The sequence below is a fragment of the Macaca nemestrina genome, chromosome 10, assembly GCF_043159975.1.
Source record: "Macaca nemestrina isolate mMacNem1 chromosome 10, mMacNem.hap1, whole genome shotgun sequence".
NCBI lineage: Eukaryota > Metazoa > Chordata > Mammalia > Primates > Cercopithecidae > Macaca > Macaca nemestrina.
Genome location: NC_092134.1, coordinates 45810050 through 46098407, shown reverse-complemented (window position 1 = coordinate 46098407; position 288358 = coordinate 45810050). Strand labels below are relative to the sequence as shown.

The following is a 288358-nucleotide window of genomic DNA, read 5'->3' as shown; positions in this document are numbered from 1 at the left end:
AATAGTATATTTTTGTTTGCTTAGAGAAAATTGAAAAACAGTTGTGTAAAAAATGAGTTGCTTTTGCGTCTTTGTTTGTTTCCTTTTTTTTAATTCTAGTTAATCCTGAAACATGGAAGAAATATCATCTTGGTTTTTTATGTATTATGAATGTGTAGACTAATTAATGTGGGTATAAAATGTCTGAATTTTCTATGTTGACATTCAAAAATAATTGTTTTAAAACCTAGACTTCAGTAAGCAACATATGCTAATATGTCTCAGTGTTTCCTTTACCTTATGCTTTAAAAACTACATCTGTAAGAAGATAAAGATTGACTTTACCATGGGATCTCAGAAGTGAATACCTAAAAGGGGGCAGGTTGTCCTTGCCCAGGGAATTTTCTCTTTAACACTTTATCACTGAAATCTAAAGATTAGGAAAATATCTAATACCTTTGTACTATTTACTTCACTTACAAATATCATAGAGGAAGAATAAAACCTTTTTAATAAATAAAAAGCATATTCAGTCATTTCTCATCTCACACCAAATAAAGTTTATTACTCTGATTTCACACTACGGACTTACAGAATTGTATCATCTCAATGGTCTTCTTGATTGAGAATAAATGCTTCATTAAATTTAAATATAGCAAGCTAATAACAATAGTAAAACCAGAGAGAATAATGACTGATGTTAAAGGAGCACACATATCACTCTTTGGAAGACATTCAGCTTCTAGAGAAAATGCAAGTTTGATATTCACAATTATAAAATAAATACAAAAGATTATGGCATGACATGAGGATATAAATGAATCAAAATTAATTTGAGAGTATGTAAAATGAGCTTGTAGATTGTTTTTGAAATAGGTAATATAAGAAAAAAAAATGATGATCCATAGGTTAATGACTATGGCAACCAGGTGAATAGTAATAAATTTCATTGAGATGAACAATAAAGGAAGAGGAACAGGTATGTTTTTTGAGGGTGGTGCAAAGTTTGGCTTTTATACGTATGATGTCTGAGGTGCCTTGGAGGCCTACAAGTAGACATGCTGAGTAGGAAGTTGGCTGTGTGGGTCTGGAGCTCACAATAGTCAGTGCTGGAGATAACCCTCAAAACTGTTTCCCAGGCCTCAGACACAAATAGCCAATGCCTATTGGTTAACTCTTCTTTGATGTCACAAAATTATTAATAATATAATGAGTTCTGAAATATCCCCTTACCTAACTCAAAATATGCCCTTACCTAAGTCTAACTGTCATTCATTATCCCTTAGTTCATCATGAAGTAGCATTTCCAAACATCCAATTCTACAAGCCAGAAATTTAAGTAACAGTTTTCTCCAAGCCATCTCTGACATTAAGGACTTTCAAGAAACCCAAGGGCCATCCTGAAGAAGCTATCTTCCTCCTGCTGCCATAAGTGACAAAACTGTCAGTTTTGCTTCCTCAATTTTTCTAACATCCATCTGCTTTCTCTATTTCAACTTTCTCTTTTCTAGTGCAATTGCTTCCTAAATGGTCCCATATATATGCTTTCCGCTTGCATTGTATTTTCCTAACTAAATCCAGAGCTGTGTTTTAAAAATATAAATCTGATCATATAACTCCTCTCTTTGAACATTTTGTAATAATGTCTCCCCTGTGATTTTAGGATGGAGGCCTAATCCTTAAACTAAATTGAAAATTGATAGATATCTCTTTCTAGGCCCTAATTTTATCTTGTTTTATTCCTCCTTTCTTTCCTTTCTTCCATAATGACCAATTTTTCATTCAAAAACCCCATGCTAATATGCAAGATTCCTGGTCATAGGAATAAATGCAAAATTAAATTAAAACTTTTGAATGAAAAGTTGGTCAGTGGAGATGAAAGAAAAGAAGGGAGGAATAAAACAAGATTAAATTAGGTCATAGAAAGAGATATCTATCAATTTTCAATCTGGTGAGGAATTGAAACTGAATTGGGTTAACTTTAGCAGAAAGGAAAATTATAAGGAATTATATGAGAATGTCCACATAACTGACGATAAGGCTAGATAAACAGGCACAGAAAAAAAGAAAAAAAAAAAAAAAGATTTATCTGGGATCCAGAGATCAGGCTTAAACAGTTTAATATCAGTAGCCATACAGCAATGAATGAACTCCAATTTTGTTTCCAATTCTTTTATTCTGTTAAAAAATTACATTTCAGTAAGAAAATATGTGACTGACTTAATTTAGATTACATACACATTCCTTGGCAAGGGAAAAGCAGGGAATCTTGATTAACTATACACCTAACACATTCCAGTGGAGGAGAGGTTATCAGGCAAAAGTAAATTGAGGTACTAGTACAAAAGAATTTGCAATTTATGATAGTCAAATTATTGAAGTCTTATATAAGGCCTCAGAGTCTTTATTTTGCTGCTGCCACAATCTGTGGTACGTTTAACAGTTTAATAAGTTCACTGAATTTCTACTTGTATAACTTAGCTAAAATACAATGCCTTCAGGAAAACCCTTCCCATATCAGTTCCAATTTTTGTACATTCACTGAGTATAGCGTATTTTTTCCTAGATGATCATGTTCATCTCTTGTAGTTAGCAGTTTACTTGTATGATTATTTGATTAAAGGTTAAAGAGCATATCACTTTTGCTCAAATATTATCCCCAGTATTAAGCACAGTGCCACTCATAAAGTGAGTGTTCAACATGCAATGACTGAATAAATGAGTAAGCATAGGAATGCTATTTGATACGAGGATGAATGAGTTTATTAAATAACTTTAATAGAATAAGCCTAGTACAGGAACATTTCAGGGCTGAACAGGGGAACAGGAACCCAAAGGAATGCTCGGTTCAGTAGTTAAATACACACACACACACACACACACACACACACACACAGGATTTTGCAGATCACAGAAACCATGAGGAGAGTGTTTAAAGGAGGAAGTAGTCAAGTCACAGGTCTTAGTCTGTTTAGTGTTCCTATTACAGAATACCTGAGGCTGGGTAATTTATAAAGAAAAAATGTTGAGTTGGCTTACAATTGTGGTGGCTGGAAGGTTTCAGATTGGGCAGTTACATCTGGTACAGACCTCATGCTGCTTCCACTCCTGAAGGAAAGTGGAAGGAGAACTGGTGTGTGCAGGGAGATCACACTGTGAGAGGGGGGAAAAAAAACTTGCTTACCCAAACTCATCCATTTCTAACAGAGTTCACTCATTCCTGAGGGAGGGCATTAACCTATTCATGAGGGATCTGCTCCTATAACCCAAACAACTGCCACTGGGCTCTGCCTCCCAACACTGCCACACTGGAAATCAAATTTCAGCATGATCTTAGGAGTAAGTTTCAGAAGCTAAATCAAGGAGGTGAGAACTCAGAAACATAAATTGTTCATCACCTTTGAGATGCTTAGTTTGGAAATCTCCATCACAGGATGGGCAGTAGCTGGATAAGAATGGGAATTCCAAGGAACTTTTGTTTGTCTGTTGTGATTGTGTTTGGCTTCTGTAGTATTTGAGAAGAGAAAAACACAAATAAGCCAATATATTTACATTAGTAAATTAAAATTTTGAACATGTAGATGAGAAAAGAGTGAGTTGATTGAGGGAAAAAAGGAAGTTGAAAAATCCAGGTTATTACCTTTAGAAAGACAAAGAAAGGGGCTTCTCCAATTTTAAAGAAGGGGAATAGGAAATCATTTTAAGAACAAACAAGACTATAGACATAGAACTAGATATTTGAGGGAGATTTTGCCTATTTGACATAGGAAAGCAAGATCATTTCACTATCAAAGTAATACAGATGAAAAGATAAGAAACTGGAATTGTTCCACCAGCACTTGACAGAAATAAAAAGGTAGGACAAAGAATCTGAAAATTAAAATGCCAGGCAGCACTAGATATCAATCAGATTCATGGACCCTGAAGTTCAATCCTATCTCTTTTAAAGAAATGAACAGAAAATCATAAATGCAAAAATAAGCACAAAGCCTTGGGAGGGGTTTGTGCAGGTGTGGGACACATAAACATTTTTAGCTTCATGGTAAGTTTGCCTCTCACGATAATGTGCTGATGAATTTGGCATGAAGGGCAAAAAGTACTGCTCTAGCTGTGCCATAGAGAATGGATTAGAGAAGAGGCATGGAAGTCAGGAGGTAAACAAAATAAAATATAGCAATGAAGACGAGACGAAAACAGTTTAAAGACAATATCTACTTTTAATTATTATTAAGGCTTTGTTTTCTTAGAACAATATTAAGTTCACAGAAAAATTGGAGGAAGGTACAGAGATTTTCCATATCCCCTTTTCTCAAACATGCATAGCCTCCATTATTATCAGAATCCCCCTTGGTACAGTTGATGAGCCTCACTGTTGCATAATAATCACCCAAAGACTATATTTTACCTTAGGGTTTATGCCTGATGTTGTACAGACTATGGGTTTGGACAAACATACAATGACAAGTATCTGTTATTATAGTATGATGCAGAGCATTTACCACTGCCTTAAAAATCCTGTGGTCTACCTCTTCCCTTTTCATGCCTCCAAGTACACCAACCCCTGGCAAATAATGACCTTTTACTGTCTCCCTAGTTTTGCCTTTTCCAGAGTGTCATCTGGTTGGAATTATACAGTATATAATACTTTTAGATTGGCTTTTCTCACTTAGTAGTAAGCATTTAAAATTTTTCCTTATTATTTTGTAGCTTGATAGCTCTTTTTGTTGTTGCTGTTTGTTGTTTGCACTAAATCACATTCCATTGTTTGGATATACTACAGTTTATTTATTCATTTACCTACTGAAGAACATCTTGATTGTACACAGTTTTGGTCAATTTTAAGTAAAGGTTCTATAAGCATTTATGTGAAGATTTTGGTGGTCATAAGTTTTCAGCCTCTGGATGAATATCAAGGTGCTGTGATGCTGGATTATACGGTAAGAATACGTTTAGTTTTATAAGAAATAACCAAACTGTCTTCCAAAGTGGCAGTACCATTTTTGATTCCCACTATAACAGATAAGAATTCCTGTTGCTCCATGTCCTCATCAGCATTTGTCAGTGTCAGAGTTCCAAATTTTATTCATTCTAATGTGTATATAGTTCTATCTCATTTTGCTTTTTACTTCTCTAATGATATGTGCTGTGAAACATCTTTTTATATGCTTATTTGACATCTGTGTGTCTTCTTGGGCGAGGTGACTGTTAAGGTCTTTGACCCATTTTTAATCAGGTGGTTGATTTTCTTATTGTTTAGTTTTTTATTATTAAGATTTCTCCCCACAAAAAGTAGCCCAATTCGCCACATAATGAGTTCCTTACTGGTAAAGGCAAATGAACATTTTTGGTCTTTTTCAGAACGTAATAAATAACAGTCATCCTTCATTTTAAATAATCAGATATTAAATATAATTATTTTTTGATATTCATTTGCTTAGAGTCTCACCACAAACAAGTTTAACAAAATTCCTTTAGAAAAACTTCAAAATAATGCAGAATGAATATGCATGTTATATTTTTTCTTAGTTAAGAGGGATAAGATTGTTTAAAAGTTACATGAAAATTTTTCTTTCATTGAAATTTTTATTGGGATAATTATAGATTCACATACAGTTATAAGAAAAAAATATAGAAATATACCTTGCATAATTTACTATTTCCCCAAATGGTAATATTTTATAATAGTGTGGTGTAATATCTCTACCAAGATACTGACATTCATATAATATTCTTATCTCATTCAGATTTAGTCAGTTTTCAGTGTAACTTATTTGTGTGTGTATCTTTGTATGCATTTATTAGGTTCTATACAATTTTGTCACCTGTGTATTCATCATCACAGTCAAGATACTAAATAGTTTCAACACCATGTATCTGAGTATTTTCAAAGTTAAATATACAAAATATCTTATTTCTCTACCTAATAAAATAGATGGATAAAAATTGATGAATTAAAGTTTTTAGAACTCAAAAATTAAGAACAGTTGAAGAAGCATCACACCAGACACCTTCATTTTACTGGATGCGAATCCAGTATATGCATAAGTTAGTTGCATATAAATCAGAAGTGAGAAGGCCAGTTTCTGAGATATTCCAAGTCAGATATTAAAATGAGGTTAAGAGGTTGAGATGATAAGCACAATAGACATTGTACATGAACTGATTTCTGATTATGATTATTTCCTTAGTGCTCTTTCTGTGCCTTAAAAACAAACAAAACAAAAACTCAGGCATAATTTTATGTACTTCATTTAATGTAATTCATTAAATGCACAGGAAAGATATAGTTGCCAGTGGAAAACATTTATGTCAAGTACATGCTTAAAATATAGTTATTCAACTTATGTGGTGTTTAAAATATATCCTGTATAAACATGAATAGTTGCATCATGTTTAAGTAGAAAAAGATGCATTTTACTCTTGAAGAATATACTTACAAAGTATATGCTTAAAGTACAATTATTTCTGTAGCTATGTGCTGTGTAAATATGTAATTATATTTTACATGTGAATTTTTTTTATATATTTTTTTATTTTTTTATTTATTTTTTTTTTTTTTGAGACGGAGTCTCGCTCTGTCGCCCAGGCTGGAGTGCAGTGGCCGGATCTCAGCTCACTGCAAGCTCCGCCTCCCGGGTTCACGCCATTCTCCTGCCTCAGCCTCCCGAGTAGCTGGGACTACAGGCGCCCACCACCTCGCCCGGCTAGTTTTTTGTATTTTTTTAGTAGAGACGGGGTTTCACTGTGTTAGCCAGGATGGTCTCCATCTCCCGACCTCGTGATCCGCCCGTCTCGGCCTCCCAAAGTGCTGGGATTACAGGCTTGAGCCACCGCGCCCGGCCTACATGTGAATTTTTAACAAAATTTCTTTAAAAGAGAATTACAGCTTTCATTGGCAGTATTTTTTGGCTTTATTCTGACAAATTTCTGAAACAGAAAGAGCATTTACCATAGTCTCTTCCTCCAGAAACTTTTTCCCATGGTAGAACTTGGACTTGCATTGACTACATTATCTTTCTTATTTCTCTTTTCTAAACTCAATGCATAGTAGGCTTTTGCACAGTTCAACTTCATGGGCATTGCTATGGGAAGTGATTTTCTTACTGAGGCTAACTAGCTCCATGGAGACAGAAGCCTCATTTCTTGCTAGATGATGACTGGCTCCGTTTCACAATCTTGGATGGAGAACTCGAGGCCTCTGCTTGACAGGGTAGATTTTTCTGTGGAATGTATTAGGTGTGGCTATGTTTTCATTTAGAGCCAGCAATCACTAGAAATTAGCTAAAGGATTGCACATGAAAATCCAAATTTTTGAAACAGATAGATAAGTGAGTAAAACATGATGAAAAACAGAGGTTATCCTGAGTATAACAGTGGAGTGGATAAAGAGTAAATTGGGGACATTGAAACAACTCAGGGTTTTTGATAATTGTACAGTAGTTTTATAGGATAAAGTCTTAGTTTTAAGGGAATGCACACAGAAGTATTCAGGGCTAAAGGGACACCATGTCTACAACTTACTCTCAAAGAGTTTAGGAAAAAAAAAAAAAAATATATATATATATATATATATATATATATATGCACACACATATATGTGTGTGTGCATTTGTGTGTTTATGTGTGTATTCGTATGTTTGAAAAGGTTAATGCAAATGTGATAAAATAGAAGTATTTGGGAAACTTATTTCTTTGTTTTATTATTGCACTTTAATATGTCTGGAATTGTCAAAACTAAAAAATAAGAATAAAATACAAAACTAAACAGAAACTAACCAATGTATTTTTCCTTCATGTCTAGAAGTTATTGTTTGATTATATAGGGGCAGAACAAAAGGGAAGAAACAAAAACAAACAGGTTAACTGAAAACAAATGAGAGCAATTAAAATTTGTCTAAAATGAACCTTAATATAATCTTTCTTTTTCCATCACACTGCCACTACAATACTCTCAGTCCTGCTATCTTATCTGGATGGGTGCAGCAGTCTCCTAATTGGTATTCCTGCTGCCAATTTCACTGCACTCTCCATTAATTTTCCTAAGTTATTGCATTACAAGAATATTTCAATGTTTCCTATCACTTGCACAAGATTTAGGTGCCTAAAAGTTAGGAATTGAGTCTTACTAACTGCCACATGCATCAAAACTTAGGCCCTAAATGATGGGCAGTATTCAAAAGATGGTTATTTAACCAGAAGCCAAACAAAGCAAGCAATCATTACTTTATAGACATTTTATATATTTTTATTACAAATATAAGAACAAAGCAACAGAGAAACTATACGTTCATATTCAGCTAAGGTAATATAAAAATCAAAGTTAAAGAGCTTTGGAAATTAACTTCCTAGAAAAATGACATACTTTTCAGTTGATTGCTTCTTAGTGTTATTGCCAAATTCAGAATCCTGGACTGGATAAAACATCAGTGAGAGCTTATTTTAAAAACTTTATCTTTTTGTTAGAGAAACAAACTAGTAAATTTCTTATGAATTTTGTTTTGGCTGAAGTTTCAAAATAGCTGAAAAATATCAAGAAAAGTGGATAGAGCATAGAGAGTAATCACTAATGTTATATAAAAAAAGGGAGATGAGCACTTTTCTTACACTCTAAAGTATAACAATAATAACATATAACAATAGTATGACAAATCAATGCCAGCTAAGGGGACTTGCAGTACAATTCCTTAGAAGCACATCCACATTCACATACACACACACACACACACACAGACACACACGCAAACACACACACAGGCAACAATATGCAATGGAAAGTACATTACAGTGGAATTAAAACTATTTGCATTATAACTATGGCTCCGCCCCTAATTCACTGTGGTTTCTTATATGGTCATTTAGCTCCTCTGAATTTTAATTATCTTAAAAGTGAGGATAATATGTACTTATGAGAGAAATCAAATCTGTAAAATGGGACTAGCCTTTCTCAAATGAATCACATCTTGGAACAGAGATAATAATTTTCTGGAAAATGAAATAACATATAATTTTACTTAAAATCATGAATTTCTGTGTTTATGTAAACTAATTTAATTGTAAAAAGAAACACATTGATACATTTGTAAATAAAAAGTGAGATAGTTGAAGCCAATACTGTAGACTATCAGCTATTGCAAGTGAGAGAATGTTGCAATCTAGCTCCCCTGTCTTGTTTATCTTGGCACTAAATAGGGGGTTTCCGCTTCCCTAAAATACTGACAAAAGTCTTTTCACCTTTGTTTCTCTTCCATAACCTCAATGCAGAATGTCATAGGAGGAAGGAATGAGAGAGGAAAACAAAGCCATTGAAAGACTATCTGTAGACAAAGGACTGGTGCCAATGCACACGTGAGTTTCCAATTTTCTGATTTTAATAAATTTATTTCAAAGCCATAAAAATGTATTTTTGACTTATTCAATTCCATAGGCTTGGACATTGGTGGATAGCATTCAAACTATGTTTTATAGGTAGGGAGACTTATAAATCTCAGGGGTAGAAACATCTTCACATAGATGAGTGTTATGAATTAAAACACATTCTTACCATTTAAATTTTCTGTATATTGGAAATGCAGCTCAATATGTCCAATGCAACTCTACTGAAAATGCCCTATTTTTATAATACACTTGGAACAGAAAAATATGGTTACTAACCCAAATATGGTTGATGTATGTTTAATTTCTCTAATTCTTTTGAATTCATTGAACGCTATTTATAAAATTTGAAATTACATCAGTTATAGGCATAATTTTTAAAAATTCCTAGAAACATTTTCCTAATCTGTATTTAGTATTATTAATCTATATTTAGTATTATATTTACACATAATTTTATGTCTCTCAAATCCTGACAAAGGCAATGATGACAATAATGATATCTAGCATCATTTGCAAAAAATGATATCAAGCATCATTTATCATGTTCTAGGCTGTGTGCTAAATATTTAATGTGAATTCTCTCAGTTTTCACAGAAGCCCTATTAGGTACCTTGAGGAAACTCAATTTAAAGAGGGTTTAAAAACTTGCCCAATTTCAGAAGGATAATAAATGGTAGGAACACGATTTGGACAAGGGAGTTCTAATACAGGACATTTGCTTTTAACTGTTTCACTATGCTCTTGCTCCTGGACAGAAAAATAAATTTTATGGCAGACTTGAGATTATTTTATACTAACTAATTGCTGGTGGCAGGGGGAGACGTTCTGGCTGCAGTTTATTTATTTTTTTAATGGACAAAGAACTTTAATTGACATTTTTCCAAAGATGATATACCAATGGCCAATAAACACAAGAAAAGAGGCCCAACATCACCAATAATCAGGGAAATTCAAACCAAAACCACAATGAGACACTATCTCACACCCATTAGAATAGCTACTATAAAAAATCAGAAATAACGAGTGTTGACAAGGATGTGGAGAAATTAGAATGCTTGTGTACTGTTTGTGGGACTGCAAAATGATGCACCCACTATGGAACAAAGTATGCAAGTTCTTCAAAAAGTTAAAAATAGAACTACTACATGATCCAGCTATTCCACCTTTGGGTATATACCTAAAATAATTAAAATAAGAGTCTCAAAGAAATATTTGTACTCCCGTGTTCAAAGCAGCAATATTTACAATAATCAAAAGGAGGAAGCGACGCAAGTTTGCATTGATGGTTGAATGGATTAACAAAACATCGTATCTAACATGCAATGAAATACTATCCGGTCCCGAAAAGCAAGGACATTATGCCACATGCTACAACATGGATGCACTTCAGACATTATATTAGTGAAATAAGTCAGACACAAAAAGAGAAATACTGTATGTTTCCATTTTTATGAGGTACCTGGAATAGTTAAATTTACAGAGACAGGAAGTAGAATGGTGATTGCCAGGGGACAGGAGGAAAGGGGAATGGGGATTTGTTGTTTAGAGGACATAGACTTTTAGTTTTGCGAGACTGGAGGAGTTCTGGAGATTGGATGCACAACGTAAATGCACTTAACACTATTGAACTGCACACTTGAAACTGAGTAAGATGGTAAATTTTATGTTACCACAGTTAAAACAACGACAACAAAATAACTGAATGAAGAAGCAAGATTCAAAGTAGGGAATTTGAGATGAAGCCTGGATGAGATTAGTACACAAATAATACATGTTAAGCTCCTAAAAGTTTGGTTGAGATGGACTACACATCTAAATTTGCTGGTAGCTAATGGAAAGAGGGTCAAATAGCCAGTATTAAACAAGCCAGTTGCTCAATTCAAGTATTTCTTGGGCTACAATCATAAAGATCAGCTTATCCAAAGATGTCCTATAATGTAATAATCTCTTTTTTCAGTAACAGATTTACAGAAAAAATCAGCAAGGCTTCCATATTGTTGCTTCTTAGAGCTTCTTAGAGCTTCTTTCAACATGGGCAGAGTACTGAATCTCAATCTGCTAACTTAAATTCTGGGGTCGGTAAAAAATGAGAAGAGAAAGAAAACGTATGCAACAGTACTGTTGCTATACGGAGATTCAGTGAAATCTTAGTGGTTTTATCTTATTTGATCACTTGATTTGCTACAAAGGATTGATCATTAGAATTAAAAGCTAAAATAAAGTATAATAGTCCTCTGCTTATTGAAAGAATTAAAAAGTTGATGTAGTCAGTTGAAATATTTTCAATAGACAATCAAGATAGAAAAATGGAATAACCAAATTAAATTTACATTGGAGAAAAAGAACTACTTTATAAAGTATTACAGCATAAAATTAGAAATAAAGGCGTTGGTTTTTGAAATAAGAAAATCAGTAGCTTATTGTCAAAGAAAGCATATAGCTCTGCCAAAATACTAGCAAAGTTTGTTTTTACAAAAGCAAGCAAGTGAAACCTAACTTCAGGGAAATAACAACAAGAAATCATTCTCAAATATTACTTGAGATCTCAGCATGTATTTGGCACAGGAGAATAAAATGAGTTTTAGTGAAGTCAAACAGAAAACAATTCACATGTTATCTGTCATGTTTTGCCCCCCAAGTTACAATTAATTATGCAACTAATTAAATGTGAGAAATACTAAATTACAGAATTATCTCAAGTAAACAACAGACACCTATTTCTTGATATGACCAATAATTTATGAAATAATTACTTAAATAAATTTGCTATTTTTCACAACACAGAAAATCATATAGTCAGAAAGAAATGTTATACTGTCTGTCTTCTTTATAGAGCTAGTAATAAAAACACATTAAGAATGATCAGGATTTATGTTTAAGTATATTAAACTTTAGAATTTGAATATGAGATTACCTTATTTAGAAAGACAAAATTTATAATAATACATTAGGAGATTCAAAAAATACATTTAATGAATCATCCATACCAAAAAATAAGACTCTTTAGAAGGTGGTCTCCTAGGGCTTCAAGTCTTCCATGTTCTTCAACCAAATGAGTATTATCAGTTAACATGCATCAAATAACCATCAAAATTAAGTATGATTACTGTATCTACAGAAGCATGCAGTGAAATGTCTTCTTGAGTAATGGAGAACATTTTTTTTCTACATTTCTTTGACTTTTTTACTCAGTTAACTATTCTTTATCCACCACAGAATTCTCCATAATTGGAAGTAATACTCACTACTACCATTCACCTTTACATTTTTTTAAATTTTTATTTTTCTATAAGTTATTGGGGTATAGGTGGTATTTGGTTACATGAATAAGTTCCTTAGTGGTGATTTATGAGATTTTGGTGCACCCATCACCTGAGCCGTATACACTGCACCATGTTTGTAGTATTTTATCCCTTGCCCCAACAACTCTTGCCCCCAAGTCCCTAAACTCCATCATTATCATTCTTATGTCTTTGTGTCCTCATAGCTTAGCTTCCACATATCAGTGAGAACATACAATGCTTGATTTTCCATTCCTAAATTACTGCATTTAGAATAATAGTCTCCAATCTCATCCAGGTCACTGCAAATGCTGTTAATTCATTCCTTTTTATGGCTGAGCAGTATTCCATCACATATATATACACATATATATCTGTGTGTGTGTGTATGTGTGTGTGTGTGTGTATATATATATAGGGCCCCAATCCTTTCTAGTTTGTAGGGATTCTGCTTTATATATATATATAAAAGTTTCTTTATCCACTTGTTGACTGATGGGCATTTGGGTTGCTTCTGTGATTTTGCAATTGTGAGTTGTGCCGCCATAAGCATGCGTGTGCAAGTATTTTTTTCAAATAACGACTTCATTTCCTCTGGGTAGATACCCAGCAACAGGATCACTGGATGAAATGGCAGTTCTACTTTTAGTTCTCTAAGGAATCTCTACACTATTTTCCATAGCGGCTGTACCAGTCTACACTCACACCAGCAGTGTAGAAGTGTTCTCTGATCAGTGCATCCACACCAACATCTACTGTTTTTGATGTTTCGATTATGGCCATTCTTGCAGGAGTAAGGTGCTACCGCATTGTGGTTTTGATTTGCACTTCACCCACCATTAGTGATGCTGAGCCTCCTTTCATATGTTTGTTTGTCATTTTCATATCTTCTTTGGAAATTGTCCATTCATGTCCTTAGCCCACTAGGATGGGATTGTTTTTTTCTTACTGATTTGTTTGGGTTCGTTGTAGATTCTGGATATTAGTCATTTGCCCGATGTGTAGCTTGTGAAGATTTTCTCCCACTGTGTGAGTTGTCTGTGTACTCTGATGACTGTTCCTTTTGCCTTGCAGGGTTTGGGTTTGGTTTTTTCTTGTTTCTCTAGTTCCTTGAGGTGTGACCTTAGATTGCCTGTTTGTACTCTTTCAGATTTTTTGATGTACGTATTTAGGGCTATGAAATCTCCCCTTAGCATTGCCTTAGCTGTATCCCAGAGGTTTTGATAGGTTGTGTCATTATTGTCATTCAGTTTGAAGAATTTTTTAAATTTCCATTTGGATTTTGTTTTTGACCCAATACTCATTCAGGAGCAGGTTATTTAATTTCCATATATGTGAGTGGTTTTGAAGGTTCCTTTTTGAATTGATTTCCAGTTTTATTCCACTGTGGTCTGAGAGAGTGCTGGATATAACTTCAATTTTCTTAAATTAATTGAGGCTTGCTTTATGGCCTATCATATGGTCTATCTTGGAGAAAATTTCATGCACCATTGAATAGAATGTGTATTCTGCGGGTGTTGGATGAAATGTTCTGTATATATCTGTTAAGTCTATTTATTCCAAGGTATAGTTTAAATCCATTGTTTCTTTGTTGACTTTCTGCCTTGATGACCTTTCTAGTGCTGTCAATAGAGTACTGAAGTCTCCCTCTATTATTATGTTGCTGTCTGTCTCATTTCTTAGGCCTATTAATAATTGTTTTATAAATTTGGGATCTCCAATGTTAGGTGCATATTTGTTTAGGATTGTGATATTTTCCTGTTGGACAAGGCTTTTTACCATTATATAATGCCCCTCTTTGTGTCTTCTAACTGCTGTTGTTTTCAAATTTGTTTCATCTGATATAAGAATAGCTACCCCTTCTCGCTTTTGGTGTCCATTTGCATGAAATGCCTTTTTCCACCTCATTACCTTAAGTTTATATGAGTCTTTATGTGTTAGGTGAGTCTCCTGAAGGCAGCAGATAGTTGGTTGGTGAGTTCATATCCATTCTGCAGTCCTTTATCTTTTAAGTGGAGCATATAGTCCATTTACATGCAATGTTAGCACTGAAATGTGGCATACCATTGCATTCATTATGCTCTTTGTTGCCTGAGTACTTTAGTTTGTTTTCTGTTTTTGCTTTTTAACTTGTATTTTCGTTTTATGGGGCCTGTGTGATTTATGCTTTAAAGAGGTTCTGTTTTGATGTGTTTCCAGGATTTGTTTCATGATTTAGAGCTCCCTTTAACAGTTCTTATAGTGATGGCTTGGAAATGGTGAATTCTCTCAGCATTTGTTTTCTGAAAATGACTGTATCTTTCCTTCACATATGATACTTAGTTTCACTGAATACAAAATTCTTGGCTGATACTTGTTTTGTTTGAGGAGGCTCAACATAGGGCCCCAATCCTTTCTAGTTTGTAGGGATTCTGCTGAGAAATAGGTTTTCCTTTATAGGTTACCTGGTGCTTCTATCTCACAGCTCTTAAGATTCTTTTCTTTGTCTTAACTTTGGATAACCTGATGACAATGTGCCTAGGTAAAGATCTTTTTGTGATGAATTTCCCAGGTGTTCTTTGTGCTTCTTGTATTTGCATGTCTAGGTCTCTAGCAAGCCCAGGGAAATTTTCCTAGATTATTCCCCCCAATATGCTTTCCAAGCTTTTAGAATTCTCTTCTTCCACAGGAACATGGATTATGCTTAAGTTTGATCATTTAACATAATCCCAGACTTCTTAAAAGCTTTGTTCATATTTTCTTCTTTTTATTTTGTCTTTGTTGGACTGTGTTAATTCAAAGACCTTGTCTTCAAGCTGTGAATTTCATTCTTCTGCTTGTTCAAGTCTATTGCTGAAGCTTTCCAGAGCATTTCACATTTCTAAAAGTGTGTCCAAAGTTTCCTGAAATTTTTATTGTTTTTTCTTTAAACTATCTATTTCCTTGAATACTTCTCCCTTTACTTCTTATATCATTTTTTGGATTTCCTTGCATTGGGTTTTACCTTTTGCTGGTCCCTTCCTGATTAGTTTAATAACTAACCTCCTTAATTCTTTTTCAGGTAAATCAGGAATTTCCTCTTGGTTTGGATCCATTGCTGGTGAACTAGTGTGATTTTTGGCAGGTGTTGATGAGCTTTGCTTTGTCATATTACTAAGATTGTTTTTCCGGTTCCTTCTCATTTGGGTAGGCTCTGTCAGAGGGAAGGTCTAGGGCTGAAGGCTGCTGTTCAGATTTTTTTGTCCCACAGGGTGTTCCCTTGATGTAGTACTTTCCCCCTTTTCCTGTGGATGTGGCTTCCTGTGAGCCAAACTGCAGTGATTGTTGTCTCTCTTCTGGGTCTAGCCACCCAGCGAGTCTACCCAGCTCCAGGCTGGTACTGGGGGTTGTATGCACAGAGTCCTGTGATGTGAATCATCTATGGGTCTCTCAGCCATGGATACCAGTGCCTGTTCCGATGGAGGTGGTGGAGGGTGCAATGGACTCTGTGAGGGTTCTTAGCTTTGGTGGTTTAATGCTCTATTTTTTTGTTGGTTAGCCTCCTGCCAGGAGGTGGCACTTTCCAGAAAGCATCAGCTGTAGTAGTGTGGAAAGGGACTGGCGGGGTCAGCGTCCTAGAATTCCCAAGATTATATGGCCTCTGTCTTCCACTACCAGGATGGATAAGGAAGGACCATCAGGTGCGGGAGGGGCTAGGTGTGTCTGAGCTCAGACTCTCCTTGGGCAGGTTTTGCTGTGGCTACTGTAGGGGATGGGGGTGAGAGTCCCAGGTCACTGAAGTTGTGTACCCAGGAGGATTATGGTTGCCTCTGCTGAGTCATGCAAGTTGTCAGGGAAGTGGGGGAAACCAGCAGTCACCGGCCTCACCCAGTTCCCATGCAAACTGAAGGGCCAGTCTCACTCCCACTATGCCCCCCACAAGGGTCCCTAGTCTGTTTCCAGGCAGTGGGTGATACAAGCTTGAAAACTTGCCCGAGGCTTTCTGCTTCCCAGCTGTGAAAGAAGAGGGCTTGAATTCTTCCCCTGCCTGTGAAGTCTGCAAGCCAGATTTGCACCCTCCCCAGAGTTCTGGCCAGGAGGCTTCTCACCCTGTTCAGATTGTTACAAAGCTCAGCTAGAGATTTCCTTCTGCCTGTGGAGTTTTACCCCCTGCTCCCTGGCCACCCTCCTGATGGATCCCTGTGGTATCAGGCAGGAATGGGCTGCCTGGGGACCCAGTGAGCTCCCAGGGCCTTTCTGCTACTTCCTCTACCCCTTGTTTCACTCGGCTTGGCTCTCTAACTTGATTCAGCTCCACGTAAAGTCGGAAACTTCTCCTGCAAACAGACCTTCAACTTCTCCAGTGCGGTGTGCGTTCAAGAGAGGAGGCTCTCCCTTTCCCACTTCTGAGGTTGGGGCGCTCACAGAATTTGGGGTGTCTCCCGGGTCCTGAAGGGGCAGTCTGCTTCCTTCGGAGGGTCTGTTGGTCCTCTCAAGATTGCTGGTTTGTTTTTGCAGTCGATCTGGAGCTAAAATTCACAATGCAAGCCTCTGCATGTTGCTCTGTCCAGAGCTGCAATCTAGTCCTGCCTCTCGTCTGCCATGATCCCAAAATCCTCCTGCAGTTTATCTTAACACTCACAATAGAAACTGATTTGGCTGATTTTAGAAAGGAAGGTCCTTTACATTTTTACATCTTTCCGAGAGCACGGAGTACTTGACTACGCTTCCTCACCCAGCCGTGGCCTGTGAACTCTCTCTCAGAGCATAGCTGCCTTCCTCTGTTTTAACTTTGTGCCTCTCAGTTATCCATAGGGAGTCCATTTTGCTATTAGCCAGGGGCATATTTTAACAGTATCATTTCTAATTCTGGCAATAGTTTAAAAATATGTGCACTCCAGTTGGATAAAAATGTTTCTTTGTATAGAATATCACTATCTGTTCATGAATCTAAACATAGTTCTTTCCTAGCATACCTTCCAAAGATAATGTTTATTTACTTTCCTCTAATTTTCAATATTTTATTCAAGGTGATCGAGTTAGACTCAATTTTCCCATCTGTTAACTCTACCCATGGATAATTTGTTTACTTCCATAGTGTTCCCTTTGTATTACCATATTATAGTGAATTCAATGAATCACATAAAAATACTACCAGTTTTCATTTGTTGTGTGCCCACTAATTCTTGAGTTCAGTTAAAACTTGAAATTATTCTTTTAAAATGCCACAGTGCATTTAATTACTGACTTGCTGCTATACAGTTCTTTATTATACTAGAGCTAACCATAGTTTTATCGTTTATAAAAAGTTCATTACTAAAGGGTGTTTAATAGTTATCTTCTAGCATTTTAAAATGGCATAGTAGTAATCAGCCCTCAAAGGACTGTGTCTACCTAAGGTTAGCTGAAAAACACAGCAGCCTAATTAGCATCCCAAATCACCACCCTGCCATCTGTTATCTCTAGGAGAAGCGGAAGAAAATGTAAATGTCTGGGAAATAAGGGCTTTGTGTGAGAAGTCCAGATTTTTTATTTTATTATTTTTTTCTCATTTTCTCCACAGTATTTGTAGTGGTACTAACAGTGCCATAATGAAAAGACTTTTTTCTTTCCTGTTATCTTTTTATTCTTGAGAACCGTGCATAAGGAGAAGTGTTAGAGATACCAAAACCATGGAATCATAACATGCATATATCACTTCAGTCTGCTTTTGAAGACCAAAATAAAATGCAAACTAGGTGAATAAACAGAACTTCACACTCTAGAGCTACTCGCCTGACACCTTGTACTGAGATGAACTCATTACAGAAACGACACATTTTTCAAATAGGTAACATATTTTGCAGCCAAATTTGAAAACTGCACAGCTCTAATCTTACTGATAGCCACTATATTTATTTTTCACATACAATTCAGTTTCCATAAAAATAATCTATGTTATGATACAAAACAAATGAATAGTGTTGTAATGTTTTGGACTTTAAAGGAAATTAGTTTTTTTTTTTTTTTTTTTAAACCACTATATTACTCTTTGTTCTACAGGAATTCCTTTATATCAAAAAGAAAGTTAAACTTTATTACGTTTAAACTAATGAGGCAATGGGAATATAAATAAGGAAGCTGGTCAAGTACAGTGGCTCATGCCTGTAATCCCAATACTTTGGGAGGCTATGGTAGGATTATCACTTGAGGCCCAGAGTTTAAGATCAGCCTAGGGAACATAGTAAGACCCCATCTCTGCAAAAAAAATGTAAAACAGAAACAAAAACAAAACATCTCAGCTGGGTGTGATAACACACACCATAGTCCCAACTACTCAGGAGGCTGAGGAGAGAGGATTGCTTCAACCCAGGAGTTTAAGGCTACAGTAAGCCGTTATCATAGTACTGCACTCCAGCCTGGGCAACAGCATGAGACCCTCACTCAAAATTAGAAAAAAAAAAAAAAAAAGGAAAGAGATACACAAACTGGTTTGTAATGAAAAGAAGACAATAAAACTTAAACTTTTCTCATAATTTCTATTTTTTCATCCCACCGAGGCAGCTACTTTGAAGACCAAAATCATTTCTGAACTTTCTGTGATTCGTGTCAAGAAAGTACTCTGAATCCATATAAAAAGATAGTAATTTCAATTCTAACTACTTTTGGTATACTATATATACAAACTGATCAATCAGTTAATAAAGTATTTCAAGGTGATATAAAAATTATTTTGTCTAAGAAATTATAGTTGCATACCCTGGAAATCATGCAATCATGATTTTTAACTTAAAAGGGATCTTGTTTATTTTGACTGTATAAAAATAATATATAACAGATTACAATAAGATGAAAGAATAAAATCACAAAATTTTTTTTCAAATTTTAATAGTGAACCGATAAAATATTTTACATTTTATACTATTGCTTACTTTTATTTCTTTATTCCTGGATATAATTCACTACCAGAGAGAGCATAATAATAAACTTTTAAATATATATTCTTTCTGGTTTAATCACTTAAGAAAATATTATTGAATGCTACTGTATGTTAAGCAACATCTTATAGAGTGGAGTAGATTAAGAGTAAATATCTACTGTTCCATTCCCACAGAGTACTATCTACTGTGTGAAAAATATATTAATCATATAATGGCACAATGTAAGGAAAAGCATAACACACACACACAAAATCTGTGTAGACATATGATGAAATCTGACCTAGACTAGGGGGCAGGGGTTCAAATGAAAAACCTGAGGGAGCAACCCTTTACTTAAAGTCTCAAAGATGAAGAGGAGTTAACTGAGCAAAGAGGTCAGAGCTTTTAAGCCACACACAGAAATACTCTATATTATGAGGAAGTATGACATTTTTAAGAAAAAGAAGGCCACAGAAAAAAGAAGTGAGCTATAAGACAAGAAGCTGAAATGTAAGCAAAGGACAATCCATACGGGGCATTGTTCTCAGTCCTAAAATATTGGTAAACCACTAAATGGATTTATGCCACAATGTTATATAGTCATATGTGAATTTGAAAAGAGTACTGTGACTGTGAAAGAGATACTGTGTTGTTCATCTGGTTTCCAGGCTGCTGGACTACCCTATAAAGAGGTTATATTTATTTAAAGTTAAGAGCAGCAGATAATGAGCCAAGTGGATGAAGATGAGAAGTTATTTGATAGTATTTAATAAATTGTCACCTATTTTGTAACCTTTTTGATTACATAAGCTTGAATAGAATTAGTTTTTTCCATATGTAATACTATGTATATTAATCATTCATGTAACTTTGATAGATTGATTGATTGGTAAAATATGATAGATGAACATAGGAGTTTATCTCCTCTCTCTCACAAACCCATTGTGTTAGTCAGTCATACCATTTTCTAATGTTTCTACCGCTCCACTTTGCAGGCATATGGAACATATGCCCTTCCCCATCCAACTGAAATTAGGCGGCTGGGTGTGGTGGCTCATGCCTGTAATCCCAGCACTTTGGGAGGCCAAGGTGGGTGGATCACAAGGTCAGGAGATCAAGACCATCCTGGCCAACATGGCGAAACACTGTCTCTACTAAAAATACAAAAATTAGCTGGGCATGGTGGTGTGTGCCTGTAATCCCATATACTCAGGAGACTCAGGCAGGAGAATCACTTGAACCAGGGAGTCAGAGGTCACAGTGAGTCAACATTGTGCCACTGCACTCCAGCCTGATGACAAAGCAAGACTCCATCTCAAAAAAAAAAAAAAAAAAAAAAAAAAAGACAGAAAAAAAAAAGAAAAAGAAAAGAAAAGAAAAAGAAATTAGGCATGGACATGTGACTCACATGGACTACTGACAAGACTAGAGAAATGGGTCAATGAAATCTTTTTTTTTTTTTTTTTTTATTATACTTTAAGTTCTAGGGTACATGTGCATAGCGTGCAGGTTTGTTACATATGTATACTTGTGCCGTGTTGGTGTGCTGCACCCATCAACTCGTCAGCACCCATCAACTAGTCATTTACATCAGGTACAACTCCCAATGCAATCCCTCCCCCCTCCCCCTCCCCATGATAGGCCCCGGTGTGTGATGTCCCCCTTCCCGAGTCCAAGTGATCTCATTGTTCAGTTCCCACCTATGAGTGAGAACATGCGGTGTTTGGTTTTCTGTTCTTGTGATAGTTTGCTAAGAATGATGGTTTCCAGCTGCATCCAGGTCCTTACAAAGGAAATCTTTGAGTATGTGGCAACTAAGGTAGATTTTGCAACATTACCATAAACTACCTAGAGAATGTTGGAAAAAGAACCTGATAAAAACATTAAACATTTCCAAAATTATGAATAAAATCTTGCCACAGAATTTACGAATGGGTTACAAAATATATATTTAAAAAATGTGTGAGAAATAATTAAAGTTACTTTAAGCTAACAAAACTGCAACAGCATAATTATTTTGTAGCAATAAAAACAAATTATTAGAACAAATTAATATCTCAGAGACACATTGAAGGATGAAGTTTTGGATTGTTACATAACTCACTAGAACTGAATAAGGAAAAACTGAACTAAGTTAATGACATTGGGACACTTGGTTTTCCACCAGAAGTCAGGTATACTTAGATGTCCTACTTATACCATTCATATGCCATGTAATATGAAATAAAGACCTAAACTATAATAATTTTAGCTATTAAAACCAAACTATAAAAACAATAGGAAATCGTTTAACAGATTATGTTTCTGTTCTTAGACAGGCAATATCTTCTAAATAAGATTTAAAAAGCAAAAGACAAAAATAATTCATGTTAGATATTTGATAGTACAAATTATGCAGGCAGACAGACACGCACACACACAGGACAAAAATCTCCATAGAAAAGGATCAAATCAAGAGACATACTGTAGGAAAATACATATAACACAGAAGGAAAACAAAGAGTATTAGAATATTTTTTTAAATTTACGAACTAGTAATATATATAAATGATATAAACAAAATTGTTCCAAGAAATACACAAACACACACAGACACACAATCAATAGAAAATTTTAAAATGTTCAAACTTAGAATATTTAGGCAAATTTTAATGAAAACAGTGAGATTCCATTCTGTCCTCACTTCAGAAATCAAGTTTCAGAATAATTAAAAGACATAATTAAAAAATTAATTATTTTAAAATCTCTATTTTTATTACCACATACGTGTGTTTACAAACATGTAGAAAAATGTCTGGAAGGATCTACAACTAACTACTTTCTTCTGGTTTTGAAAAGAAGAAAGCTGTAATGAAGCAGTAGTCAAGTAAGATATTAACCTATTTGTAATACTCAATATATTAATAAGAAGATTGTGTTCACATATTTGTAAAAGTATACATTAATTTTAGAATTATAGAGATCTTTATGATTTAAAAGGGAAATGTTTTGTAAGTATTAAGCCACAATTTATTATTTTTTTGGACAAAATTTTTAACATTTCTGTATTTAAACATCATTTTTTATACAACAGGAAAGTAAAATGTACATTAGTTTTATTGAGTCAGACAATGGAGGTGAAGCTGTTAAGAAAAAATAAACTCCGTATGAGGTAAGTTACAATACTTCTATAAATTTGCTTGAACTTTGAGGAAAAAGTGAGACTAAATTATGTATATATTTTCTATAATTATGGTATTTAGATAAGTATAAATGTTATCAATCAATGCTTTCTCTTTAGAATGTCTATTAACAAATAAATTACTTTATTGCTTCAAATATATTTTTAATTCTTTTTTTGACTGCCATCTCATTACTATTAAATTTTAATACATGAGAACTTTGTAAAGGAGTTTGTGTCATCATTCCTTTTAGTTAGTTCTATCATTGGAAATAGATTAAATAAAATTTGTCAATTAGAAATTATGAATATCACAAAATGTAATATTTTGGGAATAACTATTAAAATTATAAAGTTCATAGGAAATGTAAAATAGGATTATATTTTTAATTCTAAAAAGGAATTAAAATATTATTTTAAAATTAATACAACTACTTATACATGTAATTAAGAAATAGTGTAGTTATATTAAAGAACCATAGTATTTCTAATATTTTGAAAGGCATAAGAGAGGTAAAGAAGAGAATTCATAGTCCTTAATAGACCTCTGAAATTCTTTTTTCATTGATTATACTGTACCACAGCTATAATTTCAACTATCTTCAAGAACAGAAAAAGTTAAGTAAAAGAGCAAAGCATGCTGATGTAAAAGCAAGTAACTCTGCAAGCATGCTGATGAACTAACTTGTAAAACTTCTCCTAATGTCAAGGAGAAAAGGGAGGAAGAGGTGATCTAAGGCTGGCGAGCTGGAGGGCTGTCTTGGGCCAGTTGGATAGAATAGGCATTAGTCAGCTCCTAGTAATTGTTTTGCAAGTATGTTGACCGTATTGCGAAACCTTCAGATAATTTACAAGAATACAGGCCATCTGGGCCGGGCTCAGCGACTCACGGCTGTAATTCCAGCACTTTGGGAGGCTGAGGCGAGCGGATCACCTGAGGTCAGGAGTTCAAGACCAGCCTGACCAACACGGAGAAACCCTATCTCTACTAAAAATACAAAATTAGCCGGGTGTGATGGTGCATGTCTGTAATCTCAGCTACTCAGGAGGCTGAGGCAGGAGAATTGGTTGAATTCAGGAGGCAGAGGTTGCGATGAGCTGAGATCGCGCCATTGCACTCCAGCTTGGGAAACAAGAGGGAAAGTCTATCTTAGAAAAAAAAAAAAAAAGGATTCCGACATCTGTTTTTGTTTTGTTTTTAATTCGGAAATTATTCTCAGTTAATGTTGTCTTGATATTTCTAATGTAATGTGGGTCAAAATAGCAACTTCTCATCCCATACATTTGACTTAAATATATGATTATGATTTTCTTTGGATCTTGTGATCTGTGGGTATGCTGATACGCCCATTGCAGAGTTAATTTGGCACTGCTGGCACATAATATATAATTTAATGCATCCATGTATTTACTTACATTTTACTTTTACCCTGGAATTACCAGCTTCCTAGTACCCAGTAAATTCTCTAACAACAGTTAAAGAATGGCTTATTTTCCAGTTTCGCAGAGAAATGTCAACTTCTCTATGTTTTTTATTATCTTATATACTAATTCTCTTCCTCTACATGTATCTAGGTTTCTATACTAAAAGCACTGAACATTCACTTTTATGTTTTTAATAATTATGTATCTGTTTTATCCACTAAATTGTGAGTTTCCTAAAAGTAGATACATAAATTGTTCATTGTTGATCTTAGCCTATGGTCTAAGGGCCTTGTATGAACAGACATTCACAACTGTTTGTTGAATTGCATTGGTTTGAATTACAATATGTATTAAAATTGATTTATTTTATATGTATGTATTTATCATATCCATAAACTTGCCGTGAACCTGTCTACATGTGAAGCCACATTCTTGGTGCAGATGATACAAAAACATAACAGGTTCTCTGACATCCAAGGAGATTAACATTTAAGGAAATTGACATTGAGAAACATCAACAATACATGTTTTTAATATACTAAAATATAGAAATTGCAATAAATTATGTGCAACTTGCTGTGGGAACATTTTAAACAAATGCTTAACATTTGTCAAGCACTATTTTGACCTATGCACTGTCCTAAATTTATATTTATGCAAATAATACTTGTAGCAACCCTATAAGGAAGATACTCTTAGGATATATTCCTGGTGAAACACTTAGGAAACTGAGTCACAGAGATGTTAAGCAATTAGCCCAAGTGTCATATAGATCTCATGTGACAAAGCCAGAGTCTACATCTTAATTACTATAAAGTTTCACTTTATTACTTGGAGATAGGGGTTAAGGATTAGGGAAGCCTCAAGAAAGATAGAAGGTGGTAGTGAGTCTTGAGTTGATTTTAGAACTATGAGATGGCACTTACATGATGAAATAAACAACACCAATGGCTCCTGGGTGAGTGTTGGGCAATTTCCAGGTGGGAGAAACTGTAAATTTAAAAATGTGTCTCCAATCTTGGGTATGAGAAGTATAAAAGTGAGAATGAGCTTGAAAATATAAAAATGATACACATCATAAGCTGAGAAATGAGGAGTCACTGAAATGCTGGATTTGGAATTAAGGCTCTCAAACTTGTTATATAAGCAAACATTTTTGGCTATAAAAGTAAAAACAACAAGCTAGAAAACTGGAAAAAATTGAATACTGAGTTAAAACAATGAAAGGAATCAAAAAGAAGGAAGAAAAACATTGACGCTTCTAGGCAACAAAGCAAACTGTAAGATTATTTTTTGCTAAAAACATCTATATTCCCAATGAAGAAAATGATTTTGCCACAAGCAAAATAAAAAGAATATGAAAGAGGGAGAAAAAAAATTGAAACCTTGAGAAAGCTATTGACACAATTTAACTTTGCTCAGGCTGATGGAGTAAGAAGAAAAGATGGAAAGCATCGTTAAGAGACCAAGAAACAGCTGTGGGAAATTACAAAGAGCTGAAAAAGCCTAGTGATTAATTTCCATCTAAAAGTCTATTTTCAAAAGACACTTCGTTTAGAAAAAGTTCTCTTTATAACCATAGTACTAAAATTTTCCATGGCCTTCACCATTCTGTGACTTAGAAAACATTTAAAATGCATTACTGGGGTCTGCTAGTGGTTTATGGGAGCCCAATAAATAATCTCCCTTTTTCTGAACCAAGTTCTGAACAAATTTAAAAATACAAGAATGAATAAAAGTAGAAGAAAGATTAAAATGTTACCAGGTTAATTTTTTTTTAAAGTTTTCACAAGTTAAAAAAATAAAAAAGAGACTGTTCTGTAGCCATGACAACAAATAGCCAAGAACAGTTTCATCAAAAGTTTTATACCATTTTGATATTTCTGTGAATAATCATGTCAACTAGGTTTTGCAACCAACCAGTCAGTATTAGACACTCCCTTCTGAAAATCCACCAGTCAGGAAAGCACCCTCTACAAACATCTGTGACTGCCAGCCTATCCACAACAGTCTCACCTGAGTAACCCCTCCAAAAAATGGCATCAAACCTATAAGCTTTTCAAAATCCACTAATCCTAGCAGATTAGTACTTCATGCCACCCCAAACACTTGTAACATCAGTACTCTGCTCTGCCTTGGAGCTGTGCCTGGCTAATATATCTTTTCCTTAGTATACCAAGCAATATATTTAAATTTTCTTTTTTTAATTTCAGATATTGAATAGCAGTTTAATCACCTGCGACGTCTTTATTATTGAAATATACTATGTTGGAGGCTCTAAGACTGTGTTAGAGTCAATGTCCTGGTAACTGAACCCTATAAACAGGCAGATATCCCAACTTGAGCATACTAGATTGGGGCAAGTCCCACCACCCTGTAGGGCACAGGAACCTGTCCAGATCTGACTGACAGCAAAGTGGAGTAGAGAGGAAGTACTCTTACAAGCAATTTGTTCCCAAAGAGAAAAAGGTAGAAGCTGAATTGAACATGCCCAGTTTATTTTTCCTAAATTTACAAGTCAGAAAAATGACTGTCCTTTGCCTGAGGCAGAATGATTAAAGAGGCAGAAAAATACCAAGAATGAGTAATGAAAGCAGCAGAAAAAACACTTAGAGGGCATAGGTAGAGCATTTGTCCTATAATAGGTTCTAGCAATTACTTATTGAATATAAAATACAAATAAAACTGCAATAAAAATATGTTAGGTTAAAGATAACTATATATTAAGTGGTATCCTAGACTATTTAGGCTGCCATAACAAAATACCATACACAGGCTAATGTTAACACTAAAAGTTTATTTTCTCACGGTTTGTGGAGGCTGGAAGTCCAAGATCAAGGTACCAGTGAGATAGGTTTCAGTCCAAGGCCTGTACTCTTGGCTTGAAGGTAGCTACTATTTCACAGTATTCTCACATAACCTTTTCTTTCTGAGACCTCTCTCTGTCTCTTTCTATCTCCCTTTTCACATGAAGTGACCAATCTTCCATGATTAGAGACCCAGCTTCATGATCTCACTTAACCTTAATTACTTCATAAGGACCCTATCTCAAATATAGTCACATTGAGGATTAAGGCTTTAATATGTGAATTTTGGAGGGACACAATTCTGTCACTGCCTCCACCAAAAAATTCGTGCTCTTTTAACATGCAAGATACATCCCAAAAGCCTCAAAAGTTTTAACTCAAACTGGCATCAACTCTAAACTCTAAAGTCCAAAGTCTTATGTAAATATTCTTTTTTTAAAAAGTTTTATTTCACTAGTTTTAGGGGTACAGGTGGTCTTTGGTTTCATGGATAAGTTCTTTAGTGGTAATTTGCAAGATTTTGGTGCACCCATCACCTGGGCAGTATACACTGTACCCAATATGTACAATATGTATGTCTTTTGTCCCTCACTCCCCTCCCAAAATTCCCCCATGTTCCTAAAGTTCATTATATCATTCTTATGTATTTGCATCCTCATAGCTTAGCTCCCAGTTATAAGTGAGAACATACAATATTTAATTTTCATTCCTGAATTACTTCACTTAGAATAATGGTCTCCAGCTCCATCCAAGTTGCTTCAAAAGACATTATTTTATTCCTTTTTACAGCAGAGTAGTTATTCCATGGTGTATATATGTCACATTTTCTTTATTCATTCATTGGTTGATGGGCACTTATATATGCCCATCATATATAATTGTAAATATATGGTTGGTTCCATATATTCGCAATTGCAAATTGTGCTGCTATAAACATGTGATGTGCCTTTTTCATATAATGACTTATTTTCCTTTGGGTAAATACTCAGTAGTGGGATTGCTGAATCCAATGAAAGATAGTTCTACTTTTAGTTCTTTAAGGAATCTCCATACATTTTCCATAGTTGTTGTGCTAGTTTACATTCCCACCAGCAGTGTAAAAGTGTTCCCTTTTCACCACATGCATTCTATCCCCTATTATTTTTTAATTTTTAATTATGGCCATTTTTATAGGGGTACAGTGATATCTAATTGTAGTTTTCATTTCCATTTCCATGATAATCAATGATGTTTAAGATTTTTTTCATATATTTGTTGGTTGGTTGTATATCTTCTTTTGTTAAAGTCTCATATAAATATTTTAATCAAATAATGGGTGAGACTCAAGGCATAATTCATCCCGTGGCAAAAATTATCCAGCTGTGAACCTGTAAAATCAGTTAAGTTTTATGCTTCAAAAATACAATAGTGAGTAGGGCATAGAATAAACATTCCCAATCCAAAAGGGAGAAATTGAGAGGAAGATAGGGGTGATAGGTCCCAAGCAAGTCCAAACCCTAGCAAGACAAATGCCATTAATCTTAAGGGAAAAGAATAAACTTCTTTGGTTTGATGATTTGCCCTTCAGCCCCATTGAGTTGGCAACATCAACCCTATAGCTCTTCAAGAAGTCCCTATCCCTTTGGCTTGGTGGGGCTACCCTTCCCCCACAGCTGTCTGCCCAGCTTTAACTGAGAGGGGGATCCCATCCTATGAAACTGGGGAGAAAGCAGCCTTGTCTTCTGAGCCTTTGATGGGAGTGGCAGCTCTGATGATCTCTGAATTGACTTGTGGGCCATTCTGTCCCTTTCTTGAAGTATCCCTCAAGCATGTTCACAGGCAAATAGCTCTATTGTCCCATTGTATGGAATCTCAGAAGTCTAACAGCCTTTATTCCACTGTGCTTTCTCTGTACTATTTAGTTCAAACTAGCAGTGTATTTGCTGGTATAATCCCTGACGTCTGCTGAGGTGACTGATCACATCTGTGAGTCATACCTATCATATTTTATCTAATGGTTGTCCAGCCACATGCTTAGTGTTCTCTTCAGAACACACTTACTCCATATTTTATAAGATGGATAGGCTGAAAATTTTCTATATGTATGAGTTCTGGTTCATTTTTGCTTAGCAATTCTTTCTATTTATTTCTCTACTCTCACATTTTGCTATAAGCTGTAAAAAGAAAGCAAGTTACTCCTTCAACACTGTGCTTAGAAATATCCTCGGTTAAATATATAATTTCATTGCTCACAAATTCTACCTTCCAAAAAACCTAGAACACAAATCAGCCTTATTTTTTTAACAGTTTATAGCAAATATATTCTTTCCTCAATTTCTCAATAATCAATTAGCCAGGCTTACTGGCATGCTCCTGTAGTCCTAGCTACCTCCTAGGAACCTGACAGGAAGGTTGCTTGAGCCCAGGAGTTGGAGGCTGCAATGAGCTAGGATCATGTCACTGCACTCCAATCTGTGTGACAGAGCAAAACCTTATCTCAAAAAAGAAAAATTTTCCAATAATCTATTCCCCATTTTCCATGTGAGATTTCACCTGAATGATTTCTGGCATTTCTATCAATATTCTGTTCATGATAATATATGTATTCTTTAAGACAATAGAAGCTTTTTCAATAGTTTTCTTCTTTTCTTCATGGGCTCTCTCCAGAACTGACTTTAACATCCATATTTCTACCAATAGTCCCTATGTGGGAAGGTAGGCTTTTTCTAGCATGCACCTGAAAACAGTTTGAGCCTCTACTCTTTACTCAGTTTAAAATCACTTCCACAATTTTAGGTAATTGTTACAGCAGCACCCCATTTTACAATACCAAAATTTATTAGTCAGCTGGTACTGCCAAAACAAAACATAGACTGAGTGGCTTAAAAAACATACATTTATTTTCTTATGATTCTGGATAAAAGAAGATTCTGGTCAGTTTTGTTTCTAGGGATAGCACTCTTCCTGGCTTGTAGACAGTTGCTTTCTTGTTATGCCCTTCCTTGGTCTCTTTTTGGAATGCATAGAGAGAGAGAAAAACAAAAACAAAAAAACAAAAAAACAAGCTCTTCTGTGTTTCTTATGAGATCAGGGTTTTACCCTTATTATTTCATTTAATTTTAATTACTCACTTAAAGATTTCATCTCTAAATACAGCCACACTGAGGATTAGGCATCCAACATATGAAATTTGAAGAGATCAAGACATTCAATCCATAATATTTGGATATCTTCTGCCTTTTGGCTGTTGTGAATACTGCTACTGTGAGCATCAGTGTACAAATACCTATCTATTTTTGTCCCTACTTTCATTTCTTTTAAATAGCCAAAAGATTGAATTGCTTCATAATATCATAGCATTTCTTCATTTTTTTCCAACAACTAACTACCTACCATGCAACAGTCATTATTCTGTGTCTTGTGAACAAGCAACAAACATGATCATGCCTTGCATTCTTTCTTTCTCACCACACTTTTCAACCTTAAATCTGTCTAACTCATCACTACTCATCTTTTCAAAATGCATCTTAAATAACTGCCTGTATTAGTTTGTTTTCATACTGCTATAAAGAACTACCTGAAACTGAGTAATTTATTTTAAAAAAAGGTTTAGTTGACTCACAGGTCAACATTGCTGAGGAGGCCTCAGGAAACTTACAATCATGGTGGAAGGTGAAGGGGTAGCAAGGTGGCAGGAAGGAGAAGTGGTGAGCAAAGGGGGAAGAGTCCTTTATAAAATCATCAGATCTGGTAAGAACTCACTTACCATCAATCACAAGAACAGCATGGGGAAACCACCCCCATAATTTAGTTGCCTCCACCTGGTCTCTCCCTTGATACATGAGAATTATGGGGATTACAGGGATTACAATTCAAGATGAGATTTGAGTGGAGACACAAAGTCTAACCATATTATTCCACCCTTGGTGCCTCCCAAATCTCATGTTCCTTTCGTATTTCAAAACCAATCATCATATCAAACCTTCCCAGCAATCCCCCAAAGACTTAATTCATTCCAGCATTAACCCAAAAGTCCAAGTCCCAACTCATCTGAGACAAGGCAAGTCCCTTCTACCTATGATCCTTTAAAATTAAAAGCAAGTTAGTTGCTTCCTAAATACAATGGGGGGAAAAGGCATTTAGTAAATACACCTATGCCAAGTGGGGGAAATTGGCCAAAACAAAGGGGCTACAGCCCCCATGCCAGTCTGAAATCCAGTAAGGCAGTCAAATCTTAAAGCTCCAAAATGATCTTCTTTGTCTCCATGTCACACATGCAGGTCACGCTGATGCCAAAGATGGTGTCCCATGGCCTTGGGCATCTCCACTCCTGTGGCTTTGCAGGGTACAGCCCACTTCTCAGCTGCTTTCATGGGCTCCCATTGCAGCTTTTCCAGGTTAACAGTGCAAGCTGTCGATGGATCTACTATTATGGGATCTGGAGGATGGTGGCCTGGCCTTCTTTCCACTGTTCCACTGGGCCATACCCCAGCTGCGACTCTGTATGGGAAATCAGATCCCACATTTCCCTTCCGCATTACCCTAGCAGAAGTCCTTCATGAGGGCTCCACTCCTGTATCAAACTTCTGCCTGGACATCTAGGCATTTCCAAACATCCTCTGAAATCCAGGTGGAGGTTGCCAAACCTCAATTCTTGACTTCTCTGCACCTGCACGTACAACACCATGTGGAAGCCACCAAGTCTTGGTGCTTGCACTCTCTGAAGCAAGGGCCTAGGCTGCACTTTGGCCCCCTTTAGCCATGACTGGGACACAGTGCAGTCCTGAGACTTCACAAAGCAGCAAGTCTCTGGGACCAGCTCATGAAACCATTTTTTCCTCCTAGGCCTCCAGCTCCATGATAGAAGGGGTTGCTGTGAAGACCTCCAACATTCCCTGGAGACACTTTCCCTATTGTCTTTGCAGTTAACATCAGGCTCATCATTGCTTATGCAAATTTCTTCAGTCAGCTTGAATTTCTCCTCAGAAAATTTCTCCTCTTTTCTATTTCTCCTCTTTTCTATTGCATAGTCAGGTTGCAAATTTTCTGAACTTTTAAGCTCTGCTTCCTTTTTAAACATAAGTTCTGATTCCAAACCATATCTTTGTGAATGCATAAAACTGAATTCTTTTAAGAGTATCCAAGTCACTTCTTGAACAGTTTGCTGCTTAGAAATTTCTTCCACCAGATACCCTAGATCACTCTCTCAACTTCAATGTTCCACAGATCTCTAGGGCAGGGGCAAAATGCTGCCTATCTCTTTGTTAAAACATAGCAAGAGTCACCTTTATTCCAGTTCCCAACAAGTTCCTCATCTTCATCTGAGACCACTTCAGCCTTGACTTTATTGTCCACATAACTATCAGCATTTTGGTCAAAGCCATTTGACAAGTCTCTAGGAAGCTCCAAACTTTCCCACAATTTCCTATCTTCTTCTAAGCCCTCCAACTCTTCCAACTTCTGCCTGTTACCCATTTCTAAAGTTGTTTCCACATTTTTGGGTATCTTTGTAGCAATTTACCATATTGGTCTGTTTTCATACTGCTATAAAGAACTGCCCAAGACTGGGTAGTTTATTTTTTTTTTAAAGTTGGGGGTTAGTTGACACAATTCATCATGGCTCAGGAGGCTTCAGGAAACTTACAAACATGGTGGAAGTCAAAAGGGAAGCAAGGTATCTTCTTCACATGGCAACAGGGAGGAGAATTGCTGAGCAAAGAGGGAAACCATCCCTATAATTCAACTACCTCCATTTTGTCTCTCCCTTGATATGTGGGAATCGTGGAGGTTATGGGGATTACAATCCAAGATGAGATTTGGGTGGAACAAAGAGCCTAAATATATCACGGCCTTTTAAATCAATCTCTGAGTCCTCTCAGCTTGCAAAGTCAAGGCCATCCCCTAAAGCAAGAGTGACCAAATATTTCCATTTCCCCAGTAGAACTACTGAGGTTTAAAATTACAAAATTTATAACATCTTTTACTCTCAAAATCATCCCTCTTTGGATGATAGATTTCACAGTCATGTTACCCACAGCCAATTCCTAAAGTGAGACCCTTAAAAAATGTAATACTGTATACTTCTACATGACTATTTTTATTTGTTTAAAAATTTCATGGAATTTTTTTCTCTTAATTAAAGGTCATTATTGCTAAAATGTAAAAAATGTAAAATATAAATAAAGAGTAAGTTAGAATCTAAAAATCTATGGAAACATTTACAGAAAGTCATATGCAAGAAAAGGAACAATAAATTTCATATGCTTAAGAAAACCAGTTATATCATTTCTCCTTATCTGTCACTTCCTCTGTCTTTTACCTTACTATGATAAGATTTAAAGAGAATGGGTCAGTAAACTGATTTTGGAAGTATCACCTCATTGTTTCATACTATCAGTTATGAAAACAAAATAAATGAGAACTTTAGTCAAGCAACAAAATAAATTTAAAAAATGGACTGAGGAATTTAAATTTTATATATATATAATTTAAATTTAATTTAAATAATATGTATTTAAATATATAAATAAAGATATATATAATTTAAATTCCTCAGTCCATTTTTTAAATTTTATATATATATATATATATATATATATATATATATATATATATATATATATAAAGGAAATATTGTTAGTGTTATATTTTTGGTGAAAAATAGCTCCGTAAACTTGGAATTAATTGAAAAAATAATACTAAAGAATCAATATATATGGTAACATAAAATTAGATAAGAAGGAACAAAGTGATGTTTATTTGTGATAACAGCAGTTATTGGAGGCTATTCTGTGCCAAGACATTTTCTCTAAGATACTAGAGAAAACAAGATACCTGGGCTCATAAATGGGTAACAGACATGGAAATAGTCATATCCTATATCATGGGATGAGAAACAAAGGGCTACATGTTAGTGTCTGTCTACATTTCAGAAATGCTTCCTAATGTTTGTAGCTGCAAAGCACTAAATTGTTAGTCATATTTAACAAGTAAATTTTATAGCTCACATTCAAACTGCTACTTTTCAAGAAGAAAGAACATTTCCAATTATTTAAAATAAATTAATTTCTCCTACCCATCATTTATAAATTAGATTCATGGTTCATATACACTCATATATCTACACATAAAGCATCAGGTTTCTACTGGTAAAGATTTCCTTATTACAAGTTTCCTCTTACTACTTCAGTAACTTAATGCAATTTTATCCTTGTTTTCACTATTCAATCTGATCTACTGTATTTAAGCCATCTTAATATTTTATTGTATTATGTGTTTTTTTAATTCTAATAAGTATTCTTAAATATTCTATGGAAGTAAGAAAGGGCTTATTCATGTAAGGTAAACCTCAGGTAAGGTACAATTTAGATTATATTTTTTACTGAAATTCTTGATTATATACAATGGACCAATAAATGGTGATTACGTGATTTTGTTATTACTAATTATCTTTTTGTTTCCATTGTGCCTTTATCATTTGCAGGCATTGGCTCTATTGTCATTGGGGGCAATATAGTTAAGAGAACTTCCTCAGTACATCAAGGTCACATTTGAGCTTTTACTTTATGACTCAGTTTCCCTACTTATCAATGATATTAATCACAATTTTATAATAAAGATAAGACAATATATATTACTATGTAGTTATATAGTCAATTCAGATGGATATGCCATATAAATTCAAATAAGTAACATTCTCATTATAACTTACATTTACTTGCTCATTTCATAAAAGTGACCCATAGCTTTGCACTCCATGATATGATTTATCTTGCTATTCTTCCAACTAATGGATGTAGTTGGTACAATATTATAATGTGTTTGTATATAAAAGATCCTATTACATATCATCCTTGAGGGAAATTTTTTGGCATTACTGTTTTCCAAACAATTCCCTCTCATGTAATCTGTTTCACATTATAATGCCCCAGACATATTAATGTGTATTTGTACAAGTTAATCTAATTTTCTTCAGTCTGTCCATATTTTTAGATTCCCATATTCCTTAGCAACAACTCTCAAATGAAATAGCATTGGCAGCATGTTTAAACGATTAATACAAAATTCCAAAAGTAAGTACCATCAAACTAAAAGAATTAACCTAGAATACTTCCAAATGTAGTACAGATACATTTGTAAATCCATTTAGCTTACTTCCTTTGATAATTATATTCCTGCATAACTTGATATATTCAAAGCAATATTGAATATTTATGAATATTAAGATATCTTAGCCTCTTTGCACTAGCAAGTGAATCTATTTTATCTTCAAACCTTCTTCATATAAAGACTTAAATAGAAATTTTATAGAAAGGTTTTCTAATTGCTTTTTGTTTTTTGTAGGACTTTCTTATTTTAAAGCAACATAAACCCACTTCAACATAACTTTCAGAAAAAAATAAATTTTATTGAAACATATTAAAGAGAGTGGGAAAAAAAATCCAAGAAAAATGAAAACAGAAAGACTTCAAAAATGAAGTAAGCCACCATTACATTAGCAATAGGGTATTGTAATCCTTAAATCTGAAGTGTCATTATTAATGTGTCTCAGGTTCTAACATCACATTTCTGTCTCACTGCAAATTCTCAAAAGAAATAAACTGTTTAGCCCAGCCTGATTACATACCTTTGTCTAATCAAGTATGACCTAGTTGAAAGTGTCATTTGAAAGACAAATATATGGCCAACAGTTTTCCTATTTATGTTTTAGTTTTCTGGTGAAAAGATACATATATATATTTAGGATTAGCCAGCTGTATTCAATACAAATGATTCCAATTGTGTTGGCAATATCCAAAGCATTGTAATCAGGAGTCAGTCAAACATATGCCTCCTTCTGTCCATCAGGCCCAAACAGGGTGTTGACCTTGGCCACATCAGTGTCATAGAACTTCTTCACAGCCTGCTTAATCTGGTACTTTTCGGACTTAAAATCCACAATGAATACAAGTGCATTATCTTTTATTTTCTTTATTGATTTTTATATTCTTTATTGATTCAGTGGTCAGTAGCAACTTGATAACGACATAGTGGTCAAGTTTCTTTCTCTTGGGGATGATGTTCCAAGGATATTTGAGCTGCCTCTGGAGCTTCAGCATCTTGGGCCACTGGAATGTGGGTGATGTACAGATCTTCTTTATTTTTGTGGCTGTGGACTCCTTTCAGCACTGCCTTCTTCAGCTTCAAAGTCTTTGCTTTCACTTTGGCTTTAGGAGGCTTCAGGAGCTTCTTTCTTCATCATCTTGTGAAAAGGCTCTATATTTTTTTGAGTAAGTGTGTGAGACTATCAGTGAAGAGACTATGGCAGCACCACACTACCAGGCACCTAAAGCTCTCTTATCCCACCCCAAATGTAAATATGGCAAGCTTGCTATCCCATCACAAACGTACATATGGTAGGCTTGAATAATATCATGTAAATATGTTTTTTCCAGCAAATATGAGTTGAACATTTTCTTTGTGCCCACAGCTGAGCAAACAGCAATTAGTAAGTGTTGATTGCCTTTAAATTCTACTGAGATTAACAGAGCATAAATGAGTTCCCTTATCATTAAACAAGAAGATTATTGATTACAAAAAGTGTTGTGAAAGATAGAGAATGGAGAGGAACCAAGATTAAGGCCTTAAATTCCCTTTAAAATTGATAAAAGAGACCTTGGAGGAATTGACCTCCATTCTGAAATGTGAATGAGGAGAAGAAACCAGTTATAGGAGGGAGGAGCCTTTAGGGAAAAGGTTGAAAGGAGAAATAATACATTGTGTTTGCACACAGAAAAGAGGCATAGCAAGAGCTAAGGACCAGCTTGCCCAACATAGTGAGATCCTGTTTCTACAAAAGAAAAAATACAAAATTAAGAATTAATTGGGTTCAGTGGCACACTGGTAGTCCCAGCTACTTGAAAGGCTGAGGCAAGAGGATTACTTGAATCCAGGAAGTTAAGGTTGCAGTGAGCCAGGATTGCACCATGGCTGCACTCAGCCTGGATGACAGGGAGCCTGTCCCAAAAAACAAGCGAAACAGTGAGAGATAAAAAAGGGAGGGAAGGGGAGGGGAAGGGAAGAAAAGGGTGCAGAGGGAAGAAGGGGAGGGAAGAAGGAAGGGAAGAAGGAAAGGAAGAAGGAAGAAGGCAGGCAGGCAGGCACTGGCTACAGCAAAATGAAGGACAAAACAGCAGTAGAGTTTGGGAAAGTGAGTAGACGAAATATGGTCTAAGACTTGTAAGCTTACTAAAAAAATAGTTGGGAATCGTTCCAAGATGGCTGAATAGGAATAGCTCCAGTCTGCAGCCCCCAGAATGATCGATGCAGAATATGGGTGATTTCTGCATTTCCAACTAAGGTACCTGGGTATTCTCACTGGGACAGATTGGACAGTGGGTGCAGACCATGGAGGGTGAGCCGAAGCAGGGCGGGGCATCACCTCACCCAGGAAGTGTAAGAGGCCAGGGGATTTCCCTTTCCTAGCCATGGGAAGCCGTGTCAGATGGTACCTGGAAAATCTGGACACTCCCACCCTAATACTGTGCTTTTCAAAAGGTCTAAGCAAACAGAACACTAGGAGATTATATCCCGCACCTTGCTCGGCAGGTCCCACATTCACGGAGCCTTTCTCACTGCTAGCGCAGCAGTGCAAGATCCAACTGTGAGGTGCCAGCCTGGCTGGGTGAGGGGCATCCGCAATTGCTGAGGCTTGAGTAGTTAAAAGGAGTGGCCGGGAAGCTCAAACTGGGTGGATCCCAATGCAGTGCAATGAGGCCTGCCTGCCTCTGTAGACCCCACCTCTGGGGGCAGGATATAGCTGAACAAAAGGCAACAGAAACTTCTGCAGACTTAAATGTCCCTGTCTGACAGCTCTGAAGAGAGCAGTGGTTCTTCCAGCATGGAGTTTGAGCTCTAAAAACAGACAGACTGCCTCCTGAAGTGGTTCCCTGACTCCTGTGTAGCCTAACTGGGAGACGCTGCCCAGTAGGGGCTGACTGACACCTCATACATCCAGGTGCCCCTGTGAGATGAAGCTTCCAGAGGAAGGATCAGGCAGCAATATTTGCTCTTCTGCAATATTTGCCATTCTGCAGCCTCTGCTGGTGATACTCAGGTAAACAGGGTCTGGAGTGGACCTCCAGCAAACTCCAACAGACCTGCAGCTGAGGGTATTGACTGTTAGAAGGAAAACTAACAAACGAAAAGAATAGCATCAACATGAACAAAAAGGACATCCACACCAAAACCCCACCTGTAGGTCACCATTATCAAAGACCAAAGGTAGATAAAACCACAAAGATGGCAAGAAACTAGAGCAGAAAAACTGAAAATTTTAAAAACCAGAGTGCCTCTTCTCCTCCAAAGGATCACAGCTCCTTGCCAGAAACAGAACAAAGCTGGATGGAGAATGAATTTGACGAGATGACAGAAGTAGGCTTCAGAAGATCAGTAATAACAAACTTCTCCAAGTTAAATGAGGATGTTTGAACCCATCACAAGGAAGTTAAAAACCTTGAAAGAAGATTAGACAAATGGCTAACTAGAATAAACAGCATAGAGAAGACCTTAAATGACCTGATGGAGCTGAAAACCATGGCACGAGAACTATGTGATGCATGCATAAGCTTCAGTAGCTGATTTGATGAAGTGGAAGAAAGGGTATCAGTTATTGAAGACCAAATGAATGAAATGAAGCGAGAAGAGAAGTTTAGAGAAAAAAGAGTAAAAAGAAATGAACAAAGCCTCCAAGAAATATAGGACTATGGGAAAAGACCAAATCTACGTTTGATTGGTGTACCTGAAAGTGACAGGGAGAATGGAACCAAGTTTGAAAACACTTTTCAGGATATTATCCAAGAGAACTTCCCCAACCTAGCAAGGCCAACATTCAAATTCAGGAAATACAGAGAACACCACAAAGATACTTCTCGAGAACAGAAACCCCAAGACACATAATTGTCAGATTCATCAAGGTTGAAATGAAGGAAAAAATGTTAAGGCAGCCAGAGAGAAAGGTCTGGCTATCCACAAAGGGAAGTCCATCAGACTAACAGCAGATCTCTTGGTAGAAACTCTACAAGCCAGAAGAGAGTGGGGGCCAATATTCAACACTCTTAAAAAAAAAAAAAAAAAAAAAAAAAAGAATTTTCAATCCAGAACTTCATATCCATCCAAACTAAGCTTCATAAGTGAAGGAGAAATAAAATCCTTTACCGACAAGCAAACGCTGAGAGATTTTGTCAACACCAGGCCTGCCTTATAAGAGCTCCTAAAGGCAGCACTAAACGTGGAAAGGAACAACTGGTACCAGCCAGTGCAAAAACATGCCAAATTGTAAAGACCATCAATGCTAGGAAGAAACTACATCAACTAATGGGCAAAATAAGCAGCTAACATCATAATGACAGGATCAAGTTCACACATAACAATATTAACCTTAAATGTACATGGGCTAAATGCCCCCAATTAAAAGACACAGACTGGTAAACTGGACAAAGCATCAAGACCCATCAGTGTGCTGTATTCAGGAGACCCATCCCACATGCAGAGACACACATAGGCTCAAAATAAAAGGATGGAGGAAGATCTACCAAGCAAATGGAAAACAAAGAAAAGCAGGGGTTGCAATCCTAGTCTCTGGAAAAAAAACAGATTTTAAACAAACAAAGATCAAAAGTGACAAAGAAGGACATTACATAATGGTAAAGGGATCAATTCAACAAGAAGAGCTAACTATCCTAAATACATGTGCATCCGATACAGGAGCACCCAGATTCATAAAGCAAGTCCTTAGCAATTTTCAAAGAAACTTAGACTCCCACACAATAATAATGGGAGACTTTAACACCCCACTGTCAATGTTAGATAGATCAACAAGACAGAAGGTTAACAAGGATATCCAGGACTTCAACTCAGCTCTGCACCAAGCAGACCTAATAGACATCTACAGAACTCTCCACCCCAAATCAACAAAATATACATTCTTCTCAGCACTACATCACACTTATTCCAAAACTGACCATATAGTTGGAAGTAAAGACTCCTCAGGAAATGTAAAAGAACAGAAATCACAAAACAACTGTCTCTCAGATCAGGAGGATCTCCACTGAGATGCACGGGACCCTGGAGGACCAGCTCAGCCACCTGCAGCAGTATGAGAAGAGCATCCTCAACTAGAAGCCAAAGATGGATCAGCTGGAGGGTGACCACCAGCTCATCCAGGAGGCACTCATCTTTGGCAACAAGCACACCAACTACACCATGGAGCACATCCATGTGTGCTGGAAGTAGCTGCTCACCACCATCGCCAGGACCATCAATGAGTTGGAGAACCAGATCTTGACCTGGGATGCCAAGGGCATCAGCCAGGAGCAGATGAATGAGTTCCAGGCCTCCTTCAACCACGTTGACTGGGATCACTCTGCACACTGGGTCCCGAGGAGCTCAAAGCCTGCCTCATGGGCTTGGGTTATGATATTGGCAATGACCCCCAGGGATAAGCAGAATTTGCCTGCATCATAAGCATTGTGGACCCCAACTGGCTGGGGGTAGTGACATTCCAGGCCTTCATCGACTTCATGTCCCGCGAGACAGCCAATACAGATACAGCAGACCAAGTCATGGCTTCCTTCAAGATCCTGGCTGGGGACAAGGACTACATTACCGTGTACGAGCTGCATCATGAGCTGCCGCCTGACCAGGCAGAGTACTGCATCGCACGGATGGCCCCCAACACTGGCCCCAATTCCATGCCAGGTGCTCTGGACTACATGTCCTTCCCCACAGCGCTGTGTGGCGAGAGTGACCTCTAATCCATCCCGCCAAGCCGCCCTCGTCCCATGCGCCATGCCCTGCCTTGCACCTCCACCATCACCCATCTCCTGCCTAGGTTTGGTGTCAGCTCCCAGCTTCCATCAGGGGAGCTGGGGCCCACGTGGTATCCAGCCTCCCTGCCTGGGAAGTGACAGTTTACAAAATTATTTTCTGCAAAAAAGAAAAAAACAGTTATGTTAAAAAACGAAAAACTATGTATTTTATTATAGAAAAAGTACTTTTTCTCCACCAAATGGAAAAAAAGAGGAAAGATTAACTATTTGCACCGAAATGTCTTGTTTTGTTGTGACATAGGAAAATAACCAAGCACAAAGTTATATTCTATCCTTTTTACTGATTTTTTTTTCTTCTATCTGTTCCATCTACTGTATTCTTTTCTCCAATCTCATGTCCACTTTGGTGTGGGAGTTGGGGTAGGGGGTACTCTTGTCAAAACACACATTGGTGCATGTGTATTTGCTAGCTCAATTGTCCATGAAAATATTTTATGATATTAAAGAAAACCTTTTGAAATGGCTGTTTTTTAAGGAAGAGAATTTATGTGGCTTCTCATTTTTAAATCCCCAGAGGTGTGACTAGTCTCTTTCTAAACATATACTTTAAAAATTTTAATATTGTCTATAAAAAATATGACAAACTTGGAGAATATGGACAACTTTGATATTGCTTGGCAAGAATGGTATTGAAACAATTACACTCCAAAAAAAAAAAAAAAAAAAAAAAAAAAACTGTCTCTCAGACCACAGTGCAATCAAATTAAACTCAGGATTAAGAAATTCACTCAAAATCACATGACTACATGGAAACTGAGCAATCTGCTCCTGAATGACTACTGGGTACATAACGAAATGAAGGCAGAAATAAAGATGTGCTTTGAAACCAATGAGAACAAAGACACAACATACCAGAATCTCTGGGACACATTTAAAGCAATTTGTAGAGGGAAATTTATAGCACTAAATGCCCACAAGAGAAAGCAGGAAAGATCTAAAATCGACACCCTAACATCACAATTAAAAGAACTAGACAAGCAAGAGCAAACAAATTCCAAAGCTAGCAGAAGGCAAAAATTAACTATGATCAGAGAGGAACTGAAGGAGATAGAGACACAAAAATCCCTTCAAAAAATCAATGAACCCAGGAGCTTGTTTTTTGAAAAGATCAACAAAATATATAGACCACTAGCAAGACTAATAAAGGAGAAAAGAGAGAAGAATTACATAGATGCAATAAAAAAATGATAAAGGGGATATCACCACTGATCCCATAGATATACAAACTACCATCAGAGAATACTATAAACAGCTCTATGCAAATAACCTAGAAAATCTAGAAGAAATGGATAAATTCCTGGACACATACATCCTCCCAAGACTAAACCAGGAAAAAGTTGAATCCCTGCAGAGACCAATAACAGGCTCTGAAATTGAGGCAATCATTAATAGCCTACCAACCAAAAAAAAGTCCATGACCAGATAGATTCACAGCCGAATTCTACCAGAGGTACAAAGAGGAGCTGGTACCATTCCTTCTGAAACTATTCAAATCAACAGAAAAAAGAGGTACTCTTCTCTAACTCGTTTTATGAGGCCAGCATCATCCTCATACCAAAGCCTGGCAGAGACACAACAAAAAAAAAAGAGAATTTTAGGCCAATATCCCTGATGAATATTGATGCAAAAATCCTGAATAAAATACTGGCAAACCGAATCCAGTAGAACATCAAAAAGCTTATCCACCACGATCAAGTCAGCTTCATCCCTGGGATGCAAGGTTGGTTTAACATATGCAAATCAATAAAGGTAATTCATCACATAAACAGAATCAAAGACAAAGACCACATGATTATCTCAATAGATGCAGAAAAGGCCTTTGACAAAATTCAACAGTCCTTCATGCTAAAAACTCTTAATAAACTAGGTATTGATGGGATGTATCTCAAAATAATAAGAGCTATTTATGACAAACCCACAGCTAATATGATACTGAGTGGGCAAAAACTGGAAGCATTCCCTTTGAAAACTAGTGCAAGACAGGGATGCCCTCTCTCACCACTCCTGTTCAATATAGTGTTGGAAATTCTGGCCAGGGCAATCAAGCAAAAGAAAGAAATAAAGGGTATTCAATTAGGAAAAGAGGAAGTCAAATTGTCCCTGTTTGCAGATGACATGACTGTATATTCAGAAAACCCCATTGCCTCAATCCCAAATCTTAAGCTGATAAGCAACTTCAACAAAGTCTTAGGATACAAAATCAATATGCAAAAATCACAAGCATTCCTATACAACCAATAAGGGACAGAGAGCCAAATCATGAGTGAACACCCATTCACAATTGCTTCAAAGAGAACAAAATACCTAGGAAGCCAACTTACAAGGGATGTAACGGACCTCTTCAAAGAGAACTACAAACTACTGCTCAACAAAATAAAAGAGGACACAAACGAATAGAAGAATATTCCATGCTCAAGGATAGGAAGAATCAATATCGTGAAAATGACCATACTGCCCAAGGTAATTTATAGATTCAGTGCCATCCCCATTAAGCTATCAATGACTTTCTTCACAGAATTGGAAAAAAAAACAAAACACTTTAAAGTTAATATGGAACCAAAAAAGATCCCACATTGCCAAGACAATCCTAAGCAAAAAGAACAAAGCTGGCGGCATCACACTACCTGACTTGAAACTATACTACAAGGCTACAGTAACCAAAACAGCACAGTATTGGTACCAAAACAGAGATATAGACCAATGGAACAGAACAGAGGCCTCAGAAATAACACCACACATCTACAACCATCTGAACTTTGACAAACCTGATAAAAACAAGAAATGGGGAAAGGATTCCCTATTTAATAAATGGTGCTGGGAAAACTGGCTAGCCATATGTAGAAAGCTGAAACTGGATCCCTTCCTTACACCTTATAAAAAAATTAATTCAAGATGGATTAAAGACGTAAATGTTAGACCTAAAACCATACAAATCCTAGAAGAAAACTGAGGCAATACCATTCAGGACATAGGCAAGGGCAAGGACGTCATGACTAAAACACCAAAAACAATGGCAACAGAAGCCAAAATAGACGAATGGGATCTAATTAAAGAGCTTCTGCACAGCAAAAGAAACTATCATCAGAGTGAACAGGCCACACACAGAATGGCAGAAAATGTTTGCAATCTACCCATCTGACTAAGGGCTAATACCCAAAATCTACAAAGAACTTAAACTAATTAACAAGAAAAATATCAAACAACCCCATCAAAAAGTGGGTGAAGGATATGAACAGACAGTTCTCAAAAGTAGACCTTTATGCAGCCAACAGACACATGAAAAAATGTTCATCATCACTGGTCATCAGAGAACTGCAAATCAAAACCACAATGAGATACCATCTCACACAAGTTAGAATGGCGATTTTTAAAATGTCAGGAAACAACAGGTGCTGGAGAGGATGTGGAGAAATAGGAACACTTTTACACTGTTGGTGGGACTGTAAACTAGTTCAACAATTGTGGAAGACAGTGTGGTGATCCCTCAAGGATCTAGAACTAGAAACACCATTTGACCCAGCCATCCCATTACTGAGTATATACCCACAGGATTATAAATCATGCTGCTCTAAAGACACATGCACACGTATGTTTATTGTGTCACTATTCACAGCAGCAAATACTTGAAACCAACCCAAATATCCATCAATGATAGATTGGATAAAGAAAATGTGGCACATATACACCATGGAATACTATGCAGCCATAAAAAAAGATGAGGTCATGTCCTTTGTAGGGATATGGATGAAGCTGGAAACTATCATTCTCAGCAAAGTATCACAAGGACAGAAAACCAAACACCACATTTTCTCACTCATAGGTGGGAAATGAACAATGAGAACCCTTGGACACAGGGTGGGGAATATCACACACTGTGGCCTGTCGTGGGGTTGGGGGAGGAGGGAGGGATAGCATTAGGATAAATATCTAATGTAAATGACGAGTTAATGGTTGCGGCACACCAACATGGCACATGTATACATACGTAACAAACCTGCATGTTGTGCACATCACATGTACCCTAGAACTTAAAGTCTAATAAATTAAAAAAAAAAAAAAGACGGCTGGGTGTGGTGGCTCACGCCTGTAATCCCAGCACTTTGGGAGGCCGAGGCGGGCAGATCACAAGGTCAGGAGATCGAGACCATCCGGGCTAACATGGTGAAACCCCGTCTCTACTAAAAATACAAAAAAATTAGCCAGGCACAGTGGCGGGTGCCTGTAGTCCCAACTACTCTGGAGGCTGAGGCAGGAGAATGGCATGAACCCAGGAGGTGGAGCTTTCAGTGAGCCGAGATCATGCCACTGCACTCCAGCCTGGGCAACAGAGCGAGACTCCATCTCAAAAAAAGAAAAAAAAAAAAAAAAATAGAGAACAGAGGACTCTCCCTGGAAAGGAAGAGAGGACTCTCATTTTTCTCAGGAAGTTCTGCAGAAATATTTACTCTTTGAATTATGTGCAATTGTAACTTCAAATAAAATAAAAACAAAAGCTTCAGTGAACATGCAAAAAAAGTCATATATTTAATGAAATAGATATCCAGGCAAGAGCTTGAAGCACGTGTGGGTGAGAATGGGAGGACAGAGTTTAACAGCACATACTTCAGTGTAGAGAATGGATTGTTGGCACAAAAGAGTTGGAATAAAGCATATGCTTCTATTGTCATTGTCCGGATGAGACATAATAATGGTTTTATCTGGGGAAGTGACCATGAAGATCAAGAAAAACAAAAAAAATGTGAAATATATTTATCTATATTGAAATCTATATTGGATTATAACTGGAAAATGGTGAAAAGAGAAAAAAATCAAATTGACCCCCAGATTTTTGGTGAATTGTACCCTTTGCTGAGATGAGGAAGATTTCCAATTCAAATGATCATCTCTAAAGGGATTATTTTTTCTTCAGAAAGGTCTCTACCCATTGTTTAAAGGAGGAGACCATTGATTTAAAGGAGAGTTCCTTGTTTTCAAGTATTGGCTCAACTTCCTCATTGTTCACTATGTTCTCAGAAAGGTTAACCCTTCTGTTCCAAAGATAAAAACTGCAGTTCATCAAAGTCACAGTTCATGAAAATGTATTGCCCTTTCAATCTGATTATGAAAAGTGACAAATGTCATTTTCCCAATAGATTATCAAAGTTCTGGAATTAAATTGTTAGTCTCTTTTTTTCTTGTTTATCAGTATTTGGGAGTGTGTTCATTTCTGACCAATTACTATAGCTAGAAAGATTATCTACCGTGAATGGCTTTAGCTTTTGTCGGGTCTAAAGCAATGAATTCAATCAGCAAATATTACCAAATGCCCACTATATGATAATAGAAATACATCAATGAGAAAACAAAACAAACAACAAAAAGGACTACATTCTAATAAATTATCTTACTGTAAAACTTTGAAATTTGGGATGCTACATAGAAAAGAGAAAAAAGAATGGATGTCACAGACATTCCACAAATGTTTTCCACACTATCTTCTAATGACTCTATATATTTTATACTGTAATAAACCATCATAAAGAAAAAAATCTACCTGTATTATCAAACACATTTTTAAAAAATTTCTCCATGAGAAGAAAAACTAGAATAAAGTCTATGTCTTTTGAGGAGGGCATTTCCCCCACAATATTATATGAATTTTTATGCTCTAATTCTATCCAAAATATTAATCAGCAGTGTTTAATTCAGCAAACTTTATATTTACATGTATACATTTTAGTGTATGGGTTTTCTGATTTATAATCATTTTTGATCATCCGTTTCTACAAATTGATTTGCATGTCTACATTTTACTCTTTTTACATCACTTAGTATTTTATTTGTTTCTCAATAATTATTTAATCCTTCTTTTGTGGTTAGTCCTTTTCTAAAAATTATTTTTCTTTTCTTAACAAGCAATTATTAAGAATACCACCAGAAGCACCCTCCAAAAAATATAAGCAAGTAAAAAGAAAATCAAGAGATTTTTTCCTTTTTCATTTAATTTGTTGTCTTTTCTACTTATCAGCATCCTTTCCCACAATAGCCAAAAAAAATTGCATGAATTTATTTTTATTTTTGTTTTTTATACTTTGTGGAATAGATCAAGTGAATTACCATTTGCCATTTTACATACTTGTCATTTTTTTGTGTTTGAGGAGAACATTTACTATCTATTGTTAAAAATCTCCAAGTCTACACAATACATTAACTGTAATTAACATGTTGAACAATATTTCTTCTGAGTTATTCTCTCTAACTGAAATAGACTTTTAAAAGAGATATGTTTTTGTGAAGTTGTGGAGCAACACCTTCATATATTTCTTGTGTGGTGATGGTGATAGTGGTGGAGTATGAATGTCTCAGTAAAATTAAAACATTTCAGACAATATTTTTGAATAAAGTTAAACATATGCATATACCATTCTACTCCTAAGAATATACTGTGGAGAAAATCTTGCACATAACATGTCTCAGATCAAAAGATGAAGAAAATAATTTTCTTAGAAATAACTCGGAATTGTAAGGAATACAGCTGTTCTTCAAGTTAAGAATGGGTAAATAAATGGTGTTATATTAATGCAGTAGAATAGTATAAAGTGAAGGACATAAATGAACTACATTTGCATGTAATGTAATTGAGCCTCAAAATATAACATTAAGGGAAAGGAGCAAACCATATAAAAATGTACACAGTATTATACCATTAAGTGGTGTTCATAGCCATGAAAAAACATTACATTTATAATATATGCATTGAAAATTAATGAAGGTGAGTTTTTTTTCTTTTATTTTTCATGAAAGGCTGCATACATCCTACTCATCTACTCTTTCCAAACTTCCTTCTATGGAGCTCCTCTTTTGCCTCCTAGTAGCGGGACTGACAGCTGCTGTAAGTAATAAATCTTTCTTTGACTATTTCAAAGGATAACCATCCTGAATTTTGACATGCAAACTTAACTTCTGAAGAAACATTTTCCACATGGTGTTTCTATAATTATACATATACATACATTTATATCCTTCTCTATGATGAAATAAGCTTCAAAATAGTTCATGGAAGAAAAATAATCAGTAAATTATTACAAAATTAGAAATGAAAGATATTATCACCATTTATTTTATTTCAAATGTGAAATGTAGCTAAAGAGTATGTAGAGGCAAAAGATAACTTTTATTAAGGTTAATTTTTAATGATATTCAGTTATAGAGCCATTATTTGCTATAATAATTTCTGTCAAAAGTTTTCTTTTAATAACTTTCTTATAAGACCAGGACCAGTTTTTGGTGCCACTAGTGATACTGTCTATACAAATTTCCCAAGTTGGGGACATTAAAATCCAAAAGTTGTGCTCTTCCTTTCCTCCTGATTAATGTCTTCTTTTCTGCCTTCACACAGTAGAATAAATGAATAGTTCATCCTTCTCCATTTAATGTGTTTAACCTTCTGTATTTTATATGGGAACAAAATATAAAGGCAAAAAGATGAAATTGTTATGATTACTAGACACTGTGTGACCTCCAGTGAATATGTAATTTGGAGTCAGTACTCCTGATGGTATTCCTGATGCAGCATCACTGTCATTTCCTGTGCTATACTTTGACTGGCATATAGTAATGCCAAGGTCATGATAGCTGTGTGGAGCAAAAGATGTTAATATTTCTTCTTTTTGCTGAATGGGTGTTTATCCCATTTTAATATGCATTTGTACATTTTCATTACCTGTGAGTAATTAAAGCTCAAAGAAATTAAACCTAAGGCTATCTAAAGCCAAGTGCTAAATCCAATATCTGGACCATAAAATCAACATGCATTTCACTGCAACATACTTACCTTCTTTATAAAACCCCACAGCAGCAATAGAAAAAAAAAAATTCTCAAAAAGGCAAAACTATTCTACCTTACTTAGGTGATTTGACTTTAATACTTTCAGTACTTTACAGAACGAATCAAATGTTGATATTAATATCTTCACATAATAATACAGAAATAAGCTTGAAAGTGCTTGTAAATAAGTTCTTCCTCTAAGAGATTTAAGAAACCTAAAAGTCGATCATTTTTAAATGTCCAACTTCTTTGAAAGATATTTAGAATACCTTAACTGTTATAAAGTTGGAAACAATTACAGTTTTATAAATAAAATCTCTCCTCATGCTTCAGTTAGTTTTAATAACTATAATTCATAATAAATGCAATACAGTGTGGTATTCTAATAATGTAGATTCATGCTCTCTTGCCTAAGAACATTAAAAGGCCATGAGGCAGTCAGAGGGGCATTTATTAAAATTGAACAGAAGATGAGAAATGTATATCTGTTCATACATATATATATATATATATATATATATACACACACACACACACACACACATTTATATGCATTACAATACTGCAGTTAGAAGATATAGCTACCCAAAATGTTTTCTCTGTAACTATGAAAGAAAAGTGTAATACAGTTGACCCTTGAACAAGTGTTTGAAATGTGGGGTCCACTTACATGTAGATTTGTTTAGTAAAAGTTACACTGAGTGTATCTGCCTCTCCTGCCTCCCCTTATGTCATCTTTACCTCTGCCACCAACGAGCAGCAAGACCAATCCCTTATTTTCCTCCTCCTCCTCAGCTTAGAAAATGTGAGCACCAGAAGGATAAAGACATTTATAATGCTCCACTTCTATTTAATTAATAGTAAATATATTTTCTCCTCTTTATCGTTTGCTTAATAACCCTTTTCTCTAGCTTACTTTATTGTAAGAATATAGTACATAATACACTGATATGGTTTGACTGTGCACCTGCCCAAATCTCAACTTGAATTGTATCTCCCAGAATTCCCTTGTGTTGTGAGAAGGATCCACTGGGAGGTAGTTGAATCATGGGGATCAGTCTTTTCCATGCTATTCTCGTGATAGTGAATAAGTCTCACAAGATCTGATGGGTTTATCAGGGGTTCTGCTTTTGCTTCCTTCTCATTCTCCCTTGCCATCACCATGTAAGAAGTGCTTTTCAACCTCTACCATGCTTGTGAGACCTTCTCTAGCCACATGGAACTATAAGTCCAATTAAACCTCTTTTGTAAATTGCCCAGTCTTGGGTATGTCTTTATCAACAACATGAAAATAGATTAATACAGTAAATTGGTACCAGTAGAGTGGGCATTGCTGAAAAGATAACTGAAAATGTGGAATTGACCTTGGAACTGGGTAACAGGCAGAGGCTGGAACAGTTTGGAGGGCTAGAAGAAGACAGGACAATGTGGAAAGTTTGGAACTTCCTAGAGACTTGTTGAATGGTTTTGCCCAAAATGCCGATAGCAATACGGACAATAAAGTCCAGTCTGAGGCAGTCTCAGATGGAAATGAGGAACTTGTTGGTAACTGGAGCAAAGGTGAATCTTGTTATGTTTTAGCAAAGAGATTGTCAGTATCTTGCCCCCCTTGAGATTTCTGGAACTTTGAATTTAAGAGAGATGATTTCAGGTATCTTGTAGAAGAAATTTCTAAGCAGCAAAGCAATCAAGAGTTGACTTGGGTGTTGTTAAAGGCATTCAATTTTATAAGGGAAGCAGAGTATAAAAGTTTGGAAAATTTGCAGCCTGACAATGCGATAGAAAAGAAAATCCCATTTTCTGAGGAGAAATTTAAGCTGGCTGCAGAAATTTGCATAAGAAAGGGGAGCTGTATGTTAATCCCCAAGACAATAGGGAAAATGTCTCCAGGGCATGTCAGAGGTCTTCAAGGCAGCCCTACTCATCACATGCCTGGAGACATAGGAGGAAAAAAAATGTTTTTGTGGTCCAGGCCCAGGGTCCTGTGCTGTGTGCAGCCTAGGGACTTGGTGGCCCAGTTGCTCTAGCCGTGACTACAAGGGGCCAAGGTACAGCTCAGGTCATGGCTTGAGAGGGTGCAAGTCCCAAGCTTTGACAGCTTACACGTGGTATTGATCATGCAGGTACAGAGAAGTCAAGAATTGAGGTTTGACAACCTCCACCTAGATTTCAGAAGATGTATGGAAACACCTGGATGACCAGGCAAAAGTTTGCTGCAGGGGCAGGGCCCTCATGGAGAACCTCTACTTGGGCAGTGTCAAAGGGAAATGTAGGCTCAGAGCCTCCACACAGAGTTCCTACTGGAGTACGGCCTAGTGGAGCTGTGAGAAGAGGGCCATCGTCCTCCAGACTCCAGAAGGGTAGATCCGCAGACAGCTTGCCCTGTGTGCCTGGAAAAGCCACAGACACTCAACACCAGCCCGGGAAAACAGCCAGGAGGGAGGTGGTACCCTAAAAAGCCATAAAAGTGGAGCTGCCCAAGTCCATGGGAACCCACCTTCTGCATCAGCGTGACCGGGATGCGAGACATGGAATCAAAGGAGATCGTTCTGGAGCTTTTAAGATTTGACTGTCCCGCTGAATTTTGGACTTGCGTGGGGCCCCAGCCCATTTGTTTTGGCTAATTTCTCCCTTTTAGAACAGCTGCATTTACCCAACGCCTGTACTCCCATTGTATCTAGGAAGTAACCACCTTGCTTTTCATTTTACAGGCTCATAGGCAGAAGGGACTTGTCCCAGATGAAACTTTGGACTATGGACTTTTGAGTGAATGCTAAAATTAGTTAAGACTTTGGATGACAGTTGGGAAGGCATGACTGGTTTTGAAATGTGAAGACATGAGATTTGGGAGGAGCTAGGGATGAAATTATATGGTTTGGTTGTGCCCCCACCCAAATCTCAAAATGAATTGTACTTCCCAAAATTCCCAATTGCTGTGGGAGGGACCCAGTGGGTTAGAATTAAATCACGGGGACTGGTCTTTCCCATGCTATTCTCTTGATAGTGAATAAGCCTCATGAGATCTGATGGGTTTATCAGGGGTTTCTGCTTTTGCTTCCGCCTCATTCTGTCTTGCCGCTGCCATGTAAGAAGCGTCTTTCGCTCTATGCTATGATTGTGAGACCTTCCCTAGCCACAAGGAACAGGAAGTCCAATTAAACCTCTTTCTTTTGTAAATTGCCCAGTCTCAGGTATGTCTTTATCAACAGTGTGAAAACGGACTAATACATGCATGCACACAACATACAAAATAATTTATTAATTGATTGTTTATGTTATCAGTAAGGTTTCCAGTCAACAGTAGGCTTTTAGTAGTTATGTTTTGGGGGACTCAAAATTATATGTAGATTTTCAACTCTTCCAGGGTTGGTTCCCCTAACTCTCTCCTTGTACAATAGTCAACTGTACTTGAGCCACGTTGTTAATACATGAAATAAAAAAAGAATGATCCAAATTAAAAGTAATAATAATAACGGAGTTCAAGTCTTATTTGACTCAGATGCATACTACTTCCCTTATCTTCCTGAATCTCAGGTTCCTTAATAATAAATTAATTTTACCTACCTTACCTATTGCATAATGCTCCAATAAAGATCAAATAGACTAAAATAATTTTACCTGCGTTACCTATTGCGTAATACTCCATTAAAGATCAAATAGACTGTATGCCCTTATGATTTGTTAGGTAAAACATATATACATAGGTTATCACTATGATCTACTGTGTTCTCTAAAATAATACCTTCGAACTTGAAATAGATGTAAAAGTGATCTATATTTGAAATCAACAAATATACACTTCAAGATAGTTCATTGAAGAAAACAAGAAATAATCAGAGAAATTATGACATGCTTTAAACTGAAAGATATGAAAGTAAATTATTTCAATCTTGTGAAATATAGCTAAGCAGTATTTAGAGGCAAATACACAGCTTGTAACAAAAAGTTTCAATACTAGAAAAACTGAAAATTACTAAGACATAATTCAAATCAACAAAATCAAAACTAAAAAATGAAATAATAAAGTAATCAAATAGTGAAATGTAAAACAAAGGAACAATCATGTAGGACAATATAGAAAACTATATTCACAGAGTAATACTTTATTACACAGACAATTATAAATTTGAGAAGGGAAGATTTCTTTTGCAAGCATAGTTTAAAGGACGTAATCATGGAAGAAACTATGATAGGCCAGAAACAAAAAGAAAGCATAATTCCTCTATTCAAATAACAAGCATTTATTGGACACCTAATATGTGTCAGGCACTTATTTAAAATAGTTTTTAAAAAGATAAACGTCTTAGAGATTTTATTCTATCAGGGAAGTTTGTGAAACAAAATTTTAAAGTAAATAAATAGTATATTAAAATGTGATGAGTGCCGGGCGCGGTGGCTCACGCCTGTAATCCCAGCACTTTGGGAGGCCGAGGCGGGCGGATCACAAGGTCGGGAGATCGAGACCACGGTGAAACCCCGTCTCTACTAAAAATACAAAAAATTAGCCGGGCGCGGTTGTGGGCGCCTGTAGTCCCAGCTACTCCGGAGGCTGAGGCAGGAGAATGGCGTGAACCCGGGAGGCGGAGCTTGCAGTGAGCCGAGATCGCGCCACTGCACTCCAGCCTGGGCGACAGAGCGAGACTCCGTCTCAAAAAAAAAAAAAAAAAAAAAAAGTGATGAGTTTAATAAAAAAAAATAGTAGTAAAGAGTGACAAAATTTGCTGGGGAACCGAGAGTGTAATTTTCAACATGACAATGAGGAAAGTCTCATTTTTCTGAGGTAAATCTTACTCTGAAAAACACAAAATCACTTATTTATCTGTCAAAATTCAGACTGACATATCTAATTGCTTATTCAACATTTCCACTTGGGATTTTAATTTACTTCCCAACTTTAAAATGTACGAATCTACTCTGAATAATGACGTCAAAACCTACACCACCTTTCTGCCAAAACTGGTTCATCTGCAGTCTTCCTCATTATTCAGGGAAATTCCTCATCATTCAGGGAAATTCCTCATCACTCATGCCAATGCAGACTTCCAGTTACTTGCAATGATAAATAATGAATAAATATATAAGTAAATAAATAAAATCCTGCAGAAATTCTTTTTTTCATCTTTTTCTTACAAAGGACATCCGATTTGTCAAAAATAATTCTGTCAGAAACAAAGTCAGAGATATCAAAACACATGTATGATTATTTAACAGATCAACAGATATATATGAGAATGTGTATATTCATAGGAACAAATATATGGAAATACACAAATATCATTATTTAATGATTTATAAGACATATATCTGTATGTATATATAATGTACATAATTATCTCTGTATACAAACACTACATATAATGCTATGTATATGTACGTATTTTTGATGTAAGTTAAAATAGAGATTTGAACACTTTAAATAAAAAGCTTTTGCAAACTTGTGTGAATAGATATCTATAGGATGCTGCAACCAGCTCTGAAAATTCACATTCTTTTTTAGGATATATACAGTGCTTATACAAATCACAATGAAGCACATCTCAATATTTTTCAAATAACAAATAAGAAAAACATAACATAAAATGACATGTATTTAAATTTTTTAACATTATTTTAAGTTCAGGGGTCCAAGTGCAGGTTTGTTAAGTAGGTAAATTTGTGTCATGGAGGTTTGCTGTACAGTTTATCAGCCAAGCATTAAGCCTACTACCTATTAGTTGTTTTTCCTGATTCTCTCACTCCTCCCATCCTCTACTCTTTGAAAGGACCCACTGTGTGCTGTTCCCCTCTGTGTGTCCATGTGTTCTCATTATTTAGCCCCCACTTATAAGTGAGAACATGTGGTGTTTTGTTTTGTGTTCCTGTGTCATTTTGCTAAGGATAATGGCCTCCAACTTCAAAAATTTAAATCAAATATTTAAACAGTGTTAAGTTGAAAAAATATGATGTTAATAGAATAGACAGCTGAATGATAGTCACTGTACAACAAGTCACTTATGCAATGCAACTGCAATACAGGAAATGTATGATTTTAAATGCTTATATTTTTAAAAAGAGACTCTAAGTCTTAAATTAGATATACCCCCAAATCTTAAGGAGTTCACAGAAAAATAGAATAAATTCACAGATAATTCAAAGAATTTAAGTAAAAAACAAAAGTTCATTAACCATAACATACACATTTAACAGAAAATAATTAAATTTGATTCTTTAAAAAATTGCTAAAAATGACAAATCTTGAATCTGACCATAATGATACTAAACAGGCAAATTTCACACTCATAAATGTAAATGTCAATATCCTAAGCAAAACACCAGCAAAATATACTCGGAAATAATTAAGTAAATAATTCCTTATTGAAATTTATTTTAGGTATGAATATTTACTTTAGGGTGAGGGATGTTTATTGTTCAAAATTAGAAAACAAATGTCGTTCAGATTACTACTAGATTAAAATACAAAATCATAGTTGTCAAACACCCTGATATGATAACATTTAAATCACTAATTATAAAAGTTTTCAACAAACTATAATAAAAGTTTCCATTCTAACTTCATAAATGGAACCTGCTATAAGTCTCCAGCAAACATTTTCCACTTCTAACATTAAACATCTTCTTTTAGGATGGAAAACTTGACAAGGGTACACCAGATAACCGATTCTATTTAAAATTAAAGTGAAGCTTCTAGCCAGCCCAAGAAAGCAAGAAGTAGAAACAGACTACTTTAAAAATTGAAATAGAACATCAACTTCAGGCCATGATAGAATAACAAAAAACGAACTTATCATTCCACTTTAGAAATGAGAAACCCGAAAAAGTATATGAAACAATGTTTTCCAAAAACTGGACAAAACAGTGTGAGATAGTGATTCTTGAGAGAAGGAAAATAAGTACAGTGAGTCCTAGGGGTGTTCTAGCTTACTGTCTGAAAAGAATTTCCAGCACCAGCACGGAGAAAGGGAATCCAAGAGAAAATTAGGCGTTTCTATAAAGACTATAGACAGGAAGATGTCCATCCCCACAACTGCTATTCTATATTTAAATATAGGCCTTAGCAGATAGAATTTATAAAAATGAAAGATTTGGAAAAAAGAAACAAAACAATAAATAATAATAATAAATTTTAAAAATATAAATTGTAATAAAATAGAGAAAAATACAACAACATTATTCCTTTAAGCTAGCTGTGACCGATTAGGAATAATGATTTTAAATCAAACTGTACCATTCATCACAAATACCTAGCAATAACTCTAAGACAATATATGCAAAGTTTTAATATAAAATTTAAACTTTATTGAAGGATATTAAAGAAAAACCCAAATAAATAAATGAAATATTAATGAATATGAAGACTCGATATTATGAGTCAATTGATTCTTAATGAATACTCAATCAGTTCCAATAAGAATATCAAGATGATACTTAGATTTAAAAGGAGGAACATTTATAAGAAGGAAAATATTCATGGAAAATAAAAATAATTTTTTAGTTAAAAAGAGGAGATACTTGAAAATAATACTTAAAATCCATAATAACTAAAGTCATATGGTATTTGCAGTAGAATTGAGAAATAAATGTAGATGGAAGGGACAATATTAGGATTTTTCAAACCAGACTTATGCACATATGGGATTTGATACATAACATAATGAGCATTTCAAATGAGAAGAATAACACATACATTATTTTATAACTATTCTTGGACAATCTAGTTGGAAAAAAATCAGAACAAAATAGATAATTCCTCCTCACTGTACACAACAGCCACACACTCTCATACCTGATATACAAATTAATATATTCAGGTTAGATTAATAATTATATGTAGAAAACAAACTGTCAAAAATTTAGAAGAAAATATTTTCACGACATTATGAGAGAAAAGTATTTTAAAATCATAGAAATTCAGAAACCTTTAAAAATGGATTGATAAGTATGACAGACATTTAAAATATCTCAACTTTGATATGGCTAAGAAAACTATAACCAAAGCGTAAAAATAGCTATTTTTATTTTATGAATGTCTATATATATGTACATATATCACAATGGATTAACATTTGAGTTGTAGCTGAAAAGGAAAAGAAAAAGTAAGTTATCCAAAACGTATGCACAGATAATTCACAGAAAAGGAAATCTGGTAACAAACATAAGAACATTTGCTCAACCACATTACCATTGAGGGAAATGCAAGTTAAAACAATGCCATTTTATTTCAAACCTATCTGACTGACATCATTAAAGGTTGAGGTGAGTATCAAAAGTACCGGCAATGCTGAATGAGCTCTAAAACTGAAACACAGTTTCACAATATCTGAAATAGTTCACGATGTGTTTCATATGATATAGCCATGCCACTTCTAAATATACATTTTAGTAAAAAAGCTTAAATATGGGCTGGGCGCTGTGGCTCATGCCTGTAATTTCAGCACTTTGGGAGGCCGAGGTGGGTGGATTAACTGAGCTCAGTAGTTCGAGACCAGCCTGGCCAACATGGGGAAACCCTGTCCCTGTTAAAAAATACAAAATTAGCTAGGCGTGGAAGTGCATGCCTGTAATCCCAGGTACTCAGGAGGCTGAGGCAGGAGAATCGCTTGAACCTGGGAGGCAGAGGTTGCAGTGAGCCGACATCGTGCCATTGCACTCCAGCCTGGGTAAAAAAGGCAAAATTCCATCTCAAAAAAAAAAAAAAAAAAAAAAAAAACTTAAATATGTGCATAATGAGACATGCAAAATGATGTTCATTTGATCATTATTTTCAGTAATGCAGATAGGGTATCTTAAGTGTTAATTATTAGACATGAAGATTAAAAAATATGGTATATATCATATTTTGATTCAGCAATTTAATGAACATAGTCTACATGTATTAACATGAATATATATATGTGTGTGTTTATATATATATATATAATGTTAAATGAAAAGCAACCTGTAGGAGACGTGAAATATGAGACCATTGATTAATATTTCAAAATATATTGTACATGTGTATACGCATATGTACACACACAGGTAAAATATTAAAATCTGTTGGGAAATATCGCCCAAAACCCTGGGAGAGTAGGTACCTGTATGGAGAAAGTCGGGTGAATATAATCAAGAAGACCACTAAGGGGGCTGAAAACTCTGTTGTTAAATAATTTTTCTTTAAAACAAAGGATTTGAGCTGGGTGTGGTGGCTCATGCCTGTAATCCCAGAACTTTGGAAAGCCAAAGTGGGCAGATCACTTGAGTTCAGGAGTTCGAGATAAGTCTAGCCAAGATTGTGAAACCCCATCTCTATTAAAAATACAAAAATTCGCTGAGCGTAGTAGCATGTGCTTGTAGTCACAGTTACTTAGCACGCTGAGGCAGAAGGAATCCCGTGAGCCCAGGAGGCAGAGGCTGTAGTGAGTAGAGAGCGTGCCACTGCACTCCAGCCTGGGAGATGGGAGAGAAACCCTGTCTCAAAATAAAGTAACATAAAATAAAAATAAAAACAAAGGATGTGAGTTAACCCTATCAAGTTTGCTAAGTCTGAATGCCTATTTCATATATTTAAAATGTGTCAAGATTTCAGAAATTAATCAGATAAATATCTGCAAAGCCTTCTCCAAAATGTGCAGGCAGTTATGCTTTAACCTCCGTAAAAACATTACACTATAATGTCCTTGTTGCTGTTATAAAAACAGGTTAAGGTCTTAGAAGACCCAGGCTAGTTCTTATTCATCTTTGTACCATATCTAACTTAATTCTGGCACTAATTTGATGGTCAATGTAATTTGGATGATTGAATGATTAAATAAACAAATTTGAATACTTTAATGTACTAATGATAAAGTATCTTCACATTCAAGTGAATTAGAATCGTGATATATTGTCAATAATGTACTATTGTCTGACATACACATGCCAAGCCCTATCTGCGTGTGTGTGGGGGCAATATATGCGTTACATATAATATATATTACAGTACATAAGTATTATATACATCGCATGTACAAATACATACACATACACACATACATGCAAGGACTTATGATTAAATGTCTAAATAATCCAAAGAAGGAAGACAATTCTTATTTCTGTTTTGGGGAACCATATTGAACAAGAAAGAACAACATTAATAAAAATAATTTTCTTATTTTCTATGTTTCGTAAGTTGAAGAAAACTATTATATGTCATTGTTCCTAGTCTTCTGATTGTTAAGGAACTAGTACAAATTTTGACTGTATCATATGCCATATGTCTATATTAATTCCATCTGGCTCAATATTGTCTTTGGCTGTGAACAAATATTGTATTTTTATGATTATTTGTCTTCGCAGAAATAAGAAAATTTTGGAAAAAAAATGACAAAGTAGTATGAAACTCAGCAATACGCATTCTTCTTTTTTTTTAAAGGGTTAAGATAACTCAATAATAATTTCTTAGCATCTCCTAAAGATTTCCAACCTTGTTAAAAAATCAATTAACAAAGTTTAATGTTAATACAAATATGCAGAGGACAAATACCACTGATGGAAACAATAATCATTTGTGTTTTAAATTCATAAGCATTTCTACTGAGAACTCTTAAACTTCATTTTTAATTGATATTATATACTGATGGATCAGTTTACTATTTAATTAATGAAATGGTGTCTTTAGATAACTTGACTATTAATTGCCCAACTTGCGTATTTTGCAATTCCTTTGTTTAGCTTTATATATTTCATGCTATATTAGTGAATCCAATTAGGCTATTAACTCCTTGAGGGCAGTATCTTACCTTTGGGAATGCCCAGCACAGTACCTGGTATGTGTGAATATTTTATAAAGTTTTGTTACATGAATGTGCCACTGTATAACAAATTGACTGTGTACCAGTGTAGTTTAACACAAACTGCTTACAAAAATTAATAGAAATCCATAATTGTTTTTCAATCTTATAAAATTTTGCTTTGCATTTAATAAGGTAAAATTAATATTGTTAAATTACTCCAAAATAAGCCTTTAATATTAATTTTGAATATAAGATTATAAATAATAAATTAAGAAATACTGTAATACATTATACAAAAATGAAAGTATTTTTATTCAATTTATTGATGTTTCTTTTATGTTTTCTTTTTTTTTTTTTTTTTTTTTTGAGACGGAGTCTGGCTCTGTCGCCCAGGCTGGAGTGCAGTGGCCGGATCTCAGCTCACTGCAAGCCCCGCCTCCCGGGTTCACGCCATTCTCCGGCCTCAGCCTCCCGAGTAGCTGGGACTACAGGCACCTGCCACCTCGCCCGGCTAGTTTTTTGTATTTCTTAATAGAGACGGGGTTTCACCGTGTTAGCCAGGATGGTCTCGATCTCCTGACCTCGTGATCCGCCTGTCTCGGCCTCCCAAAGTGCTGGGATTACAGGCTTGAGCCACCGCGCCCGGCCTCTTTTATGTTTTCTAATGAAAGTATTTTTATTCAATTTATTGATGTTTCTTTTATGTTTTCTATAATATTAAAAGGTTATATACCATAGATTCTTTTTTGTATATATTCAGACATATGCAAATGTTTTGAAGCCGTATCCCTAGACATGGGTCATTTGCTAAGTGGCTAAAAATTATTAAATTCAGTAGTTAATGGGAAATCTCTAACCCTAAGTTTTCAGTTTCTTTAGATAAAACTACCTGGATAAATTATTATTTCCTATTTACATAGCAGCACTGAATTTCAATATTGGATTATTGGTCCAATTTGGAAAATTATTTTAAATTTATATACTTTGCATTGATGGGTCTAGTTTTCATGAGGCGAACCCTCATTATATAATCATTGTTTATTGCATTTGATCATTTAAGCTTATGTTACTATGTTTCATCTTAAATTAAGTGATTCTAATGTAGTTTATCTATTTCAGAATCCCATGAATCAAAATTCTGGCTTGTTTCACATAATATAGATAAAATTTACCAAACATAATCAACTTAAAAGACAAGTCGTCTGGTGAAATAGTACATTTCCAGTTTTATTCTAGAAAATATTTGGAATTTTTATCTAAACCAATATTTATTTTAAAGAAAGAGAAAATAACATTTGTGCAAACATCATCACTGAGACATCTCCACAGATACAAAAATTGGAGTTTAATTAATAAACTTATGATAATATAAAGTAGCATATACAAATAACTCTTAACTAGCATTTTATTAATAAATCTTTCAAAGTAATTGTATTTAACTACCTAATTTAATCCTCAAAATAATGTATGGGGATAGATGAGAAGAAAATTTTTAAAAGGAAAAAGAAAAGCAAAGGTTCTGAACGGCCCTACAAGTGGCTTCTTCAGAAGTTGGAGCTAACGTTAAGTAAGGGCATTGGCAGGCTTCCGGTGTTACAAATGGCCTTCTAGAGACCATGAAGGATTTGTAATGGAGATAGCTGAAGTGTTGCTATTACTCTCCAGGATTCCATTCCTAACTGTGATGATTGTTGAATAATTTTTGCTTCTCACTGGGCCCACAGCAGTATGTGTTGGTCCACATCCAAGTCCTTAGGCTTAGGATACTAGAGAGAGGCATGAATTTATTCAAACTTGGCATTTCACCATCTGTTCTCATGCTTCTTGGCTCTGTCTGTTCATAATGACAAACTTTTCAGTAAGGAATTATAGCATTTGCCAATGATTTCCTTGGTGGGCTTCTTAATCTTGGAATAATTTATAAGGAGTAGATCCTGAACATAGTTCATGCTATTTCTACTGCAAAAGAGCATTACTGTTTTCATTTCCCCATTGCCTACAATATTCTTACTAAATATTTGTTCAATGAATTTTTTAAATAGTTGTATAAGGAACAACAGTTTTGTAGCACTCATTCTGAAGTTTACATACTGAAGAGGATCCAGATGAAACCTGAATATCAATCTGTTACCCAAATATTTTCAAAATTGTGTGGCTCTGCATCCAGAATATATAACTAAATCAAAATTTTAAACACTCATTGATTTACCCTTTTGAATGCATTTATTCATTTATTCCACAGATATATGTTGAGTATCTCTATATACTAAGCTCGCACTAGGACTAAAAAAAATTCTACATCAACATATTTCTAAATACAACTTACTATAATTGTACTATAAATATAAGCAAAACTCAGAGAGTTTGCAAAGGCTATTCAAGAATACAGTGCTTGCCACTATCATAAACTTTCTGACAGCTCCAAAATTCCTTGACATTCTTTTTTCAAATAATAGAGATTAAATGAACAGTCACTGATGCATTTTTTTAGAAGACTTTTTCCCTTTAGGTAAAACAACATCTTGTAGCTTGGCCGCAGAAATCTTTCACTGTTTGTTCATGTTAGCATGTGCAAATAAGATCTCACCTTTAATTAAAGTTGCATTGATGTGCTTTTGTTCTGAATAAATTTAATCTTAGAAGCTGCTGCTCTTTTTGTTGACATTAAGTGATAAACAAGAATGGGTTTGGAAAATATAAGGTGAAAAGATTACATAAAACTGAATCCATTTTAGATGTGGAATTTATTATTGATAGCATCTAGTTCAAACTTCCTACCTGTTCTTCTTTTCCTTCTTTTCAAATATTAGAAAACTGAGATTTAGAAAATGAAGTAATATTCCAATCAGTGGTAGAATGCAGTGTGGGACTCAAGCATCCTAAAATTAAATACAGTGTTTAATTAGACAAACTTGCCTTCTATGTCTTATATCTGTCATATTTTTGGCTGGCCAAAACCCATACCCTTCCCCCACTCCCAACTTCTCAGTTCCCAGATCTTTATTTATGGATGATTCTTCTTTGTGTGATCTTCTCAGTAGAACAATTTCAGCCACCCATTTTTCATTGCTTTCCATAATGAAAGCTTGAAAACTCAGGAGATCCTAGTGTACTTTTAATTACCCATGGATATTTTCAGAGAATAGACGTATGATCAACTTTGTAAATCATATGTCTACTACAAGTGTTTGTAGTTTGAGTTCTGACACACAAAATAGAGGCAACTGTTGGTTATCAGATAAATGCGCCAAATTAATTGAGATACTGTACAACACTAACAGTCAGCACTGAGCCAGATGGTTCCTCTGAAAGGACCCATGCATGTGAAAGATTAAAAGTATATAATTTATAATGCCGAACACTAGAACATCTCTTGGTTTCTGTTCATATTCGAAGCATAGACAACCAGCCTCTTGTAGAATCTCTACATCCTCCCCCTGATTTCCTTCTATTCCTCTTTCTCTTTGAAGTGCCTTAGTAAAAAATGTGTTTTAAAATATGTCTTTCATTAATGGTAAAATAAACACAAGCAAACAAGAAAAAAAGAGTTTGTACTTAGCCAGAATCCCCTCAGCAGGAAGTCTCTGCACATTAGAAAAACAGGAATACTATTGACTCCAAGTAATATAACTAAATCCTTGCACTGAAATAATACATTCTTATTCTGATTTTATTGAACCCAAAGCATTATAAAAATAATCAGGCATCATAAACATTATATTATAAAAAGACAACACTATTCTTTCATTATTTATGTTCAGTGTTTTTTAAATGTGTTCACAATATCATCAGTGAACATTTGCTGAGTTCTGAGTGTATGTTGACATTGTTCCAGATCTGCAGAAGTAAACTCAGAGATTTCTAATGCAATTCCAAGTTTGCTTTCTTCCAATAATAAGTGTAATAAGAAAAATGTCCTTGATGCCTAACAAGGATATTGTATAAGATCCAATGTGGCCCTTCTTAAGAAGAAAGATGTTCTTCAATGCCTAGAAACACATTAAATACAACTGAATTACTAGAATTTCAGCCTATCGTCAAACCAAAACCTAAACCAAACCAAACCAAAACAACAACAAAAAACAAATGCATGATTAAAGGTAGCTCAATTGAATTGTATGGTATACATAGTGGATAAAACTCACTCTGTGAGGCCCCTGTCAATATATACAATTTAATTTTAAAAAATATTTCAAAGTTCATGGGGCTACATGCAGTATAGTAATTTATCAATTAGGATTTAGAATGATGGGAGAATAATTAGTCAGAAAGAAATAATTGCCCTTTTGCTTTTTTGCCTTATTAGTACACATGAAGGTCCTTTATGCTGTCTGGGCCCCATCTCTTCACCTTAATACCTAGGACAACCATCTCTTTATCTCTTTACCTACTTTACTGACAAGTGCACCATTTTTGTCTAATTTCATACCTTTGTTGTAAGAAAAATGTAATAATGGTGCTAATGTCCACAATGAAATGACTCTTTGGAATCTGTTTATATTGAAATAATATACTTTCTATATATTAGTATTACCATAATATGATTTATTTAGTGTCATTTTTTATGACTGCTTCATTTATTATGCTGCCAGTAATAATGGATTTCAGTGACTCTCCAAGGTGGTAACTGTTCATTGATAGATAGCTGATGATAACCAAAAATGCAAGTCTTATCCAGATTTTGCAGAAAAAAAAAAGTAAATTATAATTCATTTTAGTATTATGTTAAATTTGTTATTGGGGATTCTGTAGTGTAAACACAGTATAACACATCCTCTAACCATATCTTATTCTCTTGAACGTTTTAGACTGCAATCACTTCACCCCTGGAACATAATCTCCAGTGGTAACTCCATCTTTTTACCACCATTAGTAGGTAGAATAAGAAAGAGGCCCAGAAGTTGAATCAAAAGAACAGCCCAATTTGCCAAAAGAATGTTTCTCACCCAGGAGAGCATGATGCTACCACATAGCAGAGAAGCAACAGATAAAATATATTGGAAGCATCCACTGGCATTGTGAAGTGAATATCTTATACACCATAGAGTCACAGCCACTCCAGAAGAGTGCCTGACACATGGTGTGGATCCTGTAAAGAAGATGGGAAGAAAACCCTGGTGTCAGTGTCTGGAGGCACACAGGTTAAAAAATTTCCACCTGTTGGTGCTATACACCTAAGGTAACTTCAGAGGCACTGCGAGGCAAAAGAACAAGTATTATTGGTTATCGGTGGCAAAATATGGAAAGTAAGATTCGTCTTTACTCATCCTGAGTCCAGGGAGAATGAGAGACCCTAAATCAAGTCATTGGCACCATTCTGAGAGTGAAAAAAAAAAAAAAAAAAAAAGGTTCCCTCTAGCAGGCATGATCCTGCTAGGCTTGCTCCTGGAAAAGGGCTCAGCCTCAGGACTTGTGACATCTTTATGGGCACTAGACCTGGATCTCCCCAGTGTATCAGGTCAACAGAAGGCATATGCAGGCTGGTTAGGAAAGAATGTAGAGAGTCACAGAGTGCCCTGAAGGGGAGAAATAGGTTCACACAGAACTCAGTGCAGTTTAAAGCATTCTATCCAGGTGTCACAGATGAACCACAGAGTTTCCAGAAGTTAGCTGGGAAGTTAAATAATTTCTCGGTTGGCATTTTCATCAACCAGTAAGAATCCAGCACCCAGTAAGAATCAGGTTTGACCTTTGGGCACTCTTTTTAAGTGGTACTTGGGATCTGGTAGCCCGGATGAAAAATTTTTAAGAAGACACTCTGAATGAGGCAGAGAGGGCACAACTTCGCCTGGGCCTAAGATTAGTGCTGCTCTGTTAAAAGTATTACAGATTTCCATTTTAGTATTTCAGAATACACATTTGCACATTTTTGTTTATTTTTTACTATACTTTTTTCTCATTTTGTTTCCCTTCCTTCCTTATTGTTTCCTTATTTTCTTATTTTTTAAAATCTAGATAGGACCTAAGATTCAACTAATCTAACTCCTATCAATATACAGATTAGGAGAATGAAAGATGGTGCCGACTTAAGCAAAACTCTATGCAAACAGTTAGCCTAAGAGTTCTGAGAAAACAGATGCTATAGAAAAACTTAAATTGCGTCTACAACGCCAAAATGAACAGGCACAGCAAAAGACCAAGAAGTACTGACCCAGACAGGATAGAAGAAGGCAGATGCTAATTCATACCTAAAATAAGTAATTTGGCTCTGTAAGGATGCAGCAAAATGAACTATTTCACAGAGTTTTCACATGAAATATGTCACAGATGATTCCATGCTTCATTTAAAATTAGCACAAAAGAAGAAGAATGAATTGACAACCCAAAGGGGAGGGAAGAGCAGAAAGACAAAATAAGGCTGCCATTCAGAAATCAAAGTTGAACTGAATTACCTACCATTTGAGATTGATTATAGGTTGCAGGTTGTTTTAAAGATTAAATGTGTTTTCTTTTTTCAGAGAAATATATGAACATGATTAGATGACAGTCGGTGACACTGTGAAACTAAAAAAGGAAGTGTTTTTCAGTGTCTATCTTCCAGGAAGAATAAATTTAAGATTACATGTATAAGGATATATATAGCTTCAAAAAAAGGTGGGAACTAATTATTTGAACATGGAAACTCTGCCCTCCAATTTCTATAAAAGGAAAATAAAACTAAATTGTATTAATGCTTTTGTCATTTCCTTATATTTGGGGAGGTTTCCACAAGTAGATAAGTGGGCTTTCAGCCAGTGTGTTCCAAGTAACTCTCAGTAATCAACACTCAGAAAGAGAACACTCACCGCTTGATGCCACTGTAAGTGGGTTTTAATCTGCAAGCATTTAACTTCATACCATCTCAAAATATTCAGGGCTGAACATAGAAATAACTATGAAAACATCAAATTCCTTAGTGTGTATATGTGTATTGGAGTATTTACTAAAGAATAAAGAAGGTCATAACTAAAATTTTCTAAAGAAAAGCAGTTTTATATCTGGGTCATTAGATATTTCAATAGAAAAGCAGGAGGGGAGTGGGGCAATACTGCTGAATAAAACAAACCAACAATTGTGCCCTTCACAGTAACACCGAATGGAGCAACTACCCATACAAAAAGTGCCTTTATAAGAAGAATAAGTCAGATGAGTGATCGCAGTGCCTAGTTTTAATATCATATTTAGAAAAGAGACACTGAAGTGGGTAGAAAAACAGTTTTGAATCACCTAAACTACCTCTCTTCCCTTCTCACCATCCCTGAGAGCAGCCCTGTGGTTTGGAGAGAGAATCTGTATGCCTGGAGGTGGGATACTACAGCGATTGTGGGAATTTGCATACAAACTCAGTGCTGTCTTGTCACAGTAGAAAGGAATGTGGTAGCAGAACTCAGTCTCTGCCCATGGAGGCTACATTTAGACCAGCCCTAGCCAGAGGCAAATTGTTTGTTCCAGGGTTCAGAACCCAAATCCCAGCAAGCTCCACCACCACAAGCTAAAGGACTCTTGGGTCCTAAGTAAACTTGAAAGGCAGGCACAGGGACTGCAATTCCTGAGCAAGTCCTCATGTTGTGCTGGACTGAAAGCCACTGGACTTAGGGTGCATTTGATCTAGTAACACACCATCCTCAGTGACCGAGGTAGTGCTTGTGTCACACCTCTTCCAACACTGGACAGCGCACCAACTTCGATACCAGCTCAGTCCCAGTAGAATAGGGCAGCAGGCACAGTTAGAGGCCCCCATTCCAGGTCCTAGCTCCCAGATGACATTTCTAGACACATCCTGGGCCAGAAGGGAACCCACTACCTTGAAGAGAAGGACCCAGTCCTGGCAGGATTTATTGCCTCCTTACTTACTAAAGAGCTCTTGAGCCCTGAATAATGAACAGTCTTAGGCAGTACTCCCTGTAGGCCTTTACTGAGACTGAGAGTCTTGCTGGCTTCTGGTGTGACCCAGCATATTCCCACCTGTGGTAGCCACAGAAAGAGACTCCTGCTTGAGGAAAGAAGAGGGAAGAAAAAAAGGGGTATTTTTCTTACAGCTTGGGTACCAGCTCTGCCACAGTGGGGTAGAGCACCAAGCAGACTCTTGGGGTCCCTGATTCCAAGCCTTAGACCCTGAGCCACAAGGAAGCCCACTGCCTTGAAGGGAGAGACCCAGGCCTGGCAGCATTCATCAAAAGCTGACTAAAGAGCCTTTGGCCCTAGCGTTAATATTGGTGGTTGCCAGGCAGTAGTTCCCATGGGCCTGGGGCAGTATTACTAGAGGGAGAGACTCCCTTGCTTCAGTAAAAGGGAGGGAAGAGTGGCAAGGACTTTTTTCTGTGGCTTGGGTACCAGCTCAGCCACAGTAGAATAGAGCACCAGGTAGATTCCTAGGGTTCTCAACTCCAGGTCCTGGCTACTGGATAGCGTCTGTAGACCAGCTGAGAGCTGGGGGCAATGTGCCGCCCTGTAGGGAAGGACATTCGCCTGGTTGGATTTACCACCTGCTAATTATAGAGTCCTTGAGCTTTGAGCGAACATAGGCAGTAGCCAGGCAGTGGTCACAATAGACCTTTGATGAGACCCAGTGCTGTGCTGGCTTTTGGTCTGACCCAGAACAGTCTCAGAGGTGATGGCCACAAAGGTGCTTATGTCAACTCTTCCTCAGTTCCATGCAGCTCAGCACAAAGGGAGAGAGTCAATTTGTTTGAGGTATAATAAGAGAAGAGAACATGAGTCTCTGCCTGGGAATCCAGGGAATTTTTCTGGATCTTATCCAAGACTATCAAGGTGGTAACTCTACAAGTCTGGAAAAGACACAGCATTAATTAATTTGGGGTTCTCCCTAATGCAGATATGGCTGCAGTGACCAACAAATTAGATCACAACACTCAAGTCCCTTTCAATACTGGAAAGCCTTCCTGAGAAGAACAGGTGCAAACAAGCCTAGACTGCAAAGATTACAATAAATACCTAACTATTCAGTTCCCAGACATCAATGAACAACAAGGAACAATACCATTTAGGAACGTGTTCTCACCAAATTATTTAGTTTGTTTTTTTAACTTATTTAAGGCACCAGTGACCAAGCCCCAAAACAACAGATGTATGTAAGCTTTCAGGGAGATAACTCACAATCGCTGTCTTGAGGAAACTCATTAAAATTCAAGATAATACAGAGTAGAAATTCAGAATTCTATCAGATAAATTTAACTAATAACTTAAAATGATTAAAAAGAATCAAACAGATATCCTGGAGCTGAAAAATGCAATTGACATACTGAAGAATTCATCAGAGATATAACAGCAGAATTGATCAAGCAGAAGAAAAAATAATGAGCTTGAAGATATTTGAAAATACACAGTCAGAGGAAACAAAAGAAAAAAAGAATGAAGAACACATACAAGATCTAGAAAGTATCCTCAAAGGGACAAATCTAAGAGTTATTGGCGTTTATTAAAGAGGAGGTAGAGAGATATTGGGGCATAAAGCTTATTCAATGGGATAATAACAGCAAACCTAGAGTAAGATATCAATATTCAAGTACAAGATTGTTCTAGAGCACCAAACAGATTTAACCCAGATATGACTACCTCAAGATGTATAATAATCAAATTCCCAACAATCAAAGATAACAAAAGGATCTTAACGTCAACAAGAGAAAAGAAACAAATAATATACAAAACAGCTCCAATGTGTCTGACAGCAGACTTCTCAGTGGAAAATTTATAGGCGAGGAGAGAATGGCATGATATATTTAAAGTACTGCAGGAAAAAATCCTTTAATCCTAGAATAGAATATCTAGCGAAAATATTCTTCAAACATGAATGAGAAATAGAGACTTTTCCATACAAACAAATGTTAAGGATTTCACCAACACCATGCTTGTCCTATGAAAAATGTTAAAGGGAGTTCTTCATTCTGAAAGAAAATGATGTTAATAGGCAATAAGAAATAATCTGAAGGTAGAAAACTCACTGGTAATAGTAAGTACACAGAAAAACACAAAATATTAAAGTGCTGTGGTTATGGTATGTAAACTACTCATCTTAAGTAGAAGGAATATATAATTAAACTATCAAAATAACAGCTATAACAACTTTTTAAGACATAGTTCAATAAAATATAAACCGAAATGACAAAAAGTTAAAAAATGGGGAGATGAAGTTAAAATGTAGAGTTTTTATTACTTTGTTGCTTCTTTGTTAGTTTGCTTATAAGTTTATGCAATCAAAGTTGTCATGTGTTTTAAGTAATGTATTACATTATTTGCAAGACCCAAGGCAACCTCAAATCAAAAAACGACAACAGATGCACGAAAAGCAAAAAGGAATAAATTAAAACATGCTACTAGAAAAGTCACTTTCACTAAAAGAGGGACAGGAAGTAAGCAAACACAGAAGAAATAACCAGAAAACAAATAACAAAATGGCAGGAGTCCTTACTTTTCAATAGTAGCATCACATGTAAACTCTCCAATCAAAAGACAGAATAGCTGAATAGAAAAGCAAATCGGATCTTTTTCCTACAAGAAACACACTTCACCTACAAAGACAAATAGATTGAAAATAAAGGGATGGAAAAAGATATGCAACACAAATATAAATAAAATAAAGAAGAGGTAGCTATACTTTTTTCAGACACTATAGATTTCATAACAAAAACTATAAAAAGAGACAAAGATGGTCATCATATAATGATAAAGGTGTCAATTTAGCAAGAAGATGTAACAATTGTAAATATATACGCACCCAAGGTTGGACCACTTAGATATATAAAGCAAATATTATTAAAGAGATATAGACAACAATACAATTGTATATCGAGACTTTGAACCTCCTACTTCCAACTCTGTGAGAAGTGACAACGTGCTAGTAGCCCTTCCTCACTCTCGGCAGCTCCTCGGCCTCCGGGTCCACTCTGGCTGTGCTTGAGGAGCCCTTCAGCCCGCTGCTGCACTGTGAGAGCTCCTCTCTGGGCTGGCAGAGGCTGGAGCCGGCTCCCTCTGCTTGCAGAGAGGTGTGGAGAGAGAAGCGCCAGCGGAACCTGGGCTGCGCATGGCGCTCCCTGGCCTAGTTGCAGGTGGGCACAGGCTTGGCCGGCCCCACACTCAGCTGCCGGCCGGTGCTGCCCGCCCGAGCTATGAGGGGTTTAGCACCTGGACTGGCAGCTGCGGAGGGTGCACTGGGTTCCCTGGCACTGCCAGCCCGCCACTGCCATGCTCAAATTCTCACCAGGCCTCAGCCGCCTCCCCGTGGGGCAGGGCCCGGGACCTGCAGCCTGCCCTACCCCCCATGGCACCCGGTCCCATCCACCACCCAAGGGTTGAGGAGTGCAGGCATGTGGCAGGCGACTGGCGGGCATCTCTGCCCACGCCCCCGGATCCACTAGGCTAAGCCAGCTGGGCTCCTGAGTGGGGTGGGGACTTGGAGAACATTTATGCCTGGCTGTAGTATTATAAATGCACCAATCAGCACTTTGTATCTAGCTAAAGGATTGTAAATGCGCCAGTCAGCACCCTGTGTCTAGCTCAATGTTTGTAAATGCACCAATCAGTGCTCTGTGGCTAGCTAACCTAGTGGGGACTTGGAGAACTTTTGTGTCTAGCTAAAGGATTGTAAATGCACCAGTCAGCACCCTGTCAAAATAGGCCTATCAGCTCTCTGTAAAATGGGCCAATCAGTTCTCTGTAAAATGGATCAATCAGCAGGATGTGGGGGGGGGGGTCAGATAAGGTAATAAAAGCAGGATGCTGAGCCAGCAGGCAGCTGCTGGGGTCTTCTTCAAGGCTGTGGAAGCTTTGTTCTTTTGCTCCTGGCAATAAATCTTGGTGCTGCTCACTTTTTGGGTCCCCGCCCGCCTTTATGAGTTGTAACACTCACTGAGAAGGTTGTCAGCTTCACTCCTGAAGCTAGCGAGATCACAAACCCACCAGAAGGAAGAAACTCTGGATACATCTGAACATCTGAAGGAACAAACTCTGGACACACCATCTTTAAGAACTGTAACACTTACCGCGAGGGTCTGTGGCTTCATTCTTGAAGTCAAGGAGACCAAGAACCCACCAATTCTGGACGCAGTTGGACAGATCATCAGACAGAAAATCAACAAGGGAACATTGGACTTAATCTGCATTATAGAACAGATGTACCTAATAGATATTTTAAAGAACATTTCATCCAATGTCTGTGGCATATGCATTCTCCTCAGCACATGGATGCTTTTCCAGGATAGACCATAGGTTAGGTCACAAAATACATCTTAAAAAATTTAAAAACCATTTAAATTATATAGAGTATTTTCTCTGACTACAATGGAATGAAACTAGAAATCAATAATGAGAGGAAATCTAAAAACTATGTAAACCCATGGAAATTAAACAATATCCTTCTGAATAACCAGTGGGTCAATGAAACATTTAAAAAGGAAATTTTGAAATTTCTTAAAACAAATAAAAGTGGAAACACAACATGCATAAACCCGTAGGATACAGCAAAAGCAATACAAAGAGGAAAGCTATACCAGTATGCACCTACGTCAAAAAATTAACAAAACTTCAAATAAACAAGCTAAAATGTGTCTTAAAAACGACAAAAGCAGGAGCAAACCAAACCCATAATTAGTATAAGAAAAGAAATAACGAAGATAGGAGAAAAAAATAAAATTGAAAAGAATACTAAAGATCAATGAAAAAAAAAGGTGGACTTTTGAAAAGATAAAATTGTCAAGTCGTTAGCCAGACTATGAGAGAGAGTAGACACAAATAAAATCAGAGATAAAAAAATTGAACATTATAACAAATATCAAATAAATGTAAAAGATTATTAGCGTCTACTATGAAGAGCTATATGCCAATATATTGGAAAATCTAGAAGAAATGTACAAATCCCTATAAACATGCAACCTACCCAGATTGAACCATGAAGAAATTCAAAACATTAACAGATCAATAACAAATAGTGAGCTTGAAGCTGTAATGAACAAAAAACCTCCCAGAAAAGTCCACGACCTACTTTTTTCACTGCTGAATTTTAGCAAATATTAAAAGAAGAACTAATAGCAACCTACTCAAACTATTCCAATAAACAGAGGATTAGGAAATACTTCTAAACTCATTCTTTGAAGTCAGTATTACCCTGATACCAAAACAATACAAAGACACATCAAAAAAGAAAAACAAACAATAAAACTGCAAGCCAATGTCCCTGGTGAACACTGATGCAAAAACCCTCACGAAAATACTAGCAAACTCAGTTCAGCAACACATTAAAAAGATTATTCATCATGACCAAGTGAGATTTATCCCAGGGATGCAAGGATAGTTTAGCATACACATATCAATCAATGTAATACATCATATCAGAATGAAAGCCAAAACCCCATGATCATTTCAGTTGATGCTGAAAAGGCAGTTGATAAAATTCATCATTTCATTATGATTAAAAATCCAGAAAAACAGGGTATAGAAGGAACATACTTCAACACAACAAAAACTATACACAACAGACTCACAGTTAATATATTAAACAGGAGAAAATAAAGGAAAGCCTTTCCTCTAACATCTGGAACAAGACAAACATCCCCACTTCCACTACTCTTATTTAACATAGTACTGGAAGTCCTAGCTAGAACAATCAGACAAGAGAATGAAATAAAGGGCATCCAAATTGGAAAGGAAAAAGTCAAATTTTCCTTGTTTGCAAATGATATGATTCTTATATTTGGAAAATCCTAAAGAGTTGACCAAAAATCTACTAGAACTGATAAACATATTCAGTAGATTTGACTGATACAAAATCAACATACAAATATTAGTAGCATTTTTGTATGCCAACAATGAACAATCTGGAAAAGAAATTAACAAAGTAATCCCAATTGCAATAGCTACAATTAAAATAAAATCCCAGAAATAAAGTTAATCAAAGAAGTGAAAGACCTTTACAATGAAAACTATAAAATGTTGATCAAATAAATTGAAGAGGACAGCAAAAAAGAAAATATATTTCATGTTCATGGATTAGAATAATCAATATTGTTCAAATGTCTATACTACCAAAAGCAATCTACAAGTTCAATGTAACCCCCATGAAAATATCAATGACGCTATTCACATAATTAGAAAAAAGAATCCTAGAATTTATAAGGAACCACAAAAGACCCAGAATGGCCATCGCCATGCTGAGCAAAAAGAACACAAATGGAGGACTCATGCTACCAGACTTCAAATTATACTATAAAGCTACAGTAATCCAAACAGCATAGTGCTTGTATAAAAATAGATATTTAGACTAATGGAATAGAATAGAGAACCCAGAAATAAATCCATATGTCTACAATGAACCCATTTTTGGCAGTGGTTCCAAGAACATACATTGAAGGAAGGACAGTCTCTTCATTAAATGGTGCTGGGAAAACTACATATCCATATTCAGAAGAATAAAACTAGATTCCTATCTCTTGTCATATACAAAAATCATACAAAAAATGAATAAAGACTTAAATCTAAGACCTTGAATTATGAAATTATTACAAGAAAATATTAAGAAAACTCTCCAGGACATTAGGCTGGGCAAAGATTTCTTGAGTAATATCCCACATGTACAGGCAACCAAAGTAAACATGGACATATCGGATCACATCAAATTGAAAACTTCTGCACAGCAAAGGAAACAATCAACAAAGAGACAACTCACCGAATGGGAGAAAATATTTGAAAACTATCCATCCAAAGGATAAATAATCGGAATACATAAAGAACTCAACAAACTCTATAGGAAAAAATAGAATAATTTGGTTGAAAAATGGACAAAACATCTGAATAGATGTTTCCTCAAAGAAGACATGGAACTCACAAAAAGTTGTATGAAAAAGTTCTCAACATCAATGACCATCAGAGAAATACAAATCAAAACTATAATGAGATATCATCTCACCCCAGTTAAAATGGCTTTTATCCAAAAGACCAGCAATAACGAATGTTGACAAGGATGTGGAGAGGAGAGAACCCTCATGCATTGTCGGTGAGAATGTGAATTAGTACAGCCACTATGGAGAACAGTTTGGAGGTTCCTAAAAAAAACTAAAAATAGAACTATTATATGATACAGCAATCCCACTGAAATCCCAATGAAAGGCAACAAGTATATCAGAGATATCTGCATTCTCATGTTTATTGCAGCACCATTCACAATAGCCAAGATTTGGAAGAAATCTACATGTCCATCAACAGAGGAACATGTAAGGAAAATGTGGTACATATACACAATGGAGTACTATTTCGCCATAAAAATAAAATCCTATCATTTGCAACAGCATGATGGAATTGGAGAACATTATGTCAAGTGAAACAAGCTAGGCAAGGAAAGACAAACTTCACATGTTCTCACTTATTTCTGGAAGCTAAAAATTCAAACAATTGAACTCATAGAGATAGAGAGTAGAATGACAGTTGTCAGAGACTGGGAAGGGTAGTGAGGATACAAAAGTGAGCGAGGGAAAGTTGGGATGGTTAATGGGTATAAAAATATAGTTAGAATGAATAAGATCTACCATTTTAAAGCACAACAAGGTGACTACAGTCAACAATAATTTAGTATATATTTTAAAATAATCAAAAGTGTCTAAGAGGATTGTTGTAACACAATGAAAGGATACATGCTTGAGGTGATGGCTACCCCATTTATCCGGATATGATTATTGTGCATTATATGACTGTATCAAAATATCTCATATACTCCATAAATATATACACATACTATGTATCCACAAAATTAAAATTAAGAAAGAAAATCACTGAAGTTAATTTAATAAAGATTTTATTTTTCTCATCCAATTGATACAAATAAATAATACTTTTCAAAGTCCAATATTTCAAAGGTAAAATTTTTGACATTAGGTCAATGTTCCAAATCCAATTGTATTGAAATAGATTTATGCATTATTAACACATATTTTGGTGGAGATTATTTTCATATAACTTTTTTTTAACTAATTTAGATGAAAGTGGTTAAGAAATGTAGTTGGAATTGCCCATGGGTTATATATAATCTATGACTGCAACAATCGAACTTGGAATAGCCTATCAATCTAAATAGAAGATAAAATTAAAAAAAAAAAAAATTTTTGTACATTTGACTTTTTTTCTTTATTTTTTTATTTCTGTAAATGTAAAGGGCACAAGGGTAGTTTTCTTACCTGGATATGTTGCATAGTCGTGAAGCCTGGATTTTTTTAAAAGTATAATTACAGAGTAATTAAACTAGAAAATTAAGTGTGAAAAACCTAACATTAAACTTTAAAAAAGAATGACATGACAAGTGCTTTCTTTATTTGCTACTTATCACTGAGAGGTTTCAGAAATGTTTCAGCCTTTGAAGAACTGCTTTGTAAATCAGCAGTTCCATAACAATGGTACTAAATATTTAAAGAGTTCACTAGGGTTGATTACATCTTATTTATAATCATTTGGAAATGCTTAATCAAAGTAATCAATGAAAAGAAGCCTCAACACTTCAGATTTTGAATCTTTTATTAAATTGTAATTATTTAAAACAAACTCTGCCAAGAAGTTACAGAAATTTATTCTTTTAAAACAAGGATGAAACTGAAAAGAATTAATAATGAGAATGTATACAATGTACATGATTTAAATTGAAAGTCTGTAATTAAGTTTTAATATTTCAACCTACAGTAAGAAGGAACTCCTGTTTTTAATTGGATAAATTTGTAACTGGAACCTGATAGAAAAAAAAACTGAAAAAAAAATCTAACTTTACAGCATCTATATATAGCATTTAAAAATCCTACTAATAGAAATAATGTAAACCATTTTATTTGCAATAGATGTTTTTTAAAACAATTGTGCTGAAATATTGATAAAATTTAGTAACACATGTATGATTAAAGTATTTTCCATTTAGCTGAATTTCTTCAGCAACGATACAGAAAATGTTATCTCAAAATATTGGTCTTTCAAGAAAGATCAGTTGAAGGTGTTAGAAATTTCAAATTTTAAATCTATTAATCATAGAATAAAATTTTGAAAAGTGTTGCAGATATTTTTACCTGAAACAAAAATAATGTGCCCATATTTAAAAAAAATATACTTTTTTCAGAAAAATACCAGTGTTGTGGTGCTAGAGACAGATGTGACTAAGAAACTTATTAAGACTTGCATATGTCCCAGGTATAATTATTCTGCCTATGTTTAGGAAAACAATATAAAAACTTATTTTTTTTTTTATTTTGCCTTAATGTATACAGATAGGGGTTATTTTTATTTCTTTAGAAATAATTTAATTTTTCAAGAAATAATTTTTCAAAAGTGTTTTGAATACTTTGAAAAGTAGTGAATACTTCACATCTATAATTAATAACACTGTACTGTACACTTAAAAACGTGTTAAGAGAGTAGATATGTTTAGCGTTCTTACTACAATTTTAAAAATCAGTATAATGAAAGCAATATGCCAGTCTCCCACTCTTTCTCTCTTATACATCTAGCATTTCAGTTTTTCTAACAAATAAATTCATATTCTAAACAAAATGCTTCACTCGAGTTAGAAATAACTTTTCAGAGACTGAATAGTTTTACTCCCAATCTTTAGTTTAAACCACTATTATAAAACAAACTGTAAGACTTTGGCCGGGCGCGGTGGCTCAAGCCTGTAATCCCAGCACTTTGGGAGGCCGAGACGGGCGGATCAGGAAGTCAGGAGATCGAGACCATCCTGGCTAACACGGTTAAACCCCGTCTCTACTAAAAAATACAAAAAACTAGCCGGGCGAGGTGGCGGGCGCCTGTAGTCCCAGCTACTAGGGAGGCTGAGGCAGGAGAATGGCGTGAACCCGGGAGGCGGAGCTTGCAGTGAGCTGAGATCCGGCCACAGCACTCCAGCCTGGGCAACAGAGCGAGACTCTGTCTCAAAAAAAAAAAAAAAAAAAAAAAAGAAGGTAAACCAAGGCAGTGAGCTTCCCTACTCCATCTGTATCCAGCTAACTACAGGATATTATCTTTCACATCAACTACAGTGTTAGAGTTCTTCTCCTAATTGTTTCATAATTACTTCAAAATTTTATCTCAATTAACTTGATTTTAAGCTTCATAAATATATAAATCAGGCTTTGCAACTTTGATCATTTTCCATTTCCCACTCATTATGCAGTACCTGGTTATGTTTGTTTCCAATTATACTCTGGCAAAGCTCAAGCAAGCAGATAGTGAATATTTGCAGAATGATTGATTGACTTTCAAAACAGAAATACAAGTAGACTCATAAAAGTTACAATAGGAAGATTTTTAGAAATTTAATTATTTTAAACTATCTTTTCTGGTCGGCGTTCAAAGATCCAGTAGGAAATGGGGAAGAAATAATTTTTAAAAAATCTTTCAGCAATTCACAATTTAATGTTTATGGTAATTATTTCAACTATCTAAGCTGTAGAAATAATCACAAATACTAACTTTAGTTGAAACATTAGAGGTCACTGATCCTAATCTCATGAATGCAAGATTACTTATAAACTGGCTTTTTTCATGTGCTTATGTATTCATGGTATAATTTTTTAATGTTTTAAATTTACAGAAGCACAAATTCTTCCTTGTTCATTAGTCTAATAACATTTCCTTTAAAAAATCTTCCGTGTCATATTGTTTTTTAAGGACTCTAAAGAAAGCTTATTATATAATTGTATTTTTTTTCTTTTTATCAGTCTTGTAGCATCAAAATTTATCCTTCTGTGTTTTCACAAAATTATTTTCCGGTTTCAGAATAGTAAGCTTAATAAAGCATTATCAAGCCTCTACTTCCTAATTTGTACACAAATTTTATTACCTTTCAATATATAAAGTGATTCTGGAATACTTCCAAGGTTGAGTGATTATATGTTAATGCAATGAAAGTTATTTGCAATATTATTTTTAAATACAGCTTTGGAACTAAGGCTGATTGTATCTGTTCTTTAAGTGCCTGAAACATCCTGTCAGTACATCTGCTTAGCTAAGTGAGTAAGGGACAGTCTCAAATGCTGTTTCTGCATTAACTGAAAACGTATTGGTCGTAAACAAGAGACATCACACAATAAGAGGCATTAGAGTGAGGTTGGTCTCTGTCCAACTTATATTTGTTTCATTTATTAGAGAAAATAACCTAGAAATATGAAATACAGGTGTTGACTCCACACTGTCATTAAAATAATTGATTAGAGGTCATTTTACTGCCATTCAGGTAGATGTTTGCTGTGAGAAATATATTCAGAGTTTGGGGATTGTAGAGCAGAAAGCTTACTCATTAAATTACTGACAACATTAATTTGGATGAGATTGGTGGCACCTTAGAGAATAGGATAAAATTTTAATAACCTGACAAGGTAAAGTGTAGGAGGATGTCAACAAGATAAGTTTTAGTATTGAGGTCAAAGGAAACAAATTTACCTTAGAGGAAAAACAAACTACCTAAATACCTGAATAAAAGATAATATTTGCAGAGATATGGCAAAAATATATATACATATACAAATAATATTATGTAATGTTAATTAAAATGTTTTTACAAGTAAATAGAAACCTTTTAATAATTATTTTAAAATCAATTATGGTTGATTTATTTCTATTTAACTTTAAGCCTAAACGGCTGAATCATCCATCCTTTTATTCATCCATTCACATTTTCATGCTTATATGCATTTATTACCCAGAAAATATTTAATGAGCCCTATTATTCTTCCTTTTGCAAGAGACCTGCAGTAAAAGAATAAGTAAACTCTAAACCATTCACTTTTCTAGCAGATATCCCATGTGACTTAGATTGTAAGAACAGATCAAACTGAAAATTCAGAATTCCTTTATTCATGTTGTGTCACTGAGTAAAACATCCCTTTGGTTATGAACTAAATGTTTCTCACAAATTCGTATATTGAAGACTTACCCCTCAATGTGATAGTATTTGGTGGTGAGCTCTTTGGGAGATCATTAGGTTTAAATGTGGTCATGAGGGTAAGGCCTCCATGATGAGATTAACAACTGTGTAAGAGAAGGAGAGACTAAAGCTGTATTTTTCTCCCCCTCCACCATGTTGAGGATATAGTGAGAAACCAGCTACCTCTGTGGTAGGAAGAAAGCCCTCCCCAGAAGTCAGATTCACAGGTGCCTTGATCTTGGATTTCCCAGCCTCCAGAACTGTAAGAAATAAATATCTATTGCTTAAGCCACCTAGTCTATGGTATTTTGTTATAGTAGCGCAAGCAAAGACATCTTCTACTAGTCTTTGTTTAAATGAATTAAACTCATCTATTATTTAGAACTCAATACCTTAACGCCTCAAAATATGCCAGGAGTTGAATTTTCTACTTAAAGAATAATGAAAGTCAGAAAGCTGACACTGAATTAAGGTAATATTATATAATAAACCATATCTTTATGATTTTACTTTCTTTTAAAGCATGGGTGAAATCTATCAGAAATATTTGTCTTTAAGAAACATAAGTGCTATTTTAGAATTTTTATATACAAATGAAATGATATTTATTGGTGATATACTAACAAAGCAAAAAGTATGTTATTTAAAATAAGATGCATGTTTTTATAATACCATACCACAATAAACAATAATTATCAGATCTTGAATTTATTAAGTGTTTTTTCCTCAATAATATGAAATTTTACATGTGAGACCTTAGCCTCATTATTAAAATAATATATGTAAATAAAATAAGAGATGGAAGAGACAGTAATAGATACGCTGGAATGGGCATATAAATTTTTGCAGTGGTTGAAAACAGCTTTTGAAAGTGTTCATAAGAGGAGTAATAGTCTACATAACAATAGGACAGTAATCAGTTAAATAAGGTCTTTCAAAATCTTCCACTTTGATTTCTTCCAGACAGTCCTAGTTCTCATCTCTAACTCCCTCCCACCCTCACTTCACTTAGTTTTGTCAGACACCAATTTTGCAACATGGAAAGAAAGTGACTAGAAACAAAGAGATGATGAAGGAAAAAAAAAAAAAAAAAAAAAAAAGCCCATCATTCCCAGCTTCTACCTAAGGCAAAAACCAAGCTGAAAGGGAGGGATTTCAAAGTGAAACCAAGACCTACCTCAAGACTACTAAGAGAACTGGATATTTAAAAGTGCCTGGAGAAATGCTACCATGAATTGACCATACAGTAATAGCATTTGCCTAGATATCAGCCAAAGTATGGTGAAGAACTAGTGTCAGAGAATAAACATCAAGGTGTAAGGGGAAAAAAATTGAAGTCTTTTTATGATTAAACAGTGCTTATTTAAGTAAGAATTAGAACTCCTTTGTATCAAGTATCACCCAAATATTTTTATATATCATTTGAACCTGTGTGTATTTACATGTTTACATCCTCATCCTCATAACTTGTGTCTCATTTGATATTGATTGCTACTTTATTATAGATAAGATAAATCAGACTTAGAGATATTATGTAACTTGCCTAGGTCCAGGATTGCCAGATTTAGCAAATAAAAATATAAGATGTCTGGCTAAATTTGACTTTCAGATATGAATTTGTGTTTGTTTGTTTGTTTGTTTGTTTGAGACGGAGTCTCACTCTGTAGCCCAGGCTGCAGTGCAGTGGCGCCATCTCTGCTCACTGCAAGCTCCACCTCCCGGTTTCACGCTGTTCTCCTGCCTCAGCCTTCGGAGTAGCTGGGACTACAGGCGCCCGCCACCACACCCGGCTAATTTTTTGTATTTTTAGTAGAGAGAGGGTTTCACCGTGTTAGTCAGGATGGTCTCAATTTACTGACCTCGTGATACGCCTGCCTTGGCCTCCCAAAATGCTGGCATTACAGGCGTCAGCCAACCGGGCGCGGCACATTTTTTTAATGTAAAAGTACTTGGGATATTCTTATATTAAATAATCTTCCATTTTTTTTACCGGAAATTCAAACTGAACTGTGTGTTCTATGTTTTACCTACCACTCCTATTTATATCACGCAGCTGCTAAATGGTTGTCGCAGAATTTGAAATCAGTTCTGCAGGATCTGTATACACTTTTGTCCCTGTAGGTCTATGGTCTCTTTCAGAGGAGAATAACTGGCAGCTTAGTTGTCTCTTCGTACTGTTGAATATCAGAATCTTCCCCTACAGCTTTTGGCCTGATTCATTTCCAGTGTCACGTGCTGAAATCCACTATCGCATCTCTCTATATGGTTCTTACTGATCCAGTGGCATAACTCATCTCAAAGATGTGAAGAACGTAGTCGTCTCAGTTTCTGTGGTTGTGTTTAGTATTTCCCTGATGTTAAGGGCCTCCAAATAATTTTGACATTTGTCCTAAATCAACACTATGCTTCCTAGTGCTTACCCAATTTGCATTTTACAAGCCTCTTAGCTTCCACTACCAATCAGATATTCTGGGCTAGTGGTTTTCCAAGCTGCTTTTGCAGACCAGAGCTTTTCTTGAAACAGAAAATATTTTATTTGTAAAAATATAAAAATCTAGTCTGGATAAAACTGCATAAAATATATTTGATGCATTCTATTTAATCATATGCTTTAGAATTAAACCAGATGTGATACACTGTTTAGTTGTTCTGTTGGTATTAATCTTGTCTTTTGTGAGGTGTTGTTTTCTTACTGTTTATTATCAAGGTAAAATACAAAATAAACAGGTATGAAAACAGAGTCAATTCAGAGTTTCAAGAAACTAAAATAAGAAAATCAGATATTTTCTTTGGAAATGTTATAATTTTCCTAGGGAACTTAAATAAATATTATAACAGAGAACAAAATAAAGTCTAATGGGCTTATGAACAGGAATTAGATTTATGAACAGCATAGGTTATTCAGCTTGATAAAGAAAACGAAAAAATATACACTTAGAGAAAGTCAGAGAATTACTTAGAATCCTCTGGTGAACACAACATTAGACTATATTTTTGGAAATGTTTTAGCTGAGAAACACTTGCCTCTAGGAGTTTTAATCAAAGGAGGAACCCAAAAGCAGATTAAAATAATACATATACAAGTATAAAGGTATAAGCATATATCATAAAAGCACGTAACATACTTTCTATACACATGTGCCCCAAACAAAATTCTATTTTTATTACATGTTAATATAACAATGTGAAAAACTTTGAAAATAAACTAGTTGCACTGAGCTTCAAAAGTGCTATGTATTTTAAAAGAATTTTTGAAAGGAGGAATGGAATTCCTGAAGTGACTTGGTAAGTACAACAAATGTAGCTATTTGGAACAATTTCAGGAAAGTAGTAAGCCTATAAATGAACTCTGAAAGTAGAGAAAGCCATGGATTAGAAAGGAATAATGGCAACTTGATATATCAGGAGAAAAAGCAAAGTGAAAATGGCACATATGTTTACTTTGACTAGTGCAAAGGTATATGAGAGACACTGTGTTATGTGAATTATGGAGGGAAACATTAGATATTTGGTAAAGAGAAAGTGCTGCAGATTACTAGAGTAGTGAGAAAAATATTCTTTTGCTCCTGAGAAATCAGTAAGGAGAATAAATTAATTTAAATGTAAACAAAAAAAATAGTTTGATTAGATAGTAGCAAACAGTGGTGTGCTGAGCTGGCTTTTCAGTACAAAAGATTTAATCATTTAAATGTCAGTATTTTTAAATTTACATGATGGAAATCAGTCAATGCTACAAGTCAAGGTTTCATTTGCTTTTGTAGGGAGTGAGTTTACCAGCATGCAATACAACTGATTGTTATAACTTGAAATCAGTTTCCAAATAACCTAATGGAAAATATGTTTGGGAATGTTTTGAGAAAAAAATGCCATCACTATCTCCTTCTTAAATTATTTCTTATATTATTTAGTAGGTCAAAAGTCAGAACATAGTTTCCTCAGTAAAAATTATACTCGTATACCTTTGCACTAATCAAAGTAAAAATTATACGTGTCCTATTTCTGGAGGAAAATTTTTCTAATTTTTCTGGATTGATTTGTGACATATTCATAATGTATCATTATTATTATGAATATATTATAATAACAATGAATATTAATATATTCATTATATTATTATGAATATATTAATCTATATAAGTCTTTTAAGATAACACTAAAAGACTTCAGTGTTTCTTAAAGAATGAGAAATAAAGCTAATTTGTATTTAATAAAGAGAAAGCATCATTAAATGAATAAAATAAAATGAATAAAATGTATAAATGAATATATGTATAAGAGTGAGATGGAACAAATCTATGTCAAAAATATATCTTCTAATTTTTAAAAAATGTATCACTTTCCTTTTGTTACATGTTTACATGTCAGTTTATGAAAAACTTAGAGGCTCAAAATTTATGTTTGTCTTGGTGCTTTAAATGTTAATTATGTAATGATGTTTTATTAGATTAGGAAGCATTGGGCCACAAATAGTGCCAGGGCTTTAAAATGTATTTGCAATTGTATCCCTCAAGGTTAGTAATAAATAAAAATATAGGGCATAAAATGGCTTGTCACAGATAAAGCATTTACACACTGCTGCTTCCTCAGGATTCACTTGCTTGAATAAATATCCCAAATGAATATACCATATAAAGCAAAATATTGCATTTGCTAAAATAAATACACATTCAAATGTGCACAGCTAAAGATGGCTACAGCTCTTAGAGAAATAAATAGGGCTCAGTCTAGAATGAATGTAAGACATTGAAAGAGGCATAAAACAGTTTTACAGAACATGATAAAATGAATACTGCACCATTTAAAACTGATTGACAGGTAATGAACTATAAAATCTATATTGAAATGAAAATGACATAGAGAAAGAATAACACATGGTCTTATTCCTACAGTCTTAGGGTTGAAAAATGGGAAATTTTCTAAACCACCAGCTCGCAGAAATTAACCAAATTAAAAACTGATGATAAATCTATGTGCTGTGATTGAATTAGCTAGTTCCTGAGAAAAAGAAGTGCAATGCAATTTATGAGGTATTAGAATTATATTCCTACTCATATCAGATTGAATTAGTAGTTGAAAATAAAATGTTTCCTGAATATACGTGTGTTTATGTACGCATCCTTATGTTTCTAAATAATTCTTCATTTACTAGAAGATTTAAACATATGTTAGAGAATTACAATTTGCATCTTAGCCTATCAGCATACCCATGCAGATCTTCTATTGCTAGTTTACAATTTGTTAGTCTAAATGTTGTATCCATAACTAGAAAACATTGAGTTTTCTTGCAAGTTTTGATATGATCATTCTACATGAAATTTTACCTGTGGTACTCACAAGAATGATGCCTTTATATCTACCTTAATGTCTTTTTTCCTTGCTTAAAGGATCTGACAGGAAAAAATTGCAGGGTTTTTATGGTTAGCAGAATGGAAGTCTGCACTAAAGTTTGCATTGAAGCCTACCATTAAAAAATGAAACTAAAACTTATTTTTATAAATGAAAAACAGTATGAAGTTACAATTATGTAAATATATTACAAGCCCATTTCAAGATACAAAAACACATGACTCAGCTATCATTTATTGATAACTTATTTGCCTGCATTATGGACTGAATATTTGTGTCACCCCCAAATTTATACGTTGAAATGCCACTTCCAGTGTGATGGTATTAGGAGGTGGTGCCTTGGGAAATTATAGATTATAAGGGTGCATCTGTCATTAATGGGATTGGTGCCCTTATAATGGACTGAAGAAGTCAGAGTTCTATCCATTATGTGAAGACACAGCTAGAAGGCACCATTTTTGAACCAAAGAGCAAACACTCATCAGGCATAAACTCTGCCTTAGTATTGGACTTTCCCCCAGGATGGTGAAAAATAAATTTCTGTTCATCATAAGTCACCCAGTTCATGATATTTTGTTACAGCAGCCAAAATGGGTTAAGATAGCCAGGTTCTACTCTAGAAACTTTATGTAAATTAAAATGATTTATTTTCATACTGGACCCCTACATAATATGCAATGCTATCATTCCTGATTTACTAATGACAACCCTAGAGGTGTTAAGCAAATTTTCTAAATTTGAACAGGTAGTAAGTGGACACAGCCAAGATTCAAACCTGGTAGCCTTACTCACAAACATGGGTTTTTGTAACCATAACACAATTAAATATTTTTTTGAACACGTATATACACTAATGGTATATCTAAATACCTTAGATGGAAGTTTGTTACTTGAGTTCTACTGAATATCAATCTTTGACCCAAGGCCTAGATCAATAGATACATAATTAACACTGGATGCTAATTCTTTAATATAAAGAAGGAATTCGTGCTAGGAACATTACTAAAGGGCATACTTCAAATAAACTTGTTGAAATAAAAGAATATAATCTATAATGATTACACAGATTGGAGAACTGTCTAATGTATCTTAATAAAGCTGAATTGATTTTTATCTTATTGCCACTTTACTTACAATAGCTCATCAATTTCTTTATTTATGTTCATTAAAGCGTAAACTTACTTCTGTTACCTACAGTCACTGAAAATGTTGAGGTCCACTTATAATGTACAGAAAAGACTCTAAAGTTTCTAAAGACTTACCTTTAAATATGTTGGTTTCAAGGGGGTCTACAAACCCTCTGAAAAATCTGCACATATATATGTGTATATGGGTTTCGTCTACAGAGAAAACCTGTGGCTTTTTTTTAGACCACTGAGCCAATTTTTTGGAGTATATAACTCAATTTTTCTTCTAAATTCTTACAATTCTATAGTTGTCAAGAAGATGACAGATAGTGGAAAAAGAGAAACAGAGAGACGTTGCCAACCAAGATTGTGTAATGGTTGAAAGAACATGTTTGAGAGAGAGGCTACAGTTTTGAATCTTGACCATGGCAACTAACTATCTGTGTGAACTTGGACAATTATGTCAATTTCTCTGTTCCCTAGGTTTGTCATCAGAGAATTGGGGAAAAATAGTAGCACATTGCAGTGCTATATGAAATTAAACAATTTTACTATACATAAATCTTATAGAGTTATAAAACCTCAGTTTGAGTCCTATGTCTTTACTTAGTTACTCTGTGACCTAGGAAAACTCAATTAATTTATGTTTGTAAAATTCAGGTCACTGGAGTTTAAATTGTTAAAATAATGACTCTTCTAAATATCTATGGCAATATAACAAACCACCTCAAGCTTAGTAGCTTGAAACAATCAATATTAATTTTGCTATTTAGGCAGGGTTCAATGGAAACAACTCTTGTCTCTTTCACAGAGCATGAACTGCTGGCTGTGACTCAATGACTTGGGCTGAAAGCATGTGAAGACTCCCTGCCTCTTGTATCTGGTAGTTGATATTGACTGTCACATGGCATCTGAATTGGACTCTCAATAGAAATATCTACATGTAGCCTCTCCATGTGACTTCTCGACTGCCTCATAGCATGGTGGTTGGGATCCAAGAATGAGAATCCAAAGAAAACTAGGGAGACACTATATTGTTTTTATGTCTAATCTCAGAAATCACATGATATCATATCTGCCATAATAATAAGCATATTCAAATTCAAGAGGAGGGAACATGGATCCCACTACATGAAAGAAATGTCAAAGTCACAGAGTAAGAAGAACATGTTGGGCGTACAATCAACCATGGCTATCTATCACACTGGACTGTTGCCAGAATAAAATAAAACAATATATCTGAAAATGTGTTATAATACTTTAATTTCAGTAATCAACTTAAGTCATAATTATATATGACTTACATTATTTTTTAACAAATATAAAGCATTATAGCTATATGTTATTATCCAGAGTAAGGACAAAAATTATTATTTCAGCAACATTGATTAGTTTGAATACTTTGCTACAACTTTGAATTTCACTATAGCTTAGATATAAAACACAGCAAAATTGTAAAAGGAGGCACAAGTGTGATGGATTTTAGAATATTAAAAACACTGCTGAGAATATGTAATTTATATATCCCCATACATATATCTGAGAATTAGGCTATTTTTAAAATTAGCTATTGTATACACTCTAGCTTTGTGCTTTTCATATTTTAAGAATCATAGAAAAGTAGCACTGATAGAAGAATTTTTAACAATTGATAGAAGCCCAGATGCAGAAGGAAAAATATTTCCTCATGCTGGGTGAAAATAACTTTATAATATATCAGCAAAATTTTCCATTAAGAATAAAGACAAAATAAAGGCTAACAAAATTTGAGTCCTATCAAAAGGAATTTTTAAATGTATTAGGTTGTGTATATTTGAGATTTACAGCATAATGTTATGGTATACATATCAATCTTTTCACAGTTACTTTTTGTGACAAAAGTAGCTAAAATTGAAAATCTACTTATCTATCAAAAATTTACAGTACAATAAAATTGCATTAACTGTAGTCTTTCTGTTGTTCATTAGATCTCTATACCCATTCATCCTACATATCAGCAAACTCTTGTAAATGAAATTCTTATATCTGCTACTTCATATCTTTAATATTTTTCTATCTATGTCTGGCTTACTTTACTTACCATAATTCCCTCCAGGCCTATCTACATTGTAGCAAATGACAAATCTCCTTTTTTAAGGTTGAATATTATTCCATTCTAAATGTATAATACATTTTCTTTATCCATTCTTTCAGCAACAGACACTTATGTTATGTCCATATCTTGGATATTATGAATAATGCTGCAATAAACATGGGAATGCAGGTATCTTTGTGAGGTGGTAGTTTTGTTTCCTTTGTGTATATACCCAGAAGAGGGATTGCTGGGTCACATGGTAGTGCTATTTTTAATTTCTTTAGGAACCTCCATACCGATTTCCATAATGACCATACCAATCTATATTTCCACCAGCAGTGTAGATAACTCATGTTCATGAACTCATGTTCATGAACCAAAATAATATTGTATTATATTATATATATTATATATAATAGCAATATATATTATATGCAATACTACCCAAAACAAAATACATATTTAATACAATCCTTATCAAAATTGCAATACTATTCATCATAGAAGTAGAAAAAACAATAATAAAATTTGCATAGAATCAAATAAAAAAAATAAAATAGGCCAGGTGGGATGGCTTGTGCCTATAATTCTGGCATTTGTGATGCTGAAACAGGAGAGTTGCTTTAGGCCAGGACTGTTAGGATGGCTATTATCAAAAAGATAATAGATTAAAAATGCTGGACAAAAAGAACTTTCTAAAAGTTATACTTCAGGTAGAATGAGAAGTATCTAGAATGGAAAGCCTGGCCTGAAGCTTTAGAAGGAATGATAGCAAAGACAATAGAAAGCATGAGGGTATGTGTACATTTTTAAAAGCATAAACCAATAATACAACTATACATATTCTGTGGGTTAAAAACAAATACAGGATTAAAATACTTGAATATAGTAATATAAAAGTGCTGAATTTGAAAAGGATAAGAAATGTTTATGTACTTTGAACAGGTATCAGCACATTTTTTCCTTAAAGGCTTTGTAGTCTAAAAGGCAAAAGAAAGTACAGGTACCTATAAAAGAAAAGAAATAATGCACTTCTGTAATTGATGTAGTTCAAAATATAATAATGATTGAAGACTTTTTCTGTGATACAGATCTAATGAGAAGAATGAACATTTGGGGACGAGGATGACAATTTAATTACAGTTCAAAGTTAGTATTCTCTGTCATCAAAATTGATTGCAAACATGCTTCTATTAATGCTGATTTATAATGAGATTTTACATATTTTATGTTTGAAAATGTTCACACAAATATGTGGTGCCAAATAATGATATCAACAAGTGAGCCACTTGGAAAGTTACTTTGGTTGCAGCCTCATTTTTTTTGTTCTGCCTTGATAAGACATTCTGTTTTAAATTTTTAGATATTTATGATTGTTGCTTTCTTGGGATTGACAATATTTTGATGGGTGCCTACTGTTATAATGTTGATGTATATTTTACTGGTTTAGCACACCTATATTGTCATTTAATAATAAATAGAATACACTGACTTCTGATATGATTAAAAAAAATTCACTCTCTACTGTGACTAAATGTTAAGACATTTGTACTTGACTTTTCCTGTTTAGACATGATGGGCATGTACTAGTATTAAAAAATAAAAGTAAAATGCCCCAGTACAGAAATACATGTAGCACTCAAAAACCTTTGGACTTATGACTTCATCAATAAAGTTTGAATTTTGTATTAGTTTCTCATGTCATGAACTTTATTTTACTTTGACTTTTTCTATTTATTTAGAAATGTAAAACTCATAAGTCTTAGGTAACAGTTTGTACATAAAAGATACGGCCAAAAAAGCAGAATAATAAAAAGCATAAAATCAGTGAGTAGAGATAAATAAAACTACCTTGATAATTAAAATTAATGAAAATCAACTAACCTCTAGTTAAAAAGCAAAGACATTTAGGTTGTATTTTAAAATATCCAATAAAATTTTATTTTTAGGAAAACCCCTAAAAATAATTAAAATCTTTTGCAAACTATTTTAGAATAGAAAAGAGGGAACACTGTCCAAAATGTTTTGTGAAATCTGTATAATTTTTACTCCAAAACCCCATGAGGACTATAAAATGAATATCCCAAAACTCTAAATGCAAATTAAAATAAAAGAAAGATACCACGGCCTGACGCGGTGGCTCACGCCTGTAATCCCAGCACTTTGAGAGGCTGTTGCCGGCAGATTACAAGGTCAGGAGATGGAGACCATCCTGGCTATCACAGTGAAACCCCGTCTCTACTAAAAATACAAAAAATTAGCCTGGTGTGGTGGCGGGTGCCTGTAGTCCCAGCTACTCTGGAGACTGAGGCAGGAGAATGTCGTGAACTCGGGAGGCGGAGCTTGCAGTGAGCCGAGATCGCGCCACTGCACTCCAGCCTGGGTGACAGAGCGGGACTCCATCTCAATAAATAAATAAATAAATGAAAACAAACAAACAAACAAACAAATAAATAAATTAATTAATTAAATAAAAAGAAACCACTACAGACTTAGTGCCTAACGTCTAAAACATATAATACCAAATGCTGGCAAGGATACGTAACTACAGGAATCCTTTCATTCACTGATGGTAGAAATGAAAAATGGTATAGCCACTTTGGAAGGTAGTTTGGCAACTTCTTCCAAAACTAAACATACTCATACCAAGCTATCCAGTAATCACACTCTTTGGTATTTACCCAAATGAGCTGAAAACTGTGTCCACAAAACAAATCCTATACATGAATAGTTATAGCAACAGTATTAATAGTTGCCAAAACTTGGAAGCAACCAAGATGCCCTACAATGGATAAATAAACTGTTATTACATGTACCCTAAAATATTATTCATCACTAAAATTGAAAAATATTTACACTTAAATATTATTCAGCAGTATAAAAAAGAGCTATCAACTCATAAAAAGGCATGGAGAAACCTCAAATGCAAATTACAAAATGAAAGAAGTCAAACAGAAAAGACTACATAATGTGCGATTTCAACTACATGACATTCTGGAAATGGCAAAAATATGCAAACAATAAAATTATAGGTGGTTACCAGAGAATTCAGAGGAGGAGGAATGTCTAGGTGGAGCACAGGAGATTTTTAGAGCAGTGAAACTATCCTATATGATGCTATAAATGTGAATATTTGTCACTATACATTTTACAAAACTCCTAAAAGTACAAAACCAAGAATAAACCCTAATGTAAACTAAAAACTAGGGACTTTGGGTTCATCAATTGTAACACATGTTGTACTCTGACGTGGGATGTTGATGGTAGGGGAGCTATCTATTTGTGTAGGGAAGAAACATGTGGGAACTCTGTAATTTTGGCTCAAATTTTCTATGAACCTAAAACTGCTTTAAAAAATAAAATCTATAATTTTAAAAAATTAAAAATAAAGCTCAATAGTCATTGTGAGCACAATGAAAAATTTCTAAGCAAAACATAGTTACATTACATCAAGAAACAAGAGTAATAATAAAGAAAATGTTTTCTGATAAATAAAAATTTATCCCAGAAATATAACTGGTTTAACATTAGAAAATAAACAAATGTAATTTGTAATGGTAAATAGATTGGTTACTGGGTTTTCCTTTTTTAATGAAAATCAATTAATTACCTAATAAATTCAGAGAATGGATGCTTGTAGAATTCAACGTTTAATTATGATAACAGGGTGGATGGGCTGGGGTTTGAACATATGTTGGTTAAAGGATACAAAATTTCAGTTAGATACAGGAATAAGTTCAAGAGATCTGCTGTACAACATGATGACTATGGTTAATAATATTCTTGAGAAATGTTGGGAGAGTGGATGTAAAGAAATCTCACCACAAAAAATGATGACTATGTAAAGTGATTCTTATGTTGATTGCCAAGATTTGGTTACTTTCCAACAGTATATGTGCTTCAAAACATCATGTTGTATGTGGTAAAAGCATACAATTTGTCTGTCAACTAAAATAAGCAAATGAAAATAAATAAAAATAAAAAACAATTACAATAATGATTATTATTATAAATAAAAGTGGAATAGATTATTTGAAGCAAAACTGCAATTAAGAATTTCTTTACCTCTTCCAAATAAGGAAGAGTTTCTAAAATTTCCTACTATTAGTTGTTGGCTGAATGCCAAACAATGGGACATTTTATAAACTCTTAGTAGGAAAATGCATTGGTTTATCATTCTTTTTTCTTCAGATTGGAGGCATTCATATTTCTTATCTACTATATCCAGTCCTAGACTCTTAGACATATATCTTGGAGGCATATAGGCCAGGAGAAATAGACAATAAAATCTTACAATATCTACTCTTTTTTTCTGCCTTTCTTTAATACTTAACCTTGATAGTCTTTTATATTGTTGTATATACCAGTAGTTTGTTCTTTGTAATTGCCAAATAGTATTTCATTTTATTATTATACCATGATTTGTAAAAAAAAATCTTTTAGGTGGCTCTTTTTCTTTTTGGCTATTATGAATTAAGCTGCTGCAAATATTTCAGAAGTGATTTTACGGACATGTGCTCTTAGGCATGTACTTAGGAGTGGAATTGCTGTGTTATAAGATGAGAATATGTTAAACTTTATAGACATTGGCAAACAGTTTCTCAAATTAATACATTATTTTAAATTCCCAGCAACAATATACAATGAGTATGTTTAGTTATGTTTAGTATTCTCATATGCGTCCCCTTCACCGGAACAAGTATCCTTCTTCAGAAGTGGCCGAGGATGTTGTCAGGTCAGGCTCTTCCAGAGAACAAAGCAACCAACTGTTTATAATAATGGAATGGGGAGTTATTCCAGAAAACTGGCTTAATCAGTCAACTCTCCCTCTCTCATGGTAGGTTGTAACATTTGCCCAGAGGAATTCCAGAATTTCTATGAACCAGTGACTTATGGGTCTGGCATTGATAGGAGGCCTGCCCAAGGTTTTCTTTGGCTAATGGGAACTCTCTGTGCTTTTGGGTCATGTCACACCATTAGCAGGTTCTTGTTGAATGTTCTTGTACAGTTTGGATTGCCTTTTACACTCTGGTAATACTCAAGAGAAGAACGTAACCCAGATAGCCTCCCTCTTTCAACCTTAATCGTCATACATATTTAAAAGAACTAAATCCAAAACACATCCAGGACCCTGGAGCACCAAATTAGTGCCTGCATTTACACTGCCCAGCTAAGATTGTCATAAATAAACTAAAACACAACCAACCTACAACCCTGGGCAGGAGAATGAATGTTACTGAATTCTCCTGAGTTTAAGGATAGTTTTGTTTTTCGTTTGTTTTTAATGGAGTCTCATTCGGTAGCCAGGCTGGAGTGCAATGGCATGATCTTGGCTCACTGCAACATCCATCTCTTAGGTTAAAACAATTCTTCTGCCTCAGCCTCCCAAGTAGCTGGGACTACAGGTGTGCACCACCACACCCAGTTAATTTATTTTTAGTAGAGACGGGGTTTCACCATGTTGGCCAGGATGGTCTTGATCTCTTGACCTTGTGATCTGCCTGCCTCAGCCTCCCAAAGTCCTGGGATTACAGGCGTGAGCCACCACACCTGACTGGGGGATAGTTTTTTTTTTTTTTTTTTTAAAGTCTTACTGTGATAACAGCTAACCTTAAAGATCTGATAGTCAGATGAAGGGGAGACAGGAGTTAATGATATCAATAGCCCATCTATTCTATAATGGAGATATGTATGGAGCACTGCAGGAATACAAAGAAGGGGAATTAAACAAAAATGGCACAACATAGGTATAAGAGCCAGAAAACATGTTGTACAGGAGGTAAATCTTTATATCAGGCAGGAGATGTATCGAGTCTAATGTGTAGGAGTTGTTTTTGTTTGTTTGTTTGATTGATTCTGCCACAACAAGGGAACATATCGAGTAAGTCATGAAGTAATAAAGGACATGTCACATTTGATGAGCTCCAAGCAGTTTAGTTCTGCAGGAATAAAAGGGTGTCTAAGGGAGAATGAGTGGAAATAAGATTAGATAGTAAAACAGTAAGCAGACTATGAAGGGCCTTATATGACATGAATAGATTTTAACCTCAATCCATTTTAACAGCCTTGTTTTCCCTTTTGTGAGTTACCCATGAGAGGGCCAGCTCTAGAACTAAAAATCTGATAGATCAGGTGTGACACAGACAGATGATGAGTCACTCTTGATAAATAAGTGACTGGTATTTCAACAGCATCCTTGATAGAGTCAATGATGTATATGTTTTCAGATACAGATGATTCTTCAAGTTTTTCATCACTCTGGGAGGACCACAAGCTTTTTTCCTCCTTAAAATATAGCTTTCTTGGTTCTGGAGTAATAAATGTTGCTCTAGAAAGTTGCTTTTGGAAAGCAAGGACTTTAACTTTTCCACAATTGAACTATTATAATTTCAATTATAATTGTTGCTTATATGTGTTCACTGACCTATTTAAAGTAACTTTCTAATTGGACAGCACTTCAGATAAATGTGAGTTCAAATTCTGGTGTTTCCACCTAAGTTTACCTCTGCAACTAATTTCCCTTTTTGCCATTGTTTCTTTACCTTTAAGAAAGAGGCATAATTCCTATTTTTAGGGGTGGTGAAAACCTTTCATGAAACAATGCTATAAAATGCCCAGTACAGTAACTGGCATCTAGGAGGCATTTAATTAATGGTTGCCATTATTATCATTGTTGTACAAATTCTCCACTCCATTACTCTTGCTGATGCCCAACCTTGTGGAAGTTAAAGTCTACACAACCACAAATGGAGGCACATTTGTCACCTCTTGTCCGTAAAGATTTAATAACATTCTAGCCAGAGACATAAGCTTAGTTTGCTTCTGATGATTTTTGATATGGTTCAGCTGTGCCACCTCTAAGGAGCTCATTAGCAATACTGTCTCATCAGTTGCTATAGGCATCACACTAACAGAGATTATTTTTCATTCTTGCCTTTACTTCATCCTCCCTTTTGCTCTTTCATGACCTGCATAAAAGACAGCATTTGCTTCATTCTTAAACAATTTGATGAGAGTCCTCTCCCTCTTTGTTCTCACAGGGAAGTGAATTGGCGTTATCATATAGCAAGATAGTGCTACATTCCAAATGCTTAAGTTTAATTCACTCATTAGTGAGAAATGTTATACCTGGAAAAAGATAATGGAGATCTAATGCATATGCTATGAAGTTTCCCAGTAGAGCATTCCTTTTTAAAAAGAAATGATTAGATGAATAAATTAGATTTTAAGCACTGATCTACCTGTATACTCCAAAGAATATGTAATTAGAAATGTAAGGAGTGGGACAGATATCATTGTCAGTGGAGACATTTCTGTTAGAAGCCAATAAGTTTTGGAAAAATGTTAATCATCTAAAACTATTTTAAAATCTATAGTTGTTACAAAGTATATAAAAAGTTGATTGAGCAAGCCAATTTAAATAAATGCATCAGATAAATAATGCTATACTTTTGGAAAATATATGACATATTCTAGATTTTAAGTTAACTTGCTATTTTAAAACCATGGGCAGAACTTCCAACACTATGTTGAATAGGAGTGGTGAGAGAGGGCATCCCTGTCTTGTGCCAGTTTTCAAAGGGAATGCTTCCAGTTTTTGCCTATTCAGTATGATATTGGCTGATGGGTTTGTCATAAATAGCTTGTATTATTTTGAGATACGTCCCATCAGTACCTAATTTATTGCGAGTTTTTAGCATGAAGAACTATTGAATTTTGTCAAAGGTCTTCTCTGCATCTACTGAGATAATTATGTGTTTTTTGTCTTTGGTTCTGTTTATGTGATGGATTACCTTTATTGATTTGCATATGTTAAACCAGCCTTGCATCCCAGGGATGAAACTGACTTGATCATGGTGTATAAGCTTTTTGATGTGCTGCTGGATTTGGTTTGCCAGTATTTTATTGAGGATTTTTGCATCAATGTTCATCAGGGATATTGGCCTACAATTCTCTTTTTTTGTTGTGTCTCTGCCAGGCTTTGGTATGAGGATGATGCTGGCCTCATAAAACGAGTTAGGGAAGAGTCCATCAATGATAGACTGGATTTAAAAAAATGTGGCACATATACCCCATGGAATACTATGCAGCCATAAAAAAGATGAGTTCATGTCCTTTGTAGGTACATGGATGAAGCTGGAAACCATCATTCTCAGTAAACTATCGCAAGGACAAAAAACAGAACACTGCCTGTTCTCACTCATAGGTGGGAATTGAACAATGAGAACACTTGGTCACAGGAAGGAGAGCATCACACACCAGGGCGTGTCATGGGGTCGGGGGAGGGGGGAGGGATAGCATTAGGAGATATACCTAATATAAATGACGAGTTAATAGGTGCAGCACACCAACATGGCGCATGTATACATATGTAACAAACCTGCACGTTGTGCACATGTACCCTAGAACTTAAAGTATAATTATAAATACAATAAAAATAATAAATAAATAAAACCATGGCAAAAGGATGGTGAAAATAATGTAGCAGTGAGTCATTTACATTCAAGAATGTATTATTCTTTTAAATATTAATAGGTAATCACCTAATCGTCATCATATGATTACTAATAGGTAATCATCATCATTAGGTGATTACCTATTAGTATTTAAAAGAAGAATATACTCTTGATACTATTATATTTCAATGTTGTCCTAGGTGATACAGGGAAATAGGCTACATCTTTTGTCTAGGACATAATCGAAAACAGAGAGTAGTAAACGCTTGCCATGGTGTATTAGTCTGCCCAGACTCCTGTAACAGAATACCACAGACTTGGGTGGCTTAAACAACAAAAACCTACTTTTGCACGTTTCTGAATGCTAGAATCTCAAGATCACATGCCAGTAGGGTTGGTTTCTGGTGAGGAGTCTTCTCCTCACTTGCAGACAGACTCTTCCTCTCTGTGTCCTCGCATGATCTTTTCTCTGTGTGTGCATACTCCTGGAACCTCTTTCTTTTCTTATAAAGACACTAGTCCTATTGAATTAGGACACCACTCTGATGACCACATTTAAGTAATTACTCCCTGTCTCCAAATACAGTCACATTGGGAGTTAGGGCTTCAACATATAAATTGAGGGGTGGGTACAATTTAGTCCATAAGACATGAATATTCAAAATAACCAAAAAAATATAAATAGTCTTATTTTTATTGTCTCAAGAAATTGACATAAAAGAAAAGCTGACTGGAGAAGCATGCATGTGAATAAGATCTAAATACATAGAAAAACAAAAATTAGCCACTTTTGGAACGAGACATTTTACTTACAGATGATTAACATTTGCTGGCAAACTGTTTATTTTCACTTTTGCTTATAAAAAATGATATATATCTTTAGTCCTAATAGAGTAATAAATCCTAGATTAATTCTTAGCTGTGTGAACCTCTGGGATGTCAACCTGTCTAGACATGTTCACCGATTGGTGGGATGAGTTCACAGGAATCCTATTTACATAAGGATCTAAGGAGTCTCTTGGGAGAAAACACATTCTAAGAGAAGTCACGGACCATAAGCTTAATCAGTGAAAAGAAAAGCTCTTATCTTTTTAGAGGAAGCATATTTCAATCAGAATTATCTATCCTACTAGCCATTTATGAACATATGTTTGCAGTATATGGCATATTTCACCAAAAAAATCTGTAGGTACTGAAACAAAAGCAGCACTTATTTACTCTATCCAAGTGTTACAAATAATTAGAAAATAGGCATTCCTTCCCATTTCTTAACACTCGGCTCTATAGCTTTAGCTTCAAGAGGACTCCAGAATATCTGTAATGGGATGGCAATGCCCAGTATATGGTAGGAATCAGTGGTCATCCAGAGAAAACAGAGAAAACCATGATAACTTTGGAAAAGGTGAATACCTGGTATAATTTCTAATAATATCCGGTGGCAGTGGAAATTGTTCTCAGCACAAGGGCCAGCATATTTTAGCAAATTCTGATATCAGCAGTTGTGATCTCAGAGGAGGAGAAATAAAATCACAGATGCCAGTGGTAAATAATTTCAGACATCTGTAGTTGGCATAACCAAATGTCACACTTTGTCAGAAGCAGTTCTCATTATACTTAATTGACAGGGTACTTATTAATATACTTCATTGCAGTTTTCAGTCTCTCCCATTCTGCTTAAAATTATTTTTAACTAATCCTGTGAATAGAAAAGTTTGGAATCTGGAGCAGTGCCTTGAAAGGTAAGGATAGAGTGGGTTAAATTAAATTGTACTTTATTAAATTACTGCATGAAATATTGTATTGTACTGTAGTTTACGTACTAAAACATGTAAGGCACTCTCAGCCATGTAACTGGATGATTAGTAACTTCTGCTAAAAATGACAATGGTAAAACAGAAATTTCTGTAGTTGCATGATTACTTTATGTACATATCTGAGCTAATATGGTTTCCTACAGAAATTTCAGTTCTAGCGTGTTTCTGTATTTGGATCTGTTAAGGAAGGCACCATATTTATCTGCGGGAGGGGGAGTGTGAAAATAATTGGAGTCAGTATTGTTCACTGGACAAAAATCAGTGTTGCTCACTGCTCATTTCCATGGGTTAGCTCTGGGAACATCAGTTAGAAATTGGACTCCAGAAAAAAGATGGAGAGGACATAAGACACTCCAGATAAAATGAGAATTAAAAGATTCCTTTATTACTTTAGATTCATGGCAGGAATGCAGGGTCCAGATTGATTTTATTTCTGAGAATATCTTCTTAGTAGATTAGGTTAAAGTATTAAAGGTACAAGTTATATCATATCTGAGAATTCTCCTGATTGCAAATGAAGTTTCACTAGAATCACATTTTTACCTGGCACCTACCACTATTATCTGGCACTAGACTTTTTCTGTAAATGCCAAAGAAATTGAGTGTTTATGCAGTATTAAGCCTTAGATTAGTCTTTTAACCTCAGCAATACTGACATTTAGAACTGATCATTCTTTTTGTAAGGAGTTATCCTATACATTTCGGGATTTTTAGCAGCATCCTCAACCTGTATGCACAAGATACGATAGTACAACCTTCTACCCCTACAATATTTCTCGATAGTGTCACATCTACCTAAGGCAGGGGCAGATGGAAAGGAGAAATTGTCCCATGTTGAGAAATACTGGCTTAGAAAAACATCATGAATTTCTTGAAATGGGACTCCTTGTACATGTTATCATGGAAGCAAAATTTCAAAGTCACATATAACCTCACTTGTATAGACACAGCCTCACTGTCTGGGCTTAAAGCCAGAATTAGAATTAAGTATCTCCCAATTCCCTAAGACAATCAGGAAACCCATTTTTCTACCTCCCTTCTCTCTAGCTTGACACCATTTCTTTTGGACAATTAAACTACAGTACTTTAGGCTCCTTAGAGGAAAGCTGCTGCGTAAATGCAAAGTAATAATGGATAGTGGCTGGCCAACTAAATGAAAGAAACTATACTAAAAAGCTAACTGTCTAAATTAAGAAGTCCACGCTCACGAATGTATATTCATGGATATATTTTCATACTAATATACTGAAGTAATATCAGACTCCTGCTAGCAGATTAATTCGAAACCAAGAGAGACATCTATTTTTGAAACTAGAAACATTGATCTTGTGATGATGATCTGTGACAATAACTGCATTTCTCCCATAGAAAGTGAATGATATAATAATTTGAAAATGATGAATGCTGATCATGTGGAGATATGCATGCTTATTAATTTGACTTGTTTTAATGGAATTTTCCCCTAAGGGTCCCGGTAGTAGGTAACAAACTTATCATATATAAGAAATAGTTGTTCTTGGCCGGGCGCGGTGGCTCAAACCTGTAATCCCAGCACTTTGGGAGGCCGAGACGGGCGGATCACGAGGTCAGGAGATCGAGACCATCCTGGCTAACACGGTGAAACCCCGTCTCTACTAAAAAAATACAAAAAAACTAGCCGGGCGAGGTGGCGGGTGCCTGTAGTCCCAGCTACTCCGGAGGCTGAGGCAGGAGAATGGCGTGAACCTGGGAGGCGGAGCTTGCAGTGAGCTGAGATCCGGCCACTGCACTCCAGCTTGGGCGACAGAGCGAGACTCCGTCTCAAAAGAAGAAAAAAAAAAAAAAAAAAAAAAAAAAAATAGTTGTTCTTACTGTTACTTTTATCACAGAAAATACAATCACTGACTATACTTCAGCACCATCATAAATATTCAAATACTAATATCTTGCTGCCCAGTGGGAATTTGAGAGGTTGGTGATGAAATACACATTGTTGAATGGAAAGTTTCATTAATTCCAAGGAGAAAGAATAATAGTTACGTCTCCCCTGAAAACAACAATCCTATTTAATTAATTGTTGAATTGTAGGCTTGATTTCACTAAGAAAGGTAAATGGGATAAGTAGTTAATTGTACTATAAATTTATCTAGTGAATTTATTTGATAATCTACCTGAGTTGAATAGCTGACTTAAGGCTAATATCTTAATTCTGATGAAATTTAATAATAAATAACATTAATTTGGAACAAAGGGCTAAGTGAGCTCATAAGTATTTCTTCTATGTCTGCCAGCCCTCTATCTCCTCATCACTCATATGTTCTTTTTTCCAATCATTGAGCCTGTCTGACTTGATCACATACCAGACTCTTCACCTTATTTACTCATTTACTCCTACTAATCATTTAGCTTGGAACACCGCAATCCATTTTTAATAATCTTTTATTTATCCTTTAAAATTCAATGCCCTAGATTTTATTTCCTCTCTGAAATCTTACCTCTACTCTCTTAAGTCAATTGAGTCTCTCCTTCAGTGGCTTGCTACTACCTTTGTTCTCTCAGCCACCTCATTGTAAAGCAGTTTATCAGGTCATACACTAGCCCTCTGAGAATTTGAGCTCTTTAAGGGAAGGACACCTTCTTTTGCTGACATTTGCTTACTCAACACAGCAAATTCACAGAGCAGATGCCATACAGATATTTGTTGAATAAATGAGTGAATTAATTAAGAATACTATATAGTTTAAATTTGCTTTTGCAGAATATAGTATTTGAAAGTAACATATATATTTATTTACTTGTTTCTTATCTGTATTCTTTGTCCTTTAGCTGCAACACTATCCCTTCTGTGTTTCTGGAGGGGCGAAAACCTTGTATTTTACTTTATCGATATTCTCATTCTCTACACCAAGCAGTTGCACGATACATATTTATTGAGGGGAAAATCACATAGTTTGATCCTGATAATACTGTGGAATGGGTCATTTACAATAAATGTGAATAATACTGTGGAATGGCTCATTTACAAATAAACTAAACCTTTCCTCACAGAGGACATTCTGATAATACTTTCAATGCCTGTTATAATACTGGGACTCTGCAAGCGTTTTGTAAATAAACTAACAGAGTGACTTGGACCGAAGTCTACTCATGGATTTTTTTTTTTGATGTAATTATTACAAAAATGCCCTGTAGCAAAAGGTATGTTATTATTTGGAGGCATTAGATAATGTAGGGCAAAAGAATATGTATAGGTTGAAGAAAAACAATTATTTGGTCCAGGTGCGACCGGAGGTATTCAGGAGAAAAAAGTACTGATAGACAAGAAGGGTTGAAGGTAAGAGTGAAGGAGAAGGTGATAGATGATAAGCTGTTGGATGGAGGGGAAAGGAATTAGGACAAAAACACAGGTGAAGTTTTGAATCTGAAAAAGAGGAGAGTGAAGCCATCTAAAATGAAGTATACCCTCTTCCTGGGTGTTCTGTTTGTCTTATGTTAAAGTTCAGAGTCTTTAAACAAACCCTGCAGGGCCCTCCATTATCTAGTTCCAGCCTGGCTATACACTTCAGTCTATCATGTCCTGAACTTCATCTGTGTGATCTTTCTTGAGTTCTTAAATGTCCTCAGGGTCTTCACTCATGCTGTTCTCTTTGCTGGTAACCATCATCCTCATCTTTCTTTCCTCTTCTATCCAGTTCTTGCCTTACGTGACACAAGAAAAATTTTTCTAACTTTTTACACTAGGTTAGAAGTTAGCAAATTATAGATACCTTAAAAGTTTTATATATTAGTATCTGCCTTTCCTGCTGAACTATAATTCCATACTTTCAGACAAAGAATCTGTATGTTTTGCCATTATATCCCCATCTCCCAGCACAGTATTTGATGTAAATTTTTTGTTTATGTATAAACATTGTAGTTGGAGAAAAATGAAATATAAACTAATATAGAGATATTTACTGAGAGAAAGAAAAGCAGATGCATTACATCTTAGATATGTTCTTTTTCTTCGTGGTGAAATATCAGGGCAGAGTTAAAATTTTCAGGTAAATAAAATAATTTCAAAACAGACAAAGGAGAATATTCAATAGAGAATAAAAAAGACTCAATTTAGGTTTTTTCTTTCAAGGTGGCTGACTAGGGACATTGCATGCCAATTCCCCTGGAAAAAAAAATAGAGATTACTGATAAATAGTCATCTGAATGGCTGAGGGAGGAGACCCAGGACCTGTTGGAGTGCCCACAGGAAGAAGCCAGAGCACAGAAAAGGGAAGCAGTTGGTCTGGCAGATATGGAACCGCAAGGAACTTGGAACCTTGCAGAAAGGGTAGATGGAAGTGCTTTCCTGCTCCCTTTATTGCTGTGACAATCTGCTGACTGTCAAACTGCTGAGTCCCTCTGCTCTCCTGATCCAGGACAAGGATGTTGGTAGAGATCTGGGAAAGTCCTGGGGACAGGGAATTAGGTGGCCAGTGAACCCACACTCCCCTCAGGCCTGAACTGAGACAGCAGGTGCCATACTGGTCATGCACTTATGGTGGGCCACTGTCCTGCCAGGGGAACCTCAGTCCTTGAGTCACAGCACCACTGAATCCCCCACAAACATACACTACAAACCATTCTGACTTTGGCAAGCACAGCGGACTGGCAGGTCCCTGGGGAGCTGCAGGAGCCCTGTATATATAATCCTTGGCGTGGGCTGTCCGTAATGGGGGTGCAGCATAACTCAACAGAGTCCCCTTAAAAGAAAGGAAATGTGGGTGTAGTGGATTGAAATTATATCCAGCTTCATGTCAGATCTCAGAGGAATAAAATTAGAAATCAAGACCAAGAGGAACAAACCCAAAGCTTTCAGAAGAAAAGAAATAACAAAGATCAAAGCAGAACTAAATGAGGTTGAGACCAAAAACATTGTAGAAAGGATCGAAGCAATGAAAAGCTGGTTATTTGAGAGTATTAACAAGAGTGATAGACTATGAAAAAAGAGGTAAGACTCAAGTACAGTCAGAAATGACAAAGATGATATAACAATTGATACCACAGAAATACAAAATATCCTTAGAGATATTTTGACTATGAACATCTATATGCATACAAACTAGAACATCTATAACAGTCATATTCATGAGTATGAGTATCTATATATGTACAAACCAGAAAACAAAGAAGAAATTGATATGTTCCTGAAAACATACAAAATCCCAAGATTGAATGAAGAAGAAATTGAAATCCTAAACCGCTCAATAGTGAGTTATGAAATTGAATAAGTAATACAAAACCTACAAATCAAAAAAGCGCTAGATGAGACAGATTCCTGGCTGTATTATACCAGACATACAAAGAAGAGCTTGTTCCAACCTTACTGAAACTATTTCAAGAACTCAAGGAGGCAAGACTACTCCCTAACTCATTCTATAAAACGAGTATTATCCTGATACCAAAATTTGGCAAGGAAACAACAAAAAAAGAAAACTCTAGGCCAATAATCCTAATGATGGAAATGAAGATCTTCAAAAAAAAAAAAAAAATGATTAGCAAAGATTAGCAAACCAAATCCAGGAGAACATCAAAAAGATAATTTATCACAATCAAGTGGGTTTTATCCCTGGGATGCAATGATGGTTCTACATATGCAAATCAATAAATGTGAAAGAAAATTAAAAACAAAAACTTTACGATCTTTTTATTTGTATTTAAATCATCTTTATTTGCACAATACTATACTAAGAACTATAATTGCATTAAACTTCAATTTGAGAAAAGTGTAATCACTTAAGTAACAGCCGTTACTTAAACTGAAAATGAGATCAGTCTAAATTACTTTTGAAGAGAGCAAAAATATTGTCAGGTTTCTTGCTGTGGCTCTGGATGTTCAGTAGCAGGCTCCTTTGAAGGCAGAATCAACCCTGAAGGGAACTCGCTTCTACCTTCAGAATGTGGGGTTGGGGTGAAATCCAGGTCTTCGGTGAAGGTAAGGAGGAAAACCCCTCGGTGGATAGACGTTTCTCATTGCAAATGGAGCATGTGGTGGACCTGGGAAATTCCTTGGTGGATAGTAATAACCTCGAGAAGCTCCAAACATGGTTCCTGGAGGAGGTGGGGGGAAAGGAGGTCCTCTTCTTATGAACGGTCCCCTTGTATTCACTGGAAACAATGGGCCTCTGATTGAAGCTAGAGGTGGAGGAACAAAGTCAGTGTCAGTTGCTTCATTTGTAGCAGGGAGAGATGAATGAGGCACATTTAAATTACCAGGATCATCTTTGGCATCATTTCTCCTGGATTCCATTTCTGAAGGCATTGACCCATCCATTTTATCCAAAGAAGGCCTATTAAAACTTCTGAGTTCTGCTGGCCCAGACAGTTTATCAGAATTAGAATAAAATCTCTCTTCCCTTTTTGGAGGAAGAGCTGAATCAGGATATGATTGTCCTGGTGAAGGAAACATCATCCTACGGTCCTGTTTCCACGGAGATGACAGGGACCCAGTGTCAGAAGGAGCCCTGTGAGGATCGGTTAAGGTATCACAGCCTGGTTCTCCTCTTTCATTGGTCATCTGATGGTCCAGAGGATTCCCTGGGCCTCTTGGGCCTCTTCCTCCTCCCCTCGGAAGCACAGGTGAGAGTCTGAGTGGACCCTCCAACAAAGTTTGAGGAGAGAGTAAAGCTCTAGTTTCAGATGAAGGCCGACCCAATGGTGAGGGACCATATGGGGAATGCTCTCTGCCAAATGCTGTATTTGAAACATCAGGTGCACAAGGATCTTTTTCTAAAAGTTCAAATTTAAACTCTGCTTCAGTTAATCTTTGTCTGTTGTGAGCATTTTCTTTCCTTAAATCATTGAGGTTTCTTTCAGCAGTCTGAGCTGCCAGCCAATTATCATGTCCTTTTTTCTCGTAGGAAATAACCTGCCTTTGATAAAAACTAATAGTTCTCTCCAATTCTTCTTCAAGATCTTTGGCTAGCTTTCTACAGGTCTCTAGCCCTTCAGTCGTATGGCTGATCTTTTTTTCCACTTTAGAAAGTTTCTCTTCTTCCTCTATCCGGTAATTTTCCTCTACTGTCAATTTCCTATGGAGTTTCATTTCATTTTCTTGATATAATTCAGTCATTATTTTAAGTTTCTGTTGAAGCTTCTGATTCTCACTTTCAAAATACATGTTTTCTGACTGCAAAGATGCTTGTTCAGTCTGAAGATTTTTAATATGCTCTGTATGCTCTTCCTTTGTTTTATCAGCTTCAGATAACTGAATAATAATGTGGTTTCTTTCTCCTTCTAAGGTTTTTAAAGAAACATTTAACTCAGCAGCATGAATCAGTTTCTTCAAAGCTCCTTTTGGAGGATCATCTAAGTAAGCAGCATTTTCCGATTCACCATTCACTTCTAATTCCAAGTTATCATCATCCATTATGTCCTCTCCAAGTACAGCAGCCCGATCTTTCATCTTTAGCAAGCATCCAGTCAGAGTGTTGATGTGATTTTCTTTATCACTTAGAACTTGTTCTGCCTGTACTTTGGAGTCTTCAAATGTTATTTTCTGTTTATTAAGTTCACTCACTTGTTCTTTCCATACTTCAGCTTCTTGCAAAAGCTGCTTCTGGCTTTCCTGAAGTTGAGAATTTTCATTCAAAGCATCTTTTATTGCTATTTCCCGTCGTTCTTCATTCATGTTAAATATCTTGCAGATGATTTTGGCTTCAGCTATTTGTGATTTGAGGGATTTTGACTCATCTTCTAGAGACCGTATCCTTTTTGAAATATCTGCCATCAATTCATCTTGTTGAGAATGTTTAGATTTCTCTTCTTTGAACTCTTTTTCTAGACAGAGGATTTCATCCTCAAGTTCAGAATTGGACCTGTTCAGCTTTTCACAGGTTGTCTCCAAACTTCGTGCTTCTGCTGCCGCCTTCTCAAAGCTGGCATTCTCTAAAGATGACTCTGCCTCATAGGCTTCGTACTCTTTTTGAAAAAGGCTAAATTTTTCAAGTAGTTTACATTTTTCTTCAATTAGTCCAGAAAGCGTTTCAGCAAGTATTTTTTCTCTTCCCACATAAAGCCGACTTCTAACCGATCTAAAACTTCTCCACAAAAAAAGGAGAACAGCAAAAAATCCAACAACAGCTGCACATACCACCAGTTCCCAAGGGAAACCATAAGGATTGGAATCTGGTCTCCTACTTTCAGGCAGTGCTGCTACAACCCTGCGTAGCTCCTTCAGGACCAGCCCCAGATAGGGCTGAGGGGTAGCGCCGGGCTCCTCCATAGCGCCCAGGCTGCTCTGGGGTCACCGCAGTAACACTGGCCACAACAAGCGGTGGAGAACACGCGGCCTGGGGTCTGGAACCCGAATCTGCACCGGGCAACCAAGCGGAGCGGACCACTGCGGAGCCGGCTGCGGGGGAGCTGGGGAACGCGGGCACCCCCCAGGCCTCACAGCCCCATGCTGCTGCCCCCCAATCCCCCCGGCCCCCTTACTACACTTTACATCCTGAGGCAGCACAGTTCCGCTGTGCTCCGACCCGCCTTAGTTCTGGCAGTTTTCACATCACATATTTTGAAGCTCTGTTGTTTGGTGAATACACTTTAAAAATTGCTGTCGTCTTCATGGATTAAACCTTTGATCATTATATAATCTGTTTCTGGTAATTTTCTTTGCTTTACCTGATATACATACAGGCACTCTTGCTTCCCTTGCATTAATGTTTGCACAATATACCTTTTTTCATCCTTTTAAATTGCCCATTTTAACAGATGCAGAAAAGCATTTGATAAAATCCCAAATCTTTCATAATAAAAATCCTTAACACACAACACATTAAAGGAGCTGATACGGTTTGGCTCTATCTCCCCACCCACATCCACCTCAAATTGTAATCATCACATATCAGTGGAGGATCCTGGTGGGAGGTTATTGGAGCATAGGGGCTGATTTCCCCCTTGCTGTTCTCTTGTTAGTGAGTGAGTTCTCAGGAGATCTGATTGTTTAAAAGTGTGTGACACCTCCCCCTTCTTTCTCTCTCTCTCTCTCTCTCCTGATCTGTAGTAAGACATAATTGCTTCCCCTTCATTTTTTGCCACGATTGTAGGTTTCCTGAGGCCTTCCAGTCATACTTTCTGTTAAGCCTGCAGAACTGTGAGTTAATTAAACTTGTTTCCTTTTTAAATTACCCAGTCTCAGGCAGTTCTTTATAGCAATGTGAGAATGGACTAATACAAATCCCTAAGAAAAACAATATGGAGATTTTTCAAGAACTAACTATAGAACTACCATTCAACCCAGCAATCTCACTACTGGGTATATAGTCAAAGGAAAAAGCAATCATTATATGAAAGAGACACCTGCCCTTGTATCTTTATTTCAGCAGTATTTGCAATATCAAAGTCATGAAATCAACCTAGGGTGTCCATCAAGGTGGACTGGATTAAGAAAATGCATTATATACACACCATGGAATGCTCACTGCAAAGAAAAAAAAATGAAATAGTGTCCTTCATAGCAACATGGATGCAGCTAGAGGCCATTGTTCTTAGTTAATTAACATACAAACAGAAAACCAAATACAGCATGTTCTCACTTATAAGTGGGAGTTAATCAATGGGTACATGATAAAGATAGAAATGATAGACATTGGGGACTGCTAGAGTGGGGAGGGATAGTGGGGGTGGGGGCAGTGAGGATTTAAAAACTACTTGTTGGGTACTGTATTTACCATTTGGGTAATGAGTTCACTAGAAGCCCAAATCACAACATTACACAATATATCCATGTAACAAACCTGCATATGTATCCCGTGAATCTTTAAGAAAAAAATTTATGGTAAAAAAAGGCTCAATTAAAACTCTCGGATTATCAAACAAAACATTAAGAAATCTGAGAATGCCAGTGAAGCTCTTCAAGTTCTTCCTTGCCACATTAGGACACACTCTGGTCTAAATTTTACAGATGGACTCTCTAAGCAATATAAAGAGAAAATGAATCACTTCCACAGTAGTGATTATTATATTGTTATAATTAAAAAGCTGATGCTACATTTTTCAGTGGATCATGTGCCACGTAAAGTTCTAATTCATTAACTCTCAGCAGTCCTGACTGAAAATATGTATTCTACTAAAAGTATTCCGTAGATCAGGACTCCCCATTATCTTTCTATTGGTCAATTCTATATAATAGTTTAAATGGCCTCTTAATAATGAGGTTGATACTTTTCCAACTATCTTACTTTTTAAATTAATTATCTAGCGGCCCCTGGTTAGGAAGGATGGATCACAAAACAACCGCTATTTTTTTTTTTTTTTATTACTCATCCCAAGTTTATTTAAATCAATTGACAGACAATCATGAGAAATCATGCACACAACTTTAATGTGGTAAAGTGCTAATGTCCAATTTATAAAGACATCTGAAACAAAACAATGTATCTACATTTACACTACCTAAACTTTTAGGACCTGAAATAAATCAAGTTTTAACTAAACCTAAATTGTAGGGGGTAGAAAATACATATAAACAAGATATCCTATTCACATCCTATTATAATCTTTCAATGTGTTTGCTTTGTTTCCCGCTGATAAGAAATAATTAAAATGTAAAGTTGTATGGTTTACTTATATTAGGTGATTAGTATACGTCTATTTAATTGCATACAACACATACAGAACTTCTAGAAATTACCATTATAATTTTATCCAAATATTATAAATCCAGTTGTTGCTAAATTTCTAGTTGTTGCTAATTTAAGATTGCATTAATTAAAGCTAATAAAATAGTAAACACTTTTTTCACTCACTTCACTGGTGGCATGTTGATTTTTCTAATAGATTCTAAAGGTGCCACCAGTGACTTCTAGGATACATTTCTGCAACTTCATATTTTACCCTGATTTTGAGACAGAATTATGATGCAGGCAGGCCAGAGCCCTAAATACTATTTTTTTAAAAAAATAGGGTCATATAAGTAGACAACAGTTTTGTGCCTTGTTAATCAATAGGAACATTTTATTACTAACATATATTTTCTTTCATAAGTATACATTTGTAAATGTTCAGAATATTATCTGATGAACAGAATCACCTGCATAACCCCCATATCCCAAAGGTGATTATTCCATTAGTATCTTTTTCACTTTTGTCTTCTTTCTTCTCTCTCTCTCTCTCTCTCTCTCTCAAGTCCCGTTGTCGTACTACAGTCTTCAAACAACAAAGTTTCAGTCTCTTATGCATATACTTTTTTGGAAACACATAAGAACAAGCAGAGTATACCCTTGTGGAAGATGAGAAAGCCAACTCCAACACATATCTACATGTCTTTATAAGAAGACCAAATTAATTTTAACTAAGACTTTCTTCCTATCAGAATGTTACTCAAAACATGCCCCACAGACCACATGGAGAATTAGAATCACATGGAGTAGTTCCTAAAATTGTTATTTTTTGGTCTCACCCCGAATTAGAATTACTTGGAAGACACGCATTTGAATCTGATATTCCAGGTGAATTTTTGGCAACTAAGTTGGAAAAATTACCAAAGATATGCTTTTTAATAAAAGCATTTCTTCTAAATGCAAATGTGTTTCCGAGATGTAAAATATAAGTCCAAGGACATATTTTAAAAATATTCTTTTTCTAAAGTAGTGTGTCTTTTTGCATTACAGATAGTAGATCTGTGACAGTACAAAGAAAATAAAAAAGTGCTACTACTTTAGGGTAATAAAGGGGATCACACTATGCCAATCCAAAACATGTTACTTTGCATACAATCATTCTGAACTGAAGGCCTTTGAGAAACACCAGATACAGCAAAATCTCTCTACCTGCCCCTATTCTACCTAAAGGCAGGGTATTACTTTCCCTTTGTGAAGATTTCCACCCCAATCCACCTTTGCCCAGGAAGATCAGGAAGATAACAGCTATTCATCATTGAAGATCCTCTTATCCTGGCGACTACATGAGACTGAATCTGCATAACAAACTTTACTAAAATAACTTATTTTTCATTTGTTTCCCCCATATATTTACCTTCCCATAATTTACCATCCCCAGAAGGCCAGTCCCTTTTGTCTTGTGACTCCTCCACAATTTATTGCTCTTTGTTAAATGATACTTAAGTCCCAATATCTAACTTATTTCGTGGATGTTCACTTCTTTTTTATGAAGACTTCCATACAGATAGATAATAAACCTTTTCTCCAGTTCATCAGTTTAATATGCAGGGTTTTGTTTACATAATTTAAGAGCATAAATGAAAATTTTTTTCCTTTCTACAGTGAAATGTCAGAATTGGGAAAACATTGGCAGAGTTACATGTGGCTTCCTATCAACAACTATAGTGATTTTATAGCTTGTTGAAGTTTTTACAAGTGCACACATTTTGATGTCTTAATAGACAAATAAGATTGTATATATTTATGGTGTACAACTTGGTGTTGTAATATATGTATACATTGTTGAATGACTAAATCAAGCTATTCATTCATTTTTATTGTTATTAACTATAATCACCACAATATGGTTTTATTTCTTGATTCAAAAAGTTCAAATACAATTTTAGGAGCTAGGCAATGTAAACATGTTTATTGCTACTTTGCAGATAAGCCAATGATAATTTTTAAAGTTTAATTATATCCCCATTCCTCATCCTATATCCCCATACATTATACATACTCAATTTTATCATCATGATTGTTTGCTCCTGCAAGCTTCTGTAACATTTAGGTAGAGAGCTGCATAAGAAACTTTTTTTCCTACAAAATGTAGGTACTTTCGTCTATCCCCCAATGAGACTTCCACTTTCACAAAATAATCACAGGAGTACGATCAAGAAATGACCATAAACATTTCTATATTCAAAGATCTTTAGAATTGTAAGGTGGAAAGATAAAAGACAAGGAATTAAAACAGAAAAGAAATTAGAAATCTTTTTCTTAAATTATGGACAAAATTTAGGAAAAAAGTTTCTCTACTCCTAAAACTACAATTCTTTTCACAGCTGCATTTAATTTTAAACTTACCTTTGTCATTTTAAATATAGAAACCCATTCAACTATGAAAAGAATGCATGATTTTTGTGTTTGGTTTGGTTTACATTTTTTTTTCTTATGGCCCTTAAAATTTTTTTCTACCATCTCACCACAATAGATACATATTGAAAATTATGTTTGTTGCATTTTATTCAAATATTTTAGGTGGTTTATAGTAACAAAGGTTAATTAAAATACATAGGAAACTAATCTGTAAAAGATAGGTGATATAATAGTTTCTTCATTTATATAATTAAGAATATATAATAAATTGGTTGCTTCAAAACATTTTACATTAACATATTAATGTCGTTTTAATCCTAGTCTGATCATTACTTATGGTCCATTCTTGAGAAGGTTGCTGTGGAAGCAGAGTAGTCAGTCATTCCAGAACCCCAGAAACCGAAAGGCTTTCCAATCAGTAACTGCCTCTGAGGAGCACCTGAAATTGTATGGTAGGCTTCATGTAGCAGGGGAGGCTAATATTTAGCTCCAGTGTCAGTGAATACTGGCTATCTGAGGGCAGAAGGAAGTGACTCCTTATTTCTCAGGGGTTAGGTGCTGATGATTATCTTGGACTCTTATCTTTTAGGGGATGAGAGCAGTGAAGAAACTGCTTGTATTTCTGGTAGCCATATAAAGAAATATCACCCTTGGGGACTGAGGGATACTTCTGCAATGGACGGATTGTTTGGAAAAAGAGGATAAGTAAGGAAGACAATGGGAAGTGTTCAGTAAACATTTATTAACCTCGGCTACACAATGAACAAGCAAGGGGCTAAGTTTATATAAAAAGGAGATAAACGCGGAGAGGTAAATTGGTGTCAAACTAATGGCATAGAAGCTTCCCAGTATCTCATTTTCTGTAAGATCCTTTTGGGAAAGGCTCTATTAATATTTAACATGATTATATGTTTTTGTGAAATTTGCAAAAGTATTTTGTTTCTTCTTTTGTAATGATATCCTCTTCCCCCATAGTATATAGACTTTAGTCATCCTCAAATTATATCTTCCTGTGGACACACCCTATAAAATTGTTAGTTAAGGCAGCTACTTTTAATTGTTCCAGAAGAAGGTATATGAACTTCATAACTTTATAAGATTTGAGCTCTTATATTTTTGGAGCTTTTGTAAGGCATCCTTTGCAACTATGGACTTTTTGGCAATGTAAAAATAACTAAAAGAAGTAGGTGTTGTTACTTGTCATCAATGTGTACTTTGGACATAAATTGTCAAAAGCTTTTGCCATTTTCCTTCACTGTCTGGTAGGGTTCATTCTGTAAGAAGGAATCACGTTAGTAACATCTGCAGAACAGCTCAAACATATTTTGTTACAAAAGTGATGGTGGGGAAACATAATTTCAGACAGTACAAACTCATGGATTTTTTTTAAGTTATGCCAGTGAAGGTAGTTTTATTTATACAAATCTGCTACAGACTCCTACATGTCAATAATAATTAAGGGGACTAAATATATAGATACAGATTCATGCTGTGAGGGAAACTGAATCAGAACACTGAGTAAGTCAATGATCACATGGACACCAATAACTTTTTTGTCCCCTCTGTAGTCTCTTTGGCTTACAGCATTGAGTAGAGTCATAACTACACTTTCAAATGTATGTTTTTACACCTATACACAGATTCACTGTTTTGTGATGGTTTTTTTGTATCTTGCTTCCAGATTAGCTATTATGGCCCCAAACATATACAAAGTCAATAACCAAAAGAATGATAGAACAAGACTATCTAGGTTACTGGCCACTCCCCAGAGATTAGAAGCCAAAATGTAGTTAATTAGAGAAGGTGAGATGGACAGTCATTCTAAAGTTAATTTTGCAAAACCTGAGCTTAGAAGCTACTTGGTCACTAAGTCTTTGAACAGATATCCAACATGGCATGATGAGATCCCAAAGATGCTCATATTCAAATCCCCAGAACTTATCAATGTTACCTTACATGGTATAAAGGGCTTTGTACATGTATTTTAGTTAAAGGTATTGAGATGAAAACATTGTACTGGATTATCCCGGTGGACCCAATGTAATCACAAGGGTTCTTATAAGAAGAAGACAAGAGGGTCAGAGTAAGAGAAAGAGATGTGACGTAGGAGCAGAGATTGGAATCATGCAATTCTGGAATGAGGCCAAGAGCCAAGGAAGGCAGGTAATCTCTAAAAACTTATTAAAAAGTTATTAAAAAGTTAATAAACTGACTTCCCTATGCAGTCTTCAGAAGAAACAGACTGCCAATATCTTGATATTAGCCTAATATGACTCATTCAGGAATTCTGAACTCCAGAGCTTTAAGACAAATTAGTGTTGTCTTCAGCTGCTAAATTTGTAGTAATTTGTTACGGCAACAATTGAACACTAATGCAATGGCCACACAACCTGCAATTACTATTGGTTTAAGTGTTAAATGTTCAATCTCATATTTAATAGGTGTTATTTCTCATTCATTTAAATATTTTGTTCATCTGAAATTTTTGTATTATCATGAATAAACAACATTTATTAATTTACCCATTTAACAGACTCTGTTTAAAGACCTACAGTTTGCCAATCTTTGTGTTGGTGCTGAAAGAAACAGCCATGAAGAAAATTATCTAGATTCTATTTTTCTTCATAAAACCTAAGGTTAAATATACTATACAAAATTGCAGTATTCACTAAGCTTTCTATGTAAATTTGTTGTTCTCCACACTTGGCAACATTTTGGTAAAGAATACCTCCAAAATACCTACATTTATTTTCAAACTCATTTTTAGTTTTAGTTATGAAGGCTAGAATAATTGGAGGCAACTTTAAAACTGAGTTAAGAGGCTATAGAAAATATCACGTTTCTTGCTTACAAAAATGTACTAAAACAGTGCTTAAGATGAGAAGTCTATCCTTTCCAGTTTGCTGACATGTACACCTGAATGTAAGAGGAACTCTGGAATACTCATTTGCTACATCTTTTTCATTTTATTTATAGAACAAGGTTCTTCACATCCCTCCACTGGGAGCATGGTCAACTCCTGAAGTTAAATCATCTGTGTATTGTTTCTTCTAGGCTGACATAACAATTACATAAAAATGGAGAACAACACATTGCCATGTCTTTCCCCAATTGAATTTCTTCAATCCATAATTTTCTCTTACCAAATTAGTGTGAATTAATAAATTCTCTAATACTTTAAAATAAATTAAGAAAGTAAAATAAGAAGGAATATAATTAATCACCATGAGAATATGTAGAGACTAGGAAAATTATTATAAATGTGCTAATGATTACTTTTTAATAATTATAATAGTTGAAAGTGATTGAATATAATAAACAAAATAAAGTGACTAATGGCAATCTGTTATGCCTTAACACTGCAAGAATTCTTTTTTTCTATTTTAAAGGTTTATAATAAAATTGAACTTATGTAATTTACACAGTGTGAAATTTAATATTATATAAAACATAACAGTGTGATCCCACAATATATTAACATTTATATTAAAATAGAGAATGCTATATAATTATACAATTGACCCATTTTTTCTGCCTAATAAAAATGATCTAATTTTAAAAGTAAAAATGAAAGACTAAGTTAAATAAAAAAGATTCTTCAGGGGGAATGCTTTTAAATATCAGAGCCATTTTTACACACACACACTCACATATGCATGTATGTTTAGATCTAATACAGTAACCAAAAGGGAAAAAAAACATTAATAAAACTACAGAAATCACTCGACTTGGGAAAATTTCTATTTCTATTTAAAAAATAGTGTATTATAGTGGAATTTAAATGTAAGTTCTTAATTTGTTGCACTTTAAATCCTATAACCTTTAGAATCAGGGGAAATAAATGTATGTTAGGGAGTGTCAGGGGAAAAAGTGTTGTTTTCAGATGAAAAACATGAGTGAAATAGTTTACACTGACTTATTGTGGGCACAAAGAAATGATAGCTTTCTGAAGAAGTAGCAACATCAGCGAGCAGAGAAAAACTTGCAGAATAGAGAACAGAAGTGATTCAAACAGTCTCTTCTCAAAAACCCTTCACAGATGTGCTGTTTAAAATGGTGCATATTTTTATAGGCAGCCAGTTTCACAGCCAGGCATGATGTAAGAATTAACTGCCTTAATCTGACATGAGTTTTAGTCAATGTAGAACACCAACTTAATTAGTCCCTTCTTTATTGATATATCGAAGATTTACTGCCTCTTCTAGGTCCCCAAATATTCAGACTAAATTTTGCTAATCTTACTCATTGACATCTTGTAACTATTTCCTCCTCAGAAAAATTATTATTTTTTTCTGCTATTAATTCAAACTATTGGGTCAAAAATCATTAACTTTGTTGGGCGTTTCTATTATCTAAATTGTTAACTAAATTTCAGCCTTGCTCATAACACTCAATGGTTCATGGTAGTCTTTCCCTGCTTAGCATAAGATGCCCTGGATAGCCCATCCATAAAAACATATATATTTTTTAAATTTTAATCTCAGAATTCGGCCAGGTATGGTGGTTCACACCTGTAACCCCAGCACTTTGGGAGACCGCAGTCGGCAGATCACTCGAGGCCAGTTTGAGACCAACCTGACAAAGGTGGGGAACCCCATCTCTACCAAAATAATTAGCTATGCATGGTGGTGCAGGCCTGTAATCCCAGCAATTTGGGAGACTGATGCACGAGCATCACTTGAAGGAGAAGTTTCAGTCAGTCAGATTGCAGCCACTACACTCAAGCCTGGGTGACAAAGCCAGACTCTGTCTCAAATAAATAAAATAAATAACGAAAAAAATTCCAGAATTGACTGCCCACTACATTAGTTCTAATTAGGCACATCCTCTTTTAGAAAAATCATTTTATATTTCTTGAAATTATGAGAAAACATTGGAAAATCCCCAATATGTAATCTGATAATTCTGATCATTACACTTAATAAATTTTCCTCTCATGGGCAACAGATGGGATGAACTGACTGTGACGATAACGTATTGTTCTCAAGTGAAGTATGCCAAGATATCTGCCAGTTCTTGAATCCATCATACATCTAAAGCACTATTTATAAATTCCTTCCATAAATCCTTTTGTCAAAGAATAATACTGTCTTTTTGTTTGCTTCTATTTTATTATTATAGGAAATGACTTATTCATCAACATAACAAGGGTAATAGAAGTTCACTACTGGGCCACTATATCTACCATGAGAAAAGTTATAAAAAGAGTCTGAACAGCACTTCCTTACTCCCACCCAACCACCACGCTCCACACACGCACACACACACACACTCACACAAACATGCTTTCAGGAAGATTTCATCATGTCTGCAGATGTTCTGTGACAAAGAACATCTATTTTCTGTTTATCTTAGTATTTCTCAGATTGCATATTACAGGACTTTTCATATACTTGGTACTCAATAAATACTGTGTAATACCATTCAGGAACAAACATTAAGTATGACAATGAAATAATAAGAATGATTTTTAGATTTTCTTAAGTTTGCATTTGAATTACAGAAATAACTCACACCTGTTATCAACAAAAACATAAAAAGCATAAAATACAAGAAAAATAACTCCTTTTTTAGGAAACAAAATATTTTACAAGACAATTTCCAAGTCAGAAAATCCTTCAAAAGATTTTTCAAAATCATCATGGCAAAATTTAAATAGTATAAATCATGCATAAGAATATGACAATTAAATTTAATCAGCATCGGCCAGGTGCAGTGGCTCATGCCTGTAATCCCAGCACTTAGGGAGGCCAAGGTGTGAGGATCACGAGGTCAGGAGTTCAAGACCAGCTTGGCCAACATGGTGAAACCCCACCTTTACTCAAAAAAAAAAAAAAAAAAAAAAAAAAAAAAAAATTAGCTGGGCGTGGTGGTGCACACCTTTAATTCAAGCTACTCTGGAGTCTGAGGAAGAAGAATTGCTTAAACCCGGGAGGTGATGGTTGCAGTCACCCGAGGTTGTACCACTGCCCTCCAGCCTGAGTGACAGAACAAGACTCCTTCTCGGGAAAAAAAGAAAAAAATTAATCAGCATGAGCAAATTTTAATGTAATGACTACTATGCATCAGACACTCTTCTTTTTAATAGGGATACAAAGAAGATTATGTTTGTTTGTAAATGTGAATTTCACAAGGTGATGAGAGAGTCAGATTCCATGATAAATGGTGTTATAGGCAGATACACAAACTGCTATGATAAGCTAAGTAAACCAATAAACACAGGTGTTTCACTGTTGTGTTTAGTGTGACTTTTTTTTATCATTAGTGATTCTTTTTCAGAAACAGTCTCATATTCTACTTTTTGTTTCTCTAAATATGTATCTAAAATTGAAACGATAGCCCAAGGATAACAACTTTCTAATCAACCCTGCTTCATGGTCCAACCTTTGTCCTCAACCAGCACTTGTGAAAAAATAAATACTCTAACATGAAACACAATCGCTTTGCTAAGAACTTAATGGATCCACAAGAAAAATACAGTGACTGGGCTGTCAGAAGGACATCTTAACATGGCAATACCACTATCTTAGTAACAGATTTAATAATGTTAAGGGATTTATGAGATAGCTAGCACAGAAGGGAACAAATTGTGCTTCAGCAGAGTAAAAATATGCAAAAATAACAAAAATAATTAGCAAGTATAGAAATTACTACAGATTACAAATATAAAGGAATATGTCACACAATAGCAATATTGCCCCTTCAGGTTATTAGGTACCATTTAGCAATAACTAATTATAAATACTCATTGGTAATGTATTTCATTAAAGTAATAGAATATCCTCAAAGTTTATCTTGTTTCAATGGATGCCATGTGTATTACCCAGAGTTGATCAAATTGAAAAGCTAACCAAAATGACTAAGAAAGTAATGACTACTTATTGATAATTAAACTTGGTTCAGTTATTCATTTGATAAATAGTTACTGAAAACCAACTATGTGCCAGGCACTATTAGCTAGGTGATTTTTGTGAAATGAACAAAATTAAGTACCTGCCATTATGGAGCATACATCCTAGTGGCAAGAAGATAATAGAAAATATGTTATAGAGAAAAAATTTAGCACAAAAAGGTATGGAAAGTAGCTGGCAGGGATGTGAAATGGGGCCATCATCTTGGAAGGAAATGATGATAGTTTAGACCATTGGGGAGTAGTGGAGATAAGGAAAAGTGATATAAATCTGCAACAATATTTAAGGTAGATCTAATAGGATGCTATAGCTATGTGGTAAAAACAGAGAGAGAAAAGCCAAAGATGATGCCCACGTACTACACCAAGCTATCAAAATAGTGGAATTGCCCTTTACAAAGAAAATAAAGACTAGGAAGAGGATGAACAAGGTCAGAAGTTTGGGATTAGTCTTATTTTAGTTTTGAGATGCCTATTAAACATTCAATTAAAAAATTGATTTCACGTGTGTATATATGAGCTTATCACTGAGAATGGATATAAATGTTAGGAGTTCTCAGCATATAGCTGTGAGACTGCATGAAATCACCTAGTAAGTACTTATGAACTGAGTCCTGAGCCATAGTGATACTTTGAGATCCAGGAGATGAAAGGAACTGGAAAAAGAGACTAGTGAGTTGCATTCCAAAATAGGTTCTAGACCACATTGTAGCACATACACAGGTTTTATAAAGCCAGCTATGCTATTCTTAACCACTCAGCAACATCAAGATTATTAAAGAGTTGACTCAGGGGAGGATCGGGGGCCATATCTATCACTCACTTCAATCCTAAGGACAATGTCTAATTTAATGAGATCCTTAGAGAATTTATGTGTATCCTCTGGACTAACATAAAAAACTGAGGTTTTACTTCCATATGGTAGGACTAGTTAATAAAAAGAAGTTGGACTAGCTGTTCTTACCATGGATCAAAAGAACAGTAGCTCTTTTGGGGGCCCTGAACTTGAAAATATTTTGCACGAGGGCTTATGAATGTTTCCCATGGACTTGAAGTGACCATTCATATTAGAGACAAGTATGTTTCTCAAGCCTTGTCAAAGGAGGTTTTATGGGGAGGCATAAGACTTAATAGAAAAAGGCAGAGTTATCACCAAAATACTAGGACAATAGAGGCAATAACAAATAAAATAGAAACTCAACTCTTATTTAGTGAATAGTGGATGAGACATCCTCCTTGATTGGGTAGTTGTAGGGGAGTCCTTCAAAATCTCTGTAAGGAAAATCATTCTTAGGATAATGAATTAATGCCAAACTCCTGTCAAGACAATGCTGGATCACTCTGTACCTGTCAAGTAAGTATTTATCTTCTTTATTCTCTCCTTTCTCTCTTTCCTTCCCAAGTTTCCAGACAAGAAGGGGTCACAAAGAGAAGTTACGAAGGTTGAGGTGTGAGAGTGCAGGAGGACCTTAAATGAGGGAAAAAAATAGAAGGTGATCAGCTCTCATCATTGAACTGCTGCTTCTTACCTACAGCAGGCTGAAGCCATGGGTTGCAAAAGACTCAGCTTTAAGTCAATTTTAGAATTTTGATTATGACGTAAGATTGAACATTTCAGTTTACTAGGTGAGATTAATGTTGTGGCTTGAAAGAATTATAGATTTGTTTTCTAAGAGAGAGATAACAGAATCCATAGCACCAGCTTGAGGTTTCATCTGGCAATGGAAAAACTAGCTCCACTGTATGAATTAAGGGCAGAGTGAAAGGGGCCATCATAGATTTCTTAAAAAAAAAAAAAAAAATCTTTATTCAATGAGGAAACTTTTGGCCTTTATTCAACAAGTAAATATTTGAATTTGAATTTTTTTACTTAGCATATCTATGATCTCTGTGTCAGTATTATAAAAATTTAATAAGCTTTTACTTATCTTTAACATAGTCCTTAATAAACATTTTAAATAGGAAGAGACCAAAGATAAAACTTTGTAAGATGTCTGAACTGGCAATAAGTCATCAAGCTAACTACAAGCCCTTCAAATTTTACAACTTAACCTATTTTTCTAAATCTTCTCAACTGGACTGAGATGGACTAAGTGACTTTAGGAAAATTGTTTATTAAAGAAAGACAAACTACTTATCCCAAATCCCCTTACCTAATTTAACAAAAACATCAAATAAACATTTATGTGTCTATTATGAAATAAAAGTGTATGTATTTAATAATTATTATGTATAACATAAACGTAAACACTTAATTATAATCAAGCTTAGTGTTAGGGTTCTCCAGAGAAACAGAAGCAATATGATATATAGAAACATATGAAAATCAATTTATTATGAGAGATTGGTTCATGCAGTTATAGAGGATGAAAAGTCCCATGATTTGCCATCTGCAAGCTGGAGGTATAGTTTCAGTGCAACCATGAAAATCCGAGAACAAGCGGATACGAATAGTCTAAGTCCCAGTCAGAGTCTAAAGGTATGCAACTGGAGCACTGATGTCCAAGGACAAGAAAAGATGGATATCCCAGCTAAAGCAGACAACAACTTCATCCTTCTTCCTCCTCTTTGTTTTATTGAGGCCTTCAGTGGGTTAGATGATGCCCATCCACTTTGGTGAGGGCAACTTTCTTTACTCAGCTTCCTGATTCAAATGATAATCTCTTCTGGAAACACCTTCACCCAGAAATTATGTCTTACCAGCTATCTGAGTATCTCTTAGCCCAGACAAGACAACACATGAAATTAACCATCACAAGACTGTTTTTAGTAAACTCACTACATCCTTTTCTAAAAATTGTTCACCTATCAGTTACATTGCTATTTTTTATGTTCAAAAATCTATATTTAATATAAAGTCATTTGTACAGCAATGCCTCAAAGCCATTGATTACATATTAATCTCTGCACGTTCCAATATTAAAAAGTTAACTGGTTCTGAAGCAGCCTCATTGTCTGAAATGTTACCCAGAGTTATTTGTCTCATGACCAAGAAAATGAAGAAGTATGACACCAAGGGTGATATTGGACTGTAGGCAAAATAAGAAAAAGAGGGAAGCTCTCAACGACCTGAGAGGGGGCCTGAAAGAAGGTTGCCAGCTTTGAGGCTGAGTCCAGGGTTTTTATAGACTGGAGGGGGAAGAATGTGCTGACTGGTCTGTAGACCATTTTGGAGAAAGCACCAGTTAAAGGTATGATAGTGTAAGGAATCAACTGGAGGTACAGGTGAAGTTGGCCCGGGACCAATCAAGAACTGAAGCGATGGCTCACTCTATGTAAATGAAGACTTAGCCCAGGGCCAATTACAGAAAGGCAGGCATATGTAAAATAAGTGAAAAGTGAGAGACCAATAGGTGAAACATAAGAGACTAAGGTGTGCCAAAGAGAGAGAAATGTGTCCAAAAAGGGATGGAATTTGCTCATCTGGGTACACAGAGTAGCGTTTCCATTCCAGACGTGGGCTCTTTCTTATCTGCAGCCTGCGGTTTGATTTTCAGGTTATTCTTTGTTTGAAGGAGTTTTACTGAGGACCTACAATAACTGCCTACCTGACCTGTTTCTTCCTTTCTCCTCTCTCGGTTCAAATACTTTTATTTAGAATTTTGTTAGACAAATATTCCAGTGTCTCAATTTTCTAAGGCTATTGCTCTCAAAACCAACTCCATATTAAAATCATCTGAAGAGTTATAAAAATACCTACCGCAGACAATTGAATTCATATATTTCAGGTCCGGGTGTGTCAGCATTGTAGTTTGTCTAACAAACCATTTTAAAACTTGGGGGCTTAAAAATACAACAATTTATTTGCTAATTATCCTTTAATTTTGCCTGAACTCAGCTTAGTGGATATTCTGCTGAAAAGTTTGATATTACTAAGCCACAGCATTGCTGAAAAAGACATTATTTCAATAAGAGCCGAAACCAGACAGATAATCTAAGACTAGGAGAAGAATTATAGGAACGTGTGAACCAGGGGTTGGAACAGAAAAGACTGAAGGTATTCAGAATAACTGCCAAATTAGCAACTGGAATTTACAATTAGGGTGTAACAGATAATTTAAATTCCATATAGAACCATAAATATAAAAACTTAGATTCTAATAATCTCAAAGTGTCTAATAGTTCATTTCTAATCGTTCATTTCCACACAACAGAAGAAATACATACAAAATGAGTAAAATACAAAATTAAAAATATTTTAAACATCACCATGGTTGTCTTTCCCAAGACCATGGAGAATGAAATTATTATAATTGTGAAATATTAATTCCAAAGTGTTGCAGCATGCTAGCCATTCTAGAAAAGTTCATATAATTGTATATATTTATAAACTATTGTATTTTGATTTTATGTATTTTTCCATTTATTTATCTACATGTTTTTCTCAATTGAATATCACAACCAAATAGCTTGCTTCTGGAATCAATTTCATCAGCAAAATATTTTGCAGTTCAGTTAATTAGGTTTTCAAGAGACAAAAATAAGTTATGTAACTGGAATCTCAGTGTAGAATGTCAATAGTACTTAGTAGGTAACCTTTGCTCTATGAGAGATAAACTGTACTTGTTATTAAATATATCATATTTTTAGGAAGTATCAAATTTCTTATATTAAAAATTTCATAATGCCACTTGAACATTATCTTCTATCAGATACATTTTTGTGATATAGCTTGGATGACTAGAGCATTAGCAATGAGCCAGTAATTTTAACTCAGCTTTTTGTTTTTTGGAACAGATGGCTTCGTTAGAGAAGAATTCACAGATAGTATAGGCATTCTCTTGTGAGAATCTCTTAATAAAAACAAGTTCATGTTTATTCTGTTTATCCATTAACTATACTTAAGGATCACTTATACACACAAAATGGATGTTTATGTGGGGTATGTGTATGTGTGTTTTATGAATTTTCAAAACTATAAAATGGCTTAGTGGATTATTTACTCTAAAACAAAATCTCTTGAGAAAATTATTAATATTCAAAATTGAAGAAAATAATGATACTCTTCTAATGTGACAGTGCCTGTTAGAGCTGGAAGGAAACTAAGGACAATGCATATATTTTCCTCTGTATTTGCTTTGGGAAAGTGACACAATTACATTTCATCAAGACGATTTTTTAAATGCCATGTCGGTGTATTCACAACTTTTTCTACATGGAGATTGCTGGTTCATGATGTTCCCTTGATCTCAAAATGCACTAAGAAAGATTCTTCCATTGATCAAGGAGATAGTAACATTCCAGTTTCAACGGACAATTCGTGTGATTCTGTGCTCATTTCCAATTTTCTGAATAATAAAAAGGAATATTATTTTAGAATTCTTCATCTATATACATAAGAGACTTTGTGTCTCTGAGGCTACACCAGCATCTATAAAATAAGAAACAAATGAGAAATCTATGTTTAAAGCAAAAAGATGCTTTGGGAAAAAAATAAGTAGAAGTTTTCTGAGAAAGATAATACAGCAACAGATTACATTATGAATAAATATTGTACTGGACCATCTTATTTAGTAAAGTTTTAATATTGAACATATTTCAAGTTCCTTAAGTACTATTTTAATTTTCAAATGAGAGGTATTAAATAGTATGAAATTATGGAGAAAAATGATGCTGAAGAACAGTGTTGTGAATACAGCTAGGTAGTGAATAAAACACTGTTTCGATTGTTAAAAGGATGCAAATCAATACATGACTCTCCTGAATATTCTTATTCTTTGCAATCAAGGGAATATGGTAGGTTTCAATGAAATGCTTATTGTATTATAATAATCATTTTAATTTTGAAATACAAATTATCACTCTAGCAAGTTTTGTTAGATGAATGTGTCTGATATGTTTGCAGCAGGCTTACCTATAAAGGAAGCAATAACACATCTTAAGAAGAAGCAGACAAAAATCTAAGTATAATTCTGTCTTTATCAAATGTAAACAAGTGTAAGGGAATTTGGAAAGTTTCATGAAAATATATCTTAGAAAAGAATGTAAAGGAAATTAATATTATCAAGGGAGTTTATCATATGATTATTATAAGTACTATGTAGACACACCAGAGTATAAAACGCATTTTAGGGCTGGGCACGGTGGCTCCCACCTGTAATCCCAGCACTTTGGAAGGCCAAGGCAGGTGGATCACGTGCGGTCAGGAGTTCGAGACCAGCCTGGTCAACATGGTGAACCCTCATCTCTACTAAAAGTACAAAAATTAGCCCCATGTGGTGGCAGGCATAGGTAGTTGGCATATGTAGTTGACTAAATAAAAATGAGAGGGCTTAATTAAGTGGAAATATACTTTATATTTATATTGAGTCATTGGTTAATTGCACTGGTATATCCAAATAATGTGTTTACCATATCTAACAGCCTTTACTCTCTAAGGCTCTCCCTTTCGGCCCTCTCCCTCATTGATTCTGGGCTGGCTTTATGGCTTGGTTTAGCCAACAGAATATGCTAGTGTGCTAGTGTGAAAGTAATGTCATGCTACTTTTGAGCTTGCACCCTTCCATTTAGTCTCTTTTTTTTTTTTTGAAATGGAGCCTCACTCTGTCACCCAGGCTGGAGTGCAGTGGTGCAATCTCAGCTCACTGCAAGCTCTGCCTCCTGAGTTCATGCCATTATCCTGCCTCAGCCTCTTGAGTAGCTGGGACTACAGGCATCCGTCACCACGCCCGGCTATTTTTTTGTATTTTTAGTCGAGATGGGGTTTCACCAGGTTAGCCAGGATGGTCTTGATCTGCTGACCTCGTGATCTGCCCACCTCGACCTCCCAAAGTGTTGGGATTACAGGCGTGAGCCATCGCACCGGCCCATTTAGTCTCTTAAAACTCTGAATCTACCATGAGAACAAGCCCAGGGCTGGACTGCTGGAAGAATAAAGAACAAGTGGAACAGAGACAAGTCATCTCATCTGAAGATATTCTATTAGGTTGGTGCAAAAGTAATTGCAATTTCAGACCATGAATATTAAATCATTATAACTAGACGCAAACAAACCTTTATCAAAACAGGAACCATTACAACTGAAACATTTTTGCCAGCAGGAAATAAGTTTGTTTATTCCTGTAGTATAAAAATTAATGCTTCAGGGTTCTAGGAACACTTGGAAAGCATTTTCTGTATCTTACTGGCTGTGGAAGTGTTTTCCCTGCAAAAAGTTGTTGAGAAGCTTGAAGAAGTGCTAGTTGGTTGGTGAGAGGTCAGGTGAATATGGCGGATGAGGACAAACTTCATAGCCTAATTAATTCAACTTTGGAAGCACTGGTTGTGTGACATATGGTGAGGCACTGTATTAGAGAAGACTTGGGCCCTTTCTGATGACTAACACCGGCAGCAGATGTTGCAGTTTTTGGTACGTCTCATCAGTTTGCTGAACATACTTCTCAGATGTAATGGTTTTGCTGGGATTCAGAATGTTGCAGTGGATCAGACCTGCAACAGACAACCCAATAGTGACCATGACCATTTTTTTGATGCATGTTTGGCTTTGGAAATTACTTTGGAGCTTCTTTCAGTCTAACCACTGGGCTGAACGTCTCTGGTTGTCATCTAAAATCCACTTTTCATCATGCGTCATAATCGGATCAAGAAATGGTTCATTGTTGTGTAGAATAAGAGAAAATGACACTTCAAAACTACGATTTTTAAATTTTTGCTCAGCTCATGAGGTACCCATTTATTGAGCTTTTTCACCTTTCCAGTTTGTTTCAAATGACCAATGACTGTAGAAGGGTCAACACTGAGTTCTTTGGCAACTTCTTGTGTAGGTGTAAGAGATCAACTTCGATGATTGCTCTTAATTGGTTGTTGTCAACTTCCAATGGCCAGACCATATCTTCCTCATTTGCAAGGCTCTCATCTCCTTTGCAAAACTTGAAAGACCACTGTACATATGTTCATTAGCAGTTCCTGGGCCAAATGCATTGTTGACGTTGCAAGTTTTCTCCACTGCTTTACGACCTATTTTAAACTCGAATAAGAAAATCACTCGAATTTCCTTTTTGTCTAACATCATTTCCATAGTCTAAAATAAACATAAAGTAAATGGCAGATAATAAATCATTAGCAAAAATAAGTGAAAAATGCCCATTAAAATGATGTATAACATAACCACATTTATTTAAGAACGTATTTCAATAAATGGTAAATTCCAACAATGCAAAAACTGCAATTACTTTTGAACTCACCTAATAGATCAGCCAGCTACAGACAACCTGCTAGTTGAACACAGAAGCATAAGAAAGTCTATCCAAGATCATTCAAATTGGTTCAATCAACAGATCAATTCAACTGATATCATATTCATAAAAGATAAGAAATTGTTATTATAAATCATTAAGTTTGGAGATAGTTTGTTTAAATAAATGGTTTGAGAATGAAATGCACCACTGTCAATAATTATGCTGGGAAAATAGGCATGAATTAGAATTGCCCAAGGAAACTCAGGCATATATTCATCTTATCTAAAGTAATTGTCTTTTCTCTTTATGACATTTATGTTTTCTTTAGGAGGGGTACGGAATATGAAGAATTTAGAAAACTTAAAGGCAAAAATATCACCACTTTTAATGATATGTGCATTCAACTTTTAGCTGCACCTAGTAGAAACATACCTCAAAATGATTTACACAGTAAAGATACTTATAATGTTACACAAATAATATCGGTTTGTTTAGTGGATCGACATAGCACCCACCCCCCCGGAAAAAAAATCTGCCTTCCAATCCAAGTTTATTCTTTGGATGCAGATTGAAGTTGTTCTTTTCCTTTTGAAATAAGAGGCGAAATGTTTTAACACCATGAAAATGCTTGAGATTATTGCAAGTATAATTGAGAAGTCATAATCACTATTAGAACAGAGGTCTGTTATCTTTCTATGCTAAAACGGAAACATAGATGTATGCTTTCTCAAAGAAAAAAATGGAAATTATTTCAGTGAGCCAAATTTAGAATTCAAATATAAAACTAGAAAAATAAATTTTCTTTCATCTTTAAATTTGATCTAATTTCTCATTCTTTGTGAGGCAGTTCTATGTCAATATTGTATTATATCTTACCCATTTCTGAAGAAGCAAGGCCAATGCAAAGACTCTTTTGTGTATTATGTGGGGACTGGGGGACACATAAGACTAGTTTCTTCTTAATGCTCACTGCTTTAAAATGTGATTTCAAGACATTCTAGATTTGTAGGTGGGATATATTTCAAGGTTTTTAACTTGAATGCATTATGATTATTTTTATTTCCTTAATAAAATTCCAAGGATATTCTGCCTCTTAAAAAAACACTGCTATAGAACTGGAGTAGATTGGCTACAACTTTAAATACAGTTTGGCTTTCCCTGTGGGAGGTGAATAATAATTGTTTTGTTTCCAGAACATCACAGAGTAATATGAAATTTGCAGAGAATATTAAATAGAACCTAGGCTTAGCTCCTGCCTCTGAATCATCATCCAGAGGAAATGAGCACTGGATGTCATTGAAAGCAAATGTAACATTAAGTCTCTGCAGTTGAAATGAAAATATTTCACCTACTAGCATATTTCAAAATGATCTTCCAAAGAGATGTCTTGCATTAGTTGATGATACTTCATTCACTATGAATTACAGGAATTGTTCTTTATTGACAGGATTTTTTGGTTGGTATTTTCTCTAAGGTTCAATCTTTGGCTAAAAGAACATGTTTGAATTTATATCTTACTGAGTTTCTATTGAAGTTTAAGTGGTTCATAGAATCTTAAAAATATATCTTATTGCTGACAGAGAAGTGCTTCAAAATTCCCACTTTGTGATATGAATATGTGTAATTGGTAAATTGCTGAATATATTTCATGTTTAGGGTTGCATTTCCATTCAAAGTTCTGGCTCTGAAATACTTAGGTTTGATATTAGGTTCAAGCTTTTATTCTTTCTGTGATCTTGTAAAATTACTACTTATTGATATGAAGATAACAATTGACCCTTTCTCTGTTGTAGAATTAGATAGCCCAAGTAAAACTCCTGACATAGTGCCAAATATATAGTGAATCATTAATAAACAACAGATGTTTTTATTAATGAAGGTAAGTTTATAATACAGTGAAAACAAGCCTGGCCAAGAAATGCTGAACTTTAGTAAAAATACTGTGATTTAATAGCTCTGTAACCTTGAGAAAACCACATAAACTTTCTCTGAATCCATTTTAATATCCATAAAATGAAGGCTTTCATATATGCCCTATATGTATATATACATGTTTATGGAATACAGTCAGATAGTATTTTGTTTAAAGCTCTATTTTTTCCCTTTTTCCCTTCACACACAAATTTCCTGTAAGAATGTGAAATTAGATGATGTTTTCTATATAGGTCCATATTTAAAATAAATGGAAACTCAGGTCAAATTGCTGGCAATTACGTGTTGTATTTTCATGTATTTAAATATTTTCCATGATTTGGCTTTCCTAGATATGTGCTTTTCAATACTATATGCCTTCATTTCTAATAGCTAGCTAACAGCCATTTATAATAATTCAGTACTCAAACCACTTACTACTTAAGATATATTTCTTTTATCCCTTTGGAATACCCTGGTTATAAAATTTAGCACTGAAAAAGAATGAAATTGGTTATATGCCTCAAGTAAGCTATTTTGGTCACCATTTCTCCCAGGAAAAACTTACTATAGATTTATAATCCATATTCAAAATTGATGAACCTTAAAGATGGAATGAAAATGAAATATTCAGGCACTCAACCTTCAACACGATTTAAATATTGAAGTAGAATTTAGGGGGGTAGCTTGGAGGAAATAAAGGAAAAAAGGTAGAGAAAGAAGAAGAAATAAAGAATTGTCTTTCTGTCTGATTCATATTGCTGCAAAGAAACTTAAACTTTTACATACAGGATTAAAATATATATTAACGGTATGTCTATTTCTACTCAGTATTGCAGGGCCATTCGGTTGAATGAATCTTTTTGAATACTACCAAATGCTCCAAATTCTTTCACAAAGCCTACTGATCGTGTGCATATGTGTGTGTGTGTGTGTGTGTGTGTGTGTGTGTGTATGAATTTAAAAGGTGATTGGTAGTTTAGCTATCGCCATGGAGATGAACAGTATGTGATTTGCACAATGCTTTTAAAGCAGGATAAGGTGCCAGATTCAATGACACCTAATTATGAGCCAGTTTAGTTCTAAACCACAAATATTGGGGAATGAAATCTAGAGAAAACAAAAATTGTATTCTAAGAACATACTGCAATGGACTGAATGTTTGTGTCCCCTCAAAATTCATATGTTGAAATCCTAACCTCCATGTAATGATATCAGGAGGTGGAATCCTTTTCTAAGAGCACTATCCCTTCTTGAGGGCTCCATCATCATGATTGAATGTGAAGCCCTCATGAAGGGATAGTGCCCTTATGAAAGGATTCCAGAGAGCACTCTCACCCTCTTTCACATGTGTGAAGATACCACGAGAAGTTAGCAGTTTGTAACCCAGAAAAGGGCCCACACAAGAACCCAACCATGCCGGTACCTTGATCTCAGATTTCCAGGCTTCAGAAATGTGAGAAACAAATGTGAGAAATGTTGTTTATAAGCCACCTCATCAACGGTACTTTGTTACAGCCGCCTGAACTAAAACACATACCTATACTTTAAATATAAAAAATTCAAAATGGCATTCTGTTGAGTTTAGGAAATAGCTACTATTTTCCATTAGATCATTCTGTGGGGGGACAATCCTCTATGGTGACAGTTCTATCCTGGACTATGATTTAAAGGATGTTTGTATAGTAAGCAGTCTGGGACGATGAAGATAGTATCTCCCTGCAAGTCAGTAGGCAGACTTCTTTCCTGACCAGGATTATATAGATAGTATCTTCCTGGGGGCAAAAGTGGAGCAGGTTTGTTATAGCCTCCATAATAATACTGGAGAAAACCTCAATTCAGAATTGCACACCTGTGATTCAGACCACTACATCTACCTTGGTCATTCCAGATGACCCCCATGAGTTTTGGGGAGCAAAAGCAATTGATGCAAACAAGAAGCTCATGCCACCTTCTGTGTCATGAGCAGTAAGAGCCTTTGTCTCTGTCTCAGAGGTCTTGGGCCTCCTGCTTGAATCTATGAAACTGTGGTAGAGTAACTTCTTAGCACAGAAGTAGGGTAAAGTCTCGGACGCAAGTCTCTGTGACAAATGCTACATGGAGAGAAATACAAAGAGGTAATATGAACTGTACCCTAAAGATCTTGACAAAAGAGCATATAGTCAATATTTCCAAATGCAAAATATTAATTTCCCATGTAAAAATTAAACATGGTAATGAGTAAGCATAAAGATATGCTGATTATTCTGTATATTTGTATAAGCAAAATCATTTTTTTCTAGAAACAACTTCCAACTATTTTTCTTAGGCAGTGGACTATGAAGATATAGAAAAGTATGGAAACAATTTGACATATTAGGAGAGAAAGCACTAACGAAAAGTATTCAGAAATTCTTAGATAGCATAGAATCCTGAAACACTTGACTTTAGTGAACCTATAATGCTGAACTCAGTATTCTCAGAAAGTGAGCATTTCCCCCAGTTTCTAGACCAGAAATTAATCATCCCTCATTTTATTATTTTGAGACTGAGCCTAATTTTGGAAATAAACAATCTCTATATCATTGAATCTATCTTTCCACAATCATATCTTTCCTCAAGAAACTTACTACCAGTTATATGAAAAATATACTTTCCATTTAATTCAGCACTTGAATTACTACTACTTGAAAGTATATTTTTCATATAACTAGTATAAGTTTATTTTAGATACAGCTAGTGGTAATTTACATTAGTGTAAGAGTCCTGGAAATTACAATACCTGCTCTTACTTAATAGTAAGAAAGACCCAGGGAAGGTGGTCTTATTAGTTAGCCTGATTCAGGATGGTCACCCAGTCTGGACCATTCCCGTTCAGAACCAAAGTTGTATAGGACCATTTCACTGTTCTAAACACAAGCTTTGGCTTAACACCAAATCATAAGGGAAATCTCCCAAAATGTAAAAAAGCATAAAAATGTCAAAAACCTTCAGAAGTTGTTTTTTATTTCATAGTCTATTTTTAAATGATAGAGACTTCTTTTTGTGCTACAAAAAAATTGAGTGTGAAGACAGTATCACAAGTTTTACTGCATTTAATTCAGCTTTTCCTAAGCTTAAAATGGAGAAAGCATTAATAAATACTAAATTCCCTGTCTCAGACTTGCCTGGAAAAGATTTTAATAAATTACATTTTATGCTGCAATTCAAGCATTGAGCTGCCATAGTTATGATTAATAGAGCAGCATTCTTATACAAGAACAGCAGTTCTAAAAGAAAAGAATTTTGTTATACATTGATATCACATCAATATTGAAAAGAAGTGCAGATATTGTTGTAGAAAAATAACTGAATAGAAAATGAATACATTTCCTTGAATTATGCTTTAACTCAATTCTATATCAGATTGCATAGTATAACAGCAATAATTGCCACAATTTAAAAAATAATTTGTGAAAAATGGAGTTCCATCTTTTGATTTTATATAAGACTTTGAGAGAATATTTATAAAATTTATTTGAACAACATCGTTCTGGATTAAAAATCATATTCTTTATTTGAAGTTCACAACAAATGTACATGAAAAACCAGCAAAGGTATCAACAATTTAAAAATTCTTAATCAATGTTGTTGGCAAAATTTAAGTACCAATTCAAAAATTTAAATTATTTTTAACAATCCAATTATTTTTGACAATCCAATTTTTATAAAAAAATTATAAAATAATTATTTTATAGTTTTAAATCTTTTCAAATCAAAATTTATTTCTCTATATAGTAGATGTGACAATGTATTATCTTAATAGCTGATACCAGAATTTTTCATTGAGCAGGAACTGCATTTATATAGAAAATTATATTGAAGGGATGAAAGTTAGATATTTAGTTTTTAGTTCATGGGACTGGATGAGTCAAGCAGCAGGAAAATTATTCTGCATTACATTTGAACAGAAAGTGGAAGTAAGGGGAGCAAAGAGGTGAGGATGAAAAGAAAAGAAAAGAAAAAAAAGAAAAGAGAAAAAAAGGTCTAGAGAGAAGAGTCAAGTAATGCAGTGATGCACCAATGCTTTAGTGGCAGAAATGGCTAAGGAACTTTTAGTTAGCTATCCAGTATTTATTTTGAAGTTGTTTAGTCACAGAAAATGTCTTCATCTTTAATTTTATGGAAAGCTTGGTATACTCCTCCTCCTTTAAAAACAAAGAAACAAACAGGCAATTCTAGGAGTCAGTCATTTTGAATTATTTTCTAATGCCAACCTCATGGCTTGTCAACACTTTGTCTAAGCAATGGCTTTCCAATTTTATCATTCATCAGAATTCACTGGGACACTTTTAAAAGCATGCTAGGATACATCCCCAGCATTTTCAATACAATAATCTAGAGTATGACCCAAAGCTGCTGGTTTGGGGATCATGTTTAGAGAATGGCTTCCCTAAAGAATAATCTAAATTGGTGGGTCTCATTATTTTCCTTGCCACCATCCTAGCCCAGGCCACCATCTCTCACCTAGGCAATCGCCTTCTAACTGATCTCTCTACTATTCCCATATAATACATTCTCTACTCAGCAGCCTGAATAATCTTTCAAAAAATATGACTCAAATTGTGTAAAGATAATTTCCTGGAAGAGGCCTCCTTTGACAACTTACATAAAGTAAAATGGATTCCTTTTCCCCACCTCATACCCACCAGTGCATACCACTTTATTTTTAAGTCTATGTACCACTATATTTTTTAAAAAGTCTGTTGTTTGTGATGCATTAGATTTATGACATAAGAGATCTTGTCTCTCTTGTTTGTATCCCTGCTCCAAGATAGTACAGGGCCCGTATTGCAGCTTTCATTAATATTTGTTGAAAGAATAAATGAAATGCCCTGTGTGTGTTAGGCAGAGAAGTTGAATTACATTTTGTAGAATTTAAAGGGAAGAATTCTATACCTACCTGGCTGGAAGAAACTAAAGCAATTCCTGATATAATTTCTTGAAATAGGAACTGAGACACAAAGGCTATAAGAATGTTGTCTCTCGTCCCTTACTTCTGGAATTTTTTTTTTTTCAACTTTGAAGTTTAGAGGTACAAGTACAGGTTTGTTACATAGGTAAATTTGTGTCATGGGAGTCTGTTGAACAGATTATTTCATCACCCAGGTATTAAGCCTAGCATGCATTAGTTATTTCTCCTGATCCTTTCCTTTCTCCCACCATCCACCCTCTGAAAGGCACTCCCAATAATTTTAATACCTTTGGAAGACTGAACTTTCCATTCATGGTATAATGAGTATTAAACCAATCTCTACTAGAGCTAAAGGGAAAAGTGATCCCAGCTTTGGAAACAGATCAGATATAAGCAAATCCACCTCTTCTTTGACAACACTATTCAGATATAATGGTACTAGTAAGTAACTAATGACCATAACCAGAGGTATGTTTGCACTGTACTATGTGTTTTAGAACTTAATATGCTCAAATAATCCTTAACGATTTGTTTTTTAAATCCACAAAATGTCTGTCTGATTTCTATAATTTTAAAAGTATTTATTTCTAAACACACAGACGTGCATACAGGTGCATACACACACACACACACACACACAAACACAGACACACACACACACACACACACACCAGGATTTGACTTAACTATATTGGATGTTTACAAACAAGTTGAGGCATCTGTACATGAGGCAAGGCAAAGGGGATGGTAATATAAGCTGAATTTTAATTTCCCCAGTGTAGTGATTCCTTTTGATTATGATTATATCGTAAGTACTTTATATGTGATTCTGGCTTTTAAGAATATTTTATTTAGCCAGGTGTGGTAGTTCATGCCTGTAATCCCAGAACTTTGGGAGGCGGAGTTGGACTGATCTCTTGATGTCAGGAGTTTGAGACCAGCCTAGTCAACATGGTGAAACCCCATCTCCACCAAAAAATGTAAAAAATTATCTGGGTGTGGTGGTGTGCAACTGTAATCCCAAATACTCAGGAGGGTAAGGCAGGAGAATCGCTTAAACCCAGAAGGTGGAGGCTAGGCCGGGCGCAGTGGCTCAAGCCTGTAATCCCAGCACTTTGGGAGGCCGAGACGGGCGGATCACGAGGTCAGGAGATCGAGACCATCCTGGCTAACACGGTGAAACCCCGTCTCTACTACAAAAAATACAAAAAACTAGCCGGGCGAGGTGGCGGGCACCTGTAGTCCCAGCTACACGGGAGGCTGAGACAGGAGAATGGCGTGAACCCAGGAGGCGGAGCTTGCAGTGAGCTGAGATCCGGCCACTGCACTCCAGCCTGGGCGACAGAGCGAGACTCCATCTCAAAAAAAAAAAAAAAAAAAAAAAAGAAGGTGGAGGCTGCAGTGAGTTGAGATTGCACCACTGAACTCCAGCTTGGGCAACAGAGTGAGACTCCATCTCAAAAAAAAAAAAAAAAAAAAAAAAAAAAAAAAAAAAATTTAAAGTATCTATTTTTTAACTTTCCACAGAAATTCCCAAGGATTTTATTTACATTCTTACTCATTATTACTCAAAATTGTTTAAAATTATTATCATCATTACTAATCAGTATACTTCCCTATTAGATTGTTTATCTCCAACCAGAAGCCATTCTTGGGAAAAAAGAATAGGCAGATGGAAAGTAGACAAAAGTGAAGTGATAGTTAACTGGCTGAAACATAAGTGTTAACGAATATTGCCCAGCTGGCTCAGGTAGCAAGTGGTTTTGGGAAATGAAGTTATCTGTCTTCAAATCCTTGATTGTAAAGCCTGGGAAATAGAATAAAACTACAATTTATTCATCACCTGTTACATGCAACATAATTTCATTTATGTTGTCTTATTTCTATTTCTTATTATGCTGTCAGTATTTCTATTTTTACAGATTATAAAAGAAGAGAGACAGAAACAATAAGTAACTTACAAGATATCACACAATTTTCAGCCAGAGTCAGAATTCAATCCTAGCTGTCTCTAAATCCAAAAAGCTAAACCCTCTTCTCCCATATGCTTTCTTTATTGCCACAATAAGCAATGAATTTTCGAGTCCCTGACATATAAATTAAATCTATCTGAATGTGGAGACTGTCTTCATTTTATATCCAAACCAAAACCCTCCTCTTGGGAATGTAGCTTCCTAGAGGCAGGCATAGCAAAATGGGAGGTAGGTGGCTAGGATCTTCAGGAGATGGAGTAAAGAAGGAAACATACTGGGGGCAAAGGAAAGCAATCCCTTGATTTAAAAAATGATACTGAAGACCTGACATTATCCCTATAGAGAAATGGCTTTGGCCCCTCTCTAAACTAAATATCTTTATGCTTAGCTAAGCTTTGGAAGGAAAATTCATACTGCAACCCTGATCAACTAAACTATAAAAAAAAGGGTCTGCTGCAACCTAAAATCACTTGAAGGGGCATCATTCAGATCTACAATGTTTCTTACAGATAATCCAGTCTACCTGAGGACATGTTGACTAAAATACCCATTACTGTTCAGCTCTTACCCCCAGAACCTCTCCTTCATTAAGTCTCAGGTGATAACAGGGAGTATGCATTTCTAACGAGTTCTGAGGTAATGCTCAGTGAGCTGATGTAAGCCATGCTTTGGGAATCACTACTGCAAGTCTAAACCACTCATATCATAAGGGAACAAACGAAGGCCTAGACAGGGGATTGTCCCACGTTGAACAGCAAATGATATTGGAAGGGAGGACCACTGAGATTTGTTTGAAGAAGTTATATAAAGTCAGTCTTGCTTTAATAGCATAGCTGTGGCCTAGTTCAGTGTTATAGCTAAAATGGTATCCAGCCATTTTTGGACAAAGTAAACCATCAGAAAAAGAAATCAATATATCATATTTGATGCCATTTTCTCATAATGCTTACTCACTTTTTACCTTATTACACAAAATACTAGTTCTTTTTAAAGTTGTAATGAAAATGGGTGAAACAAATTTTGTCTAGTTAGTCTTCAATCACTGAAATACATTACCAAAGTTGAGCTGTTTAAATCATGGAGTAAATGTTATTTTCTCAATGAAAAATTGATTTTATTTCTCAGGCCAAACCAGATGGATTGGAAATGGTTTCACAGAATGATGTTTTGAAAATTATTTTGATTCTAAACAGGGATTTAGAGGAAAAGAGAATCTGCCAGCAGTAATAAAAAGAAAGGACACCAAGTATTATACATTGCCAATTCTGGGTTGTTATTGACATTTGTGATGGTTTTTCACATCGTCCACATGAAAAAATGATTATGTGGCTCTAAATTGTCTGGAAGTTTGTGCTACTAATTATGACCATGAAAACATTCTTCATGACATATGGTTTAATTGAATATTGATTGATCCACTCCATAAATTTTTCCATTTATCTATGATAGTTGATAACCTGTTAATTCCAAGAGTCTACTATTCCAGTTAATTTTCTGTGTGGTTGTCTCTGTATCACAAACTTAAATTCAGTGACTCTCATTTGACAAATACCTGATGCCACATTGTCAGGTTGAAAGGTTGTAAGAATGGATGTGCACAATAATTCTAATCAACTGCATCAACAATGGTGGCATGATTTTGAATTATGTACTATTACTTGCAACAAATATCTAGAAAATCTGGGAAATGAAAAAGTGAAAGGAAATTGGCTTTAAAGGGCTATTAAGTTTATATTAACAAATGCATAACTGCCTAACAAATTACCACAAATTTAGCATCTTAAAATAAAATGCATTTATTATCTCACAGTTTCTGTGGGCCAGGAGTCAGTACAATTTAGCTGGCTAAAATCCAAACATCATCCAGTGCTGCAATCTTGTCTACAACTTGGGGACACCGGTTGTTAGTAGAATCCCATTTCTTGCAGGTGTAGGACTAATGTCCTCATTTTCTTGTTCAGTGTGATAAGTGTATCACTCTGCTCCTAAGGATGTCCTCAGGTTCTAGCCACATGGATCTCTTACATTATGGCCTCTTACTTGTTCAAATCAGCAGGGGAATCTCTCTCATGTGTTGTGTCACTTCCTCCAGATAGGGTTCAATCCCTTTTGAGGGCTAATCTAACTTGCTCAGACTTCACCAGAATAATTGCCCTTTTTATTGTAGATGGAATCTTACTCTCTTGCCCAGGCTGGAGTGCAGTGATGCAATCTAGGCTCACTGCAACCTCTGCCTCCTGAGTTCAAGCGATTCTCATGCCTCAGCTTCCTAAGTAGCTGGGACTACAGGCACTTGCCACCATGACCAGCTAATTTTTGTATTTTTAGTAGAGACGTGGTTTCACCATGTTGGCCAGGCTGGTCTCAAACTCCTGACCTCAAGTGATCCAGCCACCTCAGCCTCCCAAAGCGCTGGGAGGCACGAGCCAAGAAGCCCAGCTTATCCCTTTTGATTAATTCAAAGTCAACTAATTTGGGATCTTAATTACTATTTCAAAATCCCTCAAATTTTTAATGTAACAGTCTAATCATGATAATAAAATCTGTAACATTCACAGTCTTTCCTATACTCAAGGGGAAGTGATTGTACAGGGTATATCTACCAGGGACAGGGAATCTTGGAAGCCATATTAGGATCCTTCCTACTACAGGCTACTAGTTATACAATGTTTCTTTTACATTATTTTCAGATTATAGAAAAATTGCATATTGATTGTGAAATTTAGGAAATACAGTGTATTAGTTCTCACACTGCTATAAGATACTACCGGAGACTAGATAATTTATAAACAAAAGAGGCTAAGTTGACTCACAGTTCCACACAGTGGGGAGGCCTCAAGAAACTTACAATCGTTGTGGAAGAAGAATGGCAAAGTAAGGCACATCTTACCATGGCGAAGCAAGAGAGGGAGAGAATGTGAGGAAGTGCCATACTTTAAAGCTATCAGCTTTCAGGAGAACCCCTCACTATCATGAGAATGGCATGGGGAAAATGACCCCCATGATCTAATCACCTCCCACCAGGTCCTTTCCTCAACAAGTGGAGATTACAATTTGAGATGAGATTTGGGTGAGGACACAAAGCCAACCCGTATCAACAGAAAAGAACAAAATAAACATTTTCTGTATTTCACCATCTAAAGGGAAGTATTACTAACATTTTGGCAAGGCTATTCTATAAATTTTATATTTTCATATGTATATATGTGTTTTAACTATTAAATCTTATTATATATACAATTTTATATCTTAATTTTTCACTTAGAATATTAGAAATATTTGCCTGTATTTATATTATTTTAAAACAATTTCCAATGACTGCATAATATTAATCAGATGAACCATCTTCATTTATCTAACTGATTTATTGGTTTTGTTTCTGTTATTTCCATATTTTAACAATACTTGCAGCTGAAGCTGGTTCAGATAAGTAGAATCACCTAGCTACCCCGCAGACTCATGAGAAATAGTAACTGGCTGTTGCTTTAAACAAGTAAATGTTGGGGATGGTTTGTTAACCAACAAAAACTAACTTATACAAAGTTCTAGAGATGAACTATAAAGGATGAATTCAGAAATATTAAAAAATTACTAGCCAAATAATTATTTCAAAAAAGTGTCATTTAAAGACCAGCTGGACAAAGTGAAATGAAATTTGCTTTCACAGAGAAAACAAGGAGCACCCTCCTTTATAAAAACATGAAGAATATTGTTGAGAAAAAAGGCAATCCAAAACATTGGCTTGAGACATGCAAACGATATGAAATCATATATTCATTGTGAGTTTTGGAATTTTTTTCTTGGACCTAACAAGACCCATGACTGCATTTCTTCAAGATACTAGTTGGGCAACATCCAACAAATATAACATCTTGTTTAAAACTTCTGGGGAATGAGATCTTTTGATGCTTGGTGGCATGAGTAATACCCCAGACAAATAAGCCTCACACTGACACAAACATTCCCCTCTCTTCATTCCATTTAATTCAGTGAAGCAAAAACTTGACTGCATTTTAAGAGCAGTTAGCAGAGATCATTAACCACGAACACTCCCGTTTTCCTTTCTTTACATCTTTACATTCTTCAGAAACAAAGTCCTCCAGAGTCTCTGAGGGAAACAGCCAATAGAATTGAAATGTGCACAAGTTGGGGGTCAAGTGATGGAATCTCATCCTTGGTAAAACAGCCTGGTTCAGAAGGGAGACTCATTCCCTAAGGCAAACTATCAAAGTCTATTGGAATTTATATATTAAAACCTACCAAGACTTAAGACTGTTGTAAAATATGATAAACTAATCAAGTCCTCATATAACCCTAGGTTTTAGTGTTAGAAATAGTTAACAGTCATGAATTAAAAACAAACTAGGAAATTTCATTTTTTAGCATTGTTAGGCGACTTCATTCAGTTAAAAGAATACCATATTTTTCCCTTGAAGAATAGTTAGCCATTTCGGTTAATTAAAAAAACAAAAGTACAAAGCTAATAATATTTTTGGAAGAAGGGGCAATGTTAAGCTTGTAAAGGGGAAAAAATAAAAACAGATTATGTACCATCTTTTCCATGTATTATTGCATGTAAATATAAAATAAAGGCACTAAAGCATTTGACTTAGATATATTGGAATTGACAACAATCAGTGTAAGATTGTAATGGGTTTTAATTAAAATAATGCAAATGACTTCCTGTTTTATCTAGCACATTAATCTTTGTATTTTCTACCTCATCCCCATACACTGATTTCTTCCTTCAGGAACATATATTTAATACAAAACAATAATTCAAGATGCATTAAATTATCAAAAAGGTTGATGCATTTTGTGAACATAGGATTTCTTTTAAAAACATGCTTGTTAGAATAATATTTAAAAATAAATAAAACATGAAAGAAAAAATACTTTAATAGATTAAAGGCAGCTACACATTATTTGCCCTTAATCCTGTTAAAAAGCAATTGATAATTGCATTTTCATTGCTTGGATACAATTTTGGTTTAAGGGAATTGGTCCTTAGAACTTCAATTTTCAAATTATGGTTACAAATTTTGGATGGTTATTTGAAAACAATGATAATGGGGAAAAGTTAATGCACATGAAATTACAAAAATGGAGAGTCGCTCAGGATTTGCTATTGTATTCCTTCACGTATCAGCAGAAGGAAAGGAGCAAGGGAATCAGAAAAATTACTTTACTAGGATAAACCAAAAACTAATATGGATTCTCAGAAGACTGTACATTTTTCCTTCTTAAATCCTTCTGTATATTTAAAATGTTGTTTAATCTCCCATTTTGATGTATTACTCAAAGCTATATGTTTTAATATTCAGAGTCAACATATATATTAGTCATCTCAAATATTATAATAATTATTATTCAGTTTATTTCTTCCCAGGATGATTTTCAGAAAATACCAATCCTTTAAGATATACACATATGCCAAAAGAAAGGATTTTTCTGTGGGGACAGGTAAGTGTGAGAAAATCTTTAAAATATAATCTTCCTCTTGAGGTATGATATATATTAACATAGTACAGAATCCAAGAAGTCCATTAATAGATAAAAACAAACTTAGCTGACTATGAAACCTATTGTCACTTTACAGAACTAGTGATATGTGAGCATAGTAAAAGGGTACATGTAAACATAGCTTCAGAAACTACAAATGAAATGAAAATGAGGAAAAAAACAATTAAAACTTTGAGGATCCAATCGTAGGCCAAATACACGTACACATACATGTCTACTTCTAAAGCTTTCCATGTTTTCAAAATGTGGAAAAAGAAATGTGATATTCTCTTGATCCTGGCAAAAGTTTCTGCCAACTGCTTTTGTAGAATTCCTTATGGCTTTAGAAGTCAGTTTAGGAACTGGGAGATTTAAAAACAAGTGATATTTTACAGTTTTACCACTTACATCTTTTTTGTGTAATCCTGAACAAATTAATCTCTCTGCCTCAGTTTTCTCCTCTGTAAAACAGTAACAGTGTCAAATGCATAGGACTGTAAGGATTAACTGAATTAATATATCTAATGGGTTTAGAGCAGTGATTCAAAAATGAGTGAGCACTTGTTACCCTTGCTATTACTTTTATTATTTACTACCTCTTTGGCAATTTGTTGGCATTCTTTGGAAATTGTTTGACTTTGAAGTATCACTGTAGTACAAATGTCTTAAATGAGGGATATTTAAATTTGGATTGAAATAGAAGAAAGAAACACCTTAAACTTCCACTTTTGGGCACAGATTAAGGGATTAAGGACTTCTTAAATGCAGCAACAGTGTTTTGATTTTTGGAACAATTTCTGGGTTTTTTTTTTTTTTTTTTTTTTTGAGATGGAGTCTCGCTCTGTCACCAGGCTGGAGTGCAGTGGCGCAATCTTGGCTCACTGGAACCTCTGCCTCCTAGGTTCAAGTGATTCTCCTGCCTCAGCTTCCCTAATAGCTGGGACTACAGGCTCCCGCCACCATGCCTGGTTAATTTTTTTTTTTTTTTTTTTTTGTATTTTTAGTAGAGATGGGGTTTCACCATGTTGGCCAGGATGGTCTCGATCGCTTGACCTTGTGATCCACATACCTCGGCCTCCCAAAGTGCTGGGATTACAGGCATGAGTCTCTGTGCCTGGCTGGAACAATTTCTTAATAATAAAAGAATGCATTTAAACTACTTACAATGATAAAACATATGCCAAATCTTCAGTTTAACTGAGTTACATGTGATTCTAAACTTCTCCAGCCTCCAAATAGCTGCTCTCAGAGTAAGAAGGAAGATTTCACATTAAATGAAATTAACCCAATTAAATGGAACATTTCACATTTTTTTTCAAAATAGGCTACCTATGTGTCAAGTTCTCACAAATTGACAATTTGACCTGAAATATTTACCACACATTGCCTAACATTTTCTGTTAAGATACCAAGATTTTGTACATATCCAAAAACATATACATGAATTTACTTGAGAGGACAAATCAGTCAACAACTAATCTATCAGCACTGTTGTCTATAAAGCTATTATTTTGGAAAGAAGAGAATGAAGTCAAGGAAACTAACTACTAGGCCAGGTGAATGTCAGAAGTGCATTGTGATGCCAAGTTTAAAAGAAGTGAGCCAGGTAGTCTTTTGGAGTGGTGCGCAATAAAAATGGATATAAGGGAAAAGATAAGGGTGCCACAGGTTAAGTATCCTTTTCCTAATAGGAAAGCTTTTACATTGTATGTGAATATCAGTGACTGTGTACAAATGGAGGTATGCCTAGGCAAAATTTTAGTTTAAAGAAGGTACAGAGTAATAGAGTTTATCACATTGGAATTGATGGAATAATGATGTATGTCAAATTCATGCCAAGTTGTGACCTTGCTGATCTTATACTCTATTATCTCCCATAAAGTTTTGTTAATTTATAGCTCATATCACTTCTACCATGAGATATAAGATAAAAAGCAGCTGATTTGCATATAGACGAGGTTAAGTTTTCTAGACTGAATATTTGTTTGGTCTGGAGGGTAAGGGTATAGCAAGACCACTAGGGGGCCGGTTTGAAAATAGAAGTGATGATGGCTGAAATACCTTCCTAGGGAGAGAGGATTCACTGAATGTTGACAACTTTCAATAGGTGAAGTGGAAATAAATACTAATGACCAAAAATGAAATCTCAGGAACAATAAGGGACCTGAGCAGCTATGCAGGACAAAAGATATGACTTGGTAGCTGCCAAGAGAAGAAACTTTCCAAAAATAAAAAGAAACTGTATGTATAAAGGGAATTATTCCTGTTTGGCATGTAATACGTGATGCATCCTTTCCCCTGCCTCACCTAGAAAAATATTTAAACATTTATTCCTTATTAATGTTTGTATGAGTAGTTACTTTGAGGAGAGATAATTCCTGTAATTCCATGGGAAGGAGCAATCTTTGAAGATGTTTTGTGTCATAAGTGGCATTTGAGAAACATTTGATTCAACTACCTTAGAGGTAGATATTATTGTCCTTGAGTCCCAAATTTATAGATAAGAAAAACAAGCCTCAGAAAAGTGAAATGACTTAATTGGATGATACAAAGATTAAAAATTTGAATTCAATTCTTCTAATCCCATATTTAATATTCTTTTTTCTGACCATGAAGCCATATGTTATGCATATATATTATATAAATATAATATATATGACATTATTTTTGGATATATGTTATTGAATGTCTTTGTTGCGCTGAAAAGAAAACTTATAAATTTGAAACTTATCTAACATAAATGCTCTAGTGGGAGAGGAAAAAAAAATAATTTCAAGAAGAAATCATTTTTAAAACTCCATACAGGGATATATCAGCTGAAAAGCACTGAATATTTTAGGAAATAATCAGGCTGTCTATTTGACATTTGAAGGAGACAAAAGGACTCAGCCAGAGATAATACCTATATAGTGCCTGACCTGTATAAAATATCCATAGCACCAAGGGACAAGCTCAAAGAAACAACAAAAGAATGGAGAAGTCAGGGAAGCCAGACTAACAGTGGGAGTAAAAATAAATCTTTCTTTAAACCCAGTAAGAGAGAAGGATCTTAGTGGAAAAAAGATATTGCTTATGACATGAATGTGGTCATAGCCACAGAACACTTGAGAGAACAAAAATCACAGGTTAACAAGTAAGAGTCACACATTTCAAGATTTTAGGCATTAACTCTGACTATAGGCATATTTCAATTACTGCAGAAAAGTATTACACCTCACAGAATTTTTTTAATAAACAGACCCCAGGAAATATTTTCTAAAGGTAGTGCCGGGGTATTTATTGAAAGGAGACTACAACTTTGTGATATAAAGGGTCACTCTGGCTTTTGTGCAAGTTTAAGACTTGGGGGCAAGGCTGGAAAGGGTCAGATTTAAGCATAGAAAAATTTCCAAATTGGGGTGACAGTGACTGAAAGCCTGGGACATGCCTTGAGCAACAAAGAACTGTAAACTAGATTCACTGAGTCTCAGTAATTTCCCAGATGAAAATGATGAGAGATGGGAGAGAGGAAAAGATGATCTCTTAGCTTGTGAAGTGTAGTCAAAGACTCTAAGAAATTCAGCATACAATTGCCAAGACGACTGGACAGAAAAGGTCTGGTTGAGATTATGATAATGATATTGACTGAGCCAAATAAATAAGTGCATACATAGCAGTCAGGGAGATTTTCATTTAAGTTTCGGTATGCCCTATAGTATGCACTTTGTAAGCCAACTGACCTGTGCTATGCCTATGCCTTCCAGTCGTGGAAGAGAATGAAACTAATTGCTCCCCACTGGTAGGAGAATTGGAGCCAGTACAAATTTTACTCTCCATGAAGCCTTTCTTTAATTTCCTAAATATCTCATCTCAATCTTCTTTTGAGTTTTATCATTGTAGGCTTTTTGGATTAGCATAAAAAGAGACAAGACGCTTACAGACTGATAGGATGCCATAATATATACCAGAGAGCAGCAAACTGGGGCTTGTTGGTCGTATCTGGCCGACTATCTTGCTTTCATTTTAGCCTGTGAGCTAAGAATGGTTTGTAATGTTTTTTTTAATAGTTGAGAAAAATTTAAAAATCATATTTTGTGTCATGAATAACTATATAAAATTTGATTTCAGATCATAAATAAGGTTTTATTAGAACGCATCCACATACATTTGTTTATGTATTGTCTGGCAGTTTTCATGCCAGGATGAGAATCATCGCAACAGAAACTCTGTGGCTTGCAGAGCCTCAAATATTTTCTGTCCGATCCTTTACAGAAAAGTTTGTTGTGTGCACAAAACAAATGTGTGTATTTTGAATGCCATTAATTTATTGGGCAGCACTCATTTCACAAGCAATGCCCCTTTTCTGTTGGATTCCTCTTTCTCTTTGTGATTTATGTTTTTCACTAAACTGCAAGTTTACCAGAAAGAAGGTCTGTGTCTACCACAGTTCTTTGCAGATGAGAATGACTTAATAAATCTTTATTACATTAATAACTATTTCAAATAATTTGACGTGATTTTCAGTAAGTTACAATTATATGTCTAATTCCTGATAAAGTACAGCATTGGATAGGGTGAGGTGACATAAAATAAATGATGACATTGTCACTACCTTTGAGTGATTCATACTTTAATTTAAAAAAACAATGCAAATTCAATGGTATCATCCACATAATAATACAGGACAGTATGTTATTTAAGTGTCAAAATACCTGTTAGTGACAAAGATTGCATTATAACAATAGTAAACATTAATCACTATAATAATATAATTCCTAAATGTTTATTACATGCCAGCCACTTGGATAAATCCTAGATATGAATTATTTAATCTTTACAATAAACCCTTGTGATAAATACTATTTCATTCTGATTTTTTAAATGGCAAAGCTATATTTTAAGTCACAGGGACTGAGCTAGATGTTGAACCCAAATAACACATTCTTATTTTTAAAACATACTTGACAAATACTAGCTATTTGATAAATATTAGTCAATTTGGAACCTGAAAATGTGCTAAGGGCACTAAAAGGTGAAGTATTAAATAAATGTGGACTTCAAAAATCAAGAGAAGTTCCTTGATTAAGAATGAGAATAATTTGCATATGTTAAAATACAGGAGAAAGCCACTTAGGGATAGGGAGAAAGGAGGTAGAGTTATTCACCGCATGACGACATCACAGTCAATGACGAACCACATCTATGACTTTGATCCCATGGATTATGGATTATAATAATGTATTTTTACTGTGCCTTTTTCATATTTAGATATGTTTAGATACACAAATACCATTATGTTGCAATTGACTACAATATTCAGAACAATAAAATGTTATACCACTTTGTAGCCTAGGAGCAATGGGATACACCACATAGTCTAGGTGTAAAGTGGATTACACCATCTAGGTTTGTGTAAGTACATTCTATTATTTTCACACAATGATGAAATCACCTAACACCACATTTCTTAGGTATCACCATTGTTATGTGATGCATAACTATAATTAAACGAGCAAAAGAAGGCTTGTTATAAGGAGTGTGATTTGACTTTGTAATAATGACTCATATCATGATAGGATTTTACTTTAATTAACTGAGGAATTAAGGAATAAATTTGTATATATAATTTCCAAACTGAATATTGCCTTTTTGAGTTAACAAAGTTTCATTTACCAAATTTCTGTTTCAATGATTTTCTTTCAGAGGGGAGATTATCCTACAAATTTTTCTCCTCCAGAAATTATACCAACTATGGAAAAAAAAAAAAAGAAACAGCTTTTTCTTATACTCCACTGTATTTCAAATAAAGGATGTAAAAGTAGATAGTAAGTGGCATACTGACATCATTAAAATTAGCAGCAGGAGCTGCAAAATGAATTAGTGCAGTCATGGGACTGCTCAAGCATTACAGAACCAGAGCATCCTTGGAAAAAAAAAAATACAGCATCCACCCCTCAACTCTAGATGAAGCCAGTGTGTTCAGCTTACCTTAGTCTTCCTTCATATTAAAAACAAAACCTACAGAGCTACTTTCTACTTCAAGTCTTTATCTCACTAAGATTTACACTTCAAGGGACAAGGTGAAGAGAAAAGCAGTTATGATAATTACATCTTCTCACCCATGGTGTATTACTTATTTTTTATTTCAGTGGGCAATCTAATTCCACAATATAAAAAGAATTCATTTCTTACTTAGTGAGAGACAAGATAATATTCCTATATGTAAGGTGTTCACAATGGCGTGATGCAGAACCTATTGACAACAGAAGCAATAAAAGTGACTACCTTGCTGGTATGATTTTAGATAATCAGAAACACTGAAACTATCACATGCCAATAAGACAAGTATCGATAACTACATGAGAAATCAAGTCCACCCACTGCATGCCACAGTAATGTACAATACCACTGCATTATTTCTGATTGCTCTAGAGCTATTCTTATTTCTGTCTCACTAGTTAGATTGTGCCACGTTGAGAGTACAGAGTATATAACACAATATAAAATGTTTTCCGTAGGTTATTTCACTTAATACTCAAACAATTTAAGAGGTAAATATTAGTAACCCAATTTTAAGGCATAAGACAACAAAGGCTCTGGGAGATTAAGGTACTTTCCATTATAAAACGGAAAATAAAAGGCTGAACCAGAACTGCTACCCAGATCTCACTCCATAGATCTCGAGTGCTTTATGTATTTGATGTTATAGATACACGTCTCCCACACACATCTACTTAAATCTAGCATAATATTTTTGCACGTTGTAAATGTTTTTTATTAAGTAGTTGAAATAAACAATACATTAGAAATTGATTTTCATCACTCATACTATAGATAAATAAATATCCAAAACTCGCTTCTACATGAACTAAGATCTTGAGAACATCAAAAAGAGAGGATAGTAATTCTACAAGCTTCAGCTACTTTATAATATTTTACAAAGACTACAGGAATATGGCAATTCTTGCAAATGTTATGCTAATTGATGATCTATTGTGTCCTATTAAAATCTTGCCTTCTATGAGATTTTAGAGGTTCTGAGGTAGTCCAAAATTATTCTTTAAATTTTTATTTTTAAGCAAACTTACATTCAGTTTAGCTCATGTAGCTATATTTGAGTGGTCGTATATAAGAAAAAATGCATGCAGATAGTTTCCTTGATAGCACAACTTTTTGCAGTACAATATTACAAATGTTATTTTAATCTTGTTCTCTGGCTGCTGATTTTTAACTAAGTCATTTCATTAACCTTTTTTTTTTTTTTTGCTTACTAAAATAATAATTTATTTTTTTCCTACAGGGGAAACACACCAGAGAATATGTATGCAATGGTGTTCTTTATCATGATTTTATGCATCAGTAATATTTTTACATAATAGCATGTGTAATGTATGATGCCCCCACCTATGCAATTTGCATTGTTTTTGCAATAAACTATGCCAGTTTGATCATTCCCAGTTTCCCTGAACTTTTAGTAAATATAGTTGGTCTGCAACAATTAGAGGTAAAGGATTGCTATAGGTTACTCCGCAACTCCCACACTCATTACCAGGTATTGTGTTCTAACTGAAAGTCACTGTCAGACCCAATTCTGCCATATCAAACATAAATTAGCAAACAGACACAAAAAAATCTTTTTTTTTTTTGATACATCTTGAAATCTGTCCTTTTAGGCACTCTGAAAAATTTCGTGTGTCAAAAGTTTGTTCTGAGACTGTTGAATACATCAAATATCCTTGTAAAAAAATTAATAAACAAAATGAAACAAATTAGCAATCAGTTAAGGAAGTGAAACCACCATCTTGGGAGTGTCTTAGAAGGAACTTAGAAGAAGGAAATTGGAAGTAAGGGGCTTATAGCGGCTTGCGGTCTGGTTTCAAGTTTTTTTGAGGCAGCTATCTCAAGGTATGGAACTGATTGCAACTGGGCAAAGTTTGGTTTGTGACATAATAGTTAAGGACTGGTGGACACTGAGAAGTGAGAATCTTAGAGCAAACTTTGATAAGTAACTTGTTTGTTAAGTGATACCTTTGCCCAAATGAACAGATTGTCAGTAATAAATTGATTTGTAGGAACGTTTTGAAGCAACTATTAACGTTATTTATTGATTTATAGTCTTATGTTACCAGGGAAAGATTTCTGAGATTTTTGGCAACAAAAAGGAGGGGGGGTAACCTATGTTGCCATAGCTGCTGTCATAGATGTTGGCTAAGATCATCTTAATTCTCAAGACAAGTTAACACTGTTCTCCTGGACAGATCAACTAATCTTTTCATCAGAGCAATCTATGCAAACCTCCCCTAAGTGAAATGACACATCACTGAATGGAGATGTCAATTCAGGGTACCTCACAAAAGTTTACAGACTGCTGGACTATTTAAATCCATTTTTTTTTTCTATTCATGGTTCAAACAGAAACAACAACCCTTAGTCCTTATTTCTAGTCAACTACATAATTTGAATGCCACTCAATTCAAGAAATATTACTTTTGCTGTCTCTTAAGCTAGTTTCTGTTTATCTGGTAATATGTTGAAAGACTTGCTGTAGCCACCTTGGGAATGCGTATTCCTAATAAATACTTTAGTTCTTTCAAAAGATGAGTGAATGACTAATGTCAATTACTCATTTGTACAATCACTTCTAGAGTGTACTTAAAGTTCATTGATTCCCACATGTATTGATATCACTGAGAATGTAAAATTATTTACAGTAACTATAACATTTGCAACTGCATACAAGTGGTGAACCAAGGTGGATGACATTAATAAAATTAGGACTATATTAGTATTACTAATGAAATTAGTAATTAGTATCAGCATTAATAAGATTAATAAGTCCTGTAGGTGGGTATCTTGCTGATGATGAGTAAATAGAATAGTCCTTCAGCTATCTTACTATGCTATTTTTGCAACAATACTTAAGAAAATAAACACCCTCAAACCACAAAAATTTACACATGACAATCATGTAATTTATTTCTGATTTATGATTTTTAAAAATTGCCAACATTTTATTACTAAAATTTTCAAATTTACAAGCTAGGAATTTTATGCTCAGAACTTAGATTTAACAATTAACGTTTTATATTTTCCACATCTATTTTTCTATTATCTATGTAATGATTTGCTGAACACTGTCAAAGTAAGTTTCAGCAATCATAACTCTTCATTCTTAAAATGTTAACTGTGTATCTGAAAAGAATTAGGACCCTCTCTAATTTAATCACAGTTATTATCCCATCTAGAAAAATTGCCAATTCAGTTGTATCTAATACCCAAGTCACTTTCAAATTTCAAATTAATTTTAATAGTTTTAGTAATTGAAATCCATAATTTAAGCCTATTCAAACTTAATTGTTCTACAGCAACATCTCAGATTGATACATATGCATCTGAAATTGATACCTGTGATAATGCAGGTTGAATATTTCTAATCAAAAATCAAAAATCTAAAATACTCGAAAATCCAAAACTTGTTTATACTAACATGGTGTCCAAAGAAACTGCTCATTGGAGCATTCTGAATTTGGGATATTCAGATTTGGAATGTTCAACTGGTATGCAAATATTCTAAAATCTGAAGGAATTCAAAATCCAAAACACTTCTAGTCCCAAGCATTTCAGATAAGAGATACTTAGCCTACAGATGGTTCTGTATAGGAGTTGTAAAGAAAGAATTTTTGAAATATTAAATCTTTAAGAAAATGTACTTGAAAAGTTAAATCAATGGAACACTTGCACGATAATAAGTTATAATTTGTACTATAATTTGCATCATACTTCATGGATAATGGATTTTGTGATGTTTTAATGTGCACTCCATTAGAGTGTGTTCTAGATTCTCATTTCAAAATATTTTGTATGCCCTCCCATATTCTAATCAATCAATATCATTTCTTTTTTAAGTGAATTAAAAGGAAATATCTCATTTTAGTCTATGTAATTTTGTTAATTTAAATTCAAGCTAACAGTCAGATGTCTTAGGTGTCATATTCTTTAGTAATTGACTTTTAGTCTACTTAACTCTATCTGAAAGGTATCTTAAGTCTTTCAATTAATTTTTCAAGATTACCTTATGTAATGTTGTAGCAAAACCATATAAATGGGATAGACCCCACCCAAAATTTGCTTGTATTGTTAAGACCGATGGCCCCTGCCCTACTATCACACATACACCGAGAGTATGAAAAGGTTTCTTACTCAAATAATGGAGCTTTTTGGAAAGTGCAGGGCATGTTTCAAAACTGGTCTGAATATGCATTGCCAGGAGATTGCCTGTCTTACTTGAGCTGTTATAACAAAATACCATAGACTGGTTGGTTATCAACAACAGATATTTATTTCACACAGTTCTAGAGGCTGGGAAGTACAAGATTAAAGAACCTGCAGATTTATTCACTGGCTGCTGAAGGTCCAGTCTCTCTTAGATGGAGCCTTCTCACTGTGTTGCCATTTGGTGAAAGGAGCAACGTTTCTATGACCTCTTTTATCAGGGCACAGATACCATACATGAAGACTGTTCTTCACAATCTAATCACCTCCCAAAGTCTCAGTTCTTAACATCATTATCTTGGGGGTTAGGTTTCAATACATGCATTTTGAGTGGACAAAAACATTTAGACCACAGCACAGGTTAAGGTTTTTATGTTGTTTAGGAGGGAGATCAGGACTGAGCATTTGCACACATGGGCAGGGCCTTGTGTGGTTCGGACCTCCTGCCAGTGCCTTTGGAGTGGCATCCAGGCCTTCTTATTAGCATACTCAGATGGGAGATAGAAGGGAAAGAGGGAGAAGTAAGCCTTAAAAGCTATCAGCAGTCAAACATCAAAAGATAGAGTCAGACACTGTATTACACGTAAGTGAATTACTTAAAGGAAGCTGATTTTTGTTATTTTCCTCTGCTCTTTGCATTGTTACACAAGGTTTCACAGCTCCTAGGGAGAGGGAACACTACTGGCTTAACATTTCCAAACTGATTTTTAAAATTTGCATCTTATATTAAAGAAAAAAGGCAAGTGGTTCTTTCAAGCATGCACATTCTTTATTTTCACCAGGGACATATGGTAAAGAAAAAAAAAAAAAAAAACTATCACTCTATTAGTATGTACTTGTTTGTCTTAAAGTCCAGTAACTTTAACCTTAGTGATTTAAATAGTATGCTTTAATTCATATGAACCCTCCAAACTTGTATAAAATGTATGTGTAAACCCAACCATTAATCTCAATTAGCCTCCTTGTTATTATCATAAACATATGATATTTTCAAAGAAAAAAAGTGTTAATCTGTGGTGTGACTTGTGTTTGTAAGTTTCATTAGGCAATATGTCAAGGAGACAATGTTAAATTAAAGGGAAAAAAAGATCACAGTCAATTAAGTTGATTGAGAAATAGTAGAATGTTATCAAACTGAAATTGACATTATCTAACCCTGTTTGTTTACATCTAAGAGGCAATTCTAAGCAAATGCAATTCCTTTTCAAAGTGCGCTGACATTTTTCAGACTCTCAGGAAGAAGTCAAACACTGTGCTACAGTAAGGGAGTGAGAACACGCCATACAAATGTGAACCAAGATGCCATGCTCTTTGGAAGCTCATTGAAAAGTGAAAACAATGTCTGAAAATATCCATTAGGCAGAAGCCTGGCTTGGAAGAGCTGAGCTGAAAGAACAAGAGTAGTTTGGTTGACAGCTGGGGCAGAGGAGCAGATAGCCGAGTTCTTAGGCAAATAACTCTTTGACTTTCCAGATAATTACACAAAAATTACTTTTCATCAGGTATGTGCTCCACTTCCTCTCCATTTCATACCCTTATCCTCAGCATTTTATTGAAGTATTTCATTGGAAACTGGTTCCCGGCTAAAGAAACTAGTATGGTTTTACATAGCTACCTCATACTTTTTCAAGTAGGCTTTGCAGGTATATACACATGGAAATAATAGGAAACTGAGATTGCACCCAGAATGCATTCGGATTGTCCCTTTTTCGTTGTTGTGTTTTTTAAAACTATTCTTTAAAGAATATACATGGCTTCTAGTTTTCCATATTTGGTGCCAACAGGAAATTATTCTGATTTTATTAGCTGTGATAGTTGAAAAATTAGATAAAGCAAAAATATATGCATTATTTTAAAATGCTATACTATAGAAGGAAATTATCTATAGTCTAGTGGTTAGGAGCATAACAATAAAGTTAGAATACTTGGATTCAAATCAATGTCTATCATATTACAGTATAATTTGAATAACAGTTTGTCTCAGTTTCTTTGACTAAACACTGAATTCATTAGAAACTATCTCATGAATTATTGAGAGTTAAGTGGGGTAAAAGCCATAACAATATTAGAAAATGGCATGATGCCTGTCATTATTTGTATTATACTTGTTATTAATTTAGCATATTAGTGTAACAAGAAACACTGTTTGCAGTAACATTCCTATAAATTGCCAATAAACTTTACCTTTCTTTTACCTTTATTGTCACCTATAATGCAGGACCCAAAGTTGTGCATAATTATGTTTTTTCAGGTTGTCATTACCTCTCAAGTGTCTGAATTTAGAACATTCTTGATTCCAGTAAAATGGTATTACCCTTTCTTTCAGAGATGATACTTTCTGATCATCAATTCTGCTTTCTCTCTTTTTCTGCACCCATAGCTGGGCTACACTTTTTGGCATCCTAAGCAGGCAGGTATCACAATGTGACTGACATAGCTTATGGGGCAGAAATAATGCACTCTACGTTCAGACAAGACCCTAAAGCCCTCCAACAGGTCAGCCTCTCGGCTTTTCCCACTCTGTTGACTTCATGCACAAGAGTAAGGCAACATTGGAATTCACATTTTCAATATGAAAATAACACAAGATGGAAGGAGTTAGGGTCTTTAAATCACATGTCCAAAGAAGACTGCCTACCTATCACAACCACTGTTTGGACTAAAATGATTGAAAAATGAACTTCACTTTTGTTTAGTAACTGTTATAGCAGTTGTTATTACCTAAATTAAAATATCTCTCAAGATAGAAAAATCTATCATATGTGTACAACATTTTAAAGCCAGGAAAAATACAGAAAGTATCTATAAATTGACAAATCTTATTTTAAAAAGCTTTTATGAACTGTTATCAATAACATAATACAAATTGCTACCCCTTTTTCATACATTCAAACTTTATTTTTATCTAGCTAGTGACTGGAATTTTTCCTCTATTACTTCTTAATAACCGCAACCCCTTTATTGAGGATTCACCTAGGTAGAACAACTATTTCTTCCCCTATCTGTTGTGAGAACTGCTACAGCATTCTGGATGTAAATTCCCCTTATAGATGCTTTGGAGTGCTTCTTTCTTTGGAATTCCAACCATCTCCCTCTCTGGACATTTGGGGTTTCCTCTATTACTTCCTCTATTACTCCTATATCTAGAAGCTGACATGTAAGTGACATCTAAAGTAGAAACCATATTCTGTGAAGCATGAGTCTTTCATTAAGTTTTATCTGTTTAGGCAAAATGGATATATGAAAATTATATGGGGCTTAGAATTAGCTAGATCTAGGTTTAAATCCTAGTGCTAATATGTTTTTCTATGCACTGTTGGGCAAGTTACTTACTGAAACTCAAGTATTTAGTTTATCAAATGGGAATAATAATAGTAACTATGCTGAAATAATCATAGAACTTAATATATGCTTATATAATATATACTTCTATGCTTATAAAATATAGTATAGAAGAAAAGGAAGGAATCAATATTCACTGAGTGTACATCTCCCAGTTCACCCAACTTTCTTTTTATGTTCTGACTGAGAAACCCAGAGTCACCTTGACTGCTCTGTGACCTAGCCAGCTGCCTTGTTTTCCCCAGCAGGCTTGAGCTCTAGTTGGGACCTTGGGCATTCCTAGGCACTGATGAAGCTGCTTATGTTGCTTCTAGAAAACACGGAGGGATTAACCCTGTTGCTAAACATGTAGAAACTAGCCCCAGTCCTGAGCCAAATTCCTTAACCTCCCATATAAACTGCATAACCCAACCCCTTTATTGAGGATTCACCTAGGTAGAACAACTCTTTATTCCCCTATCTGTTGTGAGAACTGCTACAGCATTCTGGATGTAAATTCCCCTTATAGATGCTTTGGAGTGCTTCTTTCTTTGGAATTCCAACCATCTCCCTCTCTGGACATTTGGGGTTTATCTTTTTTGCAGGGATTCCCTTGCCCCCAATTTTAGGGGCAATGGATTTTACTAGTCAAAACACTGAGCCTGTCCTACATGTCAGGCACTCTGCTAAGTGTCTGAAGTATCCTTATCTCATTTGGCATCTTTTGAGACAGAGTCTCTGTCTGTCACCCAGACTAGAGTGTAGCAGTGTGATCTCAGCTCAATGCAACATCCACCGCCTGAGTTCAAGCAATTCCCCTGCCTTGGCCTCCTGAGTAGCTAGGACTACAGGTGCCCACCACCATGCCAGGCTAATTTTTGTATTTTTTGTACAGACAGGGCTTCACCATGTTGGCCAGGCTGGTCTCGAACTCCTGGCCTCAAGTGATCTGCCCACCTCGGCCTCCCAAAGTGCTGGGATTACAGGCATGAGCCACCACGCCCAGCCCTTGGTACTCCTTATAAATGCCTACTAGTTTATTTTGATTTTCTTTATAAAAGCAGATTTTTCCATATATTACAGAAAAAGCAAGTTTAATATAATAACTAAGACATAATGATTGTGGAAAAAGCTAAAGCTGAAGCATAAAGATCAGGATGGCTATGGCTAAAAAACAGGACGAACAGTAACTAACCTCTTCAGCCTCCAGGGCAGGCACAGATGGAAAATCCAAATTTCAGAAGTGGGACCACAAAGTGAAAGCTCAAGGAAATATCTGAAAAGCTGTCATGGTTGTCCAACCCACCCCATTGAATAAGGCCCCTCTGTCTGGCCTATATCTACTTATCTCAAATGAGTTTTCATTGGCAAACACTAACTCAGAAACATACAGCAAAGAGAATTCTAGAAAAGCAGTTCCAATCAGTCAGCACTGGCCATGCTGAGGCTGAACTGACAGCAGACGATCCAGCATGCACAGTTACCATTTTCTCCATAATACAGAAAAATAGGAGGAGGAGAAGCTACAGTAAAAGCAACAAACGTGTGTCTGGCATTAACTATGTTCCAGGCACACTTGATAAAGCGGTTTACATTTACTATCTCAATTAATTTTCACAAGTTCTCTTTCTGTTTTACATTTGAGGATTTAAAAAAGGTGAATGCATTAGAGCAACAACTTACTACTAAATGGAAGGGCCAAATCTGAAATCTTCAGATTTCAGAGCTTGTATTCAAAAGATGAAACCAGTAATAAAATTCTTTTGTGTTTATTTGTGTGTGTGTGTGTGTGTGTGTGTGTGTGTGTGTGCGCGCGCGCACCTATGAGTCTTTTGTTTTATATTGTTTTAGACTCAAGCGGTACATATACAGGTTGGTTATGTGGATACATTGTATAAAGTGTGGGCTTCTAATGAAATAATCACCCAAATAGTATACACTGTACCCAACAGGTAAATTTTCAATCCTACCCCTTCCCACCCTCCCTTGCTTTAGGAGGAACCAGTGTCTATTATATCCTTCTTTATGCTCACGTGTACCCATTGTTCAGCTCTTACTTGTAAGTGAGAACATGTGGTATTTGATTTTCTGAGTTACAGAAATAACATTATTATCTTTTTAATTGCAAAGTCCTGCATCTATGGTACAAAAGTTGGAGCTTTGTAAAAAAGAAGATATTTGTCAACATAAAGATAGGTGATACAACAATGTATATTGCAATAATAATGTAAAATTACTTTATATGCTTAAATATGTAGTGTATGTGAGAGTTGGAAAAATAAGTTTTTAACAAATGCAACTAAGACATATAACTAGAACTTAATAAAATTATTAAAGACTGAATTGTCCTCCTCTTCTCACTTATATGTTGAATCCCTGACCCCTAATGTGACTGTATTTGGAGATAAGGCTTCAAGAAGGTAAATAAGGTTAAATGAGATAATAAAGGCAGGGCTTTAATTCACTATTACAGATGTCTTTAAAAGGAAGAGACAGCAGAGGTGTAAACACACAGAGAGTCATGTGAAGACACAGTAAGAAGATGCTCACCTGCAAGTGAAGGAGAGAGACTGTAGGAGAAACTGAGCTAGCCAACACCTTAATCTTGGACTTCCGGCATCCAGAACTGTGAGAAATACGTTCTGTTGTTTAAGTCACCCAGTCTGTGACGTTTTCTTATGGCAGCCCTAGCTGACTAATACAAAACCTTTACCTAATGGAGTGGAAAAGAGGATGAATATGTATATGCATTGATGTGATGGGAAGCACTTTTGATGTCACGTGAAAATGAACTTGTTTAAGATAGTATCTGTATTAGTCAATATTCCACTGTAGTTATTAGAAATCACTCTATGTAATTTAAGCAGAAAATGATTTAACAGGAAAATCAGTTCCTTACAATATGTTAGCAGAGGCAGAAGAAGAAGAAGACTCAAGTCTAGGCATCAATAAATGGTTTAAAAAAAATGCAAGTGAATTCTGTTTCAAACCTAGTTAGAGTAATAAGCACTAAATTTATACTTCAGCCTGAAGCACTAATATGAAGAACATTCTACAAAAGAATAATTTTCAAAATACTGGACAGAAGGTGAAAGACAGTGATTCCTGAAAGATAAGAACAAACCAAATGAGCCCTATGATTGTCCCAACTTACTGCCTAGAGAGAGTTTTCAAGCCACTCTCTGGGGCAGGGAGAGATGAATCCCAGATTGGAAGAGACAGAGCTGAGAATGCAGGGAAATCAAGACAGCCATAGTTCATGAGAAAGAATAACACAGCAAAAATTGCTGCACAGAGCGAACACTGTGCAGATCTGTGAAATGTCACCACAGGTATTTCTCATAGCACTTGTCAGCCCCTTCATGTGAGAAAACCACCCAAAGTTAAGCTAGAAAAAAATAATATGAAAAGGTTAGAGAAAAATGTTAACTCAAAATTAAGAATACTAACAGTTCCCATCAGCCAGAGTGGAAAAACAATATAATGTATTGGGTATTAGGTAAAGCACTCAGAGGCTCTTACTGAAGTAGTGGGGAAAGATTGCACTAGGCCAAAAATGACTGATTCTAAATAACAAATACTAATGGAATGATTCAAATGAAGAAAACATAAACACATACACAAATATCTAGCAACCAACAAGGTAAATTTCACAATGTAAATGCATCTGAATCAAAATTACCAGTATGCAAAGAATCAGGAAAATATGGTGCATCATATTTCCATGAGGAGAAATATCAATCCATCAAAACGATAAAGGCGCAGATGTTAGAATTATCAAAAAATTGCATTAAAAACTGCTGTAACTGTATTCCATGTGCTCTTACAGAAAGACACACAGAATATACAGAAAGAAACCTAATAGAAATTTACCAATGACAATTACACTGTGAGATTAAAAAAATGGACTTGATTAACAGCTATGTAAACATAGCAGAAAAGAAGATTAATAAACTTGAAGATGTCACAGTGGAAATGAAGCAAAATGAGGCACACAGAGGAAATAAATTTAAAAATTAACATATCACTGAGTTGCAGGACAACTTCAAGCAATCTACTATAGATGTAATAAGAGTTTCTGAAAAGAGCTGGAGAGGGTCAGTAAAATTAGTAGAAGAAACAATGGCTAAAATTCTTGAAGTTTATGAAAACTAAAAAGATCCAAAAAGTTCAACAGACCTTAAGTGAATAAACATAAGGAAAATTATAGCAAGATATACCATATTTAATTATTAAAACAAAGGATAAAGGGAAAATCTTCAAAATTTCAAAAGAAAATCTCAGGAAAAAAAGGCATAGTATATACAGAGAAACAATGCCAATAACAACAGATTTCTCATCAAAAACAATGTAAGTGAGAAAACAGTGAAGCAATATTATTTAAGTACTGAAAGAAAAAAATCAATTTAGAATGCTATATCTAGTGAAAGTATCTTCCAGAAAATAAGGAAAAATAAATGGGTTTTAGTAGTTGAAAGAATCTATCATCAGCAACTCCATAGTATAAAAAATGTAAAAGAAAATTGCTTGGTCAAAAGAAAAATAGTATTAGATGGAAATACGAATGAACATAGAAAATTATAAGCATGAAAAATGGAAACTCTGAGGTTAAATATGGAAAATATTTTTATTTAAATCTTTTCAAATGATAATTGAGTAAAAAATAATAAGCATGCATTGGAAGTTTTATTATAAATTTATAATTAAAGATAAAACAACAGCAAAAGTGTTGTAGAAAGAAATGGAAATACACTATTTTTAGGTTCTTAAATGATATGTATAATCATTTAATATCATATAACAGTATAATGTAATAAGTCAAGGATATATACCATAAAGTATAAAGCAACCACTAAAGTAACAAAAGTTATATATAAGCCAAAAAATGATATTAAATATATTCATAAGAAAATACTTAGGTAATCCAAAAGAAGTCAAAAATAGTGGAAAAAGAAACACACAGTTGAGAGAAATAGAAAAGAAATAGGGAGACAATAGGATTAAATTGAACCATATCAATATTTACACAAAATGTATATGGTCCAAATATACCATGTAAGAGATAGACATTGTCAGATTGAATAAAAAGTGAAACATATATACATTCTGCCCACAAGAAATGCATTTGAAATGTAGAAACAAAAACTAGTTAGTTGTATGTAAAATGATATAAAAATATAACTTGCTAGCAAACATAATCAAAGGAAAGCTGGATTGGCTATATTGTTATCAGAGAAATTAGATGTCAGAGTAATTGTACATAATATTACTAGGAGTAAAGAGGTAATTTTATAATGATAAATCATTTCTAAAGAAAGACTTAATAATCCTAAACATGTGTACACCTATTAACAGAGTTTCAAAACTTTTTTCTTAAATGGCAAACTGATTTTTAAACTCATGTGGAAATATAAAGGAACTAGAATAATCAAAGTAACAAGACCCACATTCTTCGGTTTTTTTTTTTTTTTTTTTTTTAAGACAGGTTCTTGCCCTGTTGCACAGACTGGAATGCAGAAGCATGATTCAGGCTCACTGAAACTTTCACCTCCCATTTTCAAGCAATTCTCCTGACCCAGCTGCCTGAGTAGTTGGGACTAGAGGCGCCCACCATCACACTCAACTAATTTTAGTTTTTTTTGTTGTTGTTGTTTGTTTTGTTTTGTTTTGTTTTGTTTTTGAGACGGAGTCTCGCTCTGTCGCCCAGGCTGGAGTGCAGTGGCCGGATCTCAGCTCACTGCAAGCTCCGCCTCCCGGGTTCACGCCATTCTCCTGCCTCAGCCTCCCGAGTAGCTGGGACTACAGGCGCCCGCCACCTCGCCCGGCTAGTTTTTTGTACTTTTTAGTAGAGACGGGGTTTCACCGTATTAACCAGGATGGTCTCGATCTCCTGACCTCGTGATCCGCCCGTCTCGGCCTCCCAAAGTGCTAGGATTACAGGCTTGAGCCACCGCGCCCGGCCCTAATTTTAGTATTTTTAATAGAGACAGGGTTTCGCCATGTTGGCTAGGCTGGTCTCAAACTCCTGAGCTCAAGCAATGCACATGCCTGAGGCATACCAAAGTGCTGGGATTACAGGTGTCACCCACCGCACCTGGCCGTCATTCATTCTTGATAAGAACATTTAGAAATGTAGAAATGAAAGGTAATTCACCTAACCTGATAAAGAGTATCTGTGAAATCCCTGCAGCTAAAATCATATTTAATGGTGAAAGATTGAATATCAATCTTGTTGCCAAGATCAGCAACAAGACAAAAAGATATCTGCTCTTATTATTTCTATTCAACATATTTCTGGATGCTATAATTAATGCAAACAGGCAAGAAAGAGAAATAAAAAGCATTCAGATTAGATAGAAATAAGAAAAGGGCAAATTTTATTTGTCCTTACTCACAAATCAAATGATCTGTCTTGTAGACATCTCATGGAATCAACCAAAAACCTACAAAAATCATTAAGTGAGTTTAGCAGGTTTTTATTATACACTATCAATACATAAAGATTGGTTTTATTTTGATATACTAGCAATGGAACAATTATTGCTAACAATTATGAAATTAACAAATTATGCAATTTATAGTAGCATCAAAATTATGAAATATTTAAGGATAAAGCAGAGTGATCTGTAAGACTTGTATATAAAAACTACAAAATATGGCTAAGAGAAGTTTAAGAAATACTAAATAAATTGAGAGATACTTCATGAACATGGTGGAAGGACAACATTTTTAAAATGTCAGTTCTCCTGAAAGTAATCTATAGGTGAAACCCAATCTTTATCAAAACTTATTATATCATGCTTCTTTATTTTTGGCAGAAAATGACAAACATATTATTAAATTCACATGGATATGTAAAAGACCTAGAATAGCCAAAATAATGTAGAAAAAGAAAAAAAATCAGAGGCACAAACTACTCAATTTCAAAACTTACTATAAAGCTATAATAATCAAGACAATGTTCCTTGGGCAAAAGTTCCTAATTTTGGGTTGTACAAAGATTTCACAGATAAGACACCAAGTGCAAAATTAATTTTTAAAAAGTAATTGATAAATTTACCTTTATTAAACATTTCTACTTTTTGAAAGTTTCTGTCAAAAAAGAAATACAATCCACAAAGTGCTGCCAAACAGATCTAATAAAGTACATTATTGAGAATATGTAAGAACTCACTAAACTGAGTAAGAAAAGAGTTAAACTGAGCAAAAACTTGGCACAATACTCTTTCAATAAAACATGTGGATTGCATATAACTACGTAAAAAGATGTGCAATATCATCAGTCATTGGATAAATTAGAACAGATAGTATATTGAGATCTCACTACAACTATTAGAATGGTTAAACAATAATAGCTTAGCCAATACAATAATAAAATGGTTGTAAGGATATGGAGTAACTGGAAGTCTCACAAATTGTTGGTATGAATGTAAAATGGTACAGTCACTTGGAAAACAGTTTAGAAGTTTCTTTAAAAATTAAACATACAACTATCTTATGATTCAGCCATTCAATTCCTAAGTATTTACTCAAGACAAATGATAGCAAAATAGTTATGCAAAGACTGGTACATAAATGCTCATAACAGCTGAGCAATTGCCACAAGTTGAAAATGATCCAACTGTTCATCAAGTAATTGGATAAGCAACCCATGGTATATCTGCAGTATGGTGTACAACATAGTGATAAAAAGGGATGAAGTAATATCATGCAGTAACATAAAAGAATCTCAGAATAATTATTTAAAAAGCCAGACAAAACACCACAAATTGTGTATTAATAATGTATTCCCTTAATATACATTTTAAGATAATGAAAATTTATCTGTTATGGAAAGCAGATAAATAGTTGCCTGGGGATGGGAGGTGGACAATAGTGGAGAGTAGCAAAAGGGAGGGATTACAAAGCAGCAATGATAAACTTTTTAGGGTTTATCATTAATGAGATAATAGATGTGCTCATTATCTTGGTTGTGATTATGGCTTCATGGAGATATGCATGTGGATACATATATATGTATCTCAAATTATACACTGTATTGTATGTATGTCAGTTACACTTTGGTAATTCTATTAAATGCAATAGAACCAATCCTGCCAACGAAGCATTATATCTACAACTATTAGTAAAATTAGGTATCAGAAAGTCACAGTCCATGTAACAGTTTCTAGGAAAGTACCGTTCTTACCTGACTTCAGAAATCAGAACGTCTCTGACAAAGTGGATGGCTCTAGGAACACAACTAGTACAAACACAATCAGCAATGAACTATCTTCTCCACTACCTCTCTGATCTCTTAACTGGGTTCTAATGGCCTTGAACAAATGTATCTAACTGGCAGAGCTAATTGATATTCACAGTCCTAGCTGCAAACCACCATAAGGGATGTTATTTTTAACTTTCCACTTGCAGTATACAATAAACACATACACAAGAGTTTGAAGTGCATATTGAAGAAGCCAATCTAATATGTGATATAGCATCCAGCAGGGTTATTTGAATGTCCTTGTTTCTCTTTTTCTTCTTTTGGTCTCAGCCTTATAGTATGAAACTAAGTTATCTCACAGATACTTCATTTTTCTTTTTTTTTCCCCGTTGTTTTGTTTGTTTGTTTGTTTTTGTTTTGGATAGATGGCATTTTTATGTCTTCAGATTAGCTATTTTTTTTTCTCTGCAGTATCTAATCTACATTGAATCCCACCCCCCAGTATACTTTTGTTCACTCAAACATGTACTTTTCCCTGTAGAAGTTTGATTTGGGTCTTTTATGAAATCTTTCATGTTCAGTATAAACTCTAGCTTTTTTTAACATAAGAAATATGACAAAAACCGCTTAAATGTCCTTGTCTACTAATCCCATCATCTATGTCATTTGGGGCCTGTTTTAATTGATTATTGCCCTTATTATGAGACATATCTTCCTGTTTCTTTGTATACCTGATAAATGTTTTACCTTGTTGGGTGCTGAATATATTTTTATTTTTATACATAATTGTGCTTTATTCTATGATATGGTTTGGTCCTTTATCCCCACCCAAATCTCATCTCAAATTGTAATCCCCACATATCAAGGGAGGGACCTGGTGGGAGGTGATTGGATCATTCGGTGGCTTCCCTCATATTGTTCTCATGATAGTAAGGGAGTTCTCATGCAATCTGATGGTTTTAAAAGTGGCAGTTTTCCCTGTGCGTTCTCTTCCCTGCCACCTTGTGAATAAGGTGTTTGCTTTTCCTATACCTTCTGCCAAAAAAGTAAGTTTCCTGAGGTCTCCCCAGCCATGTGGAACTGTGAGTCAATTAAACCTCTTTTATTTATAAATTACCCAGTCTCAGGTAGTATTTTTATAGCAGCGTGAAAACTGACTAATATAATACACTCTGGAAAATTGTTAATTATGAACAATTTTATCCTTTTGGCCCCAAATATTAACTTTTCTTAGGTGGAACCAGGCAGAATTTAGTCTAGGTCTAATTATTCCTTCATCCCTCTCACTCCTACTGAGGCAAAACCTTTCTCAGAATTCTATCCAATACTCCACACATTATAAAGTCTTCCATTCAGACTCATGCAAAAATGAAATATTTCTAGCCCTATATAAATTTAGGGATTATTTCTTCTCTCCTATTGGTTCTTTCCCATCCTGTAGTAGCCTCCTCATATGCATGCACTGATCAACGTTTGGTTGGAGACTGGAGGAGACCCACTGAAGATCTTCAGTGTACCCTGTAAACTCTAATCACCTTGACCTTCCAGACTCCGTCTCCTTGATTCAGGCTGATAGTTAAACTCTGTCTGGGTTTCCTGTGTTTGGGCAGCAGTATGGAAATTCTCTCAAGACAGTGAGCTGGAGAAATTGAAGAACTCATATTATCTGTTTTCTATCTCTCAGGATTAACTACCCTTTGTAGCTTTATCTCTTAAAGATTGTTTTTATATATATTTGGTACAGTTTTTAATTTGTTTCAAGCAGGAGGTTAAATTGGTCTAGTTATACTGTCTTGGCTAGAAGTAAAAATGTCAAAGGCATTTTTTCATTTTATATACAATTTAAGTAATTTATTCAACAAGATATATATAGCCAAGAGGGACAGAGCAAGACAAAATGAATCTGAATACATGGACTTATTCTATTTTTACCAATTAGAGGTTGTGGTCAAAGGCAAGTCATTTCATCTTTCTAAGCTTCAGCATTCTCCTCTGTGGAATTAAGGTGTTAATAACTGCCTTCTCTGCTTGTGGTGTTATTGTGAGGCTTTAGCATGATTGACATATTTCAAAGAACATATTTAAATAGTTCACCAATGAGAAGCATTTCTATAGCCAATCGGATAAATATTAAAATGCATATTGAAAAGGAAATGAGCTTTGGCTTCAGGGTTACGGCCTCAAAAACTGTTTCTGCTATTTGTTAAGTATACGGTGAGTTGATGAAGCTTTCTGAATCTCAATTTACTCTTCTTTAAAATGAAAGTAACTGTACTTGTATTGAAGGCTTGTTTTAGGCAATGTGAAAGAAAAATATATATAAGATTTCTAGAAAAGCAAACATAGTAGAACATCAATGTGTGCTAACTCTTAGATTACGTAATGAGAAGCAAAAGACAGTAAAGGAAGCAGACTGTGGGTAAAGACAACTCTTCATACATCTGTTACATATTTGTATTATCTGGACTGTTTCCAGAAAAGTGGGTATTAGAGCCACCACCAATCTACATAGCAATTTTGTATGAGTTATAAACGGAAGTCTCCTGTATGTGGACAAATGAGAAAAAGATGCCTCTTGCTTCAGGTGATACAGCTTTGTAGTGGTGAACATGGATTAATGAGCAAAGAGTAAGCTGGATTTTAGCCTCTCACTCCTAGGGATAGGCTTCTCTTTACAGTGCACAAACTGTGCAGCCTCATATGGAGGTGCTAGTAGGAACAGTACCCAGGGCATATTCTCAACATGCTCTCAGCTACATGGCTTCTTGCTCAGAACCTGGGGCATCTGACAAAAATAAATAATCTAAGAATAAGCTGGAGTTGACAACATGGTCCTGAGATATTTAGAAATGTACTTGCCCTGAATCCCAAGAAGTTATGTCGGAGAGTGTAGTATTTGGGAGAAATTGGCAATAGAAAATATTACTATGTGATCTATCCTACTATGAGTCAAATAATGCAGGAATTCTTGTAAATATTGAGAATATAAAATAGGCATCTTGTTTTTCTAAAAATACATATAGAAGGTACCAAAACCTCTTTTAGACTGTATTTTCCTTTTTACTCAAAGAGATTTTTTTTTTAAAGATTGTGTGATTCATTTGAACTAAATTTCTTACTTTCAGGTTGTACCAAAATATAATGCTAAATATTGTATTTGGATTAAAATGTCAAGTAATTAAAACTCATGTTGAAGCTTATCTGTGAAAGTCCTGTTTGAAAGGAATAAGTGAGAAGACAGCAGTGGCACTCCACCAAGACAGATTTCTTAAGGTTGCAAGTATTCCAATCAAGAAAAATATTATTTATGAAAAAGTAACAACAGCCAACAAAGTCATAAATATTTCAGTGAGGTAAGGATGCAACACTATGAACAAATATTCTGTAGCAATTTCAAAAATATTCAAAATATTTACATTATATTTGTACCTTCCTTTATTCATTTACTTGTATATCTATATACTTTCTGAAAATTAATCAAGTCATCCTTCAACTTACTGAATCATTTCCTTACTCAACTTTATAGCAAAAATACTCAAAAGTGTTGTATATATTGACAATAGGCAAAATAGGCAAATCCCTTTATTTTTTTTCCTCGGCCCACATCATTTGAAGTTCTCAGTCACTCATTGGAACAAGTTTTGTTAATTTTAAAGATAATCTAGATCCTTCTAGTTTCAATAGTCTCTTTTCTACATTTCATCCAAATTCTCAACAGTATTTAAAGCAGTTTACCACATATTCCTTTATGAAACTTTTAAGGAAAAGAAGCACTCTTCTAGATTTATTTTTCATTATTTTGAAACAAGACTTTCTATTCTCCTGATTTCCTTTATTGGTTTCTTATGGCAAAGAACCCCAGAATTTCTGATCTTCCTTTCAAAACATAGTTTTTGCTTATAGTTAGTTGCCTGCCACTGGAGATGGAGACTACACTTCCTACTTCAACTCCAGGTATGGCTATGCCATTAGTTCTCACCCATGGAATGTGAGAGAAACTGATTTGCCTCACTTTCAGGTAATATGTATGTATGCTATGATCCATGACCTCCTTTCTATTCTGATGACACAACCCCAGAGAAGCTGAATCTATAAGCTAGAAGGAACCTTAGTCTTTGAATCATTAAATGAAGGAAAGCCTTTTATACATAAATATAAGCCTTTTATATATAATCAGGAACTGGTCTTAAACTATTATGTGAAAGACTTTTGACCTCTTATTTTGTGATTGTCTTTTGTATTTTGGCCTCTATTTTGCCAACAGCTGTTACTACTCTAAGAAAAATAGTGCTATAATAATATAAGCTTATTTGAGATGCATAGCACAAATGGAAAGATTGGTCTTGCCCGGGACAAGGACACTTCTATTACACAAGAAGAGAGGATTATAATACATAAAAATGTGGAATAAGATTGTTGGCTTTGATTATCAGAGGTGTAGATGAATCTCAGCTGATTCTCCATTTTTGCTAGGAACTACGAAGCAAAGCAACCAGAGAGTGGGAGGCCAGGAGAGTCAGACATACTCATATAAGCAAACGATGTGACGCAGTTATCTCAGAGAATGAGAAAGCACAGGAGAATTGTCTGGCAGTATTGAAACACAATTTGAAATTCATAGATTCTACTAAATTTCTTAAAAACTATTCAGCTATCCAGTTGGATTTGTCCAGAGATAAAGTTTAACAGGTGAATCGGACTAAGGGACAGAGGAGCAAAGGACTATTGAAGATTATTTGCACGTAAAGAACTACAGCGTCTAAACTGAGTTGTAAAGGTAGTGAGGACATGGAAAGAGCTCTGAATAGCTACAGAGACATATGGTCAGAGGAACCTGAGGTGTTTTTTTTTTTATTTTTTTATTTTTTTTTTTTAATGGGGGCCAAAAGAATGGTAGGATTAAAGTATTTGGATAAGGGATAAGTAGATGGAATGATAGAAGTTAGTGGTCAAAACCTGAGAGAAAAATGGATGCTGCAATCTAGAAACATGTATTTAGAAATTTTAGTTGGAAAGTTTTAGTGAAAGAGGAAAAATAATTTTCAGCTATTATCACGAAAGTATAACAATATTCTGTCCATGTATGACTCCCTTCATCAGCTGCTCTTTGCCTTGCCTCCAAAGAACTTTCTCCAAACAGCACAATAGACCTGCACAACACAGTACTGTGTAATTCTTCATAAAAAATGAGCGTTAAAGTTTGGAAACTTTACTTGGTTTGCTCACTTTCTTTCTTTCTTCTTTTTTTTTTTTTTGGCAGAGCTAGCTGAGGTTTTATTTTGGACCAAAAAAAGAAGCAATTGAATTGTTTTATAGCTGGAGGCATGGGCAAGGGGGTCCCCACGTAGTAAACTCCCCTGTGGGTGGGCTGAAGGCCCTTAGGTGGGTCTCCTGCTCCCAGTGGTACCCTACATAGCGGTCTCCCTCCCAGGGTCTGGGGCAGCACAAGACGGGTAGGCTGGGAGGGGGTGCCGCAGCTGTTCACTTGGGCAGGACGTCAGAGGACTCGGACACCAGCTTCCCATCGCGTGTCTCGATCTTCTTCACAACCACGGCCCTGGAGGAGCTGGTGCGGCTGAAGGAGCTGGAGCCCGCGCCAGAGCCAAAGCTGGAACATAGGCCGTAGCTGAGGCCGGGGCTTGTGAGGCCCCCATAGGCCGAGCACAGACCACCTGCATAGCGGCTGGTGGTCTTCGTATGAATACTCATGTTCTGCATCCCGGACTCCAGCCGGCTCTCCTCGCCCTCCAGCAGCTTCCTGTAGGTGGCGATCTCAATGTCCAGGGCCAGCTTGACGTTCATCAGCTCCTGGTACTCACGCAGCTGCCGCGCCATGTCTTGCTTGGCCCGCTGCAGGGCGGCCTCCAGCTCGGACAACTTGGCATTGGCATCCTTAATGGCCAGCTCTCCACGCTGCTCGGCATCTGCAATGGCGGCCTCCAGGGAAGCCCTCTGGCCTTTGAGGCCCTCAATCTCAGCCTGAAGCCTGCTGATGTTCCGGTTCATCTCGGAGATTTCAGTCTTGGTGCGCCGCAGGTCATCCCCGTGCTTCCCAGCCAGGCTCTGCAGCTCCTCATACTTGATCTGCTACATGCTCTCAGCCTCAGCCCGGCTGCGGTTGGCGATCTCCTCGTACTGTGCCTTGACCTCAGCGATGATGCTGTCCATGTCCAGGGAGCGGCTGTTGTCCATGGACAGCACCACAGATGTGTCCGAGATCTGGGACTGCAGCTCCCGGATCTCCTCTTCATACAGCTGCCTGAGGAAGTTGATCTCATCAGTCAGCCCTTCCAGGCGAGACTCCAGCTCTACCTTGTTCATGTAAGCTTCATCCACATCCTTCTCGATGAGGACAAATTCATTCTCCATCTCTGTACGTTTATTGATCTCATCCTCATACTTGTTCTTGAAGTCCTCCACCAGCCCCTGCATGTTGCCAAGCTCTGCCTCCAGCTTCAGCTTCTCCTGGCCCAGAGTCTCCAGCTGCCGCCTAAGGTTGTTGATGTAACTCTCAAACATGTTGTCCATGTTGCTCCGAGCTGTCTTCTGCTGCTGCAGGAGGCTCCACTTGGTCTCCAGCATCTTGTTCTGCTGCTCCAGGAACCGTACCTTGTCTATGAAGGAGGCAAACTTGTTGTTGAGGGTCTTGATCTGCTCCTTCTCCTGGGTGCGCACGGCCTGGATGTTGGGGTCCACCTCCAGGTTAAGGGGACTCAGCAGGCTGTGGTTGACCGTGACTGCGGTGATGCCTCTCATGCCGCTGGCCCCACCATAGCCGCCGCCCAGGCCACCCCGAAAGCTGCTGCTTCCCACTCGGGAGAAGCTCGAGGAGCTGATGCGGGCACCGGGCCCACTCGTGTAGGAGCGGCTGCTGAAGGCCCGGGGGCCAGAGGTGGACACCTTGTAGGACTTCTGGGTCACCCTGATGGACATGGTGGAGGGAGGAGTAGAGGCAGGCAGGCTGAACCAGGAGGAGATCCTAGGAGCGGAGATCGGTTTGCTCACTTTCTAGTTGAGTGAAAGTTGCTGAAATTTTCCAGGTTACAATTTCCTCAGCTCTACTGTTGAAATAATGGCAAATATCTCAAAGGATAAGTATACAGTTGAAGGTATGTTTAAGAGTACTCAGAAGTGGCTAAAATATATGATCTCAAAAATAAAGTGTTAGAGGATGCGTCATTATAAAATTATTATTTTATTAATTATTATATTCAAGAAACAGAATTAAAGAGCAAGGATGAAAGTCTACAAGAAGGTAAATATCAACTCAGTCTATGGAAGAGTTCTTAAACAACTAGAACTATCCTCACTGAAAAATTAGGCCAATGTAATCTTTCTCTAAGCTATGGATGCATCAGGAAAGAAAAAGAAAATAAGTGGAATTTTATCTTACCTTCTCAAGGGGACAACAAGAACTCGGTTTCCTAGATAACTCAGTTTCCTTTTTCTCAAGCTCTTGTTACAAGAGTTATTCCTTTTAATTCTGAAATTGATGAGAAGTTAAGGTGCTAAATTTTATCTTTGAGGTGGTAAATTTCTGATGGAGGTGGTCATGTGAATGTCAGAGGATTGAATAATTAGAGGTGCCATAGCAGCCTAAATTTAGCCCAGAAGGAGTTGACATTAAAAGCAGCATGTGGGGATTCAGACAATGAGCATTTTGGTGATTAAAAAAAAAAAATTGTACTATCAAGGGTCACTCCTTGAGTTTCTTAGACTGTGTTAGCCATAGGGTTCTTGTGTCATGTCAAGAGAAGAAAAAAAGTGTTTTGAAATTGGATGTCTCAATAGCTATGATATGTAGGAGACGGGCTACATTAAACATTCATTATAACATTAATAATATATTATCTGATTCATTATATAAAACAATGAATATTCTTTCAAGCTAATTAAGTTTGCATCACTGAGAGTGGAACCCTGTCTTGTTTTCTAGAGGCTTGGCAGCATTTTTCTGGCATGCCAAAGAGAGAGGGAGGAGATATCTGTGTTGTAATCATGCTTGGGGTAAAAATTATCCAAATTCCTTTCTAAAATGAAGCTTCCATTATTCTAAAATCATAAACCTTTCTACATTATAAACTCATCTTTAAAACACCTGAATGGTATTGCCTAGGTTTTCTTATATACAGTCTCATCTGCCTAACTAGAATCTGGCCCAGTGACTAGATTAAAATTATGCTATTACAATATAGCAGATTGATCATTACCTATACTACTAGGAGGTATTCCCTGCTAGGAATCTATCCCTAATAACTCAGCAGGATACACTTCTCACACCTGAATGGTATACCTGTCTGAAAAACCATCTTTATGTAACCTGACAGAACGTTCCCCTCATGTGAGTATATTCTGGATTGAAAATGACAGCTTGCTTTCTACAATCCCCTCTTTGCTATGTTTCTACAATTCACAGAAGACTCATTTATTTATTATTTCATTTGTTTTACATGCTATTGTTTTTCATACCTACATTCATTGGCTTTTATTCTAGTTCTATCCCACATCAACTCCATCTGGGACATCGAGTGATAAAATGTTGATACTAATGGATTTGGGAGGAAAAAAATCCTTCAGTTTGTATCTGTAGTACTGAAGAAGATGGACTCACTTTTGTTCTCCTTATTACTTTCCAGAAGATGACAAAGACGTGCATATCAGCTGAGTCTTCCAAACTGCAAATCAATTCTCCAAAAAAATGAACATTTTTGTTAAACCACATAGGTGCCTTCCTAGGTTTGAAACAACCAACTTGGTGGAATATGTTGGTTGTAATAATAAAAACAGAAAGGTCAAATAAACAAGAAACACATATTCGAGTATGCTTTCAGCAAAATTAAGTACAAATTTCTATGTATTTCATAGTTTCTATTTCATGACCACACTTTCTATGCATTCCTTTATTTCCTCTTTCACTACAGCAAGTTTTTCTACTTTGCAATGCATCCTGTAATTCCCTACAGATCAATCTTTCTAAAACATTGTTACTTGCAGAAGCAAAAACAAGACGCTTGACTCACCTGCTTACAAGATAAATTCCAAGCTCCTTTAGCTGCCCAATCTAACTAGCCCCACCCTTACAGAGCTAAGCTTATTCTTCTGCTACATCAAATCTCTACTCATGTTCAGTAGATCTCTTCCTTGTTTCACTTTGCCACATGTATGTCTTTGCTAAGGAGTTGTTCTCCCTGCTATCTGCCTGCCTATCCCATTTCCCATCAAGACCATACCAAATCTCACTCCAGCCCCTTTCCTAAATTGCAGTTATTTTACTGGCATAAACCTCTGTGACAATCATAAATGATTCCAAGTTACAAGATAGCATGAAAAGCATAATAGTAACCTAGCTTCTTAAGAGACCTAAATATCATAAGTGAAAGGCAAGTTTACTTGCTTTTTACATACTTCTCTTTCTATTCAGGAAAGAGATTTTATCAAAAGTTTATTACATTGACTTTATCAAAGGTTTATTACATTGTTGGTTGGTTGGCTGGTTTTGTCCCACAAGGAAAGTTAAGATCAACAGTTCCATGAGGATAGAGAGTAGGCATTTTATGTTTTTTCATGTACTCTAGTAGAGTATCTGGCACATAGTACATATCAAATGTGCATCTGCTGAATCAATAAATGTTCACTTCCATAGAATTTTATAGGGATCATTGTATAAGGATCACACTTATTTACAAACTTCCTTTGAAAGCTAGTTGTTAGTGTATGATCTTAGAAAAATAAAGTTATGTTTTGTCAGACACACAACATAAAATATGCTATGAATTCCTACCAAAAAAAAATTAAGAAAAATATGAGAGACATAAACTCTCCCTATGGCCTAAGTATAGGCATTTGATGAGGTTTGATAGATTTGAATAAATTGTGTTACCTCCCGATTTTACATTCAACAAACATTTTTTGATTCTTGTCACTGTGTTGGATTTAGGAAATATGAAGACTTAAAAAATTCTATTTCATCAAAAACTCTAAATAGAAGAAAATGACAAATCAATGTACAATTGTTTACAATGTGATCTGAATTGTGATGCAGATTTTATGTACACATGCTGTGAGAGTGTGTATCTCACACTGGATTACACAGAAAGTTTCTCAGAGCTGGTCATATAGAAATTGGGTTTTAAATGACTCATAAATATTAACTTTATTTAAATGAAACAAATGAACAACAGCTGTGTTAGTGAGACGTTGAAACAAGGAAGTGTGTGCCAGTGAAAACATTCCCTGTAAAAGCACGGCAGCCTAGACATGCTCAAGTAATTACAAATATCTTAGTATGATCAAATCTGCCTGTATTGGGTTATGGAGTGAGTAGGAGGGTGGGTAGAAGACAGGTCATCTACACTTCTTAGATTTTATCCTGTAATCAAAGGAGATGCCATTCAGTGTTTCTAGGCACCAAAGTGAAACAATCCAATTTATGCTTAAGACCACTGCCAACAAAGTTTTGAACAGATTGCAGAAAACAAGACTGGGGGAAAGCAGGAGAAATGTTTTGAGGTTTTGGCAGTAATCTTGGTGATAAATCAAATAAACCTGAACTAAGGTAGTGACAGTAAGGATTTTTTTTCAAAAAAAAAAAAAAAGATAAGTTGCATACTTAGTGATAGACATAGCATTGGGCTAAGAGATAGAAAGGAATTAAAGATGATGTTTAACTTTCTGACTTGGCAGACCTAAGTTGTTGAAATATCCATTTAGAAAGAAATGCAGAGAGGTAGATCTGAGGGTTTATAAATTCCTGTATTTTGAATAAACAGAATACCTTTTGTTATAGTAATCATAAAAAATAGAAAGTGCAGTTTTTCCATTTGATAATTCTTATAATAGTGTATAAATCCCCTGGAAGGATAGGCATTAATTAGTATTGTTTAACATCATTTAAGGCTGCATACAAACTAATATTTTACAGAATTTTAAAATAGAAATCAAAATCTTTATTTAATTGCACCAAACATCAATAGTTATCTTTTTCTTTTCTCTTTCTTGTTTCATTGATAGAAACCTTTATTACCTCTGTTTTTTCCAGCAACAACTCAGCAGTCTCCTTTCAGGAGATTACTATTTATTAATTCAATACCTGCCTATTCAAGTAGGGAGATGGAATGAGGGAGGGGAAGGAATTTAAAGGAAAAGGGATCCCTTCATTTAGCCTATTTTATTTATTTATTCACATTATTGATATTCTTTATAGATTGTCTTATACTGACTTGAATATCTGCAGTTCTATTGCCTTTAAAGATCTTGCTTTCTTCCTATCTATCTTAAGGTCACCTCTGGAGAGAAAATGGCAATGTATACTTTGTGTATATAACTTTGCCAGTGACCATTTTTTGTGCCATGTGCAAAGTAGAGCATTACTATCAGTTCACCCCTCTACTACACAGTAAGTTTCTGCTTCAATTTAAAAAATTATATTAACTTATATGAACAGTATAGTAGCTTCCTTGTAACTATTATAGAATTTTGACTTTTAAAAATTAATTTTTAGTTGGCTAGTAAAAGTTACATATTTATGGTATACAACATGATGTTTTAATATATGTATACATTGCAGAATGACCAACACATACTTGTAATTTTTTTTATGGTGAGAACAGTTAGAATTTACTCTCTTAGCAATTTTCAAGTATAGAATATATTGTTACTAACTGTAGTTAACATGATGTAACACAGCTCTCTTGAACTTACTTCTCCTAGGTGAAATTTTGTGCCCTTGGACAAGAATGAACTTTTATACGAAGTGTTTTAAAACAGAAAAATTACTTTATGTGCCATTATAACAATTATATATGCTTACTTTAACTCTAGCAATAAAAAATAAAGAAATTAAAAACAACATAAAATCCTATCTCTCTTTGATAATCTATGTTAATGTATTTGTTGAATGACCTTCCAGAATTTTATGTATATGGGAGGGAGAAATACTGATAATGTTATATTCATGAAGTTAGAATGTACTTCCAATTGCACAATGATTTTTTATTAAATAAAGCATTTTATCTATTTTTCCATGGGTATACAATACCTTCTTGTTTGAATATTCCATAATTTTATTTTACCACTACCTGTTAGTAAATTTGAAGGAACTTCCTTTTTATGTGAATATAAAAAGTGCTTCAGTATGAATCACTGTTACTTCTTTATCTCCTTAATGAGAAAATAAATTTTATACGTATAGACCAAAATGCAAAGCAGAAAAACAACATTAATTTGCACTTTCACCATCAACACATTGAACTACCTCTTTCCCTATATCTTTATGCTAATGTCTCTTTTTCTTATCTTTGCCAATCTTTTAGACAACACTCATTAGTTTGCATAAATGTTAATTTGGAGAACAAATTCTTTGGTTACCCTCTATCAAATAACAAACCCACTCTGCAGTCATACTTTGCCTCCCTCATCCTTGTCTCATATCATTGAAACAATGTTAGCATACCTAACATGCCATATATGTATTTGTTATTTATTGTCTCTCTTCCCCTACCAGAATTTAAGCTCTATAAGAGTTTGGATCTTGTTTTTTTTTTTTTTTTTTTCCTATCTCTAGCAAATCGAGTAGGTTTTGGCATGTAGTAGATATTTAAGAAATAAAATGTGAAATGAATATAGAGTGAATCAAAAATTTTTTTCTTCCTTTAAGAAAACTTATTTTATGTGTGATTCCCCTTTTCCAAACTTTACTACATACTAAATTTTATATTCATTTATATTTATTAACTGATTCTTTACTGTGGTCCATAAGTTAATGTGACTTTTTAAAGTTTTACTTATTTATTTAATGTGTGTGTGTATGTATGTATGTATGTATGTATTTGAGATAGGGGCTCACTCTGTCACTCAGGGTGGAGTGCAGTGACATGATCATGGCTCACTGCAGCCTCAAACTTCTATGCTGAAGGTATCCTCACACCTCACAGCATCCTGAGTAGCTGGGGACTACAGGCATATGCCACCATGCCTGACTAATTTTTGTATTTTTTGTAGAGATGGGGTTTCACTTTGTTGCCCAGGCTGATCTCAAATTACTGGGCTCAAGCAATCCACCAGCTTCAGCCTCCCAATATGCTTCAATTACGAGCATGAGCCACATACTATACACATAACTATACGCAGCCATGTGTATAGTCATACACAGCCTAATGTGCCCATTTTTTTCATCAGTTTTATACACTTATTTTTACTGTAGTTTCTGAATACATGTGAAATTCTGAAAGAACATGTTCCAGCCCAACTTTGTTAAGATGTTGCTTACAACCTCTTGATTATATATTCTTGTGGCTGATTTTTTGAACCACTTAATCGAGTTTCAAATAATCCTATTAGAGTTGTATTTGGAATTGCATTGTTGCATTGGGTGTAGAGATATATTTAGAGAAATTTGGCATATTATTTTGTCTTCCTCTTTAAAACGTATGTCTATATTGTCAAAACTTCTTTTGTGTTTTATAGAGAAAGTTATAGTTTTCTTTAGGTATGGTTTGAATATTTCCTGTAAGTCTGTATATAGATATAATATGCTTTTGTTGCCATTGTGAATGGGCTATTTTTCCATTATATGTCTAGCTTGTTTTTGGATTGCCTTTTGAAAGACTGCTTTACAAGCTCTAAAAAACACTTCATTATAATGCCATAAAGCACAGTGAGAATAAACTAAAGCTCTAGCTATAAAATAGTTTTGATAAAATATGGATTAATAGCCTAAGAAATAGCAAAGTCAACTTGCATTTACCTTGAGGCTAAAAATTGATCTAATTTTTCTTAAAAAATACACATACTCATAATTTGAGAGATGAATTCCATAGACCTTTGCATTTAACAAATATTTTACAAGTGTAATTGAGTCATCTTTTCAAGTTTTTAAATAGTGATTCTTCCTATGTAAAATAAATGTTCTATTTTCTCTACATGTTTAAATAATTTTGAACTAAAATCCCAGGAGTAGACAACAAATGCACTAATCAACACATTTACTTTCTAAAATGCAACTGAAAATCAGATATGTCTGGATGAGAGGAAAAGTAGATACACTCGTAGAGGGATCTGTAAGGTTTGTTTTGTTTGTTTGTTGTTTGTTCATTTTACATAAATGTGATGCTAGGCTTTATATAGTCATTAAAAGTTGCATAAGCTTAGCCATTATGGGAAAATGAGAAAACTTAAAATGAGTAAAATTTCCCAAAGGTGTTTCTAAGTCATACTACTGTTGCTGGGATAATATGATTACTAATAAATGTGTTCAAAGCCAGTTGAGGGAACAGTCTGAGTAAAAAGAAAGCTAAATTGTATCCTTCTGAGTATTTCTAAAATGACCATAGGTTTAATATGTTATAGGACTTCTGGGTACTGATTCTTGAATTGATTACAGTTTTTTTGATAGGCCAATTTGTATGCCCTATTTCAGCTCACAAATACAAGCCAATATTCCTACACTGTTACACTGCCATAATCTGAATGAATCTTCCTGTGTAATTTCCACTAATCATTTTTATACCCCCATCTGTGCAAAAAATCTCCTTGATATTATCAACTAACCATCTGCACATTTATGGAAAGGCTGCACAGTGCCTGCATATGTGAAATCAGCCTTATCCCTTCCCATCACATGTGGAGTTCACCAAAAGAGAGAGTATATAAATATTTTTAAACGTTCCTTCTTATATTAAATAAAGATGCATGAGTTGACTAATGTAATATAATCAAGCTGCATAATATAAGTATCAGCCACAATATTTCAAAGTGGCAGTTTTATTCTTTGTGGGTGAAAAAAAGTTTTAAAAATTAATGCACAAAATAAGGAAATGGTTTTAAAGCAAAGCTGTGCTAAATTGACAGTTTTGCCTCACAACATTTTCTTGGAAGATAAAAAGGCAATTTCTGCCAATTTTACAAAAATGCCTCTCCTTCTCTGCCTTAGTTGCAATCCCCTAGGCTCTTTATATCTTCTCCAGTAGACGAAGATGCCATTTCTCCAGGGAATGAAGAACTAATCCCACCATTTGACATTCAGCATACCACGTTCTGGTTTTCTGAAATTTTTGAAAGATCTGCGATATGGGGGACCAGATCTTTTATTTCTGCTCCCGCTCCCCATGCTCATCTCACTAGAACCCACTCCCATAGACCTGTTGCAGGATTTTTCACCATCAGTTTGAATGTTTTGTCTTTTCTCAGAACAACTTCTTGTATCTTTTCAAATATTTGAATAATACTTGACAACTGAAATAACGTATTTTACTAATTTTTAAGAATATTTTAGTCTCTGAAGTTCGCTTTAATGGGATTTACTCAACAGGCTGCATATTTTAACAATCAGCTGTGTGCTTTGATTGTGCTGCATATTTGAATACTTAAGGGTTTATATATTTTTTTGATTGAGACTTATACTTTAATGAGCCACACAAATTGTGTCTGTGCAGAGAAAGTCTCAGAAACTTCGTATTGAAGTGTTTTGAGGACATTCTTTTTGTATTCTTGTGTATGTGCATATGTATGTGTATGTGTGTTGGGAGAGAGTTTTGGCTGGTGTCTGGTTACTTGCAGTTAGGGATAAGCCTTAGGAGAATACATTTGCTTTAAAAGAAAGATGAGGACCAATCTCTCATTCTAACTTGTGATTTCCACTGAATAAAATTGTGCTTTCATTTTTAAAATGCCTGAAATCCCATTCCTTTGAGATAACATTAATATTTTAGTGACCAATCTTTTATTTATCTCTGTGTGTAGGTATGTGAAGGGATGTATAAACTCCCAAACAGCCTGGTTTCATCACGATGTGCTGAACCCAATAGCGTAAAAATCAGGAAACAGTTTTATTTTCCACTCATGAAGGAACTTTTAAAACACTCTTAAGGTTCTCAGTTCTCTGCCTCTTAGCAACAATGTGGTCGGATCTCAGAGCTTACAAGTCACTTTCAGGCAATGAAAATGTCTAGTCTCAGCTAAGTAAAAATTTTAATCTTCCATTCAATGTAAGAGTTCTTTTTTTCCCAGCCCAGGTGTGTGATTTTTTTTTTTCTTTCTTCTCTCCCATAACTGATTAGAATGAATAAATGAGTGTATAATAAATAAATAAATAGTCTCTCAATTAGCTGGTGCTATCTGTTAATCTTTATAGGCTGCCAATAACTTCTCCCAACTAAGTGTCTATATGTTCAAACACAGTTTTTCTCTGCCTCTCTTTCCTCTCTCATAGAAAGCCAGTCTACAGATTCTTCACCTGCATTTAATGCTCCACTGTAGCATTTGGCTGGCATAGACAATAGGCTTTGCTGACTTCTTACAATGGGCCCTCAGGCCTGCCCTCTGGCAATAAAACTCCTCACAGATTCCTTGAACTAAGATTTCTTTCCAACAAAGTCCTTTCAAAACCTGCTATGCAGGAAGGTCAGGTTATTCCCACCATCAAGTAGAAGAGAAGTTTTCGCCCAAGAGTGTTCCTCTTGCCACATCTGTTAGAGGAAGTTTCCACTTTCAGATTTCTTCGAAAGTGAGACCTGAGTCACTGCACTCCAAAACCCAGGGTCCTGTGTCATGTTCTACCAAGAAATCTCTCAAGCTCCTGCTCCACAATCAGTCAGAGGAGAACATTTCAGAACCTTCCATTTCTCTGAGGAGTATCCTTGGGGTCTGATTTCTTTAATTGTGGTCTAGAGAAGGAAAAGAATGTCCCTAGTGCTTTCTGTTCTTACAAATTTTCCCCTCAAATCCTCATTCCTAATAAATAGACTTTGGATTTCTCTTTTGGAGGATATTGGGTGACAATCCCCGGGCCAGTTTAGACAAACTTAATCCTATGTAAGTGTGTGTAGCTACTCTTTATAAGAAGGTTTTATAATCCATTATTTTTAGCTTTCAGGCAGAAGCCCAGAATCCTGAGACTACAGGGAAGACCCTACCCTTCATCCTATTATACATACATAGAAATTTAAATAATACTAACACATGACAATTTATCAGAGGCGTCATTTCTATTATGACCCATGTTCCCCATTTCCACACTCTTCACTCTTCCACACTCAATTATAGTAACCTGGTAGGTGTCTTTCAATATGTTTTCCTGTAATTATATACATTATACATATCTATTATTTGTCATTGCTCATTAAAAATTATAAGGTCATATTATCTACACATACTTGCATCTTGGCTACTTCAGTTCAGAACACACTGTGGAATTCTCTTCCTATCAGCAGGGTAGGGAATGAATTCTTTCTTTAGTGGCTACATGATGCTATATTCAACCAGGTATCAGGTGAAGGATGTAACCCTTTTTCTTTTACTAAATGCTTTAGCAAGCATTTACTGATGTGATATTTTTATGTGATTGATTATCAAACGTGTCTAGGTCAATTTTAAATTTATGTCTTCAATTTATACATAAAAATACATGCAACCACATGAAATGTATGAAAATATTTTTTCAAGAATCACTACCACTGGATATATTTAACCTTTTAAAAACATTTTTGTGCTATTCGTCTTCATATTAATTTCCATTTTGGGGGCTACTTGTGATATTGACATTTATTGTTAATTTAGATATGATATTACAAATTTTCTGTTTATATCTTTTGCCATTTCTACTTCAGATAGCTCCCTTGTTAATTTCTAAAAAAAAAAATCTCTTCTATTACAGATATGTAGCCTTCTTGGACATTCTCTGTTCAACTGTTTTTTAAAGTTTTTATTATTAAAATTTAAAAACATAAATTTAGACTAGTATAATGGATATCTATAGTTTTTAAAATTATTACCATTTACCTATATTTGTTTCAGATGGTAGATTGCATTATTTGTTGCAATTATTTATCCCTTCCTATAGAAAAAGTCATGTAACTTTAGAGTTTCTTCACCAAGACAATATATGTTTCTGTTCCACCTAATTTGGCACAGAAGTGACTTTGCTAGCATGAGACAGAAAGAGATGGAGCACCAGTTCTGTGGTCCATAAGCTAGCCTGCAGGTGTCAAGAGAAGGATGAGGACTATAAAGAACAAAGCTGCCCCAACCAATCCACAAAAGTACAGTGAGAAGCAGAGATTTTTCCCATGACCAGGCATGCTTTGCTTTGATCAGCCAAACATAACTGTTTCACAGACTCTTAGACTGTAATAAATGATAGCGGTTTTAAACTCCCCACTTTGGGGGACGTGTTATTAAATAATTGCCAAATGGCTCAATTGGTCTGTTATTTTTTATGTATATCATGTACGACATTTCACTGCTTCAATCTTACTGCATAACTACAATACAATTGATTCCATAGTGTCATCTAAAAGAGATAAAAAAATGATTTTCTCACTAGAGAAAAAGCATTTGATAAAAGTCAACACAGGCATACCTCATTTTATTACACTATGCTTTATTGACCTTTGCCAATATTGAGTTTTATTACAAATTGAAGGTTTGTGGCAATCCTAATTGAGCAAGCCTATCAGCACCATTTTTTTCCAGTAGCATGTGCTCAATATCTGTCTCTGTGTCACATTTTGGTAATTCTTGTGATATTTCAAATTTTATTATTATTATTATATCTATTATGGTGATCTGTGGACAGTGATCTTTGATGTCACTATTGCAATTGTTTTGGGGCACCACAAACTACATCCAGAGAAGATGGTGAACTTAATAATGTTGTGTGTGTTCTGACTGCCTTACCAACAAGTCATTTCCCCATTTCCTGATTTCCCTATTTCCTAGTAGAGAACAATACTGAAATTAAGGCAAGCAATAACCCTACAATGACCTGTAAGTCTTCAAGTGAAAGGAAGAGTCACATCTCTCTCACTGTGAATCAAAAGATAGAAATGATTAAGTTTAGTAAAAAAGGTATGTCAAAAGCTGAGATAGGTCAAAAGCTAGGCTGCTTGGATCAAACAGCCAAGTCGTTAATGCAAAGGAAATGTTGTTGAAGAAATCTAAAAGTGCTACTCCAGTGAACACAGAAATGATAAGAAAGCAAAACCATTGTATTGTTGACATGGAGAAAGTTGTAACGGTCTGGATAAAAGATCAAATCAGTCACAACATTCCCTTAACCGAAAGCCTAATCCAGAGCAACACCTTAACTCTCTTCAATTCTGTGATGGCTGAGAGAGATGAGGAAGCTACAGAAGAAAAGTTTGAAGCTAGCAGAAGTTGGTTCTTATGGTTTAGAGAAAAAAGCTATCTCTATAACACAAAAGTACAAAGTGAAGCAGCAAGTGCTAATACAGAAGCTGCAGCAAGTCATCCAGAAGATCTAGATAAGATAACTGATGAAAGGAGCTATACTAAACAACAGATTTTCAGTGAATATGAAACAGTCTCATATCAGAAGAAGATACCCTCTAGGACTTTCATAGCAGAGAGAAGTGAATGTTTGGCTTCAATGGTTTAAACAGGCTACTCTAGCAAGAGCTAGGTGATAACGCAGCTGGTGACTTAAGTTGAAGCCAATGCTCATTTACCATTATGAAAATCCTGGGGCTCTTAAGAATTATTCTAAATTTACTTTGACTGTGCTCTACAAATGGAACAACAAAGCCTGGATGACAGTCCATGAGATTATAACATGATTTATGGAATATTTTAGGCCCATTGTTGAGATCTACTACTCAGGAAAAGACAAAAAAAAAAAAAAAAAAAAAAAAAGATTCCTTTAAAATCTTACCGCTCATTGACAATGCACCTGGTCACACAAGTGATCTGACGAAGATGCAAAAAGAGATTAATGTTTTCATGCCTGGTTATACAACATCCATTCTGTAGCCCATGGATCAAGGAGTAATTTTGACTTAAAATCTTATTGTTTAAGAAAGACATTTCCATAAGGCTATGGCAGCCATAGATAGTGACTCCTCTAATAGAACTGAAGAAAGTAAATTGAAAACTTCTGGAAAGTATTCACCATTCTAAATGCCATTAGAAAAATTCATGATTCATTTGAGGATGTCAAAATATATATTTTAACAGGAGATTAGAAGGAAGAAGTTTATGTTAACCCTTACAGATTACTATGAGGAACTTAAGACTTCAGTGGAGGAAGTAACTGCAGATGTGGTAGAAAAAAACAAGAGAAATAGAATTAGAAGTGTATTCTGAAGATATGACTGAATGACTGCAATCTCATAATAAAACTTGAATGAATGAGGATTTACTTGTTATGACCGATCCAAGAAAGTGGTTTATTGAGATGGAATTTGTTTCTGAAGAAGATAATGTAAACATTGTTGAAATGTCAACAAAAAATTTAGAATCTTACAGAAACCTAGTCGATAAAGAAGCAGTAAGGTTTGAAAGGATTGACCCCAATTTTGAAAAAAGTTCTAGGGGGTAAAATGCTAAATAGCATTGCATGTTACAGAGGAATATTTTGGGAAAGGAAGAGTCAATTGATGCAGAAAACTCCGTTGTTGTCTTATTTTCAGAAATTTGCACAACTATAACCTTCAGCAACCCCCACCCTGTTCAATTAGTAGCCATCAACATTACGGTAAGACCCAACTCAACCAAACACACACATACCACACACACACACACACGCACACGCACACGCACATGCACACAACATTCACTGAAGGCTCAGATGATTGCCATCATGTTTTAGCAATTAAGTATTTCTTAGTTAAGGCTGATGCTATCATGTTTTATCAATGAAGTATTTTTTAATTTTAGTTTTCAGAACTAAAACTTGTAAGAACTGTGACAATATGTACGTTGTTTTTTATACATAATACTATTGCACACTTAGCAGACTACAGTATAGTGCAACCATGAATTACATGCAGCAGAAAATCAAAAAGTTCATGTAACTTTCTTTATGGGGTTATTCCCTTTATTGCAATAGTCTGGAGCAGAATCCACAATATCTCTGAGGCTTGTCTGTAGTTTTTTATGACAAACTCTCAGCAAACTGGAAATGGAAGAGAACTTCCTTAAACTCATTAAGGTCATCTTTGATAAACCTACAGCTAGCATCACAGCTAATGATAAAACATTGCCTTTTCTCTAAAGCTGGGAATAAGACAAGAACATGCACTGTCAGAACCTTTTCTCATTGTGGCATGATGAATGGCAACAGCATATCATCTAAGTGATCGTAATAAAAATGCTCTCTAGATCTCATAAATTATCTAGCAACACTGAAACAGACATTTAGGTACAATCTTTGGTTATTTTACTTAGAACCTCTTGGAAGGGAACCTAACTATAAATATTTATAATGATCTTTCTTAGCTCAGTACAGAATGAGAAATAGAGTATTGTTGTTTGTATTATAATATCCATATATTCATATGAATATATTTATTTATTAAGGGAAACAAGTCCAATATCTTCTAAAGCCAGATGCTTCTTGGCTTCAGAAATATAGCTTTGGGAAAAAAATATAATCCTTGGTATTAATAGATTATTTTATTTGTAGTTGACAGTTTGTTTCTTCTTCCCCAGAATTCAGTCCCTTTCTGCTGTGTGTGTGTGTGTGTGTGTGTGTGTGTGTGTGTGTGTGTGTGCAGAGCGTAGGGGGTGGGGGTTAGTTAAAAAATGGGAATGGATGTGTATCACATAAAAAGTTATTACAATAATTCAGATATGAGTTGATAAATGCCTGTACTAGACCTCATGGGATGGACTCATGATATTTTACAGACATAATAGACAGGACTGGTGAGTAATTGGATATGGGAGTTGCAGCAGAGTATAGAGTCAACAGAGATGATGTTTCAGATTGCAATGTGAATATATATGTGACTCACTCAATTAAAAACTTTTGCATCAACTTCTGGTAATTGCCAACAGAGTTCCTAATGATTGTTTAAGGAAATGGGAGTTTAAAACAAGAGCTAGATTCAATCCTAGATTCAGTTAGTGCACCAGTTTACATAAGAGTAAGGCAGCTACCTCCCACAAGAAAGAAACAGAAAGAAACTAGTATTTTGTTTTAAAAGGTATGTACTTATTCCACATATTTAGCTGGTTACACTTATTATTCTTCTAGTTAAAGACAGTGGTGTTTTTAAACCCTAAAGATTAATGAAGAATCAAACCATAGTCTACAGAAACTAAATTGAGGGAAAAAAATTCCTTTAAGAAACAACTTTCAGTAAAAGATTAAGAACTTTCTTTATAAAGCTTGAAATACTTCACAATAAAAATATAGATGGCAATATACTTATTTATAACTGAGTACTAAAATAATTCTTCTTTCGAAGGAAACTACAATGTTTCAGACCAATGAATCACACTGATAATGTAAACTTTATCCTCAACTGGTAACGGAAGTAATACAGAGAACCAGAAAAGTTTTAGAAGGGTCACGTTTTGTGTGGATCTACACTGGAAGAAGCTTTACAAGAGCAAAATAGAAAGGACTTTGAAAATAAGTTCTAAAGGCTAAAGTTATTTGATGTTAGATATTCAGGTACAGGTCCTGAGGAGTCAATAGACTTGCATGTAAAGAAAGTCACGGTTCCTTCAGAGCTTCAGGAAAAGCTGAAGAATAAACAGCAGACTCTCTTTCCAGACAAAGGAAGTAATCACGTTTGGTCACTCGCTTTGTGTTTCAAAGGTTTTGCCAGCTAAGCGAAAAGAAGCATTCATGTGTTAGTGGGTGCTGAGCACCAGCTTACTGCTTTTTTAACATTTCGTTGGCTTGTCCTGTTTAGGTACTTCTATTTAGATGCTACAAGAAATAGGGTGTGAAAAGAATGACATATTTTGTCTTCCTTTCGGTAGAAAAGTACTTTACTGAAAACTCCGAAACACCTTTCTATAATTACTACCGAAACAGAGACCTGAATAGCTGGCTCAGAATGAGGGCATGAATAAGGCCTGGAGTGAAGTGGAGAAGGGGGTACAGAACATGTGTACAAGGACAACCTTTCATGTGGCAATCGTGAGCTTCAGTTCTCTGCTGCTTTTTGCAAAGTGACTCTTATAGTGTGCTGAAATAGAAAAGGACAGAGAGTTCCATTTGTGTGTGTGTGTGTGTGTGTGTTTTGAGATGGAGTCTCGCTCTGTCACCCAGGCTGAAGTGCAACGGCACCATCTCGGCTCACTGCAGCCTCCGCCTCCTGGGTTCAAGCAATTCTCCTGCCTCAGCCTCCCAAGTAGCTGGGATTACAGGCATGTGCCACCATGCCTAGCTAATTTTTGTAGTTTTAGTAGAGATGGGGTTTCACTATGTTGGCCAGCCTGTTCTCGGCCTCCAGACCTCAGGTGATCCACCTGCCTCGGCCTCCCAAAGTGCTAGGATTATTGTAACAAGCACAAGAAAGCCTAAGTGCTGCTGGCCATGGAGCATGAAAGCATCCATAAATGGTTGTCCTTCACTAAGTGGTATTTTCTGATATTTAAAGAGATGCTCTACCTCCCTCAGACTTAACTGAACTTAATCACAGATATGAATTATTAAAATCCATGATAATCTCGGGCCCTTAGAATGGATGAATAAGGGAAATTAAATGACTGAACACCAGAAGCTATTCTCAGGAAAGGTAGCCATTTCTCCTCATTTTTAATTTTCAAAATAGTCATTTCAGTATATCATCAGGTGATCAGAACATGGCAGCGAAGAATCTTGGCTAGCATAGGACGATAATTGTTTTGTCTATATTTTGGGGGATGGAAAAGGATGAAAGGAGGAAGTGCTGTGATTCATTTTAAGACTGAATAGATATGTGCTCAATAATGTCATTGTGAGTTTGCCTCTTTTTCTCTGTTATTGTTGTTACTATTTCTATTATTCATATTATTACTATTTTCTGTGCTTTTCTTCTGTTGGCTTTCAAGCAAGAGCCCTAGTAGGTTAAGGCTTATGTTGTACCTTTAATTTATAATTTCAGAAGGGAAATAATATCCTAAGGTGGTTAAGAGAAAGCAACTTAAAGCAGTATTGTTTAGAACACTAGCCCTGCAACTTTCTAGTCATATAACCTTGGGCAAACAACTTGATACATTATGAACCTCAGTTTTTATCTATAAAATGAAGATAATAAGAATATCAATGATTGTAAAATCATGAAAATTAGAGCATTTCTTTCCCAGAAACCACTTGGAATAGGTTTTGGCATATAAAAAACATTCCATTAATGTTACATAAAATATTTTAATTTGAGAGTAACCAGTTTCTCTCACAATGCCAATATTATAAAGGCTCTGACCAGCTCTTTTTGAACCATGTACTCAGCTGTGAACCAGTCTCTGTTTGCAGAGTGGTCAGTGCACAGGGTGGGAAATACACGGCCTCATCTCTGACAAAGTCACTGGAATCACATGAAACGGGGAGGGAATAATGCCCAGAATCAGAAAGAGAGAGAGAGAGAGAGAAAAAGTAGATGTACTCTAGCTGTTGATTGTTTGTATTAATACCGTCTCAGAAATGAAGGTGAATTTCAGTTTTCAAATATAGGTAATCAGGCACTAATGAAGGCAAAGAGAAGGGAAGCAAAATAGGAGTTGATATCTTTCTAGCTAGATCTTTCTATTCCTCTACTTCCAGTACTCTTCCGTTTTACTCCACTGTATTTTTCTCCCAATAACCTGTCTACTGGCAAGCATCCCAGGACCATGCTGTGGCTTTAATATGTGGGCACTGACATGCATGTGTCTTTCAAAAATATGGCTGTGTGCTTTCACAACAATATTCTAAAAGTCATAATAACTTGGCATAAATCATAAGAAATTAACAGTATTAAAGCCACTGGCCATTTTGGTAGGATCATCTGTGAATCTAGTAAAAAGAAAATCATACTATCAGTTTTACTTCTTTCAGAAAAAACACTGGTTGAATAAATGAATTATTTAATTTTAAAGTGGTATAGTCAAAACTGGATGGACCACCACAGATACAGAAAACAATATCCTTATATTTTTTATCTTTCATAGGAAGCAGGTTTATTCATTTCTGAGTAGCAAGTCAAAAAGTATGTCATTACTTTAGTCCAATTATTCTGTCCATTATGGCCTAACCATAAACTATTTAAAGATATATTGGCACATGAGATCATGGTACAGTAAAACCAGGAAATCTTCACTATAAAAGAAATGGCATGCAAACCTAGCTAAGCAGACCTAACAGTATTTTTGCCCTTTAGGGATGTGTTCAGCTCGTCTTCCTTGTTTTTAATGCACTCAAAGGCTCAGCTTGATACATGCTCAGAACAAATTGCATAACACTTCAAGACTGGCACTTCCAAAGTTCATCCACTCTGTAGTTGCTTGACATTAGAAAAGGGCAACTTTTGAAAAAGGAATAAAATAGATTTTCTTACTCTGTTGGTCATGTCTCAAAAGAGCTGAATGGATTTTTGAAACAACTTTTAAAATAATTCATCATTCAACATTCACTATTTCAACATTGACACTATTAAGATTAACAAGCATCAAATTATTTTTTTCTGAAAGAGCTAAATATTTCAAGATTTTAAATAATATTAAAAAATAAGTTATATGAGGATAATTTTATCTCTTTAATTCAAAAAAACATATCATTCAAAACCTATATCTTTTACTAATAAATATTTTCTGAATAAGTTATCAATTTAATGAATGAGTAAAAATAATTCTATTATATGTGAACATTCCATGCTAGTGAAATGCCTAGGCAGATAATCCTCAAATTATTAATTCATGACAAATCTTACTTGTGGCATTGAGTCAATTATACTCAATTTATTAATGTATTACATCAACAATAGGCAAGAAACATTCAAGTGAATTTATAACACTCCATCTTCTTGCAGATATATCCCGTAGGTTTATCTCTGATGTGTTTGTCAGCACTACTTCAGTTTGAAGCGTACACTAACCTACTTCGAACCAGCTTTGTGAGAGAGTAGGATTTATTTTAAAATGTAGATGTGACTTCTGGGAATCTACATTGCTTCTAACACCAGGTCGTCTGACGCAGGGGTTAAAATACTGTGTCAGGACTTTATTTCTCCCTTAATCTCTCATGTCTCCTTTTGTCAGCTTTCTCTTTTTCTGCATGTATATTTTCAGCTTTTTAAAAGAAGATGTTTCTGAGATATTTTTCTATGTATTAGTCTGTTTTCACATCGCTATAAGGAACTGCCCAAGACTGGGTAATTTAGAAAGGAAAGAGGTTTCATTGACTCACAGTTCATCATAGCAGGGGAGGCTTCAGGAAACTTACAATCATGGCAGAAGGCAAAGGGGAAGCAAGGGACATCCTTCACAAGGTAGCAGGAACGAGACTGAATAAAGGAGGAACTACCAAACACTTATAAAACCATCAGATCTCGTGAGAACTCAGTCACTATCATGAGAACAGCATAGGGGAAACTGCCCCCGTGATTCAATTACTTTTACCTGGTCTTTTCCTTGACACCTGTGGGTTATGGGGATTACAATTCAAGGTGAGATTTTGGGTGGGGACACAGCCAAACCATATCAATCTACAAGTTAAATATCAGGGTATATTCTGATTGTGTGGTTATATTCCCAGCCCTGATCAACCACTAAATCAAAGGTCTGGGATACAACTGGCCCACATCTTGAGTTACGTGCTTACTCAGTAAGCAGCGGAATAATCACTGAAATTGACAGGAATACTGAGATGAGGGTAAGGTAGTTCCATATTGAAAAGGTTGGAACGTTGGTGACACAAATAGTTTCAGTTATCTGCTCCCCGCTATTTGCACACTGTTTGCAGTGCAGTATGATTTCATAGCTGTTGCTATTAAGAGTGGAGACTCTTTTCCTAATCTTTGAATCTGGGGTAGCTTTGTGATTTGCTATCACCAATGCTTCTGCTCTTTATTAAGCCCTGAAACTACCATGGGAATAAGCACTAGCTAGGCTGCTGAAGGATGAGAGAGAGCACATCTATTGACCTCTCCAAGGCAAGTCCATCTTAGATCAGCCACAGCCCAGAAAACTGTCAAATTAATTGCAGATGCATGAATAAGCCCAGCTGAGATTAGTCAACCTAACCCATCCAGAGTAATCTAATCTACTCAAATCAGCACACCTGTGGACTTGTGATCACTAATAAACACGCAAAGGTTTAAACCAAAACCTTAGTTAAAAGGGTTATTGGGATAGTTTGCAGTTAGTTTATTTCACTAAAACAAAATACGATAAAGCATTTTGGACAAATACATTGCACTTATCCCATAAGCTTGTTGCTGAGACCCAGTCTACATCATCATTTTATCTCATACTATGCACATTTTCTTGACAGGGTCTGTAAGCTCAATCAGGATAGACCTGTACCAAGAAATGGTAGAAAAGGAGGAAGTGAAAATAAGCTAAATGGACAGGTGAGAAGGGAAGGACTAAATAAATTAGTTAAGAAATATTTATTGGGTACTTGGTGCTGTGCACTGTTTTAACACTAGGGATATAATAGTGAAGACAATGAATCAAGTAGTTACTTTCTATGAAACATTAATTTTAATGTTGTGAGGCTTACATGATATTAAACATAATAAGACATAAAAATATGATATGTTCATGCTATGACTAAAAATAAAGCAGAAAAATGGTCTGGGAATATTTTATGTAGGGTATCCAAGAAAGGCCTCTCAATATTGCATTTGAGCAGAGACCTGACATACATATGGAAATGAGCAAAGATGATAACTCTAAGAAGAATATTCCAGGCAGAGAGAACAGCAAATGCAAAACCCTAAGATAATGGTATGCTTGAATCATTCAAGGAACACTAAAAAGTCAGTAAGACTACAGCAGAGTTAGCAAATGGAATAGAGATAGGAAATGACTCAAAAGAAGTGGCAAGGACTCAGAACACACAGGACCTTATAAGGTCGCGGTAAGAATTTTGGGGAAAAAAGTAGATATTGGCTCAAAAGAAATATTCAGTTACTATAAATAAATGGTTTTCCATTGTTGATTGAAACTATCCCTGCAAGAATTTTAAATGTTTTCCTTCAATGAATAGATAAATAGCAATATCCAGTGGAATACTTTCAAGCTCCCTGTAATGGATATTATGAAAAACAATATTCATTAAAAATGGAAGTGCTATTATTTCTATTAAATAGAATAGTCTCATTCCACAAGTCTTATTATAATTATTAATAAAAGATCAAAAGATTCAGCATTATATGAGAAAAGAGCAGACCTTGTGACTAGGATAAAATGTTTATGTTTAATAATGCTAAAAATAGAGATAAACAGTGCTACATGCTTTAAGATCAGCTGCCACTCAACCCACAGTTTAGAATCTTTTTTTTGTTTTGTTTTGTTTTTCTTTCTTTTTTTCTTTGAATTTTGAAGCAAGACAAAGTATGAAAGTAATGGATTAATAACGCAAGGTACACAAAGTCAACTCTGGGGTATTGAACACATACACCTCTACCTATCATCATGTGCCAGGTGAACACAGATTGATAGAATGAAAAGTCAAAAAAAAAATAGAAAGATTTTTATGAAACTAGAGCAGTGGAGTGAATAATGACTTGATACATAATGCTTGGGTTGGCTATAAGAAAATTTGCAATGAGTAGGAAGAAGCCAGAGAATAATTTCTTGCTATAATTTTCTCAAAAAGCTATCATGTTACTCATGGTCTTATTTAATATCTTCTAAATATAACTCTTGAGATCTTTCCAGAGAGTATCAGTCCTCCTAAAGCTGTCCCTGCCCTTTCTGAACTGCCATAATAAAGATTAGGCAGGAATTACAAAGAACTTTTTATGCACTAACTAGATCATGTTAAGAACAACTTTATGAGACTCTATTTTCCTGTTTAATAAAGTCATACACCCAGTAGCCATACTTTAATGGAGTGAGTCTATCATTTCTAGCTGATTAAATGTTGTGGTTTTAATTTTTAAATGAGCAGCAAGCCCCTTATTTTAAAAAAATTAAAAAGATTATTAGTATGAATGTTGTGGTAACTTACTGCTGAGTCTTACCATTTCTTACCCTGAAAAAAATAAAACTGAAATAACATAAAATTATTTTTATATAAATTATGAAACACAAAACTTAAAAATCATAGTTTTCTTTAAAGTGTTGTCCCCCCGCCCTCCCCCCGCCACCACACACACACACACACAAAACCAGACCAGTAGAGTCATGCAGGAATTTCTGTAAGAAGTTACACAGAAGCTGAGCTGCAGAACTGGAAGAACTAAGAACCCTAGCAATGGTGAATCTCAGACAACTCCAGGTAAAAAGTGCTCATAAAAAGTGAGTGCCCCCCCCGTTAGTAAAAAAAATAAAAAAATAAAAAAAATAAAAAAATAAAAAAACCTGTGAACATACCAGATTTGTTACCAGAGTAAAGGGAGAGAGAAAAGGTGGAAAAAATTTTACAGAATAGAAAGCTCTGAAAGAAGCAGCAAAAATCATCTTCCAAAAGCAAGGGAATCTTAATGTCCACTAGTTGCATTCATGGTGCGCAGCAGCTGATGAGGGAATCTGGGAGAACAGGCCAGGCAAGAAGAAGGCTACTTCACTTACTCAACGTTTAAGAGGCAAAAGAGGCAGGACAGAAGTACTACTTTTGAAGGAAACAGTAGTTCTTTGTGTCAGTTGAGGAACAAGCCTTTAAATACAAAGGCAAGATATCTTCCTCATTACTCTTATTTGTTCCCCCTTCCATCCCAGGCAGAAATCTCTTTAAAAAACTGGTCCATAAAATTAACATTCACCCAAATATGGGTGACCAAAAAGGAAGCAGGAAAATATTCAAATAAGGATTAGAAAAATGACAGAGAGCGACAAAAGTGTCCTACAAAAATATTCATTAAGTAGACACTACCATCGAACAGATACACATTGCAAACAGTCTGCCATGAATTAAAACATTTATTATAATGATGAACTCATTAGACAATGAAGGAAAATGTCAGGGCAGAAATTCATTCATGAAAGACATGGTCAGACAATCCATAAAAGTGAAAAGAGAACTGAAAAAACTTAGAAAAGAAATAGAAATTAAAATATGAATCCTTTAGAGAAACGAGAAAAAATTAAAGGTGCAATAAGGTAGAACAGTCTATCTTTAATTGCTCTATGAGACTTATTAAATTCTCATAGGTATTTGAGTCTGTATATGATCTTTCGTTTTTGTTTCCTTTCTTTTTTTTTTTTGGTCAGTTTGTCTATTTATGAAACAGTATCATGTGTTTTCATTACTGGCTTACTATATCAATAGTAAATCAGCTATTGTTCCCCGATTGAATCTCCTTTCAGTGTTCTCCATCTTTATTATTATTATATTTTATTATAATTGACATGCAGAAGATGTCTGTGTGTATATGTGTATGAGTGTTTCTGTTTGAAACACTTTTATCTATCCAGGTATACAAACAATCCATTTATGTTTTCTTCCAATATTTATGGCTTTATTTATTTTTTTGGCATTTGAGTAATTAATCCACTTGAAATTTACACTAATATATGGTGTGTAGTGTGGGCCAATCCATATGATATGTATTATCATTTCCAGATGAATCCCCAGTTTGAGAATTACTAAGTAAAGCTCTATGAAAACAAGCAATATTATACACTGCTGGTGACAGTACAAAATGATATAGCTCCTAAAGAGGAGTAATTTGGCAATGTTTATCAAAACTTACAAAGACATTTTCCTTTTGACCCAGCAATGTTATTTCTGTAATTTATCCTGAAGTTACTCATGCACAGGTGCAGAGTGACATGTATATAATAAATCTTTTCATTGTTGTAGTAGCAAGAGATTAGAAATCAGTAATTTATTCAATGATAAAGACTTTTGTAATTGAAACTAAAGTATATTAATTAAACTGTATCAATAAAAAAGATGAAGAAGCTTTCTATAGACATGGGAGAAATGATTGAATATGTGAAAAGTAAGACTATAAGGAGTATTGTGAAATAGAATGCTATCTTTTGTTTAAGAAACTGGTAAAATAAGCTGGCTGTGGTGACTCACGCCTGTAATTCCAGCACTTTGGGAGGCTGAGGTGGGTGGATCACCTGAGGTCAGGAGTTCAAAACCAGCCTGGCCAATATGATGAAAACCCATCTCTACTAAAAATACAAAAATTAGTCGGGCATGGTATTGGGAGCCTGTAATCCCAGCTACTTGGGAGGCTGAGGCAGGAGAATCGCTTGAATATGTGAGGGGGGGCGGGTTGCAGTGAGCTGAGATTGTGCCATTGCACTCCAGCCTGGGCAACAAGAGTGAAACTCCATCTCAAAAAAAAAAAAAAAAAAAAAAAAAAAAAGAAAAGAAAAAGAAACTGGTAAAATAAAAATTTATTCACATTTGTTTATATCTGGATAAAGAAAACTAAAAGATTAAGAAACTGAAAATATGGTTAATACTAGATAGTGAATGGAAGGGAAAGGAACAGAGGTGGGTGGGGAAGTGACTTTATAATTGTGGTAATATTTGAATAGTTTATTACCTATTTCAGAAAGTTGTCATGCTATTTTTAGATAGGGTCTTGCTGTGCTGCCCAGGCTGGAGTGCAGTAGTGCAACCATGGGTCACTGCAGCCTTGACCTCCCAAGGTCAGGTAATCTTCCCACTAAGTCTCCCAAATGGCTGAGGCTACCTACACAGACCACTATGAGTGGCTAATTTTTGTAGAGACAGGGTTTTGCTATGCTGCCCAGGCTGGTATCAAACTCAGGGCTGAAGGAATCCACCAGCCTCGGCCTCCCAAAGTGCTCGGATTTCAGGCATGAGCCACCAGTCCTGGCTTCTATAATGCACCTTTTTTTTTTTTTTTTTTTTTTTGAGACGGAGTCTTGCTCTGTCGCCCAGGCTGGAGTGCAGTGGCCGGATCTCAGCTCACTGAAAGCTCTGCCTCCCGGGTTTACGCCATTCTCCTGCCTCAGCCTCCCGTGTAGCTAGGACTACAGGCGCCCGCCACCTCACCCGGCTAATTTTTTGTATTTTTAGTAGAGACGGGGTTTCACCGTGTTAGCCAGGATGGTCTCAATCTCCTGACCTCGTGATCCGCCTGTCTCAGCCTCCCAAAGTGCTAGGATTACAGGCTTGAGCCACCGCGCCCGGCCTATAATGCACTTTTTAAGGGAAGGCTTTATTTTCCATTCTACCTCCCTATGGAAATATTAAATATGAATGACATAAGATATTTTCACATATAATGGTTATAAAAGAGTATGTCAAAGAGGGAATTTACAATATTCTTTATTGACTTATATGTTTGTTTTAGAACACATTAGTACTATGTTGAACTACATAGCCCTATAAAACTAGATAGTCCAGACCTAAATTATCTACCTGAGATTGTTGTCCAAATAAATGATCTGTTCATCATTAAGCTACCCACATGTTGGGAGACACTTCTCTGGGGGTGTTGAACATCCCTGCATGTCTGGCAAGCAGCAACGCGGACAGTCCTCTGTTCTAGATTAATTTTTTGAAGACGTTTGTATAACTAGCAGACTTGGAAGACAGAAATAATGGCTCACTCCGGAGCAAAGGGCAGTTTTGCTTACTGTCCAATAGAGTGTCTCCCTCTAAAGCAACAGGGGGGCTTGCTTGTAGACCACAGAAACGGGTGGGGGGGTTCTGAGTTTGTGGTTCCTCCCTGGTTATGCAACTCACTGCAGTTGTCGGCATCACTTTGTCTTTGTTTCACCATCCTGTGGGAATTGGGGCTACAGGACCATCACAAGAAAACAATCATACATCAGGTAGTACTATTGCAGTGAGTAATAAACTATTCTTTTGCTCTGCATCTGGAATCTGATGTTTGCAGCAAAACTTTGTAAAACTTCATCTGACTTTGTTTTTTAGCTTGCAAATAGCATAAAGTCTCAGATTCATCATGGTTTTTGACAACATTTAGACGTATATATCCAAATTTATGATAGATTCTTTAAGGCCATATAAAATAAGTTTATTTGCATTCTGAATCATTTATAATTATTAATTTAATCTTGTGATCAATAGATGTAGTCATGTTCATTTGTTCATATGTGTATTTCATAGAAAATGATGTAGAGAAATTGAGTATAGACTAGCCAAAATATTTTTTATCACTTAGAAGATGTATTTATGAAGGATACTGGATTCTAGACTACACTTGAAGTATTTTAGGAAGGGTTTTTTTAGATGTCTGTCTTGTGAATAGGAAATGATTCTTATTAAAATTAAAGCAGAAAGGCTAAATAAAATAAATAGAAATAACCTGGTTATCAGATCGCTAATTATACTTAGATCTATTGTAAGAAGCATCAATTAGCCTTTTGACCAAATTTGGTAATACAATGGTGGTATTTAACCAGCAATTGTTCTCAAAATAACAGAATAAAGATATGTTATAAAACGGAAAACAGAATGGTTCCATTTACATATGAGTGTTGCATAAATCTGGAAGAATGAAATTTCAATAATGTCCTCTGCCTGTTAATATATTATGTAATCTTAATTTGTTTCCTTATGACTTGTTATATTTTCTGATTTTAAAAAAAGAAGGTCATTTTATTTTAAAAGGTTTTGAACTATTACAAAATTAAATTGTTTATTTAATTCAAGTTTTTTTCTTTCTAAATTGATTTGTGAATATATGCAAAATGCATATAAAGCAATAATGTCATATGTCTACATTGTTTTTTATAATGGACTCTCTATAAATGTAAACTAAAATACAGCACAAAAGTAATTTGCATTCTCTCTATAACTTCCATAGTTGAAATATCAAAAATACAATTCATTAGCACTTTGATAAGAATAAGCTACTATAATGACCTAATGATTAAGGTATGCCTTCCTTCTTAAAATACATGTTCTGACAATTATTTTGTAGTTGCTTCAAATGCACTCAATTTATTAAGATAGAGCATGCAATTTCTAAACATTATGATATTCAACAATTTGTAATAATTTATTTTTTAAGTGTAGTTGAGTTTGCCTAAGTAGACTATCCTTCTTTCTCTCTTTAATGCTGCTATTTCAGAATTATATAGCTGGTTTTGTTAATTAATAATAATGTAAATTTTTGAAGAGGAAAATGGTTTAATGTATTTTTTTCTGACATCAAGGTCAAGGAGCAAAGGCATATTTTATGGGTTTGTTAAAGATATGCTTGTGAGATTCTTAACGAAGAATCAGCCTGGATTAGGAGAGTTAAAGAGAGGGATTCTTTTGTTCTATATTAAAATTGATCCGATAACCTACTGTCCTAATGCTCATTATCACCACTCATACAGATTTATTTTATTGAAGTGTGTAAGTAAGTAGTCAGTTCTTTTCGTAGTAAAGAGAAAAAAGAAATCATGGAACCAAGAGTTCTTCATTTCTTTTTTAATATGAAGTGATGTTTCTCAACCTTGGCACTATTAGCAATTTGGTCTACACAGTTTTTTGTTGTTGAGATGGAGGGAGAGGGGATCTTGCATGTTACAGGATGTTTAGCAGCATTCCTGGCCTCTATCCACTAGATGCCAATAGCTCTCCTTATCATGACAACCAAAAATATTTCCAGACATCATCAAAATTCCCCAGAAAGAAAAGTCATACCCTTTTGAACACCACTGACATAAAGAAATGTAATCACAATGTGCCTGATATAATAGTTATGCAAACTGGAAGAACTAGGAATGGGGTGTATTAGTTAACCAAGTGGTACGTTTTATTAAAGTGTTAGTCTTGTTCACACTGTTTGATATTGATAATTTCATCTTGGTAACACCCGTTCCTCAACTGCTTTTACTCTTGTAAGGAGATGGAAGCTTTTGCTGGTGTGTGAGAAGAGACTGTTATGCAGTAAAAGTGTGCTGAAATCATATTTGGCCAATAAATACATGTTCACATTCACAGAGAGTCAAAGATAAGAAGTTGTCAGTTGTGTATTTTCTGAAAACTCCCTTAAAAAACCTCAACAGGCCAATCCTGGACATTCCAGAAAAATAACGTAACCAAATGTCTTAGTTTATTTATGATAGTGACTTGTTTATGTCTATTACTCCTGTATAAGTATTAATAGCAATTCTTTTCACTCTCAAAAGGATCTTAGTTTGGATATCGTCATTTGAAAAAACATAGTCCTATGTCAGTCTTTAGTATACTACTTCTGACTTATTAATAGCTCCTGGCCTTCTACTTCTAGTTATCCCAGAAGGACATACTGGAACACCTTGCAGGTTACTACTGGGCAATTTGCCTGGTATTTAAAAACATGGATTCTTGCTTGAACCCGGGAGGCAGAGGTTGCAGTGAGATGAGATGGCGCCACTCCACTCCAGACTGGCAACAGAGTGAGACTCCATCTCAAATAAAATAAAATAAAATAAATAAATAAATAAATAAATAAATAAATAAATAAAAACATGGATTCTGAAGTCAGAAAACATAAGTTCAAATTCTAAATAACTCCATAAATTATTAGCTACGATATTTTGGGTCATAGTTTTTTCATCTTTAAAGTGGGGTTTTCAATAGCAATCGCTTACTCATAAGATAACATACATAAAACACTTATAATGTTCCTCGGTACAATACGATTTCATTTCTGGTTCATTACCTTGGTTCATTACCTGGTTCATTACTCTTTCCACATTTTGCATATTGAAAAAAGTTAAGGGAAACTATACATGTTTTTCTTTATAATTTGAAATTATAGAACCAACCTATTATACAGTTCTGATGTTTTCTATCTACTGTTTCAACAAAATCTGAATCATATTGTACATTGTGATTCATAAATGTTTTGCATTTTGTTTACTTTTGTTTATACACCTTCAATAATACATTTAGATGATAATTATGATAATTACATTACATGTATTATTTCTGGATAATTATGTTTGTCATTTACATAGTCAGTACTTGAGGAACTGAGTGCAGATAGATGTCTAAGACAGCCCCCGATGATCCCACTTCCTAAGAGTCACATCTATCTGTAATCCTTTCCTTCCCCTTGAAAATGGGAAGTGACTTGCTTCTAATATGGCAAAGGTGATGGACTATTACTTCTGTCATTAGGTTACTAAAAATTGTGGCCTTCATGTTGTCAGTAGACTCTGTGTATTGCTTTTTCAGGTAACACGCTTTGGTGGCACTAACTGCATGTTAGAGAGAATTGTGTGGCAAATAACTGAAGGCATCAGTCCAAAAACCCAAAGAACTAAATGGGGCCAAAAACCACATGAGCTTGGAAGTGGGTCCTTTCCCCATGAGCTCTGGAGATGACAAGACAGAGGACACCTTGATTGTAGTCTGTGAGAAAACCTAAAGCAGAGGACACAGCTAACTTGTGCTCAGATTCCTGACCAATACAAATTGTGAGACAAAGGTGTAATTTTTTAAGCCAAGTTTTTGATAATGTAATATGAAGCAATAGATAACTAATACAAAATAGATAACTGGATACATATGTCCACGAGCTATTCTGGCATAAAAGTACATTCAGTAACAAACTTGTTGCTACTCTCTGTGTTTCCTTTACTTCACTGACATCATCCTATCCTTTATCTTGCATATAAATATCTGTGTGAAATTTGTCAACAAATGTTGGTTGAAAATGAAGAGAAAGCAAAACAGAAGAACTAAAATCGGACTTTTTTAGGTGTTTGCTTTGTTTGGTTTTGAAATAGGAGATTGTTATTGTCTGCATGTTTATGTTCCTCCAAAATGTATATGTAGAAATTCTAAACCCCAAGGTGATGGTATTAAGAGGTGGGGATTTGTGGAAATGACTAGCTTCTAAGGGCAGGATATTAATGTGATTAGTGCACTAGGGCAGAGGCCCTAGAGAGAACCCCTGTCCCTTCCACCATGTGAAGATGAAGCAAGAAGCCACTGTCTATGAGCCAGAAAGCAGGCCCTCACCAGACTGAGTCTGCCTTGATCTTAAACTTCTCATTCTCCAGAACTGTAAAAAATAATTGTTATTTATAAGCTACCTACTTTGTGCTATTTTGTTGTAGCAGTCCAAATGGACTAAGACAGAGTGTCTATAAAACAGTATTAGGCTTAAGTGAAAATTCCAGGGAGAGGAAGAGGTAGATAACGATAAAGGTGGAAGAGATTACCTGCAGAGGAGAAGTTCCTGAGAAAGTCAGCTGGAGTGGCATCCAAAGGATCACAGAGGAAGGGGTTCATCTTTGGCAGGAGAAACATTGTATTCCTCACTTCTCAGAAGTCAGGAAATGGGTGGTAATTCAAGTATGCTAATATAATTGCTGGGGAATCAGAGAAGTGAATTCAGGAATCAGAGTAAGTTATCTCTGCATTAGCAACATGAAATTATTTAAGTGTAATAAAGTTTAACTGATGAACTATATAGAACATAATTATATCCATTTCTAAGCAAATAGGAAATAGTCTTACTTCCTTTCTTGGCTTTGAGAGAACACAGATATACTACTTATGGGTGCTATCTTCCATGCTCCACTTTGTAAACATTTTAACATTTGAGGAAATATGAGGAAATTGTGTTTTCATCTGCTATCAGAAATAATTAAGTACTGAAACTGATTCAGTGCTGAATCTGCAGCTAAAGAGAAAGATAAAATTGAACCTGTCCTTTGAAGAAATAGTCATGTCTTAACACAGTCTCAAGCATAGCTATTCATGCTACTATAAATTTGTGTCACCCAGTTATAAAGAATTAGCTTTATCCTCACCTTTGATCCCTGAGGGCACTAAAAGATACCTTCTTGCATATGAACTCAAGAGGATTTTATCCTAGTCTAATTTTCTAAAGCTCCTGGCTTCCTGCCCAGATACCCTGAAATGCAGGACAGCTGGGGAAATGACCATGCTCTCATCTCCACAAGAAGCAAATGATGCCCTTTTGCAACCTATAGACTCCCAGGGCACATTCAAATCTGTTCTAGGTATAAGGAGACAAATGGAAACAGAAAGGTTCATGGCAAAAGTTCACAGTATACATACAGAAAAGGTTCCCCAATGCCAGTGTATTAGCCATTGCCATCTTTATCAGGGAGCAGTGAAATGAAAAACTGAGAACAGTACACTAATTAGTTCATGTTTTTGTCAACCTAAATAATTGCCCTTTATTATGCTAAGTATTGTAATTTCTATTTTTGTACTAAAATATATTTCATTGCACACAGTGTGGGTAATAGTAACTTTGTTCCTAACATTTTTGACAAAATTAGAGTTGTCCATCCTATCACTAAATCCAAATATCTGGGTAATACTAATCTTGGCTAAACTAGATGGTCAGTTTTTATTTTATAACAGAGTTGTTAAGAAAGTGTACTCTGAAATTAGATTGTTGGATTTGTATTTTAGCCCTATGAATGGCTTTGTGATCTTAGGCAAGTCACTTAACCAGTCTATTCCTTAATTTCTTCAACTGTAGATAAATTAAATAAATTTCTCATAGGTGTGCAATTATTCCATTCATACATGTATAGTGCCTGGCAAAGAGTGAGCAGGCTCAGCCAGGAGTTGTTTATAATCATCTCAAAGCACTGAAACACTCCTACTATAATGTAAAATTTAATTATAATATTCAATGTTTATACTAACAACAATGAAGATCTGAAAAATCGAATTGTTTATTAAACCAATATTCATTGTGCAACTATTATGTTTAGACACTGTGCTAAAATTTTGAAGTACAAAAGTAAGTAAAAGTAAACCTCAAAGAGTCTACAAACTAAGATTATTTTTAAATTTTTATCAAAGAGGTTCACTTCTGTTTAAGCCGTCATCAGGTTAAACTGTAACTTGTGTTTGGAAGATAGAAGTTGAAGAAGGTGAAAAGTTAGGGACTGGAGGACACCTAGAGGATTGCTAATGACAAGACTGGAAAGAATTATCATAGCAAAGCAGAAATAGAGACATAAATTAAAAGTAACTGATAAGTGAAGAGTTTGTTAATTTCCCCATTTGCAACCCTTTTGCATGGAAGCAAATTATAGAAAAAGCAATATTTCTGCAATTGTTCTTTTAACAGAGTAAATGGTGTCATTCTCACTAGTGTTCACATGATGCCTTGACTTAAAAAAATGGGCAACTGGTGAGGTTCGTACATTCTTTGGTTAAGATTTGGTGCAAATACGATCATGTATTATGCACTTGATCTGCATAGCAGCAATCATCAAAAATTTTAGCCAGTTAATGCAAGTATTTTCTATTTATGAAAAATGAAGTGAGTACTATAGTATGGTTCAATCATTACCTGAAATGTCTCCATCATCCACTGCTCCACACCTAACGATCCATCTTCACTCTCATTTGGTACTAAAGTTGCTATACAAAGGCACCTTTCCACTTTACAAAGTACATAGCTCTTTTTATTGTGCCCAACCACTTTCTTGGGCTTGATTTGGTAAATTGGTACACTGATAAATTTAAAATAAATCTAATACAATTCTGAAAATTCAGGAAAAATGGAAGATTTACTTGTTCTCTCTTTCCAGTTCCTATAAGAACCACAGTGCTTAGTGTCTTCAGTATGCATTAAATAATTCTGGAAGAACAAATAATCCACGCTTTCTATGGCAAGGAATCTACCTGTGTCTACCTGTGCCAAATATACAGGGCCTTAATGCACTTTTGCCCTACCATGAACATCTTGACATTAAATGAGAGGTACTCATATTCAGTTGATCCTGCACTTATTGATTTATGAGTAAGTTTGATCACCTAATTGAGCATGAACTTATTTAATATCTAATGAATGAAGACAGAACCTAAGGCCTAATTAATCATTTAAAGATGTATCTGTGAAATCACATTAGGTAGACAGTAGGTACACATCTTAGGGGCTCATGAGCATGCTGAGAGAGGAATAGAATTAGTTGCAAAAGGTCAAACTTGAAGTTTAGATTGAATTTTTAACAGTAAAAGTGATGAAGACAAATGCCTCAGTCAAACTAATTTACTAGAATATACTATTCCTGCTATGTGGGAATGAAGACATAATTGAGATTTACACTACGCCAAAAGTCTTTATCAGGGAAGGATCCAAAAAGAAAAGGAAAGACTGGATACACTCCCAAAAAGTCCTGGTCTATGATTGAAGTGAGGCAGTTATTGAAACCTATCTGATATTGAAGAATCTATCAAACAAAACATTCTCTCTCTGCTTCCACATGTCTGATACATTTCTTCATCTGTACTTCACTTAGGTCGTTCTGAAAGTATGTATGTTTTTCCTATCAAAGTTTCTTCTTAAATAAATTAATGATTAGATAAATGTATTTAAAAATTCATGCTTGTTAACATTTTTAAAATGTATTTTTTCATATGTGTTACTTGTTTGTATGGAATCGTTGCTAGGGTTGGCTTTATTTCAACTCCATTATAATTTTAAGCAAAATGTAAGCTCAGAGGGATTTTTCTTTTCTGTTTTCTGGTATGCAGTATCTATCTAAAATCACACAATTTAAAAACAAATTAGTTTGTCCAGGGTGTTAAAGTCAGCAGACACTGGGGAAAAAGCTAACCAATGAATATTCTAAAATAACCCCACCCATTCTGCAAGAGGATTAAAGCAAATTGGTCATCAATCTGTTTTTATACTCAATAAGAATGGGTGTCAGTAAATACAACTTTAAATCACAACTACTAATTCTTTAATCTTTGGGATCAATTTATGCAAAGAGGATAAAAAGTTTTCAGAGACACAGTGGGATACTCCAGCCTGTAAGAAAGCATTACCTTTGGATAAAAACCAATTGGTCATCAGCAGAAAACAGAATGCAATCCCAGAGCTAGAGTAGTATTTCAGATCCAATTTCTAGTTATCTCTTGAATATCTTTGCTGTCACTGAAAAATATGTTGGGAAATTCACAACATTGATCCGATGTTTGAAAACATTTTTCAGAATCTCTCTTAACAAAAAAGAATATAAAAAACTCTTTGAAATGCCATAATACTATTCCCCAACTGATATAGTTTTAGATGTTTGTAAACATTATTGCTCACAGACAGGTTTCAATGTGATTCAATGCTACAATGCACAACTGGCTCTTTTTCATAAAAATATTTTTGAACTTTTCATACTAATATAAAATCTATCTTTTAAGATGCGTATAGTTAGAAAAAATGTTCTCAAACCCAATCTCTTCTCTTCTGAACTCCTATTTAGCCTCTGCCACCCATTTCTCACTATCGCCATACAAATCTCTCTCTACTACAACCAAAAGAGCTCTTTTGTTTAAAAACAGATCTGTTTTTCATACACCACACAGAATGTGTTCAATCACCAAAGGTATTTATTGAATGCCAGCTAGGTATCATGTACTGTGTAGGTTTGGGGACACTGGGGATAGATAAATATCAGTAAGGTTTAAAAGCCTAAATAGGCTTGATGATTTTCTATTGACTACTCACTCTTAGTTTGAAACACGCAAATCCAATTCCTAACCCAGCCAACTTCTGCAACTTGATTTCTTTCTTGATTCTACTTCATGCACTCAATTCTCCATTTACACTAAACTTCTACCATTCACTTGAATATTTCAAGCCCTTTTATTCCTCTGGGCTTTTGTCCACAATCTATTCCTCTCTTCCAAAATGAACTACATCCTTCTCAACCTGTCAGGTCATGTACTGCAAGACCAAGACAAATTTATATCCTAGTCAATAAAATATTTCCTGTATCTTCTAGTAAGAGCCATTCACTTCCTTCTCTGAACTCCTAAAGTGCTTCATTCTTTTCTCATTCAGATTATTATTAAAATTATACTGCAGGGTTATATTTTTACAGAAAATTAGGAATGAAAATTTAAAAGAATATTTAAAATCTTAATGTTATAAAAAATAATGTAAAATAAATCTACTGTGGTTCATTCGACAAATATATTAATAGAAAGAAATGTGGTTGTTTTGTCTTTTCACAACAAAGTAGACTAGAGGGGTAGTGGAAAGATAATGGTTTACCTTGTGATAATATTGAAAAACTCATGCACCAAATGTAAAAGTGAGAAATAAAATAGCTTTGTACATTCATATATATAAATATGCATTTTTTCAAACAGTTATTTTTATAGAACATTGAAATTCCTGATACCCAGAGAGGCTAATATTAGCATATCAAAGAGGTAGAGGCTTGTTTTTTCAAATTATACTAGAACATTCAGAAAATGCTGTCACTCTTGTAGGCAAAAGTACTGGGGAAAAAAGTCCATTAAAATAAGTAAAGAGAAAGTTTAAAAGCAGGTATTTTCAAGTACATACATGTTAAAATAAATATATAGAAAGAGTTAATGCAAATGGACCACTAATGTGTTTGATCATATTAATATCTCTGCCTGATGTGAGCAAAGAAAAATTAAAACTTAACAAAATTAAATAATCATATATATTGCAGTATAAAAGGAAGTTTAATGTATCAACTTGGCTATGCTGTAGCCCCCAGTTATTCAACCAAATACTAGCCTAGGTGTTAGTGTGAAGGCATTTTGTATATGAGATTCAAGTCTACAAACAGTTGATCTTCAGTGGATTATTTTAGTTAATCTGTGTGGGCCTGATTCAATCAGTTGAAAGACTTTAAGAACAAAACTGAGGGTTCCCTGAGGAGGAAGAAACTGCCTGCGAGTAGCCCATGCCCCATCATCCCCAGTTTTACCTTCTGCTCATGTCCCAGCATTCCAGTCTGCCCTTCCTAAAGACCAGCCTTAGGGCTTTCAAACTTGTATTGTCACCTCCCAAAATCATGTTAGCTAATTCCTTACAGTATGTATCTCCTACTGGTTCTGTTTCTCTGGTTGATCCCTGACTGATATATGGAGCATAGCATCTTGATATGTCATATTTATAATCTCTTTCAATCAGTACATAGTTATCAAGCAGTTATTTCAGTGTTATTGGCAAGTAATTGAATTCAGCTAATCTCTTGTCAGTTTTTGAGAAATCAATCTGTTCAGTCAAAATAGTTTTGCCTCCTGGATGAGTACTTTACCAAGGCCAAATTTCAACTCTCCATCTGGCCTCCTAACAACTTCTTCTTGTAGTATTTCTACTTTGAGCTGGCACATCTAGGTTCACCACAGAACATGTGATCTCTAACATATATCTCTACTTCTCATCTTCCACATTAAATCCATCACTACTTATCAGTTTCAGAAGCCTATTTACAAAGGACTTAGGAAGCCCATATACAAAGGACTTAGAGGAGATTGTAGGCATAATTGTTGGGAGATGAGAAACTTGGTAGATAGTATGTTACATAGAAGTGAGAAAATAGCAGTATTGTAATTCCGAAAACAGCACACTAGTTCACTTCTTCCTATTTGCACTGCCATCTTCTTAGTTTATGGGATGCTTTAAATTATATCTTTGGTCTTACTTCCTCAGAGAAATCTTCACAGACTCTCCAATCCTCAGGTTCATTATAATGTCTTTCTAATTCATTACAGTGGCTTGCTTAACTCTCTTTGAAAGACCTGCAATTATCCTTTAATCTGCTTGGCAAAACTCATATTAACAGAGTTATGCTTGTGATTACTGTTTAATATCTCTCCTGTTAGTCAACCTTGATGAGTTCCATGTCAGAGCTGTTTGATTTGTCTTTTCTTTCTTTTTTTATTTTAAACTTTTAAAAATCGAAGGATAATGTTCAGAAAGAAGAGTAAATATACTATAAATGTGGGGCATGATGCATTCTCTCATATAGAAGAGCTGTGTAACAATCACCAATATTTTTATTTTAGTTTATTACTAGCACTGAGAAAGTTCTCTTTATTCTCCATTCCTGTTTCTTTTTGTTCTTCCAAGGCCTCACTACCACTCTGAGTTTAACTGCATAGGTTATTTTGTCTCTTTTTGTGCTTTATATAAATAAAATGCTCTGTATTAGTCCATTTTCATGCTGCTGATAAAGACATACCCAAGACTGGGTAATTTATAAAGAAAAATATGTTTAACTGACTCACAGTTCCACGTGGCTGGGGAGGCCTCATGGATCACGGTGGAAGCCAAAAGCATATCTTACATGGTGGCAGGCAAGACAGAATGATAACCAAGCAAAAGCGGAAATCTCTTATAAAACCATCAGATCTCATGAGATTTATTCACTACCATGAGAATAATGTGGGGGAAACCAGCCCCATGACTCAGTTATCTCTCACCAGGACCCTCCCACAACATGTAGGAATTATGGTAGTTACAATTCAAGATGAGATTTGGGTGAGGCCACAGCCAAACCATATCATGCTCTAAAGTTGTTTCACCTTTTAACATGTATTTATAAGATTCATCCACACTGCTGCATGTAATTGTTAACTTGTTTGTTTTCATTACAGAATAATATTCCACTGTATAAATAAAAAATAATTTATGCATCCATTCTACCAATGATAGACCTTTGGGTTATTTCCAGGGTTGGTTGTTATCAATAACATTGCTATAAACTTTATTACATGTCTATTCATGGGCATATGTCTGGATTTATTTTGGAAATATACCTAGGGTTAGAAATACTAGTCTATAGGGTGCATATATTTAGTCATAGGCAATATTGTCCCAAACAAGTTTTAAAAGTGGTTGTACTAATTTGAATTCTCACCAAACAGTTTCACTTTCTCCAAATGAGATTTCTTTACAAACATTTGAGATTTTCAGTCTTTTTCACTGTAGCTATTCTGATGGATATGTAGTAGAATATGATTATTGCTTTAATTTGAATTCCTTGATGATTAACATACTTAAACACCTTTTTGTACATTTATAGATATTTATATATTCTTTTTATCAAATATTTATTCACATTTTGCCTGTTTTCAGTTGATTTGTGTATGTTTTGATTGCATAAGATTTTAAAAAATACATATATTTTTTGATATATATTGAAATGTGTACTATTTTTCCGTGCTATAGGATCTCTTTGCACTCTAGGAATTATGTTTTTGATGACCAGAAAACTTCTCTTAATATAGTTAAATATATTAATCTATTCTTATATAGCCAGTATTTTTGTGACTCCTTTAAGAAATCTTTGCCTACTCCAAGATTAAAAGATTATTTTATCTTTACTTCAAAAAGTTTTTTCCATTTACTTTTATAAATAGACTTGAAATTCATCTGTAATTGATTTTGCTTATTCAAGTTAGATGCTGTCTTTTTAATCACAGATGTATTTAAAGCACCCAGCAATAGATATTGAATTAATATATCTTAAATAACTGAATAAAGAGGCGAATGAAAATGTACGTTTGAGTTAGCTCCGAGAAAAAACAAAAGGTATGTAGGATAACGTGTATATAGTATACATTATAGATGGGATGTTCAAAATTCTCTTTCCAATCACATTATCCCTTCTCTAATACAAATATTAAATGTTCATATTCTAGCTTCCATTGCAGCTGGAGAGGGGCATGTGACACTTTTTAAGTCAATGAAATATAAGAAGTCCACCGGTGGCATCCCTTTATTTTCTTCTTCCACCGGCCTGTAACAGGCACATGGATATGATGCCTGAGGGTACAGTAGCCATATTATTACCATGAGGCTACAAAAATGAGGACAAAAAGCAATAAGAACAGTATCTGAGAAAAAAAATCTAAGCAAAAATATGACAATAATCCTGGTCCCAATGATAACTGAACATCTACCCTAATCAATCCCTAAACTTTTTCTTATATATTACAAATAAATCCCATTTATGTCATTTGGTGACGCATGCGTGGGATTTTCTTATTTGCAACCAAAGGCATTCCTAAATGGAGCAGTCTAAGGAACCCATATACATTTCTTGTTTGACAATGTCATAATGTTTTAAAGGTGCATTTCCTCATCCACCATGAATGAAAGATAGTAGAAGAAATGTCCTTTCTCTCAGCTTATGCTGTGCTCTTGTGAGTCAGAAAGTCCTGACCTGAACATAAATATTGGCTCTGCAGTCTCTCTTTTGATAAATTTACTTAACATCCACTGGTTATTAATTTGCTTTCTGTCAAAGAATAATACAATATAGAAAAAACATCTTCCTTGAGAATTGTTTTGGAGAAAGGGTTATGATAATTTATGAAAGATACCTGACATAAGGCAAGTATTTGATATGTGTTAGGTATTTCTCCTCATTTTCAGTTATAAGTACCTTTACAGTATGAACTTGAGAAAAGCATCAAGTAAATAACAGATGAAAACCAAGACTATTTTTGTCTTGGATAAGCTGTCATATTAATAAAGATATGCACTAGTAAAACATACTTTACCTCATAGACAAAAAAAGGGACAAGAATGTTTTCTGTTATTTATGATGTTAAATATTGTTCTTGGTAACCACAAACTTGAGTTATTACTTTGTGGCAATAATTTTATAAATTATCATGTCCTAAGAAAGTTTATGATGCTTTCAAATACATACAAGTTATTTTCAGAGAGTTGCATGTCTGATATTACCAGGAAATGTTTTCCATATTAACAGGAAAACAACTCTAATTGTTTGATGGGAAGATGACTTATTTGCCCAAATATCTATAATCTTATGGGAAATGTTTTTTTAAGAATACTTTAATATTGTTTCTGAAGAAGGGAACAAGCATAACTTTGAGATTTATAATCTCCTATCTGTAATTTGTGTATGTGCCAATGCATTAACAAAAGCAAATTTATCTTTTTCAGGAAAAAAATTGAGTCATAACTTAAATAGATTTATACTAATAGGGTACTCCATTGATTCAAATATTTGATTTGTTTTTCAGACAAGACAGACAAGTTAAGCAACAAAGAAAAATAGGGGTGATTTTCTAAAAAGACAAAAATGCACTTGAAATTGATAAAGCACCAATTTTAGATGGCATACAAAGCATTAAGAAGATTAAGGGAAAAGAGCAAAGAAATCAGCAAACCTTTACTCGACCTTTTAAAAATTTCATTAGGCTTAGAAATGTTCCCAAGGAAAGAAAAATAACAGATCCTTCTGCCTGTTGTTGTTGTTTGAGAATAAATCAAGAAATTATATCCTAACCAGTTGAAGTTGTGCATTTCAGAAAATTGGTGAGCTGTAAGGGAGAAAATCCCGACAAAGCTTATTACTACACAGCCCAGTTATTTCAATATTGAAATAAGAAAGTCATACCAAATTTTAGTAGTTTTTAGAGAATATTATAGCAATCATATGCAAGGGACTTCAGAAGCTGTTTAAAAAGTATTATTAGTTTCCTACAGAAAATTCTGTCAGAAACTTTGAAAACTGAAAATAAAGCCAAAACTTTATAGTAGCCTATCAAGTGGTGCAATAGATATATATAATTCCTTAAAGCAAGCTGAGGTACCTGTAGAAATAACAGGGAATAAAAATAATATTTCACATTTAGTACTTGCTCCTGTTGAGGCACAGCTGGGTAATTACTCAGGTGAAACATGGAATAAAATGTCTTCTTTCTTTCTTTCTTTCTTTCTTTCTTTCTTTCTTTCTTTCTTTCTTTCTTTCTTTCTTTCTTTCTTTCTCTTTCTTTCTTTCTTTCTTTCTTTTTCTTTCTTTCTTTCTTTCTTTTTTCCTTCTCTTCTCTTCTCTTCCTTTCTTTTCTTTTCTTTTCTTTTCTTTTCTTTTCTTTTCTTTTCTTTTCTTTTCTTTTCTTTTCTTTTCTTTTCTTTTCTTTTCTTTTCTTTTCTTTTCTTTTCTTGATGGAGCCTTGCTCTGTCACCAGGCTGGAGTGCAGTGATGTGATCTCAGCTCACTGAAACCTCTGCCTCCTAGGTTCAAGAGATTCTCCTGCCTCAGCCTCCCGAGTAGCTGGAACTATAGGCGTGTGCCACCACACCCAGCTAATATTTTGTATTTTTAGTAGAGATGGGGTTTCACCATGTTGGCTGGCATGGTCTTGATCTCTTGACCTCATGATCCACCTAGCTCAATACAATGCAATTTCTATAAAAATCTTAATATGAGGTCAGCTTATAGACAACAAACACACATCACACAAATTAACTGCGTAATGTCTTGGGACATGTCAAAACTTCCTGAAACTGTAAAAAGATGAGATCAAGCAATAAGTAGTTATCTTCAAGGAGAATCACAACACTAGGAGATGCACATGTAAAAACAATTGCAATTATAAATAAGTACAAATAAGATATGTAAAAAATAAGTATACTTTATTTGGTTACATAAATAATTTAAAATCCAAATTCTTCTATGTGTTCCATTATTCCAACGCTGTTCCCCAGCTTCCTTGGCTGATAATAAGAGAAACATCGGTTATTATAAGGCTTCCCTTTTCCTAGTGTTTTATTAATATAAATCCAAGAGACATCTGTGTGCCACTGCATCACATTTCTGTATAAACCTTCTCAGCCAGTTTGTCAACCTCATTACTTAGGAACCAGGACCATTAGATGTACCCGTTGACCTCATGAGATGCTGCCGGGGATGGAAGCAAAATCTCTACAGGAAACTGAGTGCATTCTTCCTAGATTTAGCCTGGACACCCACAAGTCTAGTTGCCTGCAGAAGCACTGGCTCCTCGGTGGCTCAAGCCTGTAATCCCAGCACTTTGGGAGGCCGAGACGGGCGGATCACGAGGTCAGGAGATCGAGACCATCCTGGCTAACATGGTGAAACCCCGTCTCTACTAAAAAATACAAAAAAAAACTAGCCGGGCGAGGTGGCGGGCACCTGTAGTCCCAGCTACTCGGGAGGCTGAGGCAGGAGAATGGCGTAAACCCGGGAGGCGGAGCTTGCAGTGAGCTGAGATTTGGCCACTGCACTCCAGCCTGGGCGACAGAGCGAGACTCTGTCTCAAAAAAAAAAAAAAAAAAAAACCAGAAATAATTTTCCTTTGTCAGATGAGTAGATTGCAAAAATTTTCTCCCATTCTCTAGATTGCCTGTTCACTCTGATGGTAGTTTCTTTTGCTGTGCAGAAGCTTTTAGTTTAATTAGATCCCATTTGTCAATTTTGGCTTTTGCTGCCATTGCTTTTGGTGTTTTAGACATGAAGTCTTTGCCCATGCCTATGTCCTGAATGGTACTACCTAGGTTTTCCTCTAGGGTTTTTATGGTATTAGGTCTAACATTTAAGTCTCTAATCCATCTTGAATTAATTTTCGTATAAGGAGTAAGGAAAGGATCCAGTTTCAGCTTTCTACTTATGGCTAGCCAATTTTCCCAGCACCATTTATTCAATAGGGAATCCTTTCCCCATTTCTTGTTTCTCTCAGGTTTGTCAAAGATTAGATGGCTGTAGATGTGTGGTATTATTTCTGAGGACTCTGTTCTGTTCCATTGGTCTATATCTCTGTTTTGGTACCAGTACCATGCTGTTTTGGTTACTGTAGCCTTGTAGTATAGTTTGAAGTCAGGTAGCGTGATGCCTCCAGCTTTGTTCTTTTGACTTAGGATTGTCTTGGAGATGCGGGCTCTTTTTTGGTTCCATATGAACTTTAAAGCAGTTTTTTCCAATTCTGTGAGGAAACTCATTGGTAGCTTGATGGGGATGGCATTGAATCTATAAATAACCTTGGGCAGTATGGCCATTTTCACGATATTGATTCTTCCTATCCATGAGCATGGTATGTTCTTCCATTTGTTTGTGTCCTCTTTTATTTCACTGAGCAGTGGTTTGTAGTTCTCCTTGAAGAGGTCCTTTACATCCCTTGTAAGTTGGATTCCTAGGTATTTTATTCTCTTTGAAGCAATTGTGAATGGAAGTTCATTCATGATTTGGCTCTCTGTTTGTCTGTTACTGGTGTGTAAGAATGCTTGTGATTTTTGCACATTAATTTTGTATCCTGAGACTTTGCTGAAGTTGCTTATCAGCTTAAGGAGAAAAATGCTCATCATCACTGGCCATCAGAGAAATGCAAATCAAAACCACAATGAGATACCATCTCACACCAGTTAGAATGGCGATCATTAAAAAGTCAGGAAACAACAGGTGCTGGAGAGGATGTGGAGAAATAGGAACACTTTTACACTGTTGGTGGGATTGTAAACTAGTTCAACCATTATGGAAAACAGTATGGCGATTCCTCAAGGATCTAGAACTAGATGTACCATATGACCCAGCCATCCCATTACTGGGTATATACCCAAAGGATTATAAATCATGCTGCTATAAAGACACATGCACACATATGTTTATTGCGGCACTATTCACAATAGCAAAGACTTGGAATCAACCCAAATGTCCATCAGTGACAGACTGGATTAAGAAAATGTGGCACATATACACCATGGAATACTATGCAGCCATCAAAAAGGATGAGTTTGTGTCCTTTGTAGGGACATGGATGCAGCTGGAAACCATCATTCTTAGCAAACTATCACAAGAACAGAAAACCAAACACCGCATGTTCTCACTCATAGGTGGGAACTGAACAATGAGATCACTTGGACTCGGGAAGGGGAACATCACACACTGGGGCCTATCATGGGGAGGGGGGAGGGGGAAAGGGGGAGGGATTGCATTGGGAGTTATACCTGATGTAAATGACGAGTTGATGGGTGCTGATGAGTTGATGGGTGCAGCACACCAACATGGCACAAGTATACATATGTAACAAACCTGCACGTTATGCACATGTACCCTAGAACTTAAAGTATAATAATAATAATAAATAAATAAATAAAAGAGAGAGAAAAAAAGAAAGGAATGCAATGATTTCTTAAATTTGAAAATGGAATAGAGATAGCAACAATTTTATAAATATGGATATGAGCTGGAAATAGAATGATATAAATAAAATATAAAAATTTTACATAAGCCTTCCAGAGGCTATATTAGCCAAACATTGTCTCCATGTAAGTTATTAGTTCTCTAAAAATAATTATAGTATAAATTGATTATTTTTAAAATTTTAATTCATGTAATAGAGCTTACTCTATGCTTAAGTGTTATACAAATTTTCACAATAATCTATGATATAAGGGCTTTTATTATTGCTTGTTCCTTCCTCAAACATTCATGGTAGTCACTAGAGATGTCCACAAATATTCTGATATTTCTCTCTCTAAGCACATGGTAAGCTGGAAACAAACAAGTTACCTGTTTGGCCACAGAAATATGTGAAGAAGTGGTATCTGTCATTTCCATGAAAAAAACTGAAATATTTCTGTGTGATTCTCAACATCCCCTTCCCAATGCCTTGATGATTGTAGAAACACTTATCAAGATGGCATTTTCATGAACCTAAGTATCAGAGTAACCAACAGTAAAGCCCACACGCGAAACAGCTAGAGTAAATTTGGAAATAAAAGTGTGTTGAGTGACTGAAAAAAAAAAAAAAAAAAAGAAATAATTTTCCTTCAAAAACAGTGAGCATTTAGATTGACCTGAGGGATTAAATAACCTGGACAACGAACTCCCATGACACAAGTTTACCTATATAACAAATCCTGCACTTGTACCCCTGAACTGAATACAAGAAGAATAATACAATTTTTTTAAATTCAAAAAACCCACAAAAACAATGAGCAGAGCCTCTAAGATGGTACAGCTTTTCAAAAGCTTAAGAGGAGAAAAAAAGACTGCCTTCATTCTCTTTTTGATTTTGACTGTGAAAACTCTTTGACAAACAAAAATACAAACTCCACAGTTTTACCTTTGGATTGGCAGAGGAAAAAAGTAAGAGAGAAAAACAAAAGTCCAAGAATTAAGCTTCTAGTATTTCCCTGGTAGCTTCTCACTAGCCCAGCTGACCTAAAGTTTATAGATTAATTGGTTCTATGCAAGATATAGAAGATATCAACAAATAATAATTCAAGTGAAGGAGAGAACATTGGAGACCTATGTATAAATAAGGAGATCTAGAAGCCATTCTCATCAGTGGGTAAATTAGAAAAATACAACTTCACCTGTAGAGGGAGATGTTGGAGATGTCCTGACTGTTTCATTTTGGCTATGCATTGAGAGAAAAGAGGAAAGAAAGGAAAGGAAAGGAAAGGAAAGGAAAGGAAAGGAAAGGAGAGGAAAGGAGAGGAGAGGAGAGGAGAGGAGAGGAGAGGAGAGGAGAGGAGAGGAGAGGAGAGGAGAGGGGAGGGGAGGGGAGGGGAGGGGAGGGGAGGGGAGGGGAGAGGAGAGGAGAGGAGAGGAGAGGAGAGGAGAGGAGAGGAGAGGAAGGAAGGAGAGGGAAGGAGGGAGGGAGGAAGGAAGGAAGGAAGGAGAAAGAAAAAGAAAGAAAGAAAGAAAGAAAGAAAGAAAGAAAGAAAGAAAGAAAGAAAGAAAGAAAGAAAGAAAGAAAGAAGGAAGGAAGGAAGGAAGGAAGGAAGGAGAGAAAGAAAGAAAGAAAGAAAGAAAGAAAGAAAGAAAGAAAGAAAGAAAGAAAGAAAGAAAGAAAGAAAGAAAGAAAGACGGAAGGAGAAAGAAAGGAAGAAGGAAGGAAGTCTCTTCTAAGACTATCTAACCACAAACCATAGTTGCAGCATGTGACCATAAATCCAAGCATGTAATTTACTTTTAAAAAGCTCCAGTGAGGTAGTACATCATGGGGACTGAACGGAACTGAGAAATATTCTCTTCGAAAAAAGCATGTTAAACCCAAATTATTCCTACATATAATGTTCCAAGAAATATTAGCTTATAATGACAAATTTTCCAAAAATATTAAGATGACAAATGATCCAGAATGATCTAAAATAGAAAATAGGTGTGGAATCAAACTCAAGGACACTGGAGATAGCAAAACTATCAAATAAATAATGCAAAGGTAAGCATGCTAAAAATGTTTAAATTACAAAAAGAGAATAGACTGTAAGATTAATTAACAACAACATTGCCATAGTTGACAAGAAAGATTGAAGAAATAAGTAAATAATTCTCATATAATTAAAAAAATACATAGTGATTTTAATTAGAAACTCAATAGATGATTTAAATAGATATAGATGAAGAGAGAACATTAGAAAATGGATATAGATCTGTCTGAAGAAATTACCCCTAATAAAGCACAGAAAAATAAAGACATGGAAAAACAAGAAGATTAAGACACATAAAGAACAAAAAGACCTAACATATACCAAAATTGAGTTTAATATGAAATAATAGGAGAATGTGGAGGGAAGGATTAATAAAGAGGTAATGTTTGAGTGAGCACGTTCCAAAATTCATGAAAGATAGCAATACTTAAGCAGAGAAGCTAAAGAGTTCTCAAGAAGGATAAATGAAAAGAAGTTGAGATAAATGCATTGTAATGAATACATGTAATTCTAAAACCAAGAGAAGATGGTCAAAATAGTTAGAAAGAAAAGATAGCTTTTTTGAAAGGAAAAACTTTAAAACTATGACTTCACAACAGAGCAATAGAAACTGGAAGACAATAGAATTATTTGTTTTCAAGGTGCCAGGAGGAAAAACTGTCATATTTGTATATACTCAATGTAAGTATCTCAAGAATGAAAATACAATAAAGATACTAACTCACTCTCACTGAAGAAATTCCTTAAAAACAAAATTCAAGATAAAAAATATGACAGATAATTGCTTAAAATGTATAAAAATGTTAGGAAAATATTTGGGCAAATTAAAGCAAACACCAAGTTAATAAAATATAAGCAATGTCTAATTTGTAGGGCTAAAGAAAAACAATAAGAATGTTGTGCAACAATTAAGACACTGAAATTAAGATTCTAAGGTTCTTGCATTTTTCATGAGGTGGATAAAGATATGTGATTAGGGCCGGGGCCGCGGTGGCTCACGCCTGTAATCCCAGCACTTTGGGAGGCCGAGGCAGGGGGATCATGAAGTCAGGAGATCGAGACCATCCTGGCTAACACGGTGAACCCCGTCTCTACTAAAAATCCAAAAAGTAGCCGAGCTTGGTGACGGGTGCCTGTAGTCCCAGCTACTCAGGAGGCTGAGAAAGGAGAATGGTGTGAACCCGGGAGGCCGAACTTGCCGTGAGCCGAGATCCCACCACTGCACTCCAACCTGGGCAACAGAGCGAGACTCTGTCTCAAAAACAAAAACCAAAAACCAAAAAAGATATATGATTAACTTTAGTCTTTTGAAAGTTAGGCAAGCATATAACCACAAAATGAATATAAATAGTTTCTATAACTTTCAATCTTCTTGGAGACAAAATAGAACGAGGTAATAAAACAAAACAAACAACACAAAACTCAATTCAAATAAAGCAAGAAAATAAGAAAACAAAAGCATAGAAAAAGCCTAATAGAGGCATTGAAATAAGGTAGCAGAAATAAACCCAAATATACCAACATATTCATATCAATATATTTATACACAATAAATATAAATACATTATTTAGTTAAAAGACCAAAATAATCTGGACTTGTTTATGCAAGACATATATAAAGTATAAGATAACAAAATAGTTGAAAGCAAAAGGATTGAAAAGATGTGGCAAGAAAATGCTCACCAAAAAACTCACGTAACTATACTATAAGACAGAATATAAATTAAGGTAAAAAGCAATATTGGACACAAACATATAACCATACATGCACAGTTTCTACGTAATGTCTAGGAGGTAAATTCAACTGGATGATATAACAATTCTAAACTTATTTTTATCTAGCTGAAAACTATGCAAAACCAAAAGTATGAGGAGAATCAGACACATGTACTATCATAGTAGGTAATTTGAACACGCTTTTTAAATTACTAAATGAACTAAACAGAAAAATCAGGAACTGTAATGAAGATCTGAAAAAAATAATTACATCAGATAAGGTAACAAGCCTCAAAATCTCATTGACTCCTAATTGGTGAACCACTCTTCTCCAAGTAGTGATTCAAGGGTGCAGCCTTCCTTCTTGTTACTCTCTCTATATATTTATGTGTTTGTTTACATATATATCATTATATACACACGTACAAACATATATACACACAACATCACCTGTAGTAAAAATTGTAATAAAAAGCAAAGAAATAACTTCAAAATTCAGAGTAAGGGAATCATTGGAGGAAGGGAGGGTAAGAGTTTACAGAAAGGCACACTGGGAGCTACAATAGTTTTTTTCATGTATTTTATGTTCTCTTTATAAGCTTTACTTTGGGCATACAGTGTGATTTTTACTATCATCCTTTAAATCAAAGATATAACTTATATAAATCCTTATTTTTTATATATTTTGAAATAATTTTAAATAACAAAAAACACACACAATACCTCAAGAGAGCATTCTACCACATCCTTTTTCAAGTCCATTTTTTGAGTCCACACAAGAAAAGAAATAAAACAAAGTGTTTTCAATCCTTTATTTCACCTACTTCTCCCAAGAAGTGGAGTGCAGATTAACTTTTTGTTCCGTGGTGAGTTTCTCAGACATAAATTATTTCTCCCCTCAATATGCAAAGGAGAATCTATCTGTCTGTGAGGATTGTATTTACCTGTGATCTTCAAGAGCTGGGTATTTTAATCTGATTTACGGCAACTTTCTTCCTTTCAAAATAGCACCATCCAATCTAGAAGTCAGAATGGGAGGTTGATAATTAGCCATATTTGGCATGAAGGTACCTACATAATGATTGCATTTTAACAGGAAGTGTGGGCTGATTCTCAACCTCAATCTTTCTCATCCATAAAATCACTAAGTTCTTTGAGATTTCTAGTCTGTAGCAATGGAAATGTAGCCCCTCTACTCAGCATTCACCAGGTGACAGGGGAATATTGTAATATAAGTCACTCTCCTCACCGAGGCCTGGGATGTATCACGGTTTTCAAGTAGCTTTATTTGTCCCTTCCTGACCCTGGCTGCCTGAGGAGAGAAAGCTTTGGGTATAGACTGACCTGACTCTTGGAGGACTAGTGAAGCTTGTCTTTTTAACCTCTTTCTATCTTCCTGAGTGCAAGCAGGCCATATTTCCCATTACTAATTCTGTGTTCTCCTCATGAGTAAAATATACAATGATAAGTCCATCTTTCCCCAAAGAACAAATAAAAAAAATAAGGGCTTAAGGACTGCCTTAAAGTATTTGCAGCTCTTTTGGAAATGTTCCTCCTCTGAGGCTGAGAAGCGTTCTCCTCAACTTTCAGGATGACTCCTAGATTCTGCATCAAGTCAGCAGTCAGTTACAAATTTAGTGGGTGTGCGTACTTGGCAGTATATCCGCATCCCCGCACCTTTTTAGCCCACTCTCAGGAAAGGCAGGAAAGGCTGCTCAAACCTGACTTCCAAAAAGCCTCCAGAGTGGCAACTGCTATAAAAAGTTTCAAAATCCCCAAATTGGCAGGGTCTAGTCTGGTGACACAGAAATCACCATCTGTGCCTGGCTTTCCTCCTGCATGGAGAAAGGGACTCTCTTTCTCCTCCTCCTTTTTCTTTACCCTATCTTCTGAGGGATAAGTTCAGACAGGGTGGGCTTGGTGACTAGCATGCTACTCACTTTTGTTCCTGCTCCCACGTGTTGAAAATGAACCTGAACCATGCCTCCGGAATCTAAAACCCCTGAGATGAGGGTTCTCTGGGTTGTGGGATCTAATTTAGTTTTAAATGAAGACCTTTTTCCCCAGCCTTCTGGCGGTGTTCTCTGGTTTTCACTGCTCCGCAAACCCTAGACTCAGATAGCCCACCACAATTACCGAAGTTGTTTGCTTGATACACAATATTTCCTGGTCTGTTCCAGCTGCTATAACAAACTACCATGAACTGAGTGGCTTATAAACAAGGATATTTATTTCTCACAGTTCTGGAGTCTGGGAAGTGCAAGATCAAGGTTCCAGGGGATTCAGTGTCCGTGTAAGGGCCAGTCCCCTGGTTCCTAGATGGCACCTTCTCCTTACATTCTCACATGGTAAAAGTACAAAGGAGCTTTCTGGAGCATCTTTTATTAAGACACTAATTCCTCATGACCTTATACTAGGGCAAAGCCGTCACGACCTAATCACCCCCCAAAGGCCTCACCTCCTAATACCATCACGTTGAGGGTTAGGATTTCAACATAAGAATTTGGTGAGAAAAGAAACATTCAGTCCATTAGTCCATTGTACACAAATTCTTTTTTTTTTTTTTTTTTTTTTTTTTATTTTATTTTAGACAGAGTCTGACTCTGTCACCAAGGCTGGGGTGCAGTGGTACAATCTCAGCTCACTGCAACCTCTGCCTCCCAGGCTCAAGCAATTCTCCAGCCTCAGCCTCCCAAGCAGCTGGGCTTACAGGCATGTGCCACCACGCCCGGCTAATTTTTGTATTTTTAGTAGAGACGGGGTTTTGCCATGTTGGCCAGGCTGATCTCAAACTCCTGACCTCAATTAATCTGCCCGCCTCGAGCTCCCAAAGTGTTGGGATTACAAGTGTGAGCCACCATGCCCAGCTAACATTATATTAAAGACTGCCTCTTTAGCACTCATTTCTTAGTGTTCGTCAATTTTTGGTTTCCAGTGTCTGTTATTGGTGTAGCATATTAGTAATGAATCCTGGCTAAGATTCCAATGCTTTTTCCCTGCTGTGGCATTTTCTTCTGACTTGAAACCATTCATTTCTAGCAAGACACAGCTTGTGCAGAGGTGAAACAGCCTATATAACTGCTTAACAGTACATCCAGGCTTGGGGCATGAGCATGATTATACCCCCAGAGTTTCGGCAATATTGTTCACCACATTTTTGTCCCTCTCCAGGGACAGAGATCATTTTTTGAACGTTCGAGGCTTCTATCTTCTTCTTTGGTTTTCCTTTCTGTGTTATGTTTGAGATTCACAGAGAAATTAATCTTCCCAGAAGCCTTTTTAAGTTTACTATTTAGTTGTTTAATTTCCCTGACTCTCCTGTTACCTATGCTTTACCTGCTCAGGGTTTTTTAAAACTACCTAAAATATACCTTTGGAGTTAATCTCATGATAGTTCACTTTTATTTGCCAAATCAGTAGTAACTTTGGAAGTTCCACATACAACCTGCAAACTAATTTTCCAAAAGGTTCACAGATGGCTTAAAATTGAGGTTAGCTTCAAATTCAAGGATTGTAATCAGCACATAGTGCACATAGATACACTACACAGCCGTTCTTAGCAATTCTAGAAATGATACCACATTTAGCAGGTTTAAATCTTACTTCCTAGAAACCTGGTATAAAATAAATGTCACATTTATTTTATAGAACCAGAAATTACCAGCACACCATGATCATTAGTCTATAGGCAAAGTATTTATTCCTGTAATGTTGTAGGAAACTGTTGACCATATTATTAAGTGTGAAATGTGACTCTGACTTCAATAAATTTAAGACACAGTTGATACTTAAAAAATAATTTCAAATTTCAAACTATTACCTATTACATGAATTTGTGAAAGACTACAGACATTCTGCAGCATAGACTATCTTCTCTGGTTATATAAATAAAACAGAACTTGCATGACCTTATATACTTGCTCGACTTTTTTTGTGTTTAGTTACATATCTTTATCAATTCATTTATTTATACATTTAAAGGGTATGTGTGTGGGTATGTGTGTGTATGCCAGATAGAAATATACAGAGATAAACTGTCTGAATGTGTATAGTTCTTTATAGCCATAGCAGAGGAATATAATACTTAAAAGTTTGGAAAAGTGATCACCACTAGCTAAAATCACATTTCAAACTATATTTAAATTAACACTACTTAAATAAGTTTCCACGATACTTCATCCACAGGGTGGGTGAAAATTTAATTTCAAATAATATGCATATCCCCTCTTTTTCTTTGGGTTAGGCAATTGGAACAGTTTACCTGAGGCTCAGAGAAAAGGTGGAAGGGCTTTTAGTCTTTAACGCATCATGGTTGCACACCATCCACATAGTTAAAACCCATATCCATCTTTCAGTAGTCAGTGGCTTTGTCTGTTCTGTGCAAGACTGGTGCAGGATAATCTTTTCAAAGGCTGTAACTTTATTTTCTTGTATGCATCCTCATTTAATGAACCATAGCATGGAGCCCTTGACTGCTCCTCTGAGTGCTGTGGGAGATAAGAGTGGTAGATGTTGGCACAAGTATACAATATTCAAGGTAACTTACAGTTTCCATGCCTTTCTATTATAAAACAATTTCTCTTCAATTTTGTTGCCCTAAAACAAAAGCAAAACAGTACTCTTACACTATCTCTCCTCCGTAGACACTGAATAATCAGAGATGTCTCCTTACATGAGATTAGCCTTTTTAAGAAAGCACTTTTTAAAAATCTAGCACTTTCTTCTTTTGTGTCTCTGTAAATGCATTAATTAATCCATTCAAAATGCATTAATTAATGAATTCCACAATAGCTATCAGATACTGTTCTAGGAACTGAAAATACTATAGTAATCAAAACAAAGTATCTCATGGAATGCACATTTTATCAGAAAGAACTTAGGCATTAAGTAAATGAATAAATAAACATCAAATATGTCAGGTAATATAAGTGCTATGAAAATGAGTAAAGTGAGTTAGGGTGTTTTGTTGTTGGAGTGAGTAGTGGAAGCTCTTTCTATTAAGTCAAGAGATCAGGGAAAGTGCTTGCTATAAGGTATTAATATTTGGGCAGAGAGCTGATGATGGGAAGAGTCAAGCCATATGACTATTTCTGGGAGGATATTTCCAGCAAAGGGAAGAGTATTTGTAAAGACCCTGAGATAAGCGTGTGATTAACTGATTCAAGAAAGAGCCAGGGACAGTTTGGCTGGGATTTACTTATAAATGCAGGGTGGGAAAAGCTCAAAGCAGGACATAATGATACACCTGTGACCTTATGCATTAGATTCTCTTCATAAAAGTGAGTTTTAAGTTGGCTATAGGTGCTCATTGGCAGGTCTGGCTTCCAGAGTTAGCTGGCTATCTCTTCAAGGGAAAGAAAGAAGTGTAGCTGACAGTTTTCTCTCCATATCTTGCAAATCAATTGCCAATGATTATGGGTTGTAATAGGAATTTTTTTTACAAGAACAATACAGTTGGATACAATATAAGAACTGCCGTTTAATCAAATCCATTTTGTAATGCAACTTATTCTAGTTCTTCTTCAAGTTTTTATTAAAATGTAATATAACTTTCACTTAACATTATACAATATTTATTTTTTCTTTTTTTTTTCCTCCATGTTTCCCAGCTCCTCTCCAACCTGAATCCCAACCTCAGGTAACCTATAGCTTAGTGTAAATCTTTACATACGTTTCTCCATATTACACAAATACAAACATACATATAAAAATGTATTACATTTCTGTTTTATGTCATTTATTTGTAGAAAGATAGCATTAAAAGGCATCTAATTTTTTTGGTAACAACTTTTCTTCATTGACATTGCACCGTGGAAATCCATCCAGGTCTTTTTAATAGCTGCATTATAGTTATGTCAGTTTCCATATTTGTGGCACTTCCAGTGATGAAAAAAACATAATACGCATATTCTATACTAGCACCTTCACTCCTTTTGTATATGTATTACAGTAATACAAAGGATATGCTTAGTTTTTATCTTGGAAGATATTGTTAGCTTATCTTTCAAGTGGACCATAGTAATTTATGTCCTTGCTAGTACTGGATTTTAACATGTGTTTGTTTGTGCCAACGAGACAAGTAAAAATTGATATATCATTGTTGCATTAATTTTTATTTTGTTTTTGTATGTTTGGTTATTTGAACTTTGCTCCTTTATATATTGCCTCTTTATCTCTTCTGAGCATTTTTGTGCTTGGAGTGTAATTCTTTCTTATCAGTTTGAAATAGCTTTTTGTATATTTTGGCCTATTAATTTTTAGGTGATTGCACTGTATGGCAAATATTTCACCGTTTACCACTTGCTAATGATATCTTTTGCTATGAAAATATGTATAATTTTATTCAGTTCTATTTATATCTTTTATTTTATAGATTCTGATTTAAATTTTTTAAAATGTTACTGTGTTAGTTGTTACAAGAATAATTAAGTATTCATTGCAAAATACATGAAACTACAGAAACATATTATGAAGGAAATAATAATTACAAACCATGATACCAGCCCCCCAGAAAGTTAACATTTTAATGCATAATGTCCCAAAGTATGTAAAGATAAATGTATACATATAAGCATTTCACATGTATATCTGTTTTTGAACAAAAATGAAATTAGACTTCATGTTTTGTAAGTGTGCATTTTATTCTTTTAATGTGTTATAATCACAATTCCTTATCCATGCCATTAAATATTTACCAACGCAATCCGTCAACATGTTATTTGACTTTAGGAATAATATATGATCCATTAAAAACCACAAAATTCATGTGCATGAAGAAGGTTTCTGTTATTGTGGCATTTTTAAGATGTGTAACTATTATTCCTTTAGCAAAAAATGTTGTGCTTGTTCCTATTTATTTTCTTAGGATGAAACCCTAAAAGGATAATTATCATATTTAAGGTTAAGGGTAATTTTAATGATTTTGAAAGATTTTGATACCTAATGAAAAACTGACCTTCAGAAAGGCTACAGTGGTGTATACTGAAGTAGCAATAAATGGCATACCCTTGGGTCCACATACTCATTAATACTGACTTAAAACAATGTTATTCTATTAATCTAGTGATGAACAAAAGTCAGGTGAAACTTGCAGTTAAGCATACGGAATTGTTCATATTTTATTAAAAAGATTATGCTAACAAAGAAAAAGAACACAAATAATATACTAGTGATGTCATCGGTGCTGTTGTGGTTGATTTTGTTAATGTGGAGACTAAGAAAGGCTCAAGAAAAAAAATGAAACCTGTTAAATATCTCACCATCATACATTTTACTGTTGTTTTTCTTATCTGAATGAAGACAGAAAAGTCAAATACCTTTCAATTATTTAAAGAAAAACACAAGAAGGTTAAAAATAAAACACATAAATTCCAAATCACTTGGCTAGAATATAATTTTTTAAATGTTGATAACCGTAGCAAAAGTCATAAAAGAAAAAAAAAGAGAATTATGACCAGGAAGCAAATAAAAACTATAAATAAGTAAGGACAACATGAATTCAGTAAGTATCAATGTGAAAATTTCCTTCTTTAAAACATTCTCATTATGTGTAAAAAGTGTCCAGCTATATTTCCTTTTCTTTCTAAAAAGTATACTGAGGCAATGTATTTCTTACAGTCTCTTGCTCTTGCTCTCTTTGGTTAACAGAACTTCCCTCAATGCCTGAGTTTTAAAAGACCTTGGTAAATTATGTGCCATAGACCTGTGACTCTTTAACACTCATTCTCACAGTTTTATCTTTCTTGGGGAGGTGGGAAAAAATATGAATACAACAAAATGTAACTGTTAACTATTTTTCCCAAGAAAACTTTGCCAAAATATGTATATACTTTTCTCAGAAATATAAATTTCATATAATTACAGTAAAATGGAGCATGCAGTGATTACAAAGTTCCAATGAAAAAATTTGGTTCAAAAATTTGATCGACTTACTTTTACTGCTCATACTGAAGGACATGGAAATACTACCATGAAACCTGTTTTAATTCGGTAATAGAGTTGTAATGAAATGCTTTTCGGGACAGGTTTTAAAATATTTTGAACATTACTTCCCTTTGAGGAGGTGATTCATTTGGTGGTAAAACCCTCTCTCTACTGCTCCATAAAATGTGGAGGAACCAATTAGCAGAGTTTTGAAAGAGTCCCTTGCATAAGAAGACAGCAGAAACCAAAATGATAATATATGAAAATTATGAAATAGTGTTTTAAGAAGAAAACAGTAATAGAAAAGTGTTTTTATTTTATCTCTAGGTATATTTTATCCTAAAATTTCTGCCCCAGAAATTAGGCCCAACCTAAAGAAGAAATCTACTCTTGACTTTGGCATACACCTAAACTACTCGGTGAGAAGGATATGGCAAAAGAAGTTCACACATTCAGGACCTCATCAGACTTTATGCAACTGAGTTGTTCAGCTCATATTCCTCAGATTTGTTGGAGCTAAAGAGCACTCCAAAATGAAGTGAAGAGGGAGAAAAATAATGGAGTGAAGAGAATCTAAGAATTTATCGTTTCTTTTACCTGTCCATTCTCTGCTTGTCCCAGGAAACAAAGGGGTTGTCCCTCCTGACGGATAGTGTGAGCTGTAGAGAGGTTGTCATAAATGTCTAAGAAATAAAGGATCCTTGGAATTTGGCATTTCCAATTATTTTTGTCTCACATTTCCTGGGATGCGAGAGATATTGCAGAGTGGGATAAGGGTGCGGATAACAGCTTGAAATTTGTTCCTTCCACCCTTGGTTCTGTTACAGAAAATTCTGAAGTTGATCAGCATTTAGGGATCATCTAGGTGGAATGCAGAAGCAAATCAAATAGACTGAGAGTAGGAGACAACGTTCCTACATTTGTGATAGAAAATAAAACCTGGCATGGGGAAGGTTATGGGCCATCTACAATGGAAGATTCTCAGTTGACTTGGTAATCAAAAAGATAACTACCTAAAGCAATAGAGAAAGCCCTCTACGTTTCAACTTGGAAATGATAAAGAATTCTAATCCAGAAAGAGGATAAAATTCAATAGTTTAGATATGGGTTAGATGTGGGAGAGTGAGAGAATAGAACTGAGACAAACAAACAAAAAATGCCCCGACTCCCTGAAATCTTCCTCTGTTTGTAGGAATAGCTAACAAAAAGAAGCCTAAAGACAATAAAAGTTAAAATTCTATGCTTACACACATCTTACGTTTTCACTTTCAACCACGAGTAACTGTTTAATATGTGTGACTTAATCTTTCTGTTTTTACAGATAAGGACGTGTAATTTCTGAAACAGGGCAGGGACCTTGAAACTGTGAGTTGAACAAATGCATAAACTAGTTGAACAAAGTTAAAATTAGTGCTGTGAGGCTCAGTCTCAAAAAAATTATTTTCTATGTGTTAAAGTCACCTTCTAAATACATAATTAAACATAATTAATTCCAATATGAAACTCTCATTGATAAAAGAATAGGAAAAATCTTTGTGGAACTTTATTTTCAAGGTTGAATGTATGATTTTCCAGGAATAGTTATGTGTCTGTATAAAACTGTTTTAATATTTATTTATTCCAAGATGAATTCCAACCTAATAAAACTAAAATGCAGTTAAACATGAAACTCGATATTAAAGCATGATTTGTTTTTCAAAAGAAACATGTACATTTTGAGCTCCCAACCAAAAATTGGTAGCATGCCAACAATTAGAAAAATTGTATTTTTTTCTTTTCATTTTTTCTTGGAATCAACCCAAATGTCCATCAGTGACAGATTGGATTAAGAAAATGTGGCACATATACACCATGGAATACTATGCAGCCATAAAAAAGGATGAGTTTGAGTCCTTTGTAGGGACTTGGATGCAGCTGGAATCCATCATTCTTAGCAAACTATCACAAGAACAGAAAACCAAACACCGCATGTTCTCACTCATAGGTGGGAACTGAACAATGAGATCACTCGGACTCAGGTAGGGGAACATCACACACCGGGGCCTATCATGGGGAGGGGGGTGGGGGGAGGGATTGCATTGGGAGTTATACCTGATGTAAATGACGAGTTGATGGGTGCAGCACAGCAACATGGCACAAGTATACATATGTAACAAACCTGCACGTTATGCACATGTACCCTACAACTTAAAGTATAATAATAATAAATAAATTTTAAAAAAATAATAAAAAAAAAATAAACAAAATAAGGATACATATACAGAACATGCAGGTCTGTTACATAGGTATACATGTACCCTGGTGGTGTGCTGCACCTATTGACCCATCCTCTAAGGTCCCTTCCCTCACTCCCAACCCAGCAACAGGCCCTGGTGTGTGTTCCCCTCTCTGTGTCCCTGTGTTGTCAATGTTCATTGACCACTTACGAATGAGAACATGTGGTGTTTGGTTTTCTGTTCCTGTGTTAGTTTGCTGAGGATGATGGCTTTGAGCTTCATCCATGTCCCTGCAAAAGACATGATCTCATTCCTTTTCATGGCTGCATAGTATTCCAAGGTGCATGTGGAACACATTTTCTTTATCCGGTCTACCATTAATGGGTATTTGGGTTGGTTCCATGTTTTTGCTATTGTAAATAATGCTGCAATCCTGTAAATAGGATACATGTGCATGGGTCTTTATAGTAGAATGATTTATACCACTTTGGGTATATACCCAGTAATGGGATTGCTGGGTCAAATGATATTTCTGTCTCTAGATCCTTGAGGAATCGCCATACTGTCTTCCACATGGTTGAACTAATTTACATTCCCACCAACAGTTTAAAAGCATTCCTATTTCTTCACAGCCTCATCAGCATCTATCGTTTCCTGACTTTTTACTGATAGCCATTTTGACTGGCGTGAGATGGTATCTCATTGTGGTTTCGATTTGCAGTTCTCTGATGATCAGTGATGATGAGCTTTTTTTTTAATATGTTTGTTGGTCATGTAAATGTCTTCTTTTGAGAAGTGTCTGTTCATACACTTTGCCCACTTTTTGATGGGGTTGCTTGTCTTTTTTTATAAGTATCTTCAAGTTCCTGGTAAATTCTGTTTTGTCTCTTCCTGGTTTTGGTATCCGAATGATGCTGGCTTCATAAAATGAATTAGGGAGGACTCTCTCCTTTTCAATTGTTTGAAATACTTTCAGAAGGAATGGTACAAAGTCTCCCACTATTATTTTGTAGGAGTCTAAGTCTCTTTGTTGGTCTCTAAGAATTTATTTTGTGAATCTGGGTGCTCCTGTATTGGGTGTATATAAATTCAGAATAGTTAGCTCTTTTTGTTGAATTGTTACCTTTACCACTATGTAATTTCCTTCTTTGTGTTTTTTGACCTTTGTTGGTTTTAAGTCTGTTTTGTCAGAGAGTAGGATTGCAATCCCTGCATGCAACCCCTGCATTTTTTTTTTTTTTTTTTGCTTTCCATTTGCTTGGTAGTTACCTCCATCCCTTTATTTTGAGCCTGTGTGTGTCTTTGCACATAAGATGGGTCTCCTGAATATAGCACACCAATGGGTTTTGACCCCTTATCCAATTTTCCAGTCTCTGTCTTTTAATTGGGGCATTTAGCCCATTTAGCCCATGTGTGAATTTGATCCTGTCATCATGATGCCGTTTGGTTAATTTGCACACTAGTTGATGCAGTTTCTTCGTAGTGTCATTGGTCTTTATATTTTAGTGTGTTTTTGCAGTGGCTGGTATTGGTTTTTCCTTTCCATGTTTAGTGATTCTTTCAGGAGTGATTGAAGAGCTAATGAAATGGTGGTAACGAAATCCCTCAGCATTTGCTTGTCTGAAAAGGCTTTTATTTCTCCTTCACTTATGAAGCTTGGTTTGGCTGGATATGAAATTCTGGGTTGAAAATTACTTTCTTTAATAATGTTGAACATGGCCCTGATCTCCTCTGGCTTTAGAGTTTCCACTGAAAGGTCTGCTGTTATTCTAACGGGTTTCCCTTTGTAGGCAACCTGGCCTTTCTCTCTGGCTGCCCTTAACAGTTTTTCCTACATTTTGACCTTGGAGAATCTGATGATTATATGTCTTGGGGATGATCTTCTTGTGGAGTATCTTAATGATGTTCTCTACAGCTCCTGAATTTGCATGTTGGCCTGTTTTGTTCTCTGTATTTCCTGAATTTGCATGTTGGCCTGTTTTGCTAGATTGGGGGAGTTCTAGATAATACCCTGAAGTATGTTTTCCAGCTTGTTTCCAGCTGGTACTCCAATCAAACATAAGTTTAGTCTTTTTATGAAGTCCCATATTTCTTGGAGGCTTTGTTCATTCCTTTTCATTCTTTTTGCTCTCTTCTCGTCAGCATATCTTATTTCATTAAGGTGGTCTCCAAACTCTGATATCCTTTCTTCCACTTGGTCAATTTGGCTGTTGATACTTGTGTATGCTTCATGAAGTTCTTGTGCTGTGTTTTTCAGCTCCATCACATCGTTTATATTCCTCTCTAAACTGGTTATTCTAGTTCGCTGTTCCTCTAACCTTTTATCAAAGTTCTTAACTTCTTTTTTTTTTTTTTTTTAAGTATCAATAATTTATTGTACATTTCAAAATAGCTACAGGAGTGGATTTGGTATATTTCCCAAATAAAGAAATGAATGATTGAGGTTATACATATCCCAATTACCCCAATTTGATCACTGTACATTGGATACTTGTATCAAAATATTACATGTACTCTATAAATTGTACAGCTATTATGTAGCCATAACAATTTTGAGTTCTTAACTTCTTTGCATTGGTTTAGAACATGCTTCTTTAGCTCATCGTAGTTTTTTATTACTCATCTTCTGAAGCCTACTTCTGTCAATTCGTCCATCTGATGTTCCATCCAGTTCTGCATCCTTAATGGAGAGACATTGCCATCATTTGGAGGAGAAGAGGCACTCTGACTTTTTGGGTTTTTCATTGATTCTTTCTCACATTCGTGAGTTTGTCTAGTTTTGCTCTTTGAAACTGCTGACCCTTGGATCGGGTTTTTGTGGGGGCCTTTTGTTGTTGTTGATGATGATGATGCTGTTGTTGTTGCTTTATGCTTGTTTGTTTTTCTTTCAATAGTGTCCCTCTTCTGTAGGGCTGCTGCAGTTTGCTGGGGTTTCACTTCAGGTCTTATTCATCTGATTCTCTCCCATGCCTGCAGATGTAATTCAAGGAGGCTGGAGAGCAGCAAAGATGGGCACCTGCTTCTTCTTCTGGGACTTCTGACCTCTAGGGGCACAAGTCTGATACCAGTAGGATCACTCCTGTATAGGGTGTCTGACAAGCCCTGTTGGGGGGTCTCATCTAGTTGGGTGGCATGGGGAGCAGGACCCATTTAACTAAGTATTTTGTCCCTTGGTGGAGATGATGTGTTTCACTGGGGCAAAACCCACTCATCTGTGCTGCCTGGATTCCTCAGAACTACCAGGAAGAGAGGTTAAGTCAGCTGGTCCACAGACACTGCGGCCACACCTCCCCCTAGGGGCTCAGGGCAAGGGAGATCCAAATCATGAACCTGAGCCTCTGGCTGGAGTTATTGGAAATCCTGCCAGGAAAGTCCCACCCACTGATGAAAGATGGGTCAGCGTTAGACCTACAGAGGCACACTGGCCAGATTGCCACAGCTGGTGTTGGGCTGTGGGGAAAAGTCTTGGGACCAAGCTGTCCAGCCTCCCTGGCTCTAGCAGGGGAAAAGCACAGCCTGGAGCTATAGAAATGGATGTCCTTCTTCCCCCGCCCAGGGAGCTTAGCATGTTAGGCATTTGCGAGTCCTAGTGTTGGCTGTTGTCCCTCGCCCAAGAAGCTCAAATGGTTTAGACAGCAGACAGGGCCAGCTGGTGCTGGTCGCCCCTCCCCAGAGGAGTTCAGTAGGTTTAAGCAGATTCCACCTGAGAGGCTGTAAGAATCTGCTCATTCCGGGGTTGGGACGGTAGGCCCCGGTGGCAGCCCTGGGTTCACGAGTGCGATCTTCCAATCTGTAGGTTGCACAGTTCCATGGAAAAAGCAGTTTCCCCCGCTAGGTGGCATGCTCACTCATCACCTCCCTTGGGTGGGGGAAGGGGGTTCCCCTTCCCCGTGTGGCTCTCAGGTGGGGGCACACCACACTGCTCTTCCTTCTCTCCGTGGGTCACACCAGCCTTCTAGTCAATTTTGACAAGAGAACTTGAATACCTTGGTTGTTGGTGAAAGATTCACACACATATTGTGGTTTTTTTCGATGGGAACCTCCAAAAGGTGCTGTCCTAGTTAGTCATCTTGGCTCCACCCACCCCAAAATTGTAATTTTTATCCCAAGCCCTCATGCTACAAATCAAAACAATATAACATTACCAATTGAGAATGAATTTAGTAAATTCAAATTTTTCCCCAGGCTTTCCTTTCATTATCTAATTCCCAGGTCCCAATTTTTAGAAGTCTTAAAGTTAAATGAGGATGGGAAATAAGATGAGATTGGATCTGGTCCTCTGTCTACACTAGTTATTTTCTCATCCTGCCATATGCTGTGCAACTCTCTGTATCCTTCATCTCTAGTCTTAGATCCAAGCCTCCTCGTCTTATCTGCTCAGCTTTTTCAATCCCATAACGCCCAAGCACTGTATCTGTAGCACCCCAGGTTATAACAATCCTTGTAGCTTCATTTACACACAAAAGATGTGTGGCTGGGTGTGGTGGCTCACGCCTCTAATCCTAGCACTTTGGGATGCCAAGGTGGGCAGATCACCAGGGATCAGGAGTTCAAGACCAGTCTGGCCAATCTGGTGAACACCCATCTCTATTAAAATACAAAAATTAGCTCGGCGTGGTGACGGGCACTTGTAATCCCAGCTACTCGGCAGGCTGAGATGGGAGAATCACTTGAACCCAGGAGACAGTGGTTGCAGTGAGCCAAGATCACACCACTGTACTCCGACCTGGGTGGCTAGATGTGCTAGCAGATTGAGTTAGCAGAATTTCAAATGTTATGTATTTGAACCAAGAGAAGACTAAGATAAAAGAATTTCCAAATTCTCGGTAAAATAATTTATAAACTTAAACTAATTGCAATAGTTTCTCCAGATAATTGTTTGCAATCTGCAAAAATTACTCTGAAATGTATTTGGATAACTAAGAGGCTGCAATAAATATTTGAATTGTAAATTTGGAGCGATGAGGGGCTTAATGACTCCTTCAGATAATAAAGTGAATAAATTAGCCATGGCATAGTCACTGAAGTTATTGATTAAAAAATTGAGATCAATGAGAAAATTGACAATCAAAAATAAAAACACAGGTCTATTTAATAGTCTAAACTGTGATAAAGTATCAAAGTCAGCAAGGAAAGAATAAACAGTTTAATAATATGTTAGAATAGTTTATTGATAATTTGGAAAAATAATCTCAAACCACATATCAGTCATAAAATGAATTAATTATTCAAACATAAAATGCCAAATAAAATATGAATTTAGTATTAAATGAGGGTATTCCAATCCTAAAATACAACAACATTTTCCATAAAAATATTAATAGACTTAATACATATGAGGTTAAGGAGAATATTAAACATCTTGGGGAGGGTTGAATGTGAGGATGATACTGATGTGGGAGTGCAATGCCTTCCAAGTTAGTGGCAGATGTTAATGCAAGACATGCACCAATTTGGCTCAAAAAGACAGAGACCATGGAAGAATGACAATTTAGTGAACTAACTTGTTTCCTTAATGAGCTTCCAAAAAGTCTGTTAGTTTGTAATTAATAAGGCCTAAGTCAGATTAGTCAGGAATCTATAGGCTTAACATGTATACAATTGCTTGCCTCTTTCAAGAATAGGCAGGTGAAGGGTTAGAGAGCTTAAACCACTAACTATTCAAATAGCTAGTCAAGCAAAACTATTACAGTTTTGAAATTAGGCGGCTTTAAATTGACAGCATTATTTTTCCTTCTATGAGATGCTATATATTATAAAACAATGATGAAGACATTTTAGTACACCTGAAGGCCTGGGAACAAATTAAAATATTTTTCCTAATGCCTATTTATTCTCTAAGCAATTTCACACCACATTCACATATTACTATGTTTTTTTAATTTGTTTGTTTGTTTGTTTGTTTTGCTTTTGTTTTTTAAACTGATTGCTTTTAGTGTTTTTCTTGTGTGGACTATCTGTCTGCTTTTGGGGAGAACCCTATGAAAAGTTTGATGTGCTAAATACCACTATAATTTTATAAATAAATACAAATAAAATATTTCATTTGTAAATAAATACAAATAAAATATTTTGTCACGTTGAGTCAGTGGTCTTGACATTATGCTAACTTCTTCAATGCTTTAAAGAGTGTGTTTGGTAAATATATTTGGACAAGACCTGAGATGTAGATTTTTAAGTCCATTGCATATTTAAGCTAGAAAAGATAATATCACTAAAGGAAAGGGCATGAGACAGAGCCTTAAAAAAAAAAGATTTATGAAGTGTTTATCCAAATGTGGTCCATGAGTCGTCCACATGAAAATTATCTTGGTGCTTACAAAAATGTTACACCTGAAGTGGGAGGAAAATCTACTAAATCAGAATTTGTTAGTCAAGTCTAGGAGACTACATTAAAAACAAAACAAAACAAAACAAAAAAAACAAACAAAAAAACCACTCTCCTATTATCTTATATATTGAAATATAGGAAACACTGAGTCATAGGATTGCTAAAGGAAGAGGAGCCTGTGATGATGGACTTAAAACAAGTCATCAGAGGAGCGGAAGAAGTATTTCAGAAGATAATTCATTTCATTCATTGAATCAAGAAATTAAAGATAGTAGAAGTGAAGGAAGAAATGGGATAATGAAATCATGCTGACATACTAACATTCATAAAAAAGTCAAGCACTGTTGGAATAGGAAATTGTGTTCAGAAAGTCAATATCAATTCAAAGATACAGCAGTTTCTAACTTTCATTGAAGTCACGTTGTAGTGTGGAAAATCATGCATACATATAGTGATAATGAAAGGAAATAACCATTAAGAGAAATGTAGGGGTTATTTAATAACATGGCAATAATTTCTTAAATAATCATAGCATAATCTAATAGGTTATAAAGCAATTGACCAGAAAAAAAAGGAATAAATAGATTCAATGATGAACTGGACCCTTCTATGAACTCTCAAAGGCCAAATGTATATCTCTTAGATTGAAATAATGCTGGGAAAAATATATACACCACAGAATCAGAAAATGCTATAAATCAAGCTCTTTCTAACACCACTATCCCTGAAATGACAAAAATCTCTCCCAAAAGATGAACCCTTAAGATGTCTGGACAAGCCAGAGTAGTGTTCTTAGGAGGGAAAATAAACTTTAAAGGATTTAGTATATACAGTTTAGCCAAGAAAAATTTAAGGGGGAAATGTAATATTGTCTGGAATATAATAAGTATGCAGATGGGTTAAACATCATTGAGAGAAATAATTATAGCACAGTTTCATGAATAAAATAATGACCAAAGTAAGCAGTTTTAGTATAATTCAGCAAAACATACCAAATGTGAAATATTTGAAAATGTAAATATATTATTGAAAGCTTATTGTTGCAATAATATCTGAATGTTATTTAAAATACATTTACCTCACCACAGAAATTAGAAGAACTAATAAAACACACAGAAAAACTTTTTTCTATTCTATTAGTATTCTGATTATCATTATTGTTACTAATTGATAACATTTTAGGTATTTTTCTATAAGGAGAAAGATTTTATGTTATTAGTATAAATTTGATATGATAATAAATACAAAGCTGAAGGATATAGACATTCTGTATTCTGCTTAAGTGTAAAACTTTCCATTATTTCTAATGCATGATATTTTTCTTTTGAATAGTAAAATATTCAGTATTCACAAAGCAAAAAAAGAAAGCACATTTCCACAACTATAATTAGGAAAGAAAGACTAATTACTGGAATACCTTCACCATTAAGGTTCATGTTTCTAGTAAGTGTACATTGAATTATCTCCAAATCTTCTCACTTCTTAGAAGGGACATATAATTTTAAAATACAGGAAAATCCCATTTCAGGTTTCATAAGGCCTATTTTTTATTCATTCTCTTGCTTGAATTGCTATGACTATGTCAAAGGAATAGATATATTTAGGACTGAGTGAAATTTCTTTATAATGTTTTCCATGGACTGAGCTATTTTCAGAACAATTGGGAACCATCATGCAGCTATATACAGAGGTTTTATAGGCCTTTTGTTGAAACTTTAAAAATGTAATGTTACACAGGGGAATATAATATGCCATTTTTGATATAAATTCTTTGCATTTTAATATTCAGTAAGTATTATGCATAACTTAGCTAGTTCATGCTAACGGCCGTCACCTCTAAATAACTCAGATTTTTAAAAAAGAAAACACAGTACCATTCATTTAGAAATTTATAATCAGTTCAGTCTGAAGAGTAGATCTATTTTAGTACAAGTTCTAGTGTTATTACATTTCACAAGATAGCCTTTATTTAAGACTTTGTTGTTCCTCCATTCTTTTCAGTAATAACTGGTTTCAATGAAGAGTGTATTATGGTATATTATTAACGCATTTACTCTTGGACTTTCCTCCCACCTATCTTTCTTTCTGCCACTTTAAGCTGTCAGTCCATTGTATTCAATGGAGCATCAGAAAACACCAGGTTCTTTCAGCAGCACAGCAGGTGCACATTTATGAAGCATATCTGATATATTCAGCAACAGTCAACAGATTAATGTCACTGTTCACAATCCTTGTTAAGAGAAAAGGGGAAGCAGTGACATAAAAATAAGAATGCTATTTCTTTCATACATTTAAAGACAATTTTAGAAAATGTGGTGAAATAGTCTCTCCAGATTCCTAAATGATAGCCTGTATCACATTTTTTCCAACCTAATTCCTAGACCCATTTGACTTTAAATCTATTAATCACATGTTCATTTATTTAAAGTAACTTGGACTATATATGAGGCTAAAGATGAAGGGATATAAAATACAGATTTAAAAGATAATCATTGTCTCAGTCTATCTAAATGGGCTTGTATAATTCCCAAATTAATTATAATATTAAATACTTCTTTCCTTATTTCATTAATTATAATAACAATATATAATATTTAGAAACATATATATATATATATACACACACACATATACACAGGAAATATATGGAAGAGATTCTTAAATATCTTCTAATTTTTCTTCCTTTTTGTTTTCCTAACATTCATAGTAATCGTGTGTGTGTATGTGGAGGGCGGGGGGTGTTAAGCTTGGCATTTGACTTCCCAGGACAGTTTATATTTCCTAAACTTTCTTTCAGCTTGATGTCACCTTGTGACTAATTTCTGGCTAATAAAATATAAGCAAAAAACTTGTGAGGCAGCTTCTGGACCTTTCTTAAAGAAAATTTCATGTGTTCTTTGACTATAATTCTCCATTCCTATCTTTATTCTATTGCCTATAACATTCAGATTGTTATCTTACACCACGAGGTCAAAAAGGCATGATATGTACAATAAGATAAAACAAGTAAACAGATAGCTGAGGCTGACAGTCATTTTTTTTTTTACTGTCAGAGAGGTAAATTGCACATAAGCAAGAAAGGAATGTTATAAAAATAATATGGTAATTAGAGGCAGTGATGTAAGAATTAAGTTTAGTTTAGGGGTGTGTGTGTGTGTATGTGTGTGTATATATATATATGTATGCATATATATGTGTGTATGTCTTCACAGAGAAGATAAAGAAATAATTCTAAGTATTTGTTATTAATATATTACCTAGTTCTACCTGCTAAAAGAGCCTAGAATCAGTGACACCTCAGAAGCAACAAGCACACTTAATGCACACGTCTTGGTTTCTAAGTATCTTTTTCATAAAGGGAACTAAAGCTTATTGGAGAAATGACTTATTCTAATTGGGACAAGAAAAATGTAAATTCTGGAGCATCTTTTAATGTAAGGACTTTCTAAAAAATAAAAAAGGATGGTAAATATTAAGAGAAATTGAAGGCAATCTGAAGTAGCTTCTAATTGTCATAACTGGAAAATCTGAGCAACAAAATGAATAATGGAATAATTAATTACAACTCAAAGTGTAAAATAAATACCAATGAGCCATAATGATAAAAATAAGTAATTAAATGATGACTAAAATTAGATAGAAGAGATAAATATTCCTTACTTCCTTACAGACTTCCTCTTAACATGCAACGACTCCCCACTCCCAAATGTGGAGCTTAATCCCTTCCCTCTTAAGGATGTGCTAAACCTAGTGACATACTTCCAAAGAATAGAATACAGTATATGAAAAAGGAAACAAGGTAATTTAAGAGTGAAGAAATCTAAAAAATACGGTACCATAACCAAGTGATGATTGATATCATCAGTAATAATGTGTATCCACTTATGTGATGTGATGAGAAGGGCACCTCACTTCTGTAGTATTCTTGCCCAAAATCAATAACCCGATTTTAATTATGAAAAAATATCAAGCAAACCCAGACTGGGGGGGCAGTCTACAGGCTATCTGACCAGTATACATCAAGGTCATGGGAAAGATGTGAAGATTGAAACATTGTCATAGACCAGAGGAGACTTCATAGACATGACAAATAAGTGTTTATTGTACCCTGGATTGGATCTTGGAACAGAAAGAGACATTAAAAGACAAGTTGTTAAAATTTAAACATAGTCTGGATTTTAGTTAATAGTAATGTACCAATATTGGTTTCTTACATGGTTAACTGTCAAGGAAACTTGGTGAGGCATATACTTTAAATTTCCATATTATCTTTGTTCCTTTTATTGAAATCTAAATGTACTCTGAAATTAAAAGTTTATTAAGAAACAAACAAAAAGTTATGAAGTAATGGTGCAACAAAAAGAAAGAATCCTAGTTCCTGACACCATGGAATGTCTTACAGCCCTGGCCTCTGACTCTGAATTCTAGATAACAGAAATAAACTTGTATGAATAATTGCTACTTTGGGTATTTAATTCCCAGCCAAACTGAAACTCATATTCATCTAGTAAACAAGCATGAAAATGACAAAAAATCACTAACAAATTTCCAGAAATTACAATGCAAACACAATATGTTTTAGTTTAAAAAAAACAAAGTGATTTATATTATGTATATTTAGGTATATGACATGATGTTATGGGATACATATAGCTGGTAACAGGGTTACTATGGTGAGGCAAATCTATCATCTTATGAAATTACCCATTTTTCTTGTTTTTGTGGCAACAACAGCTAAAATCTACTCAATGGGCATGAATTCCATATACAGTACAATTTTGTTACCTTTAATCCTTATGTAGTACATTAGAATTCTAGACTTATTCATCCTACATACCTACTACTTTGTATCCTCTGACCTACATATGCCTATTTCCTCCCCAATCCCTGGTGCTCATAACCAGTTTGGTTCTCTATCTCTGTGTATTTGATTTTTTTTATTATTTCACATATAAGTGAGATCATGCAGAAATTTTCTTTCTGTTTTTGGCTTATTTCACATAGCATAATATCCTCCAGGCTTATTCATGTTGGGGCAAGTGGCAATAGCTTGTTCTTTGTCAGGACTGAATAATATTCCATTATATGTTTGTACAACAATTTCTTTATCCATTTATCCATCCATCAATGGACGCTAGGATTATTTCCACATTTTGGCTATTGGAAATAATGCTGCAGTTGACATGGGAGTACAGATATTTTACAAGGCGTTAATTGAATTTCATTTGGATATAGCATATACACAGAAGGGAAAATGTCATGTCATATGGTAGTTTTATTTGTAATTTTTCAGAAACCTCTATATTCACTTTCATAATGGTTGTACTAATCTACATTTCCACAAACAGGGTACAATAGTTCCTTTTTTCCCCACACTCTCACTAACATTTAAAATCTGACTTTTGATAAGAGCCATCCTAAAGGGAGTGTGGTGGCATTTATAGTGGTTTTGATTTGCAGTTCCCTGATGATTAATGATGTTGAGTACCTTTTCTTATACCTGTTTAATATACCATTTTTATGTCTTCTTTGAAGAAATGTCTACTCAAGTCTTTTGTTCATTTTTTAATTGGGTTTTCTTTTCATTGAGTTGCATGAGTTGCTTATAAAGTTTAGATATTAACCCCTTATCAAATATATGGTTTGCAAATTTTTTCCCAATCCATAGGCTGCTGTTTCATTTTGTTGATTGTTTCCTGTGCTGTGCAGAAAAATTTTAGTTCGATCCAGTTGTGGTTACTTATTTTTGTTTTTGTGGCTGAGATGTTGGTATAATATCAAAAAAATCATTATTAAGGCCAATGTCCAGGAGCTTTGACCCTATGTTCTCATCTAGGGTATTTTGTGTATGGTGCAAGGTAGGGTTTAATTTTATTATTTTTTTGTTTTTTGTTTTTCTTTTTTTTAATAGAGAAAAGATCTCATTATGTTGCCCAGGCTGGTCTCAAATTCCTGGGCTCAAGCAATCCTCCTGCCTCGGCCCACCCAATCTAATTTCATGATTTTATTCATGCAAAAATCCAGTTTTCCCAGAATCATTTAATAAAGAGACTATTTTTTGCTCATTGCGTTCTCTTCGTGCTCTTGTTGCAAATTAGTTGCTCATATATGTTTGCATCTATTTCTGGGCTCTCTATTCTGTTCCACTAGTCTATGTGTCCGTTGTTATGCTAGTATCATACTGTTTTAATTGACATACACTTGTAATATAATTTTAAATCAGGAAGTGTGGTATCTCCAAATTTGTTTTCCTTTCAGAGAATTATTTTAACTATTTGGGTTTTTTTATTATTCCATACAAATTTTGGATTATTTTTTCTATTTCTATGAAGAATGCCCTTGAGAGTTTGCTATGGATTACACTGAACCAGTATGTTGCTTTGGGTAGTTTAGGCATTTTAACAATTTTAATTCTTCTATTCCATGAGCATAAGATATCTTTCCATTATTTGTGTCTTCTTCAGTTTTTGTCATTAATATTTTATAGTTTTCAGTGTGCAGATCTTTGACCTCTTTTGTTAAATTTATTACTAATTATTTCATTTTTATGTTATAATAAATAGGATTATTTTATTGATTTCTTTTTCATATGTTAATTTTTGTACGTTGATTTTTATTCTGCAACTTTATTGAATTCATTCATTATTTCTAACATATTTTTCATGGAATCTTTGGAATACACATATAGGATAATATAATCTGAAAATATAAATAATTTTAGTTTTCCCATTCTGATTTGGATGCTTTTTCTTTTTTCTAGTCTGATTGCTTCTGTCAGTACTTCCATTACTATGATAAATAGAAGTGGCAAGAGTGGGCATCCTTGCCGTCTACCCGATCTTACTGGAAACGCTTTTTGTTTTTTCCTATTGATTATAATGTTAGTTGTGGGTGTTTCATAAATGACCTTTATCAAGTCAAAAAACTTTTTCTATACCAAAACAGTTGAGAATAAATTTCAAGAAGAAATGTTGGACTTTGTTGAATATTGTTTCCACATTAAATAAAATAATCTTGTGGCTTTTAAGTTTTACTCTATTAATGTGATGTAGCACATTGATTGATTTGCATTTGTTAAATCTGCTTCACATGACAAGGATGAATGTCACTGGATTACAATGTATAATGTTTTTGATGTGCTATTGGAATTGGTTTACTAATATTTTATTGAGGATATTTGCATCAATATTCATCAGAGACCTTGATCTGTAGATAATTTTTGTCTTGTGATGTCTTTGGCTTAGGTATCAAAGCAATTTTGGCCTCATAAAATGTGTTTGTAAGTATTTCCTCTAGTTCTATTTTCCAGAAGAATTTAAGAAGTATAGGTATTAATTTTTTTGAATGTATGTTAGAATTCAGCTGTGAAGCCATCTGGTTGTGAAAATATTTTGCAGGGAGGTTTTTTAGTACTTCTTCAATCTCTTCATCTGTTATTGGTCCGTTCAGGCTTTCTAATTCTCTTTGACTCAATCTTGGTAGGTTGTATTTTCCTAGGAACTTATTTATTTACTCTAGGTTACCCAAGTTGTTGTACTATAATTATTATTCAGAGTCTCTTATGATCATTTTTTATTTCTGAGGTATCCAATTTTTATTACTTTTGCATTTTCTCTTTTTATCATAAACTTGCTAAGCATTTGTCAAATATCTATTTTAAAAACTCTTAGTTTTTTCTTTTTGTGATTCTTCTGTTCTCAATTTAACTTATTTATATTCTGATTTTTATTATTTCCTTCCTTCTGCTAATTCTAAATTTAGTTTGTTCTACTTTTTCTAGCTTCTTAATGTGTATTGTTGGACTATTTACTTCGAACATCTTTTTAATGAGGCATTTATTGCTGTAAATTTTCATTTTGGAACTACTTTCTCTGCTTCCCATAGGTTTTGGTATATTGTATTTTCATTGTCATTTGTCTCAAGATATTTTTTTAATTTCTCTTTTGATTTATTCTTTGACATTTTGATGACTCGGGAGCATGTTTAATTTCAACCTAACTTTTCAAGCTTCTTCCTGTTATTGGTTTCCAGCTTCACAAAATTCTGGTCTGAAATGATACTAGATAATATTTAAATCTTAAGTTTGTTAAGACTTTTTTGTGGCCTAACTTATTATCTGTCCTGGAGCATTATCCATGTACATTGGAAGAAAATGTGTTCTGCTACTGTTGGATGAAATAATCTGCATATATCTACTAGGTCCATTTGATAAATAATTGAATTCAAGTCCGGTATTTCCTTATTGACTTTCAGTTTGGTTTATCTATTTATTGTTCAAAGTGGAATACTGAAGTTCCCTATTATTAATATATTGCTATCTATTTCTCTCTTCACCTTCATTACAATTCGCTTTATGTACTTAGGTGCTTCAATATTAGATACAGAAACATTTGCAGTGGTTACGTCTTCTTTATAAATTTACCACTTTATTGTTAAATAATAACCTTCTTTGTCTCTTGTGACAGCTTTTGTTTTGAAGCCTATTTTATTACGTATAAGATAATAGGCACCCCTGCCCTCTTTTAGTTACCGTTTACATGCAATATCTCTTGTCCTTCCATTTTTCACTGTTATCCACAAAGCTTAAGTGGGTCATTTGTAGTCAGCATATAGTTGAATATTGTTTCCTTTTTTATTAATTCAGCTATTTTATGTCTTTTGATTTGAGAAATTAATCCATTTAACTTTAGTGTCATTATTGATAGGTAAGGACTTGCACAGTCATTTTGTCATTTTCTAGTTGGGTTGTAGCAACTTTCCTCCTCTCTTGTTTCCTATCTTTGTGATATTATATTTTTCTATAGTGCTGAGCTTTGATTCCTTTTTCTTTATCATTCATACATCTGCTATAGCTTTTTGTTTTGTGGTTAATATCCAGCTTACATAAAACATTTTATAGTTATGATCTACTCTTTTAAGCTGATAACAACTTCTGTCACATAAAAAATGTTATACATTTACCATCCCCACAGCTGATGTTCACATGTCACAATTTGCATCTTTTTATATTGTATATTCCTTAACAACTTATAATACCTTTAGTTATTTTTGACTATTGTGCCTTTAACCTTTATACTAGAGATATGTATAATTTATATACCATCTTTACAGTATTGGAGTATTTTGGATTTCACTATGTAGTTATCTCTATTGGTGAGTTTTATGTTTTCATATGTATTAATGATAGTAAGCATCATCCTTTTGGTTCTGCTTGAAGAACTCCCTTAAGCATTTCTGGTGAAGCATGTCTGGTCATAATGAATTTCTTCAGCTTTTGTTTATCTATGAAAGACTATTTCTCCTTCATTTCTGAAGAATTTTCTTGGCATAGTAGTATTATTGGCAAGCATTTTTGTTTTGGTTTGGTTTAGTTTGGTTTTTGATTTTATTTTATTTTCGAACTTTGAATATATCATCCCATTCTCTTCTGGTCTGCAAGACTTCTGAGAAATCCACTGATAGTCTAATGAAGATTTCTTCATCTGTGACATGATGCTTTTTTCTTGCTTCTTTTAAGATTTATCTATTTGTTTTGACTTTGACAGTTTGATTATTATGTGCCTTGAAAAAAACCTCTTTGGTTTGAATCTATTTGGGAAACTTTGAGCTTCATGGATTCAGGTATCCCTATCTTTCCTAAGACATGGAAAGTTTTCGTTGTTGTTGTTGTGGTTGTTGTTTTTGCGACAGAGTCTCACTCTGTCACACAGACTGAAATGCAGTGGCGCAATCTTGGCTCACTGCAGCCTCCACCTCCTAGGTTCAAGTGATTCTCCTGCCTCAGCCTCCCAAGTAGCTTGGATTACAGGTGCCTGCCACCATGCCCAGCTAATTTTTGTACTTTCAGTAGAGACAGGTTTTCACCTTGTTGGCCAGGCTGGTCTTGAACGCCTGACCTCAAGTGATCTGCTAGTCTCAGCCTTCCAAAGTGTGGGATTACAGGCATGCGCCACCACACCCAGCCACAACAATTATTGTCTTAAATAAGGTTCTGTCCCTTTCTCTTTCTATTTTCCTCTGGAACTCCACAAATGAAAATATTTATTTGTAATCATGTCCCATAAGTCCTGTAGGCTGTCTTCCCTTTTTTATTATTTTACCTTCTTTGTGTGAGTCATTTCAAAATACTTGACTTCTAGTTAATAGATTCTTCTTGATCTAGTCTGCTGGTGAAGCTCTGTATTTTTTTCTATTTCAGTGATTAAGTTATTTATTTATGAGATTTCTCTTTAGATCTTTTTTATGATATAAAATTTTTATAATAGAAAAAACTATAAAATTTATGACATAAATTCTCTTTGTTAAGTTTTTCATTCAGGTTACAAATTTTCTGATTTTATTAAATTGTCTGTTCGCATTCACTTGTATCTCACTGAGTTTCCTTAATATCATTACTTTTAATTTACTTTTAGACAATTTGCAAATTTGTATTTCTTTAGGACTAGTTACCAAATAATTATTGTGCCCCTTTGGTGATGACATGTTTTCTTGCCCTTTCCTGTCTTTCGTGTCCTTGTATTGATGTCCATGCATCTGGTAGTGCATTCACCTTAAGAGCCTTTTATATGTTTTATATGAGATTTTCGCTTGCATATGGGCCTGAGGGTGCCAGTTTGGCAGGATATGGAAGTCTGGTTTTGTTTTCTCACAATGGGATAGTCTCCATGAAGCTTCTTCAGTTGTGATTAGTTAGTGATGAGTGTGGGTGCCTCAGTGGTCTAGGTTTCAGGAATTTGTGCCAATGACAATGGATTTACAGGTTATTAGGGCAAGGGCTCTAGGGATTCTTTTTTCTTGTCTTCCTCAATGTGCTTTAGTTTTAAATCTTATTTTTAGCAACCCATAAAACCGTATCAGTTAAAAACATTTTATACTTAACTTTGTTCATTGTAATTCACATGTTCTAATGAGCAATAAGCTTACATATCAATGTCCCTATATTGATAATGGAAACATGTATGCTTTAAACATGAGAATTTGGAAAGTTGAAGCTCTTCCGAGATTCTCACATTTTTAGAATAACATTTACAAAATTAAGCCTGAAATTATGTTAGATATTGTACTAGATTCATTTAATTTATGGTCCCAGTCAATAATTTCCTTTCCTTATATCCTATAGAATGTGAATTCACAAGTTCTTTACTTCAAGAGGTGGAGTTTCTTTTTTCTTTTTTTCATCATCTCTTGAATATAAGCTGAGCAGCATAGTATGTACTTTGACTAATGAAATACAGCAAAAGTGAATTGTGTTATTTTAAGGTCCAGGTCTCAGAAACCTGTGTGCTACTGCTTCCATTGGATTTCTGCCTCAGACCTGAGACCAAGTCTGGACTAGCCTGTAGGAGGATGAAAGAATTCATGGAGGAAAGCTAAATCTCGAGCATATGAACCCTGGTCAAGATCAGCAGAGCCTGTTCTACATAAGGAAAACTGCCTAGTTAACCAATAGGCTGGTGATAAATAATAAATTGTTTTATTTATAGAGTGGTTTGTTATTCAATGACAACTTACCAATACAAAGCTCTATTCTTACATGTTGATTGCATATAAATCTCTCATCCAAATGGTCCACTCCCAGAGCAGTGCCTAGGTCAAAAGATCACATAGAAAAATAAAAAATAATGTCAAAATGGCTATAATAATGTGAATGGATCTATAAAGCAGTATTTTTTTAATCTGTATTTGTCACCTATTTACCAAACTTAAATGCCACGAGGCCCCACTTACTCCAAACTTTCAACCCAATTCCAATTTACATATTTTCTTCAACCTTTACTCCTATTAATTCTGCATTATACATTCTGAAACAACTCTACAAAAAATACAAAAATTAGCAGGGTGTGGTGGTGCATGCCTGTAGTCCCAGCTACTGGGGAGAGTTAAGGTTGAAGGATCACTTGAGTCCAGGAGGTTGAGGCTGTGGTGAGCTGAGATCACACCACTGCACTCCAGCCTTGCACTCTAGCCTTGGTGACAGGGAAATATCCTGTCTCAAAAAAATAAAAAATATAAAATAAACTTATGATAACTAATAAGTTCAGCAAGGTTGACAGATACAAAACCAATATACAAATATCAATTTTATTTCTATGCACACTTACATTGAACAAACAAGCACACTTACATTGAAAATGGAATTAAGAAAGTAATTCAGTTTACAATGTATCAAAAAATGAAATAGAAATAATATAAAAAAGAAGTGCAAAACTTGTACTCTGAAATCTACAAAACATTGTTAAAATAAATTAAACCTCTAAATAATTGGAGAAACATTCTGTATTTATGGAATCAAAACATTTAACATTGTTAAGATAGCAACACTCTCAAACTGTCTACTGCTCAACAGATTCAATGTAATCCCTATCAGTACCCCGAAAGACTTCTTTGTAGAAACACATGATGCATCTAAAATTCATATAAAATTGTAAGGGACCCAAAATAGTCAAAATGATTTTGAAAATGAATAACAGGGTAGGAAGCCTCACACCTTCATATTTCAAAGTCTAAAACAAAGCAACAATAATCACTACAGTGTGGAACTGGCACAAGGATGTAAACCAATGGAATACAATTAAGAGTCCATAAGTAAAGTCCATACATCTATGGTCAACTGATTTTCAACAAGGGTGTCAAGACCATGCAATGAGAAAAACAATGGTGTTTTCAACAAATGATGTTTTGTTAACTGTGTAGCTACATGCAAAGGAATGAAGTCAGACCCTTAACTAACACATACACAAAAATTTTCTCAAAATAGTCAAAGACCAAAATAGAAGAACTAAAGCTATAAAACTATTACAAGAAGTCATGGGGTAAGCCTATATGATGTTGAGCTCAGCAAGGGATTATTAGATATGACATCAAAGGCAGAAAAGAAGAGATAAATTTGACTTCATCCAACTGAAAAAACCTTTTTGCTTCACAAGACACCATTAAGACAGTAAAAAAATACAACCCACAGACTGGGAGAAGTATTTGTAATTCATACATCCGATAAGGGACTTGTATCCAGAATATATAAAGAACTCTGATAACTCAATAACAAAAAGACAATCCAAATAAAAATGGGAAAAATATTCAAATAGACATTTTTTCAAGTAAGGTATAAAAATAACCCATAAGCATGTGAAAACATGCTCAACATGACTAGACATCAGGAAAATGCAAATCAAACCCACAATGAAATACCACTTCACACCCGCTAGAATGGCTAGTATAAAAAAGTCATATAATAACAAGCATTGCCTGGTGGTAATGTAAAAAACGTTGCAGTCACCTTGGAAAAAAGTCTGCACTTCCTTAAATTATTAAACAGAGAGTTACTATATGATTTATCCATTCTAAGTTACATGACACTTAAAAATCATATCACTAGTTATATATCTCTATGACTCTTACATTAAGACTTATATACCTAAAAGTAATGAAAACATATATCCACATACAAATGTGAACACATATGTATATAGCAGCTTTATTTATAATAGCCAAATTGTGGAAACAGCCCAAGTGTCTATCAGTTGATGAATGAATAAACAAAAAGTTGTATATTCATATGATAAAGTGTAATTTGGGCATCAGAAAGGAATAAAGGAATCTTGGGTGCCAGGGGCAGAATGCTATGGCCTGAATATTTGAAATCAAAACTCATGTGTTGAAGCCTAATCCCTAAGTTGATGGTATTAGAAGGTAGGGCCTTTAGGTGGTGATCAAGTCATGAGGCCTCAAATCTCATAAATGGGATCAGTGCCGTTATAAAAGAGACCTCAGAGAGCTAGCTAAACCTCTCTACCATGTTAGGACACAGCAAGAAGGCACACTCTGTAAGTCAGAAAGAAGACCATCACCAGACACCAAATCTGCTGCTGCCTTGGTCTTGGACTTCCCAGCCTTCAGAACTGTGAGAAATAATCTGTTGTTTACAAATAACCTAATTTACAGAACTTCATTATAAAAGCCTGTATTGACCATGAATATTGCCTATTATATAATTTTATTCAGCTGAAATGCCCAGAATAGGTAAATCTGTAGAAACAAAATCAGATTACAGTTTTCCTGAGACTGGGTAGAGGTCGATAGCTAAAGGGTACAGGTTTTCTTTTCAAAGTGATAAAAATGTTATGCAGTTGACAATGGTGATCACAGTCGCAAACATCTGTGATTATGCTAAAATTCATTATGCACTTGAATGGTCAAATCATATAGCATGTGATACATTTCAATAAAATTATCAAAAATTAAATGATGAGTTGGGTTTTTTGTTTTTTGGTTTTTTTTGAGGTGGAGTCTCGCTCTGTCGCCCACGCTGGAGCACAGGGTTTTTCTTTTTAATTGCATCATTTATTCTTGTGTGATTTTTCTTTGTAACTCCAAAGAGCAGAGTTTGAGAGTTTCTATTGATTCCACTTGGTATTTTGTGTTTTTCTTTTTAAATATTCCTGGTGACTGTGCAGTATTATTACACTGTGATTCTAACTTCCATTTTTCTGATGGCAAATAAAATAAGCCTCTCTTTTACATTTATTGTGTAATTTTGATACTCTCTTTTTGTGAAGTGCCTGTTTAAAGCCTTTATCCATTTTTCTGTTGTATTTTTTTGCCTTTCTCTTAAAGATTGATAGAAGTTCTTTATATATTCTGAAGGCAAGACCTTTGTTTAAAATACATACTGCAAATATCTGTTTCCATTTTCTTGCTTGCTTTTACACCCTTTAGTAATGCCTTTTACTAAACAGAAATTATTTTAATATAGTCCACAACACAACATTTTTTTATGGTGAATGCTATTGATAGCCTAAGATATTTTGCCTAGACCAAGGCCATGAAGATACTCTCCCGTGTTTTCTCTTTGAAACATTAATGATTTTTTTTCGCATTTTCATGCAAATAAATATATAGCTTAAAATAGACATCAAGATTTTGTTTCCTTTTTCCATATGGGTATCCAATTAGCTCAGAATTAATTGTGAAAAAAAAGTACATCTTTTCCTCATTAAATTGCTGCAATACCTTAATCATAAATTAAATAACAATATATCTTCAGGTCTATTTCCTGGCTTCTGTTATTTTTGACTTGTAAAAGTTGTATATTTGGCAGTTGTTGGAAGCAGTAGTGTCCTACAAATATTGTTTTGGACAACGTTGATAGTATTGATCAGGTTATTTATATCTTTACAGTTTGTTTAAATTATATGCTTCTTTAATTGCTCAGAAAACAGAGTTAAACTATCTGTGAAGATTAGAATTATTCTATTTTTCCATTTATTTTTTGAAAATTTCCGCTTTGTATATTTTGATGTTATTTATTTTTCAAGTGTAAAAAATAATAAGTAAATTATCTGGGATTTTCTTCACAGGCAGGTATTGATTTGAGATTTTATTTTTAAAAATGAATACAGGACTATTTTTTCTTTTTATTTTGCAGTTTATTCTTGGGTGATTTTTTGTAACTTGTATACATTAAGATGACTGTTCATTTTATCTAAGTTGTCAAATTAATTGAAATTATTTCTTTTTATTATCATATTATGATTTTATCATCTTTAAGTTGATAATTAAGTTGTTTATAAATGCATTGCATAATTTTGCAAATTTGGGGATTTTCTAGGTTGTTTCAATGTGGTCAGAAACTATAATTTAAATTATTTCAAATCATTGCAATTGTTAAGGCTTATTTTATAAACCAGCATATTGTCAGTCTTGATGACTTTCTTATGTGCATTTGAATAAAATGTATTTTCTGTAATTGTTGGATGCAGTGTTCCATACATTTCAATTAGAACAAGTTCATTGATTTCAGTGCCCTCGTTTCACTTTTCTATTCTTACGTATGTTTTTTTCTTTTGTTCACTTTCATCTATCAGCTACTGAAGGAGATATGTTAAAGTGTCAAACTATGAATGTTGACTATCTACCCCATTTGCTTTCACAAAATTTTGCTTTACATATTTTGAAGCTCTGTTATGGGGTACATGCAGGTTTTGAATCAAAACATGTTCCTCATGGGTTGATATCTTCATCTTCCTGAAATATTCATTTTTAGGTCTAGTGGTGTTGTTTGCATATAAGTTTGAGGTAACCAATAACACTCATAAGTATACACAGTTAGGGAGAGAATTAATGAACTGGAAATTAATATTGAGATATCATGCAGAGTGTTGCACAGAAGCACTGATACTAAATATAAAAGGCAATTAAGACATATGGAGGTTGAGAGAATATTTTCTAACATAATTATCTTTTGTATGTTTTCCCCAATTCTCTATTTTTTTTTTGTATATTTCTTTTCATTCATGGATTTATCAGCTACCATATTTTCCATGTATGTAATACCCATGCATAAAAAGTCACATTTTTGTTTTTCTATAAGAGTCATATGTCACCCAAATTCATGTTATGTATGAAACACAAACATCTCTGAAATAACGACAAATGTGGCCCAAATTGTTAAAACCTGGGCAAGGCCTATCTCATGCTTTTAACCCCACCATTTCAGACTTCCTCTTTTTACACTGTCAATTTCTCTTGATTCTTATGGGTTTTGATACGGTTTGTAAGTTCCTAGATTCCATCAACATGAAACTACAACAAAACCATTATTTTCTTAGCAAAACTGTGGACACTTCCAAGTATATACCATGCCCCCTCCCCGCCAGGACTCTACTCTATAACCTCAGCAACCTGACTTGTGTTAGATGATGACCAGTTTGGCAGCAAAAGCTATTTTAAAAAGGAGTTAGTGAAGAACAGTTGGTTGAAGTTTTACCTTTACCTGATTATTAGAAATCACACTTTGATTAGCTCATATGTAGTTACCTTTTTAAATGCAAGATGTACAACTCTTGTTTATATGTTATATAAACAGGGTATTTTTTTCCTTATCTGTCATACTTTTTGAAACTATGTCTTTATTCTTATACACACAAATAAAATTGAGTACAATAGTTGCCCTTTATCTGCAGTTTTACTTTCTAGTTTCAGTTGCCCACAGTTAACTGCAATTCAAAAACACCAAATGGAAAATTCCAGAAATAAACAATATATAAGTTTTAAATTGAAAGCTTTTCTGAGACGCATAAGGAAATCTCACATCAGTCCACACCACTTTGTCCCACCTGGAATGTAAGTCATCCCTTTGTTCAGCATATCCAGTTGTCACTTGTAGTAGCCTCAGTTATCAGATCAACTGTAATAGTGTCACAGTCCTTGTCTTCAAGTAACCCTTACTTTGCTTAATAACAGGCCCAAAACGTAGAATAAGTGATGTTGGCATAACGTTATGATTTTCCTATTTTATTACTATTGTTCTTAGTTTTGTACTATGCTTAATATATAAATTAAACTTTATCAAATGTATGTAAGTATAGGAAAAATATAGTATATGTAAGATTAAGTACTTTCCATGGTTTTAAGCATCTGTTGGGGTTGTTGGAATGTATTCTCCCATGGATAAAGGGGGACTACCGTGTTTATCTAGCTCTGCTTCTTTCAAAGTTTTAACAAGTACAGAATTGTGTTATACATTTCAAACTTAGTTTTTTAATCACCTAGTAGCAATATGGGTTTCAGTTTAAAGAAATATCACCAAGATAAGAGACTTAGTGAAATTGTACTACTTATTGAAAGAGTGAAGAAGGCAATTTCAGGCAAAGCCAGATATCTGATAGTAAATCTCATTAGCCCCATATCAGCTCTTCTTTGCAAATCCAAGCACCATGCTGTTAGCAATAAACTGAGATTCTAATGCCTTTCCAGGACTCCCAATTACAATGTTAAATACAAGTGTAAATAATTAAATGTACATATATTTAACCTGAATTGCCCAATGGACATGCTGTTATCACTTTCCACCAAACTTTGTCAGTTGTTGGTAAAATACTGACATGGTAATAAAGAAAAGGGGGAAACAAAGGTAGTCAGAACATGATAGCCCCCATAGTGCTTAATCCATAAAGCAGGAAACACAAATTGGTGAATTGGAGCGATGACATGGTTACACTGAACTACAGAAAAAGGCCCCTTAGGGGACTAGCAGGAAGTAAATTGGGTTCTATTTTGAGATGATGTTTCATCTACATTGTTGTAATTATTTAAATAATTAATTTCATAATGAGAGAAGCTTATAAAAGCCAAAGCCATGCTGAGTTGCAAATCTAAAATTCTCTGATGCTAAATCAGAGGCGTTTGTCTGCCATAATACATACTTTATTATTTTAAAAATGGCATAGTCTTTCAGTATTGCAGAGGCTGACTTGCTAGGCTTTTCTTCTAACCCAGACCAAGCAGAAAGAAGTTTTTTCCTTGCCAAGAAAACATGAAATGTTCATTCACATCCAGCTTAGGCAGCCAAAAGCCCTATAAAAAATATAAGGAGGATATGCAAGGTCAGGACCAAGGAGTCTGAAGGGGCAGAAAGTTGCTAGAATGCAGTGAATCTGGTCTGTAAGGCAACTGTCAGTCTACAATAAACAGGTCAAGACTAGGTGTGAGTCGGAGCATATTAAATAAAGGCAGTGAGTTAAACACCACAAGGTCAGGTTAGATGGATAACCCTAGAGTCTCAGGAGGTTTTGAAAAACAGAAGGTCAGCAAAGACTGAGAATGTGGGAGAGAAACACTACGAAATCAAACACATAGAAGGAAAATCAACTTGACTTTATGGCAGATTTATTTTTTGCTTGCCCTGTCAGAAGAAAAAAAACAAAACAAAAAATGAGCGTAATTCTAGGCGTGAGCACTTAAGTGAGACATATAAGGAGAAAGTTTGAAAATTCAATAAATAAGTAAAATTATTTTTCTAATCTCTTTTGTAGTTATTCCTCATAGGGATATCCTTCCCTCCAATTCTTCACTGACATTAACACTGATATTATACTCTCTCTCCAAGTGACTCAGCATTTGCCCTGCTCTCAATTGTGTGCATGTAACAATAATAGCTTCATTGTTCTAGTTTTATCTCTATGCCGTTGACCTTCACTTTTATTCCACTTTAGCCATTTGCTTCCAATACTGCACCCTCAATTTTCTCATTTCCTGAACTGCTCTATCCCTGAAGTCTTAAACACATGCTATTCCACTTTCAAGCAACAACTACCTATCCTTCACCTAATTTCAAACCTCGCCACTGTTCCTCAACCTTATCAAGATTTAGAGATACTTTATTACTGCTTTTTCTAAATCTTTGTAGTTTCTCTTCTTCCTTGCTTCCTTCTTTGGTTATTTCTGGGAAGCAGGACAACATAGGGGTTAACAGGATAACACAGTGATAAAGAATGCCTGAGTTTGAAATCCAGCTTCTTCACTCTTTAGAGTCAATCTAAATAACAAACAGAGGTTTTCTAAAACAGTATCTATTTGAAAGTAAGACATTGCAATGAGAGCATGCATACCATAGTAAACAATGTGCGTATTCATGGAAGGAAAAGAAGACAAAGGTTTTTGAAGGAAAAACATGAGGATTATATAATTATTTTGAGATAATTATTCTTGGCTATAAGGATCAGTAACAAGGGTGGCACCATTCTGGGGCTGGACAGGCAGTTGCTGGGAAAATGTCTTCCCAGAAGTGTTTTATTGTGTAAGGTTGTAATGACCTTTGTGAGAGGTTGTGGTTTTTGCAAAATATTTTCTGGTAGTTTTTGTTATCAAGCATTTATGCTTAAGAACCCTCTCTTGATGGCCTTTCCTGGCTCTATTTGTCAGGGTTTACGTTTTTGTTGTTGTTTAACATAAATAATTCCATTTTTATTCTCACAGAATTCACATTTCTCCCTTTTGACAAAGATCCTTCTCTAAAAGCCTCAATGATTAAGCATCCTGTAGTCAGATTTGGATTGTTCATCAGTGTCAGGATGGACCTGCCCCAAGTTTCTGGTCTGGTCCCACATGGGAAGAAGTAATTGGCAATGTCAAAACCCTTTCAGCAAGTAGGGAGGTTTGAAGGGAGTGACTTTCAGGTTAAGTTCACCTGGAGCCCATTATGAAGTTCAATTTTGTCTGTTCCATGGTCTTTTGCTATCATCTCAAAGTGCTGGGTTAGCACTATTCTTTTAGGAGTTGTACTTCTGCAAAAATTTAATAAGTAACAGATATAAAGCTTTAAAAGGGAAAATACAAAGTAAAACTAATAGTTATTGACAATCCCAGTTTGCCTAATGATTTTGAGCTGTGAACTTAGGTTTAAAGGCTAACAGTTGAATAAATCAAGTGACCATTATCCTGTCAAGTGAAAAGATAGGCATTAAGAGAGGTAGTCCCATTATGACATGGAGCCTTATTCTGATGTTTTGGTAAAAGCTGTCTACAGTGTGAAAACATCAACTTCTTATTCTGGTTTGCAGTTTAAATGTTTCTGGCTAGGACAGGTGGCAATTTGGTGAACCTTTGTACGGCCCATACATTAAGCATGAAAGTTGTGTTTTAAAATTATAAAATGATTATCATCTACAAAATACTGATATATGACAGTTCAAAATTAATTGTTTCCTAGGTTTTCATGAGACAATGTTACTAAAAGTTAAAATTCTAACTAATATAATGTAATTATGCATATAAATTGTATCTAAAAAGTAAGATGTGTTTTAATGAGAAAAACCATATGAAAGGCATAAATATGTGCTCTTTATTGAGGAAAAATCTTAATTTTGTCTAATTTAGATATTCTTTAAAGGTTATTACAAAAAATAAATTTAGGAAGGGAATAGAAACAAGATAGGACCCAGTAAGTAGGAAAGAGAAATGTGAAGAAAGTTATGAATATGAAAAAGCATTTTTGTTAAAAGTCAAAAATAAAAATAAATAATTTGTATAAAAAAGAAAATTGTGTGGTAAATTTTTGTCCTAAATTACAATGACTGTTTATCTAAGAAAGAGGAATTATAGGACAAAGCAAAAGTCCATGCATGTCACCAAAGATTCATGCAGGTTGCCAAAGGTTTGTGAAGGATGAATTTATAATATAAATTTTGTGTATGCCCTAGTTGGCTATAATTTGAAGGGACGTATTCATAATTATTTGTAAAGACTGACCTTTGATATTAAAAATACTTTGATGCAAAACTAAATATTTAGCATTTGTTTAACTTTTAAGTTCAGAGGTACATGTACAGTATGTATAGATTTGTTACTTAGGTAAATGTGTGTTATGGGAGTTTATTGTACATCACCCATAGTCATTTATTTAGAAACAATAAGACTTTTCTGAAATATTGATCTACTCTCAGAATATTTGCCAAAGTTTTTGATCTTGAATTTCTGTAGCTTTTTTCTGCTTTATGGACTTCATTTAATTTCCCTAGTTTCAGGTTTGTAATGCTTCTTTTTTATTTAGAATGATAATTTTATATCTGCAAATAGAATTTTTCTCTTGAAGCTTCTCAGATTCGTATCTCAGAAGTTCACGTGATTTGCAGTTCATGCATCATTGCCTTTTGCTCTTCCTCTTTCTCCCCTTGAGAAGGTCTGAGACAATAACTTTCTTCATCTTTTTCATTGCCTCTTGTAACATTTGCCCCCAGTTCTAACTCTGCTATTATGGCCTGATGCTGAAATATTAATCTTAATACCTAAAAAAGCAATCTTTTCCTCTAGTAAAATTTGATTCTGTACTCTTAGCTTTTTTGACATGTCTAAATTGTTTCATCTAACGAGGAAATTTTACATGTTTTTACTTTTTCTAATATCTATGTATTCCCCTGCTCGAGGTACTAATTTCGTCATTTACATTCCTTAATAATGTGATTTACATTCATAACCTTGGACACACATTCTTCTGGTTAAATTCAAATACCTTTTCGTCAGGTTCAACTTCCAGGAGTCACTTACAGGGAAAAAAAAAAAAAAAAAATGTACACAAACAACAAAAAGCAACAAGAACAACAGCAATAAAAAATGACAAATAGAGCTAGGAAAGGTAATAAAGAGAAGATTATCATGCAAAAATGTCTGATAATAAAAAGTATCACAAAAGACCACAATCTTGCACAAACGCCATCACAACCTTACACTAAAAACAAAACAACTACTGGCCGGGCGCGGTGGCTCACGCCTGTAATCCCAGGACTTTGGGAGGCCGAGGTGGGTGTATCACGAGCTCAGGATATCGAGACCATCCTGGCTAACACGGTGAAACCCCGTCTCTACTAAAAATGCAAAAAAATTAGCCGCTGGTGGCAGCCGCCTGTAGTCTTAGTTACTCAAAAGGCTGAGGCAGGAGAATGACGTCAATCGGGAGGCGGAGCTTGCAGTAAGCCGAGATGGCGCCACTGCACTCCAGCCCGGGCTACGGAGCAAGACTCCATCTCAAAACTAAAACAAAACAAAACAAAAAAAAACCACAACTACTTCTGCAATGACATCTGCCTAGCAACGGCCTGTTCAACCCCAGAATAGAACCACGCTTGTTCTTGTAGCCAAGGTAATAATTATCTCAAGGTAATTATGTAATCATCCTCACTTTTTTCTTAAATCTTTGTTGTCCTTTACCTTCCTAAATATGCACACATTTACCATGGCGTGCGTATTTCAATTTCCAAATAAATATCATTGTATTTTAGAGAGCAACTACCCCTTTGTTATTTAAGCTGACATAAATGGTGTCCAGAAGAAGAACTCAAGAAAGATCACTTCTAGTAGAAATCAGCCATTTCTAGAACTAGTGTGTAGTACCCATTTGAGCCCTTAGCGCTCTCTGCTTCTGCAGCTCACCTTTCCTTGCATGGGTGAGTCTTCTTTCAGGTTGAGCCATACTCTTTTTGCTTGAAGATTTTGACTTTATTCAGGATCTGATTTGGATAAGGGAGTCTTACTAGACGACCTTACATCCCGCCTGGGATGGTGAAAGACTACCTTTTCTGGAAACTTTGTATCTGGTATAAATACAAATGTCTTTCTGGTGTGAGTGCTCTTATTTTTACAGAATTTATGTTCTGTCTGTAAAGCCTGTATTCTCTGACAAATTTATTTTGAGTTTTTTCTGAGACCAAAAATAAACATTTTAAATAATCGGTACAGAATGGCTAGTTAAAAGCCAGCAGGGCAGCAGCTGTCGCCATCTAAAACACTGGTCCAAAATCCTCTAACATCCCTTGATAAAACTTATGGGATTTCCTTTGCTCTCAAATGATTAATATAAAATGGAAAGGGATTCATAAACATTAACACATGCCAGGTTTTCTGGGACTCCAGGAGTCTACTTATTATGACTCATTCTCGTGTACATTTTTATACTGATGGGCAAATTAAATAAAAGAAAATTCAGAACCCAAATGATCATCATTAAAACCCTCTATGAAAATCTCCAACTACAGAATTAATATATGGAGCCTTTTAAGTTCTCTCTCTACTTTTTTTTTTTTTTTTTTTCTGCCTACTTTGAATCTGCTGACTCTTCCGCAGGTGTTGTGAGAAAACTCATTCTTATGGCATTTTAGCCAAGATAAAAAAGATTTTTTTTAAGTTTTAAAAGGCAGTCGAATTAATGATTTTAAAAAATTACAACAGTTCGATGGCAACCAACAACCTAGACACTTTTTGGAAATGGAAATTTAAGTTTGCCTGACTAACAATTGCTTAGAGTGATAGAACAGTTAATGATGAATTGATGGTCTAAAAGAAAAGAAGCAGATAAATATTTATAAAAGGAGCTCAGATCATGCAGGTTAAAATCTTGAGCTCGGTGAAAAAACATAAAGTATGCCTGTCAAGTATAAAAATTGCTTTGTCTACCAACTTTTGGCTAATAAATTTGACAATCTAATTGTCATTTGGATGAAACAGAAATAGTTCTAGAAAAATATGACTTATCAATACTGAACAGAAATAAAATAAATTTTGTTTGCCATATTTCTGGGGAAAGCATGGCTTTTTCTGCCACTCAGGGACCAGAAAAAGTGCTAAAGAAAATAAAATAAAAGTGCTAAAATGCTTTCTCTCTTGCATTGACTAATCCAGCAATCCAGACTGGCAAACAAAAGATAGGTTTGGTACTAAAAATTTCACACTAGTTAAAGATTTTATTTTTCTTGTGCAATTCAACTCATCATTGCTGAAATTGAAAATTTAACCCTAAACTCAATTGAAACTAAAAATAGGGGTGAATAAGGATAAAATATATTTTTTGAAAACAAACTGCTTTACCCAAAATTTTGGTACACAGCCCTCATTAGATTATCATTTCTCTTAGTCTTCAAATTCTCTTATCTTTTTACTTCTGCTTTGCTGCTTTTGGAGAGCCTCTCCCTATTTTTTATTTAGTTAACATAACTGTGACAGCTGCAAATGAAGTTTAGCCATGTGAACAGGTCCAATTTTGTCAGAAATATAACTTGAATCCAATAGTCTTTTATAAGTTGTTGAGTTTGTATTACTATCTCATGTTTAAATTTTTAAAATAAAAGCCACGAGATTTTTATCTCTATGTGTTTATGTGTTTGTGTATGTTTATGCATACGTACATATATTATGTCATGTGTTGTGCCTACATGGTAAAGATTTTGTATAGTCAACCAGAAATCCCTTAAGGAATTCTGCTCAGATTGAGTGTGCGGTGGCTCACGCCTGTAATCCCAGCACTTTGGTAGGCCAAGGCAGGTGGATCGCGAGGTCAGGAGTTCGAGACCAGCCTGGCCAACATGGTGAAACCCCACCTATACTAAGAATACAAAAATTAGCCAGGTGTGTTGGTATGCGTCTATAATCCCAGCTAGTTGGGAGGCTGAGGCAGGAGAATCGTTGGAACCTAGGAGGTGGAGTTTGCAGTGAGCCGAGATCACTCCATTGCACTCCAGTCTAGGCAACAGAACAAGACTCTGTCTCAAAAAAAAAAAAAATTTAATAAAATAAAATAAATTATTTCAGGGGTTCACTATAGTCTTCAAGAAAAAACAAAACAAAACCCTTAGCATATATATGCACCCTTTTTTGCCTGTTTAGCAGTGTGGAGTTAAACTGCTAGGACTCTCTCAAATCCATGGTCATATGCACTTCTTAGCTCTGTGCCTCCTATAAATTACTTTACCTATATAATACATAATAATCTAATAATTTAACTCCTAACTACTTCTTGATGTGCCTTATTTATCTTTTCTTGGGCTTAAAATTCTTTAATTCTATTTCTCATCTATTTACTTTGGTAACACATGATAAATGATGAATGGGATGACTAATAACTTGTGTTAATTACTTTACAATTATCATTCATTAGATTCTCTCCATCAGTCTTTGTGGTAGGTGTTGTAATCTCGACTTGAACATGAGAGATACCATGAATTACAGAGGTGAAGGTATTTCTCAAAGTCAAATGTCTAATTAGTAAGGTAATTATGATTCAAGTCTAGATCTTTCGTTCTCCAAATTCTCTGCCCTTTGTACTTCTGTTTTGCAGTCTCTTAGAGGAAAAACAACTGACACAGTTATGGGTACCTCCATTTCTATTTCTAACTAAAACCCTAAACTTTAATGTGAGATTAAAAATAGTACAGCTGAATTTAGTTTTCAAGTGGGTGAGCACATGAGAATTTCATGCCACTTGATCAGTGTTCCTCAAAAGTTTCACTTATGGGCAATTTTTATTAGCCTCTGTAAGGGTGATTTAAAATACAAATCTTCAGGCCGGGCGCGGTGGCTCAAGCCTGTAATCCCAGAACTTTGGGAGGCCGAGACGGGCGGATCACGAGGTCAGGAGATCGAGACCATCCTGGCCTACACGGTGAAACCCTGTCTCTACTAAAAATACAAAAAACTAGCCGGGCGAGGTGGTGGGCGCCTGTAGTCCCAGCTACTTGGGAGGCTGAGGCAGGAGAATGGCATAAACCCGGGAGTCAGAGCTTGCAGTGAGCTGAGATCCGGTCACTGCACTCCAACCTGGGAGACACAGCAAGACTCCGTCTCAAAAAAAAAAAAAAAAAAATACAAATCTTCAAACCTAGATCTTCCAAGAGGATTCTAATGGACATGAAGAGAACCACTGGCCAAAAATGAGAAATTAATATACAAGATGTAATCACAAATTGCCCAGTTCCTAAATGTGATGCTCATAGATAATATGCTTATTTCCACATGCTTTTATCAAGCTTATGACTGGAAAAGAATATCAAGAAAATGACTACAACAGTCATTGCATGGAGTCTCCCTAAACTGGAAAAAAAAGGAAGAAGAAGGAATTAAATTTCATTTTTTTATTGCTGAGCCTATGTGGTATATATTGCTAAAATTCATTGATATCCCTTTCCTTTCTATGTCCAAATAGGAGAATTGTCCCTTCCCACATATGAAGTAAGGCATGGATATATGACTTGCTCTGAGCACTTAAATATGAGCAGAATTGATGTTAGGCATTTCTCGATACATAGAGTCATTTAATTGGTTTTGCTTATCTTTCTAAGTATCTCTTCTCTGACTCCATGATCACAAGATCATATCTACATGTGGATGTACACAATAAGCCATCACATAAATAGCCACTGTTCTGAAGAGATGCTGAGGCTCACACTGAACATCCAAGAAGAACTAAACCTGTAAGATTTATTTTATATTTTTTGTCTCTTTTTTTGTCATTATAACAAAAACTGTATCAGTATCCCGACTGATATAGGATGTGTTCATATTACATTTAGTAAGTGAATTTTATTAAAACAAAACCACACACACACACACACACACACACACACATACCCTCAATTCACTGAAAATAGTCTTCCAATTAATTATTTAACTAAAGCAGACATCATTGGTCAGCTAATTCACTTTGAAGAGTAGATCCAGTTACACCTAGGAAATAAAAAATTTCTAGCCTTATTTCAGAGAGTACAGTCTCCAAAGAAGTAAAGTAAAAACAATTAAGTGAAATAATCTTCAGTGCTGGAATTATCAAGTAATTAGATTAGCTTTAGGATGTGTGCCACTACACTAGGTGTTATGGGGTTTTCAAAGCTTAAAATTTATCTGAACTCTTTGACTCAAAACAACCTTAATTACAATAGTATTTCCCAAGACTAAACCTTATAATGCTATTCAGGACCGAGTTGGTTATTAAAAGATTTCAAAGATTTTTATGGATATGCGTATTTTTTTTTTTTTTTTTTTTTTGAGACAGAATCTTATTGTGTCGCCCAGGCTGGAGTGCAGTGGCGCGATCTCAGCTCACTGCAACCTCCATCTCCTGGGTTCAAGAGTTCTCTTGCCTCAGCCTCCCAAGTAGTTGGGACTTCAGGTGCCAGCCACCACACCTGACTAATTTTTTTTTTTTTGTATTTTTAGTAGAGATGGGGTTTCACTATGTTGACCAGGCTAGTCTTGAACTCCTGACCTCGTGATCCACCCACCTCTGCCACCCAAAGTGCTGGGATTACAGGCATGAACCGCCATGCCCGGCCAGTATTATCTTTTAAAAAGCTATTATATTAAAAAGCAAATGCAAACAATGTAACATAATACACATTGTTAGAAGGCATTCAATTTATTCTTACTTTTTATGTGTTGAAGTTCTTATTTTATGTTTGGAATATCTTTCACATGCAATCCATGAGGAATGGGTTTAAATGGGTTCTACTTAAAATTTGAAGGATCCGGAAATATGTTGTAGAGCAGCTCCCTTGAAATAACTTCCTGCATCATTTTAGTCTAGAAATAAATCATCTGGATTAATCTAAGTATTGACTATAAAAGTCAATGGAAAAGTTGATCTTTCAATACTTGTTCTAGGAATTGATAATATTAAGTCTATGTGTATTTGGTGGGGAGTGACATCTTGTTTTTCTTTCTCAGGAAGCATTTAATGTCAGTCTGTTCTGGAAGAATATGGATAACAAAGCCCAAACAGCAAAGACGACCTTTCTTCCACCTTGCTTCATGGTTGTATTAGCTTAATGAGGCAAGTTGTCTTGTTATTCCTTCCATAATTATTTACATTGAGGTTTTTTAATGTGCCAGGAAGTGTTGAGACACTAGGGAGTATGCGGTACATCAAACAAGATAGAGCGTCTGACTCTGAAGATGTCTTCATGGTAGTGTCACAGATGAACGTTCATCAATCACACAAAGTCATTTAAATGTAAAACTGTTAAATGATTAACAAAGGCAAGATACAGAATATTATAAAAGCATATAGTAGAAAATTGTCTTAATCATGGATATCAGAAAAATCATTCTTAAGTATGTTACACACAGACTAATTAGGAATTAATTAAGCACAAGTTCACACACATTCATGTGTACACTTAGCGTTCCAGAAAGAGGAGATTGTAAGTGTAAAGGCCTTGTTTTGAGAGGGAGTTTGGCAATTATGACGCATTAAAGCATAACAGGTATGGCTGGCTGAAGTGGAGTAGTGTAGGGAAATGTAGCTTTAAAAGAGACCAGAGGGTTAAGTTGAGGCTGGGTACTACAGCATTTATTAAGATGTTAAGATATTTTATTCCTCTTTAATTTTTTCCAACCCAGATCTCCATGTTCATTCTCAGTTTTGCAAATAAAAATATCCATATAGCACTACCTGGTTCAGATATTGTTCTAATTTTTATTATCTGTAATACTTTACATAAGCATGAAGAATTGCAGAAAAATGGAGTGGGGAGAAAGAAGGGGGAAAAGCTACTCATACTTATGAGAATTGACTTTAAATATTCTAAGACTATACAGTCACTAATTATTCATTAGTAATGGGTAATTAAAATGCATTGTACATTTACTCTGTGACTCAGCTTTACGTACCCTGTCATTTGGCCAGGCAAATAATTCTATCAGTAACAATTTATTGGTGGGCAACTGAGGCACAATTTACCTTAAGTTGTTTACCTAAGGTCACAGAGTTAATTAGTATAAGAGCCAAGATTTCGACTCTGCTCTCTTCAAGTTCAAAGTCCATACAGTTCCCCAATGTACATATTTAGCCCATTTGATAAAAAAATGTCATTACTGGGAGAAAGAGAAAAGAGCGAACTGCCTATGAAGAAAAATCAAGCATTTTTCAACATGTCTTGCCAATCTCTAAATTTATAATATATTCACATGTGTTTACCAAGAAGCTTCAGGGGCAAATACATCCCAGTTTACAAATAACGTTCTACTTTGTTGAATTCTTCCAAATTAGAATGACAAGCTCCTTTTCAATTTCCAGAAGTGCTTATTAAACATCTTAATGATTAAATAGACTAATAACATAGCATAAATACAATGTGGTTTCCTGAAACTTCATCTGATCCCACAAAAGTATTTATAATGAAAGTTGGGTTACTTTGGCATTATTTCATTTTGATCCGCTTACAACATTACTGGTGCTTGGAATGATGTCAATAATATTAATGTGCAAAATTTATCATTTGGTGTAATAGTAAAAGCATCATTTTATGCCACATGCAATCCATATTTGTGATAGAAATGGGTTTTTATTATTTCTTCACAAATTTTTCAGAACTTATTCTTTTATAAAATAACTCCAATTAAAGTATTTCAGTAACAACAAAAATATTATGCGTCCTCTTATTGTCATCTCCAATAACAAAGTTTCCAAATTTGTGTAACTGTGCCTGCTTAGGTATTAAACACAGTAATGCTGCTTATATCTTTTATAAATATTAGGCCAGATATTATCCGCCATGGGAAAACTTTCAAAAGTAAGTTATAAACTTTAAGTATCTATGTAAACTCTCCCAGGACAAAGAAAAAGGAATTAGAAATATTAAAATGAATGTTATAAATACTATTCAATATACTTTTTATTCATAGACTTTATCGTTTAGAGCAGTTTAAGATTTACAGAAAAACTGGGCAGACAATACAGAATCCCCATGTTATGCCCACACCCGCACACAGTTTTCCCTATTATTAGCATCTTATATTACGAGAATACATTTGTTACAATTAAGAACCAATATTTATACCATGTTTTCTTACTAAAGTACATAGTTAATTCAGGTTTTCTTCTTTTTTACTTCTTTTTTTTTTTCTGTTTCAGTATCCCATCCAAACTACGATGATACATTTGACCATGTGTCTCCTTAGACTAATATTGGCTGTCAATTTTTTTCAAATTTTCCTTAATTTTTATGACGTTGATGATTTTTAAGAGTTCTGGTTAGGCATATTGCATAAGACATCTCTTTAATAGAATTTTTGATGTGCTTTTATGATCAGAGTGGGATTATAGATTTGAGGGGAGAAGATCACACTGAGGCAAAATGACATTTTCGTCACATCATATCAAGGGTACATCTATCAACATGATTTATGACTTTTGATGTTGACCTTGATCACTTGGCTAAGTAGAGTTTGTAATGTTTCTCTACTGTAAAGTTATTCTTCCCTCCCATTCCTTTCCACAGTCAGCTTATTGGAAGGAAGTTACTATGCAAAGTCCACACATAGGACTGGGGAGTTAAGTTCCCTGTCTTTCAGAGTGAGGTATCCACAAAATTTATTTGGAATTCTTCTGCAAAGGAGAGTTGTCTATTTAGGTTTTTTTTTTAAATCATTTATTTGTATGGACTCATGAATATTTATAGAAATAAGCTATATTTCTATATATGGGCTATATAAATATATAAATATTTATACTTTGGGCTATAATCCAATATTTTATTTTGTTGCTTAAATTGGTCTATGTTTGGTTTGGGGGAGGTCTTTCAATTAGTTCCAGTGCTCCTTTAACATATTTCTATTATTATTATTTTTTTTTTTTGAGACGGAGTCTGGCTCTGTCGCCCGGGCTGGAGTGCAGTGGCCGGATCTCAGCTCACTGCAAGCTCCGCCCCCCGGGTTTACGCCATTCTCCTGCCTCAGCCTCCCGAGTAGCTGGGACTACAGGCGCCCGCCGCCTCGCCCGGCTAGTTTTTTTTGTATTTTTTTAGTAGAGACGGGGTTTCACCGTGTTCGCCAGGATGGTCTCGATCTCCTGACCTCGTGATCCGCCCGTCTCGGCCTCCCAAAGTGCTGGGATTACAGGCTTGAGCCACCGCGCCCGGCCCCTTTAACATATTTCTATAAATGGATATTTTGTTTGTTTACAGCACTTTCTGGCATCATAAGCAAGAGTCTTTATGTTCATATGGTGTGTTTCCTGCCCCAGTCCTAGACCTAGGCATTTCTCCAGTAAGTCCTGATTTCTTTTAGTGGAGAATGATATTAGAAAGCAAGATCTGTTTGCTAGGTGTGCTCATGGATACTGCTGGGTCATTTTTGTTAGGCCATCTCAGTTGAAAGAAAGGAAACATGCATGTCTCATTAACTGGTATATATAGAAATATTTGTAGGCATTTTTATATGTAACTATTTATATTTATATTAAGTAAGATATGTTTGTATTGTTGTCTCCAACTCTAATACACACCCACATTGATCACTCTAGCCTTCTCCCCTTTATTATCTGTAAATTTCCATGCTAAAAATAAGAAACCTGATCCCCACTATCCACTTAAGCAATTTTTCAATTTAAATATACTTGGATAGCAGCGTAAGAGTTTTTAACCCACACTCATCAAAAACAACTTTACCAACTAGAATACAGTGCTTATGCACAGTTTATTTTGTCTTTGGTCATTTCCCAAGTCAGGTCAGCACCTTTTCATCTTCCCACTTTGGTGAGATTGGTTCATACATTTGTAATATGGTTAGATTACATCATCACAGTCTGCATTCTTTCCTGGGATTCCCCAACCTCCTAAGGATTTTTTAAAATTTACATATATTAAGGCTTACTCTTTGTGTTGTAAAGTTGTACCAGTTTGAACAAATACATAACATCATGTATCCACCATTACAGTATCATACAGAATACTTTTATTACCATGTTATCTTTATTATTATTATTATTATTATTATTATTATTATTATTATTTGAGACAGAATCTTGCTCTGTCCCCAGACCGGAGTGCAGTGGTGCAATCTTGGCTCACTGCAACCTCCGCTTCCCAGGTTCAAGCGATTCTTCTGCCTTAGCCTCCTGAGTAGCTGGGGCTACAGGTGCGTGCCACTATGCCCAGCTAATTTTTGTATTTTTAGTAGAGACAGGGTTTCACCATGTTGGCCAGGATGGTCTCCCTCTCTTGACCTTGTGATCTGCCCACCTCGGCCTCTCAAAGTGATGGGATTACAGGCATGAGTCACTGCGCCTGACCTACCATGTTATTTTTAATCAGTGGTAGTAGTCATATTAGAACAAAAAATTATTGATATTTATGAGGACCCTTGAAAAATATAATATTCAAAATGAATTTTTTATTATTTATTAATCGTGATTGGGATCAATGCTAAACTTACTATTATTGATATTATTATCAAAATTATTATAATTATTAAGCCAAATTCTACATAGGGGCTAATTAAAACTCTAGGCCCTTGCTGTGAACTTTTAGCCAATGATATCAGAACATTTACTAATTTTTAGTGCTCCAGTGAAGTGTTGTATTACAAGTCAAATTCATTACAACTTCAAGGAATAGTTTGTATATATTTTGTTGTCCCGGAACAATATTATTTTAAATGACTGCACAATCAGTTTATAGCTTGAAGATATTTGAATACAATTTTTGTTTGAACAATACTTTTATTACTTTTGAGTAAGTCTTTCTTTTGACCATGAGTTCATGAGAACTGTGAACAGCAATATGCTTTGCAACAACTGAAGAAGCAAAGAACACTTATTTTATTGGATCTATGTAGTAAGTAATGAAATAATGGAACTGTAAAATAGTTTGGAGAGAAAGCAATTAAAATGATATTTCTAAATTTCAACATACTATTAAATAAACCTGATTAGTTCTATAACCCAGGATTCAAGACTTCATAATTCTTAGAATGTCAGGTTTGAAATACAAACAAAAAAACTATCTTCTTTTAAAACTGTTGTCACTCATAGAAAGCCTCTTCCACAACACCAATGTATTTCTGCATAAGTTACTATGTCTGCTTTCATGTCTTTTAATCTTAGATTTTATCTTGAAAATATTTGAGGCCTTACATGTATCAAAGAAGTGGTATAAACATGTATGTCATATGGCACATTACATTTTTGTTCTTTAATCAGTGATTCTAAATGTTGGTATCTTTGTATTAAAAAATAATTGCTTCTCCATATGCAAAAATGGAATTAGTTTCGTAATATGAGAAACATTTTCTAACACAAAGATTAAAAACACAGTGAATTGTCTTTGGAAACAATTACTCCATCACTGGATGAATTCATCAAACAAACAATTTATAACCACATATGAACATTTGTTAAACATCATGCTATGAGATCAGAATATAAAAAAAGAAAAGCATTGAGTACTGGTCCACAATGTGCATATTTTCTGAAAAAGTAGACAATATAAATAAGACATAAATAAAATGTTGTAATGAATGGTATAAGTTCAATTACACAAAAATGTACAGGTTGGTACTAGAGCCCAAAGTAGGAATAAGCCAAATTGGAATATTAGTTGTTCTCCTTCCTTCCTTCTTTCCTTTTTGAACACTTTTAATATTTCATTTAGAACAGAGGTAGAAATGAAGTAGGAGCACATAGATAAAAATTTTAAATGGAACTCTCTGTGAGCGTTTTAGATTTTTCACTGTAAAATATTTGGCTATGTATATACTTGGAGGAAAGACATAATTTTCCAGTGAATTTAATGAAAAATCAATTATAACAAACTAAAAATAAGGGGAAAAATTAATTATGGAACGGTCCCTGGTTGACTATGGCAAAGAAGAAACACATAGCATAAAAGAAAACATGTGCCAGGTGCGATGACTCATTCCTGTAATCCCAGGACTTTGGGAGGCTGAGGCGGGTGCACCACTTGGGGTCAGGAGTTTGAGACCAGCCTCGCCAACATGGTGAAACCCTCTCTCTACCAAAAATACAAAAATTAGCTGGGTATGGGGCTGAATGCCTGTAATCCCAGCTACTCAGGAGGCTGAGGCACAAGAATTGCTTGAACGTGGGAGGCGGAGGTTGCAGTAAGCTGAGAATGCTCCACTGAGCTTCAGCCTTGGTGACAGAATGAGACTCAGTCTCAAAAACAATAAACAAATAAAGAAAACATGCTATCTCTCAGAATTTATTGTCTATTATACTATACTCCTCTTTGCCCACTCTGTTCCAATCACATTTACACCTTTGCTCATCTTCATGAAAGCTGAATATAATTCTTTTTCTTTGTATTTGTTGTTCCTGTGTCCAGAAGAGTATTTTCCTCAAAGATCTGAATAGTATTCTTCAGTTCTCTGTTCAAATGTCCCTTTATCAGAAAGTCTCACAGAGCCAACCTCTGTTTTTAAATATGGGCATATTTTCTCTCCATCATTTTATCCTTCTTTGCTTCTCTTTGCAGCACATTTTACCACCATATATCTATTTACTTCACATGCATACTCACTTATTTTCTTATTGTCTCTCTTCCCCAACTAGAATCAAAGAGCGGAATCACTGTCTGATTCATTGCTCTATCATATGTACCTACAATAGCACATGAGAAATAGTGAATGCTCATGATGTGTCTGTTGAATGAATGGACACAGTTCCTCTCAAGCTGGAAATAAAATCAATTCTGGAAAAAACTTCAGGGAACATATTTTGTATGATGAATCATTGCATTTAGACTGGCTACAGATAAAGCATGATGGATTGGGAAATTAGAGCTGATTTTGGGAACTATATGTCACAAAACAGATGAAGAAAGAAACAAAAGGTAAATTTAAGAATAGCTATGATTAAGGAAAATATAATCAGAGTTATGACCCAACTCTTGATAGTGGATAAGATTTTTGTAATAAAATATATAAAGTGACAACATGTATGAATACGGAGAATGTAAAAGAAGGTAATTCAAGTAGATAAGGAACTCAGAAACTTAGTGCCATTATTATTCATTTCATTGAAGCCTAGATAAATATTCCCATATAGCATCACAATAATGGTATTGAGAATGGATAAAAAAGGAGATTGGCACTTTGGGTGAATATTTGAAAGACAATAATTGAGAATTATGGTAACAGAACAAAAATAGACAAATGGCAGTCAGAAATAACTCAAATTCTGATGTTCTTTTGAAATAAAAGTTGGAATGCTTTATCTCACTTATTTCAAGAGAAGGTATTTTTTAGAGGAAAGTAAAATTTTAGTAGTGATATGAAGAAATAGCGATTTTAAAGATAAAAATGAGAGAATTTGAAAGTATTTATTCACAAAGGAAAGACAACTAGAAACAAGTTGTGTGTGTATGGGAATGGGCCTGGATTTGGGAAGGTTTCAAGTATAGAGGCAGAAAAAAAAAATGTGTAGCAATGTTCTTAGAATGCTAAGTAGGAGAAAATAAAACTACTGTGTGAAAAATTATTTTGTAATTTAAAATGCCTTATACAAATGCAATAGAATAAATTATACATAGGGATAAAAGCATGTTTTAAAAAACTTTTTTTTTTTTTTGGCCAGTAAGCACGTCACCTCATATTCATCTTCTCTGCCTCATTTCCTGTTAACCACACTAGTTTACTGTTGCTTTGGAGAGACACCAAACTCCTACTTGACCTCAAAGTCTTTGCAGCTACTATATTTCTACTTGCTTTATTAAATTTCCTAATTTATCGACACAAATGACTCTTTATAAACTTACTCAAGTATCACCTAACCACTGTGATAAGATACAGGAAATACTACATCCAGTAAGATCCTTCATCTAGTGGAGTAGATTGGAGAGTAAATAAGTAACCAGATGCATGTTATAATATGGGTAGGAACTGAGAGCATATAGGAATTACATATTATCCAAGCTTTAAAAGTGAGAAAAGCTATCATCTAGGCTGCATCCTAGTGATGAGTTGATATTATAAGCAAATGATTCAAGAACATTCGACAGAATATAAGAAGATTGAAAGGTGGGAGACAATATAGTTCATGCAAAAACTACACAATAGCTGGAACATGGCAAATGTGCCTGTATTTACATGTAGAGAACACTCTGAAACTATTTCTGGCAAAAACAGGCATTAAAAATCAACTATTATCTGTTATTATATCACAACTGGTGTCTCTGTTTCCACTTTTTCTTCCCTAGTGTCTACGTTCCACTTGGCAGCCATAGTAATTATTCTAAAAAGTAGAATATATCATACCATTCCCTTCATTAAATACTCTGGTGAACACTCCAGCCACATTGGCCTCCACATCTTTTCCCTGAAAATCAAGCACACATCACACAGAGACTTGGCACCAGTTGTTTTCTTCTGAATATTATCATGAGTTTTTCCATGGGCTACACTTTAACTTCATTCTCTGTTTTAATTGTGACTCCTCAAAGTGGCCTCAGCTGACAACCCATCTAAAATGACTACTCTCTCCCATCCTCTTATCACTGCATCACCTGTGGCTGTCTCTGTATTCATTCTGATATGGTTTGGGTCTGTGTCCCCACCCAAATCTCATGTCAAATTCTAATTCCCAATGTTGGAGACGGGGCTGGTGGGAGATGATTGATTCATGGGGGGTGGATTTCCTCCTCAGTGTTGCTGTCATGATAGTGAATGAGTTTTCATGAGATTTGGTTATTTAAAGGCATGTATCACCTTCCCCCTCCCTTGCTTCCTTCTGCTCCAGCCATGTAAGATGTGCCTTCTTCCCCTTTATCTTCTGTCATAATTGTAAGTTTCATGAGGCCTCCCCAGCCATGCTTCCTGTACAGCCTACAGAACCATAGGCCAATTAAACCTCTTTGCTTTATAAATTACCCAGTCTCAGGTATTTCTTTATAGCAATGTGAAAAGGGACTAATACATAAAACTGGTATCCAGGAGTGGGTCATTGCTGTAAAGATGCCTAAAATTTGGAAGCAGTTTAGAAACTGGGTAATCAGCAGAGGTTGGCACACTTTGGAGGGTTCAGAAGAAGACAGAAAGATGAAAGTTTGGAACTTCCTAGAGACTTGTTGAATGGTTTTGACCAAAATGTTGATAGTGATATGGACAGAGATGGTCAGGCTGATGAGGTCTCACATGGAGATAAGGAACTTATTGGGAACTGGAGCAAAAGTCACTTTTGTTACACATTAGCAAAGAACCTGGCAGCATTTTCACGGAAGAAATTGAAGCAGACTGCAGAAACTTGCATAACTAAAAAGGGTAATTACAATAGTCAAGACAATGGTAAGAAAAAAAACCCTGGAGGCACTTCAGAGACTTTTGGGCCAGACACTCCCATCACAGACAGTCTCATCACAGGCTTTTGCCCAGAAGCATAGGAGGACAGAGTGGTTTCATGGGCCAGGCCCAGGGCCCTGCTGCCCTGCACAGTCTTGGGACACTGTTTCCTACATTACAGCTGCTCCAGCTGCAGCCTAGGCTTAAAGGGACCTGGAGAATTAGGCTGCTGCTTCAAAGGGTATAAGCCATAAGCCTTGGCAGCTTTAATGTCAAGCCTGCAGGTAGACAGAATACAAAAGTTTAAGCTTGGGAGCCTCCACTAGATTTCAGAAGATGTATAGACAAGTCTGGATGTACAGGTAAAAGTCTACTGCAGGGGCAGAGCCCCCATGGAGAACCACTACTAGGGCTGTGTGGAAGGAAAATGTCGGATTGGAGCCCCCACACAGGGTCCCTACTGGGGCACTACCTAGTGGAGCCGTGGGAACACAGCCATTGTCCTCCAGACTCCACAATGGCAGATTCATTGACAGCCTGCCCCGGGTACCTGGAAAAGTGACTGGCAATCAATGCCAGCCCTTGAGAGCAACCATGGGAACTGAGCCCTGCAGAGGCACAGGGTTGAACCTTCCCACGGCCTTGAGAGACCACCCCTTGTGTCAGAGTGGCCTGGAGGTGAACATGGAGTCAAAGGGGATTATTTTGGAGCTTTAAGATTTAATGACTGCTCTGCTGGGTTTTGGACTTGCATGGAGCCTATAGTCCCTTTCTTTTGGTCAATTTCTCCCTTTCGGAGTGAAAGCATTTACCCAATGCCTATGGCCCCATTGTATCTCTAACTTTTGTTTAGAAGTAACTAACTTTTGTTTGTTTTGTTTTGTTTTGTTTTAATTTTGTGGGCTCATAGGCAGAAGGGACTAGCTTTGTCTCAGATAAGACTTTGGACTTTTGAGTTAATGCCCGAATGAGTTAACACTTTGGGAGACTGTTGGGAAGGCATGATTGTATTTTGAAATGCACGAAGGACATAAGATTTGGAAGGGGCTACGGGCAGAATGATATGGTTGGGTCCGCATCCCCACCGAAATCTCATGTCAAATTGTTCCAAGACCCAACTGAGGGTCAGGCTGCTATTTCTCATGTCCCAGTAATGAGATGCAGATGAACTGGGGAGGAAGAGAGTTTTTATTTCTCCACCCAGTTAAAGGGAGAAGACCTGGAAATTATCACCAGACTGACTCAAAATTACAAAGTTTTCCAGAGCTTACGTATCTTCTAAGCTATATGTCTACATGTAAATTTGCATTCATCTAAAGACATAAGTGATTAACTTTGAAGACCTTCCTCTGGAGCCTTTGTAAATTTACTTTATGTAAATGGGTCTAGGTGCTGGGGTGATTACTCTTATCTTGTCTCATGCAAAATCATGGAGGTTTTAGGGGGTCCTTCAGACCCCCAATAAACTTGTTTGTGGAGGCCTGGGAAGTGTCTTCAGACCCACAATGAAACTTGTTTAATTCAAACTGGGTCCTCTTAAGAATTCCTTAGGTATTTTTTCATGCTTTAAGGACCAGGAAATGCCGAGGCAAAAGCCTTGATGGGCATTTGTTATATCCCAACCATTGTATAAGGGCACGGGCTTTTAGTATTTAACTTAACGACTCAGTCACTACTTAAACAGTTGTTAGTATGGCCTGGCTTGCCACAAAATTGTAATCCCCAGTGTTGGAGTTGGGGCCTGATGGGAGGCAATTGGATCATAGTGGTGGATTTCTGCTCAGGCCTACTCTGATGATAGTAAGTAAGTGGGTGCTCTTGAGATTTGGTTTTTTAAAAGTGTGTAGCACCTTCCCCCTTTATCTCTTCATCCTTCTCCAACCACGTAAGATGTGTCTGCTTTCCCTTTTCGTTCTACCATGATTGTAAGTTTCCTGAGACTTCCCCAGCCATGCTTCCTATACAGCCTGCAGAACTTTGAGCCAATTAAACCTCTTTTCTTTATAAATTATCCAGTATCAGGTATTTCTTTGTAGCAGTGAGAGAATGGACTAGTATACCATCCTTGATATGATTGTCATAAGGGTAGAAACTTTGTCAATTTTTTTACAGTGCTATATCCTCAGTATATATAACAATGCCTAAAACATAATGCATGTCAAGACCACTTTGCTGAATTAATGAATAAACAAGCACATATTTGTTGAAATAATTAATAAACACATGTTTGTTGAAGAAATCAACAAATTATGGTGGAGATATAAGCAAGAGTTACATATGTTAAATGATTTTTTGTTTTGAGTCAAGAAGTTTACCTTTTATTTTAAGGAAATGGGACACTAAAAAAATCTTTTGCAGGAGTGACTTGATCAGATTTTTATTTATAAAAGATGACGATGGCTAGAGAGTAAAATTACAGTCAGGGTCCGATATGGTTTGGCCGTGTCCCCACCCAGATCTTATCTTGAATTGCAGTTTTCATAATCCCCATGTGTTGTGGGAGGGCTTGGTGGGAGGTAATTGAATCGTGGAGTTGGTTATTCCCATGCTGTTCTCGTGATAGTGAGTGGGTTTTATAAGGGGCTTTTCCCCCTTTGATTGGCACTTCTCTCTCTTGCAGCCGTGTGAGGAAGGATGTGCCTGCTTCCCCTTCCACCATGATCATAAGTTTCCTGAGGCCTCCCAAGCCCTGCAGAACTGTGAGTCAAGTAAACCTTTTTCCTTTATAAGTTACCCAGTCTCGGGAAGTTCTTTATAGCAGTGTGAGAATGGACTAATACAGGGTGCCTAGGTAAAAAGACTGGGGAAATAATACAGGCAGGAGAGGAGGAAACCTAGATAAAGATAATGGCAGTGGCAAAGGAGTCATGTCCTGGAGACACTTAAAAATAATTAGTGATTGACTGGTCTGGAGTTAGCGTAGACACTGAACTAGAAAAGGTCATCAGTGTATACTCAGCATTTAGCTTAAGTAGTTGCACTGGTGGTGGGAATATTTTGCTAAGATCCAAAAACCAGGAGGCATTACTTCATTAGGGGAGGTTTGAGTGTTTGGGTCATACTGCATTTCAAGAGAGGCAGGAAATAACAACAAGCAGTTGGATAAATAAGACAGGAGTTTGGGAGGAAAATCTCAGACTAGAAATATATATTTGGGTATCATGAATGTGGAGCTAGTAACTGAAGTGATATCTTATCCCAAAGATAATAAGTAAAGAGAAAGGAGAGACCTAAAAGCAATATTCAAAAAAGCACAGACACATAAGGAATTGGGAAAGAACAAGAAGCCCACAAAAGACACCAAGAAAAAGAAAATTTAAAAAGAGACGATTTCAAGAAAGAATGAGTGGTCAACAGAATCAAAACAGGCAAAAAGTGAAAAAAAGGACGGCAACATACGTTTCATTCTTTTTAGCAGTTGAGAGGTCGCTATGGGGAGTAGATAGAAGTAGAACACAGATTTCAGAACATATCTTAGTAAATATTATGGAAGATCATGAAAAACACACATTTAGATTACTTAACCATAAAGAGGAAGGGAGATACAGGGCCTTAGAGAAGAAGCGATGTCAAGTAGAAAGGGTATTTTATAATGGAAGACACTCAAGTCTGTTTAAACAAAGACTGAAAGTAAATAACAGACAAAAAAAAATGTAGCTAATACATGAAAGTAAGTGTAAATGTAAAAGAATTGGGAAAAGGAGGTGCCATTCAGGACACAGCTGGAGTGTTGACTTTGGATTTGACAAAAGAAATCTATTTGTTTTTCTAAAATGTTAGGAAGAAAGGATGAATGGACTTCAATTCGAGGACATGTTTACAGAGGGCATTTCACTAAGTAAGTGTAAGCCACTGTATGAAGAGAAAGATAAGTTGTTAGCAGGCTGAAGGGAAAAGGTTTAAAACAGTTGCTGGTGGGAAGGACTTACTGAAGAAATTTAAATAATTTTATAGCAGAAACTGATAACCCGATTGAGGGGAGAAACAAGTAGTGACACCAACCTGAGAGAATACATGAATTATTTCAGCACAACGCCCAGGTGTAGAAGCAGAGAAAACAATCGATTGTTGTGTTAGCATTTTCACCACAAAAAGAAAAGAAAGGAAAAGGCGGGAAGGCAGAAAAAATGTGAGATATCCGCAAAAGTGCATTAAAATGGTAAACATTGGGATTAGGACTTAAATACAAGAGGGAGTTGACGGACACAAAGAACGAAAGACATCGAATAAGTCAAAGTTTAACCAAGTTAATCATACAGAATCTGGAAATTACATGATAGCATTTTTTTTCTTCAGGCTAAAATTGAATCAGAATTCTGAAATAAAATATGGTGATTAGGGGTGGGAATAAAAGTAATCATTTGTATTTGTCCCAGCTTCATAAACTTGGCCCCTGAAGGTAGTGGGACGTTTCTTCATTTTAAATTAATACTGGAAGTATTGGTTTTATGGCAAATCTATTTTGCTATACCTGATATTAATAGGTCGCTGAAAATTATAATAATTCTATTTAACATTACACAGTCTCACCTTATCAAGCTACTCCCTGGAATACAAAGTGCTCATGACAGCCCCCAGTTTTCTTTTTGGCATTGTCAGACTCATAGAAAAATATTTTGCATTCTTACTGGTATCTCAACCTTGGCAGAATGCCCACTTCTTACATCTGCTTTCCTTCTACCAATGTCTGTTTCCAACTGAGAGTCTCAGATTTTGATATATAACGCTCTTGCTATGTCAGGAAAAATAGGAAAAAGTTGTCTTAGTTAAAAAAGAAAAATGTTATCTTGGTTACAGATATAAGAACGCATGCCTCACTTAAATTACAAATCACAAATTTTATTTAGTAGATGCTCCTTAGTCTCCATACTGGGCCCAGCCAATGTAATTTTCTAACTTTCTAATGTAAACTTGGGAAAAAATGGGAAAAGAAAAGAAATTCAAAATAGGAATTAGATATTTTTTCCTTACAAAAGCATATAAGTTCTTTTATAAAAGCAGTAACTATGAAATGTATGAAATATTTGAACTTGACCCTAGTTAACTCATAATTGGTCTGCGTGTGTGTGTGTATGTATGATTGTGAGTGTATACATGTATGGCACACACATTATACATATATGTCTATTTGTAAATATATATGTACATATACACCTATGTGTTTATATGTAGATGTTATATATATTGTGGATACTGTATTATATATACTATTTACATGCTATTGTTTAAATTTACATATATACATACAGGTTTTAACTATAAAATCCTTTTAATTTTTTTCATCTCCCATCTTGGAGACAGCCCAAATTGAACATATCATTAATATTTCTTAGTTGCATGCAACAGAAGCTAATTAGTATATTTAACTGCCCCCCTACCTTCAAATAAGAAAAAAAGAACACATTACAAAAATACTGGGTTACTGGTGGAATATGCAGGAGAAACAACTCAAATTATACCATGGCACTGATTCTGAAGACTAATACTGCAGCTACTGACACCCACATTGCCACTAAACTGAAAGCCCTAGACACTATACTGTCTATTGATTTGCAAAGTTGGCTCTCTTTGGAAATAAAAAGATTGACTACTGCTCCGACACTTAATTTGATAGTTTCCGTGTAGTTCCTGCTCCTTTGTATCATTGACTTATGTTCAAAGTGTGCCAGCAGATGCATCAGTTCTGTAGGGCCTCAGGCACTATACCACACACTAAATAAAAAGAGCCTAGGAAAAAAGAGATTATTTTTATAGAATAAAATTTCACTTTGGGAATTTCTATTTCATCAGGGAAAGGAAACAAATGTCATGAAAACTTATTCTGCTAATAGTCTTTTTTTTATTATACTTTAAGTTCTGGGATACATGTGCAGAACATCTAGGTTTGTTACATAGGCATACACATGACATGGTGGTGCATTGCACCCATCAACCAGTCATCTACATTAGGTAGCTGAATCAGCCTTGCATCCCATGGATGAAGCCGACTTGATTGTGGTGGACAAGCTTTTGGATGTCCTGCTGGATTTGGTTTGCCAGTATTGTATTGAGGATTTTTGCATGGATGTTCATCAGGGATATTAGCCTGAAATTTTCTTCTTTTTGTTTTTTTCTCTTCCTAGTTTTGGTATCAGGATGATGCTGGCCTCATAAAATGAGTTAGGGAAAATTTCCTCTTTTTCTATTGTTTGAAATAATTTGAGAAGGCATGGTACCAACTCCTCTTTGTATCACTGATAGAATTACTCTGTGAATCCGTCTGGTCCTGGGCTTTTTTCTGTTGGTAGGCTATTAGTTATTGCCTCAATTTCAGAATTTGCTATTGGTCTATTCAGGGATTTAATTTGTTGCTGGTTTAGTCTTGGGAGGGTATATTTGTCCAGTGATTTCTGCATTTCTTCTAGATTTTCTAGTTTATTTGTTATTTAGAGTTAGAGTACTCTCTGATGGTTGGTTGTAGTTCTGTGAGATCAGTGGTGATATTCCCTTTATCAAATGTTATTGTGCCTATTTGATTCTTCTCTCTTTTCTTCTTTATTAATCTGGCTAGTGGTCTATCTATTTTTTTAATCTTTTCAAAAAACCAGCTCCTGGATTCATTGATTTTTTTACCAGTGTTTTGTGTCTCTATCTCCTTCAGTTCTGCTCTGATCTTAGTTATTTCTTGTCTTCTGCTAGCTTTTGAATTTGATTGCTCTTGCTTCTCTAGTTCTTTTGATTGTGATGTTAGGGTGTTGATTTTAGATCTTTCCCACTTTCTCCTGTGGTCATTTAGTGCTATAAATTTCCCTCTAAACACTGCTTTAGCTGTATCCCAGAGATTCTGGTACCTTATGTCATTGTTCTCGTTGGTTTCAAAGAACTTATTTATTTCTGCCATAATTTCGTTACTTACCCAGTAGTCATTCAGGAGCAGGTTGTTCAGTTTCCATGTAGTTGTGTGGTTTTGAGTGAGTTTCTTTATCCTGAGTTCTAATTTTATTGCACTGTGGTCTGAGAGGCTGATTTTTACAGTTTCCATTCTTCTGCATTTGTTGAGGAGTGTTTTACTTCCAATTATGTGCTCAATTTTAGAATAAGTGCAATGTGTTTATGAGAATAATGTATATTTTGGTGACATGGGGTGGAGAGTTCTGTAGATGTCTATTAGGTCCACTTGATCCACAGCTGAGTTCAAGTCCTGAATAACCTTGTTAATTTTCTGCCCATTGATCTGTCTAATATTGACAGTGGGGTGTCAAAGTCTCCCACTATTGCTGTGTGGGAGTCTAAATCTCTTTGTAGGTCTCTAAGAATTTGCTTTATGAATCTGTGTGCTCCTGTATTGGGTGCATATATATTTAGAATAGTAGTTCTTGTTGCATTGATCCCTTTACCATTATGTAATGCTTTTCTTTGCCTTTTTTGACCTTTGTTAGTTTAAAGTCTATTTTATCAGGGACTAGGATTGCAACCCCTGCTTTTTTTGCCTTCCCTTTGCTTGGTAAATATTCCTCCATCCTTTTATATTGAGTCTATGTGTGTCTTTGTACATGAGATGGGTCTCCTGAATACAGCACATCAATGGGTCTTGATGCTTTATCAAATTTGCCAGTCTGTGTCTTTTAATTGGGGCATTTAGCCCATTTACATTTACAGTTAATATTGTTATATGGGAATCTGATCCTGTCATTATGATGCTAGCTGGTTATTTTGCCCATTAGTTGATGCAGTTTCTTTGTAGTGTCTATGGCCTCTACAATTTGATATGTTCTTGCAGTGGCTCATACTTGTTTTTCCATTACATATTTAGTGCTTCCTTCAGGAATTCTTATAAGGCATGCCTGGTGGTGACAAAGTCTCTCAGCATTTGCTTGTCTGTAAAATATTTTATTTACTCTTTGCTTAAGAAGCTTAGTTTGTCTGAATATGAAATTCTGGGTTGAAAATTATTTTCTTTAAGAATGTTGAAAACTGGCCCCCACTCTTTTCTGGCTTGTAGGATTTCTGGAGAGAGATCCACTGTTAGTCTGATGGGCTTCGCTTTGTGGGTAACCTGACCTTTCTCTCTGGCTGCCCTTAACATTTTTTCCTTCATTTCAACCTTGGTGAACGTGATGATTATGTGTCTTGGGGTTGCTATACTCGAGGAATATCTTTGTGGTGTTCTCTGTATTTTCTGAATTTGAATGTTGGCCTGTGTTGCTAGGTTGGGGAAGTTCTCCTGGATAATAGCTTGAACAGTGTTTTCTAACTTGGTTCCATTCTCCCCATTAATTTCAGGTACACCAATCAAACACAGGTTTGGTCTTTTCACATTGTCCCATATTTCTTCGAGGCTTTGTTCGTTCCTTATTCTTTTTTCTCTAATCTTGTCTTCATGCTTTATTTCATTAAGTTGTTTTTCAATCTTTAATATCCTTTCTTCCACTTGATTGATTCAGCTATTGATACTTGTGTATGCTTCATGAAGTTCTCGTGCTGTGTTTTTCAGCTCCATCAGGTCATTTATATTCTTCTCTAAATTGGTTATTCTAGTTAGAAGTTCCTCTAACGTTTTTTCAAGGTTCTTAGCGTCTTTTCATTGGGTTAGAACATGGTTCTTTAGCCCAGAGGAGTTTGTTATTACCGACATTCTGAAGCCTACTTCTGTCAATTCGTCAAACTCATTCTCGGTCCAGTTTTGTTCCCTTGCTAGCAAGGAGTTGTGATCCTTTGGAGGAGAAGAGGCGTTCTGTTTTCTGGAATTTTCAGTCTTTTTGCACTGGGTTTTCCTCATCTTCATGGATTTACCTACCTTTGGTCTTTGATATTGGTGACCTTCAAATGAGGTTTCTGTGTGGACATACTTTTTGTTGATGCTGATGGTATTCCTTTCTTTTTGTTAGTTTTCCTTCTAACAGGTCCCTCTGCTGCCAGTCTTCTGGAGTTTGCTGGAGGTCTGCTCCAGACCCCGTTTTCCTGGGTATCACCAGCACAGGCTGCCGAACAGCAAAGATTACTACCTGTTCCTTCCTCTGGAAACTTTGTCCCGCAGGGACTCCTGCTAGATGCCAGCCAGAGCTCTCCCGTATGAGGTGTCTGTCAATCCCTGCTGGGAGGTTTCTCCCAGTCAGGAGGCATGGGGGTCAGGGACCCATTTGAGGAGGCAGTCTATTTCTTTTTCTTTTTTTTTTTTTTTTTTTTTGACAGTCTAGCTCTGTCACCCAGGGTGGAGTGCAGTTGTGCAATTTTGGCTCACTGCAACTCTGCCTCCTGGGTTCAAGCAATTCTCCTGCCTCAGCTTCCCAAGTACCTGGGATTACAGGTGCCCACCACCACACCCAGCTAATTTTTGTATTTTCAGTAGAGACAGGGTTTCACTGTGTTGGCCAGGCTGGTCTCAAACTCCTGACCTCATGATCCATCTACCATGGCCTCCCAAAGTACTGGAAAGCGTGAGACACCATGCCCAGCTGGCAATCTGTTTCTTGGCAGAGCTTGAGCACTGTGCTGGAAGATTGGCTGCTCTCTTCAGAGCTGGCAGGCAGGAAGGTTTAAGTCTCATAAAACTGTGTCCATTTGTGGTGGATTTGTGGTCTTGCTGACTTCAAGAATGAAGCCATGGACCTTCACGGTGAGTGTTACAGCTCTTAAAGATGGCCCGGACCCAAAGAGTAAGTGGTAGCAATAATTATTGTGAAGAGCGAAAGAACAAAGCTTCCACAGCATGGAAGGGGAGCTGAGCGGGTTGCTGCTGCTGGTTGGGGTGGCCAGCATTTATTCCCTTATTTGTCCCCTCCTATGTCCTGTTTCTGTCCTATCAGAATGCCCTCTTCTCAATCCTCCCCATGATTGGCTACTTTTAGAATCCTGCTGATTGGTCCATTTTACAGAGTGCTGATTGTTCTTTTTTACAGAGTGCTGATTGGTGCATTTTACAAACTTCTTGCTAGCTACAGAATGCTGATTGGTTCATTTTTACAGAGCACTGATTGGTGCATTTTACAATCCCCTTGTAAGACAGAAAAGTTCTCCAAGTTCCCAGTCGACCCAGGAAGTCCCGCTGGCTTCACCTCTCAATCCCTCCTCTAAACAGGACACCCCAACTGCTGTTGGGAATTGGGTGATGACCTCTCTAGCTACTTCCTGCTGGATAGGGGTGAAGAAGGGGCCCTGCAGTTGTTGTGTCCTTCAGAGGGGAACTCTCTAGGCCAGTCAGAGGGCCAGTGGGTCAGTTCAGGGTTCCTCAGAAGAAGTTGTGAGTAGATCTCATTTGGGGTTCCACTTGTAAGACCATCTGTAGCTTGATGGCCTCAATCTTGGAGGAAACAAATTTGATGAGGAGGTTAAAAATACAGGGCCCAAAGGTGTGTAATAGCAAGATGGCTGTCATGGGACCTAGAAAGGGGAGAAGCCATGTCACCCAACTCCAGAGGTTCGTATCAGAATTTGAAAGGCATTGTCTGATTTCAGAAGCCTTTTCCTGTAAATGCCAGGTGGCATCTCATACCATCCCTGATTGGGTAGTGTAAAAACAACACTCTTTCCCTGAGAAGGTGCAAAGTCCTTCTTTCTCTGCAGTGAGGAGGTCTAGGCCTCAGCGGTTTTGGAGAGCCACTGCTGCCAAAGAGTCTATCTGGGATGCCGTGATTGGTGCATTTTACAATACCATTGTAAGACAGAAAAGTTCTCCAAGTCCCCCCCTTGCCCCAGGAAGTCCAGCTGGCTTCACCTCTCACCCACAGCTGCCCTTCTCCCCGGTGCTCTGTCCCAGGGAGTTGGGAGTTTTATCTATTAGCTCCTTACTGGGGTTGCTGCCTTTCTTTTAGAAATACGCTGCCCAGAGGGGAAGAATCTAGCAAGGCAGTCTGACTACAGCAGATTTGCTGAGCTGCAGTGGGCTCCACCCAGTTTGAAGTTACCAGAGGCTTTGTTTAAACTGTGAGGAGAAAACAGCTTACTCAAGCCTCAGTAATGGTGGACACCCCTCCCCCCGACCAAGCTGGATCATCCCTGGTCAACTTCAGACTGCTATGCTGGCAGCAAGAATTCAAGCCTGTGGACCTTAGCTTTCTGGGCTCCATGGGGGTAGGGTCTGCACCTGGCTTCAGCCCCCTTTCCAGGGGAGTGAACAGTTCTGTCTTGCCGGCATTCCAGGTGACACTGGGGTATGAAAAACAAAAAACAAAACAAAACAAAAAACTCCTGCAGCTAGCTCAGTGTCTGCCCATATGGCCACCCAGTTTTGTGCTTGAAACCCAGGACCCTAGTGGCGTAGGTATCCGAGGGAATCTCCTAGTCTGTGGGTTGTGATGACCATGGGAAAAGTGTAGTATCTGGGCTGGAGTGCACCATCCCTTACGACAAGATCCCTCCTGGTTCCCTTGGCTAGGGGAGGGAGTTCCCCAACCCCTTTATTTTCCCAGCTGAGGTGACTCCCCACCCTGCTTTGGCTCACCGTCCATGGGCTGCACCTACTGTCTTACCAGTCCCAATGAGATGAGCCAGGTACCTAATTTGGAAATGCAGAAATCACCTGCCTTCTGTGTTGATCTCACTGGGAATGCAGACCAGAGTTGTTCCTATTCTGCCATCTTGCCAGCCCCTCCTAATAGTAATTTTTTCATTTTACTAATTCATAGGATTCAGGAGCAAATAGAAGTAAGAAAAAGTTTTCACTCTTTCCAAGAGAGAGGAATTTTAAAATTTTCCTTTTAATATATAAAATCAATAAATCAGGACTTGAAAACAAATGAGCATGGCAGAATTATAGGTATGTTTACATATTTCTGAACACATAAGAAGAGAGTCATCCTGCAAATTTTTATCATTTTATCAATCCATTAATTAATATGCTGCAATACTATTTTCTCTTCTTTTTCAACTACATTCCCTCTTCTAACTTAACAATCAGGCAGAGACCAGTTAATCAAATAAAAACCATATCTGTTATTTTATTCACAATCGTTAAATATAAGAAATCAATTAAATAAGTTTTAAAGAATATTTTTTAAGTAACACTGAGGTAATAAAAATCTTCTAAGTTCAGAAAGCATTTACCATCACCCAAGGGGTGGGGGAAAAAAGGGAAAGAATTGGTGTTGTTAGAACCAAGTAGTCTGGAAGACGATCAGAGGATCCACAAATCTGGGATGTAGACCCTTGAAAAGGGGCATTGCCTGGCTTGTGCTGTTACCTTTGAAGCGTACACAATGAGGCTAGTTCTGGGAGTGTGAAAGTGAGGGAGCAATAAGGGAACTCACTGCTGCTGCCAAGAGGCAAGGTCATTACTAGCTTTCCAGTTTCCCTTTAGCTAGAACCCTTATTGATAGAATGTAACAGGAAGTCAGTTGGGAAAGAGAAAACATAATTGCCAAAAAGCATAGCCCCTGTATTTCAAAGCATAGAATAAAATGAGGGTCTGTATATGTGAGATAATAGCTTAGTAACTAACAAACTCTTTTCCCAATTGAACATGGCAAAATATGGCTGATATAAATATATATATATATATAATTCCAAGCAAAATGATACTTGTCTAAACCTTTAACAAACTTTAACGACTTATAGGTCTGAATATAGCCTAAATATAGATACATAATTTGCAATTACTTTCAAAATCTGGTCAAATGTCAATCATTTCCCATGACTAATGTAAATGTATAGTGGACTTACTTTTATACCTGGCTTTGTTATATATAAATTTTACCATTTAGATCACTTATAAATTTTTTGGCCTGAAAGTTTTCTTATAGGGAAAACGTGATTTACAAATGCCTTCCATGTTTTTATACAGGTATCATTGGACCAAATCAGAAAATATATACTAAAAAGTTTTGCTATTTAGAAAATGTACGTTAAAAAGTGTGCAAATGTTACTAAATTTAAAATCTATACAAGTGTTTAGGCAGAAAATAGCAATGTAAACAAAGGCATTTGACTTTCTTACCATTCTGTTCCTTGATTTCATTCAGAGAAATCTCTTGTGCAAAAGGTCTATAATCTCAGTGCTAAAACTTACCAACGATGTCTGCTGGGTCCACTGCAGGTGGGAAACTGCCGAGGGGTGATCTACAAGCATACAGCTGGAGAAAGTACAGCATCCATGATGGTACAACTCATTAATTCTCACCATTTTAGAGGAAAAGACACTTTAAGCAAAGCAAATATGTTGGGTAGAGAGAAACAACTAATTTACCACTTTATCTGCTAAGGATCAGTAGAAATTGAAAGCGGTAGCAAAAGATGCTTTGAGACTGGTTTCACAGTTAGAGCCAAGAGAATATCCACAGTTTGGAAAGAACTTAGAATGTAGGTCAGTGCCAACTTGCATCTGGTGGTTAGGCTGGGCAGAAAGGAAATGGTATCCGTAAAGCTGGCTTTTTGTTCAAGAGCTTCATGGAACCTATAGAAAACCTGATGCAGAAATTAAGTTACCCTGAGGTGTAGCTTTTGATGACATCAAAAATCTAGTTCTAGACATTTTTCTCCCAGGAAGTTGAATTACTGAAGTAATAAAGTAGTTATTTTTTAAAGTAGCTTCTCTTTTGATTAAAATATGAGAAGACAGCACTTTAGGAGGCCGAGGCAGGCAGATCATGAGGTCAGGAGATCGAGACCATCCTGGCCAACGTGGTGAAACTCCATCTCTACTAAAAATACAAAAATTAGCTGGACATGGTGGCACATGCCTGTAATCTCAGCTACTCGGGAGGCTGAGACAGAAGGATTACTTGAACCAGGGAGGCAAAGGTGGCAGCACGCTGAAATCACACTACTGCACTCCAGCCTGGCAATAGAGTGAGACTGTGTCTCAAAAACAAAATAAATAAATAAATATGAGAAGAAGGTAGTGAAAGAATAATTTGTATAATGAACAAAACCATGATATAAAGGTATAATGAACCATCATTTTTGCTTGTTTGCTGACAGAGATGACCGGGAAATTATCCTCATTCCCAGAGTGAAGGAATTATGTTCAAAACTCCCAATCTAAAATCCAAGACCAAGCAATAACAATAACAACAACTACCATCACAACAAAAATGTGGGACTATAAAATTATAAGTAACTTAGTCTCAAGATTCAATAAATTTATATTTTGAAAAAGATACACGAAGAAAATTTAAAATCTATAAATGACAATATTAAAAATAGATATTAAAAATAAAGAGAATTTTTCTTTCTGATGAAGATGAAGTAACAAGGACTGAAATCACCTTTCCACTAGACACAAAAAACCTCCCTTAACTCTCCTTCACCTTATTCAGATAAGCTTTTCAAAGCCAAGACAGGTTAAAAAGGTTTAAAGAGGAAAGACTCTAAAAATTGAAAGGGGGAAATTGTAGGATACAATAAATTCCTCTTCAAAGGTTTTAGCCTGTTAATTTCCTTTAAAATTCAAGAGGGGGAAAATTGTTAAGTACAATGAGTTCTGAGCTCCTCCTCAGAGAACACATATGTCAGTATGTTCTTTGTTCTCCATTTTAAAATTTAACTTCCTCATTCTTTTTTTTTTTTTTGGTTGAGATGGAGTCTCTCTCTGTCTCCCAGGCTGGAGACCAGTGGTGTAATCCTGGCTCACTGCAAGCTCTGCCTTTTATTAAGCAAATAAGTTCTGCCTCCCAGGTTCATACCATTCTCCTGCTTCAGCCTCCTGAATAGCTGGGACTAGAGGTGCCCGCCACCACGCCTTTCTAATATTTTGTATTTTGTACTTTTAGTAGAGATGGGGTTTCACCATGTTAGCCAGGATGGTCTCTATCTCCTGATCTCGTGATCCACCTGCCTCGGCCTCCCAAAGTGCTGGGATTACAGGTGTGAGCCACTGTGCCTGGCCCCTTGTTCTTTATGTCTCCTTGCCCCTGGTTTTAGTAAACAACCCCCTCCTAGCTTCTATCACCTGCTCTGTCCTTAGTCATCCTTAGTCACCAGCTCTGTAACCATCCTTCCCACCAAAACTACTCACTCCACCACTCTGGCTTGTACCCCTACTCTCTTTAAAATAGTCAATCAGAATTATCTTAGACTGTGCAGTCCAACCATAGCTAATAGGGGAAAGACACAGCAGTAGGAACTAGCTGCATCAGGAATAAGAACCCCATCCCCTCCCTTGTCTGGTGTGCTCTCACCATTGCTCCATCTGTGAGACGCACCCTTCTATAAAAGAAAATTGCCTTGCTGAGAAAACTTTGCCTCAGTGCCATTTTCACTTTATGGCATCAAGCATTTACTTCCAATGTCAATTCTACCCAAATTGACATATAGATGTAACATATCCCAATAAAAATGCCACCAGGAGTTTTGCAGAAATTTATAATCTGATTTTAAAATTCACATGCAAATGCAAAGGAACTGGAATAGACAAATGACTTTGAAAAAGAATAAAGTTAGTAGTCTAACGCTGCCTGATTTTTACTTATTATAAAGCTACCATTACTAAAACAATGTGGCAATGGCATAAAGCTAGTGACCTAGAACAATGAACAAAATAGAGTCCAGAAATAGACGCACTTATATATGGGCAATTTATTTTTCACAAAAGTGCAGGGAAAAGTCAATGGAGAAATGATGGTTGTTTCAACCAATTATTATAAAATAATTGGATATCTCCATACCAAAAAGAAAAGAAAATGAAAACGAAAATTGTGAAGAGGCTAACACAAAATAGAACATGAACCCTAGAAATATAGAATGACTAGAAGACAACATAAGAGAGTATCTTTATAACCTTAGGTCTGGTGAAGACTTCTTAAATAGAACAGCACAAAATAAAAAATGACATATTTTATTGCATCATCAAAATTAGAAACATCTGTTCACAAAAGACACTGAAAAATAATAGACTATCATAGACTGGGTAAGAAAATTTTTGTGAAATGTATCTGATAGAGGACTTGAACCACATATAAAGAACTCAAAAATTAAAAAGATTATCCAACAAAAATGAGAAAAACATTTGTTTGGATACTTTACAAAAGAGAACATATGAATAGCAAATAAGCAATTAAAAGATATTACACATTATTTAAAATGATCATTAATCTTATGTTACTGTGTGAAATAATGTGGTTAGATTTTGTAGCAAATCATTAAGCATTAGCAATTCAGTGGAGAGATAAGCTTAGAACCAGAAGTGAATAGAAATTTCCAAAAATCCCAGAAACTGAACTTTCAGAGGATAAAGAAGGAAGAGATTTGAGCCAATCGTATTTAATCTTTTCTATGTCTTAAAGAGTCAGTAGAACCCAGCTGTAAACTAGATTACATGGTTTAGATACAGAAAAAAATATGTAAGAATGATTGGCTGTGGTTAGCTCTATAGGATGTGATTAGGATTGATTTATATATACCATCATATTTGCACTTATCTGTATATCTCATATTTATCACAATCAAACTATATTTAATAATAAAAGATAATAAATTTAATATATTAAGATGCCTTTTAAATATCCCTAATTATAAAAATACATTCCTATCAAACCAAAAAAAGCATATTACATTATCTAACCCCATTTTGGAGACTGAAGTCACTGATTTTAAGATCTTAAAATATGTATGAACACACATAAAAACCTGAGGGCAATTTTATTTTCTACCTTGTCACTAGACATAAAGAAAGTAGCACCATTCAAACAATACCACTAATTACTTTGCCTTTATTAACAATAAGAGCTTATGAGATTGATAGAATGCCAAACCACAGGTGCAGGGTGCAATCAGTCTCAGTAGACATTTATCAGGAGTACATTGCAAAGCAATTAAGATTGCTATTTAAATTGGTGCAGTTCGTCTCCTTGGAATGAAAGGGCACATTGAGAATACAAGGGCCACACCCAGTTTGTAAGTTTTCTTAAGGCAAGTCAGAACTAGTACACATTGAAGGGATGATTAGTAAATTGACAAGCTACTCAGCAATACCTGATGAAGAAAGACTGAATGAAAAACAGTATTAGGGCTATTTGAAAATCAAATTTACATAAATTTTAAAAATATAATCTTTGCACTACAAAGAACAGGTTTATTTAAAAACTTTTAATATATTTTCCTTTGATTTGATTAATTGAATATATTTAAAAGAGTTCACATAGACAAAGTAGGGATTTTGATTGTCATTCAATAAATAAAAAGAGTCATCATTTCAAATGTGCAGACTCCTGGTATGCAGAAGATCTGCCAAGACTTCTTGATAAAATGACATCATAGTTCAGTCACAAAAGAAGAAGAAGTACTAAGCAGAGCAAGCTTCATAGGTATGTTACCTGTGCAGTTATACAGAATCCTGAGCTTAGCAGGACCCACACTTGTTTTAATGCTATGCTATAGTTGTCTTGAAATTCTTAATATTTTTTGTATAAGGCCTATATTTTTATTTGTACTGGGCCCCTAAAATTATCTATCCCATTCTTAGAGTCATGGTAACTAAATAAAAATGAGGAGATGAGGAGGAAAAGGATTCCAAGAAGAACAGAAAATGGGCTAAACTCAGAAATCCCCATAGCACATGACTTCATAAAAAAAGAAAATAGCACTGTATTCTTAGAGATCAAAAAGAAAAAATTGCATTTGGCAAGGCCTGTGCACTAATGAAAAAGTCAAATTATTAAGTTCCTTTTTAGGCCAAATTACAGATACTGTTTTTTCAAGAACTCCAGAAAGCAGATGCCAAGATATAATTAGAAGTGTAAGTGTAAAAGATTTATTGCCAAAAATGCCAACAAAATTTTATAGTATTTAGGGAAAACCTTCATACCATAATGCAAGTCTGACATTTGAGGGAAGAAAGGGGGATTGTTTAGGAAGAGTTGAAGAGTGTTGTGCAGCACCAATGCAGTCTTACCCAGGCTGCCTACTACAGGAGTCCTGTATTGGTTACTAACAGTCCAGTTCTAGAATTTCTGCACTATGCTCAGTCATTGACTGGCAGCAGCTTGGAGAGAGACTCATCTTGATGTGGGCCCTGAGGAAAATCCTACAAATACATACTGACAGCTAATGCTTCTCCTGACAAGTTCTCTCCTGAAAAGAGATTTGAGTACAGTTTTAGAGGTTTCAAATCGGCCTTATTAAATCAAGTTTAGCCTAAAGCTGTCTCCTTTTATATTTTAAGTTTGGCCTGAAGGTTTTGTTACAGGCAGGTCTTTGTTGTTAGAGCTCCCAAGATGGCGGCAAGCCTTTTGTTCCCTGACCTGGGGTTCTTGGCCTCACAGATTTCAAGGAATGGAACCATGGGCCTTGCAGTGAGTGTTACAGCTCTAATAGAACCTGTGGGTCATGGAAGAGAACCGTGGAACCCAGTGACCAGTGTTCAGCTCAATTAGGACGAACCCAAGCACTTAGCCATTCAGGAACAATGGTGAGCCTTTAGCCTGATTGGGAGCGGCAATGGGTGCCTGGCTGGATCAGAAATGCAGCAGATAC

At 35.3% G+C, this 288358-nt stretch overlaps 1 long non-coding RNA gene and 3 pseudogenes across 5 annotated transcripts; 1 reads left to right on the top strand and 3 right to left on the bottom strand.

The window, feature by feature from the left end:
* The first annotated feature begins 37249 nt into the window (after positions 1-37249).
* Positions 37250-40656, top strand: LOC105483794 (alpha-actinin-1-like; annotated as a pseudogene).
* An 11150-nt stretch (positions 40657-51806) lies between these two features.
* On the bottom strand, positions 51807-255041 carry LOC105483778 (uncharacterized). Of its 5 annotated transcripts, XR_011608532.1 has the most exons (9): positions 254652-255041; positions 244376-244450; positions 220656-220881; positions 217339-217413; positions 202753-202861; positions 199146-199295; positions 160351-160398; positions 53482-53587; positions 51807-51940 (listed from the first exon to the last, which is right to left on the bottom strand). It is a non-coding gene; the product is annotated as an uncharacterized lncRNA (long non-coding RNA). The 5 variants fall into 5 exon arrangements; XR_011608533.1 differs by lacking the exons at positions 51807-51940; positions 53482-53587 and adding an exon at positions 122954-123175; XR_988579.2 differs by lacking the exons at positions 51807-51940; positions 53482-53587; positions 160351-160398 and adding an exon at positions 122954-123175.
* LOC105483779 (cTAGE family member 8-like) lies at positions 103660-106256 on the bottom strand (annotated as a pseudogene).
* LOC105483777 (keratin, type II cytoskeletal 8 pseudogene) lies at positions 167592-169133 on the bottom strand (annotated as a pseudogene).
* Positions 255042-288358: the final 33317 nt, after the last annotated feature.